The following is a 248,457-nucleotide window of genomic DNA, read 5'->3' as shown; positions in this document are numbered from 1 at the left end:
AAAACATATATTAGTATTACAATGTGGTAATTAACAAACAGTTGAATCGCAATCCACAAACTCATATAGAAGAAACAGGTGATAATTCCAATGGCATTTACCTTATGAGCATGGATAGTTTGTATTTGTTTTTGTTTTTTTGAGAAATGGGTTAGGGGGTCATAATGTATATAGAGAGCATATGTTTGTCTTGTAAGGATCTATACTTATCATTCTTCATTTATTATTTTTATTTATTTTTTTTACCCCCTTTACTATGTTTGTTGTTAGTCATTGTTGAAGTGTACTGACTAGGGGTTGTTTCTAGTGCACAGCATTTATTTGCATTTGGGAGTATGAGTGTGTCCTGCACATTATACGTCTCTGTTTAGATGTATATGGGAAATGGGAGGGGTGGGGGATTGGGGATGGGGGGGGGGTAAGAGGGGGGTGGGACTAGAATGGGAACAGAAGTAGTGCAAGAGTTTCGACATTTTGATTACACGTTCTATATGTTGTTATGCAGTCCTAAGTGGCACTTTTCATATATTGTTGCTCCTTATGGGGTTCCTCACGTTTTTTTCTCCCAGGGGGAGGATCATGTGATGTTCGATTTGATTGTTGCTTAGTTCGTTGGATGTTCTTTGAAAATGTATTTCCCGATGTGCGTTAAATGTTATGCTACATGTATAGGGGGTAAGGTGTTCACAAGTGCATTTCTCGAAGGTACTCCCCTGATTTCTTAAAGTGAAGCCAGCATGCCCAAAGCTTGGAGAATTTGTGTGGGTGATTTCTAGAGACTGCAATCAGTTCCTCCATTTCTGCGATTTTGTTTATTCTTTTGAACCAATCTGACAGGGAGGGGGCTTTTGATGAGCCCCATATGGGGGGTATGCACATTTTCACTGAGTTAATTAACAATATTGTTAGTGATTTGTGGTATGCTGTATTGTTCGTTTTTTGGAGATGAAAAAGGAATTGTGCAGGAGAGTATTCCAACACGTCTGTGTTAATTTTTTCCGTTAGTGTATGGACTTGTTTCCAGAACTCTTGGATAGTCGGACAGGACCACCAGATATGCAGGAGGTCAGCAGGTGAGTTGTGGCACCTCCAGCATTTGTTTGGATGTGATGTATTGTATCTGTGTAGTATGGTGGGGGTGCGGTACCATCGCGTCATGATTTTATAATTTGTCTCTTGTATAGAGACGTTCAAAGAGCTCTTGTGTACATTCCAGTATACTACCTCCCACATTTTTTCTGTCATGTCTACATTAAGATCTCTTTCCCATGCCTTGCACGCTATTCCTGAGCAATTTTGAGTGTTATCCCATAACATATTGTGGAGCGCGGAAATAGCATGTCGTTGTGGGGTGTGGCTTAAGCATAGTTTTTCAAAATTGGTTAGGGCCTCCGATAGGTCCGTTGTGTTTTGAATACTCTTTATGTAATTCCTGAGTTGCCAGTATTCCAATAAGTTCAGGTTAGGTAAGGCCCATGTTGAGTTTATTTGGTCGTGAGGTAATGGTTTACCATCTTTTATTTGATGGTGTATTCGCAGGCCCGTTTCAGGTTGTTTTTTGGCTAGCGGGTGTTTCCCCATTCCAGGAGGGAATTGTGGGTTAAACAGTAATGGTGAGAGCGGCCCTGGTATTTTAGATAGTTTGAATTTGCGATTGACTTGTTCGAAGCATTCCAGTGTAGGACCTATGGTTGGGTGTCTCGAGAGTACTGCTGGCAGGAGGGTTTTTCTGATCCAGGGGGTCCCACTAATGTATTGGGGGGAGAATGAGTTCTCTATGACAACCCAGTCCTTAGTCTGTTGGTGGGTATGCCAGTCAACAATTCGTTGCATATGGCACGACCAATAGTAGCGTTGCATGTCGGGTAGTCCTATTCCCCCTTTGTTATTGAGTTTTATTAATTGCTCGTAGCTAATTCTGGGGCGTTTTTGGTTCCAAATATATGTTCTGGTTATTTTTCTAAGGGTTAGAAAGAATGAATTGGGCAGTTTGATGGGGATTGTTTGAAGAAGATAGAGTAGACGTGGTAAGATGTTCATTTTGACTATGGCCGTTCTCCCAAACCAGGAGAAGTGGGCCTTATTCCATTTTTTCAAATCTTCAGAAATTGTTTTGATAAGTGGGAGGAAGTTTGTCCGGAAGAGGTCTGATAAATTCAAGGGCAGTTGGATCCCTAGATATGTTAATGCGTCCGATTTCCATATAAATGGGAAATTTTGTTTGCATAGTGAGACCTGGCTGTCTGTTAGGCCGCGTACACACGCGCGGACTGTTCGCCCAACCTTGTTCGGCAAACAGTTTGTCAAACAGTCCGCTCAAAATTTGCATGAGCGGACTTGCCCACACACGAGCGGACTGTTTGACGAACAAGGTTGGGCAAACAGTTCGCTCAACTTTTGAAATGAACGGACTCGCCCACGTAAGGAGGAGGCAAATCCGCCCATTTCGAGCGCGTGTACAGGTAGGCGGGGCCCGCGAAGGAGACGTCGCGGGCTCCGCCGCCTGGAATGGGCTTAAAGGGGAACCCCAACGCCGAAAAAAATCGGCGTGGGGGTTCCCCCCAAGTCCACACCAGACCCTTGTCCGAGCACGCTACCCGGCCGGCCAGGAAAGGGGGGCGAGCGAGCGCGCCCCCCCCTCCTGAGCCGTACCAGGCCGCGTGCCCTCAACATGGGGGGGTGCCTTGGGGAAGGGGGGGGCCGCGCGGCCCCCCCACCCCAAAGCACCTTGTCCCCATGTTGATGAGGACAAGGGCCTCTTCCCGACAACCCTGGCCGTTGGTTGTCGGGGTCTGCGGGTGGGGGGCTTATCGGAATCCGGGAGCCCCCTTTAAGAAGGGGGCCCCCGGATACCGGCCCCCCACCCTATGTGAATGAGTATGGGGTACAATGTACCCCTACCCATTCACCTGTGAAATAAAGTACAAATAAAAACACAACACAGGGGGAAAAAATATTTTATTGCACAGCCGGGGGTCTTCCGTCTTCGGGGGTCTTCTCGCCGGACTCCTCCGCTATGTGTGTGTAGCTCTTTTGCCAGCGGAGGAGTCCGGCTTTCTTCCTCCCCGCCGCCGGCCTCTTCTCCCGACTTCGGGGGTCTTGTCCCCCTCTTCGGTTCTTCTGCCGGGCCACCGCGCCTGGTCCGGTGGCCCGGTCTTCTGTCGCCGTCTTCCGTTCTTCTGTCGCCGCCTTCGGTTCTTCTGCCGGGCCACCGCGCCTTCTTGTAGCTCTTTTACAGGCGGTGGCCCGGTCTTCTGTCGCCGTCGCCGCCTTCCGTTCGTGTTCTTCTTCTTGTTCTTCTTGTTCTTCTCCAGGCGATGTTGACACGTCGCTCCCTCCGGCCGGAATGCCAGAGCCGCCCTGCGCTGTGACTTATATAGTGACAATGGGGCGGGGTCACATGGTATATGTCACATGGGTTGATGTCACATGGTGACCCCGCCCCCTTACGATGTCATAGTCCCCATGTGACATCAACCCATGTGACCAACCCATGTGACATATACCATGTGACCCCGCCCCATTGTCACTATATAAGTGACCGCACAGCGCGTCCCCGGCATTCCGGCCGGAGAGCTCGTCGAGTCAACATCGCCTGGAGAAGAACAAGAAGAACAAGAAGAAGAACAAGAACGGAAGGCGGCGACGGCGACAGAAGACCGGGCCACCGCCTGTAAAAGAGCTACAAGAAGGCGCGGTGGCCCGGCAGAAGAACCGAAGGCGGCGACAGAAGAACGGAAGACGGCGACAGAAGACCGGGCCACCGGACCAGGCGCGGTGGCCCGGCAGAAGAACCGAAGAGGGGGACAAGACCCCCGAAGTCGGGAGAAGAGGCCGGCGGCGGGGAGGAAGAAAGCCGGACTCCTCCGCTGGCAAAAGAGCTACACACACATAGCGGAGGAGTCCGGCGAGAAGACCCCCGAAGACGGAAGACCCCCGGCTGTGCAATAAAATATTTTTTCCCCCTGTGTTGTGTTTTTATTTGTACTTTATTTCACAGGTGAATGGGTAGGGGTACATTGTACCCCATACTCATTCACATAGGGTGGGGGGCCGGTATCCGGGGGCCCCCTTCTTAAAGGGGGCTCCCGGATTCCGATAAGCCCCCCGCCCGCAGACCCCGACAACCAACGGCCAGGGTTGTCGGGAAGAGGCCCTTGTCCTCATCAACATGGGGACAAGGTGCTTTGGGGTGGGGGGGCCGCGCGGCCCCCCCTTCCCCAAGGCACCCCCCATGTTGAGGGCACGCGGCCTGGTACGGCTCAGGAGGGGGGGCGCGCTCGCTCGCCCCCCTTTCCTGGCCGGCCGGGTAGCGTGCTCGGACAAGGGTCTGGTGTGGACTTGGGGGGAACCCCCACGCCGATTTTTTTCGGCGTTGGGGTTCCCCTTTAAGCCCATTCCAGGCGGCGGAGCCCGCGACGTCTCCTTCGCGGGCCCCGCCTACCTGTACACGCGCTCGAAATGGGCGGACTTTCCGAGCGGGAACAGTCCGCTCATTTCGAAAGTACAGCGGACAGGCCCACACACGGGCGGACTGTTCGCTCAAACACAGTTTCAGCGGACAGTTTTTCGGAATTTCCGAAAGACTTTGTCCGTCCAACTGTCCGCTGAAACTGTCCGCTGAAAGCCCACACACGAGCGGACTGTCCGCCCAAACACTGTTCAGCGGACAAGGTTGGGCGAACAGTCCGCCCGTGTGTACGCGGCCTTAAGGTTATGTTTAGGGCATGGGATTTGGAGAAGTTTATTTTAAAATGTGCAATGTATTGGAATAGGTTAAAATCCTTGAGGAGGTTTGGGATAGATATAAGGGGGTCAGACAGGAAAAGCAAAATGTCGTCTGCGAATGCTGCTGTCTTGTATTCCTTGCTGACTATGGTGATTCCTTGGATATCTGTGTTTTTGCGTATTTTGCGTAAAAGGGGTTCCATTGTGAGGATAAACAGAATGGGGGATAGTGGGCATCCCTGGCGTGTTCCGTTTCGTATTTGGAAGGCGTTTGACAGAAGCCCGTTAGTTCGCACCCTCGCTCTGGGATTTGTGTACAAAGACATTATGAAGTTTAATATGCATTCTCCCAAATCCATTTTCCGTAATACTGCTTCTAGGTAATCCCAGGCTAACCTGTCAAAGGCCTTTTCTGCATCTAAGGAAAGGAAAAAGACAGGGGTGTTTGAGGTGGTTAGCCAGTGGTGGATGTTTAAAGCCTTGAGGGTGTTGTCCCTGGCTTCTCTGCCCAGTACAAATCCAACTTGATCTATAGATACAGTTTTAGTGATGAAGGGGAGGATACGATTGGCCAAAATTTTTGCGAATATTTTTAGATCTGTATTTAACAGTGAAGTAGGGCGATAATTTGAGGCTAATTTGTCACCCTTACCAGGCTTTGGGATGATGCAGATATGCGCTTCAAGTAGGGTGTTTGAAGGTGTGATGGGCTGAGCAAGTGAATTAAAAGCTCTTAGAAAGGGCGTTGATGTAAGGCTTTGGAACGTTTTATAGTATGTCATACAAAAGCCATCTGGGCCGGGGCTTTTTCCTGGTCTCATTTGATTAATGGCTGTGCTAAGTTCTTCAAATGTTATGGGGCTATCTAGCATTTGTGCTTGATCTTGTGAAATAGGGCTAGGGCCGTATTGGTTAAGGAATTCGTCAATGATGTTTTTGCGTGATCTATTATCATAACGCGGTTTCTGTTCTGGTGGGAGGTTGTACCCAATTTTTAGTCTGAATTCAGATCTGAATTGGACCAAAAGACGCACAGAGCTCCTGTGAAAAATTTGCACAAGAGATATGAGAACCTACTCCATAGAGAGCCGGTCAAAATCTCCTGCTATTGTGAATTGGATGTGGGGAACCCAGCCTAAATCTAAAGATGGTAGTCGTTGCTGGGACAAGGTTCTGCGGTACCCAAGATGAAGATGCCAAATTCCATTCTTCCATCTGGAAACTCAAACTCTTAACTTTATTTTGATTTGTCCCTTTTTATAATGGCATGTTTCTAGCACAAAGTTTTTTTTGCATTCCTGCAAAACAAACAAATGCAAATTTTGGGGGGTTTACAGATGAATGGTAAAAGATAAAAAAAAAAAAAAGGAAAAAAATATTGCTAAGGGAATAAAGCGATAAAGGGATAATAAAATAGATTTACAATTTGCAAAAAACACAATTGAATTAGTAATGGATAGCTATAGATTTCAAACACAAATTGATTATTTTGGGGGCCTTTTTTGTTTGTGTGCTTTTTAATTTTATTTTTGGAAGCTGTCAATAAAATGTAATTTACTAGCAATTTAGCCACTTGCCTACTGGGCACCTATATCCCCTGCCTGCCCAGGGCAATATTCAGCTTTCAGTGCTGTCGCACTTTGAATGACAATTGCGCGGTCATACAACACTGTACCCAAATTAAATTTTTATAATTTTTTCACACAAATAGAGCTTTCTTTGGTGGTATTTAATCACTGCTGAGTTTAAAAATAAATAAATAAGTTTCATAGTTTATTATTAAAGTTTGCAAACAGGTTATTTTTCCTCCTTATTGATGGGCACTGATGGGCACTGATAGGCTGCACTGATGGGCCTTGCTGAGGCGGCACTGGTGAGTACTGATTCGTAGCACTGATTGGCACTGATGGGTGGCACTGAAGGGCATTGATGGGTAGCACTGAAGGGCACTGATAGGTGGCACTGATGGGCACTGATGAGTGGCACTGATGGGCACTGATAGGCATTGGTAGATGGCACTGATAGCACCGATGGGCAGTGATAGTTGGCACTGGTGGGCACTGTTAGGCAGCACTGATATGCACTGGTAGGTGGCACTGTTGGGCACTGGCAGGTGGCACTGTTGGGCACTGCTTAACAGCAGTGGGTGTTTGTGTGTGGGATCAATGTCCCTCTGAGGCCGCGTACACACGCGGGGACTGTTCGCTCAACTTTGTCCGCTGAACAGTGTTTCGGCAGACAGTCCGCTCGTGTGTGGGCTTTCAGCGGACAGTTTCAGCGGACAGTCTGCTGAACAAAGTTTTTCGGAAATTCCGAAAAACTGTCCGCTGAAACTTTGTTTCAGCGAACAGTCCCCTCGTGTGTAGGCTTGTTCGTCAAACTAAGTTCCGCGCATGCTCAGAAAGGATTTACACGCCGAAGTTTGCATTGCAGTGTATAGGACGTCGTTTTCTAGTCCCGTCGTACGTGCCGTTCACGTCATCGCGCACGGTTTCAGCGGACTGTTCGTTCGTCGTGTGTGGGCAAGTCCGTCCATGCTAATTTTGAGCGGACTGTCCACTGAAACTGTTTGACGGACAAAGTTGAGCGAACAGTCCCCGCGTGTGTACGCGGCCTGACAGAAGCCGGTAACCTGTTTCTTTTTTTTCTCCTCACGCTGTCAGTGTGAGGAAAAAAAGAGCCGATTAAGATCTTCTGTTTACATCACAAGATCAGCGGTCATTGGCTAACAGTTGATCAGGTGGTAAGGATCTGTGCTCATCGGAGTCTTATGTGGATACATCACCCATGTGCCTGGAGAATTTCTTTCTTCTCTTCTCTCTTTTCTTTCTATGTTGCTGTTTAACAGCTTTCCATCTATAACCATTTTTGTTTTATTTTAAGTTTTATTTTTCTTGATTTTTTTAAAATTAGAATTTAGAATTTTTATTGAATTCTTATTCTTATAGAATTTTTATTGAATTTTACATTGTCACATTGTTATTGCCATGTCATATATAGTTTCTGTACATGACATGGCCAATTTTGTATTTTAATACACAGATATTTGTTATCTATGTGGGCAATGAGGGGTTAACAACAATCCACATTCAAAGTTTTTGAAATTTCAAAGCTTCTTGTAAAGTAGTCCAGCATCCAGTCTAAAAGGCCAAGCAGCCTCCTCCTTCTCTTAGATCATAGATGCATCCCCTCAAAGGGGAAAAATACTATCTCCTCGGGGCTTCAGACATTATCCCAGATACCATCTGGGCACACCTCACCAGAGGTTGACTGGGCCCTGCTTAAAGTGGTTGTAAACCCATTACAATCACTTTAACCTACAGGTAAGCCTAGATTAAGGTTTACCTGTAGGTGCAGGAAATATCTCCCAAACCTAAAAGGCACCAATGTCTACGACGCATGTGCCCCATCATGCTGTTAGTGGCTGTTCCAGCGCACATGCGCAGGAGTGACTTCATCGCTGCCAGCAAGTCACAGCGCCGGAGCTGTGATACCCATAAGTCACTACGGGATAGATGGCGGCATCGGAGGAGGCGAGCGAGGGCGGATGCGGGGGGCTTCGATCTCAAGTAAGTAATTCACAATGAGCTAGTATGCTATGCATACTAGCTCATTATGCCTTTGTCTTGCAGGGTGTATTTTTTTTTTCCAGAGGCTTTACTTCCTCTTTAATATTCAGGTTGGTCATTTGATTTCTCCCTCCTTGAGCTCTAGAAACTTCTAGAGACAGCGGGAAGCAATCTAAGTCTCAGCCTGTGAAGTTCTGAGCAGACCAAACTAAACAATCACTGCCCCCTGATTACGGAAGCAACCAAGAACTTAGATGTGGTGGCTACAATAGTTTTTTTTTTCAGGCATGTGTAGCACTCTTCTAAGGATTGGTAGGCTGCAATATATTACATTGTTTAAATTTGGGTTGTAGATATGTTTTAAGAGTGAAGGGATCCTACATCCATTCTCATAGTTCTTGCAGATTGTAGTTGTTTTAAGAGCTTGAAATCTGCAGTTGAAATGAATTACCATGAATAGCAGAATAGGATATAATACAAGCCAAACTAAGCAGCTGGTATAGAGTACACAAGGGCAGTTCTATTCCTCATAAGGTTGAGCATTGCACCATAACAAAATATTGCATATAACAAATAGAACTGTTCCAGACACATATAAGTACAGACTGTATTAATGCCCGTGTTCCCTGCCCCAGGGCATTGACCTATTTTTGCTTTCATGCAATATTCTGAATACCCAATGAAGGAAGTTTAAACCACTAAGTAAACTAAAAATGGGCCATAGAGATGTGATGATTGTCGGAAACAATAAGTTCTAACCAGCTACTTCTCTTCCTAAAGGCAAACCACATAACACATTTACTTATCATATGTAAAACTGACTGAAAAATCATTGTTTATTCAATTCTCTCATTGCCACAAACTTGATATTCCATATAATAATTGTAGTTTTAATACACTGATCTTTAACTACTTCAATACCAGGCACATACACCCCTTTCCTGCCAAAGCCAATTTTCAGCTTTCAGCCAGCACTGTCGCTGTTTAAATGACAATTGCCCGGTCATGTTACACTGTACCCAAACAGATTTTTTATCATTTTGTTCCCACAAATAGAGGTTTCTTTTGTTGGTATTTGATCACCTCTGCATTTTTATTTTTTGCTAAACAAATAAAAAAAAAAGACCTAAAATTTTGAAAAAAAAAAGTTTTTCTTTTGTTTCTGTCATAAAATTTTGTAAATAAGTTTTCTCCTTCACTGGTGGGCACTGATAAGGCAGCATTGATTGGCACTAATAAGGCAGCACTGATGCGGTGGCACCAATGAGGTGGCACTGATGGGCACTGACAATGGGCACTGATAGGCAGCACTGCTGGGTGGCACTGGTATGCAGGACTTATGGGCATTGATAGGTGGTACTACTGGGCACTCATGGGTGGCACTGGTGGGCACTGAAAGGCTGCACTGATGGGTATTTATGGGTGGCACTGATAGGCGGCACTGCTGGATAGTGATGGCCGAACGGTTCGCCCGGCGGTCGTTTCGCGGCGAATTTCCGACTTTCGCCGTCCGCGGGTTCGAACGCCTTTTTCCGTCGTTCGCCCCGGCGGACTTACGTGTTTAATGTATACAAGAACTTTAACCTTTCGTGACACGTTTATCATGTGTTACAGGACAACCAATTGAGACATGACAGCTCATGGACACTTGGACATTCCCCCTAACCTATAAATACACCCGATCCGGTGGCCATTTTACATTCTTTCTTCTGTCACTGTAGGGAAAGGATCCTGTGTGGAGTAGGGACAGAGAAAACGCTAGCTATTTGGTACACAAAAGTTCTTTTCAGGACTGGTATAGGTGTTAGGTCAGCAGCCTGAGTTTCTTTTGTCAGTTTAGATAAAGGGACAGAGCGCTGTATGCTGCTATTTTAGGGACAGCTCAGCCAGATTAGTCTTTCTTCATCATCATCATCATCATCATCATTAGCTGTTACTATCAGGTCCACAAAAGAGCTGTTCCAGCTAATCGTTCCAGCCTACTCTTTTTTGCCAATTTGTATAGGGACAGGCAGGAAGCAGTGTGTCAGGCAGTGAGGATAATTTTAAAGACTTGCTGTTACTATTAGTTCCACAAAGGTTCTTTTCAGGACTGGTATCAGTGGTACGGTAATAGGCTTGTACACGTATAATATTCTTTCTTCCAAATATAGAAAGAATATTATACTTGACTGCTGCCCTTCTGCTGCAGTCTGCTAATCATTCACAACTCACTTGTTCCACAAAGCTCTTTATCAGGACTGGTAACTTGGTCTGTCTAGGGTGCTACGGTACATAGGCTTGGGTGCGGTACAGTCTGCTGTTCTGTAAGGACCGCTATCGGTCCACAATACATAGGGTTGCCGTGCACTACTGCTGACCGCTGCCCTATACTGCAGCAGTCCTTCATTGGTATAGGGACTGACGTACAGTCTGCTAATCACTAACACACAACCTGCTTGGTCCACAAAAGTTCTTATAAGGACTGGTAACTTGGTATAGGGTGCTACGGTACATAGGCCTGAGTGCGTTACAGTCTGCTGTTCTGTAAGGACCGCTATCGGTCCACAATACATAGGGTTGCCGTGCACTACTGCTGACCGCTGCCCTATACTGCAGCAGTCCTTCAGCGGTATAGGGACTGACGCACAGTCTGCTAAACACTAACACACAACCTGCTTGGTCCACAAAAGTTTTTATAAGGACTGGTAACTTGGTATAGGGTGCTACGGTACATAGGCCTGAGTGCAGTACAGTCTGCTGTTCTGTAAGGACCGCTATCGGTCCACAATACATAGGGTTGCCGTGCACTACTGCTGACCGCTGCCCTATACTGCAGCAGTCCTTCATTGGTATAGGGACTGACGTACAGTCTGCTAATCACTAACACACAACCTGCTTGGTCCACAAAAGTTCTTATAAGGACTGGTAACTTGGTATAGGGTGCTACGGTACATAGGCCTGAGTGCGTTACAGTCTGCTGTTCTGTAAGGACCGCTATCGGTCCACAATACATAGGGTTGCCGTGCACTACTGCTGACCGCTGCCCTATACTGCAGCAGTCCTTCATTGGTATAGGGACTGACGTACAGTCTGCTAATCACTAACACACAACCTGCTTGTTCCACAAAAGTTCTTATAAGGACTGGTAACTTGGTATAGGGTGCTACGGTACATAGGCTTGAGTGCGGTACAGTCTGCTGTTCTGTAAGGACCGCTATCGGTCCACAATAGATAGGGTTGACGTGCACCACTGCTGACCGCTGCCCTATACTGCAGCAGTCCTTCAGCGGTATAGGGACTGACGTACAGTCTGCTAAACACTAATACACAACCTGCTTGGTCCACAAAAGTTCTTATAAGGACTGGTAACTTGGTATAGGGTGCTACGGTACATAGGCTTGAGTGCGGTACAGTCTGCTGTTCTGTAAGGACCGCTATCGGTCCACAATAGATAGGGTTGACGTGCACCACTGCTGACCGCTGCCCTATACTGCAGCAGTCCTTCAGCGGTATAGGGACTGACGCACAGTCTGCTAAACACTAACACACAACCTGCTTGGTCCACAAAAGTTTTTATAAGGACTGGTAACTTGGTATAGGGTGCTACGGTACATAGGCTTGAGTGCGGTACAGTCTGCTGTTCTGTAAGGACCGCTATCGGTCCACAATAGATAGGGTTGACGTGCACCACTGCTGACCGCTGCCCTATACTGCAGCAGTCCTTCAGCGGTATAGGGACTGACGCACAGTCTGCTAAACACTAACACACAACCTGCTTGGTCCACAAAAGTTTTTATAAGGACTGGTAACTTGGTATAGGGTGCTACGGTACATAGGCCTGAGTGCGTTACAGTCTGCTGTTCTGTAAGGACCGCTATCGGTCCACAATACATAGGGTTGCCGTGCACTACTGCTGACCGCTGCCCTATACTGCAGCAGTCCTTCATTGGTATAGGGACTGACGTACAGTCTGCTAATCACTAACACACAACCTGCTTGGTCCACAAAAGTTCTTATAAGGACTGGTAACTTGGTATAGGGTGCTACGGTACATAGGCCTGAGTGCGTTACAGTCTGCTGTTCTGTAAGGACCGCTATCGGTCCACAATACATAGGGTTGCCGTGCACTACTGCTGACCGCTGCCCTATACTGCAGCAGTCCTTCAGCGGTATAGGGACTGACGCACAGTCTGCTAAACACTAACACACAACCTGCTTGGTCCACAAAAGTTCTTATAAGGACTGGTAACTTGGTATAGGGTGCTACGGTACATAGGCCTGAGTGCAGTACAGTCTGCTGTTCTGTAAGGACCGCTATCGGTCCACAATACATAGGGTTGCCGTGCACTACTGCTGACCGCTGCCCTATACTGCAGCAGTCCTTCATTGGTATAGGGACTGACGTACAGTCTGCTAATCACTAACACACAACCTGCTTGTTCCACAAAAGTTCTTATAAGGACTGGTAACTTGGTATAGGGTGCTACGGTACATAGGCTTGAGTGCGGTACAGTCTGCTGTTCTGTAAGGACCGCTATCGGTCCACAATAGATAGGGTTGACGTGCACCACTGCTGACCGCTGCCCTATACTGCAGCAGTCCTTCAGCGGTATAGGGACTGACGTACAGTCTGCTAAACACTAATACACAACCTGCTTGGTCCACAAAAGTTCTTATAAGGACTGGTAACTTGGTATAGGGTGCTACGGTACATAGGCTTGAGTGCGGTACAGTCTGCTGTTCTGTAAGGACCGCTATCGGTCCACAATAGATAGGGTTGACGTGCACCACTGCTGACCGCTGCCCTATACTGCAGCAGTCCTTCAGCGGTATAGGGACTGACGTACAGTCTGCTAATCACTAACACACAACCTGCTTGGTCCACAAAAGTTCTTATAAGGACTGGTAACTTGGTATAGGGTGCTACGGTACATAGGCCTGAGTGCGTTACAGTCTGCTGTTCTGTAAGGACCGCTATCGGTCCACAATACATAGGGTTGCCGTGCACTACTGCTGACCGCTGCCCTATACTGCAGCAGTCCTTCATTGGTATAGGGACTGACGTACAGTCTGCTAATCACTAACACACAACCTGCTTGTTCCACAAAAGTTCTTATAAGGACTGGTAACTTGGTATAGGGTGCTACGGTACATAGGCTTGAGTGCGGTACAGTCTGCTGTTCTGTAAGGACCGCTATCGGTCCACAATAGATAGGGTTGACGTGCACCACTGCTGACCGCTGCCCTATACTGCAGCAGTCCTTCAGCGGTATAGGGACTGACGTACAGTCTGCTAAACACTAATACACAACCTGCTTGGTCCACAAAAGTTCTTATAAGGACTGGTAACTTGGTATAGGGTGCTACGGTACATAGGCTTGAGTGCGGTACAGTCTGCTGTTCTGTAAGGACCGCTATCGGTCCACAATAGATAGGGTTGACGTGCACCACTGCTGACCGCTGCCCTATACTGCAGCAGTCCTTCAGCGGTATAGGGACTGACGCACAGTCTGCTAAACACTAACACACAACCTGCTTGGTCCACAAAAGTTTTTATAAGGACTGGTAACTTGGTATAGGGTGCTACGGTACATAGGCTTGAGTGCGGTACAGTCTGCTGTTCTGTAAGGACCGCTATCGGTCCACAATAGATAGGGTTGACGTGCACCACTGCTGACCGCTGCCCTATACTGCAGCAGTCCTTCAGCGGTATAGGGACTGACGCACAGTCTGCTAAACACTAACACACAACCTGCTTGGTCCACAAAAGTTTTTATAAGGACTGGTAACTTGGTATAGGGTGCTACGGTACATAGGCCTGAGTGCGTTACAGTCTGCTGTTCTGTAAGGACCGCTATCGGTCCACAATACATAGGGTTGCCGTGCACTACTGCTGACCGCTGCCCTATACTGCAGCAGTCCTTCATTGGTATAGGGACTGACGTACAGTCTGCTAATCACTAACACACAACCTGCTTGGTCCACAAAAGTTCTTATAAGGACTGGTAACTTGGTATAGGGTGCTACGGTACATAGGCCTGAGTGCGTTACAGTCTGCTGTTCTGTAAGGACCGCTATCGGTCCACAATACATAGGGTTGCCGTGCACTACTGCTGACCGCTGCCCTATACTGCAGCAGTCCTTCAGCGGTATAGGGACTGACGCACAGTCTGCTAAACACTAACACACAACCTGCTTGGTCCACAAAAGTTCTTATAAGGACTGGTAACTTGGTATAGGGTGCTACGGTACATAGGCCTGAGTGCAGTACAGTCTGCTGTTCTGTAAGGACCGCTATCGGTCCACAATACATAGGGTTGCCGTGCACTACTGCTGACCGCTGCCCTATACTGCAGCAGTCCTTCATTGGTATAGGGACTGACGTACAGTCTGCTAATCACTAACACACAACCTGCTTGTTCCACAAAAGTTCTTATAAGGACTGGTAACTTGGTATAGGGTGCTACGGTACATAGGCTTGAGTGCGGTACAGTCTGCTGTTCTGTAAGGACCGCTATCGGTCCACAATAGATAGGGTTGACGTGCACCACTGCTGACCGCTGCCCTATACTGCAGCAGTCCTTCAGCGGTATAGGGACTGACGTACAGTCTGCTAAACACTAATACACAACCTGCTTGGTCCACAAAAGTTCTTATAAGGACTGGTAACTTGGTATAGGGTGCTACGGTACATAGGCTTGAGTGCGGTACAGTCTGCTGTTCTGTAAGGACCGCTATCGGTCCACAATAGATAGGGTTGACGTGCACCACTGCTGACCGCTGCCCTATACTGCAGCAGTCCTTCAGCGGTATAGGGACTGACGCACAGTCTGCTAAACACTAACACACAACCTGCTTGGTCCACAAAAGTTTTTATAAGGACTGGTAACTTGGTATAGGGTGCTACGGTACATAGGCCTGAGTGCAGTACAGTCTGCTGTTCTGTAAGGACCGCTATCGGTCCACAATACATAGGGTTGCCGTGCACTACTGCTGACCGCTGCCCTATACTGCAGCAGTCCTTCATTGGTATAGGGACTAAGAGTTTTGTCACAGGGTCATTTAAAAAATGACATGCAGAGGAAGAGGCAGGCCCTTCCGCAGGGGTGGTAGGGGTAGGGCAGGAGCAACAGGCTTGAGCCAAAGTGGGAAGTTGCAGAAGGTGCGTTCAATTACTTTAAAGGATGCACCAGACTTGGTTGAGTGGCTCGCTCAGCCTTACTCTTCTGCACCCTCCTCATCCTCTCGATCTGCACCCTCTTCTTCACTCTCTGCTATGTGCACCCCCAAAGACACTACCACCAACAACACGACCACCACCACCACCACCACATACCTTCCGCTTGAGTCACTGGAATTATTTTCCGATCCATATCAAGAGGACATTTCTGATGCGCAGCCACTCTTGGTATTGGATCAGGAAGAGGAGGTAGCAACAAGCGCTACTCAGCAGTCTGACGCCAGTACCCAGATCAGCCCAAGGAGGAGGTTGGTCCCCGGTGTTGCTGCCTACTCTACTTATAGCGGTGGGGAAGGTGACGTTGATGATGACGTGTCTAGTGATGTCACGTGGGTGCCCACAAGAGAGGAAGAGGAGGGGAGTTCAGAGGGAGATATGGACCAGCAGATAGGGAGGAGAAGCAGCAATGACTTACATTGCACAGCAGGGACAAAGCAGACTGCAAATGTATCAGGAGCGAGTCATCGACCATGTACGGTCACATCTGGCGCTCCCAGGACACCGGCACATGGCTCCGCAGTGTGGGCTTTTTTTAACGTGTCCGCTGCTGACAATAGCGTTGCCATCTGCAATCTTTGCAGTCAACGCGTTAGTCGCGGTAAGCCCAATACTCACCTAGGGACGACCGCCTTAAGAAGGCACATGAGCAGCCATCACCGAGCCCAGTGGGAGCAACGGAACACACAAAGCCACACTGCAGGCTCTCACCGTCCAGCCTCGTCTTCTACTTCTCCTTCTCCTCTCTCCTCACAATTGTCCTCCACTCCACCTTCCATCACGCCAAGCTCACATTTTTCTGCAAAAAGGCAGGCTTCCGTGGGCCTAATGTTTGAGCGTAAAAAAATGATGACGCCGGATAACCCTCTTGCCCAACGGTTGGCGGCTGGCTTGTCAGAACTCATAGCCCGCCAACTACTGCCATATAAACTGGTGGACTCGGAGGCCTTTCGCAAATTTGTGGCCATTGGAACACCACAATGGAAGGTCCCAGGAAGGAAGTATTTCTCAGAGAAGGGCATCCCAGAGCTATATGGCCATGTTCAGCGGCAAGTGAATGTATCTCTGGCACACAGTGTCGGTGCCAAGATACATCTGACCACAGACACGTGGTCTAGCAAACACGGGCAGGGAAGGTATATCAGTTTTACTGCCCACTGGGTGAACCTTCTGACGGCCGTCAAGCATGTAACCCGTGGCACCCGTGTAGATTTGGTTTTACCGCCACGGATTGCATGCAGGCCTGACTCTTCTTCTCCTCCTCCTACTCCATCCTCCTCCCTCTCCTCCTCAGCTGCCTCCTCCTTTTCCGCTGCTAGCGTCTCTTCCACTGCACCGCCCAAGCTCCCCAGAACCTATTCCACATGCCAGGTGAGACGTTGCCATGCCGTGCTGCGTCTGTTGTGCCTGGAAGCAAAGAGCCACACTGGCCCGGCACTCCTTTCAGCTTTGCGTTCACAGGCAGATGAGTGGCTAACACCGCTCAATTTGACAGTTGGTAAAGTGGTGTGTGACAACGGTGCCAATCTGCTTAGCGCATTGAAACAGGGCAAAATCACGCACGTGCCGTGCATGGCACACGTCTTAAACTTGGTCGTGCAGCGATTCCTTGTCAAATACCCTGGGGTCCAGGACATCTTGCGGCAGGCAAGGAAAATCTCGGCCCATTTCAGAAGATCTTACACGGCCATGGCTCGCCTTGCTGACATTCAGCGGCGACACCATCTGCCGGTCAGACGTCTTATTTGCGATTGCCCGACGCGATGGAACTCAACCTTCTATATGCTTGATAGGCTGCTCCAGCAGAAACGTGCAGTTAACGTCTACCTGTATGAACTCTGCGAAAGAAACGGTTCTGGGGAGCTGGGTTTTTTTTCACCGCGCCAGTGGCTGCTCATGCGCGACACATGCAGACTTCTGCGGCCATTTGAGGAGATCACCAAACTGGTCAGTCGCAGCCATGGCGCCATCAGTGACATGGTACCTTATGCCTTCTTTCTGGAGCGTGCATTGCGTCGTGTCATTGATCAGGCTGTGGAGGAGCAGGAGCGGGAAGATGAGGAAGTCGCAATGCTGGATGAATTCCCAGGGGGGGCTACTCTATCTGAGACAAGTCAACAACAGGAGTCTGATGAGGAGTCAGAGGAGGATGGTGCCGGGGCGGATGAGCAGGAGCAAGAAGAGCATGCTTTAAACCTTTCTGGGATCCCTGTTGTGCGAGGATGGGGAGAGGAGAATGAAGAGGACGACATTATCCTGGATGATGAGCAGGAGCCAGGCCACCACACCGCTTCCACTTTAGTGCAAATGGGGGCCTTCATGCTCCAGTGTTTTAATAGGGACCCCCGTATAAAAAGCATGAGGGTCAAGGACCAGTACTGGGTGGCAACGTACTTAGACCCCCGGTACAAACACAAAATGGCGGAAATGTTACCGCCGTCGCAGAGGGCTGTCAGAATGCAGCACTTCCAGGCCTTGCTTCGAGAAATGCTGCATTCTGCTTTTGCGTGCGCTGGCAGAGGAGCAATTCCCACTCCCAGAGAAGGATTTGCGGGTACCAATCCAACAGCGCCTGCAAGAAGAGGCCGGTTTGAAGATGTGTTGGTGACTTCGGATATGAGGTCATTCTTTCAGCCGACCCATCGACAGGTGTCATCCGGATCCAGCATCAGGGAACGCCTAGACCGTCAGGTGTCCGACTACATTGGGTTAACGGCCGATGTGGACGCTCTGAGGAGTGATGAACCCCTAGACTACTGGGTGGGCAGGCTTGACCTCTGGCCAGAGCTTGCCCAATTTGCAATCGAACTGTTGGCTTGCCCCTCATCCAGTGTCCTGTCCGAAAGGACGTTCAGCGCAGCAGGGGGGATTGTGACCGATAAGCGTACTCGCCTAGCTCACCACAGTGTTAACTACCTCACATTTCTAAAAATGAATGAGGCATGGATCTCGGAGGAATTCAACACATGTGATCAGTAGACCATGTATATGTCTATAAACAATTTTTGGAATCAAGCACACAGACCTTCTTAATTCATTTGGCTCACTTCCCTGACCCAAAAAAGCACACCGTACTATATGCCCCTACCCTCCTCTTTGAAGAGGTTGAGCGGTGTCATATTTCTACTGGGGCTGCTTATTATGAGGGGTTCCCACCATCCCTGTGCTGTGCTGACTTCCTCCTGGGTGTTCTTATTATGAGGGGCTCCCACCATCCCTGTGCTGTGCTGACTTCCTCCTGGGGGTTCTTATTATGAGGGGATCACACCATCCCTGTGCTGTGCTGACTTCCTCCTGGGGCTGCTTACGGTGCTGCTGTCAGCGCTGTATGTCACGGAGCTGCTGTCAGCGCTGTATGTCACGGAGCTGCTGTCAGCGCTGTATGTCACGGAGCTGCTGTCAGCGCTGTATGTCACGGAGCTGCTGTCAGCGCTGTATGTCACGGAGCTGCTGTCAGCGCTGTATGTCACGGAGCTGCTGTCAGCGCTGTATGTCACGGAGCTGCTGTCAGCGCTGTATGTCACGGAGCTGCTGTCAGCGCTGTATGTCACGGAGCTGCTGTCAGCGCTGTATGTCATGGAGCTGCTGTCAGCGCTGTATGTCACGGTGCTGCTGTCAGCGCTGTATGTCACGGAGCTGCTGTCAGCGCTGTATGTCACGGAGCTGCTGTCAGTGCTGTATGTCACGGAGCTGCTGTCAGCGCTGTATGTCACGGAGCTGCTGTCAGCGCTGTATGTCACGGAGCTGCTGTCAGCGCTGTATGTCACGGTGCTGCTGTCAGCGCTGTATGTCACGGAGCTGCTGTCAGCGCTGTATGTCACGGAGCTGCTGTCAGCGCTGTATGTCACGGAGCTGCTGTCAGCGCTGTATGTCACGGAGCTGCTGTCAGCGCTGTATGTCACGGAGCTGCTGTCAGCGCTGTATGTCACGGTGCTGATGTCAGTGCTCTGTATTACGGTGCTGCTGTCAGTGCTCTGTATCTCCTGCACCCTCTTGTTTGCCTACCCTGGTCCCTGACCTTCCCTCTCCTCCATTGCCTTCATTAGCTCCATAGTCCTGAATTGTCAGAACAATTTCCCAAATAAAAAAAAAATGCTTGTAGTTATCGATCCCAAATTCACCTCATACATGTATTATGCTATTGTCCAGGTGGTGGGACTACGTGCTACCCCCTAATAATTACCCCGTGGCCGCAAATTCGACCTAAAGGTTTGCGAAATTCGCCTCCCATTGAAGTCAATGGAGCCCGCGGCGAACGGTCGTTTTCGCGAACGTTTGTGTCCGTTCGCGTTTCGCGTTCGCGAAACGTCCCGTCGGAAGTTCGTCCATCACTACTGCTGGACACAGCTGGGGACTAATGGGCACTAATAGGCTGGGCACTAATACATGATACTGATGGGCACTGATATGTGGCACTGATAGATGGCATTGATAGGCATCACTGATGGCACTAGCACTGGCAGGCATTGGGGACAGGCACTGATTGGCAGCTGCCTGGGCACTGATTGGAATTTACCTGGTGGTCTAGGGTGGCATACCTGGTGGTCCAGTGTGGTGGCAATGGCTGGTGTTCCTGGCAGCATCCTGGTGGTCCTGGGTGGGCATCCAAGGAGGGCTGTGCTGATAAACAATCAGCACAGACCCCCCCCCCGTCAGGAGAGCAGCCGATCGGCTCTCCTCTACTTGCTTCTGTCAGATGCAAGTGAGGAAAAGCTGATCAACGGCTCTTCCTGTTTACATCGTGATCATCTGTGACTGGACATGGCTGATCACATGGTAAAGATTCTCCATCAGAGGCTCTTTACAGAGATTGGTGTAGACTGACACACTGCACCATGTATCGCCGCAATGCTCACCCCGACGGACACGCGAGAGTGGTCATTCTGGAGGGCCCTCATATGACGTCCACCCATAATGAGAGCCACCCCTCCCTGTAGTCATTTAACGCCCGGTGGGTGGGAAGTGGTTAAGGGGTGTCCGTATAAAAAAAATTGCATAGCTGTTTATCCATCAAAACTGAATCTAAATGTCGTTCTGCACAAATGGGGCCAAATTGAATGATTTCAGGCTATATTCTCTGTCAGATCTCTGTCTGGTATCTCTGTAAGATACCTCCTTATGGCCGCTAGATTGTGGGTGAGGCCAGGAGCTGTGGTACCCAGTAGAAGGAGCGCACTCACGCAGAGATGGTAGAAGTTCTTGTATTTGGGAAAGTAGCAAGGCAAAAGATACAGAAGTGTTTTGTAGAAAATATCAACATTGTCTCAATATAGTGGCAACAAATCACATATCATTAACACAGACATATAAGTAAACAAATATGGAAAGTCATTACTCAGCAGACTGACCTTATTAAGAACAGACACATGCTCAAGTAATGGGAGGACAGGGCATAGCATGAAACTCACCCTAACCATAGAGAATCCCAGTGCTATCAGGCACATATGTTATGGGGATATGGTATGGGGGGGAGGGAAGGAATCAAGAGGAAAGTTCCAACTTAAAGACATATATAACTCATCAGAATGGCAGGCCCTTCAAACAGCAATTAATCCACTTAAACCACATATACGTATACGCACCCTAGGAGATATGGTGGCCATAGCTGATCCCACATTTGAGGACACAATGGCAGCAGAGACTGATTTTTCATATGTCAACCTGTGGCTCGAATGGATGAGGCATAGTGCAGGGAAACATAACAGGACCAACTGTTATGTGTGTGGTGAAGCTAGACCGCATTTGGGAACAGTGCCATTAAATATACCCACTCAAGAGGAGTGCTTTCTGAGCCTGTTCACCAATACTTCCACTGACCATTCCCAGTGTGAAATATGGAAAAGAGAATATCCCATAGTAACCAAGACATCCAAGCCTGGGGAGGGTATCACCATATATCCCGGTAAATACACATGTTATGGGAACTACCAGGAAACAGGGAAGTTCTTGGGGAACTTCTCCATGGGTTATTGTGCCTCCTACAGCAGTGTATCCACAGATCTGGTTCAGAATCAAACTCAATCTTCGGGAGACATGTATTGGATCTGTGGGGACATGAAGATTAGGACTAAGTTAACAGACCAATGGACAGGGGAATGTGCACTTGCCAAAGTCATAATGCCCCTGCACATTTTTTTTGGGAGGTGATCCAGTAGCAGAAGGGGAGCACTTATCTGAATCCAGCGGGATGCGCAGAAATTGCCCATCTGGTGGTTTTGACCCATATATATATATATATATATATATATATATATATATATATGCCAAAGAAGTCCTAAGGGGGGGTTCCAGATGAATTCAAAGCAAGAGACAAAGTAGCTGCAGGATTTGAGTCCCTGATTCCCATAATTACTGTAAATAAGAATGTAGATTGGATTAATTATATCTGCTATAACCAACAGAGGTTTGTTAAATATACCAGGGATGCACTTCAGGGTTTAGCTGAACAACTAGAGGCCACTTCACAAATGACTTTCCAAAATCGTATGGCCTTGGATATGGTTTTAGCTGAGAAGGGGGGTGTGTGTAAAATGTTGCCTGTGACAAGTACATGTTGAACGTATATCCCGGACAATACAGCCCCAAATGGCAAGGTAACCTTGGCTATAAAGAAATTAGAGGATCTCTCAGAAGAGTTAAAAAGAAATTTGGCAACGCGACCTGACCTACCTCTCCCAAGCATCCATAGAAACAATGTTTCTATCGGATCACCATCCCATTACAATGACTCTCACCTTCGCTGAAACGACCCCCAAGTCCAAGATGTGGAGACTGAATCCCTCCCTTTTAAAAGACCCGGCAATTTTGCAACAAATACGCTCCCGAATCCAACTTTACTTCAAAGAAAACCTATCCCCTGACATATTGGCTCTCACACTCTGGGAGGCCCACAAGTGTGTCATCAAGGGGATACTAATCTCCCTAGCAACCGCCTCGAAAAAGAGAAGCCAGGAACTGATTAATTCCCTCATTGCACAAATCCACAAACTCGAAAGGACGCACAAACAGACCACCTCCCTATCGACACTCCAGGACCTCATCCAAACACGCTCCATGCTTTTAGATGAGCTATGGAAACGCACCAGAAGACGATACATCCTCGGCCAAAAAAATTTCTATGAACATGGGAATAAAAGCGGGAGACTCCTGGCCCGCACAGTCCAGGCAGCCAAATCCCAGACGACAATACACCAGATACGGGACAGCAAGGGAAATATACTCTCCAGAAACATGGACATTGCCAAACAATTTGAAATTTTTTATTCTAAACTTTACAATTTGGCGCGAGACAAGACAGACACCTAATATAGGTAACCGCAATGACAAAATCGAAGACTTGTCTCTCCCAATACTGCCCGAAACCACTCACACCTCAACAAGCGCAAGCCTTAGAACTCCCTCTCTCTTCAGAGGAACTTTTAGTAGCAATTAAACAAATGAAAGTGGGTAGAAGCCCAGGACCGGATGGTCTACCTCTTATGTACTACAAAACCTTTACAGACGAACTGACACCTCCCTTAATACGGGCATTTAACACTCTAGCAGACCCCAACACCCCTCCAGGTCGTATGCTGGAAGCACACATAACAGTCATCTCCAAATCCGGCAAGGACCCAACGCAAGTGTCCAACTATAGGCCCATATCGCTACTTAATGTAGACATTAAACTTTATGCAAAGATACTCGCCAATAGATTACTTCCCCTCATTCCCGGCCTCATTTTATCCGACCAGGTGGGCTTTATCCCCGCTAGGGAGGCTAGGCATAACACTATCCGCACATTGAATCTACATCACTGGTTTACCTCAACCCTGTCCCACAGGTTCTTCCTGTTCCTTGATGCGGAGAAGGCGTTAGACAGGATGGCCTGGGACTATATGCAGGCAGTACTGAAAGGAGTGGGACTCCTGCCACGTATGTGCGCTCATATTGATGCCTTGTATGCAAACCCCTCAGCTAAAGTGAAATCAGCAACAGGACGCAGCAGGGCTGCCCCCTGTCACCCTTAATCTTTGTTCTGACACTTGAACCCCTGCTCAATAGATTAAGAGCCAACCCTGATATAAAAGGATGTGTTGTGGGCGACAGAGAGTTCAAGGTAGCAGCATATGCGGACGATATTTTGTTGTCATTACAATCCCCGCGCACTTCCTTACCTAATCTTCTCAGTGATTTGAAACAGTTCGGGAAATTATCAAACTTAAAGATTAATTACTCAAAATCATACGCCCTAAACGTCTCACTTCCTCCACAAGAAGCTACTCACTGTCAGGACTCCTTCCCATTTAGATGGCAGAAGGATAGCATCCCTTATCTGGGTATCCAAATCACAAGGAAAATATCAGAGTTATACAAACAAAACTTTCTACCCGGGCTCTCCAAAATTCAAACAGAACTAACAGACTGGGCCAACTTAAATGTCTCCTGGTTCGGCAGGGCGGCTTTGGTAAAGATGATGGTCCTCCCCCAGCTCTTATACCTGATGCAAACGATCCCGATTCACCTCCCTCCCTCCTTTTATGCATAGTAATAAAAAGTCCTGCACCACTTTTATTTGGAAGAACTCGGCCCCACGTATCAAATATTCCCTCCTAACTCGGATTAAAACAAGGGGAGGGATAGGACTCCCTGACCTTTCTAAATACCATTTAGCTTGCCACCTAACCAGGGTGCTAGACTGGTGGATCCACAAGGCCAGAAAGACTTGGATTACTTTGGAGCAACATTTTACCAACGGAGTGCTTCACTCCCTTCCCTGGATTACCCCGAACCATTGGAACCAGGCCATTAAAACACACCCTTTTATCTTTCCTTCCCTAGTGGCCTTTAACCAAGCTTTACGTCTCTACAGAGGCAGAGATGGAAGTGTGGACTCCTTGATATAATCTCCACCCCAGATATTGCTCCTTTTATATTATATAAATTCTTATAAAAATTATTTTGCTATAAATTTGGTATCTATTATCTGTTTATCCCCGCTTCTTATATTATGGACACGGGAGGATTCCCGTTGTTTTCTTAATTGATTGGCTAGTAATTTACCACACTTGTTCCCGTGCTGATAGACTCTATGTGCCAGGAATCTATATTTGTTTTTAATTTTCCTATGTACAGTGGTGTGAAAAAGTTTTTGCCCCCTTCCTCATTTCCTGTTCCTTTGCATGTTTGTCACACTTAAGTGTTTCGGAACATCAAACCAATTTAAACAATAGTCAAGGACAACACAAGTAAACACAAAATGCAATTTGTAAATGAAGGTGTTTATTATTAAAGGTGAAAAAAAATCCAAACCATCATGGCCCTGTGTGAAAAAGTGATTGCCCCCTAAACCTAATAACTGGTTGGGCCACCCTTAGCAGCAACAACTGCAACCAAGCGTTTGCGATAACGTGCAATGAGGCTTTTACAGCGTCCTGGAGGAATTTTGGCCCACTCATCTTTGCAGAATTGTCCTAATTCAGTTACATTAGAGGGTTTTCGAGCATGAACGGCCTTTTTAAGGTCATACCACAACATCTCAATAGGATTCAGGTCAGGACTTTGGCTAGGCCACTCCAAAGTCTTCATTTTGTTTTTCTTCAGCCATTCGGTGGTGGACTCGCTGGTGTGTTTAGGATCATTGTCCTGCTGCAGAACCCAAGTTCGTTTCAGCTTGAGTACACGAACAGATGGTCGGACATTCTCCTTCAGGATCTCTTGGTAGACAGCAGAATTCATAGTTCCTTTTATCACAGCAAGTCTTCCAGGTCCTGAAGCAGCAAAACAGCCCCAGACCATCACACTACCACCACCATATTTTACTGTTGGTATAATGTTCTTTTTCTGAAATGCAGTGTTCCTTCTACGCCAGATATACTTGGACACACACCTTCCAAAGAGTTCCACTTTTGTCTCATCGGTCCACAGAATGTTGTCCCAAAAGTCTTGGGGATCATCAAGATGTGTTGTGGAGAAATTGAGACGAGCTTTGATGTTCTTTTTGCTCAGCAGTGGTTTTCTCCTTGGAACTCTGCCATGCAGGCCATTTTTGCCCAGTCTTTTCCTGATGGTGGAGGCATGAACACTGACCTTAACTGAGGCAAGTGAGGCCTGCAGTTCCTTGGACGTTGTTGTGGGGTCTTTTGTGACCTCTTGGATGAGTCGTCGCTGCGCTCTTGGGGTCATTTTGGGCGGCCGGCCACTCCTGGGAAGGTTCACCACTGTTCCATGTCTTCGCCATTTGTGGATAATGGCTCTCACTGTGGTTCGCTGGATTCCCAAAGCTTTGGAAATGGCTTTATAACCCTTTCCAGACTGATAGATCTCAATTACTTTCTTTCTCAATTGTTCCTGAATTTCTTTGGGTCTCGGCATGATGTGTAGCTTTTAAGGATCTTCTGGTGGACCTTACTGTGTCAAGCAGCTCCTATTTAAGTAATGCCTTGATTGTGAACAGGTGTGGCAATAATCAGGCCTGGGTGTGGCTAGAGAAATTGAACTCAGGTGTGGACAACCACAGTTATAGTATGTTTTAACAAGGGGGGCAATCACTTTTTCACACAGGGCCATGATGGTTTGGATTTTTTTTCACCTTTAATAATAAACACCTTCATTTACAAATTGCATTTTGTGTTTACTTGTGTTGTCCTTGACTATTGTTTAAATTGGTTTGATGTTCCGAAACACTTAAGTGTGACAAACATGCAAAGGAACAGGAAATGAGGAAGGGGGCAAACACTTTTTCACACCACTGTATATGGTGGATAAGGTCTCCTCTCAGTCTTTCCAACTTTTTTTTCCTTTTTTACTCTTGAGCCATGTGCTATTAAAGCCCCCCTCAACACCCGCCTTGTGAGCTGTCCATATTACTTGCTCCGTCACTTCTGATTTGTTTTCTTTAAAGTAGCTCACTATTTTATTATAAATATCCTCCACTATCTGTTTATCATCCAAGAGAGTTTCATTTAATCTCCAAATCCTTTCCCTTTTATCACTCATCCCTGGCTGAAATTTCATTGCCACCGATGCGTGGTCCGAGATTGATATAATCCCGATTTTTACCTCCTTTACATATTCTAAATAATACTGCTCTACCATAAACATATCTAGCCTGGAATATACTTTATAGGTTTTTGAGTAATGACTATAATCTTTTACCCCCTCATTATATGCACGCCAACAGTCTACTTAATGTAATTGTTTTATATATTTTTTCACTGATTTCAACGCCCTATATGAAATATCCTTTTTCTCTGATGTTGTATCTAATTTATAATCTAGGGTTATATTAAAATCCCCTCCTAATATCACGCAGCCTTCGCTAAACTCATCCAGCTTTTTCATCATCTTTACCAAGAAATCAGCTGTTCCCTTATTTGGTGCGTATATGGCGGCAAAGGTGTAACACAATCCCTGTAATCTTCCCTTTACTAATAAGTATCTTCTTTCTGCATCTACATATGTCTTCTCACATTTCATTGGACATGTTTTCTTAAATGCTATGGATACCCCTCTGGCTCTGACTATAGGGGAGGGTGCATGAAACCATTGATCATATTCATATCCTGGCAGTTTGGGGATCGCTCCGAACACAATGTGCATCTCCTGCATGTATATTATATCCGCCAACTGATGACGCATCTTGTGCCATAAGCAGTCCCTTTTTGAGGGAGAGTTTAGTCTTCTTACATTGTACGTCACTATTTTGAACACATTATCCATCCTCTATCCCACCTCTGAACATATAAATGTTATCCTTTTTTTTTTAAAATATTTGCCATTTGATTTTCCCTCTGCCTTTCTAATTCCGGTCGGAACCCTTCCTGTTACCTTATTTCCTTCCCTCCCCGGCTCTCTCCACCCTGGGGAGTTCCCTCTACTGGGAGACTTCCCCTGCTCAGGCTTCCCCAGCCCTCCCCACCGCAGATCAACCAGTCCTTCATCCGGACCTTTCTATTTGTTATAATTGAGCTCGTTTTACAACCCGGACTTTAACTCTAATTCCTGTATCATATATTCAAGGCACCTTTACCATTTCCTACTACTTTATATTGTGGTGTAAAGGGATCATCGGGAGGAGGGGATAGGGGAATAAGGGAAAAACCAGCAACTAGAGAGGAGCAAAGAAAAAAAAAAGGGGGGGGAGGGGAAAGAGGGGAGGGGGGTGGAAAGGACTGGTCCGCAATCATTACATTACCATCCTAACCATCTATCTCACCTCCTTCTCCAAAAAACAAATAAAAAAAGAGAGAAAATATTAATAAATAATAAACTAATTGTTACATTCCCCTTTATTATGGGTTAGAGTTGTGTTATACGTCTATAAATTTAACCTATTGGACATTAATACATGTGTATATATTTTCCAGCGGTGGGTCTATTTTTAGAAAGCGTTTTGGTTGTTTTAGTGTTCCTCAATGTCCAACATCATGTTCCCTTTTAATGACCAAACATATTTGTTGTATAAGAACAGACCCAGGATAGAAGAAAGGGGCTTCCATAACCATCAGGAGTTATCTTAAATCCATTAAACCTTTAAAAAGCTCTATTCCCCCTTCTGCCCCCCCCCATTTAGTGTCAATAAATGATAATACATTTTTTCGAAAGGTAGAAACTTCAACCAAATTTCCAAATTTTTGCTGAAATGTCACAAACATGAACTGCCAACTTTGCTCATTTCTATTTATTACTAAATATATATAAATGAAGAAAATATAAGGGTCCACTTACATTAACCACTTGCCTACCGGGCACTTAAACACCCCTCCTGCCCAGACCAATTTTCAGCTTTCGGTGCTCTCACACTTTGAATGAAAATTACTCAGTCGTGCAACACTGTACCCAAATACATTTTTTGTCCTTTTTTTCCCCACAAATAGAGCTTTCTTTTGGTGGTATTTGATCACCTCTGGGGTTTTTTATTTTTTGCGCTATAAATGTAAAAAGACCGAAATTTTGAAAAAAAACACATTTTTCTTAGTTTCTGTGATAAAATGATGCAAATTATAAATTTTTCTTCGTAAATTTTGGCCAAAATTTATACTGCTACATATCTTTGGTAAAAATAACCCAAATTAGTGGATATTATTTGGCCTTTGTGAAAGTTAGAGAGTCTACAAGCTGTGGTGTGAATCATACAAAATTGATCACATCTGATGTACTGGTGGTCTATCTAATTTCTTGAGACCCGAACAAGCCAGGAAAGTACAAATACCCCCCAAATGACCCCTTTTTTGGAAATAGACATTCCAAGGTATTTAATAAGAGGCATAGTGAGGTTTTTGGTGTTGTAGTTTTTTTCACACAATTCTTTGCAAAATTAAGATGTTTTGGTTTTTTATTTTTTTCCCCACAAAATTGTCATTGTAATAGGTTATTTCTCTCACGTGGCATGTGTATACCACAAATAATTCCCCAGAATACATTCTGCTACTCCTCCAGAGTATTATAATACCACATGTGTGGGACTTTTTCACAGCCTGGCCACTTAGAGAGGTGCAACATGCAGGGAGCGTGTCACGTGTTCTAGGAGCATAAATTACACATCTAACTTGTTGACTACCTATTACACTTTTGAAGGCCCTGGAGCACCAGGACAATGACACGTGACACTGACATGGCACTTATGGCAGATGGCACTGATACGTGGCGCTGATGACATTTGACACCGATGACAGATGGAACTAATATGTGGCACTGATGACACGTGACACTGATGTGGCACTGATGACAGATGGCACTAATACGTGGCACCGATGACAGATGGCACTAATAAGTGGCACTGATGACACCTGACACTGATGACAGATGGCACCAATGCGTGGCATTGGTGGCACGTGACACTGACAGGTGGCACTGATATGTGGCACTGATGACACATGACACTGACAGGTGGCACTGAGAACACATGGCACTAGGGACAGGTGGCACTGGGGACAGGTGGCACTAGGGATGGGTGGCACATGGCACTGGGGACAGGTGGCACGTATAGGTGTTACTGGGACAGGTGGTACTATTGACAGATGACACGGTTAGGTGGCACTGGGGACAGGTGGCATTGATAGGTGGCACTGGGGACAGATGGCACTGACAGATGGCACTGGGGACAGATGGCACCGATATGTGGCACTGGGGACAGGTCACACTGGGGACATATGGCACTGATAGGTGACACAGGGGACAGATGGCACTGATAGGTAGCACTGGGGACAGGTAGGCATGTGTGTGTGTTTCCCTGTGTGTGTGTGTTTCACTGTGTGTGTGTGTGTGTGTGTGTGTGTGTGTGTGTGTGTGTGTGTGTGTGTTACTATGTGTGTGTGTGTGTGTACTCACTCTCACTGATGCTGCAGCACGGAAGCTCTCCCTCCTCACATGCTGTCTCTGTGTGAGGAGGGGAGCTGGCGATGAGAGATGATCTCATATGTTTACATATGAGATCACCTCACATTGGACAGGCCGATCGAGTGCTAAATGGCCGCTGTGATTGGCCATTTAGCATGATCTGTGATTGGCTGTGTCCGAGGGACACGGCCAATACAGAATTTCCCTGATGCGCGCCCGCGGTGGCATACATTGGGGAAGTAAACAGGAGGACATCCAGGGACGGCCTCCTGGCAATTAGCGTCTGCTCTGTAGCCGTCTTTTGGCTATAGAGCGGGCACAAAGTGGTTAAGGATCATCACATTTCATCGTACGTCAAACATTGCAGCATTTCTGCTTGTCTGGACAGAATGCGACCCCATTGCACTCTTTTGTTACCGAGAACGGCGCAAAGGATTCCTAAAATTTACATTGTCCTTTATCTATACACAAAGGAAATTATATATCAGTACATGTATGTATAAAACAGTTATATCGTTCAAGATTTGAGCACTTTATGCAATTGTATAGATGATTTCCCTTTTTTTTTTATTCTCTTTAGACAGAATGATGATTATGATGATATGCTATTAACTTAAAAAATAAATAAGCACGGCACCTAAAAGCTCCTGCAACACAACATACACTATATGGCTCAAAGCTTGAAGACACCTGACCATCATGCCTATATTTGGTTTTACTCCCTTGTTATCTCTCATCTCAACTATTAAAACTCCCTCCTCATTGGCCTACCTCTACACAGACTATCCCCCTTAAGTCTATCATGAATGTTGCTGCCAGACTCATCCACCTTACCAACTGTTCAGTGTCCTCCACCCTTCCCTGCCAATCACTCCACTGACTTCCGCTTAGTATCCTGAACCCCTTTCTGACAAACCCTCCACTGGCTTCTTTTCAGTGTGAAGGCAGGTTCAGTCTTTCTTCCAACACAGGACAACGTTGGTTGTGGCAGATTTTTACACCCCTGGCTTGAAACACCACCCGGCCAGAGAAGAACCGATGGAAGTGCAGGATGCACGATACCGGAGACACCACTCGCCATCTGACACAAGACCCATCCCAGCTCTGATGGTTCAGCGCCAGCATCCGAGCCCCATGAAAGTTCCCCCACAGATACTGTAAGTACACAAACTTTTTCTTTGCAGTCTCACCAGCTTTGCTGTGACTGAATTCTACCCACAATCTCCTATAATGTGGCGCGTTGAACAGAGCTCTAACTGCAGCTAGCTGGTATCCGTTCCCAACATAGCCCCCACTTTATTCCCTCCGGCCCCATAATCACTATACCCTGGGGAGACCAGCTATTCCCTTCCCCAGCAGCTACTCACGAATGTGCATTCACGGGAAGACAGCAAATGAACACCTGAACCAGGCTCCCTTCTACCTATTGGAATCTTTATTCCTCCACCTGAAGGATCTTAGCCTTCGCACGAATCGTAATACCACTTCTGCCAGCCCTGACATCCGGCCGAGACTGCTCATGTCTAACATTGTTAGGACTTGCAGTATCCCCTGGATAGAACACCGCTATAATTCCCCACCTGAGCATACCACCGGCTTCACCTTCCTGGAATATGCCAATCACGGGCAAAGTAGCTTATAGGTTGGTGACTAGTACATTGGTCCGCAGATCTCTACTACCCGAGGCCCAGGTAACTTAAAGTTGACAGCGGACTTACTCCTTTCCGTGGGAGAATGAGCCCCCTATGCATTACCATCCATACTTCCTATTATGCATTACTCATTATGTTCTACAGTGGGGCTAAGGAATGTAACAGCCATTTTAACTGGTTCCCGACCAGCGCACGCCGGCAGAATGGCACGGGCGGGCGGGTATATTGGCGCACAGGTACGTCCAATCTTTAATGCTGCCATGCCATCGCAAGCGCGCCGCCGGTGGTACGCTCACGTGCCGGTCGGGACCCCCATGAGTCTGGTCGCGGGTCCAGCGGACTCGATCACCGCGGGCATACCCGCGATCGTCTCACGGGGCGGCTGAACTCCATGTGATTGGAGCAGAGATCAGTGTTCACTAAATGAAAGCCCAGCCCCAACAGTTAGTAACAGTCCCCTAGGAACACTTAACCCCTACACTGCCACCCACTGGTTAACCTCTTCACTGCCAGTGTCATTTACACAGGAATTAGTGCATTTGTATAGCAGTGATCGCTGTATAAATGACAATGGTCCAAAAAATATGTAAAAAATGTCCGATGTGTCCGCCATAATGTCGCAGTCACAATAAAAATCGCTGATCGCCGCCATTACTAGTAAAAAAAAAATTAATAAAAATGCCATAAAACTATCCCCTATTTTGTAAACGCTATAACTTTTGCGCAAACCAATCAATAATCGCTTATTGTGATTTTTTTTTACCAAAAATATGTAGAAGAATACATATCGGCCTAAACTGAGGGAAACAAATATTTTTTTATATATTTTTGGGGGATATTTATTATAACAAAAAGTAAAAAATAATGTGTTTTTTTCAAAATTTCGCTCTATTTTTGTTTATAGCTCAAAAAAATAAAAACCGCAGGGATGATCAAATACCACCAAAAGAAAGCTCTATTTGTGGGAAAAAAAGGACGTCAATTTTGTTTGTGAGCCACGCTGCACGACCGCGCAATTGTCAGTTAAAGCGACGCTGTGCCAAATCGCAAAAAGTGGTCTGGTCTTTGGCCAGCAAAATGGTCTGGGGCTGAAGTGGTTAAGATGCACCTCCCCCATATGACTCACTACTGCAGCCCCGTGAACCAGTCTGACAGAAGTCACTGAATCTATTATATGTAAGGATGATTCCTATAACCTAACATATGCCATTTATATACCCGCTATAGGTGGGTGCTGTGGTTATAAACATCCTCAATCTCTAAATGCATTCTGCTCTCACCATATATTGCTGATAACTAGATATTTATGCTACAACAATATGTGAATTGCTTCCCATGTTACAGTGGTTTGGATGTTTGAATTTTAGCTCAAATGTTGTCCTAGGGTGCCACCTACTGCCACTCTCTGTTTTTCACCAAAACTCTCTCTAGCAGATGCAATATTTGTTAACAACATTGCGAATGCCAACCAAATGCGAGTAATATACATTTGATTTACTATGCATTGCATTCTACACGTGACATGCATCTCAGAGACGTAACCCTTAACTACCCGACCTGTAGAGGCTCTTAGAATGTGAAATTGTACTATCTTACTGAATATACGATGACTAAATATTATCACCAGTAAATACCGACAACTTAATGAACGAAACAAAGACTCCTAGCCCTCCGCCTAGCTAACCCATGTGAGTATCTTGTGGCATTGCGTAATCAGAACAACAGCCAGGTTCTACCTCCCTTCAGGGTTTACGCTACCACAGGGTATCCTGTTATATGGGCTTACCAACAACACTATATATAGGTGCTCATGCCCTACTTCTAACAAATTACACTCCCTAATGTCATTAGAAGACCCAGTTGTGGTAGTCTACCCGTTAAACATTCCTTCCCGAAAATGACGGAACCCACTCTCTACCTTTTTCCCCATAATTACTACGATCTCACGATCATATACCAACCTGCTAGAAGCCAGAGTCATATATTTTGAATTATAATAAAAATAAATATTAGTGCGCTAAAAAAACTATAAATGATCAGAAAATTGAATTAAACACAATAATGTGTCTACACTTCACATGGATTTATAGGGTACACCCTAATCTCATATCCATGAAAAAGTGCTCTTGTGCATAATTATGTGCAAAACATACATATATAAAGTGCCCAATGTGCATAAAAAAATAAAAAATAAAATCTTAAAATGTGATCATTTATGTAGATTCCAACAAAACATTAAATAAAGTGCTTTAGGTGCTAAAAGTGCACAATTGCTAGATAAAATTACCAAGAGAAAAATTCATGTCGATTTTCCCTACACAAAACTTAAATATACATAGACATCACATATTGTATGGTGTATCACATTTTAAGATTTTATTTTTTATTTTTTATGCACATTGGGCACTTTATATATGTATGTTTTGCACATAATTATGCACAAGAGCACTTTTTCATGGATATGAGATTAGGGTGTACCCTATAAATCCATGTGAAGTGTAGACACATTATTGTGTTTAATTCAATTTTCTGATCATTTATAGTTTTTTAGCGCACTAATATTTATTTTTATTTACATTGTTTATTGAGGGATCATTATCATTGGTGCAGCTATTTTCTATAATTTAATAGGTTTTTTATTTATTTTTATCTACCGGTATATCAGCGCTTGAGTATTTGCATATCACAATATATATTTTGAATTCTCACTCGGCTACGTTCTGACAATGCAAAACATAAAATAAATAGGCCTCAGCAGGGTACCCTCTACCTTTTTTTTTTTTTTTTTAACCAATGTTTTTTATTAAGTTTTTACGAAGTATACAAGTTACAAGAACAATATTGTTACACGGAATGAAAGAAATATAACTTAAGGAGTACGCAGACTCCGTCTCCACCAGCAGAATTATAATGAATAAAACAGAGTTATGTCACCACAGAAAAGTTTAAGGAATGTACCAACACTCAACAATGTTTACTGTACATAGGTTCCCATAGTTTCCATCTCTTATAAAATGACTTAATATTGTTTTCCTTAAAAGCAATAGTTTTTTCGTAAGAGTAAGAATCATCAACTAGACACAACACTTCCCTTAGAGTAGGTACAACCGTAGACTTCCACTTACGCAGAATAATCAATCTGGCTGCAAATATTATGTGCATAACTAAAGTGCGACACGAGGGAGGATAAATATCCATATCTATACTTAGAAGAGCTTGTTCTGGTTTGAGCGGGTTTAGGATACCTGTCAGTCGTGCAATTACCTTAGATATTGAGTCCCAAAAACTCCGTACAGACACGCAGTACCAGAGCATATGTACTAATGTGCCCACCTTATTACACTCCCTCCAGCATAGATTTGATCCATCTTTGTTATATTTCCCTATAATGTAAGGGGTTTTATGCCATCTCCAAATTATTTTCTGGGCTGCCTCTCTAAAATTTGAACATCTGGTGATTGTATAGTTATATTTAATAGCGGACATCCATTGGGTGCGTGTGATCCTAATGTTTAAGTCCTTTTCCCATTTAATTAACGGGGGCAACACTTCAAAACTCGACTTGCTCCCAATGATACTGTACAATCTTGTGATTCCTCTCCCGCGACCAAACTCCGGCTGCCACATTTCCCACACACTTTCTGGAATTTCAAGATGATATTTCCCCAATTTAGGTACTATACTCGCCAATCTGGCATAAGTCAGGAATTCAGTCGCGGGCAAGGAAAATTGGGACTGAAGAGCATTAAAGGACTTTACTTGCGAGCCGTCTATTAAATCATGTACATAAGATACACCATTATCTGACCAAGTTTTTAGGTTTAAGTCAGTAGTAAAAAGCGATAATGTCGACAAAGGGATGGGAATAGTTCTATGTTTAATCGTCACATCTCTATTATACATAAAAGAGTTCCATGCCTGAATTGTTGCGGCTATCGTAGGATGTTGGTAATGTAATTTTAGGTCACCGATAGTTGTGGCGTAGATTAGTTCTTTTAGAGATCCTTGGGTTACTTGATTTTGTTCGCAGCTACACCAATGTTTTGTTTCAGAGGATTGGAACCAGAATCGAAGCTGATCGATAATGGCTGCAACGTGATAGTCTTTGAGGTTCGGTACGCCCATTCCCCCAGCCTTTGTGTGTTTAGTCACAGTGGAAAATTTACACCTTGCTTTTTTCCCTGCCCAAATAAAGTTGGCTAATTGGCCTTGCAGCCTACGGTAGTAGGCTGAAGGCAACCGTATGGGAAGCGCCCTAAACAAATATAGCAGTTTAGGGAGTAAGAACATTTTATAAGCCGCTAATCTCCCTGACCAGGTTAAATAATATTTCCTTAGTCTATTTACCTCTTTTTCTAGTTCTCCTATCATGGGTTCAAAGTTAAGAGTGTATAGTTGAGATATGGATTTGGACACCTTGATTCCCAAATATTGTATTGCCCCTTCCGTCCAGGGATATGGCGTCTCACTTCGAATTTGCTCTTGGGTCATCATGTCTACTCCTAGATTCAAGACGTTGGACTTTGAAGCATTTATCTTATAATAGGAGATGTGGTTGAATTCGGTCAATATGTCGTGAATAGCATATAATGATCTTGCAGGATCTTCAACTGATAGAATCACATCATCTGCGAATAATGAGATCACATGTCTAGAGTCCCCAATCTGAATACCTTTTATTAGAGGGTGGGTCCGAATTCTCTCCGCCAGCGGCTCCATCAGTAATGCAAAAATTAAGGGTGATAATGGACACCCCTGTCGTGTTCCATTTGTGATGCAAAATTGTTCCGAGAACATGCCTTCAGTAAAAACATGCGCTGATGGTTTTGAGTATAGAGCCGAAATGGCGGAGAGAACCCGGCCCTTAAATCCAAATTTCGAAAGGACCGCCGAGAGGTAACCCCAGTGGACACGATCGAAAGCTTTTTCGGCGCCCAGGGACAGGAGCACAGCCGCACTACCCTCTACCTTTTACATGTTATCCTGTTACGTTACCAACGGGGTTTTTGTTTTTGTGTTTGTTTTTGTTTTAATTACTGTCTTATATTACTGGGTCGGACAAAGATATTGGTTAACACGTGCATCTGTTTAATTAAATATAAGCTCACGATGTTTAGTTCAGAGAAAATGTTACAAGACAGGCATAGGTTGTGCAACCTGACACAAACAGTCCCACCAACCACTCTCTGATGCAATTGCCTCTCTGGAAGCAACCCTCCCACAGTGCACTTTTATCTTTTTCAATACTATCCTATTGCACATCATGCAACCAACTGAACATCCAAATCAAAAGGCATTTCAATACTCCTGGCGAAACACTGCCCCTTCCAACTCAGTGAAACATTCATTGACAAAGACGGTAGATTTCTCTTTCTGAAAGGGTCATAGCTTGGTAAAAAGATCACCTTAGCGAACATATACGCCCTGAACAGCGGTAAGGTTACCTTCTTTCACGACATAACCAAAGCACTTACCGTATTTCAAGAGGGCACCCTTATCTTAGGAGGTGATTTTAATGTCTCTCTGAACCTTCTCCAAGACACCTCTAATGGCACATTCTCTCTCCCCTATGCCGCTCTACGTTCCATTAAGTATCAACTACAGGATCTGTTGCTTCACGACTCCTAGCGCACATTAAACCCTAACGGCAGTGGTTTCACCTTTATTTCAGGCCCACAACAGATACTCCAGAATTGATTATCTTTTCATGTCACAGAATGACTTACCCTTCCTTCAGCGTACATCCATTGACCCCATGTTCTTATCAGGTCACCACCTCATTTTCATGACTATATCGTTCCTGGAGGTACATAATCGCCCACAGTCCTGGAGATTAGATCCCTCTCTGCTCACGGATCTCTCTATTGCAGAAGAGGTTAAGCTCCACATTAAACAATACTTCATGGAAAATGAACCCACAGATACCACTTCAGTCATTACCTGGGAAGCCCACAAATGTGTAATAAGGGGCATCCTAATTGCAGCAGCTGCCAAATGAAAACGGGAGAGACAGGGACATCTCACAGAACTTAACACCCAAATTAAGAAGCAGGAGTGTGCACATAAGCATACACAAGCTTTGGATACCCCACACACTCTTCTACAAACCAGAGCTGAACTTCTGGAAGTACTAGGCAAAAAACGAAGATGCAAATATAACCGTCTCAAAAATGTTACTACAAATATGGTAATAAAGCTGGGAAACTATTGGCTACGACCCTACAAGCTAAGAGAGCTGCCTTGAGGATACATTCCCTGACAGATGTAAACTGAATTCAACCCCTGACATAGCTAAGCAATTTGTCGATTATTACTCACAACAATATAACCTCCCCCCAACCAACCCATCAAAGGACACTACATCAAGGAGACAGTTAATTACTGATTTCCTGAAACAATGTAGCCCTGTACCAATATCAAACACCTTGGCGTGGGATTTAGATAGCCTTCTGACAGGAAAAGAAGTTGAACTAACACTGATACAAATGAAACCTGGCAAAAGTGCAGGACCTGATGGACTGACAGTGGGATATCATAAAACCTACTGAGAGCTCCTCACCCCCTTCTTTATTTTGGCTTTTAACTCTTTTGCATTACCCTCCGAGTCCTCACGAGACCTATTGAAAGCCCACATTGCGTTAATTCAGAAGGTTTCCTCCCTGGTCACCAACTATAGACCAATCTTGTTACTGAACGTGGATCTCAAGTGGTTTGCCAAAATACTAGCCTATCAACTTCTCCCCTTGTTTCCCCAGCTGATTGGTCTTGACCAAGTTGGTTTCATTCCAGGCAGAGAAGCAAGGAATAACACACTCAAGGCCAATAATATTCACCACTGGCATACATCCAACCACCGCCAAGGGTTTCTTGTTTCCCTTGATGCAGAGAAGGCATTCAATAGAGTGGCCTGGGACTATATGACTGAAGCATTAAAGACCATTGGTCTTCCCTACCAAATGCTAAACTTTATACTCACACTCTACTCTAATCCCACAGTAAGAGTCTGCGTAAACGGCCACCTATCGGATGACTTCTCAATTTCGAACGGAACGTGCCAGGGATGCCCCCTATCCCCTCTAATCTTCGTCCTTACTCTTGAATCACTATTAAGATGCATTAGAGCAAACCCAGATATTAAGGGAATCAAAATAGATCACCATAGCTACAAACTAGCCGCATTTGCAGACGATGTCCTTTTTTTTTCTTACTGAACCACAACAATCCCAAACCTACTCAAAGACTTCAACACATTCAAGTCTCCAAATAACCTACAAATCAATTTTTTACGAAGTCCAACGCCCTAAATGTTACATTACCTTTGGACACCTGCCAACAGTGCCAATGAAATTTCCAGTTTAAGTGGAATAAACACATGATCACATACCTAGGCATCCAATTACCATTCTCCTCACAAACCTATACCCCACAAATGGATGGACCTCCTGTTTGCATCGCTCTTTGTTATATACATGCTTTTTTCTACTCTTCCAAATGTGATTTTTTTATCCTATTTTTAATAAATTGCCTTCTTTATACGGTATCACACTATGTTAGCCCATCTTCTTTTCATTGCATGATATATCCCTCCTGGCATTTACCTTCCACCCTTCTCACGATGATTGGAGCCTTCAAGTCACTATTCAGTGACAGTCCAAGGTCGATTGATACAGATCTAGGATCAGCTGTTTCAAACAGATGTATTCAACCTAATAAGCTCTGCAGACTTGGGTGGTGTAAGCCCTGCCAAGTCAATAAGATCTGGTAAGCCTCATCCACCTTACGGTGGTTGTATTTTTGTTTTTCCCTTCACAGTTCATACCGGTGATTGGAATCCCCCATATGGCTAACAGGACTGCACATTTAATCAGATTTCTTTGGAGTTTTTTTTGCAGTTATTATACTAGCACATTATTATACGAGCACATTTTTCAGAAATTACTCAAATTTTTTCTGAGTTTGGACTCACATTCATTATGTGTTCATCCTTGTTTATTGTATGTGTTTCTGTTCAATAGTGACACCCTAATTTCAATCTCTCACCTTATTTATGGTATAGTCGCTATACTAGCACAATTTTCACCATATTTGTATTTTTTTCAGAAATCTCACTTTTTGTTTGTTTGATTCACATTTCACCATGTATGAATCTCTGTTTATTTGATACATTTATGTTTAAGTCACATTTATATAATTTATTTATGCAAATCAGCTTTTGCAACCTTAGCGCTGCACTTATTCATTCACTATACCCCACAAATTACCTACCGTTAATACGAAACATAATAGGGGATTTGAAGTCATGGTCCACAGGGCTCTTCTCTTGGTTTGGCAGGGCTGCTATCATTAAAATGAACATTCTACCCAGAATTTTGTAGCTGCTACAAACTATCCTGATAAAGCTTCTGGCCGCCTTTTTCTCAGCGTACCAGAAAGCATGTACAGACTTCATTTGGGGCACGGCACACTGAGAATAAGCTACTCTAGACTTACCGTCTCTAAACTCAAAGGAGACATAGGTCTCCTAGACCTACGAAAATACCACCAAGATTGCCATCTAGCTAGAATTATTGATTGGAACATCCACTCCAAGGTTAAAGCTTGGGTTCAGCTAGAACACTCTATGTTCTCTCTCCCACTGTTCCAAACCCCTTAGATTACAAAACACACCCTTTTGACTTGCGAAAACGACCCGCTCATTCACCCGACATTAATTTCCTTCCATGAAACGTGCCGCAAACACAAAATATCGTTGATTAGGCCCCCTGACTCCACTTCGTCATAACCCAGATGTTTCGCCAGGATTCTCCACATCCTTTCTGACAGAATCATAGTCACACCCTACCATTCGAGAACAATTCTTCGAAAGAGGCCACCTCGTCTCCCAACCAAACCTAGCTACACGGATAACAAATGGCACATTCCCTTTTTGGACGTACATACAAATTAGCCCCATCATGAATGGTCAAGACAAACCACCTCCTTCGAATCGCTATGCTTGGAAACTGAACCCAAATGTCACTTAATTTTCTATATGTACACTTGACCAGTGTAGTTCAGAGGTACTCAACCTGCCTCTTACTGCTATACTACTTGTACTCCAACAACCCCATTTCTTACCCTTCTAAAATGATGAGACCACACCTTAATTTTGGAGTATAAATGGCCATAGCAGCCTATTTATTATTCACACCATATAAATAACTCCAATATCAAATATATACCAAAATATCACCTCCGTAACAACTTGTTTAACTCCAGTCTGTTGGTCTTTGACGGCACCCCTGAACTCCAACACATATTCCACCAATGCACTGCGGGACCCTTTTCCACACAATAGGCCCCCAGCGGATAATCAGCTCGGAGACAACCCCCTTCCCGCAGTGCAACCATTACAGTATTCCAGCTAACCTTTCGCTGGAATACACCGGAGGGGCACATACTACCGATGAGCCCCCCACCCCTTTCCATCACATATGTTTACTGCCACCGTCAAAGACCAACAAAACACTGCCACAGCCCACAAGGATGACACCTTACCCTTAAGGGCTCCCCCACACCCCCGGGCCCGCTGGATCCCATTTTGCAGCCCCAGAGCCCAGAAAACAATCCCCACTACCTAGAGGTGTATTCTAACACCCTCAATTACAGGCCCACTTTAGTTTCCACCTCTACTTGCCTGCTCACCAGGCCCCCCATTCTGAGCCACAACCTCCCCACCACCTGAGTGTTACACAACCGTATGAAGTCGTAAAATATCTGACTTAACGTCTGAGATCAGCTCCTTGATCATTCGAACCCAAAAGCATTACCCCTTGCATGCCTAACCCAAACGGCCGGCGGTTTATCCCACCGCTCCTAACGTTCCACTTCCCATATCACCTTGCTCCACCTCAACCCCCATACACCTAGCCAGTGAACACATGCTGATCTCGCATCTGCTCTCCTGGCCCCCCAACAAACATACAGATAACAAAGAAAATCCAGGTAAGGCGTATAAGTCCTCCATCTGAACGAAAAAAAATGCCAAACAAAGGCAGCACCAACTTCAAAGTAAACCAATGTACCCCATACCACAAACAACACAGCTTGTATGTACAGACTACTCCCCCATTCGTGTTTTTTTTAATTAATTTTTATTATTTATTCCACCACCACATGAAGGCATAGGTAAGTGCGTAATCGCTTTGCTTCTCACCTACCATTCCTCCTTACCGCCGCCTCATCAAACCCACATCTGGCAGCTTCTACAGCCGCCCCGATGCGGAAGGAGTGTGAAGCGTATTCTGCACCATCCAACCTTGCGTCCCAGTGGCATTTTCAGAACACCGACCCGAACTGGAACCTCAACCAATACTTCCCAGCCTTGTGCCACATGAACTGCCCCCCATGCCATCTGTTCCAAACCCTAGAAACTCCCTAACCATTTTATCCCTTTTTTTTATTTATTTATTCGTTTTTTATTTTTTATTACCCTGAATCCTGGTAACACAAACAGCAGCACCTCCACCCCTCTAACCCTTTGATCATTTTTTTATTATTTTTTTTTTTTCCAACCCAAACTCCTTTTTTCAATCCACCCTGCACAGCAGGTTAACCACTTGCTTACTGGGCACTTAAACCAACCTCCTGCCCAGACCAATTTTCAGCTTTCAGCGCTGATGCACTTTGACTGACAATTGCGCGGTCATACAACACTGTGCCCAAATTAAATTTTTATCATTTTTTTCCCACAAATAGAGCTTTCTTTTGGTGGTATTTAATTACAGCTGGGAGTTGTATTTTTTGCTAAACAAACAAAAAAAGATGCAAAAAAAAAATCATGTTTCATAGTTTGTTATAAAATTTTGCAAACAGGTCATTTTTCTCCTTCATTGAAATGTGTTGATGAGGCAGCACTGGTGGGCACTGATAGGCTGCACTGGTGGGCACTGATAGGCACAGTTAAGGCGGCACTAATAGGCACAGATAAGGTGGCACCGATAGGCACAGATAAGGCAGTACTGATGGGCACAGATAAGGCGGCACCGATGGGCAAAGATGGGCATAGATAAGATGGCACTGATGGGTGGCACTGATGGGTGGCACGGATGGGTGGCACTAAGGGGTACTGATAGGTACCACTGGTAGATGGCACTGATGGGCACGGATATGTGGCACTGGGGTGCAGCACTGTTGTTGAGGCAGATTGTGGGCACTGATAGGTGGCACTGTGGGCACTGATAGGTGGCACTGTGGGTACTGATGGGTGGCACTGTGGGCACTGATGGGTGGCACTGATGGGGGCACTTATTTTATTACATAGGTGGCACTGTCAGGGGGCAGATGGGCACTGATAGGCTGGCCGTGATCGGGACTGATGTACCGATCACGGCCGCCAGCTCTGTTGTGTCACATGATCAGCTGTCATTGGCTGACAGCTGATCACGTGGTAAGGGGTCGACCCCTTGCTCCGATCCGTGATCAGGCGAGTCTCATAGACTCGCTGATCACAGAGCGTGGCATGCGCGCCCCCTGAGCGCAGGCTGCTCGTGCACGGGACGACGTCAATAGACATCGTCCTGGCAAAGCAGGTCCGCGCTGTAGCCATCATTCGGCTATAGCGCGGATCTCTAGAGGTTAAACAAAAGCCAAAAACCAACCAGTTTCCACTCAGTGGCAGATACCAACCCCCGTTTACCAAGTTCCTGGAACCACAGTACCACCAACAACTTTACCCCCCACATAGCCATGTTTGACCTCAGACTCCTGCACCGAACAACCCACCCTTCTTTTCATACCTTCACGCAAGCCGCCCATGTGGACTCACTGGCTGACCGCCCTGTTACCTCCCGTGGTGATTCCAATGCCATCTCCCATATCCAGCCAGAGTAGGGAACTCCTCCCCCTCTGTGGCCAGCTAACTCTCTGAACCTATCCCACTGAAAATAGATGCAAGGAGTAAGCCCCCCGTGTTTCCAAAGCCTGCAAAATGAATAGCATATAGAAAATGTTCAACTGCACCTAATGCAACACAAAGTGGCGTAGCCGCCGTATGACCAGTTGTTACATCGCGGACATGTGGTTGATCACATAAACCACACCCACATAATCACAATTCAACTCCATGTCAGGTTCCTGCATGACCCTTACCCCAGCTCCATAGCCGGAACCACTGGAAAAATTACAATAGCACACGTTTACGAATGAACACCCCACTTCCACCCAACAAAATTGGGGCCAAATTTCCTCACTCTATTGCTCCTGAAAGAAAAATTTCCCCCAAACCTGTTTACCCCGTCGTGTTCATGACCTCTTTTCCCATCGACCTGGCATCCACCTATCGTCTGATATATGTGGCCAAGAACTCGTACCAAACCTTCTAACCCTCCCTATGTTCCACATTTAACTGTTTAAGTTAGCCAGGGCCTGAAACTCCCACTGTAGCAGACGGCAGCCGTCGACCAAAACCCACTCATCGGAATAAAACCGGCAGGTGAAATTGAACTTACCCAGCAACGAATGCAAAGTCCTCAACTGTACCTCATGCCGTCCTTGGGCCTCCCCCTTCTATAATACCTCCAACTTGGTCACTGGCAGACTACCCTCTGTAACCCCTGAAAAAATCACAATGCCAGAACAAAATAGTACAATATCCCTCATCGGCCCCCTGTGTTTTGCAGCCAATGGCACTAAAGAACCTACCTGCAATGTGCTGAAATGTATAAAGTATAATCGCACACACATCGGAGGAAGGCGGCCCAACACACAAAAAATATCCAAGCCATGTATGATTGAATCAGGGACCGACACGTCTCTACCCCCCCCCCCACTCCGGTAAAGACCTAAACATCTACATCTAACCATGGGCCATTAAATCGAGCAACCCATGGGCAGGCATCCTTCCAAGTAAAAAACTCCTCTTGCCAGCATCTATCCAGCAGTCAAAGCTCTCCGAATAAACTGTAAGCAAGTGGAACACGGATTCCTAGTTTGCCATAGGCGCTCCTTTTCCGTCACACCTAACCCACCTTATAGCTGTGTACGTGAAGTATCGGACACAGTGCACCGCATCAGATTATGACAGAACTCTTTATTTTTATTTTTTGATTTTTTGACAGATAAGTGGGGAAATGAGGCAAAACTTGTTTGGTTCCTTCTAAGGCACCACCCCCGCTGTAGACACCATTAAAAACCCCGGAGGCAAGCAGCCTCGCTATTTCCGTATCTACTTATGAAAAGCTGCAACCTTTTCACCCCCTTCCAAAAGTCATCCCTTGTGTGACTAGGCTCACCTGTACATTGTCCACACATGAAGCCACAATACAATGGATGGGTCCCCCCCACCCTTTTAACATTCATGTTTAACGTCAAAAACCACTGAACTGACAGGAGCTCACATTGCACTGCCAACCCACCCCCCTTTCTTTTCGGCCGACTGTCCAGAGGAGGGTATACCCCCCGAAGGAACTGCTTCGGGGGCCTCTACTACTACAGAAACCGCATCCAGAAGCCGCTATCCTTTGATCCCCATTAAAAGACGGCCATACCAACCTGCGCAATCTAAACTGCTCATCATCCCATAGCCAATCAGATCCCCCTTTTTAACATGTGCACCTACCAATGGCCTACATATAACAGAACAACGCCGAACCATGTTCGGGTTCTTCCCCCTCATGGCAATCGCATAATGGCTACCGCCTTCCACAAAATCAATCGGTATCTCCTCTTACCTTCATCCATTTTCCCTTAATCTTCCTGCATGACCCTATACACTTAAAATGTAAATTCCCCCCTTTTTTTTTTAAAGGGGGCCATAACGAGAAGATCTCCACACACTTGCCTTTTCAAATCATATCCCAGATCTCCTATTAAATTGTGTTCCCAGGGGACCCTCAAAGCACCCGTACATCTCACATTTTTTTTTCTTTTTTTTTAGCTATTTATTTATTAATTTATTTTTTGCATCTGCAATCCTTACCATCTCCATCCTACTATTACCTGACAACCCCAGCACTGCACCACTGTCCCCAAACTGGCAGGCGCACCGCCCGCCAGTTGTGGGCCAGCATCCACCACCTCTGTTTCCTGAAGAGCAACTACCGCCGACATTGCACCCCCTTTCCAACCCCCCAACAAATCCTGCAATGCAACTTAAACGAAAAACATTTAGACATTATTCGACTTACTGGGCTGACGAGAACAGCTGCATTACTTTCCTCAATCGCTGGCTCGCATTCCTGCGGCTCCTCCTCCTCGCACACTGTCAGCTCGCCTTCCGACCTGTCGTCCTAGACCAGGACCGGTGGTGACATCAGCCCCCCAGGTAATGAGGTCCTGGGAGCCGTGGAGTCCCTCTGTTGTAGTGCCTGTCTCACCCCCGAAGCTCCACCTCCTACCACGGTTCCACACATGCCCTCACATACTGTGACCTGGAAGGTCAACCTCGTCCTTCCACTGCCATCTTGTGCCCTCTCGCGCCGCCCGTATAGGCCACGCCCACCCACGGAGCTCCGCACCCTTAAAAAAACATTTTTTTTGTATAAGCAGCCGGACGGCCATAATAATAAGTCTCCCTCACCGAGCCTTCCTCCCTGCGCAGTGATGCAGGCAGAGGAGGTAGTAGTCCTGCGATTCACGGGTGGGGAAGCGGCACCATAACGGCTCATGGCCCCACCCACCAAGCTGTGCTGGTGGATTGGAGTCTGCCCAGACCCTGCTCAGGCAGATGGCTTCCTATTCTTTGCTGGGGGACCTGATTGTTCCCCCATAGAGCTCCTCGCCTGGCGTATGTCCCCAGATGAGGGCCCTGGTGAAAACAGAGTGCCAGAGGCCGCAAACTCTGCATGCACAGCAAACCTCACTTCCCAGCCTCGATCAGCTCACCTGGTCATCCATAAAGACCCTCATCCGAGTGATATCTCAGTCATGTTGGAGGAGCAGAGCAAAAAACTGCCTCCTCCTTTCTTTCTCCACAACTTGCTGTTCCCCAGCCCAGCCCCGCCTCATCCTTATATATTACCTCTCCCCCTTGGACTTTACTCACTGTCCCCTCCCCTCTTATCTCTTCATATTAACCCATGCATTGTCTCCCCTAAACACACGGTCCTGCCCGGCCCTGCACTACTTTTTCTTTTCTGTCTTTTCCGTACTGGGCCACACTAAAGAGGGAGAGTTCATACAACCAAAGAGCTCAACTGCAGTCTTCAACAAAACACACTTTAAGAGCTTGATTGAGGACAAATGCTTGCCATGTTTGTTTATCATTTTCCTTAAACGGTCCATGATTTCCAACACCTTCAATATTCTGACTCTATATCTGCCAATTTCTAATCTACTTCAAGGAGTGTATTTGATATATATATATATATATATATATATATATATATATATATATATATATATATATATATACAGTCAGTCTAATATATATATATATATATATATATATATATATATATATATATGTTGAAAGGCCAGTATGGTGGCCTGTATTTATGGGAGGAGCCCGGAGGAGTAATTGATCAGCCCGTTCAGCTGTGTTCCTTATCAGCCAGCACGGTGGCCGGAATTTGGGAGGAGCCCGGAGGGGTATTTAATCAGCTCATTCTGCTGTGTTCCTTGTCGGTTCCTGTGTGCAATACCCACCCTCCCATCCCCTTTTTAGGGCATTTCTCAAGGCATCATACTCCTCACAGAGTACTCATTTCACTTCATTTCATGTTCATTTCATTTAATCCTCATTTCTTATCTAGGGTATGCCCCCTTATTTTGGTATACCGTACGTTAGACCAGGGCACACCTTCAGGTCTATGTCAAGTGGTGAGTTATGTTAACCCTGTTTGTCATCGTTATACGTATCGGACATAGGGCTCTGAACCATAAATATATATATATATATATATATATATGTATATATACTCTGCATCCAGTCAGTGTAGCCTAGATTTATAGTGCATTCCATGGTATACTGTTTCTACTACTTTTCTGGTGGTGTACACAGTTCGCAATACAGTGTAGTGTGGCATTGCAAAACAAAATCCCCATCATGTCTGGAAGGCCACCAAGGACAAGCAGACGCTCACAGGCCACTAATAGAGGGCAAGAAGGCTCTGTATCTACAGTCAACAGTGTTGGTTGTGGACATGGTGCATCCTCTGCAGGTGGCCGTGGGGCACGCTTGTCCTTTTTTTCTGCTGCTGGGGCAAAATCAGGGGTGAAAGCCGAAGGCCGCTGAAAACGCCTGAGTGTGGCCGAAAATAGCCAAGAATGGCCAAAAATAGCTGAGAATGACTGAGTGCTGCCGAAAATACCAGAAAGCCATGGAGAATGGCCGAGAACTACAGAGCACCGCCGAGATACACAGGACATCCACCCTGTATCTCGGCTGTGCCATTTTTAAATGGCAAACATACTGATAAGACTGCAAATGACTGACAAGGCTAAATGAAAGGCTGCAAATGACTGACAAGGCTGCAAAATAAGGATGCAAATGACTGACAAGGCTAAATGGAAGGCTGTAAATGACTGACAAGGCTGCAAATGACTGACAAGGCTGCAATGCAAGGCTGCAAATGACACTGATAATTCTGCATTGATGGGCATTTAAATGTAATTTTTTTTTCCCTAAACTTCCCTCCTAAAAGTTTTTTTTCTTTTAAATTCCCTCCTAAACTTGGGGTGCGTGTTATACGCTGGCACGTGTTATACGCCAATAAATACGGTACATGCTCCTGTTAAACAGGGACAGAAAAATTGGGCCTTAGGCAGGGATGGTGGTGCCCTAAATCAAAAATATTGTTGGAAGCTAGCATCATCAAGATTGGGGAGAAATGGGATAGTCAGCATAGGCTAAATAGGCAAATTCAATCGGTTATATCAGCATCGGATGCTTGATAGCTGCTGATTCAAGACTGATTAATTTTTATGAATGTGAGCCTATCAACAGAGTCTGTGGAAAGGCGCACTCTTTGATCCGTTACAAACCCTTCAGTGGCACTGAATGTGCATTCAGAATGCACACTGGATGTAGGACAGGCCAGTAGCTCAATTGCATATTGAGCAAGTTCTGACCAGTGGTCCATCCTCAAGACCCAGTAACCCAGTGGATGCTCTGTTGGAAAGGTCTCCAAGTCTGCTCTTGCCCCTAGATGTTTCTGCACCATGTAATGCAGACACTGGCGATGGTTGCTTGAACTGATCAGACCTTGGCGCTGAGGACTGAGAAATTGTCTAAAAGCATTGGTCAGCTGGCCACCTTCTCCACCGCTCTTCCTCTGACTCAACAAAGCCTCAGCAACACATTGCCCAGCACCAGGAAATTGTAACCTGCCAGGGTCTGGAAATGCATTGCACAAACCTTTCTTCAAGGCCTCCTGAAGATGTTTCATTCTCTGCTCCCTCTGCGAAGGCAGGATAAGTTCTGCAACCTTACCTTTGTAAAGTGTATCAAGAAGGGTTGCCAGCCAATAATGATCCCCCTCTTTGATACCACAAATTCTAGGGTCCTTACGCTGCATGGCCTCCCTGATTCTGCAAAGCCTGCAAAAGTTTGCAGAGACATTCAATTCTGAGTCCTCTGGGTCACTAGGGATCACATGATCCGTAACAACCTCCTCTTCTCCCTGTGTGTTTGACGGGCCTGCAGGATTAATATCTGGAATATCACTGGGGGTCTTGAGAGGTATGGAAGTCCTCCTCTTCCTGTTCTGCCTCAAGTGCCCTGTCTATTTCATGAAGCGTGTGCTCCAACAGGAAAACAAGAGTGACAGTATCACCGATGCATGCTTTGTCGGTGCTTACTATCCTCGTGGCCTCCTCAAATGGTGACAGGACAGTGCATGCATCCTTTATCAGCAGCCACTTGCGTGGGGAAAAGAAGCCAAGCTCCCCTGACCCTGTCCTGGTGCCATACTCACACAGGTACTCATTTATGGCCCTCTGCTGCATGTACAGCCGCTGCAGCATTGTCAACATTGAGTTCCACCTGGTAGACATGTCACAAATGAGGCAGTTGGTGGGCAGGTTTCATTCCCTTTGAATGTCAGCCAGCCGAGCACTGGTACTGTATAACCGGCGGAAATGACCACAGACTTTTCTGGCCTGCCTCAGGAGATCTTGTAAGCCTAAGTACCTGCTTAAGAACCGCTGCACCACCGAATTCAGGACGTATGCCAAACATGGTTTCAAGTGCCCCTGTCAGAGGGCGGAGAGAAGGTTGGTGCCATTGTCACATACAACCATTCCTGGCTGAAGCTCGAGTGGCATCAACCACCTCTGCCCCAGTGTGGCTCTTGTCCCCTAAGCAGTAGTTTAACCTTAAACTACATAGAGGGTTTTTTACTGTAAGAGCAGCAAGGATATGGAATTCCCTTCCACAGGTGGTGGTCTCATCGGGGGGCATCAATAGTTTCAAGAAAATATTATATAAGCACCTGAATTATCGCTACATATAGGGATATACAATGTAATACTGACATAATCACACACATAGGTTGGACTTGATGGGCTTATGTCTTTTTTCAACCTCACCTACTATGTAACTCATGCTTGTGTAGCCCCTTGAACACTTATGGAGCACCACTGGTTCAGAGGACAAATCTGCAGAAGAGGCCATAGAGATAGGAGAAGAGGAGGGGGTAAAGGAGAGAGCTATGGCAGAATCACAACTATCATTATGGAGGCAAGGGGGCGGAACAAGCTCCAACAATACTGAACCCTGTCCTGCATCCTTCCCAGCTGCCAGCAGAGTTACCCAGTGCACCGTGAAGGAAAGATAACATCCCTGCCCATGCCTGCTAGACCATTAGTCAGCGGTAATATACACCTTACTGCTGACCGCCCTGTCCAACAAGACAAAAACGTTGCCTTCCACATGCTGGTAGAGAGCCGGAATGGCCTTCCGTGGAAAGAAATTGCATTTTGGAACCCGCCACTGAGGTGCAGCACATTCCACCAATTCATGAAAGGGGGGAAAGTCTACCAGCTGAAAAGGCAGTAGTTGCAGTGCTAGCAATTTGACCAAGCTAACATTCAGACGTTGAGCATGTGGATGGCTGGGACCGAATGTCTTTTTAAGGTTTAGCAACTGGGATAGGGAAATTTGCCTGCTAAAATCAGATTGTGTTGTACTGCTAGAAGATTGGCTGCAAGTATTTGGGACAACTATTGCTATACCTTTATTCCTCTAAGTGCAGGTTTTTGAGAGGACTGGAGGTATAGTAGGGTTGGAGATCCCAGGTGAGGAGCAAGGAGAAGTCCGCCTTTTTCTGTGATGTGGGTCTTTCAAGTGCTGTTGCAAATGGACGTTGCCTTATGAGTTTATGTGAAATCTCCTTTAATAGCTGTAAAATATTGTAATTATGAAAATATTTAGCTTGTATCTATATAGGGAGGAACATAGTATCTTCACAGAAATCTCTGGTAGACCAGACAAGTCGGTACCTAGGCTTGTTTATTCAACCAATGGGATCCAAAACTCATTGTTTTACACATATTCACGCCAAAGGATCCCATGCTGGGATATGCAATGAAGAGAGGCCAACCCATAATAAATATTTAATTTCCCGAGAAAATTCAAGTTAATCTCCTGCTCAGAATAGTCACAAGGATTTGCATTAAAGGGGGCTGACTTATGCAATGTATAGGGATTGCTCACAAATCAGAGCCACAATATGCCAACCAATGAGGCATCAGCCTGTAATGATATACACAGATTAGATGAGAGGGAAACACACTTTTATGGGAGAGCAGCAATCAAAACGGAACCTTGGTGAAAAGGGTAATTATGGGAAAAGTCAGCATTTTACTTGTAAATAAATATGTTTGTAGATTAATGTTTTAAAGCATATACTCTGTATTCCTTCATGTGATTCTCTTATTTTAACCTAATATTTACTTCCTTGGTGTGTAGACTATAGATAGATGGTTGTGTATTTCAACTAGCACTCACCAATAAATGTTGTTATTGTGTTTAAAGCTTTCACTCATGGTCAAATAATTCTCATTTAATCCAAATCATATCTGAGAGATATTAAATCTCAAATATAGTACAGACTGCATGGGAGGTTGCCATATGTCTGGTCAAGCATGTGGTGCCCTGTTTTGACCATGCTTGATCTGCTTTAGACATAGGTTGCAAACAGCGACGGTGCGATCTACTGCACACCTATCAAAAAAGCCCCACACCAAGGAACTTTTCAAAATTAGGGGGGAGTCAGCAGTGCCCTGCACCTGTGAAGCTCTGCGGTGTGATGCAGTAGGGTGGCTGACCTTTAGATGCCCCCTAGAGAACATCCTGCCTCTCTTTCTTCAGGCTCCCAAGTAGAGTCAGTGACCTCATCATCCCCTCCCTCCTTGTCACTGGAGAAAACTTGGCAGTATGCTGCAGCGTTGGTAACATAACTGCCAGTTTCTTGTCCTTCTTGGGCCCCCCTCTCTCTAAGCTCAACCTGGGAACCAACATCGGAGCCTTCAAATCACTGCGCATCCTCCAGCAGCATGTACCCGACACTGTGGTCAAATAGTTTGAAGGACTCCTCTGTGCATCATGGTGGGGCTACAGAACAAAGGCGTGACTGTGGACAAGGAGCCGGTGCAATAGACCGCTTTGGCAGCTGCATAGGAAGGCAAACTACTCTGAGCCTGGTTGACAGAGGATGAGGAGGATGAGGATGGCTTTGTTATCCAGTCCACCAAATCTTCTGCATGTTCTGGCTCAATAACATGGCCAGCAGCAGATAAATAGGACAAGCATGCCCCACAGCCACCTGCAGAGGATGCACCATGTCCAAGACCAGCACCGTTGACTGTAGACACAGAGCCTGCTTGCCCTCTTTTATTGGCCTGTGTGCATCTGCCTCTCCTTGGTGGACTTCCGGACATGATGTATATTTTGTTTTGGAAAACCACACTGCACTGTATTGTGTACTGTGTACACCACCAGAAAAGTAGCAGCAACTGCACTATGGCTGCACTGTATTGTAATTAAATTTTTTGATCTAATATTTCACAGCAGGGCCCATTCCTGCGCCCAACAAGAGTAACTGTGAGGGGTTACAGTGTTGTGGCACCACCACCAAAGGACACATTTTTCCGCCCATGTTTAACACGGACATGTAATTACAGTAATATTTAACAGTAGGGCCTGTTCCTGCACCCAATAAGAGTAACTGGGAGGGGTTACAGTCTTCTGGCACCACCAACACCTAAGGCCCAATTTTCTGCAGAGTATATAGGGCAGGCCGTATAGTATATATACTTCTGTTCAGAGTATATAGTGCCTGGGGGGCCCTCCCAAGCCATTTTTTTTAAATTTGGGTGCGGTGTTCCCCTTAATATCCATACCAGACCCAAAGAGCCTTGTAATGGGCTGGGGGGGGGGGGGGGGTGGCTGACCCATGCAGTATTTCTCAATAATTTTTATCTGCCAGGACCCGACAATACCTTCGCGTTTTAAATTACTTTTTTTCCTTTAGAAATGTAACTTTACTGTGGTATTGTTCAAAACACATGAAAACTGTGCCACTTTACAGGCATACTATAGACACCCCCCAATCACGATAATTATAGGAATATTTCACATATTCAAACAAACTTTTTGGCATGTTCGGATTTTCTGTTTCGAACCGAATCGGGGGGTGTTCGGCTCACTCCTAATATATATATATATATATATATATATATATATATATATATATATATATTAGACTGCATACAGTATATATATATATATTAAATACACTGCCTGCACGCCACTAACTAATCTGCCTGCCTAATCTAGCTCAATCTATCTCCATCCACACATTATACAAGGCTGGTATGTAAGCAGCCTTATATAGTGTGGGGCAATTCTGGCTCTCGCAGCAGAGTGGGCTGTGATTGGCCAAAGCATGCAGGTCAGGTGCATGCTTTGGCCAATCATCAGACGTCAATGCACTGAGAACTTGCTGTGCATTATGGGGCATTCCACGGTGCTCGAATTTGCTGCGAATGCCCCATATGTTCGGTTTGTTTGTGAGCGAACGACTCAACTCAAACATCGGGCTCATCCCTATGGGGCAGGAAGTAAAGAGAAGTCACTGTAATAGGACACAGATGGCAGAAAAATTCTGACAGGGGTTATAACCCTCCCTTACTCTATCCAAAATGAAAAAAAAAGGTTTTTCCTTTATTTCTACTTTAAAGGGAGCTGGTAAATGTAACTCTTTGAATGAATCAAACAGTCTTAGCCCCTGTACACACGGTCGGAGATTCTGCCAACCAAATCCGTTGGATTTTGTCCGTCAGATTTAGTCTGACGGATTGTGTCCGAAACTGTTGCATACACACAATCGGACTAAGTTGTCGAAAAATCTGATCTTTCAGAACGTGATGACGTAATTTTGTTACGATGGGACTAGATTAAGGCTAGTAGCCAATAGCTTTGATGTAGGAATTTGATCTGAGCATGCGTGGCACTTGGTCCGATCAAAATTCTCTACACATGATTGGATTACGTCCGACCGGCCCAGTTGGTTGGGAAATATTTCCAACATGTTGGAAAATTGGGTCCGACGAAGATTCAAACGGAATCAGTCCGATGCATACCACACACAGTCGGATTATCTGACGACACGGTCCGATAAGACGCATTCCGACGGATTCTCCGACCGTGTGTACGCGGCATTAGATCTCCTGTAACTTAAGAATTCTGTTTTGTTGCATGGGAAGCTCTCATTGAAGATCAGACTTGGGAGTCTGGAATTGTGCAAGAATCTGTGGTGGACTTTGATACAGGTCTTGTACTATGCACTTTTACAACAATCAGATCACAGTTTTTGGGGCTCATTTAAGCTTTTTGGACACTTTGATGTAGCATTTTTATGCATTTATTGGCATTTCCGTATTTTCATTATTATAAGGTTTCTCACATTTGTTTTTTTCTTCATAATTATTCATAACATTTCTTGGTTTGGACACATTTATGTTCACAGATATATGTAACAGGTATATGTAACTCAGTTGGAGTTATGTTATAATATATCAGTAGTGTCACACGTTATTTATGTTATTAATATCTGAAGTATCCTTTGCAGTGGAGCTGTGCTCACAAGGGCTAACTGTGTGTTTAGTCTAGGGGAGAATTTTTTATTTACCCGACACAAAAATGTTATTTACCCGATCCTCCGCTTCCACAGTATACAGTGCCAATGATGCAATGGACTGTCCTTTGGCATGCTCATGCCCTGTGCAAGGTTATGGACTCTGCATCTGTCTTGATGACATCAAGAATTTAGACTCCATTGGGCAGAAAGAGCCAGGGACTTAACTAGTGCATAGGACATAGAACGGAAGACTTTGGATTGGCTGCACACCCACACAAAAATGATGATAAGATTCCTTTATTGAAAATGAATAAAACCAATGGATGCATAGGACACCTTCTGTGCCTATTATGAGGAGTCCCTACCATTTGTGCACATGGTATCTGGATCTGCACACTTACTGTTAACATTATGAGGGGTTCCCACCATCTATGTGCAGAGTTCCTAGGTCTGCACACCTGCTGTGCTCATTATGAGGGGATCTCATCATGTCTGGATTAAGTTCCTGGTTACGTACACCTGTTGTGTCCATTATTAGGGGTTTCCACCATCTCTGTGCTGAGTTTATGACTCTGCCCATAGAGGAGGGCTGGAAAGGAGTCAGGAACTCACAACTGGGCTCTCCAATGAATATGCAGCCATCAGTGATTAAGCCAACCAGGCAGTTTATATATTCTTTTGGGTGGACAGTCTCTTAAACATTTCAAGTTGACCTTCAGGTTCTGCAAAGCTGCTCATGGTGCTTGAACAGTTCAGATATTTGACCGTTTCAGTGAGATAATTATATAGATAAAAACACAAATCTGGTATGATACTGGATTACACTTTATTATTCATATTAGCTATGGGGTCATCTGTGAAAATAAATTCCATGTGGACACCAAGGGCTCAGGATGATAGTGTTGGTCTGTCATCGATGTATCTCACTCCACTGTAGGTTTATTCTGTGGATGGTTAAAAAAAATGACATTCAATAATCAAAAAACATAAAAAAGAAGTGTTAGCAACAACTGTGCATGCAATAAAGTCTCAAAATAATAAATAAATATGTATATTTCACAATATGGCAGAGATCTGAAACTCTGTCATCTATAAAGAAGAAATGAAAAGAAAATATGTATGCATACATACGGTACATATAGTATTTATTGTACTCATTCTCCTAGGGTGGTAACAGCTGATTAAAGAGAAATAATTTTGAAACTCGGAGGGTACTGTACAGATAAATCACTTCTTGTCGATAAGTGTCAGGGCTGGGCTCAGCCCTTCTTTCTCAAAGCTGGCCACTCAGCTGTCGGCAAACTGCCAGCTCCTATCTCTCCACAGTGACTCACCTGTTGATGATATCCTGCTCGTCAGTCCTGCCTAGTTAAGCCGTCCAGTCCAGATGATCTCTGCCTTCGCCTTGATCACATCTCTAGAGACGCTATCCTGTGTTCCTGTTAACCGCTTCCTGACCAGCGCACGCTGATATACGTTGGCAGAATGGCGCTGGTGGGAAAAAGGGCGTACGGGTACGTCCCAATTAAGAAGCGGCACTGTAGGTCCCACGGACTCGATGTCCACCGGGTGCCCACAATCGTGCTGCGATCGAAAGGTAGAATGGGGAGATGCTTTTGTAAAAAAAGCATTTCCCCATTCTATCTAGTGACAGGACAGAGATCACTGCTCTCTGTCATCGAGAGCAGTGATTGTTGTCATGTCAGTGGTAGCCCCTTCCCCCCACAGTTATAATCTCTCCCTTGGGCTCACCTAACCCCTTATTGCCCCCTAGTGGTTAACCCCTTCACTGCCAGTGTCATTTAGACAGTAATCAGTGCATTTTTATAGCACTGATCGCTTTATAAATGACAATGGTGTCCCAAAATAGTCTAAAAGATGTCCGATGTGTCCGCCATAATGTTGCTATCCTGATAAAAATTGCAGCTCACCGCCATTACTAATAAAAAAAATGAAAATAAAAATGCCATAAAACTATCCCTTATTTTGTAGACGCTATAACTTTTGCGCAAACCAATCAATATAAGCTTATTGCATTTTTTTTTTACCAAAAATATGTAGAAGAATACATATCGGCCTAAACTGAGGAAATTTTTTTTTTATATATTTTTGCCCGATATTTATTATAGCAAAAAGTAAAAAATAATGCTTTTTTATCAAAACTTTTTGTTTATAGCGCAAAAAATAAAAACCGCAAAGGTGGGAAAAAAAGGACATCAATTTTGTTTGGGTACAACGTCACATGACCGTGCAATTATCAGTTAAAGCGACGCATTGCCGAATCACAAAAAGTGTTCTGGTCAGGAAGGGGGTAAATCCTTCCAGGGCTGAAGTGTTTAAAGGCTTGATTGGTTGACACTCCTTCTGGCTCCAGATCCTGCTTGCTGTTCTACTATGCTCATCTCTGGCTCCCTGACGCTTTGGCTTGTCTAACTATCCGTTCCGGTTCCTGAATACTGGCTATGTTTTGATTACGTTTGCTCTGTTTACCCGTTTTTATTATTATTAAACAAGTGTGATTTAACTGTACTTCTGTTTCAGTCTGATTCATGGTTTCTGACAATAAGTGCCTGTCAATGCTACCTATCAGTGCGCATCAGTACCACCTATCAGTGCCCATCAATGCTGGCTATCAGTGAATATTAGTTCCGCATATCAGTGCAGCCTCATCAGTGCCTCTTCATCAGTACCACCTCATCAGTGCAGCCCTTTCAGTGCTTCCTCATCAGCGCACATCAGTGGAGGAGAAAAATTACTTGTTTGCAAAATTTGTTTGCAAAAACTGAAAAGAAAAACTTATTTTTTTAATGTTTGGTAGCAAAACATAAAAAAACCCAGTGGTGATTGAATACCACTAAAAGAAAGCTCTATCTAAAAAAAAATAAAAAGATACAAATTCAAAGTGTGACAGCACTGAAAGCTGAAAATTAGCCTAGGCAGGAAGGGGGTGAAAGTGCCCGGTACTAAAGTGGTTAAAGAGACCCTTTCTCTCTTATACACTTTCTGACCCCAGCTCTACCTCTGCCTTCTGTAGTGAAATCAGCAGGAAGAACACATGAGAGCACCTGTGGACCCAAGAAATCAGTTCCAAAAAGTGTTGTTTTCCCATTGGACTTCGGGAGACTATTTCTCAGAAATGAAGTGTTCTTCCCTAGCCCCGGTGGCAGGTAGACCTTTTCTTGGAAAGCTCACTATAGAAACAGGGTTCTTCTAAGCAACAACTGCTTATATGATATTCTCTGGGCATATCCCATTCTCAGCATGGCAAGCAGTACAGCATGGTGGCGTACCTGCTCTGTTTCGTGATTGCTGCATGGCCTGCTATCTAATTGAGCATTTTTAAAATAATGCAACTATGGGTTATTATGATGATGCTGGAGTATAATGGTGATGATGCCCAATATTACAATGCTTTGGCCACTAGGGACAGATTTATAGTGATACAACAACTTATACAAATATCCTGCAATACCCCACTCCTACCCCAGTTGACTGGCTAACCTTGGTATCAAACTGACAAACTCAGTTAGCATAGCCACACTAGGCACACCAAGGCTGGGGTTAGAGAGAATGTAAGAGGTACCTTGCCCGCTCTGTCAGTGCTCCTACCACCAAAAGCTACAAGTATAAAGCAAACTGTCACCCGGGCCTTTTTTTTCTTGAAAGCTTTTAAACTGGTGCATTATATTGTTTTTTCTTTATTATTTTTTGAAATCTTTCAATGCATTTAACAAATAAGCATCTCACATTGTTATGTTTGGAGACTGCTAGACTTTCCATTAAGAGCCTGTTCACACTGAGGCAGCACGACTTTCAGCGCGACTGCCTCAGGCAACCGGGATCCGACTTTAGCGGCGGCTTGTGAAATGACTTCTGTATAGAAGTCAATGCAAGTCGCCCCAAAAGTCGTACAGAAACCTTTTTCTAAGTCGGAGCCACTTGAGTTGCTCTGATTAGAACGGTTCCATTGCATAGAGCGGGATGCGACTTGTCAGGCGGCTACATCGCCTGACGGGTCGCCCCTGTGTGAACCGGCCCTAAGAAAGTCTAGCACTAGCTCTGAATCTGTTGATTCTTTCTTCAGCTGTGTGTTGTACTGTGATCTCCAGCTAATCTGGTCTATTTAAGCCAGCTTTCTAAAAAGCTATTTATTTTACAGAAAAATTACCATTCCCTTTCCCAAATGTGTCAAAATTAAGCATTTTGAGAAAAAAAAAACTCTTATATATTTTATTGCTATTTGAGATATTTTTCTCTCCGCAAAAGAAAAAAAAAGAAAAAATTTAATGCAACATGACACAAATAATATAAATAATATAATATACATTTTTGTATGTGGAGGGTGTCCAACTTTATTCTAATGCCGTGTACACGTGGTCGGACTTTCCGGCAAAAAGAGGTCAGACGGAATCATTTCATCGGATATTCCGATCGTGTGTGGGCTTGATCTGACTTTTTCTTTTGAAAATTCTGACGGACCTAGAAATAGAACATGTTTTAAATCTTTCTGATGGAATCAATTCCTGTCGGTAAAACCGTTCGTCTGTATGCTGTTCCAACGGACCAAAAATAACGCAAGGCTATTGGCTACTGGCTATTGAAAATAAATGTTTCTAGTTCAGTCGTACATGTTGTACATCACCACGTTCCAAACGATCAGACTTTGGTGTGATCGTGTGTAGGCAAGTCCATTTCACCAGAACTGCATCAGAAAAACTGTCAGAGTTTATTCTAACGGAAAAAACGGTCATGTGTATGCTGCATTAAAGTTATTTTATTATGGGTTAGGGCTGTGTTATGCATCTATAAATTTAACCTATTTGACTTAAATTAAATCTTTTACTTTCACAAGGTTTTAATTTTGTGAAAAAGGCACTTTCAAATACATACGTAAATTAACAAACAGACTCCAGCAGGGTAGGCCTGCTGCCCTAGTGCAAGTAAAAATTCAAACAGACAGTAGTGCAAACAAAATAATGACGAAAAAAAAAAAGTTCAGACATCCTATCCCTTTGAGGCGATAGGGGCCAAGTGAGAAACCGAAGGGTAGCGCCCTGTGAGGAGCCCGTTAATAGCATCTGTCTGGGGGAGCAACCATAAGACCCCCCCCCCGACACCCCTAATAGGGATCTTGCTGTGTCAGGGTAGGGGTGCAGTCCCCCGGATCCCCCACCTCCCACAAGGAGAGAGTATCCAGTGGGCAACGCACAGGGAGCTCCCCAAAAAGAATTCTGTCTGTATGGTAAACCTGTCATTTATTGCTCTGTTGAGGTACTCATAAGTAAAGTGATCTAAAGGAATAGAAGAGGAAAGAAAGGATGAAGAGAATAGGACAGAGGGGCAGGGGAGCTACTTCCGAAGAGGAGTGAAAGGGTGTGAAGCTAGGTTGTCTACCACTCAGTCAGAGAGGGTAAACTCTATGGTTAAGGTCGTGACTTCTGGGGAGAGCCTGGGGGCACTCCCGGCAGTAGGGATATTCCCATGTACCGGGCCCAAGGATCCCACACCTTTCTAAATTTAGGTGTGGTATCCAACAGGATGCCTGACAATTTTTCTTGGGACATAATCCAGGATATCTTCCTCTTCACTGTGAGGAGAGAGGGCCTGGGTTGTTTCCAAGTGGTGGCAATCGCAATTTTGGCACCTAAAAGGATAAAGTGGGTCAGTTTCTGAACGTTTATAGGTAGCGAAGGAACAGGAGCATTTAGCAACGCAACCTCAGGAGTTCTGGGGACCCGGCAGCCTGTTACCCTGAAACTCAAGATAAAGATTTTATTCCAGAATGATCGCAGCCTAGGGCATTCCCACCAGATGTGGACCATGGAGCCACGAAGTTGACACCCTCTAAAACATAAAGGGTTTGCCGTGGGATAAATTTTGGCTAACTTGGCGGGAGTGAGATACCACCTGGTTATCAATTTAATACTAGCTTCCATAAGTGAGATGTTTTGTATCCCACAAAAGGATCTGGCTAGGGCCGTCTGCCAGGTCTCCAGACTGCCGGAGGTTTGGAGGTCGGTCTCTCATGCTGTCATATAAGGGGATTTGCCCGTTGGGACAGTGAGGGCAGAGTAGATTACTGATATGCCGCCCCTCTGCTCCCCGATTCTACCGCACCAGGTTTCGTATTCAGGAAAAAGGGGAGGAAGGGGCTTGTTCTTCCAAAGCGAGTGTAAAAAATGAGATATTTGCTGGAAGCGAAATCTCTCTGATTCAGGGAGCTCTAAGTGTTCGATACAATGGGCAAGGGAGATTGGTCCCTTTAAGGTAAAATAATGTCCTATCCGGTATAGTCCCTTGTCCAACCACCATTTGAAGGCAATAATATTAAGGCCAGGAGGAAAATCAGGATTGCGAAAGATGTGAGCCAGGGGGCTTATTGAGAAGATCAGGGACAGCTCCCTGCGAAGGCCGTCCCATAAGGAGCAGGAGTGGGAGAGGGTGGGAGACAGGATGGGTGGCCTAGCTTTGGAAGGGCACCACAATAGATAGTCTAGCGTGAATGAGGGTACGGAACAGCGTTCAATGGACATCCAGTCCGGTTTCTTGTATTTGGAGTAGATCGTGGAGAGTTGGGTCAGGCGGGCTGCGAGGTAATATTTGTGGAGATTAGGTAGACCCAACCCACCCCTGCGCCTGTGAAGGAATAGTGTGTTTTGAGGGATGCGATACCCCTTGTTACCCCATGTGTATTTCAATATCTTGTTTTGCAGAGATCTAAGATGGTCCTTTTGAACAGGTATGGGAAGGGCACGAAAGTAATATAAGATTTTAGGAAGGAGGGTCATTTTGATGGAGTTAATCCGGCCAAGCCAAGATAATTCGTGTTTAGACCATGAACAAAGGTCAGCTTCCAATTGTCTGTATAGTTTAGGATAATTTTGATTATACAACATCTCAGTCCTAGGTGTAAGCGAGATACCCAAGTATTTGATGGCAGTGTCACTCCATTGGAATGGGAAGGACTGTTTGAGTGAGTTGGCGTGGTGGGTGGGGAGAGATATATTTAGTGCCACAGACTTAGAGTAGTTGACTTGTAGTCCTGAGATCTTGGCAAAGTCGTCCAGGACTCGGGACAAATTGGGTAAGGTGGTTAGGGGGGAGGTAAGGAACAGCAGTATGTTGTCCGCAAAGAGCCAACATTTGTGTGTTTGGTTACTACACTGGACTCCTCTGATGTCCGTATTATGACGGACTGCTATTGTTAGCGTTTCAATAGCTATTGCAAATATGAGGGGTGAAAGCGGGCATCCTTGTCTGGTTCCCCTAGTGATGGGTATGGGAGTGGAGTGGTAACCCTGGAGTCTAATTTGGGCCCTCGGGTGAGAGTATAAGGCCTGTAGCAAGCCAAGGAAGTAAACCCCAAATCCCCACCTTTCAAAGAGCTGGAAGATGTACTGCCAGGAGACCGAGTCAAAGGCCTTCTGGATATCTAAGGAAAGAAGGAAGCCGGATTGTTTGGGTCCCCCCTCCCAATTGGACTGCAATATGGAGATAATGTCTACCGCCCTCCGTATTTGGTCTGGTCCCTGCCTGCCAGGGATAAATCCAACTTGGTCCTTGTGGACGTAGCGCCCAATAAAGGAGGCCAGCCTATTGGCCATTACTTTCGTGAGAATTTTGAGATCATTGTTAATGAGAGATATGGGTCTGTAGTTACTGACATCCTCCAAGTTCTTATCGGGTTTGGGTATGACCGTGATGTATTATGTGTTTAGGTGGGGGTCTAGGAGGCTTCCGTTAGCTTTGTGATTGCCGAGATTGGCTAGGTGGGGGGCTAACGTGTTAGCAAAGGCTTTATAATAGGGGATCGAGAGTCCGTCAGGGCCTGGAGCGGAACCTTTTTTGAGGTCCGTTATGACTCCCAGAATTTCCTCTGTCTGAATGGGGGATTCAATTACTTGTTTGTGAGTATCCGATAAGACGGGAATGGGGAGTCCCTCCAGAAACTGTGGAAGAAGGTTAGTTTTGGGAGATGAAGGGCTGCTGTAAAGAGAAGTGTAAAAGTCCTGAAAGGCGTTGAGAACTTTGAGGAGGTTAGAGGTGAACGGGTGACCTGTACTTCTGATCCTAGGGAGGGTGCTTAACTTGGTTCTAGGGGAGAGTCTATTGGCTAGGAGTGTGCCTATTTTGTCTGCCTGTGTATAAAATTTGTGGTCGGACCACCTAATAGATTTTTCAGCTTTCGTGGTTAGAATAAGGTTGAGTTCTAGTCGAGTCTTGTCAAGCAAGGCGGTGGGAACTCGGAGAGGGTCCTGTTTGTGTATTGCCGTTCACGTTTAACCTCCAATGTCTGGGGTGTCTCCCACTCGATCCCCCGAGGACCGTCAAAATTACCAGGGAGTGGTCCGAGACCACCGTGTCAGTGATGTGAGCTTTAACAACCCGGGGCAGGAGCGAAGTAGGTACAAGAATGTGGTCAATCCTCGCATAGGACTGATGTGGTGTTGAAAAGTGGGTGTAGTCCCTCTTCGAGGGGTTTAATTCCCTCCAAGTGTCGGACAAGCCATATGCATGGAGCAATTTGGCAACCCGCAGGCTTGCTTTAGAGGGCCGGGTCAATCGAGAATGTAAGGGAGAGGATTTGTCGAGGCCTTGGTCGAAGGCGACGTTAGAATCCCCTCGGACAATAACTGTCCCTTCTAAATGAGGGGCAAGGGTGCGCATCAGGAATTCAAAAAATTTGACTTGGCCTGTGTTCGGGGCATAGTAGGAGACCAGAGAATAAAGGTGATCTCCCACAGTGCCCTTTAGAAGTAAAAATCTGCCCTCCGGGTCCGCCATTTCAAAGCTTTTGTTGAATTTACACGTTTTGGCTATCAGTATGGCTACCCCCTTGGTTTTAGATTCTGCGTTGGCGAGATAGAACTGGGGGAAGTGTGCGTGAAGGAACTTGGGACTATACCGGATAGGAAGGTGCGTTTCCTGAAGTAGAATCATATCCAATTTCAGGGACTTATAGTAGTCAAGAACTTTTCTGCGTTTAATGGGGGAATTGAGGCCCTGGATATTGTGAGAGGCTATCTTTAGCCTAACATCCTGGTGATCAGTCATGGAGCAGAGGGGGAGCCCAGCATCTGAAAACGGCCTCACTTACCCAGTTAGTGGCAGAGCTCCCAGCAGCGGTAGTGGGATTATCGTCCTGTGATGTTCTCGTTGAGTGTAGCGCCGACTGGGGGTGCCAGGACATACCTGAAAAACATGACAGTGTCAAGCAAACAATGCATAGAAGTAGCTCATTATCTAGGGGGGAGACAGAAGAGGATAGGACAAGGAAAGAGAGTGTTCCTGGGAAAGGAAAGAGGAGATCAGGGCAGGAGACACCCCCCGAAATCCTAAGAAAGGTCAATGATAACAACTGACCCATAGGGTCAGATGTCCCGACCCTCAGGCACCCGAGAGAGACCGAGGGTGGGGGAGTTGCGCAAGTGGTCCCTCACAGAACCAGGGACCCCCAGACGGGAAGAATCCCGAACTGTTGACTTATTAACAAACAAATAACGATTGAACGATAACACCCCAGTACAGGGTCAGAGGGCGCTGATCACCCCTAGTATATTGAAAAACAGAAAAAGAAACATATCCCCAAATGGGGCTTTTTACCAGCGTGTATTACCTGAAAAAACTGATATATGTATGAATGTGAATGAATGATCACATATAGCGAATAATTAATAACAAATTTTTATTGGTAAAAAAAGGGGAACAGGTGACATAGTGGTCAAGAACTGAGCTCAACTATGTAGATAAAAATATAACAAGTTGTATATGTGAACAAAGATACAATCATCACATAAACATAATTAATAAAAGTACAAAAGATAAATGATATATAGACCCTTTACGCGTTTCGACCCACTCGGGGGTCTTCTTCAGAAGGATTTTTTTATCTATATATAAAAGAAGGAAGGAAAAAAGTAGGCATAAATAAACATTCATGCATGATGCACTGTACTAGACTAGACAACCTCTGCTGTAGGCAGAATATACATCAAACAATGCACGATTGCACATTTAACAGCCAAATAGTATATATTATATGATAAATACCTAAATTGTTCACATATGGAGTCCTCTTTGGAACACAGAACTGAAGTCCGCTACTTCTCTCGTATCCCTCACAGATGCATCACACTTGGGTAGTTGGGAAAAAAGCCGCTAACTTCGCCCAAAAGGGGGGAAGTAAGGGAACTAGGTCCGAGGGGTAAGTGACTTACAGGGGGTCACATCCCTATTACACCCTCCAATAGGAAACAGTGGAGGAGAGTATAGGTATAGACGATCACAGGTGAAAAAGAGGGACAACCTACAATAAAAAATATAAGAGAGTGAAAATATATCGATATGTAAAAAAAAACCCTATATGGGGACTATCGCCTCTTGTGTGAGGAAATAGAAAACATACCCATATATAGTATTCAAAATACATGGGTATGAAAATATACCCTATTGAGTAACATAGGGTATTATGCCACGTATAGGGTGCTATATCAAATTAGAAAAGTGTTAAAGGACAAAAGGTTGAAAATACCCACAAGGGGTCAGAGGGGCCCAAAATCAAGAATCAACAGCAAAAGGTACCAGTGAGGAAAGGGAAAAAGTGAAAAAGTGAAAAATTAAAAATAAAATAAACATGTGCCAAAAAAAAGGGGGGGGGGGGCATGCCACGACAAAAAAGTGATGAGAAAAAAGGAAAAAAAAAAAAAAAAAGGAAAAAAGAAGAAAAAGAAAAAGAGAGAGAGAAGGAAAAATATAATAAACGAATAGAAAGATGAGATGGTGGTAGGAAGTGCACCAGTGCTGCAGAGGCTATTGTGTCATAACTTAACACCAGTGATACTAAGGTAAAAAATATATATATACCTGTATATAGTTTCAGGTGAGTGCACATAAAGTGCGGGGCCCGATGAGGGCGATATAATAAAAGTGAAGGAGTATAAAAAAACAGTAAGCTTTGCAGTAAAGCCCCTCACAATCCCATGTAATCGTGGGGCAGAAGGGGTTTCATATCTGCAAGTGAAAGATGATATCATAATTATGCTCCTATAAGCAAAATTGAATATAAAGTAATGCAGTGTAGTGGTGAAACATTAGGAATTAAATAGTGCAGTAACTTACCCTGACACGTGGAGAGAGTGCAAGTGCTGGCTATTGGTAGGCAAAGTAAAGAGATACTGCAGAGAGGAGATTTAAATACCTTGTATAACCCTGAATATGATTATCCCCCTTCATGTGTTTCACCTGTCACGTCGTGACCTTTTTGGTCGCCATATTGGCCGACCGGAAGTGGTCCCCTCGGCGTTCCGGAAGTGACCTTCCCAACATGGCGGGAGGTGCACGGTAGCGTCGCACGGGCGTGACGTAGGCACGTCGCGTCGCACGCGTATGACGCGCGTGCGCAACGAGGCGCCGAGTCCGGTACCGTTCCGGAATGCCGCCGACCAGATATATTGCCCCGGGATGGCGGGTGGCGCCTACCCGCACCTAACCCGGGGCACATCGGGGGGAAGCATGTGTGCACCCATGCTGCCCCCCTCTTCTGGTCGGGAAGCCACGCCCCAAGGATCCGCCCTATAGTCGGCTGCATAGACCAAGTGATGGCGATAGCACCATCTAGTGGGGAAAAAAGGGAAGTGCAGTCAAACCTTCAGCTGTGCAATATATAAGCAGTTGGATAACATACAGCATATCAAGAACAGTATTGAATAAAAAACTTTTCATACATAATATAATCAGTACGTGTAGTTCACAGGTAATCCGGGTATACATAAGAGAAAAAGAGATCTACTGATTAGTACACATAGCATGGCAGATCAGTTGTAAGATGATACAGATATATTTATTCCATTATCATGTCACACATAAACAGACACATGTCACTCAGATCAAAAGCAGGGCAGAGAGACGGTCAGGTATCAAAGAATGGAAAAGAGTGTTTGGTAAAATGTCTATATGTGTATGGACATATACACATTTATAGCGTGTCACCTATACAGATGCCTACAGGGGCAAGAGCAGAAAAACCCCCGAATATATAGTAGAGGCACAGAAAGACCAAATAACCAAAACCAAAACCAGGCATCGCCGAAAGATGTTTATATTGCAACCGAGATGTGGAGGACATGTGGCAAACTCACCCGACCTTATTGTGTTTTGCCTGAAATAAATCCTTTCAAAAAAGGAGCAAATGATATAGCTTCATTTAAACCAGGAGAGGTGGTCGCATTTAATTTGAAGATCCACCTCTGTTCGAGTTGGAGAAGGGCCTTATTCCAGTCTCCTCCTCGATTCGGGATATGTATGCGATCTAAGGCAGCAAAGGAAATTATGGGCATCTTATAGTTATGTGTGGTTACCACATGGCGTCCAAGGGGTACGTAAAAGTTACCGATCTCCATGTGATAAACGTGTTTGGCTACCCTTCTGTGTAGTTCCAGCTTAGTTTTTCCTACATAATACGCCCCACACTCACATTGCATGAGGTACACGACCCCACGGGTCTGGCAATTGACAAAATGGAACGGGCGAAAAATTCGACCGTTCGGAAGACGGAAAACTTTTTCTCGTTTGATATACCTACAAGAAGAGCAATGCCCACAGGGGAATGAGCCCAAGATTGTGCAGTGCCCTACTCTCTTTGCTTCATCTCTATATTCGCTTTGTACCAGTTTATCGCGCAAAGAGGTGGCACGTCTGTAAGTGATTGAAGGATGTCTAGAAACTAATTTCCCAATTTTTTGATCGTCCCTCAATATGGGCCAGTGTTTCTGAATAATGTGACGAATCGGGGCATGCTGTCTAGAGAAGCGAAGGATGACCCTGGCAGTACATGTGCCAGGGCCATTCTTTGATGCCTTCGGATGTAAAAGGTCACTGCGAGATTGTACTAGTGACCGATTATATGCCTTGCGTAGACATGATCGACTATAGCCGCGGGCTAAAAGTCTTGTCTGTAGTTGAGCGGCTTCAGTCCTGAAAAGAGCATCATCAGAGCAATTCCTGCGTAACCGCAGGTATTGACCATAAGGTATAGACTTTTTCAAAAATGTTGGATGGAAACTATCTGCATGGAGTATAGTATTCCCTGCGGTACTTTTACGATACAAGGTGGTGGAGATTGAGTTGGTAGGAGAACGTCCAATTTTGATATCCAAAAAGGTAATCAGATCACGATTGTATGACATGGTGAATTTTAGGTTGTAATCATTTACATTAATGAGAGATACAAATTCAAGTAGGAGATCCTCCGTACCCTCCCATATGACGAAAATGTCATCGATATAGCGTCGCCACAAACGAATGTGGCGCGCGAAATCGACGAGTCTCCCGCCACATAAGAGGGATTCCTCCCACTCCCCCAGGTACAGATTGGCGTAGGCCGGGGCACAACATGTGCCCATGGCCACGCCCTGCACCTGGAGGTAGTGGGAGTTGTTAAATGCAAAATAATTGTGATGTAAAATGTATTCCAGTCCCTGAGTGATGAAGTCCCTCAGGCTCTGGTCATACAATTCCCTTTGTTGTAGGATTTTCCGTATAGCTGCAATCCCCTTGGTATGGGGTATCGAGCTATAAAGGGCTTCCACATCAATTGCTACCAGCCAGGCATTGCTTGATAGCGTTACATTGTCGAGGATCTGCAATAGATGTATGGTATCCTTAACAAATGACGGCATCTCCATAACCAGGGGTTGCAAAAAGGAGTCAATTAATTTGCTGAGGTTTTCAGTTAACCCCCCTCTCCCTGAGATTATGGGTCTGCCAGGCGGATGGAGTGGATTTTTGTGAATTTTAGGGAGACAGTAGAAGGTAGCTTCTTTAGGAAACTTGGTGTTAATGAAAAGATGTTGATCCTGGGTGATACTGCCTACTTGCAATGCTTTATCTATCAGTTCATAAAATTCTTGATGATAGGTTGATATTACCCTGGTAGGGATAGTTTGATACCAATCAGCGTTGTCTAGTATGTCCTGGCACATGCTGACATAATCAGCATTATCCATTAATACCACATTTCCCCCCTTATCGGAGGGTTTGATGGTAATGTTCACATTGTTCCCTAGTGATTGAATGGCCTTATATTCTTCACTAGTCAAATTCTCAGGGTGAGTTTGCTTACGACGAAGTTTGGAGATGTCCCTCAACACTTGTTTGACGAAGATCTCGATACATGGGTTTAAACTCAAAGGGGGAAAGGAACCTGAGGGTTTTTTTAGGTTTGAATGGTGCTTCCCTACATCAGTAGTATTTTCTAAAAGGGATTCCAAATCAACCATATCAATTAAATCCAAGGTGTTATTTTCCTCATATAGTAATGTTAGGTCACGTAAGGCTCTAAGTTCTCTCATGCCTAATTTGGGTGTTTCATGCTCCTCATCGTCGACAATCTCCTTCGCATGCAGGCTCTGAAGGAGGAGCCTACGTGCGAAGAGTTGAATGTCGGTTGTCACCTCAAAAATATCAAATTCTTCCTGTGGACAAAACGTGAGACCTCGTGAGAGTACATTTGCTTCTATTAGAGTCATAGTGTGAGATGACAGATTAATTACACTCATGGATTCGATGGAATTCTGGTGACAAATGTGTCCAGGTTGCCCAATCCCCTGTTGTTTGGGGGAAGGGGGGGCCCCCGTATGGCATTTAAAGTATTAGATTTAGTCTCTGATATCTGTTCCATAACATTTGTGTCCCCCCTCGATTGTAATATATTCGTGGCATCCTGGATCCCTGATCTATTGTGCTCATTGGGAAGTTCATTCATAGACTTAATTCCACTGGTATTCAGTGTTAGGGCCTGTTTGTTATCAGGTTTTGCTTGAGTCTCCCCAATATTGCGTTTTTTCCTATCTTGATCGGGTGAGTCTCTATTATGATTTCTCTTAGGTTTCCTTCGCCCTTTGTTTAGTGTGGTAGATTTGGAGTGGCCGGTGGGTGCACTATTGGATTGCAGCGCATCTATTTCCTTATTGTGAGCGTATTTAATTGTGTTGCCTTTTGAAAAGGATGTGCTCATATTCCATTTATAAGCCCGGCCTTCAGAGAAGATTGATTTGTCCCTCCAAAACTTAATTTCCTTTTTGCGCAGAATATCACGGTTGAAGGTCTGCAGGCCCTCATCGAGTTTGGTCCGCAGATCCGAAAAACGCGCACTGTGCAAAAAGGGTTTAAGGGCAATTTCCAAACCGTTAATCTCACCATCAAGGATTACTATTTGTCTATTGTATTCCTTGATGAGAATAACCATCATTTGTTGGGAACATGTTTTTAGGTTTTCTTCCCATTCCATCCTACATTCATTGCCAATGTGATCCATATTTGGAAAGATCTGGACCCGGAGTCCTAAAGGGTTAATGTTGTTTTCAATGTATCTCTCAAATGATTTGATGTGCCAGAAAAGTGCCGACTTCTTTTCTAGCACTTTAGTAAGTTTAGAGAAAAGAGTAGAGATTTCCGTCTCTGCTCGATCCCCATTTTCAAACTCAGTTTCATAGCTGGACATTAAATTATTCCAATCATCACCTTGGAAGCTATTCATGTTAACAACAAAGTATAAAAAACAATCCACAAAAGACAATGCCAAATACAATGGTATCAGATCAAGTAGAGCTCATGTCCCGGACCTCATATGTTACCGAATGGGGAAGGGTGTTTAACCACCCAAATTTTAAGAACAAAAAAAGATTGAACGATAACACCCCAGTACAGGGTCAGAGGGCGCTGATCACCCCTAGTATATTGAAAAACAGAAAAAGAAACATATCCCCAAATGGGGCTTTTTACCAGCGTGTATTACCTGAAAAAACTGATATATGTATGAATGTGAATGAATGATCACATATAGCGAATAATTAATAACAAATTTTTATTGGTAAAAAAAGGGGAACAGGTGACATAGTGGTCAAGAACTGAGCTCAACTATGTAGATAAAAATATAACAAGTTGTATATGTGAACAAAGATACAATCATCACATAAACATAATTAATAAAAGTACAAAAGATAAATGATATATAGACCCTTTACGCGTTTCGACCCACTCGGGGGTCTTCTTCAGAAGGATTTTTTTATCTATATATAAAAGAAGGAAGGAAAAAAGTAGGCATAAATAAACATTCATGCATGATGCACTGTACTAGACTAGACAACCTCTGCTGTAGGCAGAATATACATCAAACAATGCACGATTGCACATTTAACAGCCAAATAGTATATATTATATGATAAATACCTAAATTGTTCACATATGGAGTCCTCTTTGGAACACAGAACTGAAGTCCGCTACTTCTCTCGTATCCCTCACAGATGCATCACACTTGGGTAGTTGGGAAAAAAGCCGCTAACTTCGCCCAAAAGGGGGGAAGTAAGGGAACTAGGTCCGAGGGGTAAGTGACTTACAGGGGGTCACATCCCTATTACACCCTCCAATAGGAAACAGTGGAGGAGAGTATAGGTATAGACGATCACAGGTGAAAAAGAGGGACAACCTACAATAAAAAATATAAGAGAGTGAAAATATATCGATATGTAAAAAAAAACCCTATATGGGGACTATCGCCTCTTGTGTGAGGAAATAGAAAACATACCCATATATAGTATTCAAAATACATGGGTATGAAAATATACCCTATTGAGTAACATAGGGTATTATGCCACGTATAGGGTGCTATATCAAATTAGAAAAGTGTTAAAGGACAAAAGGTTGAAAATACCCACAAGGGGTCAGAGGGGCCCAAAATCAAGAATCAACAGCAAAAGGTACCAGTGAGGAAAGGGAAAAAGTGAAAAAGTGAAAAATTAAAAATAAAATAAACATGTGCCAAAAAAAAGGGGGGGGGGGGGGCATGCCACGACAAAAAAGTGATGAGAAAAAAGGAAAAAAAAAAAAAAAGGAAAAAAGAAGAAAAAGAAAAAGAGAGAGAGAAGGAAAAATATAATAAACGAATAGAAAGATGAGATGGTGGTAGGAAGTGCACCAGTGCTGCAGAGGCTATTGTGTCATAACTTAACACCAGTGATACTAAGGTAAAAAATATATATATACCTGTATATAGTTTCAGGTGAGTGCACATAAAGTGCGGGGCCCGATGAGGGCGATATAATAAAAGTGAAGGAGTATAAAAAAACAGTAAGCTTTGCAGTAAAGCCCCTCACAATCCCATGTAATCGTGGGGCAGAAGGGGTTTCATATCTGCAAGTGAAAGATGATATCATAATTATGCTCCTATAAGCAAAATTGAATATAAAGTAATGCAGTGTAGTGGTGAAACATTAGGAATTAAATAGTGCAGTAACTTACCCTGACACGTGGAGAGAGTGCAAGTGCTGGCTATTGGTAGGCAAAGTAAAGAGATACTGCAGAGAGGAGATTTAAATACCTTGTATAACCCTGAATATGATTATCCCCCTTCATGTGTTTCACCTGTCACGTCGTGACCTTTTTGGTCGCCATATTGGCCGACCGGAAGTGGTCCCCTCGGCGTTCCGGAAGTGACCTTCCCAACATGGCGGGAGGTGCACGGTAGCGTCGCACGGGCGTGACGTAGGCACGTCGCGTCGCACGCGTATGACGCGCGTGCGCAACGAGGCGCCGAGTCCGGTACCGTTCCGGAATGCCGCCGACCAGATATATTGCCCCGGGATGGCGGGTGGCGCCTACCCGCACCTAACCCGGGGCACATCGGGGGGAAGCATGTGTGCACCCATGCTGCCCCCCTCTTCTGGTCGGGAAGCCACGCCCCAAGGATCCGCCCTATAGTCGGCTGCATAGATCTGAGTTTTTGATCTGAGTGACATGTGTCTGTTTATGTGTGACATGATAATGGAATAAATATATCTGTATCATCTTACAACTGATCTGCCATGCTATGTGTACTAATCAGTAGATCTCTTTTTCTCTTATGTATACCCGGATTACCTGTGAACTACACGTACTGATTATATTATGTATGAAAAGTTTTTTATTCAATACTGTTCTTGATATGCTGTATGTTATCCAACTGCTTATATATTGCACAGCTGAAGGTTTGACTGCACTTCCCTTTTTTCCCCACTAGATGGTGCTATCGCCATCACTTGGTCTATGCAGCCGACTATAGGGCGGATCCTTGGGGCGTGGCTTCCCGACCAGAAGAGGGGGGCAGCATGGGTGCACACATGCTTCCCCCCGATGTGCCCCGGGTTAGGTGCGGGTAGGCGCCACCCGCCATCCCGGGGCAATATATCTGGTCGGCGGCATTCCGGAACGGTACCGGACTCGGCGCCTCGTTGCGCACGCGCGTCATACGCGTGTGACGCGACGTGCCTACGTCACGCCCGTGCGACGCTACCGTGCACCTCCCGCCATGTTGGGAAGGTCACTTCCGGAACGCCGAGGGGACCACTTCCGGTCGGCCAATATGGCGACCAAAAAGGTCACGACGTGACAGGTGAAACACATGAAGGGGGATAATCATATTCAGGGTTATACAAGGTATTTAAATCTCCTCTCTGCAGTATCTCTTTACTTTGCCTACCAATAGCCAGCACTTGCACTCTCTCCACGTGTCAGGGTAAGTTACTGCACTATTTAATTCCTAATGTTTCACCACTACACTGCATTACTTTATATTCAATTTTGCTTATAGGAGCATAATTATGATATCATCTTTCACTTGCAGATATGAAACCCCTTCTGCCCCACGATTACATGGGATTGTGAGGGGCTTTACTGCAAAGCTTACTGTTTTTTTATACTCCTTCACTTTTATTATATCGCCCTCATCGGGCCCCGCACTTTATGTGCACTCACCTGAAACTATATACAGGTATATATATATTTTTTACCTTAGTATCACTGGTGTTAAGTTATGACACAATAGCCTCTGCAGCACTGGTGCACTTCCTACCACCATCTCATCTTTCTATTCGTTTATTATATTTTTCCTTCTCTCTCTCTTTTTCTTTTTCTTCTTTTTTCCTTTTTTTTTTTTTTTTTCCTTTTTTCTCATCACTTTTTTGTCGTGGCATGCCCCCCCCCCCCCTTTTTTTTGGCACATGTTTATTTTATTTTTAATTTTTCACTTTTTCACTTTTTCCCTTTCCTCACTGGTACCTTTTGCTGTTGATTCTTGATTTTGGGCCCCTCTGACCCCTTGTGGGTATTTTCAACCTTTTGTCCTTTAACACTTTTCTAATTTGATATAGCACCCTATACGTGGCATAATACCCTATGTTACTCAATAGGGTATATTTTCATACCCATGTATTTTGAATACTATATATGGGTATGTTTTCTATTTCCTCACACAAGAGGCGATAGTCCCCATATAGGGTTTTTTTTTACATATCGATATATTTTCACTCTCTTATATTTTTTATTGTAGGTTGTCCCTCTTTTTCACCTGTGATCGTCTATACCTATACTCTCCTCCACTGTTTCCTATTGGAGGGTGTAATAGGGATGTGACCCCCTGTAAGTCACTTACCCCTCGGACCTAGTTCCCTTACTTCCCCCCTTTTGGGCGAAGTTAGCGGCTTTTTTCCCAACTACCCAAGTGTGATGCATCTGTGAGGGATACGAGAGAAGTAGCGGACTTCAGTTCTGTGTTCCAAAGAGGACTCCATATGTGAACAATTTAGGTATTTATCATATAATATATACTATTTGGCTGTTAAATGTGCAATCGTGCATTGTTTGATGTATATTCTGCCTACAGCAGAGGTTGTCTAGTCTAGTACAGTGCATCATGCATGAATGTTTATTTATGCCTACTTTTTTCCTTCCTTCTTTTATATATAGATAAAAAAATCCTTCTGAAGAAGACCCCCGAGTGGGTCGAAACACGTAAAGGGTCTATATATCATTTATCTTTTGTACTTTTATTAATTATGTTTATGTGATGATTGTATCTTTGTTCACATATACAACTTGTTATATTTTTATCTACATAGTTGAGCTCAGTTCTTGACCACTATGTCACCTGTTCCCCTTTTTTTACCAATAAAAATTTGTTATTAATTATTCGCTATATGTGATCATTCATTCACATTCATACATATATCAGTTTTTTCAGGTAATACACGCTGGTAAAAAGCCCCATTTGGGGATATGTTTCTTTTTCTGATTAACAAACAAATATGAAAAATAAACAATAGGAAAAAAAAAACTTGAGGCACGGCCAAACATTGCGTTTTGGTGACGCGGAGACAGGCCAGTTGAAACGAAGTAGTAACCATGAAATGAGTCTCCATATCTGGGGCAGTTGCCGGAATCTGTAGCCCTCTGTAGTGGGTTTTCAGAGATCTGCAGGGCTTGACAAGAAGGGGTGCGGGTCAGGAGTGGGGTCGAGGTCAGTCCATAAGGGGGTATGGGGAACTGCGTAGCGTCCGGGGGTAATAAAAGTGAGGGGAGGTGAGGACGACGTAGGTCCTAGTAAGGAACAGGGCCCGACAATGGTGGAGTACCAATCTCCCGATGGTTGGGAAAAAGTCCTCTGGCCCTCTCCAGGACCTCAGACGGTCAGACACAGAGAGTAGAAATTGGGGCCTGGGCGCTTCTCAGGTAGGTGCATTGTCCTTGACTTTCTTGGCTCTTCCGGAAGTCAACAGCGGTGATTGTGGGCTGTTGGGTGTGGGCCGTTTGTGTGAGCCTTGCCCAGAATTAGAAGTGTCCATGTCAGCTTCTTGAGAAATAATTTTCAGCCTGGTGAGGAGCTTCTCCCCCTCAGGGAATGTTGAAAAAGCGTGTGTTTTCCCTTTGTCGGTGAACCGGACAGCGAATGGGAAAGCCCATTTGTATTTTATGTCTCTTTGCATCAGTGCAAGCAAGAGGGGTTTCAGTGCTCTCCGTTTCTGTATGGTGGAGGGGGAAAGGTCCGCAAAGATCTGAACCTGGTGACCCTGACACATGACGTGCTGCAGGGTCCTGGCTCTCCTCATAACTTCTTCTTTCACAGAAAAATGGTGTGGCTTGGCAATTACATCACGTGGAGTGCCATCCTTCCTTGGAGGGCCAAGGGTTCTATGGACCCTGTCAAGTTCCAGTTTTGGAGCTGGGATGTCAGGGATTAGCTGTGTGATTAGGTCGTGAACTGCTTTGGAAACATCAACTATCGATTCTGAGAGCCCGCGGATTCTGATGTTGTATCTGCGTGACCTATTTTCAAGGTCATCTATGCGGGCCACGGCCAGGTCAAGTTGCTCCTGCACCGAATAAATGTGCCTGGAATTTTGGTTGGTTCTAGCAATGGTGTCCTCCATTTTGTGTTTGATCGTTTCAATCCGTGAGCCCAGGTTAATAAAGTCAGCTTTTAATTCCACCGTCATTTTCTGGGCAGTTTGGGAGAGTCCCCTTTCCAACAGTGAGTGACCTCATGTGAGGCCAGGGCTGCCTGGGAAGCCATGTGTGTCCCTGAGGGGGATGGAGAGAATTCCTGGAGGGTGCATTCCAGGAGGGACACCGTGGAGGCCGGGGACGGCGTGGCGTCCTTGGGTGGACCCCTGAGATTGCCTGGGGTGGCATGGAGAGGTGGAAAGTCTGTTTCTGACCTGTAGTCTGCCAAGCCTGTGGATCGGCGTTCCTGGGATAGAAGCTGTGCTGCGGTGGCCATCTTGGATTTCTCCCTCTCATCCAGCGATGCGAACACCGGACCCAGATTTCGTTTTGCCGGTCCGCCGGTTATCCGGTGGTGTGCCCCAACTCTTAGGGAAGTTGTCCTTGCTGCTCGGTAAGCGTTAGGGTGGCCGTGCCGTGCGCTAGGGGTCCCGTTGTTCAGCGAGGCAGCGGGGCTCTAGATGATCGCGGCCATCTTGGGAGCCTCGCGCATGCGCACATTGGCTTAAATTAAATCTTATATATTTTCCAGTGGTGGGTCTATTTTTAAAAAGTGTTTGGGTTGTATAATGCCCCGTACACACGAGCAGAATTTCCAACAGAAAAAGTCAGACGGGAGCTTTTCATCGTATATTCCGACTGTGTGTATACCCCATTGGACTTTTTACATTGAAAATTCTGATGGACCTAGAAAGCGTACATGTTCTATATTTTTCCGACAGAACCAATTCCTTACTGGAAAACCGCTCGTCTGTATGCTGTTCTGACCTACCAAAAAGAACGTATGCTCTGAAACAGGTACGAGAAACAGGTACAAGACGGATCGATCGGCGGGGTAAAACTGGCATTCGTAATGGAGATAGCACATTCCTCACGAAGGAAATTTTGTGAATTTTTAATGCAGCACATTCTTTTGTTCTTTATAATGCTAGAATAATGAAGTTTTTTTGCTGCTGATATTCACACAGAGTTCTCACAAACTTATTTCTTGTGATCTCATGAATAATATTTTATTTTTTTAAAAGCCAAATCTCCATAATAATGTTTACAATTATTTTTTATAGTCATCTTTTATTTTTTTATTTCATCAAGATATCCTTTTTTTTTGCATCATTAAAAAATTATTTTCTGTTGATCTCCATATCTAATTTAATTTTTTGTGTCAAGTTACCACAGTAGCATTATTGTCTTGTATTTTTTAACCTCAACGTGGTTGATGTCCCTTGTTAATTTGACATTGTATTTTAGAAATATACCTGCCTACTCACAAACAAACTGTCCTATTTGTTTTCAATTACCTTTTATTCAATTTTTAAACATGTATATCAAACATTACATTCCATAAAAATTCAACATTCAATATTTCATTCTTATACAATACCACATAACAGCACTATCAACAACATAAAAAACAAAAAACACCAAAACAAAAAAAAACACCTTTTTTTTTATTTACTTTCCCCTTTCCTCTCTCTCCCCAGTCCCACCCCTTCCCTTCCATTGTACATAATCTCTTATCCTTCTTGAGGAACAAAATTCCTCCCATCTTTGCCATAAATTTGATAATGGATTATTTCTATAACCTTCTGCAGTTACCTGTTTTTCCATGTGATATATTTTGTTCATCTCCCATATCCAATCTATTATATTTCTCCATTTTCGTGCTATCACAACCCTTGCTGCTGTATTCATGTGGTGCAATAACTCTATCTCCCTTTGTTTTATTAAGTTTGAAGTATAGGAAAACACCGCAGTAGCTACATTAAGTTTATTTCAACCACTTCCTGATAAATTTGCATTATCGTATTCCAAAATATTCTTACCTTACTAAAACTATACCATATATGACCTAGCGTTCCTCTTTCTACCTTACATCTCCAACATATTTCCGTATTCTCCTTATTTATCCTATTCATTGTCACTGGGCTCCTATACCATCTTAATGCAATTTCATAATTTTTTTCTTGGTATTTAGTTGCAGTTGATAATTTATGTATTCTCCTAAAGATTTTTTCTCATTCTTTCTCCATTAATGGGTTCTCTGTTTCCTCCTCCCATTTTTTTATTCCTGTTATTTCCTTAATTCCTCCAGAGGGAAGTAATAAAGCATATATCTTAGATAACTTTTTAGTCGATTTATCCTTTTCCATAATTATTTGCTTAAATTTAGTTTTTGGTCTATCTATTGCTGATTCAATTGGTTCAATAAATGCCTTCAATTGAATATATTGAAACCATTTATTTCTATATTCATACCCCGTATCTTGAAATGTTGGCATTTTCCCATCCACCAAAAACTGTGTTGCCCATTCATGTTCTACGATATTCCATTTTAAATATTTTGTGGCTTTTAAAGCTAGAATAAATTCCAGATTGGAAAATATTGTAGTCATGGGTCCTACTCTAGTAGATAATTTTCAATTTTTCAGCATGGTATCCCATATTTTTAAAGGGAATTTTACAAAAATCGGTAATTCTTTTTCTTTTGGTCTAAACCACTTCAGCCTGGACCATTTTGCGGGTCAAAGACCAGACCACTGTTTGCGATTCGGCACTGCGTCGCTTTAACTGACATTTTTTAAATTGCGCGGTCATGCGACATAGCTCCCAAACAAAATTGGCATCCTTTTTTTCCCACAAATAGAGCTTTCTTTTGGTGGTATTTGGTCACCCCTGCGTTTTTTTTTTTTTTTGCGCTATAAACAAAAATAGAGCGACAATTTTGAAAAAAACGCATTCTTTTTTACTTTTTGTTATAGTAAATATCCCCCAAAAAAGATATAAAAAAAATTTTTTTTTCCTCAGTTAGGCCGATACATATTCTTCTACATATTTTTGGTAAAAAAAAATCGCAATATTTTATGACATTATTATTGTTATTTTTTTTTACTAGTAATGGCAGCGATCAGCGATTTTTATTGTGACTGCGACATTATGGCGGACACATCAGACATCTTGGACACATTTTTGGGACCATTGTCACTTATACAGCAATCACTGCTATATAAATGCAGTGATTCCTGTGTAAATGACACTGATAGTGAAGGGGTTAACCAGTGGGTGGCAGTGTAGGGGTTAAGTGTTCCTAGGGGTGTGTTACTAACTGTGGGGGGCGGGGCTTTCATTTAGTGAACACTGATCTCTGCTCCAATCACATGGAGCAGAGATCAGCGTCACTAGTTGCTAGGCAGAACAGGGAAATGCTGTTACAATGGCATTTCTCCGTTCAGCCGCCCCGTGAGACGATTGCGGGTACGTCCACGGCGATCGAGTCTGCGGGACCCGTGACCAGACTCACAGGGGTCCCGACCAGCACGTTAGCATGCCGCCGACGGCTCGCAATGGCAGGGCGGCATTAAAGATTGGATGTACCTGTACGCCAATATGCCTGCCCGTGCCATTCTGCCGACGTACATCAGCACGTGCCGGTCGGGAACCAAATTAATTAGGTTTTATCCATGGTAAATATTTTATTTTTGTCCCTACAATATCTTCCTTGAGACTAATCCATTGCTTGTTTTCCACATTGTGATAGCAGTCTATTATTCTAATCAATGATACTGCCTGTAAGTATTTAGAAAAGTCAGGTAGAGCCAGTCCACCATCTTTTTTTTGCTCTAATCAATATTTCTCTATTTATTCTAGGGGTTTTATATGACCAAATTAAACTTCCCACTGCTTTTCTCAAATCTCTCAAAAAAAATGTTGATGATATTATAGGTATAGTTTGAAATATATATAGCAGTATTGGTAATATTTCCATCTTTACTATATTAATTTTACCCATCCATGAGTAAGTTATATTATCATATGATTTTAATATTTTCTTTATTCTATAAGCTGTCATGTTATAATTTAATTCCTGCAGTTGCTTCAAATCTTTTGGGATATAAATTCCTAAATATATGATTACTTCTTTCAAATTGTCCTATTTGAATAAAAACACATAGGCACATATTTTCAGAAAATAAAATATCCATTTATTTTGGTTAACAAAATAAAGAGGGAGGCAATGCTGGAGAAACTTTTGGAATCTGCAAAGCCTTTTGGCCCCCAGGGCACACATCAAGTCTGTGGAAAAGAAAATTGTTATATTGAGGAGTCCATATAATTTGGAGCCCAATCTGGTCCAGGACTCCCAGAGATCAGGACCCGCAGCAGATGACATATATGTTCCCAGGCTGTGGTACTACAATAGCCTGCGTCTTCTGTCAGACCACAGTGAAGCCAGGTCATCACTTTCTTCTCTTCGCTGTAGCCTTCCCTCCACACTTCCCTGCACCCTTCTTTGGAGGCTGTGGCTCTGGTGGTGGACTTGTGGCAAAAGGAGGAGGATGGGCGAGCTCATATACATGGCTGTTGTCAGTTAGCTGGCCCCTCAACACCTTCTGAAGGACCTGAGAAAAAATACCCTCACAGAGGAGGCATTGGCCCTCCAATTTTTGCAATCTGGTGGCTATATAGCAGCCAAAGGCCTCTTCAGTGACGTGGGGGCTCCTGAGGACCTCACTTGCTTCCCTAATGAGGCCCAGTGCTGGCTCTTCTGTCATCGTACCCTTCCTGGGCCTCTTGGTTGTAAGGAGGATGGGAGGCACCTGTGATTGTGTGAGGCCACTGGGACTGACTGACATTTCACCTCCTGGCCGACACTAGGCCCACCCACCTCCTGGCTGATACTGGGCCCGCCCACCTCCTGGCTGACAATGGGCATGCCCACCTCCTGGCTGACAATGGGCATGCCCACCTCCTGGCTGACACTGGGCACGGCCTCCTCCTGGCTGTAACTTCCAGACCTTCCTCCTGGCTGAGCTCATCCTGTGTATAAAAAAGGACATAGTTTTAGTTTTTAGTTCATCAACCACACACAATTTTCAGCTCATGACTTCAAATTAAATGTCAATAAATAGAAAAGACCATCATTCTGACCCCAGCATTTTTCATTCGTGTCCCAAATATTTTTGGCCCCTACTATCTATTGATATGTAAATATAAAAAAAATAAAAATAATTTGTTATCAATTATAACATCTAGTTAACATCATTAATATTAGGACAAAAAATATGTCTAAAAATAATATACCTGACTCCAGCTGGGCGCATCCACTTCTTCCAGGGTGGAAGGCCCAGGTTGTTCCTCGTCAGCTTCTGCTGGGGTTGAGGGAAGGGTGGAGGGAAGAGTGGAGGGAAGGGTGGAGGGAAGGCTGCAGGGAAGGGTAGAAAGTGATTCTCTGGCTTCAGTCTGGTCGTCCAGAAACTGCAGTTTGTTGAAGTACCAGCCTGGGTACATTTACATCCTCTGCTAATGCTCCTGATCTGAGTGAGTTCTGGATCTTATTATGCTCCTTCCTATACATGTTCCTCAAGATCCCAATTTTCTTTTCCAAGAACGCAATGGTTGCATCGGGGACCCGAGTCTTCACAAATTCCAGGAGTTTCTCCAGCGTTGACCTCTTAGCTTGTTTATTATAATATAAACTGTGTTTCACCTCCCACAAATTCCTCATCTCCCTGTACTTGTCAATGAAACTGGCCATAAATTCTGGGTCCTTAAAGTGATTCATATTTTATGTAAGACAATACACAAGACAAAAACACTAATGTCAGCCTAAACTCTCATAATCTTATCCCAATAAAGGCCTCAATCTTGAAGCAGTATAGGCCACTGATGTACCAAAGTTAAGATGTTACCTTCGTTAGAACGTTTTTCCTCCTTCCTCAGCACACCGAGCGTGTGTACAACACGCGCATGTTACTTTATATACACTGCGCATGTGTTGCCCGCGTCGCCCATCCCTGATGATCTTTATAGTCTATTGACCACCCCTTCTCTTCGGCACGCAGTAGGAGCGACATGGCGGAGACACAGCAGGTGTGTGTTAATTCCAGTAATGAGGAGGAAAGCCCGTAGGCAGAAATGTCACGATCCCAGAGGTAAAGAATTAAGGCCTAAAATATGTCCTTTGGTGAGATGGTGGAGATGGTTGACATCTTGAGGATGACCGACTATGTATGGACCATAGCCTAAACCCAAATGTGAGAAAGGCCAAGATCATGACTAAAGTTGTAAAGAGTCTGCGCAGGAATTTTGGGGTACGACGATCCAAGGAGCAATTGAGGAAACGCTGGTCAGACATGAAACTGAGGGAGCAGGATCAGTACAGAAGGATCAAGAAAGTGCTTTGAAAAAGTAATTATTTCTCCTGTGTTATTATTATCATTATTATTAATTGCATGCTGCTCCATGTGCTTTTATTTAGTGTAGGACATTTTAAAATGGCAATTTTCAGATTAGTGGGCACAGCAATTGGTCGTAGTAAACATTGTTCACTCATTAAATACAATGTTTTGGGCAGATACAGGTTAAATACATTTGGTCATGCCTAAGTATACCTTTTGTTTCATTCTCATAGGGGGCCAAAGAATTGCAGAACACTACTTAGAGGACACCAGGAACCCCCCACCTGAGAATGAAGGGCAACTCAGAACAACAACACACCCCAAGGATCTGGAGGAAGGAGAGGTGGAGGAAGTGGGTGAGCTTGTCACCACAATAGGTGAGTGTCTGACACACCAGCTTCAGGTAATATATCTATGTCTGCATATTTATAATACATGTTTTTCCCAAAAATTTTAGGTGACTATTGTGCAATAGCAAGCTCAACATTTCACAAGTGCAAGTGCACAACTCCTAATCCAGTACATCATGGTGTGGAATCAGGAAATCAACATCATAAGGAACAAAATATATGTTCTTGAACAAAAAATGAAAAACATGATTGATGTGTTGGGGAGAATATAAAATAATATTTTAATAAGATTTCTAGTTTTAGAAAACCAATTTTTTTTTGCAAATGTTTAAAAGCCAAATTTTGAAGATGTACACAGTGGGACTTATTTACTAAGATGAATGCGCTGCTCCAGTTCATACCTCAATTTCTGTGCCAGAGAAATTAAGTGAGCATATGAACCAGTGCACGCATAAGCGCAACTAATATCCGCACGTGATAATAATCTCCCATTGGTAATAGCGAATGCAGTATCATTAACCAACTGTTCAGTGTCCTCCACCCTTCTCTATCAATCCCTCCATGACCTCCGTTTAGTGTCCTCCACCCCTCTCTGCCAATTTCTTTACTGACCCCCGCTTAGTGTCCTCCACCCCTCCCTGTCAGTCCCTCTACTGATCTCCGCTCAGTGTCCTCCAACCCTCTCTGCCAATCCCTCCACTGATCTCCACTCAGTGTTCTCCACCCCTCTCTGCCAATTTTTCCACTGACCTCCACTCAGTGTCCTCCACCTTGCGAGCGGTCAGTGTAGGGACCAGATATTTGTCTGTCTGAGAAAGGGAATAGTGGTAGGGAAAGGTTCAAGACAAGTAGGGATAGGACAGGGGCACACTATCCTCTCTGGAATCCTCCTCATTTAGACACAGACTCATCAGTCCCAATTCTACCCTCCGAGGCGGACATGCCTTCCTGTTTGTGACTTTGAGCAGTTACTTAAATTTGAGTATTGTTATTTGATACTGGACTCAGGAGTGATTACTGCCACCACACCACACTGCACCCACCAACAAGTGTCCTTTACCCCACTCTAACAATCCATCCATTGACTTCTGTGCAGTGACCTCCACCCCTCTCTTCCAATCTTTCCACTGGTTTACGCTAATTGTCTTCCACCCCTCTCTTCCAATCCCTTCACTGGCTTCCACTAAGTGTCATCCACCCTCTCTGCCAATCCTTCCACTGGGTTCCACTCAGTGTCCTCAACCCTTTCTGCCAATGCTTCCACTGGGTTTCACTGAGTGCCCTCCATCCTTTGTGACAGTTCCACCACTGGGTTCTGCTCAGTGTCTTCTCTCCCTCTCTACCAACTATTCCTCTGGCTTCCAATTGTCTGACAAACAATATAAAAAAAATAACAAGAACATACAAAGAACATACAAAGTCAGATACAACTGTGCCCCAAGCTACATTACCAACGCTTTCTCAAAATGTCACCCAAATCGTTCTCTCCTCTCCTTTGCTCTCCTGCTCTCTAGCTCTTTCATCACCTCCTCCCATGGTCACCTCTAGGGATGGCCGAACGGTTCGCCCGGCGGTCATTTCGCGGCGAATTTCGGCCGTTCGCCGTCTGACCAATCGGCGGACTATTGCCGCCGTTTGCCCGGCGGACTTCCGTGTTTACTGTGTAAAAGAACTTTGACCTATGATGACACATCCATCATGGGGTACAGGACAGCCAATTGAGACATTACAGCACATGGACACTTGGACATTCCCCCTAACTTATAAATAGATCCGATCCAGCGGCCATTTTACATTCTTTCTTCTGTCACTATAGGGAGAGGTTGCTGTGTGGAGCAGGGAGAGATTGCAGTGACCCAAATCGCTAGCTATTTGGTACACAAAAGTTCTTTTCAGGACTGGTATAGGTGTTAGGGGTAGTTCAGGATATAGGTTTGAGGCAATGCTGTGCTACTGATTGTTGCAGCAGCCTGAGTGTCTTTTGTCAGTGTAGAAAAAGGGACAGGATGGTGTGTGCTGCAGGGACAGTCAGTTTAATCATTAGCTGTTACTATTAGGTCCACAAAAGTGCTATTCAGGTTATTGTTTCAGCAGCCTCTGTTTTGTGAGTTTATATAGGGACATGCAGGAAACTGTGTGTGAGGCAGCGAGGGTCAGTTTAATCAGTAGCTGTTACTATTAGGTCCACAAAGCTTCTTTTCAGGACTGGTATGGAAATAGGCTTGTACTCGTATAATATTCTTTCTTCCAAATATAGAAAGAATATTATACTTGACTGCTGCCCTTCTGCTGCAGTCTGCTAATCATTCACAACCTACTTGTTCCACAAAGGTCCTTATAAGGACTGGTAACTTGGTCTAGGGTGCTACAGTACATAGGGTTGAGTGAGGTACAGTCTGCTATTCCATAAGGACTGGTATAGGTCCACAATACATAGGGTTGAGGTGCACTACTGCTGACCGCTGCCCTATACTGCAGCAGTCCTTCATCAGTATAGGGACTGACGTGCAGTCTGCTAATCAGTCACAACCTACTTGTTCCACAAAGGCCCTTATAAGGACTGGTAACTTGGTCTAGGGTGCTACAGTACATAGGGTTGAGTGAGGTACAGTCTGCTATTCCATAAGGACTGGTATAGGTCCACAATACATAGGGTTGAGGTGCACTACTGCTGACCGCTGCCCTATACTGCAGCAGTCCTTCATCAGTATAGGGACTGAGGTACAGTCTGCTAATCAGTCACAACCTACTTGTTCCACAAAGGTCCTTATAAGGACTGGTAACTTGGTCTAGGGTGCTACAGTACATAGGGTTGAGTGAGGTACAGTGTGCTATACCATAAGGACTGGTATAGGTCCACAATACATAGGGTTGAGGTGCACTACTGCTGACCGCTGCCCTATACTGCAGCAGTCCTTCATCAGTATAGGGACTGACGTACAGTCTGCTAATCAGTCACAACCTACTTGTTCCACAAAGTTCCTTATAAGGACTGGTAACTTGGTCTAGGGAACTAGAGTACATAGGGTTGAGTGAGGTACAGTCTGCTATTCCGTAAGGACTGGTATAGGTCCACAATACATAGGGTTGAGGTGCACTACTGCTGACCACTGCCCTATACTGCAGCAGTCCTTCAGCAGTATAGGGACTGACGTACAGTCTGCTAATCAGTCACAACCTACTTCTTCCACAAAGGTCCTTATAAGGACTGGTAACTTGGTCTAGGGTGCTACAGTACATAGGGTTGAGTGAGGTACAGTCTGCTATTCCGTAAGGACTGGTATAGGTCCACAATATATAGGGTTGAGGTGCACTACTGCTGACCGCTGCCCTATACTGCAGCAGTCCTTCATCAGTATAGGGACTGACGTACAGTCTGCTAATCAGTCACAACCTACTTGTTCCACAAAGGTCCTTTATAAGGACTGGTAACTTGGTCTAGGGTGCTACAGTACATAGGGTTGAGTGAGGTACAGTCTGCTATTCTGTAAGGACTGGTATAGGTCCACAATACATAGGGTTGAGGTGCACTACTGCTGACCGCTGCCCTATACTGCAGCAGTCCTTCATCAGTATAGGGACTGACGTACAGTCTGCTAATCAGTCACAACCTACTTGTTCCACAAAGGTCCTTTATAAGGACTGGTAACTTGGTCTAGGGTGCTACAGTACATAGGGTTGAGTGAGGTACAGTCTGCTATTCTGTAAGGACTGGTATAGGTCCACAATACATAGGGTTGAGGTGCACTACTGCTGCCCGCTGCCCTATACTGCAGCAGTCCTTCATCAGTATAGGGACTGACGTACAGTCTGCTAATCATTCACAACCTACTTCTTCCACAAAGGTCCTTATAAGGACTGGTAACTTGGTCTAGGGTGCTACAGTACATAGGGTTGAGTGAGGTACAGTCTGCTATTCCATAAGGACTGGTATAGGTCCACAATACATAGGGTTGAGGTGCACTACTGCTGACCGCTGCCCTATACTGCAGCAGTCCTTCATCAGTATAGGGACTGAAAGTTTTGTTACAGGGTCATTTAAAAAATGACAGGTAGAGAAAGAGGCAGGCCCTTCTGCAGGGGTGGTAGGGGTAGGGTAGGAGCAACAGGCTTGAGCCAAAGTGGGAAGTTGTAGAAGGTGCGTTCAATTACTTTAAAGGACGCACCAGACTTGGTTGAGTGGCTCACTCAGCCTTACTCTTCTGCACCCTCCTCATCCTCTCGATCTGCACCCTCTTCTTCACTCTCTGCTATGTGCACCCCCAAAGACACTACCAACAACAACACCACCACCACCACATACCTTCCGCTTGAGTCATAGGAATTATTTTCCAATCCATATCAAGACATTTCTGATGTGCAGCCACTCTCGGTATTGGATCAGGAAGAGGAGGTAGCAAGAACCGCTACTCAGCAGTCTGACGACAGTACCCAAATCAGCCCAAGGAGGAGGTTGGTCCCCGGGGGTTTCTGCCTACTCCCAGATCTCTACTTATAGCGGTGGGGAAGGTGACGTCGATGATGACGTGTCTAGTGATGTCACGTGGGTGCCCACAAGAGAGGAAGAGGAGGGGAGTTCAGAGGGAGATATGGACCAGCAGATAGGGAGGAGAAGCAGGAATAACTTACATTGCACAGGAGGGACAAAGCAGACTGCAAATGTATCAGGAGCGAGTCATCAACCATGTACGGTCACATCTGGTGCTCCCAGGACACCGGCACATGGCTCCGCAGTGTGGGCTTTTTTTAACGTGTCCGCTGCTGACAATAGCGTTGCCATCTGCAATCTTTGCAGTCAATGCATTAGTCGCGGTAAGCCCAACACTCACCTAGGGACGAGCGCTTTAAGAAGGCACATGAGCAGCCATCACCGAGCCCAGTGGGAGCAACGGAACACACAAAGCCACACTCCAGGCTCTCACCGTCCAGCCTCGTCTTCTACTTCTCCTTCTCCTCTCTCCTCACAATTGTCCTCCACTCCACCTTCCATCACACCAAGCTCACGTTTTTCTGCAAAAAGGCAGGCTTCTGTGGGCCTAATGTTCGAGCGTAAAAAAATGATGACGCCGGATAACCCTCTTGCCCGACGGTTGATGGCTGGCTTGTCAGAACTCATAGCCCGCCAACTACTGCCATATAAACTGGTGGACTCGGAGGCCTTTCTCAAATTTGTGGCCATTGGAACACCACAATGGAAGGTCCCAGGAAGGAAGTATTTCTCAGAGAAGGGCATCCCAGAGCTATATGGCCATGTTCAGCGGCAAGTGAATGTATCTCTGGCACACAGTGTCGGTGCCAAGATACATCTGACCACAGACACGTGGTCTAGCAAACACGGGCAGGGAAGGTATATCACTTTTACTGCCCACTGAGTGAACCTTCTGACGGCCGTCAAGCATGCAACCCGTGGCACCCGTGTAGATTTGGTTTTACCGCCACGGACCGCATGCAGGCCTGACTCTTCTTCTCCTCCTCATCCTACTCCATCCTCCTCCCTCTCCTCCTCGGCTGACTCCTCCTTTTCCGCTGCTAGCATCTCTTCCGCTGCGCCGCCCAAGCTCCCCAGAACCTATTCGACATGCCAGGTGAGACGTTGCCATGCCGTGCTGCGTCTGTTGTGCCTGGAAGCCAAGAGCCACACTGGCCCGGCACTCCTTTCAGCTTTGTGTTCACAGGCAGATCAGTGGCTAACACCGCTCAATTTGACAGTTGGTAAAGTGGTGTGACAACGGTGCCAATCTGCTTAGCGCATTGAAACAGGGCAAAATCACACACGTGCCATGCATGGCACACGTCTTAAACTTGGTCGTGCAGCGATTCGTTGTCAAATACCCTGGGGTCCAGGACATCTTGCAGCAGGCAAGGAAAATCTTGGCCCATTTCAGAAGATCTTACACGGCCATGGCTCGCCTTACTTACATTCAGCGGCGACACAATCTGCCGGTCAGACGTCTTATTTGCGATTGCCCGACGCGATGGAACTCAACCTTCTATATGCTTGATAGGCTGCTCCAGCAGAAACGTGCAGTTAACGTCTACCTGTATGAACTCTGCGGCAGAACAGGTTCTGAGGAGCTGGGGTTTTTTTCACCGCGCCAGTGGCTGCTCATGCGCGACGCATGCAGACTTCTGTGGCCATTTGAGGAGATCACCAAACTGGTCAGTCGCAGCCATGGCGCCATCAGTGACATGGTACCTTATGCCTTCTTTATGGAGCGTGCATTGCGTCGTGTCATTGATCAAGCTGTGGAGGAGCAGGAGCAGGAAGATGAGGAAGTCACAATGCTGGATGAATTCCCAGGGGGGCTACTCTATCTGAGACAAGTGAACAACAGGAGTCTGAAGAGGAGTCAGAGGAGGATGGTGCCGGGGCGGATGAGGAGGAGCAAGAGGAGCATGCTTTAAACCTTTCTGGGATCCCTGTTGTGCGTGGATGGGGAGAGGAGAATGAAGAGGACGACATTATCCTGGATGATGAGCAGGAGCCAGGCCACAACACCGCTTCCAGTTTAGTGCAAATGGGGGCCTTCATGCTCCAGTGTTTTAATAGTATAAAAAGCATAAGGGTCAAGGACCAGTACTGGGTGGCAACGTACTTAGACCCCCGGTACAAACACAAAATGGCGGAAATGTTACCGCCGTCACAGAGGGCTGGCAGAATGGAGCACTTCCAGGCCTTGCTTCGAGAAATGCTGCATTCTGCTTTTGCGTGTGCTGGCAGAGGAGCAATTCCCACTCCCAGAGAAGGAGTTGCGGCTACCAATCCAACAGCGCCTACAAGAAGAGGCCGGTTTGAAGATGTGTTGGTGACTTCGGATATGAGGTCATTCTTTCAGCCGACCCATCGACAGGTGTCACCCGGATTCAGCATCAGGGAACGCCTAGACCGTCAGGTGTCCAACTACATCGGGTTAACGGCCGATGTGGACGCTCTGAGCAGTGATGAACCCCTGGACTACTGGGTGGGCAGGCTTGACCTCTGGCCAGAGCTTGCCCAATTTGCAATCGAACTGATGGCTTGCCCCTCGTCCAGTGTCCTGTCCGAAAGGACGTTCAGCGCAGCAGGGGGGATCGTGACCGATAAGCGTACTCACCTAGCACACGACAGTGTTAACTACCTCACATTTCTAAAAATGAATGAGGCATGGATCTCGGAGGAATTCAACACATGTGACCAGTAGACCATGTACATGTCTATAAACAATTTTTTTAATCGAGCACACAGACCTTCTTTCTTCATTTGGCTCACTTCCTTGTCCAAAAAAAGCACACCGTACTATATGCTCGTAACCTTCTCTTTGAAGAGGTTGAGCGGTGTCATATTTCTACTGGGGCTGCTTATTATGAGGGGCTCCCACCATCCCTGTGCTGTGCTGACTTCCTCCTGGGGCTGCTTATTATGAGGGGCTCCCACCATCCCTGTGCTGTGCTGACTTCCTCCTGGGGCTGTACCTCTGCTGTGCATATTATGAGGGGCTTCCACCATCCCTGTGCTATGCTTATTATGAGGGGCTCCCACCATCCCTGTGCTGTGCTGACTTCCTCCTGGGGCTGCTTATTATGAGGGGCTCCCACCATCCCTGTGCTGTGCTGACATCCTCCTGGGGCTGCTTATTATGAGGGGCTCCCACCATCCCTGTGCTGTGCTGACTTCCTCCTGGGGCTGTACCTCTGCTGTGCATATTATGAGGGGCTCCCACCATCCCTGTGCTATGCTCATTATGAGGGGCTCCCACCATCCCTGTGCTATGCTGACATCCTCCTGGGGCTGCTTTTTATGAGGGGCTCCCACCATCCCTGTGCTGTGCTGACTTCCTCCTGGGGCTGTACCTCTGCTGTGCATATTATGAAGGGGTCCCACCATCCCTGTGCTATGCTCATTTTGAGGGGCTCCCACCATCCCTGTGCTATGCTCATTATGAGGGGCTCCCACCATCCCTGTGCTATGCTCATTATGAGGGGCTCCCACCATCCCTGTGCTATGCTGACTTCCTCCTGGGGCTGCTTACGGTGCAGGTGTCAGTGCTGTATATCACATTGCTGATGTCAGTACTCTCTATCACGGTGCTGCTGTCAGTGCTGTATATCACGGTGCTGGTGTTAGTGCTTTATGTCACGGTGCTGGTGTCAGATGACTCTATCACTGTGCAGGTGTCATTGCTGTATGTCACGCTGCTGATGTCAGTGCTCTCTATCACGGTGCTGGTGTCAGATGACTCTATCATGGTACAGGTGTCATTGCTGTATGTCACGCTGCTGGTGATCATCTCCTGCACCCTCTTCTTTACCTACCCTGACCTTCCCTCTCCTCCATTGCCTTCATGCGCTCCACAGTCCTGAATTGTCACAACAATTTCCCATATAAAAAAAGAATGCTTGTAGTTGTCGATCCCAGATTCACCTCATACATGTGTTATGTCATTGGCCATGTGGTGGGACTATGTTTGCACAGCTATTAATTATTTTGTTGCTGCAAATTTGACCTGTAGGTTTGCAAAGTTCGCCTCCCATTGAAGTCAATGGGGCCCGCCGCGAATGTTACGGTTCGCGAACTATCGGCCACGTCCGCGGTCCGCGTTCGCGAAACGTCCCGGCAGAAGTTCGTCCATCACTAGTCACCTCCATGCTTCTTCTAGAGACTCTCCCATCCTCTGGAACTCTCTCCACCAATCTTTATGACTGTCTCCTACTCTGTCCGCCTCATCTCTTTAGGGAAGCCTATCCCATCTCAACCTAACAACTGAACTTTTACTTTCTTCTGTTTTCAGTTTATCCTTCACACAGTTATTATGTTTTTCTATCACATTCCTCTCTTCATTAGAATGTAAGCTATTATGTGTAGGGCCCTCCTAACCTTCTTGTCTTGTATTGCATTGTAACTATACTGTCTCCTCTTATATTGTAAAGTGCTGCACAAACTATTGGCTTTATGAATCCTGAATAATAATAATAATACATTTGAAATTGTTGGTACCTGGCACAGGTTTCTGGCAATTGTATCCACATATGTCACAGCACTTCTCATCCTCTTCACAATCCTGGTCATTTTTACATGTATTTTCAATAGGTTTATCACATGTTGTCTGTATATTTGGGCAGCTTCCACGTTTATCTGTGAAGAAGACCGAAACTGGCAGTCAGTAACATTCTCCAGATGCACACATTATGATCCCAATGCAATAGGAATTGTATGAGAACAGAAATATTACATCTGTAATTGTGGACAGGGGTGCCAATACTGCCCCCTGGTCATACATGCCTATCTTTTAAATCAAGATTTGGAAGCCCGTATAAAATCCAAAAACAGGACAAGGTTGTAGGAAGCAGGAACACATTGCATTAAAGCAATTTGCAGAGCCCACCTTAAGTAGACCATACACAACATTTCCATCATTTTTGACTGACTGGGAATCAAAGATATGATCAGAAGAGGTTGTTTTAAACCAAGTACCCTACCATCCATGCGTTTGATCTATCAATACCAACCGCTTCAACATAATTTTTAGAAACTTCCATTAAAAGAATAAAAAAATTATGCAGCAGGTTTAATTGTGGTAGCATCAATCTCTTGTGGGTATGCTCATCTCCTTCCTGGCCTTCCAGGCTGCATGGTAAAGGTCTGATATAGATTTTGGTGGGACCCATGCGTTTGTTAAAAAAATAGATCCTGCTCTTTTAAAGCATGTTATATGTCACAGTGTTTGTCATTTGACCCCCTGTAACACCTAAAAAAAACCTGGATGATCCTACCAGTTTCTCCCCTCCCCTCTGTAACCACTTTCAGACCAGACCATTTTGCTGGCTTAAGACCGGAGCACTTTTTGCGATTCAGCACTGTGTCGATCCCAAACAAAATTGATGTCCTTATTTTCCCACAAATAGAGTTTTCTTTTAGTGGTATTTGATCACCTCTACGGTTTTTATTTTTTGCTCTATAAACAAAAAAAGAGTGACAATTTTGAAAAAAACACATTATTTTTTACTTTTTGCTATAATAAATATCCCCCAAAAATATATATTTTTTTTCCCTCAGTTTAGGCCGATATGTATTACCTTTTTAAGTACATTTTACCTACATATTTTAGGTAAAAAAATCTCAATAAGCGATCATTGACTGGTTGGCGCAAAAGTTATAGCATTTACAAAATAGTGCATAGTTTTATAGCATTTTTATTATGTAATGGCAGTGAGCAGCAATTTTTATTGTGACTGCAACATTATGGTGGACACATCGGACATTTTTGACACATTTTTGGGACCATTGTCATTTATACAGAAATCAGTGCTATACAAATGCAGTATATTTCAGTGCGTTGGTACACATTTAATGTAGTATATTTCATTGCGTTGGTGCACGTTTACTGCAGTATATTGCAGTGTGTTATTGCATGTTTACTGCAGTATATTTCAGTGAGTTGATATACCTTTTCTGCAGTATATTGTAGCGAACCTTTAATGTAGTGTATTTCAGTGTGTTAGTGCATGTTTAACGCATTATTATTCAGTGCATTATTGAACCTTTAATACAGTATACTGCATTTGGCATCAGTGCTGTTTTACTGCAGTATATTGTAGTGTGTCAGTGGAGTGTGTCTGCGTAGTGAGTACTGAAGTTAAAGTGCACCAAGCCCCACTTTCCATTAATTAAAGTGCATCCACGTACACATTTCTCCATCTTTGTTACATTTTGTTAATAAGCCCCCATCATGTCTGGGAGGCCATCAAGGAGAGTCAGAAGTTCCCAGGGCACTGTGAGTGGGCCAGCATGTGTCCATAGGCAAATGTGGACGTTGTCAGTTCTCAGGCAGGGCATAATTTCCTCTGTTTGGTGATGTTGCCCGTGCTATCCAGCCACAGCATGCAGAGGAGGTGGTGGACTGGCTTGCTAAGCCATCATCATCCTCCTCATCCTCCTTCACCCAAGCAGAGATGAGGGCAGCTGCCAGAGTGGCTTAATCTGTCTCCTTGTTCACAGCTACCATAGCTCCCAACTGTCCCTGATTTCGAGGGACTGTCCCTGATTTGGAGCAATGTCCCTCTGTCCCTCACCCCCCCCCCCCCCCTCAATTGTCCCTCATTTTGGTCTGATCCATATAGTTGTATATAAAATGCACTTTTTATCTTTCAAAAAGTGTTTCCCAGTGCTAAACCTTCATCCAAATTTTATAAATTGTTTTTATAAATTTTAAAGCCAATATAATGGAATAGTAGTGGTAAAAAAAAGCACTTGTGGATTTAATTAACCTTTTTTTGTTAATTTAACTTTAAGGGGTGTGGCAGGGGGCGTGTCCCATGCCTACATACATTTCCTAGTAGGTTTCCCTCATTCCCATCTCAGAATGTTGGAAGGTATGCAGCTACTACTGCCATAGTCCCAGCATCAGGCATGGAGGAGTCAGCTGAGTTATTTGAACACAGCATCAGCCACTTGCCCCTTGATGATGCACAGCCATCAACAGTACCTCTATAGAAGGGGTCTCAAACTGGTGGCCCTCCAGCCATTGTGAAACTATAAGTCCCATCATGCCTCTGCCTGTGGGATTCATGCTTGTAACTGTCAGCCTTTCAATGCCTCAGGGATTTGTAGTTTTGCAACAACTGGAGGGCCACCAATTTGAGACCCCTTCTCTATAGGAATACAATGTGAAGGCACCACCAATACCCATAGTCCATCTTTCTGCACTTGTTACTTCGAAACAGACACCAGGATTCAACCAAAAAATCTGTAATTTTTTTATTTCCCAGTGCACGAAATTGTGGCCTCATCATACAGACTGGCTCCCCAAGCCATTGTTTATAAAATAATGAAAGCTTGCAGGGAAAATTTCATTTTTTTGGCTTTATAAATGTCATTATTGCTGCAGGTTCTATACACGGTATAGATGCATCACTTTACAAGCAGACTAAGGGGTTCCCCAGGCACTATATTTAAAGGAATTTTTCACTCTTATTGTTATTTCTCATTTTTATAATTTCACTTTAAGCATCAGTAAATCACTGCTCATTTAAAAAGGATGTTTTTTACAAACCTTTTTTTCATTGCTACATGTCCCCCAGGACAGTATCCGGGCCAATTACTTGCATATACGCTTTCAAAATGGGCCTTTTTCCAATTTGGGTCCCATAGGCTTTCATGGGGTTCGTTGTTCGGTTCAGAACTATTGCTATGTTTGAATTTTCTGGCGCAAACCGAACCAGGGGTCGTTCAGCCCATGTCTAGTGCTGGAAGGATCCTACCATAACACATGGAGGAAGCCCTTCTGGATGCACAGGAGCAAGGAGAGAGGAAAGCAGAAGCAGGTCAGCACGTCTGGGAGATCTCCTGAGAGTCAGCCGGTTGGGCTGGTGGTGTCAGTGTGGAGGACTGTGGGGAGAAGTTAGCCTGGAGGGCTAGTGAAAGGGGCAGCTACAGCCAGGTGGGTTGGCAGTGCCTGAAGAGGTGTTGCTGGCACCAGTAGTGGCAGAGTGATACAAGCTGGACACTGTTTCTTTGCTACACAAACAAGGGGCCTCAGGTTCCTGCCTGTAATGGGCTATCACCTTTAATCTGAGTGACTGTCAGATCTTCACAGTGTTCCAGCTGATTTCTGCAAGCAAATGTGTTCTGGGGGAAGAAGAGGACCTGTAAATAGAGACTATATATAGGAAGTTGTCCCTGAAGTTCTTGAAGTCAAGTGGGCATTCCATAACCTCCCATCTCTATCCAAATTATTACTCTCAATTAATAACAAAAACAAAAAACGTCATGGACTGTACAATTACTCTGGAGTGTCTTTGAAAATTCTATGTGCAGGGTGGGGGATTCCCAGTTTACTTGCATCTTACATTAAACCTGTCAAAAGGTTTCTCCATTCAACTCTTAGCCCTTGTACACATGGTCGGACATTCCGAAACTGGTGTTGCATACACACGGTCGGACAAAGTTGTCGGAGAATCCGATCGTTCGTAACGTTATTTCGTTACGACGGGACTACATTCAGTCTAGTAGCCAATAGCTTTGGTCTAGGAATTTGATCTGAGCATGCGTGGCACTTTGTCCGATCGGAATTCTCTACAAAATATCGGACAAAGTCCGATCAGATCATGTGGTTGGAAAATTTTATAGCCCAGCTCTAAAACTTTGTCGGTCGGATATTCCAACAGAAACAGTCCGATGGAGCCCACACATGGTCAGATTATCCGACAACACGATCCGATCGGACATTTTCCATCGGAATGTCCGACCGTGTGCACAAGGCCTTAGTGCAGGAAAATTTAAGTTTAGCTGAGGATTAAGCCTGAGCTGTAAACCTGGGTCAGAGTTCAGTGACTCAGGGCTGGATGACTCATCCTAGCAGCCTCTCTGGTGCCTCACCCTGTTTTCTGAAACATTGGAGATGTTATAGACATAGTGGGGGGGAGGCTAGGAGGAACTGCTTGGAATATTTATGAGGATCATGTTGTCTGAGAATTTTATAGCCCAGCTCTAAAACTTTGGTGCTGGGATATTCCTACGGAAACAGTCCGATGGAGCCCACACACGGTCGGATTATCCAACAACATGGTTCAATCGGATATTTTCCATCAGAATGTCCGACCGTCTGTAGAAGGACAGAGAGATACACGGCTCTGCTACACAGCCTAGCAGGACACATTACCCAACCTGTGTTCAGACTATGGACTTTAAAGTATTAACAATAGACATGTGCAGTTCATTTCGTATTTGAATTTCCCGGATTACAATAGTACTGAACAGAAATGAAATTGAAATAACTTAAAAAAAAAAAATTCAGGTTCGAATAGTTTTCAAATCAATTTTGAATAGTTTTCAAAGTCGAATAGTTTTCAAATTCCAATAGCTTTCAAATTTCCAAAGAGAATAAAATAGAATAGAAAATAAAGGAATAGAACAGAAAAAATTAAATAGGATACAAAAAAAAATAACAGAACATAAAAGAAAAGGATATAATGGAGTAAAACAGATAAAAAAATAATAGAAAAAAGAATAAAATAGAATAGACTATAATAGAATAGAAAATAATAGTATATAAAAAAAACAATAGAATAGAATAGAAAGACTATAGCCATTTCCTAAAATTCTAATTTGAATATAATAGAAAAGAATATATTAGACTAGAATATAACATAAAATAATAGTATAGAAAAAAACAACATAATAGAATAGAATAGAAAGAATACAACCATCTTCCGAAATTCGAATTTTGAATACAATAAATTTGAATAGAATATAATAGAATAGGATGGAACAGAAAAGAACGAAAAAACTTGAAAATAAAATAATAGCATAGAAAAGAATAGATTGGAATAGGAAGTTATATTTTTTCTATTTTATTCTATTATTTTTTATTTTATTTGTTTCTATTCTATTCCATTCTATTCAGTTCTTTTATTTTCTATTCTATTTTTTATATTATTCAATTCTATTTTTTTCTATTCTATTGCTTTATTTTCTATTCTATTTTATTCTCTTTGAAAATTGGAAAACTATTTGAATTTGAAAACTTTTCAAATTTGAACATTTTTCAAATTCGAATTTGAAAACTATTTGAATTCAAAAACTTTTCGAATTCCAAAACTATTCAAATTAAAAAAAAAATCTAATTCAAATTTGAAAACTATTCAAACTTGAAAACTATTAGAAATTGATTTTAATACTATTCAAATCTATGCAAATTTGAATCCTGAAAATTCAAATCAATTTGAATACGAATAAACAAAACAAATTTCAAAACTATTTTTTTTTTTCGTTCTGCACATGTCTAATTAACAAATTAACAATCAGCAAAAGAGCTTTAAAGTGGTTGTAAACCCACAAAAAAAAGAAAAAAAAAACAGCAGGACAAAGGCATAATGAGCTAGTATGCTATGCATACTAGCTCATTATGAAATACCTTAGATCGAAGCGCCTGCAGCGGTTCCAGCACACAGGTCTCCCGGAGTTATTTCTGGGTATCATGGGCTCCGGCACTGTGATTGGCCAGAACCGCGATGACATCACTCCCGAGCCACCAGTAATGGCACATCAGCTGAAGCAATGGCACAAACAAGCCGTTGCTTCAGTGCACATGTTCCGATGACATTGATATCTCCTAAACAATGCAGGTTTAGGAGATATCAATGATAGCTACAGGTAAGCTTTATTATAGGCTTTTCTGTAGTGAAAAATGGTTTGTAAGGGTTTACAACTACTTTAAAACAAGCCATGACTGACCTCTGTAGCTGCTTGTACTGTGAAATCATTAGTAGTGATGGACGAACTTCCGACGGGACGTTTCGCGAACGCGGACCGCGAACGTGGCCGATAGTTCGCGAACCAGAACGTTCGCGGTGGGCCCCATTGACTTCAATGGGAGGTGAACTTCGCAAACCTATAAGTCAAATTTGCAGCCACAAAATAATTAATAGCTGTGCAAACATAGTCCCACCACATGGCCAATGACATAACACATGTATGAGGTGAATCTGGGATCGACAACTACAAGCATTCTTTTCTTATATGGGAAATTGTTGTGACAATTCAGGACTGTGGAGCGCATGAAGGCAATGGAGGAGAGGGAAGGTCAGGGACCAGGGTAGGCAAAGAAGAGGGTGCAGGAGATGATCACCAGCAGCGTGACATACAGCAATGACACCTGCACCGTGATAGAGTCATCTGACAGCAGCACCGTGATACAGAGCACTGACATCAGCAGCGTGACATAAAGCACTCACACCAGCACCGTGATATACAGCACTGACAGCAGCACCGTGATAGAGAGCACTGACATCAGCAGCGTGACATACAGCAATGACACCAGCACCGTGATATACAGCACTGACAGCAGCACCGTGATAGAGAGCACTGACATCAGCACCGTGACATAAAGCACTCACACCAGCACCGTGATATACAGCACTGACAGCAGCACCGTGACAGAGAGCACTGACATCAGCACCGTGATATACAGCACTGACACCTGCACCGTAAACAGCCCCAGGAGGAAGTCAGCATAGCACAGGGATGGTGGGAGCCCCTCATAATGAGCATAGCACAGGGATGGTGGGAGCCCCTCATAATAAGCAGCCCCAGGAGGATGTCAGCATAGCACAGGGATGGTGGGAGCCCCTCATAATAAGCAGCCCCAGGAGTAAGTCAGCACAACACAGGGATGGTGGGAGCCCCTCAAAATGAGCATAGCACAGGGATGGTGGGAGCACCTCAAAATATGCACAGCAGAGGTACAGCCCCAGGAGGAAGTCAGCACAACACAGGGATGGTGGGAGCCCCTCAAAATGAGCATAGCACAGGGATGGTGGGAGCACCTCAAAATATGCACAGCAGAGGTACAGCCCCAGGAGGAAGTCAGCACAGCACAGGGATGGTGGGAGCCCCTCATAAAAAGCAGCCCCAGGAGGATGTCAGCATAGCACAGGGATGGTGGGAGCCCCTCATAATGAGCATAGCACAGGGATGGTGGGAGCCCCTCATAATGAGCATAGCACAGGGATGGTCAGAGCCCCTCATAATGAGCATAGCACAGGGATGGTGGGAGCCCCTCAAAATAAGCATAGCACAGGGATGGTGGGGACCCCTTCATAATATGCACAGCAGAGGTACAGCCCCAGGAGGAAGTCAGCACAGCACAGGGATGGTGGGAGCCCCTCGTAAAAAGCAGCCCCAGGAGGATGTCAGCATAGCACAGGGATGGTGGGAGCCCCTCATAATGAGCATAGCACAGGGATGGTGGGAGCCCCTCAAAATGAGCATAGCACAGGGATGGTGGGACCCCTTCATAATATGCACAGCAGAGGTACAGCCCCAGGAGGATGTCAGCATAGCACAGGGATGGTGGGAGCCCCTCATAATAAGCAGCCCCAGGAGTAAGTCAGCACAACACAGGGATGGTGGGAGCCCCTCATAATGAGCATAGCACAGGGATGGTGGGAGCACCTCAAAATATGCACAGCAGAGGTACAGCCTCAGGAGGAAGTCAGCACAGCACAGGGATGGTGGGAGCCGCTCATAATATGCACAGCAGAGGTACAGCCCCAGGAGGATGTCAGCACAGCACAGGGATGGTGGGAGCCCCTCATAATAAGCAGCCCCAGTAGAAATATGACAACGCTCAACCTCTTCAAAGAGGAGGTTACGGGCATATAGTACAGTGTGCTTTTTTTGGACAAGGAAGTGAGCCAAATGAAGAAAGAAGGCCTGTGTGCTTGATTAAAAAAATTGTTTATAGAAATATACATGGTCTACTGGTCACATGTGTTGAATTCCTCCGAGATCCATGCCTCATTCATTTTTAGAAATGTGAGGTAGTTAACACTGTCGTGAGCTAGGCGAGTACGCTTATCGGTCGCGATCCACCCTGCTGCGCTGAACGTCCTTTCGGACAGGACACTGGATGAGGGGCAAGCCAACAGTTCGATTGAAAATTGGGCAAGCTCTGGCCAGAGGTCAAGCCTGCCCACCCAGTAGTCCAGGGGTTCATCACTCCTCAGAGCGTCCACATCGGCCGTTAACCCGATGTAGTCGGACACCTGACGGTCTAGGCATTCCCTGATGCTGGATCCGGATGACACCTGTCGATGGGTCGGCTGAAAGAATGACCTCATATCCGAAGTCACCAACACATCTTCAAACCGGCCTCTTCTTGCAGGCGCTGTTGGATTGGTACCCGCAACTCCTTCTCTGGGAGTGGGAATTGCTCCTCTGCCAGCGCACGCAAAGCAGAATGCAGCATTTCTTGAAGCAAGGCCTGGAAGTGCTGCATTCTGACAGCCCTCTGCGACGGCGGTAACATTTCCGCCATTTTGTGTTTGTACCGGGGGTCTAAGTATGTTGCCACCCAGTACTGGTCCTTGACCCTTATGCTTTTTATACGGGGGTCCCTATTAAAACACTGGAGCATGAAAGCCCCCATTTGCACTAAAGTGGAAGCGGTGTGGTGGCCTGGCTCCTGCTCATCATCCAGGATAATGTCGTCCTCTTCATTCTCCTCTCCCCATCCACACACAACAGGGATCCCAGAAAGGTTTAAAGCATGCTCTTCTTGCTCCTCCTCATCTGCCCCGGCACCATCCTCCTCTGACTCCTCTTCAGACTCCTGTTGTTGACTTGTCTCAGATAGAGTAGCCCCCCCGGGAATTCATCCAGCATTGCGACTTCCTCATCTTCCCGCTCCTGCTCCTCCACAGCTTGATCAATGACACGACGCAATGCATGCTCCATAAAGAAGGCATAAGGTACCATGTCACTGATGGCGCCATGGCTGCGACTGACCAGTTTGGTGATCTCCTCAAATGGCCGCAGAAGTCTGCATGCGTCGCGCATGAGCAGCCACTGGCGCGGTGAAAAAAACCCCAGCTCCTCAGAACCGGTTCTGCCGCAGAGTTCATACAGGTAGACGTTAACTGCACGTTTCTGCTGGAGAAGCCTATCAAGCATATAGAAGGTTGAGTTCCATCGCGTCAGGCAATCACAAATAAGACGTCTGACCGGCAGATTGTGTCGCCGCTGAATGTCAGCAAGGGGAGCCATGGCCGTGTAAGATCTTCTGAAATGGGCCGAGATTTTCCTTGCCTGCCACAAGATGTCCTGGACCCCAGGGTATTTGACAAGGAATCCCTGCACGACCAAGTTTAAGACGTGTGCCATGCATGGCACGTGCGTGATTTTGCCCTGTTTCAATGCGCTAAGCAGATTGGCACCGTTGTCACACACCACTTTACCAACTGTCAAATTGAGCGGTGTTAGCCACTGATCTGCCTGTGAACACAAAGCTGAAAGGAGTGCCGGGCCAGTGTGGCTCTTGGCTTCCAGGCACAACAGACGCAGCACGGCATGGCAACGTCTCACCTGGCATGTGGAATAGGTTCTGGAGAGCTTGGGCGGTGCAGCGGAAGAGACGCTAGCAGTGGAAAAGGAGGAGTCAGCTGAGGAGGAGAGGGAGGAGGATGGAGTAGGAGGAGGAGGAGAAGAAGAGTCAGGCCTGCATGCAATCCGTGGTGGTAAAACCAAATCTACATGGGTGCCACGGGTTACATGCTTGACGGCCGTCAGAAGGTTCACCCAGTGGGCAGTAAAACTGATATACCTTCCCTGCCTGTGTTTGATAGACCACGTGTCTGTGGTCAGATGTATCTTGGCACCGACACTGTGTGCCAGAGATACATTCACTTGCCACTGAACATGGCCATATAGCTCTGGGATGCCCTTCTCTGAGAAATACTTCCTTCCTGGGACCTTCCATTGTGGTGTTCCGATGGCCACAAATTTGCGAAAGGCCTCAGAGTCCACCAGTTTATATGGCAGTAGTTGGCGGGCTATGAGTTCTGACAAGCCAGCCGTCAACCGTTGGGCAAGAGGGTTATCCGGCGTCATCATTATTTACGCTCGAACATTAGGCCCACGGAAGCCTGCCTTTTTGCAGAAAAACGTGAGCTTGGCGTGATGGAAGGTGGAGTGGAGGACAATTGTGAGGAGAGAGGAGAAGGAGAAGTAGAAGACGAGGCTGGACGGTGAGAGCCTGCAGTGTGGCTTTGTGTGTTCCGTTGCTCCCACTGGGCTCAGTGATGGCTGCTCATGTGCCTTCTTAAGGCGGTCGTCCCTAGGTGAGTGTTGGGCTTACCGCGACTAATGCGTTGACTGCAAAGATTGCAGATGGCAACGCTATTGTCAGCAGCGGACACATTAAAAAAAGCCCACACTGCGGAGCCATGTGCCGGTGTCCTGGGAGCGCCAGATGTGACCGTACATGGTCGATGACTCGCTCCTGATACATTTGCAGTCTGCTTTGTCCCTCCTGTGCAATGTAAATTATTCCTGCTTCTCCTCCCTATCTGCTGGTCCATATCTCCCTCTGAACTCCCCTCCTCTTCCTCTCTTGTGGGCACCCACGTGACATCACTAGACACGTCATCATCGACGTCACCTTCCCCACCGCTATAAGTAGAGATCTCGGAGTAGGCAGCAACACCGTGGACCAACCTCCTCCTTGGGCTTATCTGGGTACTGTCGTCAGACAAATTATATATAAAGTTGCGCTAAAGTTACATGAAAAAATGAAAATAAAGAGTCCAGTGCAAATTATTAAGATAAAAAATCAAAAATCAAAAAATCCTGTGTAAAGTTCAAATGAAGAAGAGAGGAATCTTTTTATAATAATAATGGACTCTTCGTTTCCACAAAAGGCCAATAAATAAAGAAACCAATCCTTCTTACGAATTCAGTGAAATCTTCTTACAAATCCAAAGTTGAAAAAGGTTTGACCCTTACCACAATGGGTGGACTCCCAGTCAATGGAGTCGTTAATGCGAGCAGACAGCCCTCTGCGGGGTTCTTTTGCGTGTAATCCGTTCCGTTATGATACCAGACGTGTGGATAGATGCAGATCCTACGAAAGCGATCGACATAGATTACGACAATTCCGTACGTCTTTCTTCCCTTCTCGAACACCGTAGGTAATGGTAATCCGATCTCCCTGTGCGCCTGGAGTTTGTTTATAGCTCCCCAGTAAATCCTCCGATATCAGGGTTTTGCAATGAGCAAACCTGTGGTAAAACACAAACTACTCGGGCCTCTCGGCCACGAGTAGAGGGGAGGGGAAAACAAGGAAGGACTCCAATCGTGAAAGTACCGTTTGGCAAACGACAATTTATTAAAAATCCTTTTCGAACATACAGCAGACCAGTGACCGAATAGGTCCGATTCTAATGAAAGCTTTATAGTATACAATAGACCAAAAGGTACGACCGAATCGGTCTAACTCTAATACATGAAAAAATACATATGCATAAAAAACCGGTTAAAAATAAAAACAAGTATACACCCGTGCTAGGGAATATTCTAAGCGTGGTGGTATCAGCACAAACAGCCCCTGGGCTTTCATTAGAATCTGACCTATTCGGTCACTGGTCTGCTGTATGTTCGAAAAGGATTTTTAATAAATTGTCGTTTGCAAAACGGTACTTTCACGATTGGAGTCCTTCCTTGTTTTCCCCTCCCCTCTACTCGTGGCCGAGAGGCCCGAGTAGTTTGTGTTTTACCACAGGTTTGCTCATTGTAAAACCCTGATATCGGAGGATTTACTGGGGAGCTATAAACAAACTCCAGGCGCACAGGGAGATCGGATTACCATTACCTACAGTGTTCGAGAAGGGAAGAAAGACGTACGGAATTGTCGTAATCTATGTCGATCACTTTCGTAGGATCTGCATCTATCCACACGTCTGGTATCATAACGGAACGGATTACACGCAAAAGAACCCCGCAGAGGGCTGTCTGCTCGCATTAACGACTCCATTGACTGGGAGTCCACCCATTGTGGTAAGGGTCAAACCTTTTTCAACTTTGGATTTGTAAGAAGATTTCACTGAATTCGTAAGAAGGATTGGTTTCTTTATTTATTGGCCTTTTGTGGAAACGAAGAGTCCATTATTATTATAAAAAGATTCCTCTCTTCTTCATTTGAACTTTACACAGGATTTTTTGATTTTTGATTTTTTATCTTAAAGGGGTTCTGCACTCAAAATACAACATTTGCCCATTCTGTTGCCTATAGTTAATATATCTCATAATGCCACCTGTTTTTTTTTTTTGATTCACCTACCTTTTGTAATCTTCAGTACTTTATTTTAAACCCCTGCGGCGATGGGCGGTCTCTTGCGGGGATCAGCGTAATTTCCTGTTGAAGCCCGCACTGTCTCCTGGGATCTCGTTCGTGTAATCCCAGGAGACATTGCGGCTAATGCACCCGACATCTCGCGAGATTTCGGGTGCTACAGCCGACATCTCGCGAGATTTCGGGTGCTACAGCCGACATCTCGCGTGATTTCGGTAATTACAGCCGAGATCTCGCGAGATCTCGGCTGTAATTACCAAAATCACGCGAGATGTTGGCTGTAGCACCCGAAATCTCGCGAGATGTCGGGTGCATTAGCCGCAATGTCTCCTGGGATTACACGAACGAGATCACAGGAGACAGTGCGGGCTTCAACAGGAAATTACGCTGATCCCCGCAAGAGACCGCCCATCGCCGCAAGAGACCGCCCATCGCCGCAGGGGTTTAAAATAAAGTACTGAAGATTACAAAAGGTAGGTGAATCAAAAAAAAAAAACAGGTGGCATTATGAGATATATTAACTATAGGCAACAGAATGGGCAAATGTTGTATTTTGAGTGCAGAACCCCTTTAATAATTTGCACTGGACTCTTTATTTTAATTTTTTCATGTAACTTTAGCGCAACTTTATATATAATTTGTTTGAGTTTCTTCATATCTAGATATTAGATGGTTGTGGTTGCAGCTTTTAGGTTTACCCCAAGCGCGATATTCTTCTTTTGTTTTACTGGCGTCAGGCGGCTGAGTAGCGGTTGTTGCTACCTCCTCTTCCTGATCCAATACCAAGAGTGGCTGCGCATCAGAAATGTCCTCTTGATATGGATCGGAAAATAATTCCTGTGACTCAAGCGGAAGGTATGTGGTGGTGGTGGTGTTGTTGGTGGTAGTGTCTTTGGGGGTGCACATAGCAGAGAGTGAAGAAGAGGGTGCAGATCGAGAGGATGAGGAGGGTGCAGAAGAGTAAGGCTGAGCGAGCCATTCAACCAAGTCTGGTGCGTCCTTTAAAGTAATTGAACACACCTTCTACAACTTCCCACTTTGGCTCAAGCCTATTGCTCCTGCCCTACCCCTACCACCCCTGCGGAAGGGCCTGCCTCTTCCTTTGCCTGTCATTTTTTAAATGACCCTGTGACAAAACTCTCAGTCCCTATACCGATGAAGGACTGCTGCAGTATAGGGCAGCGGTCAGCAGTAGTGCACCTCAACCCTATGTATTGTGGACCGATACCAGTCCTTATAGAATAGCAGACTGTACCTCACTCAACCCTATGTACTGTAGCACCCTAGACAGACCAAGTTACCAGTCCTTATAAGGACTTTTGTGGACCAAGTAGGTTGTGTGCGAGTGATTAGAAGACTGTACGTCAGTCCCTATACCGATGAAGGACTGCTGCAGTATAGGGCAGCAGTCAGCAGTAGTGCACCTCAACCCTATGTATTGTGGACCGATACCAGTCCTTATAGAATAGCAGACTGTACCTCACTCAACCCTATGTACTGTAGCACCCTATATACCTTACCAGTCCTTATAAGGACTTTTGTGGACCAAGTAGGTTGTGTGTGACTGATTAGCAGACTGTACGTCAGTCCCTATACCGATGAAGGACTGCTGCAGTATAGGGCAGCGGTCAGCAGTAGTGCACCTCAACCCTATGTATTGTGGACCGATACCAGTCCTTATAGAATAGCAGACTGTACCTCACTCAACCCTATGTACTGTAGCACCCTAGACAGACCAAGTTACCAGTCCTTATTAGACATGTGCATTCGTTTTCGTCCGAATGCATTTTCGTCCGAATTTCAGCTATTTTCGTTTTCGTTTTGACAAACGATAACGAAAGCACAAAATCCGAAAAACGAAAGATCCGACATAAATAAATGCTTTATTTTCGTTTTCATTGTTACAACAGTTCGATATAGAATAGGAGATTCGACATGACTCTGACAACAATCTGTCTATAGAACCTGTGGTCGAATGTGCCTAACCTTACCTCTATTAGTCCAAGATTATATAGAGAAAATATTCGACAGAGAAAAAAGATTTGACAGAGAGAAAAGATTCTGCAAGTTACTGTCCTAAAAAGTGTTTGGGGACCCGGGTCCTGCCCCAGGGGACATGTATCAATGCAAAAAAAAGTTTTAAAAACGGCCGTTTTTTCGGGAGCAATGATTTTAATAATGATTAAAGTGAAACAATAAAAGTGTAATATTCCTTTAAATTTCGTAGGGGGGGGTTGTCTATAGTATGCCTGTGAAGGGGCGCATGTTTCCCGTGCTTATAATTGTCCCTGCACAAAGTGTCATTTATGCAGGAAAAAAAGTCCTTTAAAATCACTCGCAGCTATAATGAATTGTCGGCTCCCGTAATACAGAGAACACTCATTGAAAGTCATTGATAAATAAATAAATAAATAAAAAAAAAAGCGTGGGGGTCCCCCAAATTCAATTACCAGGCCCTTCAGGTCTGGTATGGATATTAAGGAGAACCCTGCCTCAAATTTAAGAAAAAATTTGACGTGGGGTTCCCCCTAAATATCCATAACCAGACCCTTCAGGTCTGGTATGGATATTAAGGGGAACCCCGCGTCAAATTAAAAAAAAAATTGACGTGGGGTTCCCCCTAAAAATCCATACCAGACCCTTTATCCGAGCACGCAACCTGGCAGGCCGCAGGAAAAGAGGGGGGGACGAGAGAGCGCCCCCCCCTCCCTCCTGAACCGTACCAGGCCACATGCCCTCAACATTGGGAGGATGCTTTGGGGGTCCGTGACCCCTCAAAGCACCTTGTCCCCATGTTGATGAGGACAAGGGCCTCATCCCCACAACCCTGGCCGGTGGTTGTGGAGGTCTGCGGGCGGGGGGCTTATCAGAATCTGGAAGCCCCCTTTAACAAGGGGACCCCCAGATCCCGCCCCCCCCCCTGTTTGAAATGGTAAGGGGGTACAAAAGTACCCCTACCATTTCACAAAGAAAGTGTAAAAAATGTTTAAATAAAACAAACACACTTTTTAAAAATTCCTTTATTAAAAATAAAAAAAAGATTCCAGCGGCGGTAATCCACTCTTGCTATCCAGCGACGGACGGTCATCTCTCCAGCGATGTCTAATGTCATCCAGCGCAGCGCAGCGAATCCTTCGTCCTTCTTCTGTCTCCTCCACGGAGACACTGCAGGCATTCCGGCGGATGACGTTTCTTATATACGGAGGGCGGGGCCACCCGTCACCTGACCCCGCCCCCCTCTGACGCAAGGGGAAACCCGGGGTTCCCTGTGACGTAGGGGTGACCCGCACCCCTCTGATGTAACACAGGCAGGTTTCCGTTACATCAGAGGGGGGCGGGGTCACCCATACGTCACGGGGAACCCCGGGTTTCCCCTTGCGTCAGAGGGGGGCGGGGTCAGGTGACGGGTGGCCCCGCCCTCCGTATATAAGAAACGTCATCCGCCGGAAGGCCTGCAGTGTCTCCGTGGAGGAGACAGAAGAAGGACGAAGGATTCGCTGCGCTGCGCTGGATGACATTAGACATCGCTGGAGAGATGACCGTCCGTCGCTGGATAGCAAGAGTGGATTACCGCCGCTGGAATCTTTTTTTTATTTTTAATAAAGGAATTTTTAAAAAGTGTGTTTGTTTTATTTAAACATTTTTTACACTTTCTTTGTGAAATGGTAGGGGTACTTTTGTACCCCCTTACCATTTCAAACAGGGGGGGGGCCGGGATCTGGGGGTCCCCTTGTTAAAGGGGGCTTCCAGATTCTGATAAGCCCCCCGCCCGCAGACCTCCACAACCACCGGCCAGGGTTGTGGAGATGAGGCCCTTGTCCTCATCAACATGGGGACAAGGTGCTTTGAGGGGTCACGGACCCCCAAAGCATCCTCCCAATGTTGAGGGCATGTGGCCTGGTACGGTTCAGGAGGGAGGGGGGGCCGCTCTCTCGTCCCCCCCTCTTTTCCTGCGGCCTGCCAGGTTGCGTGCTCGGATAAAGGGTCTGGTATGGATTTTTAGGGGGAACCCCACGTCAATTTTTTTTTTAATTTGACGCGGGGTTCCCCTTAATATCCATACCAGACCTGAAGGGTCTGGTTATGGATATTTAGGGGGAACCCCACGTCAAATTTTTCCTTAAATTTGAGGCAGGGTTCTCCTTAATATCCATACCAGACCTGAAGGGCCTGGTAATTGAATTTGGGGGACCCCCACGCTTTTTTTTTTTTTTATTTATTTATTTATCAATGACTTTCAATGAGTGTTCTCTGTATTACGGGAGCCGACAATTCATTATAGCTGCGAGTGATTTTAAAGGACTTTTTTTCCTGCATAAATGACACTTTGTGCAGGGACAATTCTAAGCACGGGAAACATGCGCCCCTTCACAGGCATACTATAGACAACCCCCCCCCCTATGAAATTTAAAGGAATATTACACTTTTATTATTTCACTTTAATCATTATTAAAATCACTGCTCCCGAAAAACGGCCGTTTTTAAAACTTTTTTTTGCATTGATACATGTCCCCTGGGGCAGGACCCGGGTCCCCAAACACTTTTTAGGACAGTAACTTGCAAATTAGCCTTTAAAATTAGCACTTTAGATTTTGAACGTTGGAGTCCCATAGACTTTAATAGAGTTCTAAAGTATGCTATATAGTTAGCTCCGTCGAATCTTCTTTATACATTCGACAGACACCATAAGCCTTCCAAGACAGATTCGACCGTAATTCATGTGGATTTTCGGATGAATGCAATTTTTGAACGAAAAACGAAATAAATAAAAACGAATTTCGGGAGTAACTAAATAAATTAAGTTTTCAGACGAAAACGAAATTCCGAAACGAAATATTTTACTCTGCACATGTCTAGTCCTTATAAGGACTTTTGTGGACCAAGTAGGTTGTGTGTGAGTGATTAGCAGACTGTACGTCAGTCCCTATACCGATGAAGGACTGCTGCAGTATAGGGCAGCGGTCAGCAGTAGTGCACCTCAACCCTATGTATTGTGGACCGATACCAGTCCTTATAGAATAGCAGACTGTACCTCGCTCAACCCTATGTACTGTAGCACCCTATATACCTTACCAGTCCTTATAAGGACTTTTGTGGACCAAGTAGGTTGTGTGTGACTGATTAGCAGACTGTACGTCAGTCCCTATACCGATGAAGGACTGCTGCAGTATAGGGCAGCGGTCAGCAGTAGTGCACCTCAACCCCATCTATTGTGGACCGATACCAGTCCTTATAGAATAGCAGACTGTACCTCACTCAACCCTATGTACTGTAGCACCCTACACCAGGTTACCAGTCCTTATAATGACCTTTGTGGAACAAGTTGGTTGTGTGTGACTGATTAGCAGACTGTACGTCAGTCCCTATACCGATGAAGGACTGCTGCAGTATAGGGCAGCGGTCAGCAGTAGTGCACCTCAACCCTATGTATTGTGGACCGATACCAGTCCTTATAGAATAGCAGACTGTACCTCGCTCAACCCTATGTACTGTAGCACCCTATATACCTTACCAGTCCTTATAAGGACTTTTGTGGACCAAGTAGGTTGTGTGTGACTGATTAGCAGACTGTACGTCAGTCCCTATACCGATGAAGGACTGCTGCAGTATAGGGCAGCGGTCAGCAGTAGTGCACCTCAACCCTATGTATTGTGGACCGATACCAGTCCTTACAGAATAGCAGACTGTACCTCACTCAACCCTATGTACTGTAGCACCCTATATACCTTACCAGTCCTTATAAGGACTTTTGTGGACCAAGTAGGTTGTGTGTGACTGATTAGCAGACTGTACGTCAGTCCCTATACCGATGAAGGACTGCTGCAGTATAGGGCAGTGGTCAGCAGTAGTGCACCTCAACCCTATGTATTGTGGACCGATACCAGTCCTTACAGAATAGCAGACTGTATCTCACTCAACCCTATGTACTGTAGCACCCTATATACCTTACCAGTCCTTATAAGGACTTTTGTGGACCAAGTAGGTTGTGTGTGACTGATTAGCAGACTGTACGTCAGTCCCTATACCGATGAAGGACTGCTGCAGTATAGGGCAGTGGTCAGCAGTAGTGCACCTCAACCCTATGTATTGTGGACCGATACCAGTCCTTACAGAATAGCAGACTGTACCTCACTCAACCCTATGTACTGTAGCACCCTACACCAGGTTACCAGTCCTTATAATGACCTTTGTGGAACAAGTTGGTTGTGTGTGACTGATTAGCAGATTGTACGTCAGTCCCTATACCGATGAAGGACTGCTGCAGTATAGGGCAGCGGTCAGCAGTAGTGCACCTCAACCCTATGTATTGTGGACCGATACCAGTCCTTATAGAATAGCAGACTGTACCTCACTCAACCCTATGTACTGTAGCACCCTAGACACACCAAGTTACCAGTCCTCATAAAGAGCTTTGTGGAACAAGTGAGTTGTGAATGATTAGCAGACTGCAGCAGAAGGGCAGCAGTCAAGTATAATATTCTTTCTATATTTGGAAGAAAGAATATTATACGTGTACAAGCCTATTACCATACCACTGATACCAGTCTTGAAACGAACCTTTGTGGAACTAATAGTAACAGCTACTGATTAAACTGACCCTCACTGCCTGACACACTGCTTTCTGCCTGTCCCTATATAAACTGACAAAACAGAGGCTGCTGGAACAATAACTGGTTACTGGAATAGCACTTTTGTGGACCTGATAGTAACAGCTAATGATTAAACTCACTCTCCCTGCAGCACACACCGTCCTCCTTTCCCTTTCTCTAAACTGACAAAAGACAATCAGACTGCTGCAACAATCACTAGCACAGCACTGCCTATCCTGAACTACACCTAACACCTATACCAGTCCTGAAAAGAATTTTTGTGTACCAAATAGCTAGCGATTTGGGTCACTGTAATCTCCCCCTGCTCCACACAGCAACCTCTCCCTATAGTGACAGAAGAAAGAATGTAAAATGGCCGCCGGATCGGGTCTATTTATAAGTTAGGGGGGATGTCCAAGTGTCCATGTGCTGTAATGTCTCAATTGGCTGTCCTGTACCCCATGATGGATGTGTCATCAGGTCAAAGTTCTTTTACACAGTAAAAACACGGAAGTCCGCCGGGCGAACAGCGGCAATAGTCCGCCGATCGAGCGAATCGCGAACAGCCGAAATTCGCCGCAAACGACCGCCGGGCGAACTGTTCGGCCATCACTAGTCATTAGTTCTAAAAAGCCTTCAAAGATCACAGCACAGACCATAACCCTCGATTCACACGAGCCTCCTGGAGAAATTGATCTGGGAAGTAAAAATAAACTCTATACTTACCAAATCATTTTCTCCCCTATTTAAACATCTCCTACCCTGCCCAAGTGTTCCTTCAACATGGTCTGTACATTCCAGGGAGCAGAAAGGACCAGTCGATTGCATGACCACTCTGGTTGGCTGTCACAGTGGTCACATGTTTTTTTTTTTTTTAATAGCACTGACATTAATAAAGAAATTATGGATTTAAATCTCCCTTCAGATTTAAAAGGGAAAAAAGGGCACAGCAACCCTTCCAAATGCCCCCCCCCCCCCTCCAAAAAAATGTAATCTTTGGGTGGGGTCTGTTTTTTTTTTTGTTTTAAGCCGATAATGAAAATCATTTGTTGACACTTTAAACTGTATAATTTTTTCTTTGCAAATGTAATTTTTGTTGCATGCACGAATGGAAGAAAAATACGTACAGTCCACCCCAACAAAAAAAAAAATCTTTTTCATGGGATATACCTTAAATTCCACATCAGACTCAAAGGTCCTGGCATGGATTTGAGTGGGGTTTGTACATGAAAAAAAACACAAAATCATTGGGTCCACCATAACAAACTCTTATATTCAGACGAAATCTTGAGCTCATCCCTAGCAACAATAGTCATATCGTTCAACAGATGGACAACTTCTGGGTATGTGCCTAAGGATACCTAGTACAAACTCTTGCTGGAAATTAATTTTAAAATGTTTATTTAAGATCATCAAATATGTCCAACGTATTATAGGTTTCATCCAGCTGGCCACTGGCCAGTACCATTGCCAATGCTTGATATGCTAGCCTCAATCCAGCCTACAGATTGTATTATGAGTCGTTGTTCAAGATCTGAAGAAGGGGGAGCCCTTTAGCCCCTAAAAGCTTTGGCTGTGTCTGATATTCTTAATAAGTGTGAATTAAAACAAATTTCATGCAAGATGGAAGTTTGTAGTAAGTATTCTTGACTACATACCCAGAACTCAACAAATAAATCTCACAGGTTGGCCAGAGGGGCTCATTTCAAGAAGACAATGGAGTGTATTTACTAAGACTGCGCATTTTGCAAAGTGCAGTTGTTCCAGAGCTCCAGTTGCCCTCTGCAACTGCACTTTGCATAGTGCACAGTCTATTTGTCTTTAGTAATTCATACCCCAATGTGTCCAATCTCCTCTCCATCACCGAACCACTTACCGGCAAAAGTTACTTGAAGCAAGATGATCCCCAGGAGGACAAAGAGAGCTCCAACCATGGAAGGTCTCATGATTGCTTACCTGAGTGAATATCTGTGTCGTAGCTCCAGCTCTGGAATTTATATCAGAAATTCTAATGGGAGGAAAGTGGTAGGACAGGAATGGGAACCGGTTTGGTTTATTTGTCTGCAGTGCTCTTATATGAGATGTAGAACATCCTCTATTACATAATATTTATGTTTTCCTATTCAAAGCAGTCACATCATTAATTACTTTCCTTCCTCAGGCCAAAAATAATTGGCACTTTGGTGGGATTACATTATGTGGAAATAATTTTATTGCTTCACACGTTCATTGCACTCCCAGTCTCGCCTATTATTAAGTCTGGGTTAACACTATCTTCGCATGCAGCTCACAGCTAGGGTTTGGTGTGTCTCCATTCACTGATTCAGGTCCAATTTCAGCCCAATTTTTTGTCTGAATTCAGTCCTGTGCAATATTTGCACCAGAGATACCAGAACCTGCTCCATAGAGGTCAAAATCTCCTGCTATTGTGAATTGAATGTGGGAAACCCAACCTAAATCTACAGATGGTTGTCGCTGCTGGGACAAGGTTCTGCGATACCCAAGACGAAGGTTCCAAATTCCATTCTTCCATCTGGAAACTCAAACTCTTAACTTTATTTTGATTTGTCCCTTTTTATAATGGCATGTTTCTAGCACAAATTTTTTTTTTTTGCATTCCTGAGAAACAAACAAATGCAAATTTTGGGGGGTTTACAGATGAATGGTAAAAGATTAAAAAAAAAAGGAAAAAAATATTGCTAAGGGAATAAAGCGATAAAGGGATAATAAAATAGATTTACAATATTCACAGAACACAATTGTATTAGTAATGGACAGCTATAGATTTCAAGCCCAAATTGATTATTTTGGGGGGCCTTTTTTGTTTTTGTGCTCTTTTATTTTATTTTTGGAAGCTGTCAATAAAATTTCATTTACCAGCAATTTAGCCACTTGCCTACTGGGTACTTATACCCCCTTCCTGCCCAGGCCAATATTCAGCTTTCAGCGCTGTTGCACTTTGAATGACAATTGCGCACTCATACAACACAAATAGAGCTTTCACACAAATAGAGCTTTCTTTTGGTGGTATTTAATCACTGCTGTTTTTTTTTTTTTTTGCTTAAAAAAAAAAGTTTCATAGTTTATTATTAAATTTTGCAAACGGGTAATTTTTCTTCTTCACTGATGGCCACTGATAGGCTGCACTGATGGGGACTGCTGAGGCGGCACTGGTGAGTACTGATTCGTAGCACTGATGGGCACTGGTAGGTGGCACTGAGAGGTGGCACTGATGGGTGGCACTGAAGGGCATTGATGGGTGGCACTGAAGGGCACTGATCGGTGGCACTGGTGGGTACTGATGAGTAGCACTGATGGGTACTGATAGGCAATATTTCATTCAATATTTCCGAAGTTAATTCCTGTACTTCACTTTCTCCCCTCTGATCAAAAGAAGGAAGTGGTAAAAAATTTCCGTCAAATTGATTCTGGCTGGCAATGCCAATGTAAAAATGTAGCTTTATAGCTGTGAAAGGCTCTTCTGCCTTTCAAATGATGATTGTGAGACACATTTCTTAATTGTATGTGACTGAGTCGACTTAAATCAAATGTGTGATTTATTTCCACACAAAAGTTACAAAAATACATACAAAAGGTTGTACATTCACATAAAAAAAACGTGTTGCTTCAAATAAGATAAAAGATATGAAGATTAGAGTTATTTGTTTTAAAAAAAAATAGTGACATGTGCACCAAAGATGGCTGCTGTTTCCTTTGTTCTGAAAGCAGCTATAACAAAACTCTGTATGCTGTCTTCTGTAGAAGTTTTCTGTGTGTTGGAAAACGTGTGTAAGAGGCCTTCTTCATGCTGTTCTCCACTTATATAAATTTGCTCTCTTTGTTAGATTTTGCGCAGAAAACCAAATCGTCCAATATTACCCCCTTTACTCTCCCTTCTCCACCCCTCCAAAGGTGGGGGCTAAGAGATGTAATATGGAGAGCATCTCTAATTAACTCCAGACACAGGATGTGGGGGTTGTATATGTCTGCCTTTTAAATTGACTATACCCATAGGTTTTTAAAACAAGATATCAGTAACAGAAATTCCTTTATGAAAATATACCCAGTTATATCAAAAATGATTTGATAGCTTCTTGAAATTGAGAACTCAGTTCAAATGTCACCAACTGTAGGTTATTAACTCAAAATATTTCACATACACACTATTTTACAGGAAATTTCATAACCTCAGTTACAGTATCTCACAAGAGTGAGTACACCTCTCACATTTTTGTAAATATTTTATTATATCTTTTCATGTGACAACACTGAAGAAATTACACTTTGCTACAATGTAATGTGTATTAGTGAGTGTATAGCTTGTATAACAGTGTAAATTTGCTGTCCCCTCAAAATAACTCAACACACAGCCATTGTTGTCTAAACTTCTGGCAACAAAAGTGAGTACACCCCTAAGTGAAAATGTCCAAACTGAGTCCAAAGTGACCATATTTTGTGTGGCCACCATTATTTTTCAGCACTGCCTTAACCCTCTTGGACATGGAGTTTGCCAGAGCTTCAAAGGTTTCCACTGGAGTCTCTTCCACTCCTCCGTGATGACATCACAGAGCTGGTGGATGTCAGAGACCATGCGCTCCTCCACCTTCTGTTTGAGGATGCCCCACAGATGCTCAATAGGGTTTAAGTCTGGAGACATGCTTGGCCAGTCCATCACCTTTACCCTCAGCTTCTTAAGCAAGGCAGTGGTTGTTTTTGAGGTGTGTTTGGGGTTGTTATGTTGGAATACTGCCCTGCGGCCCAGTCTCCAAAGGGAGGGGATCATGCTCTGATTCATTATGTCACAGTGAACTGTAGCTCCCCAGTGTCGGCAGCACTCATGCAGCCCTAGACCATGACACTCCCACCACCATGTTTGACTGTAGGCAAGACACACATGTTTTTGTATTTCTCACCTGGTTGCTGCCACACACGCTTGACACCATCTGAACCAAATAAGTTTATCTTGGTCTCATCAGACCACAGGACATGGTTCCAGTAATCCATGTCCTCAGTCTGCTTGTCTTCAGCAAACTGCGGGCTTTCTTGTGCATCATCATTAGAAGAGGCTTCCTTCTGTGATGACAGCCATGCAGACCAATTTGATGCAGTGAGCGGCATATGATCCGAGCACTGACAGGCTGACCCCCCACCCCTTCAACCTCTGAAGCAATGCTAGCAGCACTCATATGTCTATTTCTCAAAGACAACCTCTGGATATGATACTGAGCACGTGCACGCAACTTCTTTGGTCAACCATGGCGAGGTCTGTTCTGAGGGGAACCTGTCCCATTAAGCTGCTGTATAGTCTTGACCACCATGCTGCAGTTCAGTTTCAGGGTCTTGGCAATTTTCTTATAGCCTAGTCCATCTTTATGTAGCACAAATATTCTTTTTTTTTAGATTCTCAGAGAATTTTTTGCCATGAGGTGCCATGTTGAACTTCCAGTGACCAGTATGAGAGAGTGAGAGCAATAACACCAAATTTAACTCATCTGCTCCCCATTCACACCTGAGACCTTGTAACGCTAGTGAGTCACATAACACCAGAGAAGGAAAATGGCTAATTGGGCCCAAATTTGACATTTTCACTTAGGGATGTACTTACATTTGTTGCCAGCGGTTTAGACATTTATGGCTGTGTGTTTAGTAATTTTGAGGGGACAGTAAATTTACACTGTTATACAACCTGCACAATCACTACTTTACATTGTAGCAAAGTGTAATTTCTTGGGTGTTGTCACATGAAAAGATATAATAAAACATTTTCAAAAATGTGAGGGGTGTACTCACTTTTGTGAGTTACTGTATACATTTTTTAAACCAAATAAAAATTTAGATATAAAGAATATAACAAAGGGTTGTCTTTTAAGGTTTATTTGCTAACAGAAACTTGTAACAGGATAGGATTTGGGGCTGTGTGGAATGCTCCAAAGCATTTAGGTATTGTTAGCAAAGCAAACTTCTTTCTCAGCAGCAGTAGCACAAGTAAAGGCAGACTGGAAAAGACCACAGGTTCACAGCTCGGGACTATGAAGTAGCTTTAACATAAGTACAGGCAGACTGGACCAGTCCAAAAGTTCAAGTTTGGGGACTATGAAGTAGGTTTAGCACAAGTAAAGGCAGACAGGAAAAGTCCACAGGTTCATGGCTTGGGACCATAAAGCAGGTTTAGCACAGGTAATAGTGATAGCTCACAGAATCCTAGATCAGGATCAGTCCAGAGGTGCAGCTTCTTGTAAAATAGTCCAGCATCCAGTCCAAAGGGCCAAGCAGCCTCCTCCTTCTCTCGGATCATAGATGCATCCCCTCAGAGGGGAAAAATACAATCTCCTCAGGGCTTCAGACATTATCCCAGCTACCATCTGGGCACACTTCACCAGGGATTGACTGGTTAAAGTGGTTGTAAACCCATTACAATCACTTTAACCTACAGTTAAGCCTAGATTAAGGTTTACCTGTAGGTGCAGGAAATACCTCCCAAACCTAAAAGGTTTAGGAGATATTTTGCAGAAATAGCGGCATTGATGTCTACAGCGCATGTGCTGTAGACGTCGGGCACAGGCGCACTGAGCGTGCCGCTTCTAACGATTAGTAGCAGCTCCAGTGCACATGTGCGGGGGTGACATCATTGCTGCTCCGGCCAGTCACAGCATCAGAGCCGTGATACCCAAAAGTCACTCCAAGATAGATGTTGGCAGCGGAGGAGGCAAACGGGGGCCGATGCAGGGGCTTTGATCTCAGGTAAATAATTCACAATGAGCTAGAGGGCGTGGCTTGCCTTGGACGAAGATGGCTGCTTAACTCCCGAGCTCCGTCTGGCCTGTGACTTGAACTCCTGATATTGGGGACTATTGCATCGTACTACCGAACGATCATGGGCACATCCTCCCGGAGCCGCTCAGCATCCCGCTCGCGCTCTCCGAGAGACTTAGGTGCCCGTACATCTCCGACTATCCCGGAACTTTTTAGGAGCCAAGGATCTAACATGGCGGCGAATTCTCCCGCCCATGGCCACATCGGGATCACACTCACCCCTACGGATCCACCGCCGATGCCAGGAGTCAATCGCCAACCGCAACATCAGCGCCCTAGCCTACAAGACCTGAGAGTGGTAGCGACTGACATCAAAGACACGCTCACGGCCGCTATCTCCGATCTCCGCCGCGAACTGCAAGTGATCTCAGGCCGAGTGCAGGCGGTTGAAACTCAGGCCTCACAACAACAACAGGCGATCCAAAGGACCGACCGACGGGTAGATACCCACACTATGCAACTCTGTGACCTCCAGCGTCATGTCGAGGACATTGATAGAGGCCACAGGCACAATCTCAGAGTGCGCGGCCTACCAGAATCGGTTGACCAGGACCAGCTACTGCCTGCAGTCACCTCTATTTTCAACCAACTTCTAGAAAGACCCCCGCAAACAGTCATCGCTATGGAACGCATCCATAGAGCTCTCCGTCCCAAGGGCAAGGATGCAGACCCCCCTAGGGATATCATCTGCTATATTAACGACTTTACAATTAAAGAGGACGTCCTCCAGAAGGCCCGAGAACAACCACGGCTGCTGTACGAAGAACACCATATTCACATCTTTCAGGATTTGTCAGCGATTACGCTAAGACACAGGAGAGACCTCCGCCCGCTGTTGGAGATTCTAAAGCACAGGGAGATACGATATCGATGGAGGTTCCCGTTTGCCCTTCAAGCCTCTCACCAGGGCCACACTGCTACATTAAGGGTCCCTGAGGAGCTGGATTTGTTTTGCCGCACGCTGGACATACCGTACATAGACTTACTGAATTGGTATGCAGACTTTCATATCCCCTTCCGCAGTGGCAACAGCCTAGATTTTGACCACATGGAGATCCAGACCTCTAATTATCGAAGACGCAGATCGCCATCCACAGGCAGACCAGGAGGGGGTTCTCGCATTAGACACCCACCTACGAGCCCGACTGCAGCACCGCTGCCGCGGAGAGCATGCAGGGACCGCTAAAATGGCGATTCCTCTCTTTTTCTACCAATGTCTGGCTATAACACCGTACCTGTTTATACGCGACATCGCTCCTTCCCGCATCCGCAATTTGGCTCGCTGCTATACCCCCCGTCCCAAGCAAGATGCTTAATGACCCACAGACCTCACTGTAGGTTTCCGGTCTCACTGGATCACATCTAACAGAAAGGACCCCACGACACGAGAGACAGACCGCACTTCCCCTTGATCCTTTAGTTACCTGTCTCGACAGAGAACTCTAACCTTGGTACCCGCACCGATCAAGACTCCAACACCCTCCGAAATCCCCACAGGCCACCGACCCTACGCGAACCTCACGGACAACCCTCCCGATGCCCCAGCATGAAGATCCAGGCCTTCTCTATAACCTACTGCCGCGCTACTGGATTCACCCGGATCCCCTCACCACATCAGACAGAGTGTTGCTAAATTTGCTGCAATCGCTGGTCAACATCTCAGTAACTTCTAACATGAGCCATGGATGATCTCCTATACCTAGGCTCCGGATCCTAGGAGAGAGACCGGACGGTAACCGATAGGCTCTGCATTATGCAATGACTTTGCCCGTTGCAACGACTTTTTCGAGAACACTGATCCATTTTGGAGGGCCGGTCCGTAGGTATATAGATAAGTTGTGTATATGGGAAATCAACCCTCTATGATTTAGTTTGCTACATCGTGTGTTTCCCTGGTTGTGTGTCCCGGTCCGGCTCTGCCCATCCCCAGCTCATCAGGTTGGAGAGATAACGGTTCTTCCACTCCCCGCGGGATGAGCAGTGCAGAACCTCCATGAGACCCTATCCCCCGGACAAGAGGAGACGACGCGACCGAGCAGATTCACACTGCCCTTCGATGCCTCCCATCTCTCACAATACACCACCTAATAGACATTCCTAGGAGTACTGCATATCTATGTTATTAAGATGTCTTTTTATATATGATCTTAGGCATATCTTTCCTTATACTGTCCTACCCCCATCTTTAGACCGGGAAACTTCATTTACGTATGGGGGGACATCAGGTCTGATTGATCTCATAGGAGTGATACCGCAGTTTTACCTTGTTTTAGTTAGCCATTGGTTATGTGTTCTGATTTACTAGTTTCTTTTTCCTCCTGCAACAGTTATATAGTTATTATGCTTATCTGTTGGCCTGTTCCTACAGTGACTTAACATTTGGCCTATATCCTCCCTGTAAGTAGGGATGTTTTGTTATCAGTATGAAGATGGAATCTATACAAGATAGAAGTTGTCTTATTAGCCAGGTGCGCCCTGCTACTCCCCTCTCGACCATTACATCAATTACCCTCATGCCCCACCTTCCACTAATAACCAGCCCCTAAACGACATCCCCTAATCATAATCATCATTTTTATAACGCTTATGGTTCTGGTTGCAGGCTAGACGGATCGCAATTCAACTTGATATCCCAACTAGTCAGAGTCAGACTACCGGTTTCTTTAACAACAGGCTGAAACTGTTAGCCTTACACAATACTTATATCTGCATTGTCTGATCATATCCACCTACACATTTGACTTTGTCCGCAACCGAGTCAACCCTACCGCAGTGGTACCTCCAGACTTCACAATACGTAATACTTACTGACGCCACTGATTTTACCTGGCAATTGTACATAGGCAGTTCCTTTGATCCTCCAGAGGTTCTAGGGAACTCCCCGACGCCAGTTGATTATCTAATCGACGTTAGATAGTCGAATATCTTTCAAATTACCGGATCAGCTTTGATTTATCTGCTCCTTTTTATCCTAAACAGATGGAAATTATTTCCATTCTCAACAACCTACCTTCCCGTTGTATGATTATATCTTCCTTAGCGACAGATTCGCTCTCCACAGACACTCCTATTTCTCCTAATTCATAGCTTGAAAATGTCTTCTCGCCCAGGTCCGACCGCTCCCCTCAGAGCAAAAATTATTTTGCTTAATATTAAAGGCTTAAACATTCCAGAGAAACGGTCCAAACTCCTCCTTACAATGCATAGGAATAAAGCAGATATTATTTTTCTCCAAGAAACCCATTTCAACTCAGTCCCGAAACTCCGTGATCACCGCTACCCCACGGCCTTTCACGCAACCTCCCCCCTGACAAAATCGAAAGGAGTATCTATCCTTTTCCACAAAAACTGCCCCTTTCAACTCACCGATCAACTGATAGATATCAATGGCAGGTATATTTTTCTTAAAGCCCAATATGCAGGCACGAAACTCACCCTGGTTAATTTATATGCCCCTAATACTCATCAAGTTGCTTTCTTTAAAGATATAACGACTTCCCTAATCTCCTTCCAGGAAGGGATTGTGATCTTAGGCGGGGACTTTAATGTCCCTCTCACTCCCATCCTTGATACATCCTCCGGCACCTCCTCGCTCCCATATAGAGCCCTGAAGACCATTAACTCCTCTTTGACAACCGTTTTGCTGCACGACACCTGGCGCACTCTGAATCCCGATTGTAAAGACTACACATACTATTCTGCCCCCCACAATGGGTATTCCCGCATTGACTTCTTATTCCTGACACAGAAGGATCTCCCACTACTACAAAATGCCTCTATCGACCCGATGGTCCTATCAGACCACCACCCGATTTCGATGACGCTACAATTTCCTGAGACTAAATCTTCTACTCCTATATGGAGACTTGACCCCTCACTACTCACCGACCCGTCTGTCCTGGCGGAACTTACTACCCATCTAAAACATTTCTTCAACGAAAACCACGAGTCAGACACCTCCCCCTTAAATAATTGGGCATCTCACAAATGTGTTATTAGGGGAACCCTTATAGCATTGGCGGCCAAACGTAACCGTGAAAGTAAGAAATTATATACAGACCTCATAGCCCAAATTAGGAAACTCGAATCAGTACACAAGCATACCCAAGCTCTAGCTACACTTCAGGAGCTCACGAAAGCTCGCTCGAAACTCCTAGAAATTCTAGATAAACAAACCCAACGTAAATATATACTCTACAAAAAATTGTTCTACAATTATGGCAACAAAACTAGCAAACTACTGGCCAGAGCACTTCAAGCTAAAAGGGCTTCCAATACTATTCATTCTTTAATTGACACTACCGGAAGACGGCTACATAAATCTACAGACATTGCTAAACACTTCGTTCAATACTACACTAAACTTTATAACCTCTCCCCAACGGCCCCATCTGAAGACCACTCATCAAGACTTGAAAAAATTAAGGAATTCTGCCACCAATACAGCCCCACCCCCATCTCGGAAGCCACTGCTTGAGACTTAGACTCCCCCTTGACGATGGAAGAAATTTCTATTGCTCTAAAACAGCTTAAACCGGGTAAGAGCCCAGGCCCTGATGGCCTCACAGTGGCCTATTACAAAACTTTTGCGGACATTCTCAAGCCACACTTTCTTTCGGCCTTTCAATCGTTCTCTGAACCCATCCCTCCTCCCGCGGAATTTTTGCAAGCCCACATTACTGTAATCCCAAAATCAGGTAAAGATCCCTTAGTGGTGACGAACTATAGACCTATCTCCCTATTAAATGTGGACCTTAAACGGTACGCAAAGACATTGGCAAAAAGAATATTACCGCTCCTACCCCAGCTCATCAGTCTTGATCAAGTCGGATTTATCCCTGGTAGGGAAGCGAGGGACAATACCCTTAAAGCAATAAATGTCAGCCATTGGCTCGCAGTCTCTCAGGCGCCTGGTTTTATGTTGTCGTTGGATGCGGAGAAGGCGTTTGACAGGGTGGCCTGGGACTATAGGTCTGAAGTTCTTAGAACTATACATTTACCCCTCAGAATGTTAAATTTCATACAAGCCCTATACACAATCCCAACTGCAAAGGTTAGGGTGAATGGCCACCTGTCGGACGCCTTCTCCATATCGAATGGTACACGCCAGGGATGCCCTTTATCCCCCTTGATTTTCATACTGACGTTGGAACCCCTCTTGAGAAGACTTAGAGCCAACCCCGACATTAGAGGAATAGACATTAAGGACCGCACGTACAAGGTAGCCGCATTCGCGGACGATATTCTCCTCTTCTTGTCTGCCCCTCTCACTACTATCCCTAATCTGCTACAAGACTTCGCCGACTTTAAGACCCTTTCGAATTTGCAGATTAACTTCAACAAATCCAGTGCCCTAAATATCACTCTACCCAAACCTTTATGCTCTCTCTGCCGTACCAACTTTCCCTTTCAATGGAAAGATAAATCCATCACATACTTAGGAATTCAACTCCCAGCCTCCTTATCAGACCTTTATAATTTAAACTACACTCCCTTGATGAAGAAGATTGGTGCTGACTTACAGAATTGGACCCCAGAACGATTTTCCTGGATTGGCAGAATCGCCATAATTAAGATGAACATTCTCCCACGTATCCTGTATCTAATGCAAACTATCCCGATAAAACTCCCGCCAAACTTCTTTTCCACATACCGCAAATTATGCACAATGTTTGTATGGAACAAAAGCCGCCCTCGCCTGAGCTTTTCTAAATTAACCACGCCAAAACTTCGAGGAGGAACCAGCCTCCCGGATATCCGCAAATACCAGGTCGCTTGTCACCTTACTCGGATAATCGACTGGCATATTCACACCTCACTTAAAGACTGGGTTCGTCTTGAACAAGCTCTCTCTCCCGATCCACTGACTTCCCTTCCTTAGCTTAGCCATAAATATCAGTCTCGAATACATAAAACCCATCCTCTGATATCTCCGACGTTACATTCTTTCCATTGGGCTAGTGATCGACACAAAATTTCCTCCACCAATGGACCGATGACTCCTCTTAGAGGTAACCCGGATTTTATTCCAGGCACACACCCGTCCTTTCCGACAGCTGGATGGCCTCACACGACAGTTAGAGCAACACATTTCTTTTGTAATGACACACTCCTCTCCAGAGAGGATCTGGCAACTCTTACATCTCAAGAGACCTTTCCCTTATGGGCATACCTGCAGCTTCGTCATTTTCTACTCAACCACAAACTCAGACCACATTGGTCTAGAGCTCTGACTACTTTTGAGAATTTATGCTCCAATGAGGAACCCCAGCGCCACTTGATCTCATTCACTTACTCTCTCTTATTCTGAGATTGTGATCAGCTAAACCTCCAAACACAACAAAAATGGACTAATGACCTTCAGGTGAACGTTACTGATGCGGACTGGGAAAATATCTTCAGGTTTGTCCATAAGGGAACGGTCAACGTTCATACACAGGAAAATGCCTTTAAAATAGTGTCCAGATGGTACAATACGCCCCATAAACTCCACCTAATTAACCCCTCTAATTCCCAGACATGTTGGAGATGCAACGCGGAAGTGGGAACATTTATACACATTTGGTGGACGTGCCCCATCTTACAACCATACTGGTCGGAGGTACACAAGACGATAGCCACTGTTACTACCTACCAATTGGATAAGTCCCCAGCCCAATTCTTATTACATCACTCAGACAAGCCCACTCGCCCGTACTATAAGTCTTTAGCCATGCATATGGTAAATGCTGCCAGAATATGCATTCCACGCAAATGGCGTTCACCCGACCCCCCACTAATCCGAGACTGGTTTAACCGCATTGACGCGATTATGACAATGCAAGACCTTATTCACCAAGCGAACGATACCCCTACGAAATTCACGTCCACTTGGGCTTGCTGGATTCATTTCAAGACCACAGATTCCTTTAAACGCCTTATACAGGCATGACTTCCCCGAAAACAAGAACGGACCTCTTTCACAACGTTATACTCCTTAAATATAAGACATTCCTTCCTACAAAATCTTAGATTTCTCCGGACCACTATCAATGACTAATTAGATACACATACCCGCATATCCCACGAATAGCTGCGATCCTGCAACCTCCTCACACCGAGATACCCTCACCCCCGTTAGTCATTGATCCCCTATGTTCACCCCCATAACATATGGACCTGTAGACACAAATACCAAACCCAAAATAAACATTGAGAAACTGAAGACTATCTCCTAGTGTCTGGAAGGCGAGAAAGCCTGCTTTATTTTGTTTTATCGTATCTTGTTTTACTTTGTTGTGTTTCACAATCAGTCACATAGTCTCTTTAAGGTTACCAACTGTTTGTTAGCGGCTGCTTTCGCTTTTGTCTTATACCAAATGTAACCAAACCAACTACTACTGACTATGTATTGTTCTGCTTACCTGTTCCGGTATATAACCTTCAATAAAAATGTCATTAACAAAAAAAAAAATATATAATGATGCACATCATTTTTGTACTGTTGGTGTAGCATTGCAGAACCTGTATTTTGCAATATCTTTCAAAAATAATAAAAAAAGAAAAAGTTTAAAAAAAAAAAAAAAAATCACAATGAGCTGGTATACTATGCATACTGGCTCATTATGCCTTTGTCTTGCAGAGTACATTTTTTATTTATTTTTTTCAGAGGCTTTACTTCCTCTTTAATATTCAGGCTGGTCATTTGATTTCTCCTGGGAAGTTTTGAGCAGACCAAACTAAACAATCATTGCCCCCTGATTACGGAAGCAGCCAAGCACTTAGAAAAGTGCTACACTTGCCTGAAAAAAAAACTATTGTAGCCACCACATCCAAGGATTGGTAGGCTGCAATATATTACATTGTTTAAATTTGGGTTGTAGATATGTTTTTTTTTTTTTTTTTTTTAAATAAATTTTATTCAAAGAAAAAAAGAAATAAGGACATACAAAGGCATACAAAAAAGGCACAATCAGCGATAAGGAGAAGATATATAAATATCCAGGGCATGCCCTGGAGTAGAGGAAAACCGTGGTACATCAAAGAGTTCAGCGAACAGTAATAGTATAAAACAGTAGGGACCAACCGGATGAATCGGAGACTGTTTTGAACCTTAAACAGAGCAGGTAGTAATACCGGCTCCCTAGCGGAGCAAAAGCCTAGATTATATTATATAGATCCAAATAAGTAGGAGGGATGGGAGGGGGGGGGGAGGGGAGGGTAGGGAAGGACAAGGGAAGGGGGGGGGAAGGGGGAAGGGACAGGGGGGGGGGGAGAAGGCAGATTAGGAACATGGATAATATCGTAAGGAAGGGTTCATATGCAGTGTTCACAAAGATGAAACCTGAGAAGCAGACAAGGACCATAACAGCCTAGGCATTTAAGTAGATCCTGGAGATATGTTAGGAGTGGAGCAAGTCATTGTAAGTAAAAGACAGTTGGTCCAATGCACGTTGATCAAGTGATGACATGGTTGCGGTGACAAACAGACGCCATTTGGCGAAAAAGGCAGCTTTTTGGGAGGCATGGGAGAAGTCAGCCAGAAGCCTCTCCTTATGCATAGAGATAGCAGGTCCTGGAGAAGTTGGGGGGCCGAGGGGCCGGGAGGCAAAAGCCAAAAACGAAGTATAAGGTGACGGGCCAGAAGTAGACATAACAAGATCCATTCGACTGTAGCATGCTGGGAATGGGGCCCTAAAATAGGTCTTGCACCCGGCAGTGTAGACCATGGCAGCAGCAATGGGTTCCAATATCCAAAGATTAGAAGCAGAGGTTCCTTGGCTAATTTCAGTAGAGTGATATCAAAGATGAATGCAATGACCTGGTCCCAGAATGTAGATATTATCTGACAAGACCAGAAGCGATGAGAGAGAGATGGCTTTGGATCCTTACAGTGAGGGCAGGATGCCCCATCTTGTTTTGCTTTGGGAGACAAAAACGGGATGTAGGCCCTGTGGGCAATCTTAAGCTGGGTCTCCCTCCAAATTTCGTTGGGCGTAAGTCTCAGAACTTTGTTGAGACCCAGCATAATCTTGTAGACGATGTCGGGGTCTGGGAAGGCCGAAGACCAGTTTGCAATGGAGGTGCTGGAGGCCGGAGGCGTTGAGCGTTCCAGAAGGGGTTTGTAGATATCTGAGATCTTAAAACACTTGTCCCGTATCAGGTGATCCATGAAACTGGGTTGGAAATGAAGGAGCTCTTTTTTGCAACTTTGAGTAATAAAACTGACACACTGTTGGTAGTGCAGAAAGTGCGAGGTGGGTATGGAGAACGATTCCATCACTGAGCGGAAAGGAAGAGGTCTGCCAGTAGCCGGGTCGCACAAGGAGGAGAAAAGGGATAGACCCCGTTCAGACCAAGACGAAAAAGCCTTGCAATGGAGGCCTGGAGTAAAGCAAGGGTTTCCTTGGATAGGCAGGTGTGTAGAAATGAAGGGTGGGAGATTAGCCAGTTTCCTGGATTCCCTCCAGGCTATCGCTGTGTCTCTGAGAACAAGGTTGTGTTGGTGAGGGAGGGGAACGGATTTCCAGCGGCAATGCAGCAGGGCAGTCAAGGATTAAGGGTGAGCCATAGCAGTTTCGAGATCAAAATTGGAGTACCTGGACGAGTGGGTGATCCAATCTAGGCTAGTTCTGAGTAAACAAGCTAAATTGTACAATCTAACATTAGGTAAACTGATACCCCCTTTGCCCCTGGGAAGGTGCAATTTTCTGTAGGCAATACGTGGTCTTTTGCCGCGCCATAAAAATTTTGAGATAGCAGAATCCAAAGAGGTAACATCTTTATGTTTAAGCAATAGTGGTAGAGTTTGCATAGGGTATAAGAGTTTGGCAAAGCTGACCATTTTCACAAGGTGGCACCTTCCCAGGAGCGAAAGGGGCAGATCCATCCAGTTGGTCAATTCTTGGGAGATCTTAGATAGCAGGGGAGGATAATTAAACTGGTACAACGATGAAGGTAGCTTCCCAATCTTGATGCCTAGATATGTGATGAAAGAAGGGGCAACCAAAAATAAGGAGCCAGTGGCCCAGGAGGGGGTGGAGTGGGAGCCAATAGGAAGAATCTCACTTTTAGAATAGTTAATGCGGAGCCCTGAGCAAAGCCTAAATTCGTCAAAGACACTTTTAATAGTGGGAATGTCAGCTGCTGGATTAGATGTGAAAATGAGTACATCATCTGCGAACAGAGATGTGCGGAGTTCCTTGTCCCCTATGTCAATGCCGTGGAGTGGAGCAGTATAGGTCTGGTGTCTAGATAGAGGTTCAAGGGCTATGTTAAAAAGTAAAGGGGATAGAGGGCAGCCCTGTCTGGTGCCTTTGTGTAACGGGAAACTGGGTGAGAGGAGGCCAGCCGCCACCAAATTGGCGGAAGGGGAGGCGTACATAGAGTTGATGAGGTGGGAGAAGGGGCCTGTGAAACCTAATTTGGAGAGGGTTAAAGAAAGCCAATCGAAACTAACATTATCAAAGGCTTTCTCTGCATCTAACGTGATAATGGCATAGGAACCCTTGGGGTTTTGTTTGGCTGCTTCAAGAGCTAGTAAAACTTTGCGGATATTTAAAGTGGCCGTTCGCCCTTTGGTAAAACCCGATTGGGCCGAGTGAATTAGGTGAGGTAAGATATCAGCTAATCGCGTGGCAATAATCTTTGAGAGGATTTTTACATCTAAATTTAGGAGGGAAATGGGTCTGTAGGATCCGGGCTGTAATGGATCCTTTCCTTTTTTGGAAAGCAGTTTAATGATAGCTTGGTTCCCCGAGGGGAGATATGGACCTCCCGCCCAGATAGCGGAATAGACGGAGAGGAGAGTGGGAGCTACCATGTTGATGTGGTTTTTATAAAAGTCGCTAGTAAAGCCATCGGGACCGGGGGCCTTGTGTGAGTTGAGATGGCGGATGGTGTTTTCTATCTCAGGGAGAGTGAGGGGGGCATTGAGGATCTCCAATTGTTCCGGCGAGATAGAGGGGAGGGATAGGGTGTCTAAGAAATGTCGAGCCTTTTGTTGTACGATGGGGTCCGGGGCGTACAGATTAGTGTAGTACTGTAACATTGCCTCATTGATGGCTTGCGGGGAAGAGAGTGTACGGCCCGTGTGATCAGATAGGGCGGTGATGTGTGTAGGGCGAAGACTACCTTTACATAATCTGGAAAGAAGTTTTCCAGCCTTATTACCGTACCTGTGGAGGGTGGCATCTAGGTGAGCCTTCTTCGTGCGCTCAAGGGTGTCTGCCCAGTTGTCAAAGTTGGACTTGGCTGAGACCCATTCGTCGTGGTGTTTAGGGGAACTGGTGGAGGACAGCTGCCGTTGGGCAGAATGAAGTCTGGCACTGGCCAATTTGTAGTGTTGGAGAGCGTAACGTTTAAATGATGTGGCATAGCTGATAATGCGCCCCCTAAGATACGCTTTTCCGGCATCCCAAAAAAGGTTAGGATTAGCGGAATGGGTGGCATTCGCAGACGTGTATTCTGCCCAGGCCTTGTCTAGATATGTGCGAAAATCTGAGTTATTGGTTAGGAAAGGTTAGGGTGAGGGGGGAGATCCAGCCTATCTAGGGTGACTACCACAGGGGCATGGTCCGAAATCGCAATGTCTTGTATTTCAGCATCAGAAATTAAGTTTATGATATCGTCTGACCCAAAGAAATGATCAAGTCTCGCTAGAGATCTATGAGGGTCAGAGTAAAACGTGAATTCCTTGTCAACGGGGTGCGAAAGACACCAGAGGTCTGTCATTTGTAGGGAGTCCATGGTGGACGAGAATAGGGTGGGGTTTGATACAGCCGCACCCGATATCGGTGGTCTTGGAGAGGATCTGTCTAACGAGGGATGCATGACGTCATTAAAGTCACCACCTACCAAGTGAGGCAGGTGGGTGAAGTCAAGTAGCCATGTAGAGAGTTCCTTATAAAATTGTGTAGTGGGGTTGTTAGGAGCATATATATTGGTGATGAACAACTCTTTAGTACCTATCCGTACCGTTGCAGTAAAGAAACGGCCTTTATCGTCTGAGACGGTGGATAGGATAGTGCATGGGAGGTTTTTGTTTATTAAAAGCAGGACACCAGCCTTCCGTCCCAAAGATTCAGCTCCATGGACTGAGCCCACCCACATTTTTTGCATGCGCGGGAAGTCGGATGCAAGTAAGTGGGTTTCCTGTAAAAGGGCAATATCTGCCTTGAGACGTTTAAGATGCCGTAGGATCTTCACCCTCTTATGAGGAGAGCGAAGGCCCTTGACATTCCAAGAGACTACTCTAAGGCCGCGTACACACGCGCGGACTGTTCGCCCAACCTTGTTCGTCAAACAGTTTGTCAAACAGTCCGCTCAAAATTTGCATGAACAGACTTGACTACACACGATGAACGAACAGTCCGCTGAAACCGTGCGCGATGACGTGAACGGCACATACGACGGGACTAGAAAACGACGTCCTATACACTGCAATGCAACCTTCGGCGTGTAAATCCTTTCTGAGTATGCGCGGAACTTAGTTTGACGAACAAGCCTACACACGAGCGGACTGTCCGCTCAAACCAAGTTTCAGCGGACAGTTTTACGGGATTTCCGAAAAACTTTGTTCGTCAGACTGTCCGCTGAAACTGTCCGCTGAAGCCCACACACGAGCGGACTGTCCGCTGAAACACTGTTCAGCGGACAAAGTTGAGTGAACAGTCCGCCCGTGTGTACGCGGCCTAAGATAGGCATTGGTTGGGGGCTTGGAAGGCTGGTATTCTGGCTGAAAGGTGCAGGAGAGATTAGATGGCCTGGGTTGTAGAAAATATGGATCAGAAGAGATAGGTCTCGGTCATGGGTCCTAAACGGATGAGGGGGAGATCCCCGGTAAGCAGGGAGGGGGAGCGGGGGGTTTGGGGGGCTTGAAGGGGTAAAACAATGGTAAAAAATGGATAACCAAACGAATAAACAATAACACACACTTCACTTTTTTCCGCATGAGTTCACTGTGTAGGGAGGGACGCTCCTCAAACAGAGCCCCAGGGAGAAAATGGATTGCCAGCGGTTCGTCTCAAAGATGCTCAGTAAGCAAGTAATTCAGGGACGAAAGGCGCAGCGTGGCGGCCGAGAAGTAGCGGTGGGGAAGGAATACACAGTGGAGTCATGCCAGAACTGTTACGCTGTGGTAACCACAGTAATGTATGGCTTAGCATAACTATATATAAAAAAAAGAAACGTGAACGAGCATAGTATAAAACAATACAAAATGCGTTAATAAACATAACCTGAGTAGTCCTAAGGAGCTCGGAGAAGAACCACGAAGGTGGGGCAGAGAGACAGGAGGCCTGCAGTGCCCAGTGTCTGAGTCCTCCATGGTCGGCAGGAAACCATCTCCCGGAGCCGGAGAATAACAGGCCTGATATCAGGAATGATGGGGGGAGAAAGAGGTAAACGTTAGATAGAAACAAGTGACGGAAAAAAAACGCCATCAACATAGCGTTCCTTATGACCTAGGCGGAGGAAGAATAAAAAAGGTAGGTCAGCATTGGGGAGCAGGAGAAACTTCAACGTGGAATATTGCGGTGTCGGTGATCCGGGGCAGATGCTCTAAAGCGCTTCGGTGAGTCCTTCCTGGATCTCCTCTGGTCCAGAGCACGGAGTGATGAGGCCGGTTTGGAGGGTGTGACTGGCAGCGTGTCTGAGCGAAGAGAACGCAGAAATGTTTCTGCTTCTGAGGGGTCCTGGAAGGAGAGTTGTTCCCCCTTAGGGGACTTGAGACAGAGCACTGCAGGGAATGCCAGGGAGAATTTAATCTGCATTTTAAACAGTTCCGAGCAGATCGGTTGAAAAGCTTTGCGTTTCTTTGACACTTCAATAGAATAGTCCGCAAAAATAAGAATTTTGACACCATCAACAAGCAAGGATGGAGATTGCCGGAATGCTTGAAGAATAACGGCTTTATCTGCATAATTAAGGTACTTGGCAATGATGGGGCGAGGATTTTTGCGGTCAGCATTGAAGGAGCCCATGCGGTGCGCCCTTTCCACTATGAAAGAGCCTGAAAGTCCCATGGCCTCTGGCACACGTTTGGAGCAGAAGTCGTTCAATTCAGCCGTGGGGAGAGCCTCGGGGACACCGACGAATCGCAGATTGGATCGTCTGGATCTGTTCTCCAAATCATCTAATTTCTGTATGATAAATTGTACTGTTTTTTCCTGGGACCGCTCTGTGGCCTGAGACTGAAATAAGTCATCTTCCACCTCAGAAACTCAGTGCTCAAGGTCATTGAGCCTGGTACTATGTTCTGTGAGCTGGGCCTTGATTTGCTTCATACCAGCCTGGATGGCTTTTTCCACCGAGGCAGTGATCATAGGGGACAGCAAGGCCGCCACCGCCTGAGCTATGCGGTTGGTATGGCTGTCCTCACCAGGGGACGCCGAATTAGCATCCCCAGGCACAATGTGTGGGGTCCCTGTGACTTGTCCCCGAGATTGGGGGGGGTCCGGTGAAGGCAGGAGATGTGTGGGAGGTGGGCCCGCTTACCTCCATGGCAGCATCCGAGAGGTCTGGAGCCGAGGCCTGCGACGCCGGAGCGGAGTAGGCCGAAGCCGGGGGCTCGATTTGCGGGCGTTCGGGTGGCGCCGCCGTGGCCGCGTACGACCGGGCCCCCGTTTTTTCAACAAAACGATCCATGTTGGCGGGGATCATGTGGGGGACGCGCTGGTCCGAATTAGAGTTCTGTGTCCGCTGGCGGTGGCTTTATAGGCCATTTCGGGAGGCTCTGTGGCGGGAGCTAAGCTGAGACGCAGCTAGCTCATGCGGCGCCGGAACCGGAAGTGTAGATATGTTTTAAGAGTGAAGGGATCCTACATCCATTCTCATTGTTCTCCTTGCAGATTGTAGTTGTTTTAAGAGCTTGAAATCTGCAGTTGAAATTAATTACCATGAATAGCAGAATAGGATATAATGCAAGCCAAGCTAAGCAGCTGGTATAGAGTACACAAGGGCAGTTCTATTCCTCATAAGGTTGAGCATTGCACCATAAAAAAATATTGCATATAACAAATAGAACTGTTCCAGACAAAAATTAGTACAGACTGTATTAATGCCCATGTTCCCTTCCCCAGGGCATTGACCTATTTTTGTTTTCATGCAATATCCTGAATACCCAATGAAGGAAGTTTAAACGACTAAGGCCGCGTACACACGGGCGGATTGTCTGCCCAACTTAGTCCGCTGAACAGTGTTTCAGCGGACAATCCGCTCGTGTGTGGGCTTCAGCAGACTTTTTCAGCGGACAATCTGACGAACAAAGTCTTACGGAATTTCCGTAAGACAGTCCGTTCAAACTTGGTTTTGTCCGTCCAAACTTGGTTTCAGCGGACAGTCCGCTCGTGTGTAGGCAAGTTGGACGGACTAAGTATGGTGCATGCTCAGAAAGGGTTTACACGGCCGAAGGTTGCATTGCAGTGTATAGGACGTCGTTTTTCTAGTCCCGTTGTACGTGCTGTACACGTCATCACGCGCGCTTTCAGTGGACTGTCTGCTCATCATGTGTGGTCAAGTCCGTTCATGCTAATTTTGAACGGACTGTCTGTCGGATTGTCTGCCGAACTTAGTTGGGCAGACAATCCGCCCGTGTGTACGCAGCCTAAGTAAACTAAAACTGGGCCATAGAGATGTGATGAAGAAGATAAGAAACAATAAGTTCTAACCAGCTACTTCTCTTCTTAAAGGCGAACCACATGACTAGGGCAGTCAGATACCTTACTACCCCACACAAAACATGTTTTACTGACTTTACACTTATTAATAATGACACTGACACCTGCTGGATGTAAATGGCCTGTTCGGCCTTTTATTAACAATAAATAACCAAAAAACTCAATAAAAACCAAAACTTTATTTACAACAAAAACCTTTCCAGCTCCAATCCCAATAACATTTTGTTGCTGGTCCCTGACGACCCCATCTTCCAACTTTTTGGTCTGTAATACCTTTAAGTTAGTATTTGTCCCCAGCCGCCAGAAATTGCCTCGGGGACCACTAACTGACCACAGACCCCACCAAATTATGTTACCCGGTAGTCTATACTTCAACCAGACCATCGGGAGGACTCCACATCTGAAGTTTTTCTTTTGTTTCTGTCATAACATTTTGTAAATACGTTTTCTCCTTTACTGGTGGGCACTGATAAGGCGGCACTGATTGGCACTAATAAGGCAGCACTGATGAGGTGGCACCTATGATGTGGCACTGATGGGCACTGACGATGGGCACTGACGATGGGCACTGATATGCAGGACTTATGGGAATTGATAGGTGGCACTACTGGGCACTCATTGTTATATTCTTAATATCTAAATTTTAATTGGCTTTATTATATTTTATTTAGAATATAAATTCTCCATTGTGTGAATGGAAATCTTTGCATTAATTAATCCTATGTTATGACTTGCGATAATTGAAAAAGTAAACATTTAAAACCTGTCAGGATTTTGATGAATATTGTATATATGATATATGCTTTTAGGGATATATTTCTATGTAACTGAGATGTTGTTTAAGGTTTCCCTTCCCCCACACTTCCTGTCATTAGAATGGTATACCAGATGTTATGGTAACCACTCTTTAGCCCACACCCTTGTGAAGGAGGGTTTATGCTTTTGGCGTGAAATTAGAAGCTTGGAGTCTTATAAGAAAAAGGCTGGTGAGGAGGCTTCTTGTTGGATCCTACTCTAACAACTAAACAGACTCTCAGCAAACATACATCGCAGCTACATTCAGCATACAAAGGGTTATTTCACCATTTTAGATAAGTACAATAGACTACATGGTCAAGCTTGATATCTTTAATAAGAAAGAAAGATACTAATAATTTTATCATTGTACTATTTTTTGTAAGTATTCTTTTCCATTTAAGTGTGTACAATAAAATACACATTTTTGATTTACACTGACTCAGAACTAATTAAGGAAATTCGTCTCACAATCTCAATCGGTCTCACCAGATATATATAAGAGATATATATACTTTTTCAAATATTTTTACATTGGCTGAGCCATCCAGTCAATCATAAGTCGGAAGTTTTTTTTTTCAACTTCCATCCTTTGATCAGAGGGGAAAGAAGTGATGAACAGAAATTAACTTCGCAAAGATTGAAAAGAACCTAGAAGAAAATTATGATATTGATGATTGTGAAAGACCGGAGAATTTCAGATATACAGAAGTCTTGAAAGACGGTTGATTTTTGAGTTCGGCGGGAAACTGACAAGTTTTATATTTGGTGAGTAGAAAAGTAATATGGAATTTGTAGATGTTTTAGCTGATGAAAGTACATTGGAATTTAAAGGTTTATTGAAACAGGTCTCTGATGCTGTTTTATGGAAATCAATGTATAACCAATGCTTTCAGGCAAATACTGACATTGAGAAGGATAGATTCTCATTAGTTAAAACAAAGAAAAAATTACGTAATGTAATGAAGCTAGTTAAAATTTATAACACTATGGTGTTTGATATGCCAGGAAAACAAAGTCAAAATGTAACTGAAAATACACATGAAAATGTATTTTTTTAACCTAGTTGTTCAGGTTGTGAAACTTTTTGTACGTATATTGAGCATTTAGAGAATGCAATAGAAATTGCAGCAATGCAGGAGAAGAAATATACTGAACAATTATTGACTGAAAAAGTTGAATTGGAACATAAAAAGAATGCATTATTGCAATCGTTTAAAGAAAAAGAAAGTCAAATTGTTTTTTTGACTCAGGAAAAAATTTAACATGAGAATATTCTAAGTCTTCTTAAAACCCAATTACTGCAAGCTCAGTCTTCTGCACATGCTCAGTTCTTAAAAATGGAGGGTCGTGAAAACGTGACAAAGTTAGATATGAGTGATAATGATGAAACAATGTATTCTGATGAGTCAAATGTTAATATTTCCCCAGACAATGAAAGTGGGAAGTCAGTTGACTTCAATAATACTGATATTAAGCAGAAATGTAAATTTTCATCACCATATGCTCAGAGGAAAGTTTATACAAAAAGAGCAACTCTTAAACGAGAGGGTCACATATCTAGGGTTTGTTTGTTGGCTAATAATAATAATAATGATATACAAAAGAGGTTGTATTATCCGAAAACTTTGCCAAGGCGTCATGAGGTTTACTCGGTACGCTGGTGTAGTAATTTGAAGTATAGAGGTCATAATAATCAAACTTATTTCCCTTCTAAGACCCAAAGGCAAAGATTGCAAACTGAAAATAGTCCATTAAGACAGGAAAGGTTTCATTATGTAGCATATAACATTGTGAAAAATGTTAGTGGTCCTTAAATATGGCTTAGATGGTCAGAATTTTCTGGTTGATGTTTACTTGCTATGAGTAAGGTTATTGATTTGAGTTTAAGAGATTTGGTTTTGACGTTTGGAATATTATTGAGGACTTTGATATAATTTTTATATTTTCAAGGATAATCCATTGGATTATTATTTTTTTATCAATGTTTTATTGTTATGATTATTATGTTTTTATTTTTGTTTTGTTCAGGTTGAACATTGAAAGGTTTAGTTCACTTGAAAAGAAGGGTAAAAGAATAGCTTTGTACTCAGTAACTGAATACATTTTCAGCATGGTACTCAATTAGTAACTGAATACATTTTCAGCTTGGTATTCAACAACAGAGAGTTAGCTGTAGGCAGTAGGACTACAGACACAATCAATTAGCTAAGAAAACAGATTTGTATGGAGAATTAGTAGTTCAACCTGAAATGGTCTCAATTTATGTTGTGAAGAAAATAGACACACAGATTCCTTTAATTTCAGAGGAACAAAAAGGACAAGTCGTTTTTTTCTTCTTCGTCGGGTGTCACAAAATTATTTTGGGTCAGTAGACCATAAGTTTGTGTTATGACTAAAAAGGGTTTTTGTGTTTCATTTATCACAACACCTACAGGTGGGATTCACTAATGATGATGCTTTAATTATTGTTTAGATGTTGATTAATCATGTTTTTCTAATTTGGGGTATACCAGCACACCTCAGTAGTGACAGAGGATGTGTAAAATCTTGGGAATAGAACAGAGATTTCATTTATCATATCATCCACAGTCTGCAGGTATTGTTGTGTGTTGTGAGGATGAATCGGACAATTAAATCTAGGATTGAAAAATGTTGTTGGACAAAGGAAATACTTGGGTTGATGTTGTTCCATTTATTCTAATGGGTGTAAGAAGCACAATTTCTGCTGCTACAAAGTATTCTCCTTTTGAGTTTAAAAGAGAAAGGAAAATGGCATTTGTGTTGCCTCGTGAAGTCAAAATTGGTTGCAGATGTTATGAAAAAAATTGTTTCTCTATACATTTTCAGTTGAGAAAGGAAGTTAATTCATGATAAAAAGTGTAATTGCGTTAGCTAAAAATATAAGTCTTTTATATTACAATGTTTCTTGATTAAGAGATTCTTAAGAAATAATTTGTATATATACTGATATGTAGTATTTGTTTTAAGGTAAAAAGGATTGTGTATGTTTAAAATGTTTTTATACATAACAGATTCGTAGGCTACCCTTAGGAATTTAGAATGAGTAACGCCCATTGTTTTAGAAAGGTGGGAGGGATATGCTCATTCTGTGGCACTGTCTTGCCCAGCAGAATTTTAAGCTAGTCTTTAAGGAAAAAGGTGGGGGCTGGTGTTTTAGGAGTAGATTTTGTAACAGAACACAGACAATTAATGAAGGACACAGTCCAGAGAAATGTTCACTCTAGTACACACAAGGCACATGTATAGCATGAAGAATTGTTATTAAATCCACACACATATCGGATTTAATCTTCATTGTAAGAATAATCTATTTTTGATATTCTACAATTGATATTGTTGTTTGTAAGATTTTGTTATTAAACCAAAATTATCTTTTGTACAAGATAAGCGGTCTATTAAGTTGACCAGGAACAGAAAGGTTTATTTAAAATAAATTAGATATTGTTGGCACAAGTCTAAGACAGAAAGGATAAAGATGATTAAAGAATTGTCACATGTGAGGTCACACCCAGAGATGGTGAGATGCATGTCACAGGCAGAGCTAGAGTTTCAGGAGTTGGAATATGGAAAAGTAATTGGGAAGGTCCATGGACATTTTGGGATGTTCAAGGGGTACAAATATCTTCTTAGTTCAGTGAAACATGTATGAAGAAAGAAAAATGTGGGTATAACAAATTGTATATGCCGAGATTATGATGCTGCATTCCTTTTTTCAGGAATGAATTATAAAAATCTAATCTGGAGGAATCATGGATCCCAAAAAGATGAAAAGATGTCAGCTCAACAAAAGAAAAGTTTTAAAGAGAGAAAATGTATCATCATCACAGGATTCATCTTTTCCTTAGTGACAATTTTATCTGTGGTACAATATATCAAGAATTGTTCCAGTTATGCAGAGATTAACAGGATTGAAGAATTACACAACAAAGATCACATGTTATTCAGAAATAAGAGAGATGTAGACACTGATATCATTACAGATGAACAAAAAGATAACAATGCTGATATCATTACAAAGGACAAAAACGATGTTGATATTAATGCTCATGATAAAAACCATGATTTTAGATATGTTGATATAAATACAGCAGAAGATTTGTATGGATATATATGTGTAGGACAGGGATATTATTGCTATTTACAATTGTATTTCATTCACAGCAATAATATTGAAATCAAAATACAATCCAAAACAAATTTTGTTAAAATGCAGGGATCTTATAGACTAAATAACAAAACCGGAACTTTTGAATGTAACATATTGTCGAGGAGTTTTTGGTCTATACATTTAAAAGGTAATGAATCAACAATTTGGTCTGGAGATGTGGATAATAGTATGTCAAGATCTGGGAAATCACTTTATCCTTTAGATCAATTTTTTTTATCTTTTTCAAAGTTTCGTAAAAATATTAGATTCAGAACATTTAAACATCATTGGAGATGAAAAAGGAGACATTGTAAGAACATGGGATTTTAAAGTAACAAGAAAATTTACTCAAATAAGGGTCAAAATTTATATTTTTGTAGTTGATAGGATTGTTCCAGAAATTAATATTTTCCCACAATCTTTGGAAATTATGGAAGATAAAGATAATTTGCATTTGATATGTGATACAAAAATATCTTTACCTCAAAATTCATTGTTAATTTGGAAAAGGAATGATGAGTTTTTGGCTAGTTTTCTTTACAGTTCTACTATCATAATTCATAAAGGAATTTTTGGTAGTGTGAATTGGATCAATAATACATTTGTTTATCAACAAATGAGAGTATCTTTGAATGATACTGGTATATATGAATGTTGCATATCAATAGGAAATTATCCGGTGAAATGTGCTAAAGCAAGTGTTATGTCTCCAAGGAAAACTCCATGTGTCAATAATGCCGCGTACACACGTAGCCGACTATCCAACGGACTTAGACTGGCGGACTTCCCACCAGACTGTCCGTCGGACTTTCCGAACGGGCTACTTGCCCACACAAGGCACTTTTTCAGCGGCCTAATATGGCGTACTAAGTCCGCCGTACTATCCGCCCTACTTTTGAAATGAACGAACTCGCCCATACACGCGGAGGAAAGTCCGCTCATTTCGAGCACGTCTCCAGGTAGGCGTGACCCGCGAATGAGACGCCGCTGGCCCCGCCACCTGGTATGGACTTAAAGGGGAACCCCAACACCGAAAAAAATCGGCGTGGGGGTCCCCCCAAGTCCACAACAGACCCTTGTCCGAGCACGCTACCCGGCCGGCCAGGAAAGGAGGGGCGAGCGCCCCCCCTCCTGAGCCATACCAGACAGCGTGCCCTCAACATGGGAGTTGCATTGGGGAAGGGGGGCCACGCGGCCCCCCACCCCAAAGCACCTTGTCCCCATGTTGATGAGGACAAGGACCTCTTCCCGACAACCCTGGCCGTTGGTTGTCGGGGTCTGCGGGCGAGGGGCTTATCGGAATCCGGGAGCCCCCTTTAATAAGAGGGCCCCCGGATACCGGCCCCCCACCCTATGTGAATGAGTATGGGGTACAATGTACCCCTACCCATTCACCTGTAAAATAATGTACAAAAAAACAACAACACACAAGATAAAATAATTTATTGCACAGCTCCGGGGGTCTTCCGTCTTCGGGGGTCTTCTCGCTGGACTCCTCCGCTATCTTCTTGTAGTTCTTTTGCTAGCGGAGGAGACCGGCATTCTTCTTCGTTGCCGCGGCCTCTTCTTCCGACTTTGGGGGTCTTGTCCCCCTCTTCGGTTCTTCTGCCGGGCCACCGCGCCTTCTTATAGCTCTTTTACAGGCGGTGGCCCGGTCTTCTGTCGCCGCCACCGCCGCCTTCCATTCTTCTTCTTCTTCTTCTCCTGGAGATGTTGACTCGAAGCTCTCTCCGGCCGCAATGCCAGGGACGCGCTGCGCGGTGACTTATATAGGGACAAGGGGCAGGGTCATCGCTTGATGTCACGTGGGTTGATGTCACATGGGTTGATGTCACATGGCGACAGTCCCAGCATTCTCCGGGACTGTGACATCATAAGGGGGCGGGGTCACCATGTGACATCAACCCATGTGACATCAAGCGATGACCCCGCCCCTTGTCCCTATATAAGTCACCGCACAATTTTTTTTCAGCGTTGGGGTTCCCCTTTAAGTCCATACCAGGTGGCGGGGCCAGCGACATCTCCTTCGCGGCCCCAATCTACCTGGAGACCCGCTTGAAATGAGCGGACTTCTCCGGGCGGGAAAAGTCTGTTCATTTCAAAAGTACGGCGAAGATTGGAGTGCAAAACTACTTTCTAAGTCCGCCGTACTTTCAGGTCAAAAAAGTATGCCGGAGGCTACACACGGGGGGGATTGTCTGGCGGACTTCAGTTTGCCAGACTTTTCCACCCGCTTGTTTGATCGTGTGTACGCGGCATAAGAAATGTTTCTCTGCAAGTCCTTTTCAGATTAACCATTTCCAATCCAGAACTCTTTTGAGAGAGGGAAAGTTTGTAATTATTTTGTGGAACTTTAATGTTTCAAAATGGAAAATTTCTACAAGGTTTCCACAATGTCAAGGACATTTGGTTAATATGGAATTGGGTATTGAGAGATGGTTTGGAATTAATAACAGAAATAAGCGTGGTATTGTTGGAGGGATATTTTAGTTTGGAGGGGTGTTTTAGGAGGGATTGGCACAATCAGGAGTATAACAAATAGTATGGATATTAATACTTTAAAGTCTGATCTAGAAACCACTGGTTTAGTGGGAAGTAATGATATTAAAATACAAAGACATTTAAATCAGATTTTACAAAATATGGTAATTAAAACTGCTAATATAATGGGTCCATCTATTTTACATCTTCAAAATATTACTTGATGATAAGTGAACAACATTCTCATATAGCCAGAGCATGTTTAGAGATTCAAACTGAATATTCCACTAATTTTAAAATAATTGCGCAAGCATTTCAGAGTGGAATAACTCCTCTTTGCATTTTACAGTATTTGCCCAAAGAATATTTATATGCGATAAATCATACAGATTTATAGGTAAATAAATGGATAGGATGCAAGCAGGACATATGTTATAGTTCTTCTATGATTCCAATAGCCGGAAAAAAAGTAATTTTGGTTCCAATCACTGTTTTGGGATTACCTGTCAGCAATACACAATTATTATACTATAAATTACAGTGTACAGATTTTGTATTTAACAATGAAAATTCTGAATTAGAACAATTAGATTTGTCATCATGTTTACAATTCCAGTCTAAAGTTATCTGTTTACCTAATCAAGATAAAAGTATATGTCATTCTTGTTATCATAATCACACATTATGTTCAGCAAGAATAGAAAATGTTGAAATAATTTCTGAATTAATTACTCGTGTAGATAAAAAGAAGGTTTGTTTTCAGATTATGTCAGATACAGAAAGGGTTAAAACTTTTTTCTCTTCTTGTACAAATACAAAAAACCTAAATCAAGGGTTGTATTGTATAGAAGGAGACATTGTTGCAATAAGTATTGATGGGTTGAGAACAAATTTAACAAATATGTTTATGAAAAATATTAGCGCTCTTCCTACACAGTATAATATTTCCCAAATAGATGAATTTCCATGGGAAAAATGGGCAACTATAATTCAAAAGGATCACCGGTTCGGGCAATATTCTTAACATGCTAATGTGCACCTACCCTCCCTTTTCCTTTTCCACCCCCCCCCCTCCTTCCCCCTATATTTTGATGCTGGACATCATATATTAGACGTAGCATTCCAGACACTTACGGTAGTGCAATCTAGAGGTACAGCAACCAATTAGTAGACCAGTTAGGGTATTCTACCAACGCATTCATATAACACTGTATGGAACACTCCGGTCGCTACCTTCTTGGACCTGGTCACAGATTAAATGGAGTGAGATGTGGAAACTTTTGTATCTCCAAAGAGAAGAAATATGCTAGAATTTCTTAATAATTTGTACTGTTGTTTTAATAGAATTTCTACTGAGATTGTATTGGCTTGTTTGTAACACATACTATGTACCTGCTGTTTCTGCTGTATGTTATGATCTATTCAATAAATAGATTTAAAAAAAAAAAAAAATAATAATTCAAAAGGATCAAGATTTATTAATAGCTTTGGCTAAAGAATTGCAGAATGCAGAAGTATTGTTTAAACATGAACAAGGTAATTTGCAAGAAATATCGCATCAATGGTCAGAATTTTCAGGAAGTAATTGGTGGAAAAAATTTAGTAATAGTGTATCCATTTGGGGAAAAACTTCGATAACTTCAGCAGCAGGAAATATTTTATCACATCCTATTGTAATTATTTTTATTATTATGTTATTTCTTATATTCCATTTATGTTTGATGTAGAATGAAAAAATTATATTATCGAATTAGAAGTGAAATTAAGAAAGGAGATGATTTGCTGCAAAATAAGCTTAAAAGGAGTATGGGTTTTGGAGTTACAAATTCAGTTGTACATGACAGAACATTTGGAGTTATTGAGTCAAAGTTTGTTTGAATGAGACATGAATGTTGTGAATGGATTTATATCTGAAAAATATGATTAGTATTCATATTTCAGAGGGGAATGTTATATTCTTAATATCTAAATTTTAATTGGCTTTATTATATTTTATTTAGAATATGAATTCTCCATTGTGTGAAAGGAAAACTTTGAATCAATTAATCCTATGTTATGACTTGCGATAATTGAAAAAGTAAACATTTAAAACCTGTCAGGATTTTGATGAATATTGTATATCTTATATATGCTTTTAGGGATATATTTCTATGTAACTGAGATGTTGTTTAAGGTTTCCCTTCCCCCACACTTCCTGTCATTAGAATGGTATACCAGATGTTATGGTAACCACTCTTTAGCCCACACTCTTGTGAAGGAGGGTTTATTCTTTTGGCGTGAAATTAGAAGCCATTAATCATGGACTAATATTACATAGTAAATTACAATCCAAAACACATTCACATAAAACACAAAGAACAATAAATGCATGTATAAACGTTTCCTGCTGTGGTTGAACCCAAAATGGCCAGGATAACCATGGTAAATAAATAAAAAAATTTAAAAATCGATTAAAAATGCCTAAATAATAAATTATGAATCGGAGAGGATCATATGAATCTTGATTAGTGATGGCCGAACGGTTCGCCTGGCGGTCGTTTCGCGGCGAATTTCGGTCGTTCACGGTCCGCTCGTTTCGCGGACTATTGGCGTCGTTCGCCCCGGCGGACTTACGTGTTTAATGTGTAAAAGAACTTTGACCTATGATGACACATCCATCATGGGGTACAGGACAGCCAATTGAGACATGACAGCACATGGACACTTGGACATTCCCCCTAACTTATAAATACACCCGATCCAGCAGCCATTTTACATTCTTTCTTCTGTCACTATAGGGAAAGGTTGCTGTTTGGAGCAGGGACAGATAAACCACTAGCTATTTGGTACACAAAAGTTCTTTTCAGGACTGGTATAGGTGTTAGGTGTATATAGGTTTGCTGTGCTACTGATTGTTGCAGAAGCCTGAGTGTCTTTTGTCAGTTTAGAGAAAGGGACAGAGCGTGGTGTCTGCTGCTATTTTAGGGACAGCCAGATTAGTCATCATCATCATCATCATCATCATTAGCTGTTACTATCAGGTCCACAAAAGAGCTATTCCAGTAACCAGTCATTGTTCCAGTCTCCTCTGTTTTGCCAGTTTGTATAGGGAAAGGAAGGAAGCAGTGTGTTAGGCAGTGAGGGTCAGTTTAAACAGTTGCTGTTACTATTAGTTCCACAAAGGTTCTTTTCAGGACTGGTATCAGTGGTACGGTAATAGGCTTGTACACGTATAATATTCTTTCTTCCAAATATAGAAAGAATATTATACTTGACTGCTGCCCATCTGCTGCAGTCTGCTAATCAGTCACAACTCACTTGTTCCACAAAGCTCTTTATCAGGACTGGTAACTTGGTCTGTGTAGGGTGCTACAGTACATAGGGTTGAGTGCGGTACAGTCTGCTGTTCTGTAAGGACCGCTATCGCTCCACAATAGATAGGGTTGAGGTGCACCACTGCTGACCGCTGCCCTATACTGCAGCAGTCCTTCAGCGGTATAGGGACTGACGTACAGTCTGCTAATCAGTCACACACAACCTACTTGGTCCACAAAGGTCCTTATAAGGACTGGTAACTTCGTGAAGGGTGCTACAGTACATAGGGTTGAGTGAGGTACAGTCTGCTGTTCTGTAAGGACCGCTATCGGTCCACAATAGATAGGGTTGAGGTGCACCACTGCTGACCACTGCCCTATACTGCAGCAGTCCTTCAGCAGTATAGGGACTGACGTACAGTCTGCTAATCAGTCACACACAATCTACTTGGTCCACAAAGGTCCCTATAAGAACTGGTAACTTGGTGAAGGGTGCTACAGTACATAGGGTTGAGTGAGGTACAGTCTGCTGTTCTGTAAGGAGGTGCACCACTGCTGACCGCTGCCCTATACTGCAGCAGTCCTTCATCGGTATAGGGACTAAGAGTTTTGTCACAGGGTGATTTAAAAAATGACAGGCAGAGGAAGAGGCAGGCCCTTCCGCAGGGGTGGTAGGGGTAGGGCAGGAGCACCAGCCTTGAGCCAAAGTGGGAAGTTGCAGAAGGTGCGTTCAATTACTTTAAAGGACGCACCAGACTTGGTTGAGTGGCTCACTCAGCCTTACTCTTCTGCACCCACCTCATCCTCTCGATCTGCACCCTCTTCTTCACTCTCTGCTATGTGCACCCCCAAAGACACTACCACCAACAACACCACCACCACCACCACCACATACCTTCCTCTTGAGTCACAGGAATTATTTTACGATCCATATCAAGAGGAAATTTCTGATGCGCAGCCACTCTTGGTATTGGATCAGGAAAAGGAGGTAGCAACAACCGCTACTCAGCAGTCTGACGACAGTACCCAGATCAGCCCAAGGAGGAGGTTGGTCCCCGGTGTTGCTGCCTACTCCGAGATCTCTACTTATAGCGGTGGGGAAGGTGACGTTGATGATGACGTGTCTAGTGATGTCACGTGGGTGCCCACAAGAGAGGAAGAGGAGGGGAGTTCAGAGGGAGATATGGACCAGCAGATAGGGAGGAGAAGCAGGAATAACTTACATTGCACAGGAGGGACAAAGCAGACTGCAAATGTATCAGGAGCGAGTCATCGACCATGTACGGTCAGACCTGGCGCTCCCAGGACACCGTCACATGGCTCCGCAGTGTGGGCTTTTTTTAACGTGTCCGCTGCTGACAATAGCGTTGCCATCTGCAATCTTTGCAGTCAACGCATTAGTCGCGGTAAGCCCAACACTCACCTAGGGACAACCGCCTTAAGAAGGCACATGGGCAGCCATCACCGAGCCCAGTGGGAGCAACGGAACACACAAAGCCACACTGTAGGCTCTCACCATCCAGCCTCGTCTTCTACTTCTCCTTCTCCTCTCTCCTCACAATTGTCCTCCACTCCACCTTCCATCACGCCAAGCTCACGTTTTTCTGCAAAAAGGCAGGCTTCCGTGGGCCTAATGTTCGAGCATAAAAAAATGATGACGCCGGATAACCGTCTTGCCCAACGGTTGACGACTGGCTTGTCAGAACTCATAGCCCGCCAACTACTGCCATATAAACTGGTGGACTCGGAGGCCTTTCGCAAATTTGTGGCCATTGGAACACCACAATGGAAGGTCCCAGGAAGGAAGTATTTCTCAGAGAAGGGCATCCCAGAGCTATATGGCCATGTTCAGTGGCAAGTGAATGTATCTCTGGCACACAGTGTCGGTGCCAAGATACATCTGACCACAGACACGTGGTCTAGCAAACACGGGCAGGGAAGGTATATCACTTTTACTGCCCACTGGGTGAACCTTCTGACGGCCGTCAAGCATGTAACCCGTGGCACCCGTGTAGATTTGGTTTTACCGCCACGGATTGCATGCAGGCCTGACTCTTCTTCTCCTCCTCCTCCTACTCCATCCTCCTCCCTCTCCTCTTCAGCTGCCTCCTCCTTTTCTGCCGCTAGCGTTTCTTCCGCTGCACCGCCCAAGCTCCCCAGAACCTATTCCACATGCCAAGTGAGACGTTGCCATGCCGTGCTGCGTCTGTTGTGCCTGGAAGCCAAGAGCCACACTGGCAATCCTTTCAGCTTTGCGTTCACAGGCAGATCAGTGGCTAACACCGCTCAATTTGACAGTTGGTAAAGTGGTGTGTGACAACGGTGCCAATCTGCTTAGCGCATTGAAACAGGGCAAAATCACGCACGTGCCATGCATGGCACACGTCTTAAACTTGGTCGTGCAGCGATTCCTTGTCAAATACCCTGGGGTCCAGGACATCTTGCGGCAGGCAAGGAAAATCTCGGCCCATTTCAGAAGATCTTACACGGCCATGGCTCGCCTTGCTGACATTCAGCGGCGACACAATCTGCTGGTCAGACGTCTTATTTGCGATTGCCCAACGCGATGGAACTCAACCTTCTATATGCTTGATAGGCTGCTCCAGCAGAAACGTGCAGTTAACGTCTACCTGTATGAACTCTGCGAAAGAAACGGTTCTGGGGAGCTGGGTTTTTTTTCACCGCGCCAGTGGCTGCTCATGCGCGACGCATGCAGACTTCTGTGGCCATTTGAGGAGATCACCAAACTGGTCAGTTGCAGCCATGGCGCCATCAGTGACATGATACCTTATGCCTTCTTTATGGAGCGTGCATTGCGTCGTGTCATTGATCAGGCTGTGGAGGAGCAGGAGCGGGAAGATGAGGAAGTCGCAATGCTGGATGAATTCCCAGGGGGGGCTACTCAAGAGTCTGAAGAGGAGTCAGAGGAGGATGGTGCCAGGGTGGATGAGGAGGAGCAAGAAGAGCGTGCTTTAAACCTTTCTGGGATCCCTGTTGTGCGTGGATGGGGAGAGGAGAATGAAGAGGACGACATTATCCTGGATGATGAGCAGGAGCCAGGCCACCACATCGCTTCCACTTTAGTGCAAATGGGGGCCTTCATGCTCCAGTGTTTTAATAGGGACCCCCGTATAAAAAGCATAAGGGTCAAGGACCAGTACTGGGTGGCAACGTACTTAGACCCCCGGTACAAACACAAAATGGTGGAAATGTTACCGCCGTCGCAGAGGGCTGTCAGAATGCAGCACTTCCAGGCCTTGCTTCGAGAAATGCTGCATTCTGCTTTTGCGTGCGCTGGCAGAGGAGCAATTCCCACTCCTAGAGAAGGATTTGGGTGTACCAATCCAACAGCGCCTGCAAGAAGAGGCCAGTTTGAAGATGTGTTGGTGACTTCGGATATGAGGTCATTCTTTCAGCTGACCCATCGACAGGTGTCATCCGGATCCAGCATCAGGGAACGCCTAGACCATCAGGTGTCCGACTACATTGGGTTAACGGCCGATGTGGACGCTCTGAGGAGTGATGAACCCCTGGACTACTGGGTGGGCAGGCTTGACCTCTGGCCAGAGCTTGCCCAATTTGCAATCGAACTGTTGGCTTGCCCCTCATCCAGTGTCCTGTCCGAAAGGACGTTCAGCGCAGCAGGGGGGATCATGACCGATAAGCGTACTCGCCTAGCTCACGACAGTGTTAACTACCTCACATTTCTAAAAATGAATGAGGCATGGATCTGGAGGAATTGGAGGAATTCAACACATGTGACCAGTAGACCATGTATATGTCTATAAACAATTTTTTTAATCAAGCACACAGACCTTCTTTCTTCATTTGGCTCACTTCCTTGTCCAAAAAAAGCACACCGTACTATATGCCCCTACCCTCCTCTTTGAAGAGGTTGAGCGGTGTCATATTTATACTGGGGCTGCTTATGAGGGGATCACACCATCCCTGTACTGTGCTGACTTCCTCCTGGGGGTTCTTATTATGAAGGGATCACACCATCCCTGTGCTGTGCTGACTTCCTCCTGGGGGTTCTTATTATGAGGGGATCACACCACCCTGTGCTGTGCTGACTTCCTCCTGGGGGTTCTTATTATGAGGGGATCACACCATCCCTGTGCTGTGCTGACTTCCTCCTGGGGGTTCTTATTATGAAGGGATCACACCATCCCTGTGCTGTGCTGACTTACTCCTGGGGGTTCTTATTATGAGGGGATCACACCATCCCTGTGCTGTGCTGACTTCCTCCTGGGGGTTCTTATTATGAGGGGATCACACCACCCTGTGCTGTGCTGACTTCCTCCTGGGGGTTCTTATTATGAGGGGATCACACCATCCCTGTGCTGTGCTGATTTTCACCTTAGGGTTCTTATTATGAGGGGATCACACCATCCCTGTGCTGTGCTGACTTCCTCCTGGGGCTGCTTACGGTGCTGCTGTCAGTGCTGTATATCACGGTGCTGGTGTGAGTGCTTAATGTCACGCTGCTGCTGTCAGTGCTCTCTATCACGGTGCTGCTGTCAGTGCTGTATATCACGGTGCTGGTGTTAGTGCTTTATGTCACGCTGCTGATGTCAGTGCTCTCTGTCATGGTGCTGCTGTCAGTGCTGTATATCACGGTGCTGATGTCAGTGCTGTATGTCACGCTTCTGATGTCAGTGCTCTCTATCACGGTGTTGCTGTCAATGCTGAATGTCACGGTGCTGGTGTAAATGCTTTATGTCACGCTGCTGATGTCAGTGCCCTCTATCACGGTGCTGTTGTCAGATGCTTCTATCACGGTGCATGTATCATTGCTGTATGTCACGCTGCTGATGTCAGTGCTCTGTATCACGGTGCTGTTGTCAGATGCCTCTATCACGGTGCATGTGTCATTGCTGTATGTCACGCTGCTGGTGATCATCTCCTGCACCCTCTTCTTTGCCTACCCTGGTCCCTGACCTTCCCTCTCCTCCATTGCCTTCATGCGCTCCACAGTCCTGAATTGTCAGAACAATTTCCCATATTAAAAAAAAATGCTGGTAGTTATTGATCCCAAATTCACCTCATACATGTGTTATGTCATTGGCCATGTGGTGGGACTATGTTTGTCCAGCTAATAATTATCCTGTGGCTGCAAATTCGACCTAAAGGTTTGAAATGTTCGCCTCCCATTGAAGTCAATGGGGCCCGCGGCGAACGTTCGGTTTCGCGAACGGTCGGCCTCGTTCGCGGTCCGCGTTCGCGAAACGTCCCGTCGGAAGTTCGTCCATCACTAATCTTGATATTCCATGAATGAGATAAAATATAATGGCTAAAGGCTCTATGCGTTTTGTGGTATTCCAACCGCTCATCAAGAGCATACATCATGGAATAATTCTGCAAATTATATAGAAAATAAATAAATAAATAATATGATTTAAATTATTAAATAAAAATTTACAAAGTAATTTGATTGTTATAATTAATTTGAAGGCTGGGCGTCCAACTCACATCTGCATCAGCGGGCCAGTAAAACAGCATCAGGGTCCACAAAAAGAGCCACAGTGCATAGCCACCAGGCACCGAGGCAGCCTGGGGAAAGTTAGCCACCACCATAGGCACTACCAGGGTGGGTAGATGCAATGCCTGTGGAATAGATGCAAATATCTATGTGAGGGATCTATGTGAAACAGACCAAATATGGATATGTGTATGTGTTGTGTAAAATATGTGTGTATTGGAAATTAATAAGGTGAAGTGACAAAGGGGCAAAAAAATAAATAAATAAATAGATAAATAAAAAGGGGAAAAACATGATTGAACTATCAAACTAGCAAAATACAGTGACCACCAAAACATGAAAAGGAAAAGGGTGTAAGCAAGGAAAAAACCTAAAGTGATTGGTGAGTGAACTTAGTGTCATAAGAGTGAGTGATCGTGCAGGGAGGGAGAGGGAGATGTGTATAGCCCAACATGTGAAGTGCCCACAATTGAGAACCATCCTGGTTCCAAACACCGGCGCTACGCTGGCGAACACACCACTGGAGAGTAGGATCGCCTGCACCTGGGCGGCTCAGCCGTCTGGCGATTAGCGCTGATCCATCTACCCAGTGTTATTGCGGAAGAGTGACAATCCGACGGCACCAGAGCGACACGAGGACGCCTAGTGCCCGGCACATATAGCATGACGTCTGTGAAAAGGGACCAAGTATCCGCCCCCTCCACATGACCAGAAGGTGGGGAGAGGGGAGGAAACCCACATAGCACACCACGTACATCCATTCTCATAGTTCTCCTTGCAGATTGTAGTTGTTTTAAGAGCTTGAAATCTGTAGTTGAAATTAATTACCATGAATAGCAAAACAGGATATAATGCAAGCCAAGGTTGAGCATTGCACCATAAAAAAATATTGCATATAACAAATAGAACTGTTCCAGACACATATAAGTACATACTGTATTAATGCCCATGTTTCCAGCCCCAGGGCATTGAACTATTTCCGTTTCCATTCAATATCCTGAATACACAATGAAGGAAGTTTAAACCACTAAGTAAATGAAAACTGGGCCATAAGGATGTGATGATTGTCAGAAACAATAAGTTCTAACCAGCGACTTCTCTTCCTAAAGGCAAACCACAGGACACATTTACTTATCATATGTCAAATTTGACTGAAAAATCATTGTTTATTGAATTCTCTAATTGTCACAAACTTAATATTTCATATAATAATTGTAGTTTTAATACACTGATTTTTAACTACTTCAATACCAGGCACGTACACCCCCTTCCTGCCCAAGCCAATTTTCAGCTTTCAGCCAGCACTGTTTCTGTTTAAATGACAATTGCGTGGTCATGTTACACTGTACCCAAACAGATTTTCTATCATTTTGTTCCCATAAATAGAGGTTTCTTTTGGTGGTATTTGATCACCTCTGCATTTTTATTTTTTGCTAAACAAATAAAAAAAAGACCTACAATTTTGAAAAAAGTTTTTCTTTAGTTTCTGTCATAAAATTATGTAAATAAGTTTTCTCCTTCACTGGTGGGCACTGATAAGGCGGCCCTGATTGGCACTAATAAGGAAGCACTGATGAGGTGGCACCAATGAGATGGCACTGATGGGCACTGACAATGGGCACTGATAGGCAGCACTGCTGGGTGGCACTGATATACAGGACTTATGGGCATTGATAGCTGGCACTACTGGGCACTCATGGGTGACACTGGTGGGCACTGCTGGGCACTGAAAGGCTGCACTGATGGGTGGCACTGATAGGCGGCACTGCTGGACACAGCTGGGGACTAATGGGCACTAATAAGCTGGGCACTAATACATGATACTGATGGGCACTGATATGCGGCACTGATAGATGGCATTGATAGGCATCATTGATGGCACTAGCACTGGCAGGCATTGGGGACGGGCACTGATTGGCAGCTGTCTGGGCACTGATTGGAATTTACCTGGTGGTCTAGGGTGGCATACCTGGTGGTCCAGTGTGGTGGTAATGGCTGGTGTTCCTGGCAGCATCCTGGTGGTCCTGGGTGGGCATCCGAGGGGGGCTGTGCACAAACCCCCCCTGTCAGGATAGCAGCCGATTGGCTCTCCTCTACTTGCTTCTGTCAGATGTGAGTGAGGAAAAGCTGATCAACGGCTCTTCCTGTTTACATCGTGATCATCTGTGACTGGACATGGCTGATCACATGGTAAAGATCCCCCGTCAGAGGCTCTTTACAGAGATTGGTGTAGCGGTGTTTCAGACTGACACACCGCACCATGGATCGCCGCATGCTCACCCCCACGGGCATGCGAGAGAGGTCGTTCTGGAGGGCCCTCATATGACGTCCACCTAGAATGAGAGCCGCACCTCCCAGTAGTCATTTAACGTCCGGTGGGTGGGAAGTGGTTAAGGGGTGTCCGTATAAAAAAATTTACATAGCTGTTTATCCATCAAAACTGAACCTAAATGTTGTTCTGCACAAATGGGGCCAAATTGAATGTTTTCAGGCTATATTCTCTGTCAGATCTCTGTCTGGTATCTCTGTAAGATACCTCCTTATGGCCGCTATATTTTGGGTGAGGCCAGGAGCTGTGGTACCTAGTAGAAGGAGCGCACTCACGCAGAGATGGTAGAAATTCTTGTATTTGGGAAAGTAGCAAGGCAAAAGATACAGAAGTGTTTTGTAGAAAATATCAACATTGTCTCAATATAGTGGCAACAAATCACATATCATTAACATAGACATACAGGTAAACAGTACAGTGGAGATCCCCATGGGCTCACAACAGGACACCCTTAGGCTGGGCCTATTTTTCCCAAGACGGCATCTGCTGGAGGAGTGGTTGACTGGCGAAATTAATTGGAAAATCCAGCTAGCAGGTCTCAGAGGTTTATCCAAGAGGTTGCGTTGGCAGCTCTGGTGACCGGTGAATAATGAAAAGGTGACCCTATGTCTTCCATCCTCATGTACTCTCCCTAGTAAGCGGGTTCCTGTCCCTAGCTTATTCACTCATAGAATGAGTGCCAAATCCCGGAAGGGTCTTCTATTTAAAAGGCTCCCCCAACCAAGATGGCCAAGGAAGGTCACAAGTAGGGATGAGCCGAACACCCCCCGGTTCGGTTCACACCAGAACCTGTGAACGGACCGAAAGTTCGCACGACCCTTAGAACCCTATTAATTACAATGGACGCGAACGTTCATAATCTAAAGTGCTAATTATAATGGCCAATATGCATGTTATTGTCCTAAAAATTGTTTGGGGACCCGGGACCTGCCCCAGAGGACATGTATCAATGCAAAAAGAAGTTTTAAAAACTGACGTTTTTTCTGGAGCAGTCATTTTAATGATGCATGAAGTGAAAAAAAAGTGAAATATTACTTTAAATATCATACCTGGGGGGTGTCTAAAGTATGCCTGTGAAGTGGCATGTGTTTCCCATGTTTAGAACAGTCCATGCACAAAATGACATTTGTAAAGGAAAAAAAGCCATTTAAAACTGCTTGTGGCTATTAAAGCATTAATTAAGTAATTATTAAGTAATGTCTTGCCCTGGCAATATGGAGGAAAATCTTTGAGAAAAATGGCATGGCTACCCCATCACCCCCAGCCCATTACCACCCCCTTTCGGTCTTGTATGGATATTAAGGGGAACCCAGCACCCAAAATATGTTATGTTAATGTTAGGCAGATGCCTGTGTTGCACAAATGAACTACACAACAACAGCAATGGGGGGGGGGGGGTAGATTCAGGTGTATGCTGTGCAGTAGGCACACTACACCCACTGTAACAGTGCTAGGTTAGGAAGCAAAGCAAAGCTGACACTGTCCCTGCCTATCCTGCTCTCTCCCTGAACACTACACTCACTGTAACAGAGCTATCTAAAGAAGTGAAGCACAGCTGACACTGTCCCTGCCTATCCTTCTCTCTATGAACGCCGCAACACACTACACAAGGCCGCCGCGCTGGCGGCCTTATATAGTGTGGGGCGTGTACTAAACCCCCTGAGCTATAATTGCCCACAAGCATCCAACCTGTGGCCAATTATGTCTCTCCTCATTGCCGGCACTGTGATTGGCCAAGCATGCGGGGTCACAGTGCATGCTTGGCCAATCATCAGCCAACAATGCACTGCGACTGGCGCAGTGCATTGTGGGCCATTCGTATCACACAAATTTGATGCGAACGGCCCACAAAGTTCTGTTTTCGATGAAAGGACGAACGGCTCATCCCTAGTCACAAGGAATCACAGCACCCAATCCTACAGCTGATTTCCCTGTGAAGCTTATGGAGGCTGCAGAGGAAAGATATTCCTGCCACCTGCTGTAGTGAGAACTACATCTGCCTACAAAATGGTGCTGACTATTATAGGAAATAAGCATGCTCCTCAGAGCCAACTAGTGGTTATAACATGATATTTTTTGCATTCACGCATTTTCATTGCAAAGAATAAATGTTTGATTTTGTTCCATTTGCACAGAATGCAGTCCTTGGCATGGAACAGCAGAAAACCACAATGAAAATGTAATAACAAAAAACAAAAACAAAAAAAAAACAGTAAAATATTGCAACACATAATCGGTGTACTTCACAAGTAATTTTCCTTGGGTGAACCTAATGGGAAGGTGAACCTTTCCATCGTCCACCATATCATCAACAGGCTCCTCAGAAGAAAGTTGTTCAGAGGCATCAGGTGTTTGTTTTTTTTTTCCCCCCATCTGGGCCTGGGCATTCTGAGTACTTAAATGTAAACCCTAACCTCAACACAGCCCTCAATATAAACCCTAAACTCAGGTCAACAATGGCTTTATTATTATTATTATTATTATTATTATTATTATTATTATTATTATTGTGTTGGTGCTATCTATGTGGATACAAATCTTGGGTTATCTCTCATGACACTCATTATAACCAAAGAAGTGGCTTGGAGAAGTTCAAAACATCTTCAAAATGACAGAGCAAGCCCAGTTTAATGTGACCAACGACTACTAGCTATATCATGACCTGGATAAATGATAGCTTTCACAAGCACTTTTACATTAGGTTTTTAGTACTGAAATTCCTTCTTGTTCTAGGATTGCCTTGTAAAGGATTGCCTTGTGCGAGTCAAATGGTAGCAAAGTTATGGAGCTACTAAAGAGCCAACATAAGATTTGGAGCAGGCACATTTTCTGGTCCCTCTGACTACAGGCTGGACCACCTCTAATTATAAATGCTCAATGACATCACTATGAAGGGTGTGACTAATGTTAAGATCGCTTTGGAAATGTTGGTGACCCTGAATCGAGTCTTCTTGTTGTGTCTTCTTCGTGCTCTCAACCCACTACAGGATGGACAGTAATGGCGCCTAAGGTGAGAAATTTCTCCCATATTATTAATATCTTTGTTGTGTGGAAGTGAGGTGTCCAGGGAGGAGTGCAGCCACAGATGGAAGCATGTTTCCTTTATTTCCAAAAGTGCATTCGGCTTTTGCATGATTACTGAGAATAATTATTTCAAGAATATTCTGATAAAATTGTAAATTTAATAATTGGATGTGTCAAAATAACAAGAGAACTAATTTTTTCCTTACCCTTTGAAGTGACAATATATATATATATGCTTTGATTAAGGGATGTACTTAAACAGGTACCACAATTTCTAAGAGTGAATAGAAGTTGTTGAATGTTGAATTTTTTTGTATGTTTTTTTTTACTTCTGTGGTCCTAGGAGGATTTGCCTTTAGCGGATAGCCACAGTGAATATATGACCTGCTGTGTGTTCTTTGGAGTAGGGAGCCACTCAAAGAGGAGACGTCCCTCTGAGAATAGAACAAGTGAGATATCTCAAGATATATTTGACTGCTGGTATACAGTCATTGACTTAAAGAGTGGACCTTTCGGGCCAAGAGTTCCAAATGTTGTCATCTCTAAAAGAGGTAATGAAAGATGTCTTAAAGCGATAATGAAACATTTCTAAAAAATGGTAAAGAAAAATTAAAAGGAAATTGGAAATATTTTTAATAAAAACATCTCACCCATTTTGGCAATCTATGGGTTAGCTAGGGAAAATGCTAAATGCCCATTATAAATAGCAAAAGAAATAGGGCTGAGCATTGCTAAATTACACTCAAGTGCCCCGGCGTTAAAATGTTGGTAAACGGAGAGCCAGAGGCTCTTAAGCATCATGTAAATTGGTGTAAAATCACCTGCAAAGAATATAAAAAGGATCCTGCTAAGTGGTGGTCACCCAAAGGATCTCTAGATACCCAACCATAGATGCCAATTCAGCTTACTTTTTAAAATATCTGATTGTGGAGATATTGAATGTCTGGCTGCATGGGAAGGGGTATCTAGAAAAGATAAAAAGTCCCCCCATTATAAAATGTGTTCTGAAAAAGCTTCCTTACAATTAGAAGAGGAAGAAAAACTGCCAAACTCATGGGCTTCCCCTAATGTTGTATTAGGAAGAAAATTGGCTGTTGCTTCACCAGAAGATTCTGCCCCGGCGTTAGCACAGTCGGGGGGGGGAGTGGGAGGAGCACCTGAGATCTCTTATATGCAAGGCACCCCTATACATCAAAGGGATGTTCAGGAGATGACATATGAGGCCCTTCAAGAGGTAAAAGGAACTAGATCAGATCTATGCCTGAGGCCTGAGCAAAGGCATAGTATAGGACCATTGATTCATACCGAGGCAAAACTGTTTTTTGATAAATATGGAGATCCATGGCAATACACTTCACTGGGGCGGAATGGCTTAACCAAATTTAAGAGATTATTTAAAACTACAAGCCCATTAACTTGAGTTTCCTCACCAGTCCTAACTCGGTATCAAGCAAAAGAGAAATCCCTCCGAGAAGCAGGAGTTAACCGCACCCCTGCAGATAAAAGGAAAGGTAGAGAAAATTTTGCGTCCCAATGGTGAGATACACCCCAGGCAAAACTGTTTTTTGATAAATATGGAGATCCATGGCAATACACTTCACTGGGGCGGAATGGCTTAACCAAATTTAAGAGATTATTTAAAACTACAAGCCCATTAACTTGAGTTTCCTCACCAGTCCTAACTCGGTATCAAGCAAAAGAGAAATCCCTCCGAGAAGCAGGAGTTAACCGCACCCCTGCAGATAAAAGGAAAGGTAGAGAAAATTTTGCGTCCCAATGGTGAGATACACCCCAGGAACAAATGTCTCTGAAAGAGGTTGCTCTTCCAGGAGTGACAGAAGCTGAGGGACACTATACGGCACATGTAGGCAAAGTCTATGTCCCCTGGAAGACCCCCCGAGATCAGAGCCATAGTATCAGATTTGCCAAATCTTGAAAAGTGTCCAAAAAAAGTGGTATAAAAAGGTAACATGGGTACAAAAGACCCAACAGGCGACCTATGGGGATATGTGGATTCTGATTGTGCAATGCCAGGAAAAGTATGTGGATGTCTGGAATGTGTTCTCCAAAAATAAGAATGCTTATGAACGGGGAATATTAAAGAAAGAAGTAAGTGTTGAGTTAGCTATCTCTGTGCATGGGGACAGCTAGCAAATTGCAGCTGCTCCTATGGCTTCTGAAAGGGAGGGGTTAGTAGGATCTGTGTCAGTGAGTGAAAATACAATGCAGCCAGATGCTGTTGCTGCACTTTCTGACTCGTCAATAGAAGATACAGAACAACTAAAAAGAAGAAATAGCATAGATGATGTGTATAAAGATTGGTGGAGATTTGTTTATATGTGGAATGTGGAAGCTGTAGTTGTAAAACTTGGTCCGTCGGATACTCCGACGGAAACAGTCCGATGGAGAACACACACAGTCGGAATATCCGACAAAACGGTCCGATCGGACACATTCCATCGGAATCTCTGACCGTGTGTATCACAGGTAAGAATTGGAGGTCAGTGTCATAAACATTCATTTCTTGTATCGCCATGTAGTGGATCTGATAAAATTACTGTATTATGTCTCCCTCTCTATCTCTCTAATATTATTATTTTCTTGCATATAATTATTATTTTCTCCCTCTTGTTGTGATATATATATATATATATATATATATATATATATATATATATATATATATATATATATATATGTGTGTGTATATGAATATATATGTATATGCACAGTAACCCACTAGCAGAATTCCTTACTCAAAAAGTACAAACAGATTTTCTTCTAACTCCATTTTCTGCCCCCTGCCACCGTGTAAGAAAGATGGAGACCATATCCTGGAATGCACTCAGTCCCTGGAGACATATGTTGGAACAGAGAGGAGAGCGAACAAAGGGGTGGGACTTTGAATGAAGCACATGGTTACAATAGAGTAGTTTGGTGATCATGATAGGTATTTATTGATTGCCAAAATATACAAACAAGGTATGCGATGTACAAATACATTAAAATAGTGCATGGGTAAAACAATACATCTTAATTATAACTTGAGTACACACATAGTGGCAAGGCAATCATATTCCAAATTACACCAGAAACGCATTTAAGGTAAAACCATAATACAAGGTAATGCCTGCAAAGCCTCGGGCCTCTTGGATCCTTATAAGGGATATTAAAGGTTAGCTAGCAAAGCTATCTGGGTATAGACAAGTATCAATTTGTATGGCAGCTCTATGCATTTCGTGGCTAGAAGGCCACTCGTCAGGAGCCAGCACTTGATGTACCTAAAAATAAAAATATTGGTATAAATTTAGATGATAAAGTGAACACACATATGGGCAGGGGTAGAGTTAAACACCCCCATACCACATGCAAGTTAGCTTACTCGAGTTTGTGCGGTGGTGGTGTGGTGCCAAGTAACGTCAGCCATCTAACAGCATCCCCCACCGGGAGCCGCGGCACGCAATCAATCAAGGGGGGGCATCCCACGGGCCCCACTCAGGGCGGGCATGAAACCAAGGCGACCTATGTATAAGGTGAAAAATAAGGTGAACCAAAAAATTTGCAACAAGGAAGTGAATGATTGATAGATTTTTATTTTTAGGTACATCAAGTGCTGGCTCCTGACGAGTGGCCTTCTAAAAAGAAGAAGTGACCCCGCCCCCCTCTGATGTAACGGAAACCTGCCTGTGTTACATCAGAGGGGTGCGGGGTCACCCATACGTCACAGGAAACTCCGGGTTTCCCCTTGTGTCAGAGGGGGGCGGGGTCAGGTGACGGATGGCCCCGCCCTCCGTATATAAGAAACGTCAGGCCGCCGCAATCCCTGCAGTGTCTCCTCCATGGAGACAGAAGAAGGATGGATTCGCTGCTCTGGATGAGATGAGCCATCGCTGGAGAGATGACCGTCCGTCGCTGGATAGCAAGAGTGGATTACCACCGCTGGAATATTTTTTTATTTTTTTTTATTTTTAATAAAGGAATTTTTCAAAAGTGTGTTTGTCTTATTTAACTATTTTTTACACTTTCTTTGTGAAATGGTAGGGGTACTTTTGTACCCCCTTACCATTTCAACCGGGGGGCGGCCGGGATCTGGGGGTCCCCTTGTTAAAGGGGGCTTCCAGATTCTGATAAGCCCTCCGCCCGCAGACCTCCACAACCACCGGCCAGGGTTGTGAGGATGAGGCTCTTGTCCTCATCAACATGGGGACAAGGTGCTTTCAGGGGTCACAGACCCCCAAAGCATCCTCCCAATGTTGAGGGCATGTGGCCTGGTACGGTTCAGGAGGGGGGGGGCGCTCTCTCGTCCCCCCCTCTTTTCCTGCGGCCTGCCAGGTTGCGTGCTCGGATAAAGGGTCTGGTATGGATTTTTAGGGGGACCCCCACGTCAATTTTTTTAAAATTTGACGCGGAGTTCCCCTTAATATCCATACCAGACCTGAAGGGTCTGGTTGTAGATATTTAGAGGGAACCCCACGTCAAATTTTTTCTTAAATTTGAGGCAGGGTTCCCCTTAATATCCATACCAGACCTGAAGGGCCTGGTAATTGAATTTGGGGGACCCCCACGCTTTTTTTTTTTATTTATTTATTTTGTAAGTATTCTTTTCCATTTAAGTGTGTACAATAAAATGCACATTTTTGATTTACGCTGACTCAGAACTAATTAAGGAAATTCGTCTCACAATCTCAATCGGTCTCACCAGATATATATAGGAGATATATATACATTTGCAAATATTTTTACACTCATGGGTGGCACTGGTGGGCACTGAAAGGCTGCACTGATGGTATTTATGGGTGGCACTGATAGGTAGCACTGCTGGACACAGCTGGGGACTAATGGGCACTAGTAGGCTGGGCACTGATACGTGACACTGATGAGCACTGATATGCAGCACTGATAGATGACATGTAGAAGGAGAGAACAGAATTGGGACTTTGAATGAAGCACACATCAGTAAGAGAATAAGTCAAGTGACTATAATATTTATTTTGTATAGTCCATGATATGTTATACAAACATTTTGGGCATCAACCTCTAAAATGCTCTGGGCATACAGCCTCCACACAATAAATCATGGACTAATATTACATAGTAAATTACAATCCAAAACACATTCACATAAAACACAAAGAACAATAAATGCATGTATATACGTTTCCTGCTGTGGTTGAACCCAAAATGGCCAGGATAACCATGGTAAATAAATAAAAAAAATTAAAATCGATTAAAAATGCCTAAATAATAAATTATGAATCGGAGAGGATCATATGAATCTTGATATTCCATGAATGAGATAAAATATAATGGCTAAAGGCTCTACGCGTTACACAGTATTCCAACCGCTCATCAAGAGCATACATCATGGAATAATTCTGCAAATTATATAGAAAATAAATAAATAAATAATATGATTTAAATTATTAAATAAAAATTGACAAAGTAATTTGATTGTTATAATTAATTTGAACGCTGGGCGTCCAACTCACATCTGCATGTTTCCTGCCCCAGGGCATTGACCTATTTCCGTTTCCATTCAATATCCTGAATACACAATGAAGGAAGTTTAAACCACTAAGTAAATGAAAACTGGGCCATAAGGATGTGATGATTGTCAGAAACAATAAGTTCTAACCAGCGACTTCTCTTCCTAAAGGCAAACCACAGGACACATTTACTTATCATATGTCAAATTTGACTGAAAAATCATTGTTTATTGAATTCTCTAATTGTTACAAACTTGATATTTCATATAATAATTGTAGTTTTAATACACTGATTTTTAACTACTTCAATACCAGGCACGTACACCCCCTTCCTGCCCAAGCCAATTTTCAGCTTTCAGCCAGCACTGTTTCTGTTTAAATGACAATTGCGTGGTCATGTTACACTGTACCCAAACAGATTTTTTATAATTTTGTTCCCACAAATAGAGGTTTCTTTTGGTGGTATTTGATCACCTCTGCATTTTTATTTTTTGCTAAACAAATAAAAAAAGACCTACAATTTTGAAAAAAGTTTTTCTTTTGTTTCTGTCATAAAATTATGTAAATAAGTTTTCTCCTTCACTGTTGGGCACTGATAAGGCGGCACTGATTGGCACTAATAAGGCAGCACTGATGAGGTGGCACCAATGAGATGGCACTGATGGGCACTGACAATGGGCACTGATAGGCAGCACTGCTGGGTGGCACTGATATACAGGACTTATGGGCATTGATAGGTGGCACTACTGGGCACTCATGGGTGGCACTGGTGGGCACTGCTGGGCACTGAAAGGCTGCACTGATGGGTGGCACTGATAGGCGGCACTGCTGGACACAGCTGGGGACTAATGGGCACTAATAAGCTGGGCACTAATACATGATACTGATGGGCACTGATATGCGGCACTGATAGATGGCATTGATAGGCATCATTTATGGCACTAGCACTGGCAGGCATTGGGGATGGGCACTGATTGGCAGCTGCCTGGGCACTGATTGGAATTTACCTGGTGGTCTAGGGTGGCATACCTGGTGGTCCAGTGTGGTGGTAATGGCTGGTGTTCCTGGCAGCATCCTGGTGGTCCTGGCCCTGGGTGGGCATCCGAGGGGGGCTGTGCTGATAAACAATCAGCACAGACCCCCCCCCCCATCAGGAGAGCAGCCGATTGGCTCTCCTCTACTTGCTTCTGTCAGATGCGAGTGAGGAAAAGCTGATCAACGGCTCTTCCTGTTTACATCGTGATCATCTGTGACTGGACATGGTTGATCACATGGTAAAGATCCTCCGTCAGAGGCTCTTTACAGAGATTGGTGTAGCGGTGTGTCAGACTGACACACCGCACCATGGATCGCCGCATGCTCACCCCCACGGGCACGCGAGAGTGGTCGTTCTGGAGGGCCATCATATGACGCCCACCTAGAATGAGCGCCGCACCTCCCAGTAGTCATTTAACGTCCGGTGGGTGGGAAGTGGTTAAGGGGTGTCCGTATAAAAAAAAATTGCATAGCTGTTTATCCATCAAAACTGAATCTAAATGCTGTTCTGCACAAATGGGGCCAAATTGAATGTTTTCAGGCTATATTCTCTGTCAGATCTCTGTCTGGTATCTCTGTAAGATACCTCCTTATGGCCGCTATATTTTGGGTGAGGCCAGGAGCTGTGGTACCTAGTAGAAGGAGCGCACTCACAGAGATGGTAGAAATTCTTGTATTTGGGAAAGTAGCAAGGCAAAAGATACAGAAGTGTTTTGTAGAAAATATCAACATTGTCTCAACATAGTGGCAACAAATCACATATCATTAACATAGACATACAGGTAAACAGTACAGTGGAGATCCCCATGGGCTCACAACAGGACACCCTTAGGCAGGGCCTATTTTTCCCAGGACAGCATCTGCTGGAGGAGGGGTTGACTGGCGAAATTAATTGAAAAACTCAGCTAGCAGGTCTCAGAGGTTTATCCAAGAGGTTGCGTTGGCAGCTCTGGTGACCAGTGAATACTGAAAAGGTGAAGCGGTGACCCTATGTCTTCCATCCTCATGTAGGAATCATTCCCTGACACTACATTACTCTCCCTAGTAAGCGGGTTCCTTTCCCTAGCTTATTCACTCATAGAATGAGTGCCAAATCCCGGCAGGGTCTTCTATTTAAAAGGCTGCCCCAACCAAGATGGCCAAGGAAGGTCAGAAGTAGGGATGAGCCAAACACCCCCCGGTTCGGTTCACACCAGAACCTGCGAACGGACTTAAAGTTCGCACGAACGTTAGAACCCTATTATTTACAATGGACGCGAACGTTCAAAATTGAAAGTGCTAATTATAATGGCCAATATGCATGTTATTGTCCTAAAAAGGGTTTGGGGACCCGGGACCTGCCCCAGAGGACATGTATCAATGCAAAAAGAAGTTTTAAAAACTGAAGTTTTTTCTGGAGCAGTCATTTTAATGATGTATGAAGTGAAAAAAAAGTGAAATATTACTTTAAATATCATACCTGGGGGGTGTAAAGTATGCCTGTGAAGTGGCATGTGTTCCCCATGTTTAGAACAGTCCATGCACAAAATGACATTTGTAAAGGAAAAAAAAGCCATTTAAAACTGCTTGTGGCTATTAAAGCATTAATTAAGTAATTATTAAGTAATGTCTTGTCCTGGCAATATGGAGGAAAATCTTTGAGAAAAATGGCATGGCTACCCCATCATCCCCAGCCCATTACCAGCCCCTTTCGGTCTTGTATGGATATTAAGGGGAACCCAGCACCCAAAATATGTTATGTTAATGTTAGGAAGATGCCTGTGTTGCACAAATTAACTACACAACACCAGCAATGAGGGGGGGGGGGGGTAGATTCAGGTGTATGCTGTGCAGGAGGCACACTAGACCCACTGTAACAGCGCTAGGTTAGGAAGCAAAGCAAAGCTGACACTGTCCCTGCCTATCCTGCTCTCTCCCTGAACACTACACTCACTGTAACATAACTATCTAAAGAAGTAAAGCACAGCTGACACTGTCCCTGCCTATCCTTCTCTCTATGAACGCCGCAACACACTACACAAGGCCGCCGCGCTGGCGGCCTTATATAGTGTGGGGCGTGTACTAAACCCCCTGAGCTATAATTGGCCACAGGCATCCAACCTGTGTCCAATTATGTCTCTCCTCGCTGCCGGCGCTGTGATTGGCCAAGCATGCGGGGTCACAGTGCATGCTTGGCCAATCATCAGCCAGCAATGCACTGCGACTGGCACGGTGCATTGTGGGCCGTTCGTATCACACAAATTTGATGCGAACGGCCCACAAAGTTCTGTTTTCGATGAACGGACGAATGGCTCATCCCTAGTCACAAGGAATCACAGCACCCAATCCTACAGCTGATTTCCCTGTGATGCCTATGGAGGCTGCAGAGGAAAGATATTCCTGCCACCTGCTGTAGTGAGAACTACATCTGCCTACAAGATGGTGCTGACTATTATAGGAAATAAGCATGCTCCTCGGAGCCAACTAGTGGTTATAACATGGTATTTTTGCATTCACGCATATGCATTGCAAAGAATAAATGTTTGATTTTGTTCCATTTGCACAGAATGCAGTCCTTGGCATGGGACAGCAGAAAACCACAATGAAAACGTAATAACAAAAAAAAAAAAAACAGTAAAATATTGCAACACATAATCAGTGTACTTCACAAGTAATTTTCCTTGGGTGAACCTAATGGGAAGGTGAACCTTTCCACCGTCCACCATATCATCAACAGGCTCCTCAGAAGAAAGTTGTTCAGAGGCATCAGGTGTTTGTTTTTTTTTCCCCCCATCTGGGCCTGGGCATTCTGAGTCCTTAAATGTAAACCCTAACCTCAACACAGCCCCTCAATATAAACCCTAAACTCAGGTCAACAATGGCTTTATTATTATTATTATTATTGTGTTGGTGTTACCTATGTGGATACAAATAGTGGGTTTTCTCTCATGACACTCATTATAACCAAAGAAGTGGCTTGGAGAAGTTCAAAACATCTTCAAAATGACAGAACAAGCCCAGTTGATTGTGACCAACTAATACTAGCTATATCATGACCTGGATAAATGATAGCTTTCACAAGCAATTTTACATTAGGTTTTTAGTACTGAAATTCCTTCTTGTTCTAGGTTTGCCTTGTAAAGGATTGCCTTGTGCGAGTCAAATGATAGCAAAGTTATGGAGCTACTAAAGAGCCAACATAATATTTGGAGCAGGCACGTTTTCTGGTCCCTCTGACTACAGGCTGGACCACCTCAAATTATAAATGCTCAATCACATCACTATGAAGGGTGTGACTAATGTAAGGATCGTTTTGGATATGTTGGTGACCCTGAATCGTGTCTTCTTGTTGTGTCTTCTTCGTGCTCTCAACCCACTACAGGATGGACAGTAATGGCGCCTAAGGTGAGAAATTTCTCCCATATTATTAATATCTTTGTTGTCTGCAAGTGAGGTGTCCAGGGAGGAGTGCAGCCACAGATGGAAGCATGTTTCCTTTATTTCCAAAAGTGCATTCGGCTTTTGCATGATTACTGAGAATAATTATTTCTAGAATATTCTGATAAAATTGTAAATTTGATAATTGGATGTGTCAAAATGTCAAGAGAACTAATTTTTTCCTTACCCTTTGAAGTGACAATAAATATGCTTTGATTAAGGGATGTACTTAAACAGGTACCACAATTTCTAAGAGTGAATAGAAGTTGTTGAATGTTGAATTTTTTGGTATGTTTTTTTTACTTCTGTGGTCCTAGGAGGATTTGCCTTTAGCGGATAGCCACAGTGAATATATGACCTGCTGTGTGTTCTTTGGAGTAGGGAGCCACTCAGAGAGGAGACATCCCTCTGAGAATAGAACAAGTGAGATATCTCGAGATATATTTGACTGCTGGTATACAGTCATTGACTTAAAGAGTGGAGCTTTCGGGCCAAGAGTTCCAAATGTTGTCATCTCTAAAAGAGGTAATGAAAAATTTCTAAAAGAGGTAATGAAAAATTTCTAAAAGAGGTAATGAAAAATGTCTTAAAGCGATAATGAAAAATTAAAAAAAAAAAGGTAAAGAAAAATTAAAAGGAAATTGGAAATATTTTTAATAAAAACATCTCACCCATTTTGTCAATATATGGGTTAGCTAGGGAAAATGCTAAATGCCCATTATAAAGCAAAAGAAACAGGGCTGAGCATTGCTAAATTACACTCAAGTGCCCCGGCGTTAAAATGTTGGTAAACGGAGAGCCAGAGGCTCTTAAGCATCATGTAAATTGGTGTAAAATCACCTGCAAAGAATATAAAAAGGATCCTGCTAAGTGGTGGTCACCCAAAGGATCTCTAGATACCCAACCATAGATGCCAATTCAGCTTACTTTTTAAAATATCTGATTGTGGAGATATTGAATGTCTGGCTGCATGGGAAGGGGTATCTAGAAAAGATAAAAAGTCCCCCCATTATAAAATGTGTTCTGAAAAAGCTTATTTAAATTTAAAGGAGGAAGAAAAACTGCCAAACTCATGGGCTTCACCTAATGTTGTATTAGGAAGAAAATTGGCTGCTGCTTCAGCAGAAGATTCTGCCCTGGCGTTAGCACAGTCAGGGGGGGGGGAGTGGGAGGAGCACCTGAGATCTCTTATATGCAAGGCACCCCTATACATCAAAGGGATGTTCCGGTGATGACATATGAGGCCCTTCAAGAGGTAAAAGGAACTAGATCTATGCCTGAGCAAAGGCATAGTATAGGACCATTGATTCATACTGAGGCAAAACAGTTTTTTGATAAATATGGGGATCCTTGGCAATACACTTCACCGGGGCGGAATGCTTTAGCCAAATTTAAGAGATTAGGTAAAACTACAAGCCCATTAACTTGAGTTCCTCACCAGTCCTAACTCGGTATCAAGCAAAAGAGAAAGCCCTCCGAGAAGCAGGAGTTAACCGCACCCCTGCAGATAAAAGGAAAGGTAGAGAAAATTTTGCATCCCAATGGTGAGATACACCCCTGGAACAAATGCATCTGAAAGAGGTTGCTCTTCCAGGAGTGACAGATGCCGAGGGGCACATGTAGGCAAAGTCTATGTCGCCTGGAAGTCCCCCGAGATCAGAGCCATAGTATCAGAATCTTGAAAAGTGTCCAAAAAAGTGGTATAAAAAGGTAACATGGGTACAAAAGACCCAACAGGCGACCAATGGGGATATGTGGATTCTGATTGATTGTGCAATGCCAGGAAAAGTATGTAGATGTCTGGAATGTGTTCTCCAAAAATAAGAATGCTTATAAACGGGGAATATTAAAGAAAGAAGTAAGTGATGAGTTAGCTATCTGTGTGCATGGGGACAGCTAGCAAATTGCAGCTGCTCCTACGGCTTCCGAAAGGGTGGGGTCAGTAGGATCTGTGTCAGTGAGTGAAAATACAATGCAGCCAGATGCTGCTGCTGCACTTTCTGACTCGTCAATAGAAGATACAGAACAACTAAAAAGAAGAAATAGCTTAGATGATGTGTATAAAGATTGGTGGAGATATGTTTATATGTGGAATGTGGAAGCAAGAAAGAATGGCACTATTGAAAATGGTATAGTGAAGATAGAAAATAATCTTATGAATGATTAATGAAGGTGTGAGGATGTATGTGGATGTATTAGAATACTGTAATAGGTTCAAGGATGTGGTTAGAAAGCATGGGGAGTGGATCCCAGTAGATGAAACAGATTTGTGCAGACATGATCTGGTTAACAGTTTCATAGGGAGGTTGTTACAGGAATTTAGAGATGAAATTGAGCTTTGCACTCCTGAATGGAGAAAGAAGCCCTCACCAGAACTAGTGGGTATTGTTTAAAGAATCTTTTAGATTAAAAAGGGAAAAATAGAGAAAAAGGATAAAAATAAAATAGTGAATGTTCAACAAGTTCCCGTACCTGAGAAAGCAGCACTGCATATGGAGCGTATTGAGGTGCAGGTCTCAGCTGTTTAGGTTTCTGTGGCTACAACCACATACCCACCTTCAGGGGTAGGGTATGTTTCAAACTATGGAAACCCTGGTAGACAGGGAATGCAAGCTAAGCATAGCGGAACTAAAATGTATGTCAGAAATGCCCCAAGGGTGGAAACTCGGTTTCAGCAGATGATCCCACAGAGAAGTGAAATTTTGCTTCAAGTGCGGTAGGATGGGTTATCTTGGAAGTTGTTTCTGCTAGGATGAGGTTGAGTATGGGGATCTGATTGATAAAAATGCCATTCCTTCCCCTAATTTTGCTGTCTTGAATTTGGGACAAAATACACAACCAATGATTGATGTGTCAGTTAAGGGTTTATCTATCCTGTGTTTATTAGATAAAGGCGTTCAAAGATTTTGCTAAATATATGTGATGCCAATTTCCCCACTTTGAATCAGCAGGCATCTTTGGTCGGGGTAAGTATTGATATTATTACTGCCAAAGTCACTGAGCCTTTAGCCCTTGTACACACGGTCGGACATTCTGACAACCAAATCCGTCAGATTTTGTCCATTGGATTTTGTCCGATGGGTTTTGTCCGAAACTGTTGCATACACACAGTCGGACAAAGTTGTCGGAAACAGAACGTGATGACGTTATTTCGTTATGACGGGACTACATTCACGTTAGTAGCCAATAGCGTTGGCGTAGGAATTTGATCTGAGCATGCGTGGAACTTTGTCCGATCGGAATTCTCTACACATGATCGGAGTATGTCAGCATTTTGTCAGAAAATTTTACCAGCAAGTTGTAAAACTTGGTCCGTCGGATACTCCGATGGAAACAGTCCGATGGAGACCACACACAGTCAGAATATCCGACAAAACGGTCTGATCGGACACATTCCATCGGAATCTCTGACCGTGTGTACAAGGGCTCACAGGTAAGAATTGGAGGTCAGTTTCATAAACATTCATTTCTTGTATCGCCATGTAGCGGATCTGATAAAATTACTGTATTATGTCTCCCTCTCTATCTCTCTAATATTATTATTTTCTTGCATACAATTATTATTTTCTCCCTCTTGTTGTGATATATATATATATATATATATATATATATATATATATATATATTTATGTATATGAATAGTGATGGACGAACTTCCGACGGGACGTTTCGCGAACGCGAAATGCGAACGGACCCAAACGTTCGCGAAACCGACCGTTCGCCGCGGGCCCCATTGACTTCAATGGGAGGCGAACTTTGCAAACCTTCATGTCGAATTTGCGGCCACGTGGTAATTATTAGGGGGTAAAACGTAGTCCCACCATCTGGACAATGACATAATACATGTATGAGGTGAATTTGGGATCGATAACTACAAGCATTTTTATTTTATTTGGGAAATTGTTCTAACAATTCAGGACTATGGAGTTAATGAAGGCAATGGAGGAGAGGGAAGGTCAGGGACCAGGGTAGGCAAAGAAGAGGGTGCAGGAGATGATCACCAGCAGCGTGACATACCGGAATGACACATGCACCGTGATAGAGGCATCTGACAGCAGCACCGTAATACAGAGCACTGACAGCAGCACCGTGACATACAGCGCTGACAGCAGCACCGTGACATACAGCGCTGACAGCAGCACCGTGACATACAGCGCTGACAGCAGCACCGTGACATACAGCGCTGACAGCAGCACCGTGACATACAGCGCTGACAGCAGCACCGTGACATACAGCGCTGACAGCAGCACCGTGACATACAGCGCTGACAGCAGCACCGTGACATACAGCGCTGACAGCAGCACCGTGACATACAGCGCTGACAGCAGCACCGTGACATACAGCGCTGACAGCAGCACCGTGACATACAGCGCTGACAGCAGCACCGTGACATACAGCACTGACAGCAGCACCGTAAGCAGCCCCAGGAGGAAGTCAGCACAGCACAGGGATGGTGTGATCCCCTCATAATAAGAACCCCCAGGAGGAAGTCAGCACAGCACAGGGATAGTGTGATCCCTTCATAATAAGAACCCCCAGGAGGAAGTCAGCACAGCACAGGGATATCATAAGCAGCCCCAGTAGAAATATGACACCGCTCAACCTCTTCAAAGAGGAGGGTAGGGGCATATAGTACGGTGTGCTTTTTTGGGTCAAGGAAGTGAGCCAAATGAATTAAGAAGGTCTGTGTGCTTGATTAAAAAAATAGTTTATAGACATATACATGGTCTACTGGTCACATGTGTTGAATTCCTCCGAGATCCATGCCTCATTCATTTTTAGAAATGTGAGGTAGTTAACACTGTGGTGAGCTAGGCGAGTACGCTTATCGGTCACAATCCCCCCTGCTGCGCTGAACGTCCTTTCGGACAGGACACTGGATGAGGGGCAAGCCAACAGTTCGATTGCAAATTGGGCAAGCTCTGGCCAGAGGTCAAGCCTGCCCACCCAGTAGTCTAGGGGTTCATCACTCCTCAGAGCGTCCACATCGGCCGTTAACCCAATGTAGTCGGACACCTGACGGTCTAGGCGTTCCCTGATGCTGGATCCGGATGACACCTGTCGATGGGTCGGCTGAAAGAATGACCTCATATCCGAAGTCACCAACACATCTTCAAACCGGCCTCTTCTTGCAGGCGCTGTTGGATTGGTACCCGCAAATCCTTCTCTGGGAGTGGGAATTGCTCCTCTGCCAGCGCACGCAAAAGCAGAATGCAGCATTTCTCGAAGCAAGGCCTGGAAGTGCTGCATTCTGACAGCCCTCTGCGACGGCGGTAACATTTCCGCCATTTTGTGTTTGTACCGGGGGTCTAAGTACGTTGCCACCCAGTACTGGTCCTTGACCCTCATGCTTTTTATACGGGGGTCCCTATTAAAACACTGGAGCATGAAGGCCCCCATTTGCACTAAAGTGGAAGCGGTGTGGTGGCCTGGCTCCTGCTCATCATCCAGGATAATGTCGTCCTCTTCATTCTCCTCTCCCCATCCTCGCACAACAGGGATCCCAGAAAGGTTTAAAGCATGCTCTTCTTGCTCCTGCTCATCCGCCCCGGCACCATCCTCCTCTGACTCCTCATCAGACTCCTGTTGTTGACTTGTCTCAGATAGAGTAGCCCCCCCTGGGAATTCATCCAGCATTGCGACTTCCTCATCTTCCCGCTCCTGCTCCTCCACAGCCTGATCAATGACACGACGCAATGCACGCTCCAGAAAGAAGGCATAAGGTACCATGTCACTGATGGCGCCATGGCTGCGACTGACCAGTTTGGTGATCTCCTCAAATGGCCGCAGAAGTCTGCATGTGTCGCGCATGAGCAGCCACTGGCGCGGTGAAAAAAAACCCAGCTCCCCAGAACCGTTTCTTTCGCAGAGTTCATACAGGTAGACGTTAACTGCACGTTTCTGCTGGAGCAGCCTATCAAGCATATAGAAGGTTGAGTTCCATCGCGTCGGGCAATCGCAAATAAGACGTCTGACCGGCAGATGGTGTCGCCGCTGAATGTCAGCAAGGCGAGCCATGGCCGTGTAAGATCTTCTGAAATGGGCCGAGATTTTCCTTGCCTGCCGCAAGATGTCCTGGACCCCAGGGTATTTGACAAGGAATCGCTGCACGACCAAGTTTAAGACGTGTGCCATGCACGGCACGTGCGTGATTTTGCCCTGTTTCAATGCGCTAAGCAGATTGGCACCGTTGTCACACACCACTTTACCAACTGTCAAATTGAGCGGTGTTAGCCACTCATCTGCCTGTGAACGCAAAGCTGAAAGGAGTGCCGGGCCAGTGTGGCTCTTTGCTTCCAGGCACAACAGACGCAGCACGGCATGGCAACGTCTCACCTGGCATGTGGAATAGGTTCTGGGGAGCTTGGGCGGTGCAGTGGAAGAGACGCTAGCAGCGGAAAAGGAGGAGGCAGCTGAGGAGGAGAGGGAGGAGGATGGAGTAGGAGGAGGAGAAGAAGAGTCAGGCCTGCATGCAATCCGTGGCGGTAAAACCAAATCTACACGGGTGCCACGGGTTACATGCTTGACGGCCGTCAGAAGGTTCACCCAGTGGGCAGTAAAACTGATATACCTTCCCTGCCCGTGTTTGCTAGACCACGTGTCTGTGGTCAGATGTATCTTGGCACCGACACTGTGTGCCAGAGATACATTCACTTGCCGCTGAACATGGCCATATAGCTCTGGGATGCCCTTCTCTGAGAAATACTTCCTTCCTGGGACCTTCCATTGTGGTGTTCCAATGGCCACAAATTTGCGAAAGGCCTCCGAGTCCACCAGTTTATATGGCAGTAGTTGGCGGGCTATGAGTTCTGACAAGCCAGCCGCCAACCGTTGGGCAAGAGGGTTATCCGGCATCATCATTTTTTTACGCTCAAACATTAGGCCCACGGAAGCCTGCCTTTTTGCAGAAAAATGTGAGCTTGGCGTGATGGAAGGTGGAGTGGAGGACAATTGTGAGGAGAGAGGAGAAGGAGAAGTAGAAGACGAGGCTGGACGGTGAGAGCCTGCAGTGTGGCTTTGTGTGTTCCGTTGCTCCCACTGGGCTCGGTGATGGCTGCTCATGTGCCTTCTTAAGGCGGTCGTCCCTAGGTGAGTATTGGGCTTACCGCGACTAACGCGTTGACTGCAAAGATTGCAGATGGCAACGCTATTGTCAGCAGCGGACACGTTAAAAAAAGCCCACACTGCGGAGCCATGTGCCGGTGTCCTGGGAGCGCCAGATGTGACCGTACATGGTCGATGACTCGCTCCTGATACATTTGCAGTCTGCTTTGTCCCTGCTGTGCAATGTAAGTCATTGCTGCTTCTCCTCCCTATCTGCTGGTCCATATCTCCCTCTGAACTCCCCTCCTCTTCCTCTCTTGTGGGCACCCACGTGACATCACTAGACACGTCATCATCAACGTCACCTTCCCCACCGCTATAAGTAGAGATCTCGGAGTAGGCAGCAACACCGGGGACCAACCTCCTCCTTGGGCTGATCTGGGTACTGGCGTCAGACTGCTGAGTAGCGCTTGTTGCTACCTCCTCTTCCTGATCCAATACCAAGAGTGGCTGCGCATCAGAAATGTCCTCTTGATATGGATCGGAATATAATTCCAGTGACTCAAGCGGAAGGTATGTGGTGGTGGTGGTGGTGGTCGTGTTGTTGGTGGTAGTGTCTTTGGGGGTGCACATAGCAGAGAGTGAAGAAGAGGGTGCAGATCGAGAGGATGAGGAGGGTGCAGAAGAGTAAGGCTGAGCGAGCCACTCAACCAAGTCTGGTGCATCCTTTAAAGTAATTGAACGCACCTTCTGCAACTTCCCACTTTGGCTCAAGCCTGTTGCTCCTGCCCTACCCCTACCACCCCTGCGGAAGGGCCTGCCTCTTCCTCTGCATGTCATTTTTTAAATGACCCTGTGACAAAACTCTTAGTCCCTATACCGCTGAAGGACTGCTGCAGTATAGGTGAGCGGTCAGCAGTGGTGCACGTCAACCCTATCTATTGTGGACCTATAGCGGTCCTTACAGAACAGCAGACTGTACCGCACTCAAGCCTATGTACCGTAGCACCCTATACCAAGTTACCAGTCCTTATAAGAACTTTTGTGGACCAAGCAGGTTGTGTATTAGTGTTTAGCAGACTGTACGTCAGTCCCTATACCGCTGAAGGACTGCTGCAGTATAGGTGAGCGGTCAGCAGTGGTGCACGTCAACCCTATCTATTGTGGACCGATAGCGGTCCTTACAGAACAGCAGACTGTATCGCACTCAAGCCTATGTACCGTAGCACCCTATACCAAGTTACCAGTCCTTATAAGAACTTTTGTGGACCAAGCAGGTTGTGTATTAGTGTTTAGCAGACTGTACGTCAGTCCCTATACCGCTGAAGGACTGCTGCAGTATAGGGCAGCGGTCAGCAGTGGTGCACGTCAACCCTATCTATTGTGGACCGATAGCGGTCCTTACAGAACAGCAGACTGTACCGCACTCAAGCCTATGTACCGTAGCACCCTATACCAAGTTACCAGTCCTTATAAGAACTTTTGTGGACCAAGCAGGTTGTGTATTAGTGTTTAGCAGACTGTACGTCAGTCCCTATACCGCTGAAGGACTGCTGCAGTATAGGGCAGCGGTCAGCAGTGGTGCACGTCAACCCTATCTATTGTGGACCGATAGCGGTCCTTACAGAACAGCAGACTGTACCGCACTCAAGCCTATGTACCGTAGCACCCTATACCAAGTTACCAGTCCTTATAAGAACTTTTGTGGAACAAGCAGGTTGTGTGTTAGTGATTAGCAGACTGTACGTCAGTCCCTATACCGCTGAAGGACTGCTGCAGTATAGGTGAGCGGTCAGCAGTGGTGCACGTCAACCCTATCTATTGTGGACCGATAGCGGTCCTTACAGAACAGCAGACTGTACCGCACTCAAGCCTATGTACCGTAGCACCCTATACCAAGTTACTAGTCCTTATAAGAACTTTTGTGGACCAAGCAGGTTGTGTATTAGTGTTTAGCAGACTGTACGTCAGTCCCTATACCGCTGAAGGACTGCTGCAGTATAGGGCAGCGGTCAGCAGTGGTGCACGTCAACCCTATCTATTGTGGACCGATAGCGGTCCTTACAGAACAGCAGACTGTACCGCACTCAAGCCTATGTACCGTAGCACCCTATACCAAGTTACCAGTCCTTATAAGAACTTTTGTGGACCAAGCAGGTTGTGTATTAGTGTTTAGCAGACTGTACGTCAGTCCCTATACCGCTGAAGGACTGCTGCAGTATAGGGCAGCGGTCAGCAGTGGTGCACGTCAACCCTATCTATTGTGGACCGATAGCGGTCCTTACAGAACAGCAGACTGTACCGCACTCAAGCCTATGTACCGTAGCACCCTATACCAAGTTACCAGTCCTTATAAGAACTTTTGTGGAACAAGCAGGTTGTGTGTTAGTGATTAGCAGACTGTACGTCAGTCCCTATACCGCTGAAGGACTGCTGCAGTATAGGGCAGCGGTCAGCAGTGGTGCACGTCAACCCTATCTATTGTGGACCGATAGCGGTCCTTACAGAACAGCAGACTGTACCGCACTCAAGCCTATGTACCGTAGCACCCTATACCAAGTTACCAGTCCTTATAAGAACTTTTGTGGAACAAGTGAGTTGTGAATGTTTAGCAGACTGCAGCAGAAGGGCAGCAGTCAAGTATAATATCCTTTCTATATTTGGAAGAAAGAATATTATACATGTACAAGCCTATTACTGTACCACTGATACCAGTCCTGAAAAGAACCTTTGTGGAACTAATAATAACAGCAAGTCTTTAAAATTACCCTCACTGCCTGACAACACTGCTTCCTTCCTGTCCCTATACAAATTGGCAAAAAAAGAGAACGATTAGTGGTTACTGGAACAGCTCTTTTGTGGACCTTGATAGTAACAGCTAATGATGATGATGATGATGATGATGATGAAAGACTAATCTGGCTGTCCCTGTAGCATACACCGTCCTTTCCCTTTCTCTAAACTAACAAAAGACACTCAGGCTGCTGCAAGAATCAGCAGCACAGCAAACCTATCAACACCTAACACCTATACCAGTCCTGAAAAGAACTTTTGTGTACCAAATAGCTAGTGGTTTATCTCTCCCTACTCCACACAGGAACCTGTCCCTATCTTAACAGAAGAAAGAATGTAAAATGGCCACCGGATCGGGTGTATTTATAGGTTAGGGGGAATGTACAAGTGTCCATGTGCTGTCATGTCTCAATTGGCTGTCCTGTATCACATGATAAACGTGTCACCAAAGGTTAAAGCTCTTGTATACATTAAACACGTAAGTCCGCCGCGGCGAACGACGGAAAAAGGCGTTCGAACGTGCGGACCGCGAATGTCGGAAATTCGCCGCGAAACGACCGCCGGGCGAACCGTTCGGCCATCACTATATATGAATATACAGTGGTGTGAAAAAGTGTTTGCCCCCTTCCTCATTTCCTGTTCCTTTGCATGTTTGCCACACTTAAGTGTTTCGGAACATCAAACCAATTTAAACAATAGTCAAGGACAACACAAGTAAACACAAAATGCAATTTGTAAATGAAGGTGTTTATTATTAAAGGTGAAAAATAATCCAAACCATCATGGCCCTGTGTGAAAAAGTGATTGCCCCCCTTGTTAAAACATACTATAACTGTGGTTGTCCACACCTGAGTTCAATTTCTCTAGCCACACCCAGGCCTGATTATTGCCACACCTGTTCACAATCAAGGCATCACTTAAATAGGAGCTGCTTGACACAGTAAGGTCCACCAGAAGATCCTTAAAAGCTACACATCATGCCGAGACCCAAAGAAATTCAGGAACAATTGAGAAAGAAAGTAATTGAGATCTATCAGTCTGGAAAGGGTTATAAAGCCATTTCCAAAGCTTTGGGAATCCAGCAAACCACAGTGAGAGCCATTATCCACAAATGGCGAAGACATGGAACAGTGGTGAACCTTCCCAGGAGTGGCCGGCCGCCCAAAATTACCCCAAGAGCGCAGCGACGACTCATCCAAGAGGTCACAAAAGATCCCACAACAACGTCCAAGGAACTGCAGGCCTCACTTGCCTCAGTTAAGGTCAGCGTTTATGCCTCCACCATCAGGAAAAGACTGGGCAAAAATGGCCTGCATGGCAGAGTTCCAAGGAGAAAACCACTGCTGAGCAAAAAGAACATCAAATTTCTCCACAACACATCTTGATGATCCCCAAGACTTTTGGGACAACATTCTGTGGACCGATGAGACAAAAGTGGAACTCTTTGGAAGGTGTGTGTCCAAGTATATCTGGCGTAGAAGGAACACTGCATTTCATAAAAAGAACATTATACCAACAGTAAAATATGGTGGTGGTAGTGTGATGGTCTGGGGCTGTTTTGCTGCTTCAGGACCTGGAAGACTTGCCGTGATAAAAGGAACTATGAATTCTGCTGTCTACCAAGAGATCCTGAAGGAGAATGTCCGACCATCTGTTCGTGTACTCAAGCTGAAACGAACTTGGGTTCTGTAGCAGGACAATGATCCTAAACACACCAGCAAGTCCACCACCGAATGGCTGAAGAAAAACAAAATGAAGACTTTGGAGTGGCCTAGCCAAAGTCCTGACCTGAATCCTATTGAGATGTTGTGGTATGACCTTAAAAAGGCCGTTCATGCTCGAAAACCCTCTAATGTAACTGAATTAGGACAATTCTGCAAAGATGAGTGGGCCAAAATTCCTCCAGGATGCTGTAAAAGCCTCATTGCACGTTATCGCAAACGCTTGGTTGCAGTTGTTGCTGCTAAGGGTGGCCCAACCAGTTATTAGGTTTAGGGGGCAATCACTTTTTCACACAGGGCCATGATGGTTTGGATTTTTTTTCACCTTTAATAATAAACACCTTCATTTACAAATTGCATTTTGTGTTTACTTGTGTTGTCCTTGACTATTGTTTAAATTGGTTTGATGTTCCGAAACACTTAAGTGTGACAAACATGCAAAGGAACAGGAAATGAGGAAGGGGGCAAACACTTTTTCACACCACTGTATATGTATGTGCACAGTAACACACTAGCAGAATTCTTTACTCAAAAAGTACAAACAGATGTTCTTCTAACTCCATTTTCTGCCCCCTCCCACCGTGTAAGAAAGATGGAGACCATATCCTGGAATGCACTCAGTCCCCGGAGACAGATGTTGGAACAGGAAGAGGATAATATACAGAGGAATCAATCATATACACACATATGTGATGGCGTATGCTTACGTCACTTTGACTATAAAAGAGTTGTAATTTGAATAAAGAAGAGAATTGATGAGGAGCTTTTATACTGAGCATTGTTTCAGTGTGGAATCTTTTGCATGCGTGCACTCACATCACATTGAATTAGAGTCAGAGGCAGAATAGCAGATACATTCTGGTTTTGGACCGGACATCAATCTATAACAATTTGGCACACCAACACGAGGCTTGGGCTGTGGTTTAGAAGCAGCTGACCCAGATGACTGCCAGCGGATCGAGCCGTGACTGATGGAACAAGGCCTCATCAACTTTGGTCACCCTCAGTTCCACTTGCGGTCTGTCTGCTGCTGCAAGCCACCAAAGACGTCTAAATTCTTGTCCAAGGCTGATTTAATAAGAACCTGTCGACCTATTCTGTCAGCTGATATTTTATGTTATGTTATGTTTTATGTTGCATTGAATGTGGCTATTTCAGTGGATGTCTGTATGAGAAAGGGCGACACAATGATTCCTCGTCAGGGTTCTTAAACGGGCTCTGATTAGAGAGAGGGTGTCCGGAAATATATAAATATATATAGATACAATGATTCCTCATCAGGTTCCTTAACCGCTTAAGGACCGCCTCACACCGATGTACGTAGGCAGAATGGCACGGCTGGGCACAATCACGTACCTGTACGTTGCTCTTTAAGTGCCAAGCCCCGGTTCTGAGCTCCGTGACCGTGGACCCGATTGCCGTCGGCTCACAGAGCTGAAGAACGAGGAGAGGTAAGTGTAAACAAACCTCTCCTCGTGCTTCCTACTGAGCCTGTCACTGATCATCTGTTTCCTGTTATAAGGAAAGACGATCAGTGATGTCAGACGCCAAGCCACGCCCCCTACAGTTAAAAAAAAAACCACACACACTTAACCCCTAAACTGCCCCCTAGGGGTTAACCCCTTCACTGCCAGTGACATTTTTACAGTAATCAGTGCATTTTTAATTGCACTGATTGCTGTATTAATGCCAACGGTCCCAAAAATGTGTCAAAATTGTCAGACGTGTCCTCTATAATGTCACAGTCACAATACAAATCGCTGATCACCGCCATTACTGATAAAAAAAAAAATATTAATAAAAATGCCATAAAACTATCCCCTATTTTGTAGACGCTATAACTTTTGCGCAAACCAATCAATACACGCTTATTGCGATTTTTTTTTTTTTTTACCAAAAATATGTAGAAGAATATGTATCGGCCTAAACTGAGGAAAAAAAATATATATATTTTTTTGGGGATATTTATTATAGCAAAATGTAAAAAATAATGCTTTTTTCAAAATTGTTGCTCTTTTTTGTTTATAGCGCAAAAAACGAAAAACCGCAGAGGTGATCAAATACCACCAAAAGAAATCTCTATTTGTGGGAAAAAAAGGACGGCAATTTTCTTTTGGAGCCATGTCGCACGACCATGCAATACAGATAGAAGGGCTGAAATAGTATGTCATATTATAATTGTTTTGCTTAATTAATCTTTGCTGTGCATGAAGGTGGATGGGGTTTAGTTAAGGTGGTATTAGAAGGATATCCAGGAGGCATATTGGGCCTTAAACCCCTGTTGGAGAGTTTGGAAGATATGGAAATAAAGTAATAAACTCACATTTAAGTAGTCATTAAGAAGCATATCAATAAAAGTAGGCAGTGGTAGGGTCTTCCCGACGCATTTCGTCCGCTAGGACATTATCTGGGTTAATACCCCAGATGATGTACTAGCGGACGAAACTCGTAGGAAAGACCCTACCACTGCCTACTTTTATTGATATGCTTCTTAATGACTACTTAAATGTGAGTCTATTACTTTATTTTTGTAAAAAATTTTATAAATGTTATTATGCTATTCTGGCTTTATCCTTCCATTACATGTCTTGGTTGATGTCGGAGCTGTCTCTTTAAATGTTGTAACCATACATGCTCTAACATTGGAGAAAGAGCTACTCCTGTAGTGAGATCCAGATCCAGAACGCTGAACTAATGCCCCAGAATTTGGAGCAATAAGCGATTTGTGACCCCCTTAGACGTATGTTTAATTGGGTCATTTATATCTGGTAAGCCTGCGCTTCTTATGGTGATGATATCAACACAGCGGTGAATTTTTTGGATATACCTTTTTTGGATTTTCCTCATATCATCTTTTATTTTCTTTGGACTTTAATTTATGCACTATGGATTTGTGATATGGACTATATCTAATCACTATATGGATTATGTTTTTACAATAAGTCAATGTTTGTAATTATTTTTGGGTGCATGTAACACTTTAGAGGGCTTTTCATATACTCATATACATAATTCTTTTTTTCTTTTTACCACTTTGGATATAACAATTTGTCACATTTTTTCTTAATACATATTTAGCACTTACACTTTGTATTTTACACATTTCTGGCTAAAAATATCCTTGTTTTAGTGTGTTGGCAGCTGTTTCTAACCATTTGGAATTGCGCAGTGTTATATTGTGTGTATTGTATTTAAAACTCTTCACAGGGGAGAGTGGACCCCGTCCCACAACAGAGACTGAAATACTAATAAAGGAAATAGTAAGAATGGGACAGAATCTTACTAGACCGGGAGAGGGTATTTTAGCTTATGACCTAGTGGTTGCGCAGGGAGGGGAACAGAATGTGAAAGGATGGAAGAAGTTAATGAAAGTTACTGGTATATGCAAAAATGGTGGACGCTTGCAACCGGAAGAATGGAAAGTTGTGTTGATAGAAAAAAAAGGGTTGTTGACAAAGAAAGATTTGGTGTTAGCAGCAGAAGTCTGGTTCAGGGTAGCAAAGGGATTAATGAAGGAGGGGTGGGTGGAACAGGAGATACAAAACAAGGAGGGATTAATGTATGTATATCATAAAGGAAAAAGCCTGCCCCCCCTATTATGATGGTCCCAAGTGGGCGTGTGAGGAATGTGGGAGGTCCCCACACCCTAACCACCCTGGGCTCTGCCCCGAATGCAGTTGTAAGTTGGAGGACCTCCTCTGGAAGTTCCTCCCCTTGCAAACAGGCCTTCCTCCGGTCTCACCATCCTGGCCATCCCAACCCCTCTACCCCCTGTGCCCCGTATTGAAAGCAGATGGCAGCTTTTATTGTCCCAGTGATTCCTTCGATACCAGATTCTGTAACCCAAACATCTGCTGCCTCTGCCCAATATGCTCCAGTGTCAGGACCCTGTTATTCTACACCGGCTAGGGCACTAGCACCTCCTGCAGCAGTACCACCACTGCCCTTAAGCCAACCTTCCTATGCGGACCCAGCGGGTAGCATAGGAAGGACCTGCAGGACCTGATAACCTGGAATCCAGGGTCTGGCCGCCCGCTGCCAGGTGCTCCGCTTATGTATGCCTCCTTTATCCCCTCGCAAGCATCCACCTTAATAGTTTTCCTCCCTAACCCCGGGTGGCAGCCCATGCCGTTCTACCATCGGATTGCACAAATCCAAAAGACATACTTGTCGGCATGGAGGGACTTAGCCAGCTTATGTGAAATAAAAGCGGGTGATGCCTATTGGCCCATAATCGAGAAACATTTTACCAATGCCCGGTCAAAGAGCAAGGTCTCATATAACTCAGGGGTTGTATTTTGTGACCAGTTAAAGGAATGGGCTAGAGGTAGACTAGCAGATCAAGCAACTAGCATACATGATGTGATACAGAACCTTATGGAATCAGTGGAAACATTTTACATAAGACTCACTCAAGTCTTTACAGATCTAGAATTCTCTTTACACAACAAAGCCCATTATCAAATGCTATCAAGTGCTTTTGTAGCTGGTTTGAAAGACCCGATATGGAAGGGGCTGATAGTGGCCTGACTAGAGTACAGCATATTAACCTTAATAGCCCTTTTGCCTGTTACAAAAGGTCTGGAAACACATCAACCACTCGAGGAAGTAACACTCTTAATGACTGTGACTCCCAACCCGCCAATGACTGTGACTCCCACCTTGCCATTGACTGTGACGCCCACCCTGCCCCAAAGACCCCCTGTTGTCTGCTGTAACTGCGAGACACCGGGTCACTACAGGAGGGATTGTAGGGCCCCGAGACAGCGTGGAAGATACCCCCCCAATATGGCCGGAGGTATGATCATTACCCTGACTTCAGGTATGATCAGCACCCAAACTTCAGGTATGATCAGCACCCGAATGTCAGGACTTTTCCTCCTCCTCCCTGGGGGAGCAACTCGAACTCCTCTGTTAGGGAGGTGGGAAACCTGTGTCCTCTGCCTCCTCCACCTCCCTACCGATGATGACAGTTTCCACCCGGTCGGTGGTGGGACCTCTAGCAAACATTTATGATTCCTATTGAGGAACACCCCACCTGTTTTCTCGTGGACACAGGCACAGCCCGTAGCGTGCTACAGGAGGCAGAAATCCCAGATCCCTCCTACTTATCCTCAATATATGTGTTATGTGTGGGAGTGGATGGAATATCTTGGTCCAGCCTCTCACAACACCACTACAGGTGGGCACTACTCCGGCATTGTTATCTAGATTTGTGGTCTCGAACACCTGTCCCCTTAATCTACTGGGGGCAGATGTTCTTTCCAGGCTTCATGCCTCTATCTTATATAATGCCGATGGGTCCATCTCCGTATCCACTGCCCTGAGTGAGGGAGACATGTCAGCATTGTGTTCCCTCCCCATACTGATGACCCTGCAGGTCTCACCAACCCCTATTCCAGAACATTTCCTTGGCCAAATACCATCCCACCTCTGGTCTACCAGTCCGGAGGATGTAGGTAGATTGTCAGTCCCCCCGGTAGTGGTCTTTATAAAACCAGGGACTGTTCTTCCCAGAAAGGCCCAATACCCACTTAAACCGATCCAGACCGAGGTGATTACCGAGCAGATAAAAGTCTTGCTGAGGAATGGTGCCTTAATACCCTGTACTTCCCCATGTAATACCCCTCTGTTTCCAGTTAAGAAGAAGACCCCCAAGGGCCAACTGGACAAATATCGTCTGGTACAGGACATTAGAGCAGTGAATGAGGCCACCATTTTGGAGACACCACTTGTCCCGAATCCACACACTCTTCTGTCAGGGGTGCCCCCGTCTTCAAAGTTTTCACTGTCATAGATTTAGTGAATGCCTTCTTTAGTGTGCCATTGGACCCCTCCTGTCAGTACCTGTTCACATTCACCCACGCTTCCAAACAGTATACTTGGGCAGTTATGCCCCAAGGCGCACAGAATTCGCCCAACCAGTTTACCAAGGCCATGTCCCAAATCCTCGCCAACTGGGATAACCCCAGCCCGGACCTGGTTGTGGTGTTACAGTATGTAGATGACCTTCTCCTGTGCGCACCCTCTCAGGAAACAGCAAGCCTCCTGGTATATCTAGCCCAACAAGGATGCAATGCTTCTAAAGATAAATTACAGTGGTGCTCTCCCCGTGTTGTTTTCTTAGGTCACTGCATATCCCATGGCGCAAAGCACATTACACAATAACGAGCTGAAGCCATACAGGCCCTTCCACCCCCCAGTAATGCTAAGGCCCTACATGCATTTTTGGGTCTGAGCTCCTACTGCAGAGCCTGGATACCTGTGGCTTCCCTTCTCATGCAACCCCTATATGACAATCTGCGATGTGACCCCTTTCCCTTTGTGCTGTCCGAAGAATCGCTCACTAACTTTTAACTCTTGAAACAGGCAATCAGAACTGCTCCTGCCCTCGGCCTCCCTGATTATGGAAAGCCCTTTCGCCTGTTCATATCTGAGACCCAGGGCCATGCCTCAGGGGTGTTAACACAATGTCATGGACTCTGTAACCGCCCCATCGGTTACTATTCAGCCCACCTGGACCCAGTTGCCAGAGGAGGCCCATCATGTCTTCGAGCAGTTTTTGCTGCCCAGGCTCTGCTGGACAAAACTTCATATATTGTCCTGGGCCATCCTCTTATGTTGCTAGCCCCTCGCTATAGCTCCGCCATTCTGAATTAGGTACAACCTAAGCATTTATCCTCTGCCCATCACCTCCAATTACAATGCAATCTACTCATGCCTGACAATGTAACACTACTTCGATGCCACCAACTCAACCCTGCTACTCTCCTTCCTCTTGTCCAAGGGGGTATCATGACATGTCTTTGGACGAACAGGAACAAGAGAATGGCACAGACCTACCTGCTCCTACCCTAGCTGAACACAAACATGATTGCTTTGAACTCATGAAGGCAGAAACCATCCATCTACCCTCTGTCCTGGATGCCCCGATCCCAATACCTCAACTCACCTTGTATGTTGATGGCTTCAGATTCACAGATTCATCTGTTATTTTCCACACAGGATATGCTTTTACCACAGAAACTACAGTCATGCAAGCCACCTCAATCCCAGCATCCATGTTTGCTTAAGAGGCTGAGCTCCATGCCCTTACAGTAGTCTGCCAGCTTGCAGAAGGACAAACAGCAAATATCTACACCGATTCCCAGTATGCATTGGGTGTGGCCCATGACTTTGGAATAATATGGAAGACAAGAGGCTTCCTGACTACAGCCGGTACCCCAGTGAAGCATGACAAGGCCATAGATGCGCTCCTGACAGCACTCCAACTGCCAGAACAAGTACTCAAAATAAAAGCCCATGGAAAGATAACCACACCAGAAGCCACAGGAAACCATCAGAGGAAACAGCAAAACAAGCAGCCATGACCCCCTTAGGGGCTGAAACCGCAGAATTTGTAGGAATATATCATCCACAGCCAGAAGTGGTAAAGCAAGCCCTACTACAAAAAACTCAAACAGACGCTGCAGACCAAGAGAAAGCAACATGGAGCAAGATGGGAGCAGTACGAGTGGATGATCTTTGGACTGTAGGAACCTGCCTATGTCTCCCCAGACCTTTGTACCCAGCTGTAGTACAATGGGCCCATGGAGCAACCCATCTCTCAAAGACTTTGATGAACTCACTTATAAACAAATATTATGTAACTCCAGGAATAACTACTTTAACTAATCAATACTGCAAGTCCTGCCACATTTGCCTAGCATGCAACCCCGGAAGGCTAGAAAAAACACCCTCGAAACACTCAGCCATATCGCTCTACCTCTTCCCCTTCCAGAGGATACAGATTGATCACATACGAATGCCGAAGAGTGGCAGATTTGAATATGCCCTGGTGGTTGTAGACATGTTCTCAGGATGGGCCAAGGCATATCCAGTTACAAATCAGACAGCGAAAACCATGGCTAAAAAAATGCTTTTGGAGGTGGTTAGCAGATATGGGGTTCCCGAGGTGATAGAGAGTGATCAAGGCCCTGTGTTCACTGCTACAGTCACGAAAGAAATATGGTCAGCCCTAGGTACCACATTGGTCTTTCACACACCTTATCACCCTCAGAGTAGTGGGAAAGTGGAAAGAATGAACTGGGACACAAGTATGTCCTAGACCAGAAAGCCTGCCAATAGCCTTATTCAGCATATGGTATTCCTTAAGGGGGAAACATTCTTTATCTCATTTTGAAATCTTGTTTGGAACAGCCCCTAGATTAGGTTGTTATTACCCACAACAGTTGCAATTGCAGTCTGTTACTTTGGTAGATTATGTGACTGCTCTTGTAAAAGAATTAAAAAATATCCATGCACAAGTGTTTTCTTCCATTCCAGATCCTGATCTAGATACCGGTACTCACAACATACTTCCTGACTTCCTGGTGACTGGGTGATGGTTAAGAAGTTCCTCTGGAAACACTCCCTGGAGCCAAGATATGATGGTCCATTCCAAGTGTTGCTGACAACAGCCACTTCAGTTAAGTTGGCCGGAAATAAAACTTGGATACACGCTTCCCACTGAAAAAAGGCTCCAGTTCCTGAGGACCGTGCACCACCTGCATCAGAATGAAACTATATATCTTTTTTTATTATAGCAACTGCACACACACAGGAGGTGGCTATCAAACAAGTAAATGGTGTAACACAATTCTGGTATAATTGATCTAACACAAATGTAGCTACCTTCATATTTGATTACTGTACTATAGTCTCCTGCCTTCCAGTCAACTGGCAGTGTAGCATGTACCGGACGTTTATTGCCTCCGGATCCATATATATATATGTGTCACAGACGATTACTGGGGCAAAAGTTGTGACCACTGGGGATCTGTGGGTTGGAATATAGGGACTGACTGGGGATATAAGCCCTGAACAGGAAAGACAAATATGGAAAGTCATTGCTCAGCAGGTATAATGCAGGGAAACATAACAGGACCAACTGTTATGTGTGTGGTGAAGCTAGACCCCATTTGGGAACAGTTCCATTAAATATACCCACTCAAGAGGAGTGCTTTCTGAGCCTGTTCACCAATACTTCCACTGACCATTCCCAGTGTGAAATATGGAAAAGAGAATATCCCATAGTAACCAAGATATCCAAGCCTGGGGAGGGTATCACCATATATCCCGGTAAATACACATGTTATGGGAACTACCAGGGAACAGGGAAGTTCTTGGGGAACTTCTCCATGGGTTATTGTGCCTCCTACAGCAGCGTATCCACAGATCTGGTTCAGAATCAAACTCAATCTTCGGGAGACATGTATTGGATCTGTGGGGACATGAAGATTAGGACTAAGTTAACAGACCAATGGACAGGGGAATGTGCACTTGCCAAAGTCATAATGCCCCCGCACATCTTTTCGGGAGGTGATCCAGTAGCAGCACTTATCTGAATCCAGTGGGATGCGCAGAAGTGCCCCATCTGGTGGTTTTGACCCATATACAGTGCCTTGCGAAAGTATTCGGCCCCCTTGAACTTTTCAACCTTTTGCCACATTTCAGGCTTCAAACATAAAGATATAACATTTTTATTTTTTGTGAAGAATCACCAACAAGTGGGACACAATTGTGAAGTCGAACGAAATCTATTGGATTTTTGAAACTTTTTTAACTAATAAAAAAAATGAAAAGTGGGGCGTGCAAAATTATTCGGCCCCTTTGCGTTAATACTTTGTAGAGCCATCTTTTGCTGCGATTACAGCTGCAAGTCGCTTGGTGTCTCTATCAGTTTTGCACATCGAGAGACTGAAATTCTTGCCCATTCTTCCTTGCAAAACAGCTCGAGCTCAGTGAGGTTGGATGGAGACCGTTTGTGAACAGCAGTTTTCAGCTCTTTCCACAGATTCTTGATTGGATTCAGGTCTGGACTTTGACTTGGCCATTCTAACGCCTGGATACATTTATTTGTGAACCAGATTTTGCTGTATGTTTTGGATCATTGTCTTGTTGGAAGATAAATCTCCGTCCCAGTTTCAGGTCTTTTGCAGACTCCAACAGGTTTTCATCCAGAATGGTCCTGTATTTGGCTGCATCCATCTTCCCCTCAATTTTAACCATCTTCTCTGTCCCTGCTGAAGAAAAGCAGGCCTAAACCATGATGCTGCCACCACCATGTTTGACAGTGGGGATGGTGTGTTGAGGGTGATGAGCTGGGTTGCTTTTACGCCAAACATTATTTTGCATTGTGGGCAAAAAGTTTGATTTTGGTTTCATCTGACCAGAGCACCTTCTTTCACATGTTTGGTGTGTCTCCCAGGTGGCTTGTGGCAAACTTTAGAAGAGACTTTTTATGGATATCTGTGAGAAATGGCTTTCTTCTTGCCACTCTTCCATAAAGGCCAGATTTGTGCAGTGTACGACTGATTGTTGTCCTATGGACAGACTCTCCCACCTCAGCTGTAGCTCTCTGCAGTTCATCCAAAGTGATCATGGGCCTCTTGGCTGCATCTCTGATCAGTCTTCTCCTTGTCTGAGCTGAAAGTTTAGAGGGACGGCCAGGTCTTGGTAGATTTGCAGTGGTCTGATACTCAATCCATTTCAAAATGATCGCTTGCACAGTGCTCCTTGTGATGTTTAAAGCTTGGGAAATCTTTTTGTATCCAAATCCGGCTTTAAACTTCTCCACAACAGTATTACGGACCTGCCTGGTGTGTTCCTTGGTCTTCATGATGCTCTCTGCGCTTTCAACAGAACCCTGAGACTATCACAGAGCAGGTGCATTTCTACAGAGACTTAATTACACACAGGTGGATTCTATTTATCACCATCAGTCATTTAGGACGACATTGGATCATTCAGAGATCCTCGCTGAACTTCTGGAGTGAGTTTGCTGCACTGAAAGTAAATGGGCCGATTAATTTTGCACGCACCACTTTTCAGTTTTTTATTTGCTAAAAAAGTTTAAAATATCCAATAGATTTCGTTCCACTTCCCAATTGTGTCCCACTTGTTGGTGATTCTTCACAAAAAATTAACATTTTATATCTTTATGTTTGAAGCCTGAAATGTGGCAAAAGGTTGAAAAGTTCAAGGGGGCCAAATACTTTCGCAAGGCACTATATATATATATAGATGCCAAAGAAGTCCCAAGGGGGGTTCCAGATGAATTCAAAGCAAGAGACAAAGTAGCAGGATTTGAGTCCCTGATTCTCATATTTACTGTAAATAAGAATGTAGATTGGATTAATTATATCTACTATAACCAACAGAGGTTTGTTAAATATACCAGGGATGCACTCCAGTGTTTAGCTGAACAACTAGAGGCCACTTCACAAATTACTTTCCAAAATCGTATGGCCTTGGATATGCTTTTAGCTGAGAAGGGGGGTGTGTGTAAAATGTTGCCAGTGACAAGTACATGTTGAACGTATATCCTGGACAATACAGGCCCAAATGGTAAGGTAACCTTGGCTATAAAGAAATTAGAGGATCTCTCAGAAGAGTTAAAAAGGAATTTGGGATTTACCGATCCCTTGGACCAGTACTTTGGGTGGATGAGTGGGTGGCAATGCATTTGTACTCAAATAGGCATAACAATTCTGGCTCTGCTTACAGTAGCTGTGATAGTGGTTTGCTGTATTCTGCCTTGTATGAAGAAGTTGTTGGGAAAGGCGGCTAAAGAAGTAACTCCTATCTTTTTGAATTTTGGTGATATTAGAGATCTAATGAAGGAGGAGGAAGAGGGACTGTATGTTCCACTGCAGTCCTTACCTGTCAATAGTATATACAACATTCTCAAATGATAAGGGAAAGAATAGTACTTCATTGTTCTCCTGACCATTTTGTCAAGGGAGGACATTGGGCAAGCCATATCTTACTTCTATGCGAGATGCTAAAAGAGATGCTGATGTCAGGGGAGATAGGTATAAGCCATATAGCATAGGGACAGTACTGATAAAATAGTAATTTCAAGGGGGGATTGTAGTGGATCTGATAAAATGACTGGATTATGTCTCCCTCTCTATTATTATTATTTTGTCGCATATAATTATTATTTTCTCCCACTTGTGATATTGGAGATGGAGACCATATCCTGGAACGCACTCAGTCCCCGGAGACAGATGTTGGAACAGGAAGAGAATAATATACAGAGGAATCAATCATATACACACATATGTGATGGCGTATGCTTACGTCACTTTGACTAGAAAAGAGTTGTAATTTGAATAAAGGAGAGAATTGATGAGGAGCTTTTTTACTGAGTACTGTTTCGGTGTGGATTCTTTTGCATGCATGCACTCACATCTCATTGAATTAGAATCAGAGGCAGAATAGCAGATACATTCTGGTTTTGGAATGATTAAAGAATCACGGGATGAAGGAGACCCAATACAACACAAGGATATAGCGACAAGACTGTTGACAGCAATCCAGCCACCTGCTGCGGTAGCAGTATTAAAATGTAAAGCACATACAAATGCTGATGGCCTCATTTCACAAGGAAATGCATTGGCGGATGAAGCAGAAGAAGCTGTTGTCCTTGGTGACTGTTGGCACCTGTGATTGACCACACAGTTGTCATTGCCCTAAAGAAATTATGTGCATGTGTGGCACACTAGGGAAGCCACGTGCTCCTCTGAGAGGATTTGGTTGATGAATGGTAAGCCATTGCCCCCAGCCCTTTATTTCCTTCCCTTGTTCTCTTGAGCCATGGGCTTTGCAAAGATGCAATGTCTCAACAGGAGATGGTTAGTTCAGTAAATCAATGCTGGTGGGCCCCAGGCTTCACCTCCCAACACCAGATGCACCTTTTTAAATAATACAGATAAACGTTGCCGAGATGCCTTTGTGTGGTAAATTGACACATCTTTTGGTGTGTGTAGACATTATTTCATCGTGGGTAGAAGGATATCCCATGGTGAAAAATGATGATGCTAGAACTGTAGTGAAGTGTCTCACTAGGGAACTAATGCCTAGATTGGGAATAGGACAGGTGATTTCTTCAGATAGAAGCACACATTTTGAAAACAAACTAATGACACAAGTAGTACACGCTTTAGGGTTAAAGCAACAGTTGCATACACTGTACAGACCCCAAGCAAGTACAATGATGGAAAGTGATAACCAAACCCTGAAAAGATACCTTGCAAAATCAAGCAAGTGGAATGGGAAATTGGGTTGACGTGTTGCCCGTAGCACTTGCTGCTATGCAAACTACTCCAAAAGAAAAGCATGGTATGTCACCCTTTGAAATTTTGCTTTCCAGTACAAGCTGCTATACCCAGAGACAATGTAACTCTGACTCGACAGGATTCTGTTATAGACTATATAATAAAATTTGCAACTATATTTTCTGAGACTTTTTCCAGAGTCAAAACAGCTCAACCTGCAGAAGGCAAGAATCAAGCGCATGGACTGAAACCTGGAGACTGGGTGTATGTAAAGAATCATATACCAGAAACGTCATGATCACGTCGGGGTCACCAACTGTTAAGATCACTTTGGAAATGAAAGACATCCACCCAAATCAAAATGCTTTGTGCAGTTTTACTGAGAAATAGTTCAGTGTACACTGGATCACATACAATGGGAATGTGATGAAGATACAGATTTGAGTACAGCTTTTATAAAGAAATTACAGAATAGTTGTCTACGTGTGGCATAGTCCCAACGTACAAGTCATCCTTAATTAATTATTTCAATGTTACATATGATCATCTTGACCTCTGAGTTATGAGTAATTTTACTTGTCACAATATATCAAACTTATAATTTCACAAGAGGAGATCATCCAAAGGGGACTTTTTGTGATAATAGCTCTTTCCCAGAAAAGGAGCAATGTAATGCCAATTAGTACACACATCATTTGGTAATATATTGCAACAACATCAGGATTGTGTAATGCCTTGGAACAAACTAATAAACTATATTTTCTAGAAAAAAAAACAGTTCTTTATAAAGGGGGAACTCTGAGTGAAGCCTTTCGTGGGTTTTTCATAATTTCAGACTCCAGGCATTCTGTATCTTAAACACTAACAAAGGGGAACCAGGGAGCAGAGTACCAGTCCCTGGAGTTCCAACATTTCTTTCTTGTACTGAACTCTAAGTAATTCAGCTGTTTTTTTCTGATTACTGTTATTGTGTCAGGAAGATGGTCGGAGACCTTGGAAAATCTAACAGACCCTTTTGAACTCAAATATGGTTCTAAAAATATTTTTGCTCCCTTTAGAAACCCACAGGCCCCTGAGAAAAAAAAACATTTAGTTCAGTCTGGCTGACAATGGGCCTTCCTAGATTGCCTGAGCTCATTATTAAGAAATACTCTAGGAAATTAATAAAAAATGTAATTGACACCCTTTAGAATTCTGTCAGTGTTTGGCACTAAAAGAGTCGGTGTTTGTGAGATTGGTTTGGTAATGATAAAGGTACAATGTCCCCTAAATAGCAACTCTACATGATGACACAGCGCATGTGGGTATTGTTGCTGAATATGTGAAATGCTTTATGTCACTAGAAAGGTAAACCTAATCAAGCAGAATTTAGGAATGTATGGTATATTATAGTAAAGTATGTATAAGCTTTTTTTGGGGCTGTTACTGATTAAAATTTTCGTGTTCGATTAATCATTTTTTTTTAAATCAATTAATCGACTTATTTTGATTAATTATAACGCACATACAGATCCAACTACTTTTATCTGATCTCCTTGCATTGCAACTCTGCATTAGTCAGTGGTAAATGTGGTATACACTATATACAATCACCCGACACTAGTTAGTTTCCACAATCCATGACTTAACTTCACAGTTCACAAAAATACGTTTTAAATTAAAACTGTAGCACTGACATAAGTCATTTTTTTTCCACAGTAGCATGACAATCCCTCCACTTCCGGTCTAACTAATCAGTCTCACTTTATGGCATGGACCCCTGTGCAAACAGGTGGTCATGCAAGCGGGTATCAAAAAGGTTAACATAAACTTCTCTCATGTCTCCTTAGATCTCAGCGAGGATGCCAGGTCATCGCTGGAAAGAAAAGATCTAAGTGCTCACTGCTTAAGTATAAGATTTCATTTTTGTGTTGAAACACAAACTACTCACATAAAGATGATAAAAACACATAATGTAAAGCCGACAATCGTGTTAGTTCCGTAGGGCAGCAGCGGGTGACGTCATGCATAGCTCCTCCCCCGTATGCGTTACGTTCAATCAGAACTTCAACGTCACCGGACTCCTCCCTTCTTCCCTTTGTTAGCAGATGGAGACACTTGGGGAAGGGGGGAGGAGTGCAGTGACGTTGATGTCCATGATGTCACCGGATCTCCAATGGAACTCCCTTAAGACCCAGAAGCCGGCGGAGAGGTGAGTACCGATCAAAAAAAATCATCGAATAATCAAGAAATTAATCTTTCATTTCCACAGCCCTACTTTTTTTGCATGCACATTGCTCTAACATATATCCTCAAAAGTTTGGTCCCTTCAAAAGTGATATTTTAGTTAGACCTTGGAGTCTTACATTATATACTGTATACTGTACATATTATATGTTATCTTGGGTACTCCAACAGCTCTCTCTGACATAATTCCTGACTCTGTCTACCTGGGATTGCACTTTTGGGTTGGCTTACCCTTTTGGGTTGTGGATCTTTCAAGATCCTACACCTTTATTGGACAATGCTAGTAAGTGGATGGGACATGGGGGTCATTTGGTGATGGAGGATGCAATACCCCCTTATGTATGTGGAATGCTTTTAAAATAGGTAGAAGGGTATGAGGTGGCTTTGGAAGAATCTGAGCTTTGGGAGTGTTTTAGATGCGTATGAGTGCCATTCAAAATAAATGTCAGCCCCGCATAATTCTAAACACCAGCGCATTTTGACTATGGGTGGCTGCGGGTGTGGGAATCACTCTGATTCCTGCATTCACAAACCACTCACATAGATGTGAACCAGGCATTGATGATGAACTCTTTATATTAACCAAAGCTTTTATACTCCAGAGGATTCTCTCTCTCTTTTTTTTTTCTGTGACCTACAGGCTTGGTGAATATGATATCCTGTGCCGCAATGTCAGTCCCATGTATGTGGAGCTTTGAAGGGGGGGTTAAGCTAACCGAACCCTTCACTACCAGGGTGTTCCATGCCAAGTCACCACACTTCATGTTGCCTAGCTGCTTTCACATTAGACATAACCTTGGTTACCCTTAGCAACAGCAATATAGCCTTTTTCCCTTCAACTCCACAACAGGTTAAACATCTGTAATGTCTCTTCGCCCCTTTCTCTTCATCCCCTCTGTAAGCCATGTTCTTTTACACTTTATGCATGCACCCTTTTTCTAAAGAACTTCAGACCAGGCACTTTAGGAATTTTTTCGAACATTTACTTGAAAATTCTTAGCTGAACCAAATTAATGTATCACATTCTTTCACAGTTCTTCCATTCTACCATACACAACTCTAGTTAATCCTAGCTCAGGCTGCCCATTTAAAACCTCATAAATAATGTAAATCCCTCCAGCAATGTCCATGGCACCCTTCTTGCCCCCCACCCAGCTGGGTACCCACCAAGGGTGAGCCCCCCAAAAGTAGAATTACATTTGGCTGACATTCTCCTTGTACTTTCTCATCCAAGACCCAAGGACCCAGCTAGGTTGCCTCCCTTTGTATATAGATCACCAGAAGGAGGCAGAGCCACGAACACTGGGGAGCTGGCAGCCTTAACCCCTAACTTCCAAGCAGCCCAGTATATCAGAATTTACTAGAACATACTTTCATAAAAAAACAGTTCAAGATAACAGCATGAGATAGTGTGCACCCCAAAAATAGGCATCTGCCTACAATCTGCCTACACTGTGCTTGAGTAGTTCAGAAGTTTGACCCTTTCAGTGAGATGATAATAAAGATAAAAACGTAAATCTATCATGGTATGATGGCACTTTATTATTGTTATTAGTTATATGGTCATCTGCAGAGTGAATTCCAACTAGAAAAACAGTTCAAGATAACAGCATGAGATAGTGTGCACCCCAAAAATAGGCACCTGCCTACAATCTGCCTACACTGTGCTTGAGTAGTTCAGAAGTTTGACCCTTTCAGTGAGATGATAATAAAGATAAAAACGTAAATCTATCATGGTATGATGGTACTTTATTATTGTTATTAGTTATATGGTCATCTGCAGAGTGAATTCCACCTGTACACCAAAGGCTCATGATAATAGTTTTAGTCTGTCTTCGAAGGTCCTGTGATGTGTTCTGCTCCAATGTAACCTTGTTCTGTGGATAGTAAATACGTGAAAAAAAAAATCACATTTAAATAGTTAATAAAAATAAAACTGAGGTGTGAAGAACAACATTTGTGAATCTAATAAAACCTCAACATTTTAGAAGATAGATTTATTTTCCAATGTGGTGGAGATCTGAATCTCTGTCAGCTATAAAGTATCTATAGAACATATCATATTTATTATACTCATTCTCCTGTGCTGATAATAACTGGGAAAGAATTATTTTTGAAGCTCAGGGGTGGGGACTGTACAGAAGAAATCACTTCTCCATGGTGAGAACTTCATGCTTTTCTTCCTCCCTAAAAGGAAATTTCACTTAGCAACCCCTTAGCTATAATCTATGTCCTGTAGTAACATCACCAAAAAGGACTTCAGGGACCCAGGAAATTAACCCCTTATGGTAAGTATTGGTACACTCTTCTTTAACAGGTAGACCTTTGCTTGGAAAGTTTACTATAATAACGAGGACTTGCCCTTGAACTTTGTTTTTTTCCTGGTGCAGTTTTCCTCCATGCTTCATGAAGCTATTGGACCTAGCAGCTCATTCTCTGTTTCTATAGATGGGTGTTGGAAAGTAAGAATTACTTGTGTGGGGTTGCGTCTACTCCTTCTGGTGATATAACTTCTGGGCATATCTGTTCTCAACTTCGCGAGCAGTAAAGAATGGTAGTGGGCCTGCTCTGTCTATAGATTTTGGTCTGACTTGGTTATACTGGTTATACTGCTGGAGGACTATTGAGATGCTGCCCGACTACTACAATGCACCGGTTACTAGGGGCAGATTTATACTTCCTGCACCATTAGGCCAACTATCCTGCACTACCCCCTCTCCTACCCCACTTGACTGGCCATCCTTGGCATCACACTGACAAGATCAGGTTCGGAGAGAATATAAGAAGCAACTTGCTGGCTCTGTGTCAGTACATCTAAAACTGAAAGCTAGAAGTATAAGACAAACTGTCACTGGTGATTTTATTTGTTGAAAGCTTGTAAATTGATGCCCTATATAATTTTTTCATTATTTATTTGAAATACTTCAACAAATTTACCAAACAAGTATTTTGTTCCTGGTGCTTTTCACATTTTTTGTGTTTTCAAACTGTGCTAGGCTTTCCAGAAAGAAATTTCCGTACAAGCTTTGCACTTGTTAACTCTTCCTTCAGCTTGGTAATAAACCAGCTTTCGAAAACTCTACTAATTGTACAGAAAAATGACCAAGCTTTTTCCCAAAGGTTTCTAAATTAACTTAAAATGTAGCATTTTTAGAAAAAAACACATTTAGGAAACCTTCTCATGTTGCATTGTAAAGAGTTCTTTGTATTTATGCCTCATATATTTTATGGTTATTTGAGATTTTTTTTCTCCACAAAAGAAATAAGTAAAACAAAAATTTAATGCAATAATACATATACAATATTAATAATATGATATTATTTTTTGTATATAGAGGATGTCCTATTGTATACTTAAGGTCATGTCATTACAGTATGGGTTAGGACTGTATTATAAGTTTATGCATTTAACCTATTGGACATCATTAAAATTGTATATATATAGTACAGTGATGGGTCTATTTTTAAAACAAACATTGGTTGTATTAGTGTTCCTCAATACCCAACATCATGTTTCTTTTTAATGTGCAAGCATTTTTTGTTGTACAAAACAGGTCCAGGATAGAAGAAAGGAGCTACCCTTAGGAGTTATCTATAGCCCATTAAACCCTTGTAAGATACTATTCTCCCTCAATCCCTTTTTACCTTCCCAAATAACTTTAATTAATGTCTTCAAAAGGGTGAAACTTCAACTATATGTCCCAATTTTTGCTGAAATGTCACAAGCATGAACTTTCAACTTTGCTCATTTCTATTTAATATGTAGCATCCTCCTATTTAGGTTGATAGCTGAATTTAGTTATTCTGTAATCAAGGAAGCAATGATTGCATGGTTCAGATCTGTTCAGTTTGATTGCTACCCCCTGCTACCCCAGGAGAAGCTCCTTGAGTTTAGGGGGGGGGGGAGAATTCAAATAAGGCCTTGTTGGATCTAGTGATCTAGTGTTGGATCTAGTGCCCAGCAATCTCTCTCTAAGGCTGCTTTCACACTGGGGCGAGAGCAGCGTCGGCGGTAAAGCGCCGCTATTTTTAGCGGCGCTTTACCGTCGTTTTAGCGGCGGTGCACGGGCGCTAGCGGGGTGGTTTTAACCCCCGCTAGTGGCCGAAAAGGGGTTAAACCCGCCCGCAAAGCGCCGCTGCAGCGGCGCTTTGCCGGCGGTATTGCCGCGGTGTCCCATTGATTTCAATGGGTAGCAGCGGTATAGGAGCGGTGAATACACCGCTCCTTCACCGCTGCAAAGATGCGGCTGGCAGGACTTTTTTCACCGTCCTGCCAGCGCATCGCTCCAGTGTGAAAGCCCTCCGGCTTTCACACTGGAGTTAAAGGGGCCGGTTTTTTTCAGGCGTTACACAGGCGCTATTTTTAGCGCTGTAACGCCTGAATACCGCCCCAGTGTGAAAGCAGCCTTAGTCTCCCAAGAGTCGATTGGCACACCGGCTACAGTATTGGAGTGCTGGAATTTTCCAGATCAGTTGCTGTGGGGCAAGAGACTGTCAGAGTATTCACCGCATCCAGCGGGAGAGAAACAATTTGTCTCTGGGGCCGGGACTGAAAGCAGTCATGTACACCTGCAGCTGGTGGCAGAGGTTTGCTTGGGACAAGGAGGGGTTGTCTCAGGGCCGTCTTTAAGGCAGGGCAAAAGGGGCAGCTGCCCTGGGCCTTGTCATTGTTGTGGGGCCCAAAGCAGCTGCCTCATACTTGCCAACTATACCAATTTAAATTCCCTTGTCCCTTGAAGTTTTAGTCCTGTGCTGTGTCCGGATATCTCAGTGTGAAGTGCTGCTATTAATGCTGCCCAGCTCTGCCCTATTGTTGTGTACAGATGACTCACCTGCAGACCCTGTGTTTACATGGAAATAACCGTCAAACGTATGTAAATAACAACAGCATTCATATATAAATTACAGCTGCATGCATTTGTAAATATAGGCTGGCGGCATTAATATGTAAATAAAGGTGGCATTCATATGTATATCGTGCCCCCCTGAAGTGAGGAGAAAATGTGTTGTAACCTTTAGCAACAAATCAGTGAGAAGTATTACTGTACAGTAATCTCTAGCAACCAATCAACAAGCAGAAATCATATGCTGTAACCTCTAGCAATTAATCAGTGAGTCTTAATGTGTGCTGTAACCTCTAGCAACCAGTCAGTAAGCGGTAATGATATGCTGTAACCTCTGGCAACCAATCGCTGCCTGATTTGATACAGTATACTGATTTTAAGTCTAGCTGCTATTTATTGTATGTCTCAGAGCAGGTGGAGAGCGAAATTGCATGGGGGGGGGGGGGGGGGGGTCAAGAAAATGTTTGCCCAGGGTCCAATCAATATTAAAGAGGGCCTTGGGTTGCCTACATCTGCCCACTGTGGAGTCATAGTGTCCCGTGTTATACCAGAGACGCTGGGTGCTGCTGATACAGAATTTTGAGGAGGAACCTGACCTGGTGTCAATAAAGTTTGGGGTGGATTTGAATCTCTAAAGCTGGGGGGCTGGGACACCAGGTATGAAGAGCTACAAGCAGAGTGCAAGAAAATGATTGACCCTGAATCTGCAGGAGAGAAAGACTAAATTATGCAACTGCAAGAGTGTGCTCACAGATTGCACCTGGAAAAATCCTACGAGGAGTGCAAGATTGACTTATTACAACCTCACTCATGGGCACAGGCTGCCGCACAAAATCCCACTTATAAAGAACTTATTAGGAAATCACCAGAGTCGTGCATCCCACCAGGGAGGGGTAACATCACAGAGTTACCTCGGTTATCCCGGCTTCAGAGAGTGGTCCAAAAAAAAAATGTTGCACTAGAATACAGTTATAAACTCCCATACATGCCCAGACAGGTCATGAGAGAAGCCATCAGCACTGGTGAGATGACTACATATGGGAATTTCTAAACATCACCCTAAATACTGCAAAAGTCCCCAGGCTGCAAAGTTCTGGAAAAGGTTTTTAGACATAAAAAGTGAATAGTGTTTGGGGAGCTTCATTTTCAAAGACAGTGCAGTGATCAAAAAGGCGCACACAGGGACCAGGTCTGGTCCGCCAATATCTGGAATCTAAAAGACAAGAGGGTCTAGTGTCCAAACCCTCACTTCTCCAAGTGAGCTGGACACACGTTAATTCATCTTGTTGTTGTCTGCCGCGAGAGGGAGAGAGTCATAGCTACCACAGAACCAAACTGTTGCTCAAAGTAGGGAGCAAGTAAGTAGCAACCCATGTCCAGACCCCTCTTGTTGCTTTGCTAAATCCTGCAGAGAGGATTCTCTGCTCTTGTTCCTGAAATTGTTGGATTTGTTTTTATGTTGCGTATGTTAAACTAAACTGTTGCCTAAAGTAGGAGGCAACTTCCACTTGAAAAAAATTCCACTACTTCCGCTGAATCCTGCAGAGGGCAATCCACTGCAGTTAAAGTTTTTTACTTTTAAACTTTTATCAAAAACAGGAAGAGAGAAAAAAATACATCTGTTGTGGGTACATTTTTTTTTTTTGTGGCATTGTAAAGTTTTTGTTCTGTCGAGAACATTGGGCCTATTGGACGTTGGGCTTATGGAGCAAGTGGCCAAGGTGTAAGTATGTGTATGCTAGAGCATTAGGAATTTCTGCAAACATTCTCAGCCTCACTCGGGTAATGGTATTGACATGCAGAAAATGTATATATCTAGAGATATTGTAGTTACATTTTAGTATATAAAGGATGTATCTCTCTGTTTTATTCCAGGGCTCTGGAAGATAACAGATGTCAAGATCATTTCATCTATTGTACATATTCTGATTATTTCAGTCAGTTTCTATGTTCACATTTTTGGCCTTTAGGGGTGCTGCAGTACTAGGTTGGGATACAGTAACAGAAGTAGTTTATGGACTCTAAAAAAACGCTATATTTTAGGATTATCGATTATTTTTTGTCATCAATTTGTAGGAGGTTTATTCCTGAGGAAAAAATGCTCCAACCATGGATTGTAATATCTATGCTGCTCTACGGTAATGTTCATTGATGCACTATTGTTAGCTAGTGGTAAGGCTCCACCCAAATAGGCTGTAATATATATATATATACACATACATACATACATTTTGTAGGAGTTCTGTCACCTAAAGGTTTTTTTGCCTAACCTGGTAACAGTCTCTTGAATGGTAAAGTACAAAGTTATGGCACTTCAACCGAAGAATGTTTACTATATGGAATGCCACATATTTAATGTTGCACTTTTAATTTCTCTTTCCACACCCTTTGTTGTTTTATGGGATACTCCACTCTTGATCTCAAGAGCATTTTGTGCTTTGTTACCTGGTTAGGGGTATGGATATAGCACCCTCCTAGTTAAGTTGCTAGGGATCAGAGATTGTTTGGTTTGATCTGTTTGGGGTTTCACAGGCTGGAAATTTGATTGCTTCTTCCTGCCTCTAGAAGAAGCTTCTAGAGTTTAGGGAGGAAGAGTTAAAAAAACAGCCCAAATACAGATAAAATAATCAGCCTGAATATTGACCAGGGTCAGTCCCTGGGGAGGCATGCCTAGATGGTGACTGGACAGCTGAGAAATAGTCTGAAGCCCTGGAGAGATCTTCTTTTTCTCCAGGAGGGAGAGTTACCAGCCTCAGGGGGGTCGTTGCCCCTAAGGCAGCCTATCAACTGGGTTGCTGTTCTGTGAGATCTCAGTATATGCAAGACTGGGACCTGTAATTAACCTGAATCTGACTGCAGCACTTCTTCAAAAGGATCTGACATAAAGAGGGACTGTCTCACTCACTTGATTGTGTATGGAAGAAGCAGAAAGGTAATCAGCTGTCTTGGGAACTTGTGTGTAAAGACCCTAGATTGATCCCTGGGGCTGTACAGTGCTCTGAAGATTGCGTGTGTATTGGTGCAAGGTAACCAGATGCTCAAGAGATTTGCCCCATAGTCTTTAGTCCTGTGAGGGAATAGACCATTCAATATCCAAATTCATTTAATAAAATGATTGTCCTCTAAGGCTACTTTCACAACAGGGCCGCTCCTCGTTAGCATTAAAGCGACACCCGTTTTAGCTGCACTTTTCGGTCGCTTTATCTGCGCTTTTTGGCTGTTAGTGGGGCTCTTTTAACCCCCACTAGAGACTGAAGAAATGGTTGAAACCGCCTTTGCTTCCGAAGCACAGGGCAGGGGCACTTTAGGAGAGCAGTATACTGCGCTCCCAAACTGCCCTAAAGATGCTGCTTGCAGGACTTTTTTTCCCGTCCTGCAAGTGCAATGCTCCAGTGTGAAAGCACTACAGCTTTCACACTGGACTGTCACGGGAGGCAGTTTTTCGGCACTTTGCAGGTGCTAATTTTAGCGCTAAAATGCCTGAAAAATGCTTTCAGTGTCAAAGTAGCCAAACGGTTGTTGCTAATGATTCTGGAGTATCCCATGTCCCAACCACTCACCTGCTCCAAGTTCTACAGGAAATCAATTACAAAAAGACAGCCCTAGATTGTTTATTGGAGCCAGAATTCATGGGTGAATGTTTTGGTGACTGACGGCCTTTGTACTCTTTGAGAAAGAACCAGATAATATCAGCAGCCCCTGCAGGAGTAGCGCTACAATTACTACATATGATATATAAATGAAGAAAATATAAGGGTCCACTTACATTGAGGGTCATCACATTTCATCGTACATCGAACATTGCAGCACTTCTGCTTGCCTGGACAGAATGCGTCCCCTTTGCACTTTCTTGTTATTGATTGGCACGGTGCAAAGGTTTCATAAAATTTGCATTTTCCCTTTTTATCTACACACAAAAGAAAATGTTTTGATGTTTAGCCCTTTCCTCCACCAATTTTATATGATCACATTGTGTCTAACAGTTATATTTGCACACTTAATGCAATTGTATAGATGATTTTACTTTTTCATTCTCTTTAGACAGAACACAAAAAAAAAAGATCTCCTGAACATGATATGCTATTAACTTAAAAAAAAAAATAAGCACTGTACCTAAAAGCTCCTGCAACACAACATACACTATATGGCTCAAAGCTTGAGGACACCTGACCATAATGCCTATATTTGGTTTTACTCCCTTGTTATCTCTCGAATGAGTTGGCAGAGAGGGGTGGAGGACACTGATCAGTTGGTAAGGTGGATGAGTCTGGCAGCAGCATTCGTGAAGAACTGAAGGGAATAGTCTGTATAGAGGTAGGCCAACGAGGAGGGAGTTTTAATAGTCTGTATAGAGGTAGGCCAACGAGGAGGGAGTTTTAATACTATTAAAACTCCCTCCTCGTTGGCCTACCTCTATACAGACTATTCCCTTCAGTTCTTCACGAATGCTGCTGCCAGACTCATCCACCTTACCAACTGATCAGCGTCCTCCAACGCTCTCTGCCAACCCATCCACTGCCCTCCGCTCAGTGTCCTCTACCCCTCACTGCCAATACCTCACTGGCTTCCGTTCAGTGTCCTCCACCCCCTCTTTCAATCTCTCCAATGACTCCTGCTCAGTGCCCTTAATCCCTTGCTGCCAATCCCCTCACTGGATTCTGCTCAGTGTCCTCCACCCCCGCTCTGCAAATCCCTCCACTGACCTCTGTTTAGTGTCCTCCACCCCCCTCTATCGGGGTCTCCACTGGCTCCCATTCAGTGTCCTCCACCCCCGCTCTGCAAATCCCTCCACTGACCTCTGTTTAGTGTCCTCCACCCCTCTCTATCGGGGTCTCCACTGGCTTACATTCAGTGTCCTTCGCCCCCGCTCTGCAAATCCCTCCACTGACCTCTGTTTAGTGTCCTCCACCCCTCTCTATTGGGGTCTCCATTCAGTGTCCTCAACCCCTCAGGCTTCCATTTGCCAACAAATAAAAAAAATAAAAAATAAATCCTCAACTTTGTTCCAAGCTACATTACTAATGACTTCTCAAATATCACCCAAACTGTCCTCTCTGCTCCTTCTAAGAACCCTTGCTTTCTAGCCCCTTTGTCACCTCCTGCCATGCTCACCTCCAAGACTTTTTCAGAGCCTTTCTTCTAGAATTCTCAACACCAATCTGTCCAACTATCTCCTACTCTGTCTGCCTTTAGGCGATCCCTGAAAACGTATCTCCTCAGAGAAACCTATCCCACCCCCAAATAACAAATGAACATTTACTTTCTTCTATTTTTATCAGCTGATCCCTCACACGGTTATGCTTTTGTATCACTTGCTCCTCCCTTGTAGACTGTAAGCTATCATAAGCAGGGCTCTCCTAACCCTCTTTTCTTGTATTGCATGGTAACAATACTGTATCCCCTTATATTGTAAAGTGCTGCAAAAATGATTGACTCTATATAAATCCTGATTTTTTTCAGCGGGAAGGCGGGGGAATGCAGTTCTGGAACCTCCAGCACTGAATGTATGTAATGGCATGGGGTGTGGTGTATGCTGGAGGGTCTACTGATGTTGGCTGCTAGGGGATCTATTGTCAGTGGTTGGGATCTGATTTTGTGTGAGGGTCTATTGTTGCTGATGGGGAATCTATTGTTGCTGAGGGGAGGTGGGTCTTATGTTGCTGGAAGGGATCTACTGTTGAGGGAGAGGTCTATTTTTACTGGCTGCTGGAGGACCTATTGATGATGGCTTCTGGGAGATCTGTTTTTGCTGCTGGGGGGATCTAATGTTGCTTGAGTGGATATCTTGTTACTGGGTGTGATATTTTGTTGTGGGCGGTTCACTGTTGCTGCAGGGAATCTATTGTTTCTGGGGTGGCGTCCATTGTTGCTGGGGGAGTCTATTGTTGTGTGGGGATCTATTGCTGGGATTCTATTGTTGCTGGCTGCAGGAGATTTATTTTACTGCTTTTCTTTTTATCATTAACATGTTCCATACAAATGATTTAGCACCACAAAATGATACTTGGGTCTGTATTCTCTAAAAGGGGCAGTACTGGTAGGTGGGTAGGGGATGAAATCAAGGGACGGTGGTTAGAGGTGGGTAAGGGGCAGAGACAAGGGATGACTCAGATGGGGGGAGTTCCTGCACCTATTCTCTGAGAAAAAAAGCTCTGATAATAATAATAATAATAATATAGTTGATAATGTTAGTACCTGGAACGGGGTCCTCGCAATTGTATCCACATATGTTGCAGCACTTCTTATTCCCGGGACAATTCTCATCACTCTTACATGTATTTTTAATAAATGCACATCTTGGAGTTATATTTGGGCAGCTTCCACGTTTATCTGTAAAGAAAACAGAGACAGGCAGTAAGTTACATTCTCCAGCTGCCCATGTTACATTCCAAATGCGAAAGGGATTGAGTGAGGACAGAAATATGACATCTGCAATTGTGGTAAGGGCTGCCAATGCTGTCCTCTTGCTCATACACATCTATCTGTTAAGTCTATAAGTGGAAGTCCATATACCCTGTACCATCCAAAAACAGGACAAGGTTGTAGGAAACAGGTTTGGACACATTGAATTAAAGCAGTTTGCAGAGCCCACCTAAAGCAGGCCATCCATGTGGCAACTTTCAGTCAACTTCTCCGTAATTTTTGATTGACTGGGAATCAAACATACGAACTGAAAAGGTTGTCTGAAATCAAGCACCCTACCACCCATCAGTTTATTTCATCAATACAAACCACTTCAACAAAGGTTATTGAAAATTCAGTTGAAGGGGTGCATGCGTGACTTCCACGGGATCGGCTGCAGGTCTGAGAAGCTCCAAACTGCTCACTCCATTTAGCCGGCTTCCTGGGGCCAGATCTCAGAGAATTCCACCTCAAATACTCCCAACACCCCCAGAATTACGCTGTGCATGTCGCCAAATAAAAAAAGACTAAGGGGACCACGCAGACGTCTCTCAGTAACTACCTTCTGCGGACACAAGAGAGATTCAGCATGGGCAGCCCTGCCTCTCCCTCATCACAGCTCTCACAGGAATCCTCCGCTCCTCTGCAGGACAGTGAGTACACAGCTCCTCTCACAAAAGAGGACTTAGATAAAAGTTTAGAATCCATCTATAGCAAAATAGTTGCTAAATTCCAAACAGAATTACATAAGAGCACAAATGCCCTGACATAAGAGATTGCTGCTTTAGCAGCCCGTACTGACCATTTGGAGACAAAACATGATGAACTTAGTATAGTCCACAATGATCTCTCCAGGGAACATGAATCCCTTGCAGCATCAGTCACTGAACTGCAATCTCAGGTTGAAGATCTCAACAATCAAAATCGCAGAAACAATCTCAGGATCAGGGGGGTCCCTGAATCTAACGCTGTTCTGATCCCTGCTATGCACAAATTGTTCCAATCCTTACTACCGGATCATGAAACTGATTCCTTTACATGTGATCGCATACACTGGGTTCTACGTCCAAAACCACCCCCTGATAAATCCCCCTGGGACATTGTGCTCTGCCTAAAGAACTTTCTGAGGAGGAGGGGATCCGAGGAGATCGAGGAGATCCTCAGAGCTGCCCGCAACTCACACGCTGTCTCCCTGGATGAGATAGGAAAGTCAGGCCGCGTACACACGGGCGGACTGTTCGCCCAACCTTGTCCGCTGAACAGTGTTTGGGCGGACAGTCCGCTCGTGTGTGGGCTTTCAGCGGACAGTTTCAGCGGACAGTTGGACGGACAAAGTCTTTCGGAAATTCCGAAAAACTGTCCGCTGAAACTGTGTTTGAGCGAACAGTCCGCCCGTGTGTGGGCCTGTCCGCTGTACTTTCGAAATGAGCGGACTGTTCCCGCTCGGAAAGTCCGCCCATTTCGAGCGCGTGTACAGGTAGGCGGGGCCCGCGAAGGAGACGTCGCGGGCTCCGCCGCCTGGAATGGGCTTAAAGGGGAACCCCAACGCCGAAAAAAATCGGCGTGGGGGTTCCCCCCAAGTCCACACCAGACCCTTGTCCGAGCACGCTACCCGGCCGGCCAGGAAAGGGGGGCGAGCGAGCGCGCCCCCCCTCCTGAGCCGTACCAGGCCGCGTGCCCTCAACATGGGGGGTGCCTTGGGGAAGGGGGGGGCCGCGCGGCCCCCCCACCCCAAAGCACCTTGTCCCCATGTTGATGAGGACAAGGGCCTCTTCCCGACAACCCTGGCCGTTGGTTGTCGGGGTCTGCGGGCGGGGGGCTTATCGGAATCCGGGAGCCCCCTTTAAGAAGGGGGCCCCCGGATACCGGCCCCCCACCCTATGTGAATGAGTATGGGGTACAATGTACCCCTACCCATTCACCTGTGAAATAAAGTACAAATAAAAACACAACACAGGGGGAAAAAATATTTTATTGCACAGCCGGGGGTCTTCCGTCTTCGGGGGTCTTCTCGCCGGACTCCTCCGCTATGTGTGTGTAGCTCTTTTGCCAGCGGAGGAGTCCGGCTTTCTTCCTCCCCGCCGCCGGCCTCTTCTCCCGACTTCGGGGGTCTTGTCCCCCTCTTCGGTTCTTCTGCCGGGCCACCGCGCCTGGTCCGGTGGCCCGGTCTTCTGTCGCCGTCTTCCGTTCTTCTGTCGCCGCCTTCGGTTCTTCTGCCGGGCCACCGCGCCTTCTTGTAGCTCTTTTACAGGCGGTGGCCCGGTCTTCTGTCGCCGTCGCCGCCTTCCGTTCTTGTTCTTCTTCTTGTTCTTCTTGTTCTTCTCCAGGCGATGTTGACTCGACGAGCTCTCCGGCCGGAATGCCGGGGACGCGCTGTGCGGTCACTTATATAGTGACAATGGGGCGGGGTCACATGGTATATGTCACATGGGTTGGTCACATGGGTTGATGTCACATGGGGACTATGACATCGTAAGGGGGCGGGGTCACCATGTGACATCAACCCATGTGACATATACCATGTGACCCCGCCCCATTGTCACTATATAAGTCACAGCGCAGGGCGGCTCTGGCATTCCGGCCGGAGGGAGCGACGTGTCAACATCGCCTGGAGAAGAACAAGAAGAACAAGAAGAAGAACACGAACGGAAGGCGGCGACGGCGACAGAAGACCGGGCCACCGCCTGTAAAAGAGCTACAAGAAGGCGCGGTGGCCCGGCAGAAGAACCGAAGGCGGCGACAGAAGAACGGAAGACGGCGACAGAAGACCGGGCCACCGGACCAGGCGCGGTGGCCCGGCAGAAGAACCGAAGAGGGGGACAAGACCCCCGAAGTCGGGAGAAGAGGCCGGCGGCGGGGAGGAAGAAAGCCGGACTCCTCCGCTGGCAAAAGAGCTACACACACATAGCGGAGGAGTCCGGCGAGAAGACCCCCGAAGACGGAAGACCCCCGGCTGTGCAATAAAATATTTTTTCCCCCTGTGTTGTGTTTTTATTTGTACTTTATTTCACAGGTGAATGGGTAGGGGTACATTGTACCCCATACTCATTCACATAGGGTGGGGGGCCGGTATCCGGGGGCCCCCTTCTTAAAGGGGGCTCCCGGATTCCGATAAGCCCCCCGCCCGCAGACCCCGACAACCAACGGCCAGGGTTGTCGGGAAGAGGCCCTTGTCCTCATCAACATGGGGACAAGGTGCTTTGGGGTGGGGGGGCCGCGCGGCCCCCCCCTTCCCCAAGGCACCCCCCCATGTTGAGGGCACGCGGCCTGGTACGGCTCAGGAGGGGGGGGCGCGCTCGCTCGCCCCCCTTTCCTGGCCGGCCGGGTAGCGTGCTCGGACAAGGGTCTGGTGTGGACTTGGGGGGAACCCCCACGCCGATTTTTTTCGGCGTTGGGGTTCCCCTTTAAGCCCATTCCAGGCGGCGGAGCCCGCGACGTCTCCTTCGCGGGCCCCGCCTACCTGTACACGCGCTCGAAATGGGCGGATTTGCCTCCTCCTTACGTGGGCGAGTCCGTTCATTTCAAAAGTTGAGCGAACTGTTTGCCCAACCTTGTTCGTCAAACAGTCCGCTCGTGTGTGGGCAAGTCCGCTCATGCAAATTTTGAGCGGACTGTTTGACAAACTGTTTGCCGAACAAGGTTGGGCGAACAGTCCGCGCGTGTGTACGCGGCCTCAGTTTCAGCGGAACTCCGTCGGAAATAGAGTTTATTCTGACGGAAATACAGGAAAAACTGGTTGTGTGTACGCAGTATAAGATGGGTCAATTTCCTTCTGCTAATAATATAACTGTCTGTCTTACACTTATGTCAGAGCTCCACCTAGTGACTGTTCCTGGAAGTTCCTCCCTGCAGAATACTACAGACTGTAGACAATATATCCTTTCTTGCTTCTTAGAACTGCAAATCAACAGAATGAACAGATGGTAGGATCTCTCCATCACGGATGGGACCAAGACACTTGAATATCTCCCTACATTGCCACCTAAAGATTTATTGATGCTGCACCAGAGGCTTGGCAAGACCCTCATGAACTGGTTGGTAATGGAGTTATACTTGAAGGCCTTCCACTCTAAGCCCCCGTACACACGGTCGGAGAATCCGTTGGAATGTGTCCTATCGGACCGTGTTGTCGGATAATTCTGACTGCGTGTGGTATGCATCAGACTGATTCCGTCGGAATATCCATCGGACCAAGTTTTCCAACATGTTGGAAATATTTTCCGACAAACTGGTCCGATCAGATATACTCCGATCATGTGTAGAGAATTCCGATCGGACAAAGTGCCACGCATGCTCAGATCAAATTCCTACACCAAAGCTATTGGCTACTAGCCTGAACGTAGTCCCGTCGTAACGAAATAACGTCATCACGTTCTGAATGATCAGATTTTCCAACAACTTGGTCCGACCGTGTGTATGCAACAGTTTCGGACACAATCCGTCGGACAAAATCCGTCGGACAAAATCCAACGGATTTGGTTGGCAGAATGTCCGACCATGTGTACAGGGGCTAAGAGGTTTTTATTTGGTCCCTATACATGGACATCTGTCTCCATAAAACTGATGTCTTGACATGCCTGCATATTGAAATATTTCAGGCTCGGTAGGCTAGTTTGGTGGAGGTCAATTCTATACCACTGTGAAAAATAGGAGAAGATACTGCGCTGTGACTATAATTAAAAAGTAGCAAACATTACCGTCAGACTAACGGTTATTGAGCAATAAAAAGAAAAAATTATGTTGCGCTAAAGTGTTAATGTGTATAAATTGTGAAAATCTATTAGTAACCACAATGAATGCCAAAGGTCAAATTCATACCAATAAACATATGGATGTATGTAGAGACCTATATCATAAGTGCTAGTTATGAAAAAAATAATATACAGTCTTATTACAGAAAATCTAAAGAAACTGAATTATATTGTGAAATTGGTAAAAAGTCCAATGAGCTGTGAATTATATCCAATGGATGATCCGATTATAGACCATAGATGGACTAAAAAAATCTGTGTTGTCTTGATTAAAAATAACACGCTTGTGTATATATATATATATATATATATATATATATATATATATATATATATATATATATACACACACACACACAGTGCCTTGCGAAAGTATTCGGCCCCCTTGAACTTTTCAACCTTTTGCCACATTTCAGGCTTCAAACATAAAGATATAAAAAATTTATTTTTTGTGAAGAATCACCAACAAGTGGGACACAATTGTGAAGTGGAACGAAATCTATTGGATTTTCGAAAAAATTTTAACTAATAAAAAAATGAAAAGTGGGGCGTGCAAAATTATTCGGCCCCCTTGCGTTAATACTTTGTAGAGCCACCTATTTCTGCGATTACAGCTGCAAGTCTCTTGGGGTATGTCTCTATCAGTTTTGCACATCGAGAGACTGAAATTCTTGCCCATTCTTCCTTGCAAAACAGCTCGAGCTCAGTGAGGTTGGATGGAGAGCGTTTGTGAACAGCAGTTTTCAGCTCTTTCCACAGATTCTCGATTGGATTCAGGTCTGGACTTTGATTGGCCATTCTAACACCTGGATACGTTTATTTGTGAACCATTCCTTTGTAGATTTTGCTGTATGTTTGGGATCATTGTCTTGTTGGAAGATAAATCTCCGTCCCAGTTTCAGGTCTTTTGCAGACTCCAACAGGTTTTCATCCAGAATGGTCCTGTATTTGGCTGCATCCATCTTCCCCTCAATTTTAACCATCTTCCCTGTCCCTGCTGAAGAAAAGCAGGCCCAAACCATGATGCTGCCACCACCATGTTTGACAGTGGGGATGGTGTGTTGAGGGTGATGAGCTGTGTTGCTTTTACGCCAAACATATCGTTTTGCATTGTGGGCAAAAAGTTGGATTTTGGTTTCATCTGACCAGAGCACCTTCTTCCACATGTTTGGTGTGTCTCCCAGGTGGCTTGTGGCAAACTTTAGACGAGACTTTTTATGGATATCTTTGAGAAATGGCTTTCTTCTTGCCACTCTTCCATAAAGGCCAGATTTGTGCAGTGTACGACTGATTGTTGTCCTATGGACAGACTCTCCCACCTCAGCTGTAGTTCTCTGCAGTTCATCCAGAGTGATCATGGGCCTCTTGGCTGCATCTCTGATCAGTCTTCTCCTTGTCTGAGCTGAAAGTTTAGAGGGACGGCCAGGTCTTGGTAGATTTGCAGTGGTCTGATACTCCTTACATTTCAAAATGATCGCTTGCACAGTGCTCCTTGGGATGTTTAAAGCTTGGGAAATCTTTTTGTATCCAAATCCGGCTTTAAACTTCTCTACAACAGTATTACGGACCTGCCTGGTGTGTTCCTTGGTCTTCATGATGCTCTCTGCGCTTTCAACAGAACCCTGAGACTATCACAGAGCAGGTGCATTTATACAGACACTTGATTACACACATGTGGATTCTATTTATCACCATCAGTCATTTAGGACAACAATAATTTTGCACGCACCACTTTTCAGTTTTTTATTTGCTAAAAAAGTTTAAAATATCCAATAGATTTCGTTCCACTTCACAATTGTGTCCCACTTGTTGGTGATTCTTCACAAAAAATAAAAATTTTATATCTTTATGTTTGAAGCCTGAAATGTGGCAAAAGGTTGAAAAGTTCAAGGGGCCGAATACTTTCGCAAGGCACTGTATATATATATATATATATATATATATATATAGATGTGAATAGAATTATAGTCTCAATAGGGTGACCAAGATTTCCTGTGATCAAAAGACGACAGTGAAAAGGGCTCTGAGTAGGGTGAAGATTTTCTATCCACAGCACCACCTATAGGAATGAGGCTTACCGGAATTCACAGAATTGGGAAGGCAGTCGTGATAGGCTTTTAATGGAAAAAGTGGCAGGTCACTGCTCCACAGGCAATCTCAGAAGCTTTATTCTATATTATGTTGGTACATTCACAGAAGATGGACAACGGGCAGATGTTGATCATCAGAGCTCCGCGTATTCAGACGTATTCAAGTATAGTAGATCATAATGGAAAGAGAACTCGCATAGCGCAATAACGTTTAAAAGGTATTTTAATCAAGTTTAAAAAGAGGATTAAAAACATTCATATGTTTTGAAGGTAAGTCAGGCTTACTCGAAAGATTGCATAGAAAAATGGCATAATGCTGTTGCTGTAGTCCACCCGACTCGTTTCGTCCACTTAGACATCATCTGGTTATCCCCAGATGACTGGTATGAATATTAAGGGGAACCCCGAACCAAAATTTAAAAAAAAATTGCGTGGGCCCCCCCATATTCCATAATAGATCCTTCAGGTCTGGTATGGATATTAAGGGGAACCCTGCGCCAAAATGTAAAAAGAAATGGCATGGGGTTCCCTCCAAAAATCCAAACAAGACCTTTCTGAGCATGCAACCTGGCAGGCCGCAGGAAAAGAGGGGGGTGAGAGAGTGCCCCCCCTCCTGAACCGTACTAGGCCACATGCCCTCAACATGGGCACCCGCCGTCAGTTATACAAGAACTGTCACCTGCGAGGATGCGTCAGACGGTGGGAGCCTCCCATGGAGGCGGAGGGGACTTCCAGATTCTGATAAGCCCCCTAACCGCAGACCCCCACAACCACTGGGTAAGGTTTGAGGGCATGTGGCCTGGTACAGTTCAGAAGAGGGGGGCACTCATCCCCCCTCTTTTTCTGCAGCCTGCCAGGTTGCATGCTCGAATAAGGGTCTAGTATAGATTTTTGGGGGGACTCCATGGCATTTTTTAACATTTTGGTGCAGGCTTCCCCTTAAAACCCATACCAAATCTGACAGATCTGGTATGGAATTTGGAGGGAGCCCCACGCAATTAAAAAAAAAAAAAATGGTTCAGGATCCCCCTTAATATTCATACCAGACCCAAAGGACTTTCTAATGGACTGGGGGAGATCCCATGCCATTTTTTTCAATGACCTTTATCTGTATTGCTAGGACCGACAATTCGTTATAGCCACAAGTACTTTTAAATGACTTTTTTTCCTTTAGAAATGTCATTTTGTGCAGGGACTGTTCTAAACACGGGAAAAATGTGCCACTTTATAGGCATACTATAGACACCCCCCAGGTATGAAATTTAAAGCAATATTTCACTTTCATTGTTTCACTTTAAGCATTATTAAAATCACTTTTGATTTTTCATGTTAATGTCCCATAGACTTTAACGGGGTTCCGGCGGCTTTCGAATTTGCTCCGAACACCGCATATTGTTCGGTGTTCGCAGAACATCCAAACAAACAAACTTATACTCGGGCCGAACCGTTCACCCATCCCTACTTACTTTATATGATATTCCCTGGTAGCCACTACCCTTGTGGTAGAGAATATTTACAAGTTACTGCCTCTTCTACTATATCTCTCAGGTGAACCTAATAGAATTTCATCTTATCAATGGTAATTACATGTGTTACGTATAACGTGTAAGGCTTGAATTCCCCCCCACAAGCATAAGAAAGCCTTTACAAGTTATAAGAGGATGGGTGCACAAATTACATTACTACAAGAGAGTCATTTTGCCTCCAATAATCAGTCTTCCTACTTTCACAGAATGTACAAACAGGCTTTTTATACTCTGTGCTCATCAAAGTGGAGAGGGGTAGCTATATTGTTATAGAACACATTCCCCTTTGAAGTACAGCACGTTTACAGGGACCCGGACAGCAGATTCCTTATAATCAAGGGCCTGGTGGCAGGGCGGGAACTTACAATTGTGAATATGTTTGCTCCCAATGTAGCACAGGCTTCCTTTTTTACAGCCGTAGCGAGGTCCCAGGTCTTCTTCGGTCTAATGAGAACCTCCAGGGCCAGAGATAGCTGACATCCTTCTGTATGTAATGGGTTGTGAGGCATAGTGGGTTCAAAGATGGTGGAAGTCATTGGGCGCCAGACACTTCTTGGATGTAAAGAGGTTTTATTTCTCCTTTTTGTATTTTTGAGGGAAAGAGGGTCGGGGCCAGGACACCCTTAGGTCATTGCAAATTCAATTAGCATACTCTGAGACTTCAAAAGGAGGAAAGGCATCCAGCAAGAAGCCTGCATGTGCAGGAATGCTGCCTTCTATGGCAACAGTCTTTACCAGTTCCTAACACAAAGAATAACAGTTCTTTCAGCTTCACTACAACTTCTTCTTACACTAAGCTCCAGTCTCTCACTAGATTCTCTGATTCACTGTCACTGAATCCCTTGAGCGCCTTCAATCTTCCCAGTGGTATCTTCCTCAAACGTCACCCCTGCTTCTCTGCTGGGTCCCTAGCTTGGCACTATATCCTATGTTGCTGGAAGGGATCTACTGTTGAGGGAGAGGTCTATTTTTACTGGCTGCTGGAGGACCTATTGATGATGAATGCTGGGAGATCTGTTGTTGCTGCTGGGGGGGGGGGGTTCTATTGTTTCTTGGGTGGATATCTTGTTACTGGGTTTGATATTTTGTTGTGGGTGGTTCACTGTTGCTGCAGGGAATCTATTGTTTTTGGGGGGGAGTCCATTGTTGCCGGAGGAGTCTATTGCTGTGTGGGGATCTATTGCTGGGATTCTATTGTTGCTGGCTGCAGGGGATTTATTTTACTGCTTTTCATTTTATCATTAACATGTTTCATACAAATGATTTAGCACCACAAAATGATACTTGGTTCTGTATTCTCTAAAAGGGGCAGTACTGGTAGGTGGGTAAGTGATGGAATCAAGGGACGGTGGTCAGAGGTGGGCAGGCATGGACTGGCCATCGGGACTACCGGGAGTTTCCAGGTGGGCCGATGGCTCAGTGGGCCGGCTCCAGTGACAGCCTGTCACCTAGGGAGCACTGCTGCCTAGCCTAGCTGGGAGGGTGCAGGCCAGCCCGGATCAGTTTGCCAGGCTGGGGGGCCGGCGCAGCTCTGCTGAAATAGTGCGGAGTGACTCTGATGGCCTGGAATGTCACTCACTGTGTGTGTGGTGAGCCTAAGCATAATGTGCTCAGCCTCAATGTTCAGTGTGTAGGCTCCACGGCCTGTCTGGGCAGCGCTGTCTTTATGCACTATTCAGATTGGTGGTGGGTTGCCGCCGCCCGCCAGACCCCGCCAATCACTGCAACCTCGCTGGCACTGTGTGCCCAGGACAGGTGCCATGTCAGCCAATGAGATGCTGAGCACAGGCACGGCGCTCCGCTCGCCTCAACATGACGTCATCCCCTCCTCCAGGCTCAGTCCAGTCCCACCCATGACAGATCAGAGGAGCCCACGCAGTCCCTGGCTGTTTGGATTGTCCCACACGGTGTGTGATTGCTAAACAGCCCAAAAGGAGAGAAAGAGGAAAGCACACATCCTTTACTTTTGAAGGGAACTATTCTGCCCAAATTATAGGGTGGGTGACTGATCCCATATTTCAACCCCAACAGGCTACCTTTAAAGATGTCCTAATAGCTATACTACTCTACAGATTTTGTCTGTCATCTTCACCCCCCATGTCATCTTCATCCCCCCATGTCCTCTTCATCCCCAGTCATCTTTATCTCCCATGTCATCTTCATCCCCTCTGTCATCTTCATCCCCCCTGTCATCTTCATACCCCCTGTCATCTTCATCCCCCCTGTCAGCTTTATCCCCATGTCAGCCTCCTACCACTCCGCCCCCCATCATCTTCATCCCCCATGTCATCTTCATCTTCATCCCCCATGTCAGCTTCCTACCACTCCGCCCCATCATCTTCATCCCCCCTGTCATCTTCATCCCCCTTGTCAGCTTCCTATCACTCCGTCTCCATCATCTTCATCCCCCTGTCACCTTTGCCCCCCTTGTCAGCTTCCTACCACTCCGTCCCCATCATCTTCATCCCCCATGTCAGCTTCATCCCCGATGTCAGCTTCCTACCACTCCGCCCCCATCATCTTCATCCCCACTGTCATCGTCATCCCCCCTGTCAGCTTGCTACTACTCCGCTCAGTGAGTCCCGCAGCGAGCATCCACAAGGGGGAGGTAGGCGCAGGGACGGCATGACATGTGCTGGACTGCACAGTCGCCGTTTTAAGGGGAGGTATGGCCGCTTTAAGGATTAGGGTGGGTGGAGCCAGGGGCGGAGCCACGGCGTCCATCTTGTGCTAGCAGGGACAGTGCTAGCAGTTGGAGAGCGGAGGAGGAAGCAATCAGACGCACCCTCCCGCTCTGTGCTTTAAAATCCAAGATGGCGGCAGCGGAATTTCTGGCGCAGTTGCGCTCAGCATTTGATACGCAGGGCGCCGCATGGCTCCAGCAGCAGATAGCGGCCATGGCGGCGGACGGAAGTGCGGCGGCCGGCGGGGGAGCGGTGATGACACCTCGGGCACGGCGTTCTCGGCCGCCCGAGCGGTACAGCCCGGATGTCGGTCCGGGGGGCCCCCTGGGAGCTTCTACAGGGATGGATCAGAGGGGGATTGGAGCGGTGGCTCACCCCCAGCTGCGGGACACCCCAGCCTCCACCCCATCGGGGGTCGGGAGTGGCAGGTATGCCACGAGGGGGGCGAGGAGGAGGGGCCCAGATACTGCAGTGGAGGAGACCAGCTTGTCCCAGGTTTCCCCCCCCCACCAGCCCAGCGCAGATGTTTGGGGCACAGCACAGACGCCAGAGGGACAGGGGCTGCAGGTCCATCTGGACAGCGGGGGCAGGAAGCTCAGCGGGTGGGGGGCCGGGCGTCAGGCGCGCCCCCCAGTCCCAGCCAAGGCGGCAGACAGCAGAGGGGTGGCCAGGGTGTGGTGCGGCCATCCAGTGCAAGAGGAGGTGCAGAAGGCAGTCGGCCTGGATGGCGTGATCAGGTGGGTCAGCGGGTGGGGGACCAGGCATCAGGAACGGCCCCCAGTCCTCGGCAGAACGAACTTGGGCGGAGGAGCGGGTTCGACCCGCTGAATTTTTCTTCCCATTCCTTTAGGATCGGGGCGGCTACGGAGGCTTCCAGGGCTGGTTTGGGTTCTGCGGCGGTCAGGAGGATTGGGAGGTGGGATTCGGATCGTTTTAGATTATATGTCCGCCCGCAATGGTTGGGTGATTGAGCGGGTTGGGGACTGGGTAGGGGTGATGGGGTATGCTTCGGTTGGTGATAGCTGTTCTAACCCCACCCCCCTTTTTTCCTCTTTCGTTTTGTCATTTACAGGTTATGAAGTTGGTCTGGTATGAATACTGGGCCATTCTTTTGTGTTTTGGGGTGCGAAGAGAGCTGACATTCGGCCGAACGTCAGACAACTCCGCATACCTAGACAGGAGGCGCAAGTTCGGTGGATTGGGGTTCCGGGCATGCGTTGGAACAGGGTCTTAGGAGAAGTCCACAGATTCGCTAGACTGGACAGGCCTCCGAATGTTCTGTTATTTCATGTTGGGGGCAATGATATGGGTGCTAGGTCTATGAGGCAACTTATCCGGGATATCAAGTGTGATTTCCTGAGGTTAAAGTCAGATTACCCGGGAATGGTCATGGTCTGGTCGGATAAGGTGGGTAGGTCATCCTGGCGTTGGGCGTTATCGGATAAAAAGGTTGACAGGGCCAGGGTGAAGGTAAACAAAGAAGTCAGCAGGTTCTTCATCAGGAATGGGGACCTGGCTATCCGCCATAGGGAGTTGGAAGTTGACACCTGGCGGTATTTGTGGAGTGACGGAGTCCACTTGAATGATGTGGGTACTGATCTATGGTCTCTGGGCCTTCAGGACGGCATTCAACGAGGACTGTGTGTGTGGAGGTGCTCGAAAGGGTAAGGGGTTACCCCTTTCGGGCTGTGGCGGTTCTGGGGGCTTTAGATGAGGAAGTGAGGTACAGGTAAAAAGGCCTGTTGTACCCATCCATGGGATGGGAGTGGTTGTAGGTACTTCCAGGTTACGAGGGTTTAACCTGGAAGGGTTTAAAGCGGGTAGGTCACTGCTACAGTTGGTTATAGCCTCCGAGACAGGGGTTGCCGTCTGGAGGTCAAGAGGTTACAGTTGAAGTTGTTGGCAGTGACCATTTTTATGTTGTGATGCTACGTACCCATGACCCCTTGGAAAGGCTGGGAAAGTTTCTTACCGTATTTAAATGTTGGTATTTATTAAAGATTATATTTTGGTTAATAAAAAGTTTAGGCCTGATGGCCATTTACTCCAATATCTGTCCAGTCGTTTGTTAAGAGGGACAAGGTTTGGGAGGGGGCGGGTAAGCCGGGTTATGAAGGTTCCGAGGTAATGTAAAATATAACACTGGGTTGAGTCCTACAGATGTCAAGTGAGTCCCGCAGCTAGCATCCACAAGGGGGAGGTAGGCGCAGGGACGGCATGACATGTGCTGGACTGCACAGTCACCGTTTTAAGGGGAGGTATGGCCGCTTTAAGGATTAGGGGTGGGCGGAGCCAGGGGCGGAGCCACGGCGTCCATCTCGTGCTAGCAGGGACAGTGCTAGCAGTTGGAGAGCGGGGGAGGAAGCAATCCCCACCCACCCTCCCTGGTTTGGTACGGGGATTCGGTCTCGGGTGATAGTGTGTTTCATTGGGCGGTTCTGGGGGCTTTAGATGAGGAAGTGAGGTACAGGTAAAAAGGCCTGTTGTACCCATCCATGGGATGGGAGTGGTTGTAGGTACTTCCAGGTTACGAGGGTTTAACCTGGAAGGGTTTAAAACGGGTAAGTCACTGCTACAGTTGGTTATAGCCTCCGAGACAGGGGTTGCCGTCTGGAGGTCAAGAGGTTACAGTTGAAGTTGTTGGCAGTGACCATTTTTATGTTGTGATGCTACGTACCCATGACCCCTTGGAAAGGCTGGGAAAGTTTCTTACCGTATTTAAATGTTGGTATTTATTAAAGATTATATTTTGGTTAATAAAAAGTTTAGGCCTGATGGCCATTTACTCCAAAATCTGTCCAGTCGTTTGTTAAGAGGGACAAGGTTTGGGAGGGGGTGGGTAAGCCGGGTTATGAAGGTTCCGAGGTAATGTAAAATATAACACTGGGTTGAGTCCTACAGATGTCAAGTGAGTCCCGCAGCTAGCATCCACAAGGGGGAGGTAGGCGCAGGGACGGCATGACATGTGCTGGACTGCACCGTCGCCGTTTTAAGGGGAGGTATGGCCGCTTTAAGGATTAGGGGTGGGCGGAGCCAGGGGCGGAGCCACGGCATCCATCTCGTGCTAGCAGGGACAGTGCTAGCAGTTGGAGAGCGGGGGAGGAAGCAATCCCCACCCACCCTCCCTGGTTTGGTATGGGGATTCGGTCTCGGGTGATAGTGTGTTTCATTGGGCGGTTCTGGGGGCTTTAGATGAGGAAGTGAGGTACAGGTAAAAAGGCCTGTTGTACCCATCCATGGGATGGGAGTGGTTGTAGGTACTTCCAGGTTACGAGGGTTTAACCTGGAAGGGTTTAAAACGGGTAAGTCACTGCTACAGTTGGTTATAGCCTCCGAGACAGGGGTTGCCGTCTAGAGGTCAAAAGGTTACAGTTGAAGTTGTTGGCAGTGACCATTTTTATGTTGTGATGCTACGTACCCATGACCCCTTGGAAAGGCTGGGAAAGTTTCTTACTGTATTTAAATGTTGGTATTTATTAAAGATTATATTTTGGTTAATAAAAAGTTTAGGCCTGATGGCCATTTACTCCAAAATCTGTCCAGTCGTTTGTTAAGAGGGACAAGGTTTGGGAGGGGGTGGGTAAGCCGGGTTATGAAGGTTCCGAGGTAATGTAAAATATAACACTGGGTTGAGTCCTACAGATGTCAAGTGAGTCCCGCAGCTAGCATCCACAAGGGGGAGGTAGGCGCAGGGACGGCATGACATGTGCTGGACTGCACCGTCGCCGTTTTAAGGGGAGGTATGGCCGCTTTAAGGATTAGGGGTGGGCGGAGCCAGGGGCGGAGCCACGGCGTCCATCTCGTGCTAGCAGGGACAGTGCTAGCAGTTGGAGAGCGGGGGAGGAAGCAATCCCCACCCACCCTCCCTGGTTTGGTACGGGGATTCGGTCTCGGGTGATAGTGTGTTTCATTGGGCGGTTCTGGGGGCTTTAGATGAGGAAGTGAGGTACAGGTAAAAAGGCCTGTTGTACCCATCCATGGGATGGGAGTGGTTGTAGGTACTTCCAGGTTACGAGGGTTTAACCTGGAAGGGTTTAAAACGGGTAAGTCACTGCTACAGTTGGTTATAGCCTCCGAGACAGGGGTTGCCGTCTAGAGGTCAAAAGGTTACAGTTGAAGTTGTTGGCAGTGACCATTTTTATGTTGTGATGCTACGTACCCATGACCCCTTGGAAAGGCTGGGAAAGTTTCTTACCGTATTTAAATGTTGGTATTTATTAAAGATTATATTTTGGTTAATAAAAAGTTTAGGCCTGATGGCCATTTACTCCAAAATCTGTCCAGTTGTTTGTTAAGAGGGACAAGGTTTGGGAGGGGGCGGGTAAGCCGGGTTATGAAGGTTCCGAGGTAATGTAAAATATAACACTGGGTTGAGTCCTACAGATGTCATGTCATCTTCATCCCCCTGTCATCTTCATCCCCATGTCAGCTTCTTACTACTCTGCCCCACGTCATCTTCACCCCCCCCCTGTCATCGTCACCCCCCTGTCAGCTTCCCACACTCCACTCCCGTCATCTTCATCCCCATTTCCAGCTTTCTACCACTCCACCTCCTTAAATTTACTGGTGTCACATATGATGAATGCAGGAACAATTTTTTTTCTTCCAGTGACAACACGGACAGAAGGACATTTGTCCTTCCAGTGAAACCACCAATGCAGGGACTTTTTTGTTCTTTTAGTGAAACCATAGATACCCAAGTCCCTGCTCACCCATAGTACAGTGACCTGTGCTTTTTTACTTATAGTGGAATGTTTTTACCTATGGTTTTTTTGTGCAATTGCATATAGTTTATATACTGTGGGCCGGTCTGGATGAAGTCCAGGGCCAAATTTTTGTCCCAGTCCAGCCCTGGAATTGGGTAGGGGGCAGAGACAAGGGATGACTCAGACGGGGGGAGTTCCTGCACCTATTCTCCGAGAAAAAAAGCCCTGATAATAATAATAATAATAATAATAATATAGTTGATAATGTTAGTACCTGGAACGGGGTCCTCGCAATTGTATCCACATATGTTGCAGCACTTCTTATTCCCGGGACAATTCTCATCACTCTTACATGTATTTTTAATAAATGCACATCTTGGAGTTATATTTGGGCAGCTTCCACTTTTATCTGTAAAGAAAACAGAGACAGGCAGTAAGTTACATTCTCCAGCTGCCCGTGTTACATTCTAAATGCGAAAGGGATTGAGTGAGGACAGAAATATGACATCTGCAATTGTGGAAAGGGGTGCCAATGCTGTCCTCCTGTTCATACACATCTATCTGTTAAGTCTATAAGTGGAAGTCCATATACCCTGTACCATCCAAAAACAGGACAAGGTTGTAGGAAACAGGTTTGGACACATTGAATTAAAGCAGTTTGCAGAGCCCACCTAAAGCAGGCCATCCATGTGGCAACTTTCAGTCAATTTCTCCGTAATTTTTGATTGACTGGGAATCAAACACATGAACTGAAGAGGTTGTCTGAAATCAAGCACCCTACCACCCATCAATTTATTTCATCAATACAAACCACGTCAACATAGGTTATTGAAAATTCAGTTGAAGGGGCGCATGCGCGACTTCCGTGGGATCGGCTGCAGGTCTGCACCCCTGGAGGGGTGCAGTATACAGGTGGGGGGTGTACAGTATACAGGTAAGGGTGGGGATGTGCAGTATATAGGTAGGGGGTGTGCAGTATACAGGTGGGGGGAGGGCAGTATACAGGTGGCGGGGTGGGGGTGTGCAGTATACAGGTAGGGGGTGGGGGTGTGCAGTATACAGGTGGGGGGAGGGCAGTATACAGGTGGCGGGGTGGGGGTGTGCAGTATACAGGTAGGGGGTGGGGGTGTGCAGTATACAGGTGGGGGCGAGCAGTATACAGGTAGGGGGTGGGGGTGTGCAGTATACAGGTGGGGGTGTCCAGTATACAAGTAGGGGGTGTGCAGTATACAGGTGGGGGTGTGCAGTATACAGGTGGGGGTGTCCAGTATACAGGTAGGGGGTGGGGGTGTGCAGTATACAGGTGGGGGTGTGCAGTATACAGGTGGGGGTGTGCAGTATACAGGTAGGGGGTACAGGTAGGGGGTACAGTATACTGGGGGGTGTAAGGTATATAGGTGGGGGTGGGGTGTGCAGTATACAGGTGGAGAGTGGGGGTGTACAGTATACAGGTGGAGAGTGGGGTGTGCAGTATACAGGTAGAGGTGGGAGTGTGCAGTATACAGGTGGGGGGTGGGGCTGTACAATATACAGGTGGGGTGTACAGTATACAAGTGGGGGTGTACAGTATACTGGAGGGGTACAGTATACAGGTGGGGGGTGTACAGTATACAGATGGGGTGAGGGTGTACAGTATACTGGGGGTGCAGTATACAGGTGGTGGGTGGGGGTGTGCAGTATACAGGTGGGGTGTACAGTATACAAGTGGGGGTGTACAGTATACTGGAGGGGTGCAGTATACAGGTGGAGGGTGTACAGTATACAGATTGGGTGAGGGTGTACAGTATACTGGGGGTGCAGTATACAGGTGGTGGGTGGGGGTGTGCAGTATACAGGTGGGGGTGGGGGGTGTACAGTATACTGGGAGGTGTGCAGTATACAGGTGGGGGGTGTGAAGTATACAGATAGAGGGGGGTGTGAAGTATACAGGTGGAGGGTGAGGGTGTACAGTATACTGGGGTGTGCAGTATACAGGTGGGGGGTGGGGGTGTGCAGTATACCGGTGGGGGGGGGGGAGTGTGCAGTATACAGGTGGAGGGTGGGAGTGTACAGTATTCTGGGGGTGCAGTATACAGGTGGGGGGGTGTACAGTATATAGGTGGGGTGTACAGTATACAAGTGGAGGGTGGGGGTGTACAGTATACAGGTAGGAGGTGGGGGTGTGCAGTATACGGGTGGGGGTATGCAGTATAGAGGTAGGGGTGGGAAGTATACAGGTGGGGGTGTACAGTATACAGGTGGGGTGTACAGTATACAGGTAGGAGGTGGGGGTGTGCAGTATACGGGTGGGGGTGTGCAGTATAGAGGTAGGGGTGGGCAGTATACAGGTGGGGGTGTACAGTATACAGGTGGGGTGTACAGTATACAGGTGGGGGTGTGCAGTATACAGGTGGGGGGGTGCAGTATACAGGTGGGGGTGGGCAGTATACAGGGGGGGTGGGGGTGTGCAGTATACAGGTGGGGGTGTGCAGTATACAGGTGGGGGGTTGGAATGTGCAGTATACAGGTGGGGGGTGGGCACAGTCAATATGCAGACAGCTGTGTAGGGAGGTTGGTGTCCCCCTGGCTGTAGCTCCTCTCACAGACACACAAGGCAGTCAAGGTGTGTGTATAGGTGACTCACCTTCAGGCAGATGAGGAGCAGTGTAATGAGTACGGAGCCCCACGCGGCTCCTCACATCATTGGATACTGATTTCGCTCTCCTCCATTACTATCCATACACTCCGCCCTCTTCCTCACCCAGGACCGTCCAACCCCGCCCCTCGACGACGCCCTACAACTCCGCCCTCAGAGCTAATCCTCTCTCCTAACTCAGACAGAACAGGATTCCGTCCCCTGCAGATCGCCCTCTGAGGAGTGAGTGGACATGGGCGTCCGCAGAACTTTTTCCAAGGGGTGGCATAATTTTAAGGCTGCTCATGCTCCGCCCCTTTTCGACAATCTCATGAAAATCTTTCCACTGGTAATACATATGTGCAGGCCCGGACTGGGACAAAAAATAGGCCCGGGCATTTTAGACTGAGCAGCCAACCTTTCCAGGGACCGGAGGGGGGGGGGGGGGGGTTCAGTAGACATTAGCGGGGGTGGCTGGTGTTGGTCCTCCACACTGTAATGTGCAGGGACACTGTGATATAAAGGGAACTGCACTAAAAAGGGGCACTGCAATGATTACAGTGCCCTTTTACAGGGCTGTCCCCTTTATATTATAGTGTCCCAGTCCTATTGTGGCCATGCCAGTACTGTCTGTCTCCTATTGTGTCCATGGCCCAGTGACACTGACCTGCTCTCTGGCGGTGCGGTAGAGCGTGTCTCTCTCTCTGGTTGTGCAGGTACAGCGTGGCTCTTTCTCTGGTGGTGTGGGTACAGCGTGGCTCTTTCTCTGGTGGCGTGGGTACAGGGTGGCTCCCTCTGGTGGCGTGGGTACAGGGTGGCTCCCTCTGGTGGCGTGGGTACAGGGTGACTCCCTCTGGTGGTGAGGGTACAGGGTGGCTCCCTCTGGTGCTGCGGGTGCAGGGTGGCTCCCTCTGGTGCTGCGGGTGCAGGGTGGCTCCCTCTGGGGGCACGGGTGCAGCGTGGCTCCCTCTGGGGGCACGGGTGCAGTGTGGCTCCCTCTGGGGGCGCGGGTGCAGCGTGGCTCCCTCTGGGGGCGCGGGTGCAGCGTGGCTCTCTCTGGTGGTGCGGTGCAGCGTAACTCTCTCTGGTGGTGCGGTACAGCGTAACTCTCTCTGGTGGTGCGGTGCAGCGTAACTCTCTCTGGTGGTGCGGTGCAGCGTAACTCTCTCTGGTGGTACAGCGTAGCTCTCTCTCTGGTTGTGCTGGGGCTATTAGTTCCCCCAGCACAGTCCACTGTTTCATTTGCCATGTCTACTGTAGTAGCTGCTACAAGCACTCCTCAGCTTGTTTCTGGGTTTTCTCTTTCACCCCAGCAGAGTGCATGCTGGGGACTGTAGTCTGCTCCCTGCTGAGACCAATGGTGCCATGTATCTCTGGGACTACATTTCCCATGATGCCCTTCTAGTTTCTTCTGATTGGCCCTCTGTTTTGGCCAATGGGGAGGGAAAACGACCATATAGGAATGCCTTCTCTTCCCCTTCTGCCGACGTGAAAAGGGGAGGGGGAGCGAGGGGGGAATAGTGACAGCAGCCTGCAGCTTTCCCCACCGTGCGGATGCCCATGGCTGGAGGAGGAGAGCGGAACTGTCAGCGCGGCGCTGAGGCTGAGCTGTGTGTGAGAGAGACACACAGCACAGCCCATGCAGCCGCCAGTTCTGCATGACACAGGCACGGCCGTATGGCGGTAGGCGAGCGGCGGCCGTGGCCTGTGTTACCCAGGATCAGGCCGCGGCCGCCGCTTACCTCCCGCCGTGCGGCCTGATCATCAACAGGCCACGGGCGGACCCGGCCCAGCGGGCAAATGGCCGGTCTGCCCTATGGCCAGTCCGGGCCTGCATATGTGTTATATAACAGATAATTCATCTTCACTTTGTATTGGAAGTTACTCTGGTGGCTGTGTACCATGCCCATATAGCCTAGAGAATGTACATCTTTTTACATTGCAACACATCTGTTGTGGCCATATTTTGATCTCATGCTGTCACTGTATAGGCTGTTTTCATAAAGATAAAAATATGGGAACAACAGATGTATTGCAGTGTAAAAAGATGTACATCCTCTAGGCTATATGGGCATGGTACACAGCCACCTGTGTAACTTTGCGGACACCCATGCTTTCAAAAACCAGCCCTGGAAAAAATTTCATACCAGCCTCACAGCATTATTATACAAGCCCAACAACATAACGTCATTATTTTCTTGTCCATGAAAGGGAAAACCACACATTTTACCAGTTAATAGTGGTAAGTGATCAATCATCAAGGGGGACCCCAAGAACTCAGAACGTGAAGAAAGAATACTCGAAGGTAAGGGGGGTGTGTTACTAATATAAGGAGGAAACCCTTTATATCAGTGCCCCTTACATTATCGTATTCACTCCCCCCTTACATCAGTCACCCCTCCCCCCCGAACTGGCCTGGCGGTGCTTTCACTGACCTCCTCTCAGGTGCACTGTGCAGGGCTCAGTCAGTTGGCTCCAGCTTGGTGGCTCTGGTTTTATCCTATAGTCTCCTGTCCACAGTCCACACAAGTCTGACTTCTCCCATGACCCCCATCCTGGCGGTGCTCCCACTCTTGACTCCTCTCCAGACTCCCTACAGGAGATGGTCAGAGACTGCAAACTTGATGCAAGAGCTCAATGCAGCCTCACCAGTGTCCATCAAATGCAGCCTCACTGTGCCCACCAATGCAGCCTCACTGTGCCCACCAATGCAGCCTCACTGTGTCCATCAAATGCAGCCTCACTGTGTCCATCAAATGCAGCTTTACTGTGTCCATCAAATGCAGCCTCACTGTGTCCATCAAATGCAGCATCACTGTGTCCATCAAATACAGCTTTACTGTGCCGTGAATGCAGCCTCACTGAGTCCATCATTGCAGCCCCTCCTGTGCCCCATGTCCCAGTCTGCAGTCCCTGTCTGTGGGAAGGTGTGTTGTTGATGCTTGGTACGGTACCTTGCATGCCAGCAGGATATCCATGATGGCCAGCAGCAGGCAGGGTCTGTTCTCGTTTTGGATGGGGACGGTGCTCCTTCCAGAGGATCTGTCTGCTGTGAAATGGAGTGGTCCCTGGCCATCTGGACCTTCAGCTGTCCTCATTTTCCAGCCCCAGTCAGCCTGTCCTCTGGTCCTGGGGAAGTGGAGAGCACTGGGTGGGAGTTGGAGAGAAGGGGGAGCAAAGAGTACTGGCGGGGTTGGAGAACACATGGGTGGGGGCAAAGAGCGAGGGGGAGTGGAGATCACAGGGGTGGGGAGCGGAGAGCGCTGGGGGGAACTTGAGAGCACTGGGGGGGCCAATAAGAACAGGGGTAGAGAGCATGGTAGGCTGAGAGCACTGGGGGGCTAAGAGTGTGGGGTGGTGAAGAGCATTGGGGGGGGAAGAAAAACAGGGGTGGAGAGCACGGGGGTTGGAGATTACTGGGGGGTACAAAGAGCAGGGGGGAGTGGAGAGCAATGGGGGAGCTTGAGAGCACTAGTGGGGGCCAGAAAGGACAGGGGTGGAAAGCACGGGGGACTGGAGAGCACTATGGGGGGTGGAGAGCACTGGTAGGGTTGGAGAGCACATGGGTGGGGGCAAAATGCAGGGGGAGTGGAGAGTACAGGGGTGGGGAGTGGAGAGTGCTGAGGAGAGCCAAAAAGAACAGGGGTGGAGAGCATGGATGGTAGAGGGCACTGGGGGGGCTGGAGAACACCAGGGGGGTAGAAAGAACAGGGGTGGGGAGAATGGGGGGCTGGAGAGCACTGGGGTGGGGGCTGGAGAGTGATGGGGAGAGCTGAAGATCACTGGGGGGGAGAAAGAACAGGGGTGAGAGCACTGGGGGGAGTGGAGAGCACTGGGCGGAGAGCACTGGGGGGGGGGGGGGAGAACAGGGGGAGAGCACTGGGGGCCAGAAGAGAGCACTGGGGGGGAGGAGAGCACTGGGGGGAGAAAGAACGGGGGGAAGAGCACTGGAGGAGAGCAGTGGGGGGAGTGGAGGGACCTGGGGGGGAGAACAGGGGGGAGAGCACTGGGGGGGAGAGCACGGAGGGGAGAGGACTGGGGGAGTGGAGAGCACTGTGGGGGGGGGGGGATGGGGGGAGCACTGGGGGGAACAGGGGGGGAGAGTACTTGGGGGGGACAGGGGGGAGAGCACTGGGGGGGCAGGGGGGGAGAGCACTGGAATGGTGGCTAAAGAAGGATGGGGAGAGCTGAAGAGCAGGGGGGCAGCAAGAACAGGGGAGGAGAAAACTGTGGGGGGGGGCAGGAGAGTGTGGTGGAGGAGAGCACTGGGGGGGAGACAAGGGGGGGAGCACTGGGGGGAGTGGAGAGCACTGTGGGGAGGAGCACTGGGGGGTGAACGGGGGGAGTGGAGAGCACTGGGATGGTGGCTAGAGAAAGATAGGGAGAGCAGGGGGACAGCAAGAACAGGGGAGGAGAGAACTGTGGGGGGGGGGGGGGCAGGAGAGTGTGGTGGTGGAGGAGAGCACTGGGGGGGGGCAGGAGAGTGTGGTGGTGGAGGAGAGCACTGGGGGGGCAGAAGAGTGTGGTGGTGGAGGAGAGCACGGGGGGCAGGAGAGTGTGGTGGTGGAGGAGAGCACTGGGGGGGGGCAGGAGAGTGTGGTGTGGAGGAGAGCACTGGGGGGGGGGCATGAGAGTGTGGGGGTGGAGGAGAGCACTGGGGGGGCAGGAGAGTGTGGTGGTGGAGGAGAGCACTGGGGGGCAGGAGAGTGTGTTGGAGGAGAGCACTGGGGGGGCAGGAGAGTGTGGTGGTGGAGGAGAGCACTGGGGGGGCAGGAGAGTGTGGTGGTGGAGGAGAGCACTGGGGGGGGCAGGAGAGTGTGGTGGTGGAGGAGAGCACTGGGGGGGCAGGAGAGTGTGGTGGTGGAGGAATGCACTGGGGGGGGCAGGAGAGTGTGGTGGTGGAGGAATGCACTGGGGGGGGGGCAGGAGAGTGTGGTGGTGGAAGAGAGCACTGGGGGGGCAGGAGAGTGTGGTGGTGGAGGAGAGCACTGGGGGGGCAGGAGAGTGTGGTGGTGAAGGAGAGCACTGGGGGGGGCAGGAGAGTGTGGTGGTGGAGGAGAGCACTGGGGGGGGGCAGGAGAGTGTGGTGGTGGAGGAGAGCACTGGGGGGGCAGGAGAGTGTGGTGGAGGAGAGCACGAGGGGGGGGGGCAGTGAGCATAAGGTGAACTGGGGACATTAAAATAAGTTGGATAGGAGAATTGGCAGGGGGGCCCACTGCAGCCCCCCCCCCCCCCGATCTTCCTATCCAGGCACTGTGGCACACAGGGCGGGCTGTACCTGCAGCATCTCCTCCTATGGATATGGCTGTGTACTGCGGCCGCTCTGTAACATGGCTCTGCCCCCCCAGATAGGCTCGTGTGATAGGCGGAACGTTGATTCTCTCTACTATCACACAAGCAGGTCTGGGGGGGCGGGGCCATGTTACAGAGCGGCCGCCGAACACAGAGGCAGCCCGCTCTGTGATTCAGAGGAGAAAGCGGAGGATGCAGCCGCCGGCGGACTCAGTAAAAAAAATGCAGCATGGCGGCGGCTGCAACACCTTGGGGATTCCGGGGGGGGGGGACTTGACCCCCCTTGCCCCCTGCTGCGGACGCCCATGTGAGTGGACGATCTGAAGGAGCTGCCATTCGAACGAGGGGGAGAGGAGGGGGGTGCCCCTTACTGAAGGAGCAGGACAGGAAGATGCCAGGGCACACCATCGTGATTCAGCTGCTCTGCTGCCAATTATTTCAACAACACCTCTAGTGGCCGTGGCTGTGCCCTGGGCGGCTGCATAGTCCGGCTAGTGGTAGCGCCGGCCCTGCCCCTGGGACATTGTGCTCTGCCCGCAACTCACACGCTATCTCCCTCGATGAGATAGGCAAGTCCGTTTCAGCGGAACTCCGTCAGAAAGAGTTTGTTCTGCCGGAAATACCTGAAAAATTGGTTGTGTGTACGTGGCATAAGATGGGTCAATTTCCTTCTGCTAATAATATAACTGTCTGCCTTACACTTATGTCAGAGCTCCACCTAGTGACCGTTTCTGGAAGTTCCTCCCTGCAGAATACTACAGACTGCAGACAATATCCTTCCTTGCTTCTTAGAACTGCAAATCAACAGAATGAAGAGATGGTAGGATCTCTCCATCACGGATGGCACCAGGACACTTGAATATCTCCCTACATTGTCACCTAAAGATTTATTGATGCTGCACCAGGGGCTTGGCAAGACCCTCATGAACTGGTTGGTAATGGAGTTTTACTTGAATGCCTTCCACTCTAATGCCGCGTACACACGATCGGAATTCTCGTCGGAAAAAGCTCTGATGGTTTTTCCGACAGAATTCCGATGGAATTCGGCTCTAGCTGTCTTGCCTACACACGGTCACATCAAATTCCGATCATTTATAACGCAGTGACGTGCAACACGTACGACGTGACTAGAAAAAGGAAGTACAATAGCTAGTAGACAATAGCTTCTGTCTCGTAGTTGAATCTGAGCATACGTGATTTTTGGCGTATCGGAATTGCATACACACGATCGGAATTACCGATAGAATTTTTTCCCATCTGGAAAATTGAGAACATGCTATTATTTTTGGCTGGCGGAAATTCGGACAGCTAAATTCCGATGGAGCATACACACGGTCACATTTTCCGATGAGAAGCTCTCATCGGTCTTTTTCTGGCCGGAATTTCCGATTGTGTGTACGCGGCATTAGAGGTTTTTATTTGCTCCCTATACATGGACATCTGTCGCCATAAAACTGATGTCTTGACATGCCTGCATATTAGAAATATTTCAGGCTCGGTAGACTAGTTTGGTGGGGAACCCCGAACCAAAATTTTTAAAAAAATTGCGTGGGGGCCCCCCATATTCCATAATAGGTCCTTTAGGTCTGGTATGGATATTAAGGGGAACCCTGCGCCAAAATGTGAAAGAAAATGGCATGGGGTTCCCCCCAAAAATCCATACAAGACCTTTATCTGAGCATGCAACCTGGCAGGCCGCAGGAAAAGAGGGGGGGTGAGAGTGCCCGCTCTCCTGAACCGTACCAGGCCACATGCCCTCAACATGGGGACCCGCCATCAGTTATACAAGAACTGTCACCTGCGAGGATGCGTCAGACGGTGGGAGCCTCCCATGGAGGCGGAGGGGACTTCCAGATTCCGATAAGCCCCCCACCCGCAGACCCCCACAACCACTGGGTAAGGGTTGAGGGCATGTGGCCTGGTACAGTTCAGAAGAGGGGGGCACTCATCCCCCCTTTTTCTGCAGCCTGCCAGGTTGCATGCTCGGATAAGGGTCTGGTATTGTTTCTTGGGGGGACCCCATGCCATTTTTTAACATTTTGGCGCAGGCTTCCCCTTAAAATCTATACCAGATCTGACAGGTCTGGTATGGAATTTGGAGGGACCCCTGCGCAATTTAAAAAAAAATTTTGGTTCAGGATCCCCCTTAATATTCATACCAGACCCAAAGGACTTTCTAATGGACTGGGGGAGATCACATGCCATTTTTTTCAATGATCTTTATCTGTATTGCCAGGACCGACAATTCATTATAGCCACGAGTACTTTTAAATGACTTTTTTTCCTTTGGAAATGTCATTTTGTGCAGGGACTGTTCTAAACACGGGAAAAATGTGCCACTTTACAGGCATACTATAGACACCCCCCAGGTATGAAATTTAAAGCAATATTTCACTTTCATTGTTTCACTTTAAGCATTATTAAAATCACTTTTGATTTTTCATGTTAATGTCCCATAGACTTTAACGGTGTTCTGACGGCTTTCGAATTTGCTCCGAACACCGCATATTGTTCAGTGTTCGCAGAACATCCAAACAAACAAACTTATACTCGGGCCGAACCGTTCACCCATCCCTACTTACTTTATATGATATTTCCATATAAAGCCACTACCCTTGTGGTAGAGAATATTTACAAGTTACTGCCTCTTCTACTATATCTCTCAGGTGAACCTAATAGAATTTCATCTTATCAATGGTAATTACATGTGTTACGTATAACGTGTAAGGCTTTAATTCTCCCCACAAGCATAAGAAAGCCTTTACAAGTTATAAGAGGATGGGTGCACAAATTACATTACTACAAGAGAGTCATTTTGCCTCCAATAATCAGTCTTCCTACTTTCACAGAATGTACAAACAGGCTTTTTATACTCTGTACTCATCAAAGTGGAGAGGGGTAGCTATATTGTTATAGAACACATTCCCCTTTGAAGTACAACACGTTTACAGGGACCCGGACAGCAGATTCCTTATAATCAAGGGCCTGGTGGCAGGGCGGGAACTTACAATTGTGAATATGTTTGCTCCCAATGTAGCACAGGCTTCCTTTTTTACAGCTGTAGCGAGGTCCCAGGCCTTCTTTGGTCTAATGAGAACCTCCAGGGCCAGAGATAGCTGATATCCTTCTGTATGTAATGGGTTGTGAGGCATAGTGGGTTCAAAGATGGTGGAAGTCATTGGGCGCCAGACACTTCTTGGATGTAAAGAGGTTTTATTTCTCCTTTTTGTATTTTTGGGGGAAAGAGGGTTGGGGCCAGGACACCCTTAGGTCATTGCAAATTCAATTAGCAGACTCTGAGACTTCAAAAGGAGGAAAGGCCTCCAGCAAGAAGCCACATCTGCATGTGCAGGAATGCTGCCTTCTATGGCAACAGTCTTTACCAGTTCCTAACACAAAGTGTAACAGTTCTTTCAGCTTCACTACAACTTCTCCTTACACTAAGCTCCAGCCTCTCACTAGACCCTCTGATTCACTGTCACTGAATCCCTTGAGCGCCTTCAATCTTCCCAGTGGTATCTTCCTCAAACGTCACCTACACTTCTCTGCTGGGTCCCTAGCTTGGCACTATAAATCAACATTTAAAAATGTTTAAGATTATCAAATATGTCCAAAGCATTATAGGCTTGATCCAGCTGGCCAATGCTGGATATGCTAGCCTCAATCCAGCCTACAGATTGTATTATAAGTCGTTGTTCAAGCTCTGAAGAACGGGGAGCCCTTTGCCCCCTAAAAGCTGTGGCTGTGTCTGATGTTAATAAATATGAATTAAAACAAATTTCATGCAAGATGGAAGTTTGTAGTAAGTATTTTTGACTACATGCCCAGAACTCAACAAATAAAGCTCACAGGTTGGCCACGGCCGGGGAGCTAATTTCTAAAAGACAATGGAGTATATTTATTAAGGCCAAATAGACTGTGCATTTTGCAAAGTGCAGTTGTTCCAGAGCTCCAGTTGCCCTCTGCAACTGCACTTTGCATAGTGCACAGACTATTTGTCTTTAGTAATTCAAACCCCAATGTGTCCAATCTCCTCTCCATCACCGAACCACTTACCGGCAGAAGCTACTTGAAGCAGGATGATCCCCAGGAGAACAAAGAGAGCTCCAACCATGGAAGGTCTCATGGCTGCTCACCTGAGTGAATATCTGTGTTGTAGCTCCAGCTCTGGAATTTATATCAGAAACTCTAATGGGAGGAAAGTGGTAGGACAGGAATGAGAACCGGTTTGGTTTCTTTGTCTGCAATGCTCCTCTACTAGATGTAGAGCATCCACCATTACATCATATTTAGGTTTTCCTATTCACAGCAATCACATCATTTATTACTTTTCTTCCTCAGGCCAAAAATAATTGGTACATTGGTGTGAGTACATTGTGTGGAAATTATTTAATTGCTTCACACGTTCATTGCACTCTTAGCCTCGCCTATTATTAAGGCTGGGTTAACACTATCTTCGCATGCGACTCACAGCAGGGGTCTGGTGTGTCCCCATTCACCATTTCAGGTCCAATTTCAGCCCAAATCTCTGGCTGAATTCGGACCTGACTCGAACCAAAAGAACAAAAGATGCACAGGGCACTCTACCACCCATGAGTGTATTTGATCAATACAAATCACTTAAACATAGGTTATTGAAAATTCAGTTAAAGGGGGCATGTGTGCGACTTCCGTGGGATTGGGTGCATGTCTGAGTTGCTCCAAACTGCTCACTCTGTTTAGCCTGCTTCCTGGGGCCAGATCTCCGAGAATTTCACCACAAATACCACCAACACCCCCAGGATCATGCTGTGCATGTCGCCGAAGAAAGACCAAGGGGACCGCGCAGAAGTCTCTCACTAACTACCTGATGCGGACACAGGAGAGATTCAACATGTCACAAGATGCCACCGGCAACTCCCTGCCTCTCCTTATCTTGACTTCTTTTGTAACTCTGGATATGACTCCTGGAGTTAGGGGCTCGTACAACCCTTACCCTTTTACATCCAAGAAGTGTCTGGTGCCCAAGGACTTCCACCATCTTTGCACTCATTATGCCTCACAACCAGGGCCGCTGATAGAAATCATGGGGCCCCGTACAGCCGATCTGATGGGGCCTCCTTCAGCCCCACCCTGGTCCCGCCCCTGGCCCCTCCTTCAGCCCCACCCTGGTCCCACCCCTGGCCCCCCTTCAGCCCCACCCTGGACATGCCCCAGATGGTCAGAGACTGCAGACATAGTACAGCAGGAGATGATCAGAGACTGCAGATATAATACAGGAGATGGTCAGAGACTGCTCTGCAAGCATCGCCTCCACTGGTTGGGTCCCTGGCTTGATTCCCATGGAAGTTTCCTGATTCTTCACCGTCCCCGTTTGGTGAGAATGCTGCTGCGGTACTTGCTTCAGTTACTCACTGTGGTCCCTGGCAATAAGGCGGATAGTCCCTTACTGGCGACTTGCTTCTGGATAGGCCCCCAGGCAGCCTAGCAGCCAGATTTGCCCGGGACAGGCCCATTCTCTGGCCTAGCAGCCTGGGCAATAAGACACGTCCACCCAGCTGTCCAGGTGGCACAGAACATAGATCACCTGACTCTGCCCGAATATATAGGTTTTCCCACCAAGCCAAGGGATTCAAGAAAACCCCTGCCCATTGGCTGAGATACCCAACATACCCATAACCTGCCCTTGGGTTGCCCTTCTCATATCTAGTACCACCAAGTACCCGGCCTCCTAGTGGTAGAAGAGAAAAGTGCAACAAGGTCAAACTTAGGGAGAAATCAATAGATCTCTATCAATCAACCAGGATAATTATTCCTGGCAAGTAAATTTGTGAGGAGCTCCCTGCCTAAACTACAGAGTGCTACACAACCTTTTTTTAAATCCTTGAAAGATATTCCTCAGCACATATATTTTTAGGCGGTGACTTTAACCTTGTGGCTCACCCCCAGATAGACGGGAGCACTTCCTGTCTCTTCTCTAAAGCATTCCCTAAATCAATGACTAGAACACTACAGTCTTTACAATTAACTGATGCCTGGTGTTCACATAACTCCGGAGCTAAGGACTACACCTTTAATTCCCACCCCCATGACTCTTTTGCCAGGTTGGTATATATTTTTTGTACCCTCTTTATTCTATCTAACTCCACCAACTCTTAAATCCATCTCTGCCCATGGTCTGACCATATCTACTACTCTAATTGGTTTGTCAGACACTCCCTACGCTTGATGTTTAAATGACTCTCTGCTTACAGATCCCATTATCCGCCAAGAAATTTCTACTGCTATCCAAGAGTACTTTACCTTAAATGCCACTCCAGATATATCCCCTGTACTCTGTGGCTCACAAAGCAGTTTTGAGAGGCTGTCTCAGTATTGCCTCAAGGAAAAATAAAGAGCGCTGGCAACACATTTATATGTTAACCACAGAATTAGATAAATTACACAGACTACAAATTGACAGCCAACACTGTCTAATAGACAACTAATAGCTCAGAAACAGTTGGAGTTAAATACCCTGTTATCAGCCAAAGTGGAAAATCCCTCCGATGGTAAAAAAGCCAATTTTCTCTTACATAGCAACATGGTGTCCTCTATGTTCGCCAGTAAACGTAACCATACCTTGCATCCCCCAATCTATATAAACTCTGCAAGGCCACAGGTAATATGGTATCACTCCCTCAGGATGTCCTTAACATTTTTAAAAACTTCTATTCAACCCTACTTGCCCATTCCCACTCCCTCCCTCACAGGCATCACTCAATTTGCTAACCTCTCTTCCTCTTACTTGTCATCTTCTCAACTAGAATCTCTCAACACTCCCTTTACAGAGGAAGAAATACTCAGAGTAATCAAATCCTTAAAACGTTTGGTTGCTACATACCCGGATGTGTTTACTGCCAGTTACTATAAACGTTATGCCTCTATTTTAACCCAACGATTAACCACAATGTATAACAAAATTCTTAATGGTGTTCATTTTCATCATCAATTTTAGTCGTGTTTTGGCTGACAGACTGGCTCATATTATGGAAACTCTGACCTCTTCTGATCAGTAGGGATTCATTCCGATTAGGCTCATCACAGATAATAAAAACATATGTAGCAGCGCTAGATATTATCACCGATAATATTCGTCTCACTATGAATGTTCTCCAAGACGCTAACCTCCAGGCAAAGCAAGTCCTTCTATTGAGCCTTGACATTAACAACGCTTTTGATAGCGTACTTTGGCCTTATTTGTTTTCAGTACTACAACATGTGGGCTTCAAAGATGAATTTTTAACGGGTGTACAGACACTTTACCATCTTCCCAAAACTAGAATCATATTACCAGGTTGCAAAAATATGAATGCAATCTATACACTGGGGGGGAGAACCTCTAGGGGAATCTAGGATGGAAAAGGACCTGGGGGTCCTAGTAGATGAAAGGCTCAGTACAAAGAAGGGCAACAAAGCTAATAAAGGAGGATATTAGTCATGAGGAAAGGTTGCGAGCACTGAACTTATTAAGCTTGAGAGGGGATATGATTTCAATATACAAATACCGTACTGGTGACCCCACAACTTTTTCGCAGAAGGGAGTTTAACAAGACTCGTGGCCACTCATTAAAATTAGAAGAAAAGAGGTTTAACCTTAAACTACGTAGAGGGTATTTTTTAATTCACATCCAAAATTTCATATGAAGTACGAATTTTCGTTAGGTTCGTTAACATTTCATAACAATTACGAATGTTCGTTATGATGAATTTATCATTATGAGGGGCTCCCACCATCCCTGTGCTGTGCTGACTTCCTGGGTTTTTAACTTTTAGGTTTGTTAACTTTTTGTAACAATTACGAATGTTCGTTAGGAATTTGGATCCGAAATTCGTAAACGAAATTTCGTATTTCGTACAGCATTCAGAAGCATAACAATTCGTATTTCGGATCCTCCCAAATGTATGAATTTAGGGAAATTCGTGCGAATTTTCGATTCGTACGAATTTTCGATTTGTACAAAACTAATCGTACATGTCTACAATGTAATACTGACATATAATCACACACATAGGTTGGACTTGATGGATGTGTGTCTTTTTTCAACCTCACCTACTATGTAACTATGTAACTCAGACTTTTTCACACTGGGCAGCGGTACTCGACAAGGATGTCCCCTGTCACCTCTATTATTCGCCCTAGCCCTGGAATCCTTAGCTATTGTTATTAAACAACACCCGGACATAGCTGGGTACCCTATTGAACCCTCACAATTTAAACTCTGCATGTATGCGGATGACATTATGCTCTTTTTGACTCAACCCCAAATCTCCTTGCCCAATTTATTCTCCATTTTATCTAAATTTGCCTCTATCTCTGGTCTTTCAGTAAATATTACAAAATCTACAGCTCTCCCAATTAATATACCCGCTGCTCAGTGTGAGACACACTGAGGATCCTTTCCATTCCAATGGTCGGTTGAAAATACCTTATCTCGGCATTTACATCACACCAAAGTTATCTTCCATTTTTGCTGCAAACTATCCACCATGTGTATCCCGTCTTCGGAGTTTGCTTAAAGTCTGGCGTTCCTATCGAATTTAATTATTGGGAAGAGTCACGGGTGACAGCTTAACTTAAATGGTGGTTTATAGATTCAGTCTTGTTACTCCTCACTGCTGTACTTCAAGTGGTGTTGTTACGGTTTATTCTCATCTGAATGGCAAATATCATTCTATGCCTTGTCCTTATTGCTAATTACTCTTTATATTAAAGTGTATTATTACATTGTTTTTCATATTGATTTACTTGTCTCTCTATCAACTTTATTGGGTGACAATATACTAAATTTGCTTTTAAAGTTTTACGAAACCCATACACAGTAAAATCTGTCTGTATATGCAGCATAGCATATGCGGCACAGTGGTATCGGGCGGCACAGTGGTGTAGTGGTTAGCACTCTCACCTAGCAGTAAGAAGGGTCGCTGGTTCAAATCCCCACCACGACACTACCTGCCTGGAGTTTGCATGTTCTCCCTGTGCCTGCGTGGGTTTCCTCTGGGTACTCCGGTTTCCTCCCACAATCAAAAGACATGCAGGTAGGTTAATTGGCTTCTGTCCAAAATTGGCCCTAGTATATGAATGGGGACCTTGGATTGTGGGCACCTTGATGGTAGGGACCAATGTGAGTGTGCAATGTACAGGGATAGGGTCTATTGTAGACACCTCACTCAGGTTGAACTGGATGGACTGGTGTCTTTATTCAACCTTACTAACTATGAAACTATGAAACTATGCTTGTTATACTCACTGTGGAACTTAAAGTGGAGTTCCAGGCTTTTTATGTTTATTAAAAGTCAGCAGGTACAAAAAGTGTAGTTGCTGACTTTTAATAAACAGACATTTACCTGTTCCACAGTCCAACGATGCGGCCAAACGGAGTGCTGCTCCTCTCCCCCTCCTCTCCGCCGGCTCCTCCATTGCCACCCTGGGCACCCGGCCATGACAGCTTTCAGCTTTCAGAGTCGTGCTGCACTCCTGGAGTGGACAGGTGATCTCCTGGGACCTGTCATGTGTTGCAGGAGATCGCCTAGAGGGAGGGGCTGCCTAAGGCAAAAGGAAGAGTCGCCTTGGCGGTCCCTGGGCAGAAGGAGGAAGTGGGACAGGAAGTCCCCCTCCTAACAAAGCCTCCAGGAGTGCTTAAAGCGAAAGTTCCATTTTTGGGTGGAACTCTGCTTTAAGTGGTTAATCCTCTGCATTGTACAAAAAGGCTGTTTTATCCTGTATGCACAGATCCTCCCCTCCTGCACTGTCTATCTTGGGAAGGCCCACTAACACAAAGGCAGTAGCCAACCAACACATGCTCAGTTGTGTCTTTTATACTGGAGAGAACATTTAATTGTTCTCAGAAAAAGCCAGGTCACATGATATCGACATCACACATATGAGAGTGTATAAAAGCTGCAGTGGAAATCTCCTCCCACCTGAACTCTCAGCACTGGAGAAACTGTGCAGTTTATCACTGACCATGGTATAGAGGTCAGCCAAAAAGGTACATAGTGGCAATATTTTAATGTAAAAAGAAGATTTATAAGCTGTGGGCACTGTGGGGGTGGGGGGGGGGGGCAGACTATTTCCATATTACTGGGTTTAGTAACACTTTAATATTGATTTGGTGCCTGTGTTCTTTGAAATAGCATTATTGCTGGGTACTCAGTATTGCCATCAGTGATTTATTTTTATATTTTGTATTTGTGTACTCATCCTGGTGCATTCAACGTGGATATGGCTGGTTATTAATACAGAAATATTTATATACGGGGTCCGGCACCACTGTTAATTGGCTACGATGGAGTGTGTACACAGAATGTGAGTACACACACACCACTGGCCTCCACAGGAGCACAATAGTTACCAAAGTAGGTATCAAGCCTATCCAAAAAATATATATATAAATTACAAAGGAGGAAAAGGGAGAGTATGCAGAAACAAACCCTTCGACTAACCTCTACTGGTATAAAGGTACCATTACCACTGATATTGTACACCCGTACCTATAGTCAACCACTAGGGTTCCACAGATGGTAATTATGCGTACACAAATCTAAACACGCGCATAAACGTCAGGGGTTACTACTATAGTGCATAAAATACAATCATGTACATAACGTGCAAAAGTGATGAGCAGAATATAATCATTAACCACTAAATTGGTAAGCATATTAGAAAGTAACCACGGTAGGATAAATTGGAACTAAAAATGCAGTAAAGATACAGTAAACACAGTGCACTGTGCCCTTAAAATAGGCTAATTGTTAAAAATAAAATATATATATATGTATATATAATAGTGAAAAAATGTGAAAAAAATGAATGAATGAATAAATAAAAAATAAATAAAAAAATTCACAAAAAATACATATAGACCCCAAAAATTAGTTCATGTATAGCCAGAATGGCAATCTCCTTTGCTGTGCAGTCCAAAAATCAAAATTATTAGCTGTCCACAGATTCTTCAGATAAGTGCAGTAGGTGAAAGTGACTGGTGCTCGGAAACATAAAATTCAGGTGACTTCCGTGCTCACCCCCTTAGCTCCCCACTCACCGGAACTATGAGCCCGCGAGAAGGCCGAAGGGACCCTGTCCTGAATGTGCTTTCCATCGATCCTAGGGAGATTTGGAGAGCAAGCCATATTGATCTGATCTTTTTTCCTGGAGGAGTTTTCTGCTTTTTTTAAATCAGAAACAAACTTTTTATTTTGTCTTGCACAATACATAATATAAAACATACAGAGTACAGGTATGTGCCTAAGAAAAATGAACAGGAGACATATGACATTACCGTATGCATGAAAGTGCAAACTTTTGGCATCATCAATATTGAGTCATAGTGAATTAACACAACAAGTACCGTAACTAAAGGAACTAGAGGTAAAGCATATATAATTAGCCAGTGCAGTTCTTATACTCTTTCAAGTCTCAACTGTAAGTTTAGACAGTATAGTTTGATTATCACACCTTGACCCCCAACAATATCAGTGCCATCCTGTGTACTTTGTTGTCTCCATATTTGATAATTACCACGTGACCATTTACCTTGTATCTACCGTAATAGTAGCCGGTCTTTGATTAATTGATGAGGGGCTAAACCCGGGACATCTAACCATGCCCGTCACATTGTGTAATATTTACGTGGAGGTTTTCTGTGTTAATACCCTAGTTTTTCTCTGATCAATAATTTATTGACACTATCCACACATTGCCCCCTAGTGGGCACTCTTGGAGTGATCCACAATTGGGCAATTAGCTTGCGCACTACATACATTAATCTTAGGATCGCCATGCGAGCTGACGTATTCAGTGATTCATCGTCTATCAGTCCTAATAGACAGATAACTGGATCCCATGGTACTGGTGTCATATATACTGTGGATATCATGTCTAAGCCCTTGTACACACGGTCGGAGATTCTGACGGAATGTGTCCTATCGGACCGTTTTGTCGGATATTCCGACTGTGTGTGGTCTCCATCGGAGACTGTTTCCGTCGGAATATCCGACGGACCAACTTTTCCAATTTTCCAATTTCCAAAATGTTCCGACAAAATGGTCCGATCGGAAATTCTCCGATCATGTGTAGCCTACTCCGACGGACAAAGTGCCACGCATGCTCAGATCAAATTCCTAGACCAAAGCTATTGGCTACTAGCCTGAACGTAGTCCCATCGTAACAAAATAATGTTATCATGTTATGTACAATCGGATTTTCCAACAACTTTGTCCGACTGTGTGTATGCAACAGTTTCGGACAAAATCCGTCAGACAAAATCCAACGGATTTGGTTGTCAGAATGTCCGACCGTGTGTACAAGGGCTAAGACCTCCCTCCAGTATCTGAAGAGTTTAGGGCATTTCCAGATCATATGGAGGAGATCACCATGGTCACATTCACATTTCGGGCAAAGGGAAGAGTCCTTGATTCCCCACCTGTGGAGCTGCAAGGGAGTCCTGTAGGCTCTATGTAATAGGTATAGATGAGACAACCTCTGGGATGCCAACACTGATACCATGTGAGCAGCTGAGAGGCACAGCTCCTATCTCTCCCCATCAATTGAGTTTTCTGCTTTAATCAAGCTCTTTCTAATCTATCAATGGAAGATGGTCATGGCCCTTTGGTAAGATTTTTCTTACACTGTATGGAGAGGCACAGTGGTGTAGTGGTTAGCACTCTCACCTAGCAGTAAAAAGTTCAAATCCCAACCACAACACTACCTGCCTGGAGTTCTCCCTGTGCCTGCGTGGGTTTCCTCCGGGCACTCCGGTTTCCCCACACACTCCAAAGACATGCAGGTAGGTTAATTGGCCTCTGTCCAAAATTGGCCCTAGTATATGAATGGAGAATTTGGATTGTGGGCTCCTTGAGGGTAGGGGCCAATGTGAGTGTGCAGTGTACAGGGATAGGGGTAGACACTAACTCAGGTTGAACTGGATGGACTGGTGTCTTTATTCAACCTTACTAACTATGAAACTATGAAACACAATATTTCTTTTGTTGTGGAGCACCAGTATTGGCGAGAAAGTACACAGAAGATTTTGTCACTTATCATCAAGCTTTGTTGCATGGACTTTGTTGGGCTCCTTGTCTCTGTTAATGTTTATGATGCGATTATTTTGCATGGATATATAGAAATACATATTATATAAAAAATTTTGAATACCGTAATTAAAAAAAATTCAATGTGCAGTCACTGTTTTTTTGGTATTGTCACTTTTATGTATAGATTTCTTTGAAGGTATAGTGCCTCACCTTCATACTTGAAATTGTAAAGACCAGCTTATCATCTGGAGCAGTTAAATGTCTTTAAAGCTACTCTATAAATAGAAAGGCATTCCAATCTGGTGAGTTGCTGCCTTATGGGTGCTGGTCACTGAAGCATCAAGTGAACACTTCTATTAACATTAGAAGACACTGCAACTGAGAACCTTTGGAAATATAATTTTATCAAATGAACTTTATTTAATGAACTTATTTTATTTTTTATATATCACATGAATTTTATTATATATAATTTTATTCTATATTTGTTTATAGCACATGCATATGTGAAAAGATGTATTTGTACCACTTGAGAAATAATTTAATTTAATTTTCACTTGGTTTATTTTATTTATTGATCTGCATAGTTTTTTGCACATTTTTGTTCATTTGGTAGTCCTGACCTCTCTATTGTCTGCTGTCTGCCTATGACCTCTGCCTTGACCTAACTCTTCTGCCTATTGTTTCATATACAGTTTCTATACTGTAATTGTTTATCTCCAGCTTACCATCTGATGACAGCTTGAAGTAAAGAAAACTAGGACCACTAGGGTTTATGGCCCGAGTCCACCTTCAGAAGCACCTGTGATGATCAACTATCATTTATATTCTGCACTTTGGATGAACCCCTGTCACCTGCCAAGGGGGCACCAAAATATCTTTATTTTGCCAGATCAGTCTGGCAAATGGACTTATGGCAGGAGAGGTTAACTAAAATATTGGGGAGTCCACGTGTAAAAGCATACTTACCTTTTGGAAAGGAGCAGAGATATATTCTTTTTTTTTTTTTCAAATTTTTTTTTATTATTTTCCAAAGAACAAGGTACAGAGAATTACATCCTCATTTCGTACAATCATTATGAAAAAAAGGTGGACAATTATCTTGTTGTTTCTCAGTTAGCAAACATTTCAATTATAACATATAATCGCCTCTATGAAACTCAGCGTGAGTAAAGAAAAGTACAATCAAAAACAATCTATGGTTCTATCTAAGGCCAGATTATGAATTCTATTAGTATGTATATTGATATTGATATACTGTTTTATTGAAGTTGATAAAGTCAAAGTCAAACATATCTATATAAAGGGTAGAGATGAAAGAGGGGTAAGGTAATAGGGATGTATGATTCCCATTTAGAATGTGGTCATATTGAAAGAGGAAGAGAAAAAAAAAAAAAAAAAGGGGGGGGGAATAGGTAGGGAAAGAGTGGGGGTGATGTTTACAGAGAAAGAGAGAAAAGTGAGTGAGACCAAATAGAAATTTAGGAATTGGGATAGGAATGGGGACATGGACATAGATACTCCGCCACTCGTCGATAACAGAATCTAGCTCATGTGAAATTGTCATCTATAAATCTTTGCGGGGAGTCAAATGTGTCAAGTACTGATGGGTAAATTACTTTCTCTGATAGATATCTTAGAGATAAACAGATAATGGGTGTATCCAGACATTACTGACAAACAGACTATGCAATTGTGTTTATTATCATGTTATGGCGTGAAAGGCATCAGAGGTTATGAAGAGTTGCCAAGGAGCCCATTTCGAGCCAAATTTAGTCGGCGCGTCTTTATTGATATGTATTAATTTTTCCATATTTGCAATTTTGTCAGAGATATATTCTACCATGAGAAAATCACCCTACTGGAGTCTTTAAGGGTTATAAAGAGGGGGGTTATAACACCAGGGCCGACCCTTAACCTAAATGTTATTTTTAGGTGCTGCAAACCTCGTGTAGTGTGTTGTTGGCATGGACGGAGAGAGAGTGTCATTTAGATTGAGCAGACAGGGAGGTTATTCAGTTATCTGCAGTATATTTTATATATATATATATATATATATATATATATATATATATATATATATATATATACACAGACAGTCCCGTGTATATATATATATATATATATATATATATATATATATATATACACACAGACAGTCTCGTGTATATATATATATATATATATATATATATATACATACATACACACACATATATACATACACTGTACCCAGTTTAGCTAGATCTGACTGCAGTCCATTCCTGGTGTACTGTTTCTAATTCTAATATACTCCAGGCAGGTAGGGGATTCAGTTAGCTGCAGTGTAATATATATATGTATATATATATACACTGTATCCAGTTTAGCTAGATCTGACTGCAGTCCATTCCTGGTGTACTGTTTCTAATATACTTCAAGTGGTGTACACAGTACCGTGCACTCCTAGTGCAGTTGCTACTACTTTTCTGGTGGTGTACACAGTACACAATACATACAGTGCACCCATAGTTGCTATTAGTCTTCTGGTGGTGTACACAATACCGTGCACCCATAGTGCAGTTTCTACTACTTTTCTGGTGGTGTACACAATGCAGTAACCCATAGTTGCTATTACACTTCTGTTGGTGTACACAGTACCGTGCACCCATAGTGCAGTTGCTACTACTTTTATGGTGGTGTACACAATACATACAGTGCACCCACAGTTGCTATTAGACTTCTGATGGTGTAAAAAATACCGTGCACCCATAGTGCAGTTGCTACTACTTTTCTGGTGGAGTTCACAGTACACAATACAGTGTAGTGTGGTGTTGCAAACCAAAATCCCCATCATGTCTGGAAGGCCACCAAGGAGAGGCAGACACTCACAGGCTACTAAAAGAGAGCAAGCAGGCTCTGTGTCTACAGTCCACAATGCTGGTCATGGACATGGTGCATCTTCTGCAGGTGGCCGTGAGGCACACTTATCCTTTTTTTCTGCTGCTAGGACAGGGACAGAAAAATTGGGCCTTTGGTGGTGGTGGTGCACAACACTGTAACCCCTCACAGATACTCTTGTTGGGCGCAGGAATCGGCCCTGCTGTGAAATATTAGATCAGAAATTGTAATTACATGCCCCTGTTAAACAGGGACAGAAAAAATGGGCCTTAGGCAGTGGTGGTGGTGGTGCCCTAAACCAAAATATTGTTGGAAGCTAGCATCATCAAGATTGAGGAGGAATAGGATAGTCACTGAGCATAGGCAGTCTTCAAGGGATCCCACATCCATTGAAAAATCAATCAGTTACATCAGCATCAGGTGCTTGATAGCTGATGCTGATCCAAGAGTGATTCATTTTTATGAATGTGAGCCTATCTGTGGACAAGCGCACTTCATGATCCCTTACAAACCTCCAGCAGCACTGAATGTGCATTCACAAAGAACGCTGGATGCAGGACAGGCCAGTAGATTAATTGCATATTGAGAAAGTTCTGGCCAGTGGTCACTCTGTAAGAAGTAACCCAGTAGATGCTCTGTTGGAAAGGTCTCCAAGTCTGCTCTTGCCCCTATTTATTCCTGCACCATGTAATGCACATGCTGGCGATGGTTGCTTGAACCGATCAGACCTTGGTGCTGAAGACTGGAAAATTGTCTAAAGGCATCGGTCAGCTGGCCAACTTCTCCACTGCTTTTCCCCTGTCATGGTTATGCAGTAATCTTTGTCTGTCATCTTACCTCTCCTCCATGTGTTCACCTTTAGAGGCCAGCCACTCTCACCTGGCTACTTAAATAATCTCTCCTCAAAGCATGGCTCCACCCCAGCCCCTATCAGGGAACTCTATATTAACCTGTGCACTGCAAGCCTGCCTTGCTGATCAACCCTTGTGTTATTAGCTTCCATGTGCATCTTGCTGTGTCTTCTACATCTGATTCCAGTTACCAATCTTGGCTTGTTCTCGACTATCCCTGCCTGCTTGTTACCCTGACCTTTGGCATGCTTATCCTAGTCGCCCCTACCTTTGGCTTATTCCATTGGCTTTAATTGGCTTTATTTGGCCAGTTGCAGCCCAGTCCATCCTCACCACTAGAGGCTCTGGTGAACACCTGCTGGCTCTTAGACTCCGTGCCCTGGGGAATCTTACGCTCTAGCACCTTTGGGATCCATGTTGGTGTTCCAGTGGACCTGCCTTCCTAGACTCCCATCCGCAGCAGTCAGCCATAGGGTCCACTACCTTTGCGGTGCACTCCTGACCCCAACGGTGTGCATCTGTTACCTGGCCTCAGGTGACCTGATAGAAGCCTCAGCAACACGCTGTACAGCACCAGGAAATTGTAACCTCACAGGGTCTGGAAATGCATTGCATAAACCTTTCTTCAAGGCTTCCTGAACATATTTCGTCCTCTGCTCCCTCTGTGAAGGCAGGATGAGTTCTGCAACCTTACCATTGTAACATGGATCAAGAAGGGTTGCCAGCCAGTAATGATTCCTTCTCTTTGATACCATGAATCCTAGGGTCCTTATGCTACATGGCCTCCCTGATTCTGCAAACCTGTGAAAGTTTGCAGAGGCATTTGATTCTGAGTCCTCTGGGTCACTAAGGATTGCATGATCCATAACAACCTCCTCCCAGTCACGTAAAATTCCTTGGGTTTCTGGGGACTGAAAACCATCCCTTGAGGACACAATCTTCCTCCTCCTCTTCTTCCTGTGTGTTTGGCGGGCCTGCAGGAATAATATCTGGATAAAGGGGTCATTGAGAGGTAAGAAAGTCCTCCTCTTCCTCACACTGTTCTGCTTCAAGTGCCCTGTTCATTATTCCATGAAGTGTGTGCTCCAACAGGAAGACAAGAGGGACAGTACCACTGATGAATGCATTGTCGCTGCTCACCATCCTTATGGCCTCATCAAATGGTGACAGGACAGTGCATGCATCCTTGATCAGTAGCCACTGGTGTGGCATAAAGAAGCCAAGCTTCCCTGGCACTGTCATGGAGCCATACTCACACAGGTACTCATTGATGGCCCTCTGCTGCGTGTACAGCCACTGTAGCATTGCCAGTGTTGACTTCCACCTGGCGGACATGTCACAAATGAGGCAGTTGCATTCCCTTTGAATGTCAGCCAGCCGAGCACTGGCATTGTATGACCATTGGAAATGAACACAGACTTTTCTGGCCTGCCTCGGGAGACCTTGTAAGCCTGGGTACCTACTCAAGAACCACTGCACCACCAAATTCAGGATGTGTCCCAAACATGGAACATGGGTCAAGTGTCCCTGTCAGGGGGCGGAGAGAAGGTTGGTGCCATTGTCGCATAAAACCATTCCTGGCTGAAGCTGGGGTGGTGTCAATCACCTCTGAGCCTGCCCCTGCAGAGCTGACAGAATATCTGCCCCAGTGTGGCTCCTGTCCCCTAAGCAGTGGTTTAACCTTAAACTAAAGGGGTTCTTTACTGTAATTCCCTTCCACAAGCGGTGGTCTCAGTGGGGGGCATCGATAGTTTCAAGAAACTATTAGATAAGCACCTGAACGACCGCAACATATATACAATGTAATACTGACATATAATCACACACATAGGTTGGACTTGATGGACTTGTGTCTTTTTTCAACCTCACCTACTATGTAACTCATGCACCGCATCTTTTTGCCTGAGTGCTTGCGTAGCCCCTGAACGCTTACGGAGCACCCCTGGTTCAGAGAACAAATCTACAGAAGAGGCCATAGAGAAAGAAGCAGAGAAGGCGGTGGAGGAGAGAGGCAGAATCACCACTAGCATTTTGGAGGCTTGGTGGTGGAACAAGCTCCAACAATACTGAATCCTGTGCTGCATCCTTCCCAGCTGCCAGCAGAGTTACCCAGTGCGCCGTGAAGGAAAAGTAACATCCCTGCTCATGCCTGCTAGACCATGAGTCTGTGGTAATATACACCTTATTGCTGACCGCCCTGTCCAACAAGACAAAAACATTGCCTTCCACATGCCGGTAGAGAGCTGGAATGACCTTCCAAAAAAAAGAAATGGAGTTTTGGAACATGCAACTGAGGTACAGCACATTCCACAAATTCACAAAAGGGGGTGGAGTCTACCAGCTGAAAAGGCAGTAGTTGCAGTGCTAGCAAGTTAGCCAAGCTGGCATTCAAGCTAGCATTCAGACTGTGAGCACGTGGATGGCTGGGACTGAATTACTTTTTATGGTTTAGCAACTGGGGTAGGAAAATTTGCCTGCTAAAATCAGATGGTGGTGTACTGCTAGCAGATTGGCTGCAAGTACTTGGGACACCTATTGTTATACCTTCACTCCTCTCAGTGCAGGTTTTTAGAGAGGACTGGGTTAGGGTTGGAGATTTCAGTAGAGGAGCAAGGAGAAGTCAACCTTTTTCTTTGATGTGGGTCTTTCAAGTGCTGTTGTCAACGGACTTGTTGCCTTATAAGTTTATGTGAAATCTACATTGATAGCTGTAAAATATTGGAATTATGAATATATTTAATTTAGATTTAATTTACTTATATTTAATGAATATATTTAATTTAGCTTTGATCTATGTAGGGCGAAACATATTATCTTCACAGAAATCTCTGGTAGACCAGACAAGTTGGTGCCTAGGCTTGTATATACGAACAATGGGATCCAAACCTCATTGTTTTACACAAAGGATCCCATGCTGGGATATGCAATGAAGGGAGGCCAACCAGTAATCAATACTTAACTTCCCGGGAAAATTAAAGTTAAGCTCCTGCTCAGAATAGTCACAAGGATTTGCATTAAAGGGGGGTGACTTATGCAAAGTATAGGGATTGGAGATGTAGCCAGTCTTTAACCAGGAATTGGGAAGCTCACCAATCAGAGCCCCACTATGCCAACCAATGAGGCATCAGCATGTAATGATATACACAGTTTAGATGGGAGAGAAACACACACTTTTATGGGAGAGCAACCATCAGAATGGAACCTTGGTGCAAAGGGTAATTATGGGAAAGGTCTGCATTTTGCAGATTAATGTTTTCAGAAATATACTCTGTATTCCTTCATGTAATTCTCTTACTTTAACCTAATATTTTATTCCTTGGTGTAGACTATAGATAGATGGTTGTGTATTAGGTAGACTTTCAACTACTCACCAATAAATGTTGTTATTGTGTTATTGTTGTTATGTTGTTATTGTGTTAAAGCTTTCACTCATGGTCAAAGAACTCTCATTTAACCCAAATCATATCTGAGAGATATTAAATCTCAAATATAGTATACGGGAAAAAGACTGCAGGGGAGTTTGTCATATGTCTGGTCAAACATGTGGTACCCAAGCGGCTGCTGTTGTGGCCATGCTTCATCCGGTACAGACAACAGCAACGGTGCAATCTGCTGCACACGTGTCCAAAAACGCCCACACCAAGGAACTTTTCAAAATCAGCGGGGAGTCAGCAGCACTCTGCACCTACAGAGCTCTGCGGTGTTATGCAGTAGGGTGGCTGCCCTTAAGCTGCCCCCTAGAGGACCCCCTGCCTCATTGGAGTTGTGCCTCCTCCTCCTCTATTCTATCAGGCACCAAAGTAGAGTCAGTGATCTCATCATCCACTCCTTCCTCATCACTGGAGCAAGCTTGGCACAATGCTGCATCTGGGGGAACATGACTGCCAGTTTTTTGTCCTTCTTGGGCACCCCCTCTCTCTAGCCTTATGTTACTCCCTTCCTCAACCTGGAAACCAACATCAAAGCCTTCAAATCCCTACTCATCATCCAGCAACATGTACCCGACACTGTGGTCAAATAGTTCGGGGGACTCCTCCATGCATGATGTTTGAGCTATGGAAGGAGTGACTGTGGACAAGGAGCTGGTGGAATAGGCCGCTTTGACAGCTGCATAGGAAGGAAAACTACTCAGAGCCTGGGTGACAGAGGATGAGGAGGATGAGGACAGCTTTGTTTACCACTCCCCCAACTCTTCTGCATGTTCTGGCTCAATAACATGGCCAGCAGCAGAAAAAAAGGACAAGTGTGCCCCACGGCCATCTGCAGAGGATGCACCATGTCCATGACCAGCACTGTTGACTGTAGACACAGAGCCTGCTTGCCCACTTTTAGTGGCCTGTGAGCATCTGCCTCTCCTTTGTGGCCTTCTGGACATGATGTATATTTTGTTTTGCAACACCACACTACACTGTATTATGTACTGTGTACACCACCAGAAAAGTAGTAGCAACTGCACTACAGCTGCCCTGTATTGTAATTACAATTTTTGATCTAATATTTCACAGCAGGGCCGATTCCTGCACTCAACAAGAGTATCTGTGAGGCTTTACAGTGTTGTGCCACCACCACCACCGCCTACGGCCCAATTTTTCTGCCTCAGTTTAACAGGGGCATGTAATTACAATTCTTGATATAATATTTCAAAGCAGGGCCCGTTCCAGCGCCCACCAAGAGTAACTGTGAGGGCTTACAGTGTTCTGGTACCACCAACACCTAAGGCCCAATTTTCAGTAGAGTGTATAGTGCAGGCCATATAGCATATACAGGCAGTCCCCTATTTTCAAACACTCCTACTTACAAACAGAGGAAGACAAAAAGGGAAGTGAGAGTAAATCTACCCCTAAGAAGGGAAATTCTCTCCTGTAAGAGTTAATATGGGAAAAAGGTGTCTCCACAAATGCCTTATCACCAATCCTTGTTTCCCTAATAACCCCAAATTGTCTAAATCCAATTGTCATTGGGACAGAAAGTGCGGTGAAATCTTTTGAACAGGGATACAGACAGCGAAAAAAAAAAAGTTACAGGAGTGATATTATCCAAAAAACTTAAAAATAGATTTTTGGGCTGGAGCTGCACTTTAAAAATTTACCTGTTTCAAATTAAAAACAGATTCAACTCAATAACAAACCTAGAGTCCATATCTTGTTTGTAACCCGAGGACCACCTCTATACTGCTGTTCAGAGTATATAGGGCCTGGGGGCCCCATGCCTTTTTTTTTTATTTGGGTGCAGGGTTTCCCTTAATATACATACCAGATGAAAATGGCATTACATTACAGCTGCAAGCAGTTTTAAATTACTTTTTTTTCTTTAGAAAT

General features: G+C 45.1%; 1 protein-coding gene across 4 annotated transcripts; it reads right to left on the bottom strand.

Moving 5' to 3' along the window:
• Positions 1–55,354: 55,354 nt before the first annotated feature.
• LOC143989249 (uncharacterized) lies at positions 55,355–230,561 on the bottom strand. Of its 4 annotated transcripts, XM_077489319.1 has the most exons (7): positions 230,412–230,553; positions 218,724–218,858; positions 202,486–202,620; positions 200,057–200,197; positions 91,357–91,494; positions 63,645–63,739; positions 55,355–55,491 (listed from the first exon to the last, which is right to left on the bottom strand). In XM_077489319.1, exons 1-7 carry the CDS (start codon positions 230,479–230,481, stop codon positions 55,471–55,473), a joined length of 735 nt encoding a protein of 244 aa, XP_077345445.1. In that variant the 5' UTR covers positions 230,482–230,553; the 3' UTR covers positions 55,355–55,470. The 4 variants fall into 4 exon arrangements, with proteins under 4 accessions (XP_077345445.1, XP_077345447.1, XP_077345446.1 ...); XM_077489321.1 differs by lacking the exon at positions 218,724–218,858 and having other exon boundaries at positions 230,412–230,561; XM_077489320.1 differs by lacking the exon at positions 63,645–63,739.
• Positions 230,562–248,457: the final 17,896 nt, after the last annotated feature.

Source organism: Lithobates pipiens, unplaced genomic scaffold, assembly GCF_037356315.1.
Source record: "Lithobates pipiens isolate NorthernLeopardFrog02 unplaced genomic scaffold, aLitPip1_a1.2 Scaffold_18, whole genome shotgun sequence".
NCBI lineage: Eukaryota > Metazoa > Chordata > Amphibia > Anura > Ranidae > Lithobates > Lithobates pipiens.
The sequence above is the reverse complement of the archived record's forward strand: the minus strand, read 5'-3'. Positions and strand labels throughout refer to the sequence as shown.

What these genes read in the sequence shown, in the direction of transcription:
- LOC143989249 (XM_077489319.1), bottom strand. Translation starts at nt 230,481, where the DNA reads ATGAGACCTTCCATGGTTGGAGCTCTCTTTGTTCTCCTGGGGATCATC. An exon ending in TTGCGAGGACCCCGTTCCAG is followed by an intron (nt 202,621 to 218,723) that starts GTACTAACATTA and finishes TTTTCTTTACAG; the next exon opens with ATAAACGTGGAAGCTGCCCA. An exon ending in GAAATGTGATGACCCTCAAT is followed by an intron (nt 91,495 to 200,056) that starts GTAAGTGGACCC and finishes TCTTCTTCACAG; the next exon opens with ATAAACGTGGAAGCTGCCCA.